Source organism: Hirundo rustica, chromosome 14 (assembly GCF_015227805.2).
Source record: "Hirundo rustica isolate bHirRus1 chromosome 14, bHirRus1.pri.v3, whole genome shotgun sequence".
In the NCBI taxonomy this organism is placed as follows: Eukaryota; Metazoa; Chordata; class Aves; order Passeriformes; family Hirundinidae; genus Hirundo; species Hirundo rustica.
In genome coordinates this window covers 9,613,193-9,901,550 of record NC_053463.1, presented here as the reverse complement: position 1 = coordinate 9,901,550, position 288,358 = coordinate 9,613,193, and the positions used below count along the sequence as shown (strand labels likewise).

At 44.4% G+C, this 288,358-nt stretch overlaps 6 protein-coding genes across 9 annotated transcripts; 2 read left to right on the top strand and 4 right to left on the bottom strand.

The window, feature by feature from the left end:
- Positions 1-37,989: 37,989 nt before the first annotated feature.
- C14H5orf15 (chromosome 14 C5orf15 homolog) lies at positions 37,990-44,147 on the bottom strand. The gene is made up of 3 exons (XM_040078597.2): positions 44,045-44,147; positions 40,617-41,200; positions 37,990-39,570 (listed from the first exon to the last, which is right to left on the bottom strand). Exons 1-3 carry the CDS (start codon positions 44,145-44,147, stop codon positions 39,439-39,441), a joined length of 819 nt encoding a protein of 272 aa, XP_039934531.1. The 3' UTR covers positions 37,990-39,438.
- Positions 44,148-45,791: 1,644 nt separating this feature from the next.
- On the bottom strand, positions 45,792-61,227 carry VDAC1 (voltage dependent anion channel 1). Its single transcript, XM_040078342.2, has 9 exons — positions 61,092-61,227; positions 54,664-54,733; positions 54,067-54,116; positions 53,709-53,861; positions 53,566-53,618; positions 51,162-51,389; positions 48,045-48,195; positions 47,551-47,608; positions 45,792-46,731 (listed from the first exon to the last, which is right to left on the bottom strand). Exons 2-9 carry the CDS (start codon positions 54,728-54,730, stop codon positions 46,640-46,642), a joined length of 852 nt encoding a protein of 283 aa, XP_039934276.1. The 5' UTR covers positions 54,731-54,733; positions 61,092-61,227; the 3' UTR covers positions 45,792-46,639.
- A 73,213-nt stretch (positions 61,228-134,440) lies between these two features.
- On the top strand, positions 134,441-202,876 carry TCF7 (transcription factor 7). 3 transcript variants are annotated; one of them, XM_058422433.1, is made up of 12 exons: positions 134,441-134,753; positions 134,859-134,925; positions 135,309-135,418; positions 184,881-185,013; positions 188,069-188,159; positions 192,624-192,710; positions 194,331-194,441; positions 194,646-194,808; positions 195,016-195,123; positions 197,047-197,095; positions 198,588-198,660; positions 202,444-202,876. In XM_058422433.1, the coding sequence occupies exons 1-12, from the start codon at positions 134,556-134,558 to the stop codon at positions 202,742-202,744; spliced, it is 1,491 nt and encodes a 496-aa protein (XP_058278416.1). In that variant the 5' UTR covers positions 134,441-134,555; the 3' UTR covers positions 202,745-202,876. The 3 variants fall into 3 exon arrangements, with proteins under 3 accessions (XP_058278416.1, XP_058278417.1, XP_058278418.1); XM_058422434.1 differs by lacking the exon at positions 192,624-192,710 and having other exon boundaries at positions 135,312-135,418; XM_058422435.1 differs by lacking the exon at positions 198,588-198,660 and having other exon boundaries at positions 202,444-202,621.
- Positions 202,877-207,806: 4,930 nt separating this feature from the next.
- On the bottom strand, positions 207,807-217,069 carry SKP1 (S-phase kinase associated protein 1). 2 transcript variants are annotated; one of them, XM_040077916.2, is made up of 6 exons: positions 216,934-217,069; positions 214,244-214,340; positions 211,919-211,992; positions 210,641-210,784; positions 209,856-209,996; positions 207,807-209,088 (listed from the first exon to the last, which is right to left on the bottom strand). In XM_040077916.2, exons 2-6 carry the CDS (start codon positions 214,338-214,340, stop codon positions 209,053-209,055), a joined length of 492 nt encoding a protein of 163 aa, XP_039933850.1. In that variant the 5' UTR covers positions 216,934-217,069; the 3' UTR covers positions 207,807-209,052. The 2 variants fall into 2 exon arrangements, with proteins under 2 accessions (XP_039933850.1, XP_039933851.1); XM_040077917.2 differs by lacking the exon at positions 216,934-217,069 and adding an exon at positions 216,610-216,628.
- A 10,332-nt stretch (positions 217,070-227,401) lies between these two features.
- On the bottom strand, positions 227,402-242,601 carry PPP2CA (protein phosphatase 2 catalytic subunit alpha). The gene is made up of 7 exons (XM_040078073.2): positions 242,274-242,601; positions 231,170-231,379; positions 230,491-230,664; positions 230,221-230,310; positions 229,770-229,931; positions 228,918-229,036; positions 227,402-228,162 (listed from the first exon to the last, which is right to left on the bottom strand). Exons 1-7 carry the CDS (start codon positions 242,373-242,375, stop codon positions 228,090-228,092), a joined length of 930 nt encoding a protein of 309 aa, XP_039934007.1. The 5' UTR covers positions 242,376-242,601; the 3' UTR covers positions 227,402-228,089.
- A 26,285-nt stretch (positions 242,602-268,886) lies between these two features.
- UBE2B (ubiquitin conjugating enzyme E2 B) lies at positions 268,887-276,583 on the top strand. The gene is made up of 6 exons (XM_040077974.2): positions 268,887-269,007; positions 272,057-272,137; positions 272,844-272,869; positions 273,889-273,978; positions 275,155-275,243; positions 276,016-276,583. The coding sequence occupies exons 1-6, from the start codon at positions 268,964-268,966 to the stop codon at positions 276,142-276,144; spliced, it is 459 nt and encodes a 152-aa protein (XP_039933908.1). The 5' UTR covers positions 268,887-268,963; the 3' UTR covers positions 276,145-276,583.
- Positions 276,584-288,358: the final 11,775 nt, after the last annotated feature.

Below are 288,358 nucleotides of genomic sequence, written 5' to 3'. Positions count from 1 at the left end.
ACTAAAGAGAAGCACCCATCCAAGATTTAGGCAGCAAGTCATCTCATCCTTGCTTTATGATCTCTGATCTGTGTTAATTCTTCTCCTCCCAAGCTCATTCAAGGAAACCTGGCACAAGGGGTGATGCAGTAGTGCCATGCACAGACACAACACTGAGCCCCCTCTCTGACCAGCTTAAGTGTTAAGAGAATGTACAATATCCATCTTGACCACACTCCTTTTTTTCTTTCTTCCTGTCTTCCTCTCTTCTTTCCTCCCTATTCAATCTATTTCCATAGACCCTGAAAACCTTTGAAAGAGCGTGTGTTTTTAAGCTGCTGACAGCAGTCCCAACCCTTCTCACCCCCATGCTTCCTTTGTTTCCTGCTGGTCTCAAACCCATCCCTGGCTGGCTGTTGTCACTCTTGTTGTTGACTGCAGGCTCCCCAAGACAACTTTCCTGACCTTATACTGGGCTTAGTCAAGTCCTGGATCATGACTAAGGCTTGAAATGCTAAGATACTCTCAACTAGAACAGGTTTCTGCAGTCATAATTTCCATCATAAAAAGCACACATTTTGTAATCACCACAAAATTCTCCTTTTTCTCTCCTTGCTGCACAACACTCTCACAGTGCAGAATTATACCTCAGCAGTTGTTTACTCAGGGTTAAACTCCAAGTGGTACAGAAAGCTGAATTCCCTTTGAACCATCGTCCCTCTGAGCTGGTGGAAGGATGTCCACAATCCTCAGCAGATGGTGTGGTCCCCGAGGTGGGTTGGAAGCAGCTGCAGTCCCTCCCCATCAATAGCAGTCAAGCACATGGTTCAACTTTGGCTTCCAAAACAATCATTGGTAATGATCCATCAGAAAGTTTTTTGATGAGTGAATGATAAAAGTAAACAGGACATGGTAATAATCAGACTTTATTTATAGCCAGGTAAAACACCGCTGCTGTCAATTTTACAAAGTGACTTTGAAGGAACTTTCTAAAGGGGATATTGAGAACGTTTCCCCCTCACACCTGCAAACCACCATAATCATTATTGATAGCATTTCTAGAATGGCAGGTACAGAGAAACAGAGACTGTTATTCTGTGTCAAAATTGGTTTATGGTGCCATATTTTTCCCTTGTTTAAGGCAGCACCACTCATTCACAACATTAAACAACGTTATTTATGGACTTTAGCAGAGCTTACTACATTTAAATGTTTTAGGCATTTCATTTTTACAACATACCTTGTTCCAATATAATCAATGTGCTTTTTTCTCGGGCTGTGATAGGAATGCAGTTTGTGTTTTATAGCAAAATCAATATAAGAATTAATGGGTGACGAACAAAGTAAATCGTAAAAAGTGCAGCGAGGTTGTGAGATCTCTTTTGCTGTATTGATTCCATTAGCATGAGGTTGCCCAGTTGTACACAGTTTCATATTTGATAAGCAAGCAGCAGACCTCATATTCTGTGGAAGACAAAATGGGCGAAGCTCAGCACTGGAATAGCTATGCCAAAGTCATTGAGGGTAAAGCAAGAATGGAGATGAGCCAAGGTGGCTGCTGAAACACAATGAACTTCAGAGGCAGCAGCCGTAAACATCAGATGGTCACAAACGGTGCCACTGACTTTTATTAAAGGCTGTGATACCTGAGAGATGACATTCTTGGCTGTTTATGCTGCTGGGTTATATGTCTTTTAATTAATTCCAAAAAATGATGAGAGGAGAATGCTACTCCCAAGGTTTTTTTGCTAGTAGATGAAAAGTTGAAAAATAACTTTTTTCTTTAGTGCAACAAACCTAGATTTCTTGTTAGAGACAAGCAGGGAAGAGCTGTAGCAAGTTACAAGCAGTGTAACCAGGAACAGATTTTTCCTTTCCTTTGACATCTTTTCACTTCTGAATTTTACTCTTACTCTTGACCAAGGTATATGTGCTAGGGACTGGAAAAGCCTCCCTTGGAATATCTCTGGAGTCTATCTCCCCACTGGGCACTCATAGCAAAGCTCCCTCTGTGCTCCGCCGTGAGCCACGAGACAGAAAGTGTCACAGCACCTTTATCTGGGTGCCCCATGAGCAGACCAAGAGCACCCAAGGCACAAGGGATGGGTTCCCAGCCCCAGCCCTGCCTTCCCTCTGCTCTCCATCACCAACAGCACAGGCACCCTCCTACCAAGGCTTGCACCTCTGGGAAATACAGCCTGCCCCCTGCAGCACTCGCACACTCAGGTCTGTGGAAAACTAAGAGTGGGATCAAACATCTTCCCAAGTGTCCAGTTATCCTGGTTTCAGCTGCAGAAAAATTACTTCAATCCCAGCCAAGACCAGGACACCAGTTAACTCTGATTATTACTTCACACTCCAACTCATATTTCTGTTTCACAATCTCTATCAACAAATTGCAGTGATGCCCTTCCACCCTGAAAAGCAGCTATAAACATTCTTATTCCAAATAACAGATTAGATGCATCTGTTCATGTTGCTACATTACTTTTCAAAGCTGTGACCAAACAAAGCAATTACTGTTCAAATCAGACTCTGGATACCTTCCACAACCAACAGTAAAGCATTCTGGGGTGCTGTAGCATCTGTTTCTATTCTCATCTTCTCCCTTTCCTTTGGGAACCTCCTTTTAATTTCCATAACCATCAACAGGTTTTAATAGAGCCCAGCAAATAGGTCCAAGAATGGTAGCCATGGCAAACATTTTCTGCAAGAATATTATCCTGCAAAGGTTCAAAATCATCCTTACATGGCAAATTTTCTTCTCTCTTTGTTATGAAAATCCAAAAGATTATTGCTCTTCCGGAAGTACTTGGAGCAAAACAATTTAATTACATTCTATTTCAAAACCAATTGTTGATACAGACTCAAATTTTCAGTAATTAGATAATTTCACAGAGCACATTCCATTGCCACTGTCATACCTAGTGACTGCTTGAAGAGTCCTAGCATTGCAGATACCTCAGTATTAAATACAATAACAGATGATGTGATTGGGAAGGTTCACCCATTGCTCTCATATTTAAAGTAATGAGCTCTCCTACTCAAACATGGAGATTTAGATGGCAAGGAATAAAATGTTGGCCTTGATGGAATTAGTAGTAAAATACTCATTGGCTTCCCAGGGCTTAAATATAATAAGTTCTTTGCAAGTAAAGATGATTGGTAACGTAAATTAAATATTAAATAAACAATTATTATGCACTCTATCCTAACTTTGAGTGTCAAGAAGTCTAATGTAGGAAGACCTTGTTTAGTCAGTAGTGGACCCCTTAACCCAATTAAAAGCATGTCCTACACACACCAACTCTGCATAACAGCCCCTACTGAAAAGCTTAAGCCAACACCCTCAGATTTCTGTGAGTCTTGACCGTTCACACATGCCTGGAGATGGGGATAAGATCCTAAGCAGGGGATGGGAGCAGGAGTCTTCAGCCACATGCATCACATCTTCCACCAGTTCTGGCACTGCCAGAGAGAGGGCAAACCCTGGCACTGTTGTGGGAAGGGTGTTGATATCCCAACAAAACCTTCCTCTAAGGGATACAGAGGGGATGGGAAGGGGGTCCCACTCCCTTCTCCTTGCTCCTGAGCTTCCCACCTCCTGCAGTGCTCAAGTCACAGATTTTGTGTCCTTATGCCATGAACTTCCTCTGGGCCACTTCTGGAGCAAAGCACAGAAAAGTCCACAGCACTTGCTAATTTAACAGAAGTCACATTTTTAAAATTTTTTTAATTTTCTGGTTTACTTTTTTTAAGAGAGCAAGATATGCAGATAATAGATTTTTTAAATTATTCTATTAAAATACTGCAAATTATCCATCTATATTTTTCCTGATTTTGGTTCCTTTTCAAGCTGTTGATTTTAAATATACAGTAGACTGCTCAAACCACACACAGCCAAGCATAGTGACTGCCAGTCTCATGGTATAGGGTCTTACAGTTCTAATGTTATTCAACAAGACATGGACTAAATTTAGGCTCACTTAGTGAGGCTGCTTTGAGGGAGCACCAGCTGAAGTATCTGCCAGTATGTGGTGATCTCAGCCCCAAGCAGCTGGAGGAGAGCACAAGCATCATTATAGGCTGGGTATTGAAGATGGTTTACTTCCAACAGCCTTAGCTTAGCAAAGTGTTGGGTAAATAGAATTATCTATCTTATTAAAAAAGGCCCTGTTCTATTGCTGAAATCGTGCATCACATCTGGAAATTAGAGGGAGCTCCACAAAAAGCTTTAGCTTGAGCCCACTTACCCTAATGGAGTAGGAGCCAAGGTCTTTAGCTGAAATAGCTTCAAGAAATGTGTTACTGAGTGAGATGCCTTTAATGACCACAGAGAAACACAGGCAAGGAAAACACACTCCATTTTCACACACAGTTCTTCAAAACGCATGGGGAGATGTTTATGCCTGCCACCCCAAGACCTGTCCTTTTTATTTTAACTTGGGCATTCATTAGAGCAGCAGAGCTAACATGCTCATATTTCTGGTCAGCAAAATAATCTCATGCCAGCTTCTAGTGGCATGGGGGATAGAGGCTCAACTCCTTTATATGAGGGAAACTCTCCCAACACAACCTCAGCATCACAACATGTTCAGAAATGCCCCTGCATGTTCAGTGGCCTTTGGTTTTGTTTTGCTGCATTAGCTGCAGCCAGCCCCTCTTAGATGCCAGCTAATAACCTACGCATTAGCAAAAATTCATAATAACCAAATTCACGCTGGTTTTACCTGAGCCAAATTTCCCTTCACTGCTTATTGGTGCAGCCCTTTCAGAGATTTTAATTTCTCTCAACCTTCAGCTTGTGATCAAATTCAGGTGAGGCTGGTCAAGGCATTCAAAAGGGCTTGGGTAAGAGGTGATGCAGGAAGGTACAAAACACTCTCATAACTCATTTGCATTTAAAAAATAGGCCTGCAAGGAAAAGGAATCAAAATATAAAATACATGAAGGAAAGTTACAATAACAGCTATCTAAATATGCAGGATGTCTCTGCAGCCTCTCTTTCCCTTAAATTGAGTAAAGAAACTGTCAGATAATGGCCAAATAAATCAGTCAGTATTATCAGCCACAGCTGCTGCCCATGCCTGCAAAGTGCAGCACAAGCTCTGCTCCAAGACCTAGGAAGCGCTCCAAAATTCAGATTGTTCTCCACAAGACATGCTGAGATCTGGATATCATATTTCACTTTTTAATTAAAATATATTTTTCACTCCCTATCTACATAAGGAAAAACAACATAAAAGTAATTGAGACTTCACATTTCACATGTCAAATCATGATAGCTTTTCTTATTCACTGGCATGCCAAATAAGTACTTATAGCAATATTCACCATCAAAAAGCAAGCAACCTCCTTTCCAAGGATGACGGAATCAGGCTTAGATAAAATAAGAACCAGCTCATGCTCAAAATGAATCCTTATGTCAGGCTGCTGCACCTTTGCAAAGTCCTTCATCTCTCTAAAACCTGCCACACTTCCTTATAATATATGGGAAAATGCAACAGCTTCTCCAGGCATTTCACAAAAATCACTTACCAAAGCAGACAGTATTCAGAAATTAATGCCTTTAGTACCAATGAGCAGGACTGAGCCATATATTGCAGGCTGTAATTTCAAGGTCTCATTTATCCCTCCCAGGTATCAAGTATCTTGTTGCAATCTTTTTGTGGAAAGCTTTTATTTCTGGGGCTTTTCGGCCACTAATACATTGTTAAAAGGAAAAGCATAAAAAGGAAAGAAAATAATTTCCTGCACTTGGAAGGCACTGCAGGTCAGAAGGGAGATGAAACCACAGAACAGGTTGAGAGAGCTGGAGCTGTTCAGCCTAGAAGAGAGAAGGCTCTAGGGAGATCTGAGAGCCCCTTCCAGTGCCTAAACAGGTTCCAGGGAAGATGGAGAGGGACTTTGCACAAAGGTCTGGAGAGACAGAGCAAGGGACAGTGGCTTCACACTGACCGAGGCCAGGGTTATATTGGGTATTAGAAAGAATTTCTTCACTGTGAGGCCCTGGCTCAGGTTATCCAGAGAAGCTGTGGATGCCCAATCCCTGGAAGGCCAGGATGGATGGAGCTCTGAGCAACCTGCTCTAGTGGAAGATGTCCCTGTCCTTGGCAAAGAGGTGGAACTGGATGAGATGATCTTTAAGGTCCCTTCCAACCCAGACCATTCTGTGATGCTCTTATGATGACGTGTCACCAGTGATTCAGAGCTGAGAGGGTCTGGCAGCACAGGGACTGCTCCTGCAGCACAGGAGGGCAGTGCTCCTCTAAAGGATGGATTTCACAGGGGTCTAGCCTGAAAACAAGCTTACTTTTTATACCCACAAACATGAACAATATTAAAAATGAAGTTTCAACACGTGTTTATTCTTATAGGGATTTTTAACACCCCTTCTTAGTGGTGGAGATGGGAACTCCACTGCCCTGAGGTAGTGCTTTCTTTCAAACCAGTAAATGCTAAACTTACTATAATTTTAAATATACCTGCCTCTGCACTGATGCCTTGTCAACTGCAAAGGAAATTTGGCAATTTATGCTATGCAACTTAGAAAATACAGGACTGAATGGAGCAGAAATAATGATTAGTGTAGTAAGATTTTGAAGAAACCCGAGATCACTGTTGAGGAATGCTGAATCTGCCCATTACCTCAGCTTAATGGAGCGCTTTCAAGTCTAAACAATTAATTTTCTGGAGATTTTCCACAGCTTCCTAAAGATCAGAGCACAATCACAAACTCCCAACACCAACCCAATTTCCTCTCTGCAACAGATTTTCAATTAGTCTAGGTAGAGTAAGCATAGAAAATACAGACTTATATCAATCTATATACCTTTACAAAACTTTCCACAAGCAAATAACTGGTGTCAAGGTTGGATAAATCATAAAGGAGAATTATTGTACTGGATCTAAGGTATTAGAAACCTTTTCAATTACTGAGGTTTAATTTCCTTATTATTTTCATTTGTTAGTTCCACCTCATTTTGGATATATCCTTTTATTTCACCATTAAATCTGTTTGGTTCAGAGCCATGATCAGATCAAGGTCTGTGGATAGCCACTACATCAGACACAAAAGAAAAGTGATTACAAACCCCACACTTAGCATGGTCTGTCTCATATCTTCTGAAAGGTAGTTACCATAAATGCAAAACCAGTGTGGCCTGACATTGGTGCAAGTTGGAAGAGTAGGAGACAAATGCATGAGTTATTTTTTACATTAGGTAGCAAACCTAGTTCTTCTTTAACCACTTAATTACCTTTGCCTGTCAGGAAAAAACATTGCTATGAAAATTAATATTATCTTTATTATGGATGTGTCCCTGAAGATGTCGATGCACTGACACATCTCCATGTATGAGGCCTGCAAGCAATGAAATAATTCTACCTCGTGAGCAGATGCAGGTTTTGCGCTATCACCAAGGATTTATTACGTAGTTTAATGGCCATTACTTAGCATCATCTGCTCTTTTTATATATTCTCTACCAGCACACCCATTTTCATCTTTCAGCCTTATTATCTTATGTATATGAACAAAGAATATCTGATGGGTAGAGGAAATATAAACCAGACCTGACTGGCCAGAGGCAAGTCAAGCTCAGTTTCCCTGACTCAGGTAGAGCAGACTCAGCATAATGTGAATCGGGTACATGACAGTGTTAGCACAGTGCCCAAGGGAAGGACAACCTGACACTTACAACAGAGCAGGATCTGTCCTAGCTTACCAATTCGTGGATACTTTCAAACACCTACATGCTTTTTGCAGCACCCCAGATCTCCCCTTAGTGAACAAGGACATTCAAAGAATTTGAGATGAAAGGCGCTTTAGAGACCAGCTTGTCCCACCCCCTTCCCTGTAGCCTTTGTCACTGTCCAGATGGCCACAGCACACAAGAGTGCCTCTTTAAAAACTTCAGGGGGCCTCAAGTATCAGTACCTCATTACCTAAAATACCTTCTCTACATTGCAGTCCTACATTATTTAAAAAGCCTTCCATACCTTTGCTAAGTTGCCGTCCCATGACCAACTCCACACAGCTCTGGCTCCTTCTCTCCTTCTTCTCTCTGCATTTCTAGCTCGCTGCTCCCTGTCCCTTCCTCCTCGCAGCATGGCCAGCAGCCTCTCGCAGACTCCAACTAATTACCCACTCCACCACCAAACTCACTCTTTTATCACCCATAGCTGTGAAGGCAAGGCTGTTCCCACTCTTCGGTAATTAACACAGCTGCAACACATAAGGGGCAAGAGTGCTTTCAGCACTGTCTCTGTCCTCCCACACTTCTCCAACAAGGGCAGGACACCTTCCACTAGACCATCCAAGCCCCAGCCAACCTGGCCTTGAGCACTTCCAGGGATGGGGCAGCCACAGCTTCTCTGGGCACCCTGTGCCTGGCCCTCATCACCTTCACAGGGAAGAATTTCTTCCTCAGATCAAATGAATGTCTACCCTCTTTCAGCTGTGCAACTCTCTCCTTTCCTGGAGGCTCCATACTCCAGACACTGCCACATGGGAGTATGAAAAAAGTTAAAATTTCCTTTTTGCTGCTGAGACTGCAGGTCCCTCTGTGAGAGCTGAGTATGGCATGAAGGCCATCTGCCCCAAACAGGTTGTTTGCTCCAGCACCAAGATAAAGAAATGGTCAGAATCATCTCTGGTACCATCTGTTGCCATGGTACATAGAATAAACCAGGCATATTTCAGAGGAGCAGAATATGTATCACAGTGTTAGCAGCTACATGTACACACACAATATTTCCTCTTTCAGTACTAGGTTTTCCAGCATCCCCCTCCATCTGAACACTCTGCAGCTAGTTCTAAAAGATTTGTTGCATTTTTCTATATATTTGCAGCCCCTACTTCAGATGGACTGTGTAATTTTTCTTTTGTGTAGATCACAAGTATAAAGAAGATACAGACGGACTTAAAAAAAAAAAAATTGAGATTTAGGGCAGCAGAAATAAAGACTTATTGTGAATTCTCTACTATGCCACCAGGAGAGATAAAATACAGAGAAGGGCTGTTGGACAGAGATTCCTCCACTCTCCCAAGTGCATGGGAGATCTTACTCTGCTTTCCAGGCTCAGGTTCTCCAAGTTCTGACCCAGGCCCTTCCTGCACTTCCTAAATTCATCATAAATTCCACTTTAAATCCCACATGGAGGAGCAACAGCTCTCCAGTGGTGCAGCTTAAAAGCCCTCACATTACCCTTCCTCTAAAGAATACATGGCTGAGAACAGGAAACCATTTCCTCTTGCAATCCATTTGAATTATTGAACTGGATGCTGCTGTGGAAAGGCAAATGCAACCTCAGTTACCTATGGTGGCGTTCCCCCGTTGCTTTTAGGACCCCTGTGACCTCTGAGTTTGGTTCTTTGTTACACCAGGTGCTGGTGTTCCTATGAGCTGGATGTTTCCCTGGCTCTCCCAGGCCTCCTCCTCTCCAAAACCTGCAGGGACAGTCCCAGCTGAAGCTCAGCCTGTGACAGCAAGTTCTCACACTGTGACCTGGGTCACTTTTGAGCCTATTGCATTAGAACTGAAATAAAAAGGGGAAAAAACAGAGATAATCTGAAATAAAAGCATAACTAAATGATGTGTGAAAACTAAATTGCCATATCACAGCTTAGTGCCCAGCCCAGATCTGGGTATTATGGCACTTATGACACAACGAGCCATTGACTCATCAGCAGCATGACAGTTAACTGCTCTGCTGACAAGCATAAATCTATTCCACCACTATTTTGTATTATTAATTAGGAGAGGGGGGGCAGTATTTGTAGCATATATTGGTGGCTCATCTACTGCCTAATGTGATAGGTTTTATTTGGCTTGAAAAAATTATCTATTTAAATTGTGCATCAAGGTCATAACACGTGGGTAGTTTGACTCACCGTGGCATTTTGATGGTGGCTGTGCTAGGTGGGAGCTCATGTGCCATATCATTATTTCTCACACATCATCTGGAGAAGCAAATAAACTTTTGATTAATAATGGGAACACAATGGAAGCAAGCTGAAAGCCTGCCTCCAACAGCTTCAGTTAAAGGTATTAGGAGTTAAGGCACAAGCTTGCGTAAGGATAACAAGATAAATCTACTCACACTCTACAGAAATATCTATCACTATTCCCCAATATTGCTACCTGTGTATGGATCTGATCAATATTCAGTATCACCTCCACTTTACCCAGAAGCTGTGCAATATGCTAAATTAGCTTTTCTATTACCATATCAAAGGTATGCTTGAAATTGAACATCACTGTAATTTAACTGAAATTACAGGCAGACCAGGTCTGTCTTGATCAGTTTGCAAACCCCTCTACATTAATCATATTAAAGACACTGCAGATGAACAAATCAGCAATGCAGGCAGAAAACTGGCTGCCTTGGAGAAAGTCCTCAAATGCCCCTGACACTGGGGACACAGGGAGGCCTGAATGTCACTGCAGGTGTTTGTGAGCTGTGCCAGCACCATGGTGAGTGTGCTGGTCCCATTCCCAGTCTCCCATTCCCCAGCAGGGTTCCACCATCACCACATTCCCCATCACCAAATCCTCCCCCCGATGCCAAAGGCTGGTTGCAGGCGCAGTCGCTGGGATGTTTTGGCCCAATCTGAAAACACCATCACTTCCCCCAGCTCCAGCAATCCATTTTCCCAATACCTGCCCACCTGAGGATGGTGGCACTGTCCATGCAGAGGGACTGGCTGGCTCACACCATGCACTGGTGGCCCCAGCACAGGGCAGCTGGAAGAGCAAGGACAGGAGATTCCCCGCATGCAGCTGAGCTCAAGCAGCACCCACCCCTGAAGGATGAGGTAGACACATCCAGTGCCCTTCCTGACCACAACAGGAGCTTGGCTCGTGGTTCTGTTTCTGAGAACAGGAACTCCTGCCTTTGACTTCTCCAACCTTTGTTTCCCACCTTTTTCTTGGCCTCAGATATTTATTATTTGGTAGGAATTTCTTTTTTCTTTCAGTGACTTTCTTATGCTTGGGACCTCTCTGATTTTAACAATCTTCAAATTATGTCCTTAAAATAAACCTGACAATCAGCAATATATAAATTATCATTTCCTTCTCCACATGCTTCAACTATTATCTTAATCAAGCAATCATGTCACTTCACTTATAGCCCCCAATTATCCAAGTTTGTATTATATCATCTGTAGCTGATGGCACACCAAGCCATCTGCAAATCCTCAGGGCTAATGCAATCCTGAGTCCTTAAAGATTTCCCCATTGTTTTGTGCTGCAAGGACTGATTTCTATGTGGAGCAATGACTATTAGTTGACATCCAGGTGATGGGAGGCCTTTCTTTACGCATCCACCACTTTATCTGACCTCTAAACAAGACCCAACAGAAGGAAGGCATCACTCTGCTAAATACAAGTGGCCCAGGGTGCTCGCTCCTCACACAGGGTACGGGTTGATGACAGACTCAAATGACTGAAGCTGAAGACAGTGGAAAGCATCAGCCCTTTGTTATTCTGTCGTAAGCTTTCAATAACTTTACTCTGTGAATTCTCATGGCACGCACACAACAGACACTGAATTCTATTTCTTTTCTTCTTTCTTTCTTTCGTATCGTTTTTGGCGTTGCGGGCGGGAGGAGGTCTTCGGGAGGTAGGGATGGCGTTGTCTTTAGTCTTGGTATTCGGGCGGGGGCGTGGGGCATGTCTTGTCTTTCTTTCTTTCCTTCTTTCTTTCCTTCTTTCTTTCCTTCTTTCCTTCTTTCCTTCTTTCCTTCTTCTTTCTTTCCTTTTTTCTTTCCTTCTTTCTTTCCTTCTTTCCTTCTCATCTCCCCTCCTCCTCACATAATCAGCCAACCCACTCTTTTATAACACACATCCTTAGTGGACATAGCTCTGACCTATTAAGGGCACGGCTGCTCCTCATCAGGGGCAAGGTTTCCTGCAGCACCATCTCTATTCTCTTACAATCCATTCTCCCACAGGGTACCACTTAATCTTGAAAAGGAAACTCTAGGATCAAATGTCCTTGCTGGGTCTACTTGCACAAGTGAAGCTGGCAACAGTCTCATGTTTTTGGAGACATATTAAAAGGAAAATTTCTCTGTGAGGCGGCCATACACCTGCCTGGGACACAGTCCTCCAGCTCCTCAGTCCCCCTGCTCTTCTTGGTCCTGAGCTTATCAAATTGCCCATGGAATGGACCTGCATTTTTCTGGGACATGGTCCTCAGCTCCTCCAGCAGAGCTCTCCAGCTCTCTGAGCACCAGGAACAGAGCACTTGATCAGTGAAACACAGACTCTAGATTCTGCAATCACAGCTGACCACTCAGACCTGCAACTTTCCCACAGTCTGTGCACGGGGAGAAAATTTCTAGCATGGAAGCACTCCATTTGTATGCTTGGAGCCAGCCCACCTGCTCACCCAGCACCAGCCTCCCTCCATGCATTATTAATGAGCAATATCAGTCCCCAGTTTTCAGTCAGCTAATTTGTTCTCACAGTCATGATTCCAAATATCGCACAAGTAATTCATCAAGTTATTTTAACTGTAGTTAGATAAGCCCGTTAGCCATCATAAATTTAAATAAATTATCCTTTTCTCACACATGGAGGTGCAAGAGGCAGAGCGCCTTGGCAGGTGAGATATATCCCTCTCCTCTGCATTTCTGGTGACATGTACAGCACTGGGTGACTCAAATCTGTGTGGAAGTGTGCCCCCAATGAGCCCCTCTGCTCTGCAGCAGGGAACAGGGGAGCCAGCCCTGGCCACTAGCCCTGGGTCACCACGAGCACTTCAGATGGGAGGTCTCAGCCATGAGATCTCAGTGTCACAAATTTCCAGAGTTCAGTGATGAACACACCACAAATATAGAGAGTCTTTGCTTAGTCCTACCCCTCAGGAGCTCTTGGTTTCACACAGCCACCTTATTTCATTTATTGAAGCCAAGCACCCTCTTCACTCACTTGCTCCATTTCTTTGAAAGAGTGATTTTACAGCAACTCGAGATTTCAGGTATGCATCATCCCTTAGGCTTGGCATTGCAGGATCCCACTCAGTGCTTTGAAAGTTTTTCTTTCTCCCTTATCTTTGAGAAACAAGGTGCATCAATGCCAGAACCATGGGGGACAAAAGAAGAGGTACACCACGACTGTCACTGAGACACACAAAGCAGTCACACACAGACAAGAGATTTTCGCCAGGCAGAGGTCCTTCCGATTCCAGCTCACAGCTGAGAGAGCCGAGAGAAGAGACCCCTTTGTTTATTTCTTACTTTTTATACATTTGTGGGTCTAGCAGAAGATTGGCTTTTTGGGGTTTCCACCCCTCAGCCTCAGTGGCCAGACCAATTGTCAGTTACAATTGTTTTCAGGTTAGAAATATGCAAACAAAGGACAGAGAATGAAAAACAAAGGATTTGTTTATGTTACATCTGTGGGGAAAGGTAGAAAACTCTTAATATTGTACAATAACTAAAAAGATCTGACTCCATTTAAGAAAATCAAAAGGCTCAAAAAACCAGGGTAACACACGATCACGACCACTGGCTTTGATCATGGGGACTCTAGGGAAGAGGAACATGTCCATGCGACCCCAAATTCCTCCGAGGCTTAGCCTCCCCCAGAAACCAACAGAAGCGGATGTGACACTGAAAAAACCCAGTGTGAGTAGCTGTTACAAGCACTGATTTTCATACAAGTAACCTCGGGGTGGGGAGTGACATTTCACAGACATAAATCACTCCTGACTTTGAACACACAGTGTGAGAAGCACCCTGTGCTGCCACATAGTCGTGTGAGGGGTTGTCACAACAAGTTAGCAACTGATTTTTGCAGAAAAACCTCAAAGATGTTGTATTTATTGCAGCAGGATGATGGTAAACAACTGTACATAATATAAAGGTAATCTAATTTTAGTAGGCGGAAAAATGAAATTACACCAGCCTTAGTTTAAATTGCTGGGATGAGGTTTTTTCCAAGGATTTTAGATGAAGGTGCAGAAAATCAACAGAACCAATTGAGGTTTATAATTAAAAACAGGAGGAAACATTACAAAGAATATCAGACTTTGGGGCTTCTGGGACTAAGACATCCACTGTCTGTTAGGAGTTAGGATCAGGTACTGAGAGGCAAAGGTAAATTACCTTACATCTGCCTATGATGAGACTCTTTTAGCATTTGATATCCACCACCATGAAAGAGAGTCAACATGGCCTGGAGTGGAGTCACTCAGGCAATTTTTAACATCTTTGCTTCTGCAAGGATGCTGCTACCTGTGTGGGAAAGGTATGTTTCATTTCTTAATATCACAGATCTAAAGAAACAGTTTTAAATTAAATTCATGCAAGTACAGAATGAGCTTACTTCCAAATATTGCTTAGGAAACAAAGGGAATAAAATGGCCTTTTTCAATCTAATTGTCCAATTTATTTAAAAAAAAAAAAAAAAAAAAAAGGGCAACAAAACATACGAAATCTCTGTGAAAGGGAATTAGCCTGTGGGTTTGGATAATTCCCATTTCTAAAGCAAACAGAATCTTGGCTTCCTCATATCTGTGGGCTACACAGACAGATTCAATAACCTGAAATACTATGGACCTCTTCCTTCCCATTCATCACACAAGAGGCTGCAGATATGCAGCCACATCAGTCATGGCAGTGATGTTCTTTAGCACACCTTTTCAGGACAGTGAGGGACCTGCTTCTCAGCACGGGCACTGAGAGGGTCACCCTGCTGTCTTGGCTGGAGTTCCAAATGCCAAAGCAGGAGAAAACAGTCCTGGTGTTGGGCAGAACCACCACCACACTTAATCTGGGTTGGAAAAACATCTGTATCTCCCTAAAAATATTCCTATTTGAGGGAGTGACTCAGCCACAATCACCCCACAGACAGAGCAGCACACAGGTACTTACAGATGCTTTCTAATCCCTTCTGGTAACTCTCATTTGCCCAGATCATTATTTTTGTCAGACTTCAAAGGTCTTTTTGTCTGTGCCTCTTTCTTGTCACTTTCCAGGTCCTGCTTTTGCCATTCCTTTCTCACTCAGGTCTGGCCTTCTTTAAACTTCCCTGCTAAATCTCCTGTCCTTTCTCATCCGTAGCTTTCTGTCCCTTCAGTTCCATCTGCCCCAGTAGAGCTGAGAAAAAGGGCACAATTTTTGACCTCATCCTCTATTTTGGCCCCCCTTTTATCCTTCCACCTGAACCAATCTCTACTCACACTAAACTCTGTTTAATATTGCTCCCCCCTCCTTAGGTACTGGATCCAGAGCTTCCCTTTCATTCTCACAGTGCTGCAGGCACCTGGAGGTGCTGGGAACTCTCAAATGGGGGTGAGAAGTCCAAAACAGGGTGCCTGTGTCCTCACACAGCAATCAGCAGGTGAAAACAGGAGCTGAGGTGTTACCCCCACCCTGGCACAGACTCACTGCACAGCAAGAGCCCCTCAGATCTAAAATTAATCTCAGACCTCACCACACCATTGCAAGACTCAGTTAATAAATATTAGTGAAATGCAGAGATCCCTGGATGAAAACTGGACTGGAGTTGTAGACTGCCACGATTCATTAATTTCTTATTATCTTATAAGGGCTTCACTGGAGCCCAGAGGACTGCATGAATAGTGCATGAATCTGAAGAGTTTTGCTGTCATCCTCACCTTCAGCTTGAAAATGTGGCTTGTGGGAACCCAGACCTGAAGGATGCCTTGGCTGAGGACAGAAAACATACTCAGGGGCTGATCCTGGATGTTGGGAGGGGGCTGAGCTCTCAAGTCTTTTGAAGTTCAGCACAATGTAAATAAAACACATTTAATTAAGGGGGAAACCCTTCCTGAAGTTGGAGTGAGTATGCTGGAGTGACACAGGAAAGGGTTGGACTGTTCAGGAAAAGCAGGAATGGTCATGGACAAGATAGGAGGTGGCAGGAGAGGAAGAATGGTGGTTTTTAGAAGATCACAGAGTCATAGAATCGTTCAGGTTGGAAAAGACTGTCAAAAGGACATTCCAGCAGTCAGCAGAGCAGCCTCACCCAGCACCTCCAGCCACCACAGCTCCCATTAAAGTTTCTTCTGTCTTCTCACTGAGCAAGACAAGGTCCCAGCTACCACATGAAAACACCAAGGTTGGGATTTGCCTCCTCTAGGAAATCTGCTATGCCTTCAGATCAGATGGGATCTGGTAGGAAAACAGCACCGCCACAAATGGCAATGCAGCACACTGAGCAATAAGTCATCTCTTACTGAGTTACAGAGGCTTCCCAACTACTCCTCTAATCAGCACGAGGTAACTCTCATTCATTTATAGGCACTTCACCATGTTATTTTAAAGGAAAATTATCTCTCTCTCATTTGGCTCAGCAGTCTGAAAGTTGATTTGGCTGAAACATAGGAACATCACTCACCAGGAGAGATAGCAGCAACCAAGTTCTGAAAAGAGCATTTTAAATCACTGCTGGCATTTATTTTCTATGTATAATAGTACTGGTATCAGTTAATCTGCGTAAAACTGCAGTGCTACTGCAACATTCACATGGAGAGTGTGAGGAGGCAGCCAATAACTCTCACTTTCCCACCAAATCCAGCATAGCTCTGGTACCCAAACCCACATCTACTCCGTGTTTTACAGCCAAAGCCCAGCTACCTGGAGACTGCTGGGTTCAAGCTGGCCCAAGCAGGAACACTGGGCAGTGTGAAAAACACCAAGCTACAGATCCTGGTTTTGGCTGTTCTTGGCACTGTGTATTTTCTCATCATTTGAAATCTTACTTTAGTTCTAAGTACAATCTGATTCTTGCCCCTCTCTGTTTTCTGTCGGTGATCTCAGAATCATGGGAACATGGAATCATGGAATGCTTTGGATTGGAAGCGACCTTTAAGAGCATCTCATTTCAACCCCCTGCCATGGTCAGAGACACCTTCCACTAGACCAGGTCACTTCAAGCCCCATCCAGCCTGAACACTTGAACACTTCCAGGGATGGGGCAGCCGCAGCTTCTCTGTGCAGCCTGTGCCAACACCTTCAGACACAGTGAAAATCTTCCTAATACACAGCCTAACCCTGCCCTCTGTTAGTTCAAAGCCATTCCCTTCCCTTGCAGCTGCTGGGCTGCACAAGCCACAGCTCATCTCCAGCTGCTTCCTGCCAGAGCACACAGCAGGAGGTGAAGGCAAATACCAGCAGCACAGACTCGGGGTCTGAGGGTATTTTTGAGGTGCTGGTGGCACTGGGTGACACATGTGACATCTCCGTTTGAGGCTTGGAACAGGATCCGGGCACAAGGGTACAGCTGGAGGAGCAGGAAGTGTTGCCTCCTTAGCAGACTTCAATATAGCTCTCCTTTTGTGCAATGTGCTAATTCCAGGCAGAAATGTGTGTATCCTGCTACACAAAGCCCTTTCAGATGTTAATGACTCAAGCATTACAGGCCTTGGTTAAAAGTCTTTTGATATTGTCTTCCCTCATTTCACTGCCTGCTCCTGCTCAGCGTTGGGTTTTGTTTTGGCTCCTTATCTCAGGACAAAGCTTTTGCACTTTAATAAATACCGAGGCTCCTCAGACTGCTGAAATCCATGAAACACAGACATTGATGAGCTTCATATTAGTGACAAGGATAAACCTTTCATTTTTCTACAAGACCAAGGGATGCTACAACCCTAAAAGATCTGCTGGGTGTCAGCAGCTCACAGCAGAGCTGCTCCTCTTCCAACTGGCAAAGAGCACTAAACCCCAAAGAAATCATCCCCTGATGGCACTCACCAGCCTGGCTCTGATGCCAGGCACAGCCCTGAGCCCACCCCGGTGACTTTGCAGTGACTTTGGCTGTTGGCACAGCTTTCTTTCCCAGCTGACATTGAAATAACTTTGCAGCAAGCAACCCACAGACACCCCCTGCTCCATTTACCTCCCCCGAAAGAGAAAGACTGTGCAAAGCACTTTTCTCCATCCAAACATATCATGGAGATGCAGTAAGCATCTTTGCTTCCTAATTGAAATCATACATCACTTACTTAAGTGATACTAAATCAGACGCAAACATCACTGGCAATTCAAGCATTAATAACCAGTTCCCTGCTCCAAAGACAACAGGTCCTCTGCCAGCATAACCCTCACGGCTTCCCACACAGCCAGCCCCTGCTCTGCTCCTGCCAAGCTGTCCCCACACTGCTGCTCGGCACATTGATCCCACAAAGAGGAGTCTTTCCCTCGGAGGTTGCGCATTTCAATTTTAGGTGCCAGGAGAAGGCTGCAGCTGAGCTGTGCCTCCTGTGGGACCAGGGAAATGAGACAATGAACATCCCTGATTACTTTTCCCAGGGCTGGGGGCTGCAAGACATTCTCCTGTCAGTCCCAGGGCAGAGCAGGCTGAGGCCATCCCAACAATTCCTTTGGTAGAAGCAAACGCCAGCGTGCCCCAACAGCCTCTCACACGGGGGCCAGAGCCATCCCAACTCCCTGTCCTGTGCAAACCCCAGTCCCACAAGTCATTGAATCACAGAATGGTTTGGATTAGCACTTTAAAGCTTATCTAGTTCCAACCAGCCGGTCGTGGGCAGGGACACTTTCCATTAGACCAGGTCACATCACTGTAAGGCAACATTACCTTGTGGAAGCCATCCAAGAGATTTTTATCGAGGCTGTTCTGACCCACAGCTCTTAGAAACTGACTTTATTTCATTTTTTTTTTTAATATCCAAACAGATTTTATAATGGATTTTTAATTTTGTGAGAAGCAGACACAAGTTCTAATTCACCTTCTAATGTGTGGCTTTTGTGCACCTCATTAAAGGATCTCTCCTTTAATGATTCTCCCTCAATTCTGCTTTTGACAGATCATATTGTATCACATAGAACTCATAGAATATAGATAATACAGAATATAAACCATATAAAACCATATAAAATCATAGAACTGTCTGGATTGGAAGGGATCTTAGACATAACCCAGTTCCAACCCACTTGCCACAGACAGGGATGCCACCCACTAGATCAAATTTTTCAGGCTCCCATCCAAAGCTCCATAGCTTTAAACATCAAAGAAAGACCATCTTGCTCCCACAAGAAGATTTTGCATTTCTTTCTCCTTTAATCTTTTTGCACCCCAGCAAAAAGGAGAGCCCTACACATGGTTATGAACACAGCTGAGTTAATGTGCAGCTAGCAATTAATTTAACCAACTTTTCAGAGGTGCAGGCCCCTGCCCAGTCAGCCTCCTTTGACTGGAGTTGCTGGAAGAGCTGCCAATGGGAAATGGAGAGCTGACATCATTGAGCTCTCTCCCCCTCTCTCTCTCTCTGTTAATAGAGATGCCTATTTAATTTACCTGTCCTGTGTCATTCTCCTCAGCTCAAGCCTCGTATCAATAACAATAATAGCGATTATGAATAATCTCTGTCAATTATCTAATTTACAAGACCATTCAAATGATCTTTGAGCTGAAATGTAATTTGCTTGTTACTGAGCCCTCTCGACTGTCGTGCCTCTGTGCTGGAGGAAAACCATTGTCCACTTCATCTGTGCTGCAGAAACAAAGCAGTTTTCCCCTAACTTTGATTTTCATTTCCCATTCAGCTATTAGAAGAAACCCATTCATCACAGCTATAGGTTTTCCCTCTGAAAACCTTCAGCATTTAAAAGCTTTTGACTGAAATATAACATATTAATAGAAGCCATGATTGCACAGCCCTCTGCTGACCTTCCATAGGCTGAAATTGCTTATTTTGCTAAATTTATTTGCTACCCATTTATCAATCTAAATCTAAGGTGGTTTTAAAGGTCATAAACCAAACAGCTACTGAAATATGATTAAGGAATATGGAAATAAATTACAAACTCACAGTGTTATCCCTTCCTGTGACTTAGTGGCAGAAGCTTGGATGAAGCATGGGAACTTTTTTAACATCTTTTGTATTTGGGGATTCATCTGCCTCCGGAGAGTTGCTCGAGCTCTGTTAATTCATAATGTGGTGGTTTGTGCCTACTGAAAGGGGGATTAGAGGGGGAAAGCTCTGGGTCAGAAACAGACTAGGAAAGGGCTTTAACTTTCCTTAGAGGGAAAAGTGTCTCCTTGATGATCGGACACGTGCTGAGAACTTCCTTCCCATTGAAGGAGTAGGGAGGGCAGTCACTACCATGTGCAGCTCCCAGACTGCCTCCAAAATAATTAATGGAGCATTAAACTGCCTTAACAATGCAGGATTAGCATGAAACACGCTGAAGGTTATAGGAAAAATGAGCAAGTATTTTCTGTCTGGACGACAGAAGTAAAGGGGAATCTTCATGACGCTTTGAGCACCAGGATGGAGCAGTTGTGCACATCGGAAGCTGGGGAGAAGAAGCAGGATCAAAATGCCCTGCATGAGCTGCCAGAGGAGCACTGGAGAGTGTTAAGTGCTGTCTAGGTGCTTAGACATCACTTGTTTGGGAGTAATTAGATATGAGCACAACAGCAGTGGTCTCACATCCTTGTCCAGCTGCCATCCAGTTGCTGCCCCTGTGCTGTTCCACAGACCAGCACCCTGGTCCTGCCCTGCCATCAGGCAGAGCTTCTTGGGAAGCTGTGAATGTCCCATCCCTGAAGGTGTTCCAGGCTGGGTTGGACGTGTGTTGGACCCACCTGGTCTATGGAAGGTGTCCCTGCCCATGGGAGGGGATCACAACTGGATGATCCTTAGGGTTCCTTCCAACCCACACCATCCTGTGACTCTTCAGAGTGAGTTGGACCAAGGAAGCCTGTTCTCTCTCCAACATGTATAAAAATGGCAAATCATATAGGCCTAAAACCAAACTGCCTGCTCAGAATTAGGCATTAATTCCTGCATGTCATAGGAACAATTTTAACTTCATTACCAGAAACTTCAGTGAAATGAGTGTTCAGCGGCTGATGAGTCTTAATTCTTGATGAACCTCTAATTGCTTTGCCCAGCAGACATGGGCAAGCACACACAAATGTCGACATCCCTACAAAAATCTAACACCACTTCCAGAAACACAATGCCATTTTTGCTCAATATCACTTGATTTCCCAGGGAGCATATTTCCATGTAGCAAGAAAACACTTTTTGGGGTTTTTTAAGCAGATCTACAAAGGCAGAGTTCCAGTGCTCTCTGGCACGAGTATTGCAGGTAGCACTAGCAAATGATGCAGCCTGAGGTGCAAAATATGCACAGCGTTGTTCCTGAGTTGTGATCACTTTTAGCTGTTGGTTTTGGTGCCTTTTCTTTTCCCTCTGGTCTAAATTGATTAATGAATTATTAATAAAAGAGATGTGCATAGCAGACAGACACCGTTTCATAAAGACCTCTTTAGAGAACTGTGGGATGAAGACAAAAAAAAAGCAAGGCAGTAAAAAGGCAAGATGAAAGCAAGCAGCAGCCTTGTGAGTGTATTATAAGTAACGATAAACCCAACAGAAAAACAAGAAGGCAAATTACTGCCTGGCACAGCCCGTGCAAGGGGCTGCTTAAATGGATTGTTGAAAAAAATTAGTTGTACCAACACACTACAGCAGCCAGAAATACAGCCTTGCACATCAGACCAGTAATAATAAGATGTACACACAGCAAAGCTTTCTGATTGCTTTATTTCTGGATTGACTCCAAGGCAAAGAATCCAAAGATAAAATAGAGGGTATGAAAGATGTCTTATAGCAGTTAAGAAAAATAACAGGGCTTGCGACTCACTTGGAAAATCCAGCTCTTCTCCTATTGATCTAAAAAAGCAGTTCTTCAAGAGCCAGTGCAGGTCTTGCTTGCATTTAAAAGCCTGAGCTTTGGGGAAGATTTCTGCTCACCTGCAGCACCCTGTGAGAGGATCCCTCTCCTCTACTGATTCTCCAGTGCTCAGCGAGGACTTGAGGTAATGCTTTAGCCTTTCTTTAGTCTAAATCTCTGAAAAGGATTTTCTCTGCTGGCTTTTTGTTTTCACTAAATTTGCAGGAATATCATCACTTCAAAGCCTCCACCATCTGAAAATAGGTTTAAAATGTGTTAATAGGTCCAAAAGTGGCAAGAAGAAATTATACACCCCCACACAAGCATGGACACTGCAAGCCTGACACCACAAGTGCCGTTTCCTTAGGAAACCAAGCTAAGAAACTAAATTGGTGCTTTCTGTGACCTGGATCGCTTCTGTCACTTTTAGCCAGTTTTTAATTCTGCACTCTGCAGATCCAAACTGTGTGGAGTCTATTCTGGACATAAGGAACTGGAACGGGACCAGATGTCAGAAAATTGATTGCATTGACACAGATCCAGAGGAATGCTTCCGAGGATTGGGCCAAACTTTCGTAAGATATTTTAGTAATTCCTCCACGTCCAATTAGCAACTGATGTGTAATGCATTGAGTTAAAGAGTGTTAAAGAGTGTATTCCTATTAGCACACTTATTACCTGCAGAGTTTGACATGTTGTCAGCTTAAAATGAATCGTAAAAGACTACATTTTAAACAAGGGTCAAGAAAAGGAACAAATAGGCATAAACAGAATTTTACAGCTATCCATAATAGAGTTGCAGCAATAAAAAATTATTTAGAAAGAATACGTAGGCATTCTGAATTATATGACCACAAAATTGTGTCTTGATTGACTCTTAGCTTTAATGCTTGCATTGGCTGGCACAGTTGGATCACAGAATCTCATTTGAATATATTAACATTTATTAAAAAAATTATCAATTTTGAAGTTATGAAATGCCTTCTTAATTTACTACACTGCCATTTACTGCTAGGGAGCTGACCATTTTTCCAGACAGACACCCTGGGAGTTCATTCTGGACTGTTATTCATTTGAAGAAAATTAGTTGTTTGAGTTTTAGATTAATGCTGCTGGAGGGCAGCTGGGGGAGAAGGTGCAAGCTGGGCAGCAACATCACACTGACTGTTAAGGACAGCTTTGTTTCTTAACAGCAGATCCATAATGAAAATAAAAAGAGATTACTCCACTGTGAAAGTTCCATATCAGAGAGAAATTACCGCCCAGAGAAGCTGTGGATGTCCCATCTCTGGAAGTGTTCAAGGCCAGATTGGATGGGGCTTGGAACAATCTGCTCTAGTGGAAGGTGTCCCTGCCCATGGCAGGGTTTGGAATGAGATGAGCTTTAAGGTTCCTTCCAACCCAAACCATTCTGTGACTATGAAATCAGAACGGAACAATTTTAAGTAAGTTTTGAGACAAGCAGCCAGAAACTAGGGCTTAATCCTGGCCTCATAGATATGAGTCAGTGAGACTTCCAAAATAATGATGTTTTCATTTTGCTAAGCACCTGCTCATGAGCTGCACTGGACATGGAGCACACTGGGCTTCTGAGTCTTGTCCAAGTTGCACAAAATAAAATGAAAACCTTTAGGTCTCCACCCTACAAGTCACCTGAGCCTCATCCCATCACCAAGGAGATAAAGAGCTGGACTCACATCCAAGGCACTACTGGATGAACTATAAATCTCATAGCCCATAATGATCCAGGAAATGTTCTTCCCACCCCTGTGAGGCCGATGGACCTGAATTAAGCAGCACCACCATGAGCAGATGGAGACCCAGCTCTCCCCACCACAAGCACTTTGGGAATAACTTCCCTCCAGCAGCAGAAGAAACTCAGGTTTGAAGAAGCCACACCTAAAGTCCAGCCAGAAGTGCCCTACAGCACTGCCTAACTTGGCTCTTCTCCACCCAAAGCCTGCACACAGGCAGGCAGCTGATCTGCAGAGAAGCAGCCCTCAAATATGGGTTTGGGGCTCAGCTTAATGAATGATGGCTGTAAGTCAAGATCCACACAGTCCATGGGTTGGTTTTTTATTATTATTTTTTAAAACAGGAGTTACAGGAATTCATTAGGCTCCTTATTAAAGTGTGTTTATTTGATAATGCACCTTCTTCCAGGTGAAATAATAGCCACATCAATTAAACATACAACTTCAGAAAATACAAGGTTCCAAGGCAAAAGGTCTTCTGCCTCACTGCTGAGATTTTCCAGGCTTCCAGCAATTAGATTGCCAAGATCTCAGTAGGACTTGAAATAATCAATTATTGACGTTGCAATCCAACGCCTACAACGAAGCTGTTCACTTTGCTGGAGATCTGGCAGCAGGAAAAAGCACTCAACAGCTCTGTAAAACATCTGAACAGGGAGCTCAGCCCACAGCACCCCGATTCCAGCAGCTGCTGTCCTGGGAGTCTCGGCCCTGCTGGGTGGGAGGAACAGGGCAGTTACAAGGGAGAGGCTCTAAACCGTGTGTTTTCGGTTTAATAACAGCAAGCAGCTTGCAACACATTTGGCTCCCAATCATATGTATCCCAGTTGTCTCGTGAAACATTTTGTGTAAGTTTGGAGACTCAGCTTTAGTGTATGTTACTACTAATTGCCTTTCTCCTCAGCTGTGCAACCACAAACCACCCTGAAACACAGTTTTATATTAGCACTAGTCAGGGATTAACTAATTTTCAAAAAAAATATTTTTTTTTCTTGATATATTGTAGATATATATTAGCTGATTAAAACTCAAAAGTTATGTCCAAGAATTACAACCTTTTCCTTTGCTTTTTTTTTTTTTTCCCCTTGGGTATTCCCCAGTCACACATCGTCTTTTCCTCTGCCATGTCTCAGATATAATAAATGTCTCAGATATAATAAATCATTAAAACTGGACATGTGTCCAATTAAGTAACGAGATTTTTATTTAGGCTCATCTTCAGGGATCAAAAAGAAAACTTACCTCCTTCATTTACCTATTAACAACAGCAGTTCCCTGCTCACAAAATGGGACATGAGGCCTTTTCTGCACCCGTTGGTTTAACCAACAAACTCAAGCAAGGGGCTTGAAAGCTTTTACCTGGGAAGGACCCACAGTTTGCCTAACAAAAATTCCACAGTCCAGTATCTCGGAGGTGGGAAGCGGGAAGGAAAAGGAGGAAGGGTGACAGTGTGATCCAGACAGGCACATGCCATGAAGGAGGCAGCAATCCTGTCCTGGGAGACAGCAGGACGCTTCAGGGAGGCAGGAAGGCATCCCTCCAAATGTGGGAGCAAAGGGAGCAAGGAAAAGCTAAGGAGTTATGCTCTACCTAAAGGGGATTACTCCACAGTGAATGAGAACATGACGGGTAGGACCATTAACAGGCATCAGCGAGTCTGAAACCCTCGGACCGCAAAGGCTGAAATCCCTGAGCGACTGTTCCCGTACTCTGAGAGCATTTGGGATTAGGCATGGCCTCTTCATGCATCCTCTCACATTGTTGAGCTGTGAATCCAATTTCACAGACCACACTGACTCTTTGAAAGGAACTTGTCCATATTTTCTTTACATCAGCCTCTGCACTGATCCATTTGCAACAGCTGTCATTTTGTCTCCCAGATTCATGAGGTTCAGAAATTAGAGCTCAGGAAACAAACCAATCCAAATCAAATGGACCTAAAATGTCTTCCCAAATAGAAGATTGGTATCTTTGTCCACCATGGAAATCAGTAGTGCACAACCAGAAGGCCTGAACATCAGGCTTCCTTTGCAGGAATATAATCAAAAAAGTTCTCCTGGCTGACAGAAAACTCATCTTTTTGCTGTATTTGATAATACCTGTTCTTTATGCACTGACAGGAGAAGGGTAAAGAATGGTATTATCTCATTACTGACACTGACCACAGTTCAGGCACTAAATCCTGCCTGAGAGGATATGCCTCCAAATATTCATAACTTCTCTTTTCATGAGAAGAAGCTATGATTAATCAGCAGCATAGAGAGCCACTGTCCTGTGGCATTCTGGAGAAGACCAGAGCATCTCCTTCTGGTATCATGGTTGAGACCAAAATTTTCCAGAATTTCATTATGATCTTATTAACATTATGAAATCACAGAAGTATATAGAAATAGGCAGAATATTATTATTGTTGTTGTTGTTATTGTTGTTACTACTTATACTTCTATTATTATTATTTATTCAAAGTACCCACAACAAATCAGCTCTCTTGCATCCCAGGGCTTTCTCTTCCTAATCTCATCACAAGTACACACTTGAGCCCTGTTCTTCCAGGAAGAGCACCAAACCAGTAAAACATAATGCACCTGTGAAATGAACCAGCAGCCAACACAGCAGCCTCTGTGGGACACAGATTCCTGAGATTCCTAATTCTTGGAAATCTGGTCCTTTGGGGGTTTATTTCCCCTAGGATTTAATTCTCTGTTGCTCTGTAACGCTGTGCACCCATTTAGCTGCATGTCAAACACATGCAAAACAGAAGTGAGGACTTGCCACTGCAGCAGCAAAGCCCCAAGACGAATTCAATCCTTTAAAAGTTCCCTTGAGTGCTCAGTAATATTCAGGTACCTGTCTAGCACCTGGGTTTTGTTAAGTTCCCTCGTAGCGTGGCTTTTGAAACTCTATTACTACGTGCTGGGGTATAATTAAAATGCTTGGTTTTCCATGGTAACATTACCCATCTATAATCTTGTTTCTTAGTGAGATCTGAGCCATCCATACCAGTAATTTCCTTTAATAATAAGTCTTCAGTAATAACTCTGCCCTTTAAACGCAAAATCTGAGGCAACACATGATTGACAGATATCACGGCTTTCAGCTAATTAAGTATTCTGAATACTCAGTCATGGGAGATTTTTTTTTCATGGAAATAATTTTAGCTCCCTGTGGCAGCTCTGCCGTTACCAAAACCTCTGGCACAGCCCTGGGGTGATGCTGCTGAGCAGTGGAGCTGCTCTCCCTCCCTAAAGCGGGGGCTCACCAGGCTCCCTCCACCTAACTGGAGGCAAATGGAACTCCACCCTCAACTGCACAAAGCACTTAAGCATGCTGGGTTAATTAGTTACAGCAAGGGTGATCTTCTAGGCAAGAAATGTGCTATTCCTTGTAAATGATGCTGCCACTGAAGTGTTAATTCCCTTTGAGGATTAAGTTGCCTGGGTAAAAATCAGATGCTGCAACTGCCCCAAAGTACCAAAGTGCTGTGCAAAGATCACAATCCAAAGCAGGAGACCAAAGTGCTGAATACTTTGCACAGCCTGGACAGGCTTGGAACACTTATGAGATGCAGCACAGGGATGGACTAAGAGCAGTTTAACTTTATGGTTTTTGGTTTTTTGGGGTTTTTTTATAGTGTAACAGCATGTTCAGCTCATCACAGCTCTGAGTGGGGTTTGGGCCTTTGGACAGCACTGCAATAAAATTATTTGCAGTAAATTCTAGAACAGCACAGGCATGGCACATGGGCACTTTGCAGGTGTCAGAAAGGATGAGCTCTGCTGGAGTTTGTCACAGCCTCAGCCCCACTGCTGTGACTGCTGCTCTTCCGCCACAAACGCCTTTGTGCACCTCCTCACATACCTGAGTGTTCGAAAGCCCACCTCCAGCAGAGATGATTTGTTATGATAAATCTCAACCAAATCAAGCATTTTGCCTACAGCAGTTGGAAAGCGTCCATGTTTTTATTGCCTGAACATTCTACATATCCCATTGCTACCGTTCAGTAATAAATGTATTCATAGCTCACACCAGCTTCCTACCTCAGATTAAGAGAGTGTTGCAGCTGGAAAAGACACCTGGATGGACTGGAAAACACATACTTAATTTAACAGCCTCTCTCTCTCTCTGTAGTACAGAGCAAGTCAGGTGCTGTTCACAATTTTGCTGCAAAGCATCTCATGTGGAGCCTCCAGGACAGCTGTAACCTGGAGTAGCCTAGGGCTCTGCAAAACCTTGGGCTGAGTTCGAACAACAGGCTCCCTGGAAAGAGAAGTGAGCAAAAGGGAAAAATGAAAACAAATAAAACAAAACAAAACAAACAAACAAAAAAAGGGACAAAAGCTACATTTTTGGGGAAAAGGGGCTTTACAACCTCTGCAGAGCTAAAACTGCTCACTTGGCAATTGAGCCTCAGGAAAGTTTTGGCTGCTCTGCGCAGAAGGAAGTATTTGCACTCTTTAGTCACAGGATGCAGGTGGTGATATTCTGGAGATTACAAACAGATTGTAGGCATCTTGCAGTTTTATTGCCGTGTTATTGCAAGGAGATGTAGGTACATGACAGCATACCTGAGCCCAGCTGGGGCACAGGAACCAGAAACAACCCCTGAGGGTGCAGCAGCAGCAGCACTGCCAGGGTGGAGCTGGTCCAGCACCCCGACCCTCCCGGGGGTCACACCAGGCTCCAGCACGTGCAGGGTTCAGATCCTGCTTCTTAATGAGGATGTGTGGATCAGCTGCACAGGCAAGGAAAGGCTCATCTTGCAGCTTGGCATCAAATAAAGTACATGCAGCATCACGCTGTTAACGAACACACGTCGCTGACAGGGCTGCTGCATAATTTATCACCACAAAACCCATCTTTCTCCAGAGTTTTCATAGTTCTCATATCTTTATTTATAAAGTGGTAATCTGTCTTTAAAAAAAAAAAAAAAAAGGGAAATGCAAAATTTCAAATGTAAACCCTAAAATTGTGGTGAAATAGTGAAAACTCTAAGTGGGGAGGAAGGGATTCAGCTACAAAATTCTGCAACTTTTAGATGCCAAGTGTTCCTGAAGTTCTGAGTTTGGGGTAGATAAATTCTGCACATGAAGTCTAAACCACGGTCTGAGCTTCAGTGATGTAGAAGAGGATGAGGAGGCTCTGCTAGAAATGACAGTCTTTTGGTGTTTTCAAAAGCAGAAAATATGTGAAGGTTTGGCTTTTTCTTTCCTTTTTTAAAAGAGGATTGATGGTAATAGGAAATGCATTATGTAAATAATTTCTGTAGGGAAGACCTTTATCCAACCCACAATTTCCACAACAAATTGCTGGTAGAAAAATCTGTAAATGCCCCACTTAGGAAGCAGAAGGAATTGTAACATTCAAATATTCTCACCTAAAGCAAAAAGAAAATCTTTAGCAGACCAGAAATGCAACAAGCAGATTATGTCCCCAGAGACAGAAGAATATGTTTGGAAAAGTTTTTAAGTATCTCAAGAGCAGGGGGCTATTTGAAAACTAACATGTCAGTCAGACATTTTGACATGAACATGCTGGTTCCATCAACCCCTCTACAGTAAATATTTCAAGATAATCTGTCCTGAAATAAAGAAGTGGCTGCTTGGTTTGAATGCCCTGATCTCTGCTGGTTCCTCACTGCAAACTAGCATTCAGCAAGACCAAGCTGGTCGAGCTGTGCATTCCTGGGACTGGGGAGAACATAACCAGGCTGAGGGGGGTGATGACAGTGTGGAGAGGTTTGCTGGTACAGCAGAGAAGACTTGTTGAGTGCTTATGCAAGATCTGCCTGTCCATCTAAGCCCTGAACACTGATGTGGTTCCACCTTCCCAAGAAGACTTCCCTAATTTGACAGGGAGTGTAGGCAACCCCTTCCCTCAGTCAGCAGGGCATTTTGAGAAATGCTTCACAGCAAGTGCCATGAATAGAGGAAAAAGAATGGTTTGCTTTTAGAGAAGTGGCCTCTTTTCCCCCTTTCACAGTTGGCAGCTCTGACCGATACCCCCAACAGGGCATCCTTCCTAGAGCCAAGGTGTCAGCAGAGAGAGGAAGAAATCACATTCCCCTGCCCTCAACCCAGGGCCAAGCAGCCAAACCTCCCCATGATTTTCTGCATTTGCTTTTCTTTACTTTCCTCACTCAGAATGTGGCCCCTCTGCTCCTCACCCTCTGAGAAGCCTCCTGCAGACTCCGCTGACATTAATCTCAGAAGCAATTCAGGCAGAGGGGGGAAGAGCTCTGTAAACCCAAACAAGATTGAGACCATCTGGCAAAAAGAGGCAAACCTGTTAAGAGACCACTTTGTCCTTCCTGCAACTTCAGCACAAGCTGTCAGAGGCGTTTCAGTGGGAGCAGCTTTCCTTTACAGCGCTGCACACAGGGCTCAGTTTAGTTTAGGCTTTTTTTTTTTTTTTTTTTTTTTTTTTTCCCTGCAATATTGTTTCATTTATTGTACCAAAACTGGTGGATTGCTTTTGAAGTAAGTGTAATCCAGCCTGAGTAATAGCATCAGAGCCTGGACCATCATCTCTAAAGCCTCAGCCCTCAATTACCTAAGCATCTGTTTGCAATTTATTGTGGGGTGGGAATTTAATAGCACTCAAAGCAACAAGAAACTGGACAGAAATACATAGAAATTTTTTATCATTATCTCAGCTGATGCTGTTTCCACCTCTGGATCATGTTTTATGTTCTAGGACTGGCAAGTTACAGAGAAATAAAGCAGGAAGTGAACCTGAAGGCTTGGTGGATGCTACCATGATAGGCTTTTTTGGGGTTTTTTTTTAGCTATTCTGATTATCATTTGTTAGGAAATCTATCACCTTAATCTTGGGTAAAGAGGCATGCTAGTGGCTGTACCCGTTTTAGTACTGCTTTGACTTTTATATTTAATTTTATTTTTTGCATGGAGTATAAAGAGGAATAGTATGAAGGATTGCCTTCAGAAGCACATGGGAGTCCTCTAAACATTAGCAGAACTCTGCTCTCAGTGCTCCCTGGTGGGAGTTACAATCAATTTTAAGGGAAGTTAATTGCTGCTGTAAACATGAAAATGAATCAGCAACGCAGGATTGACTTGAGTCGCTCTGGGGCTGCGTTTGTGAGGACGGGGATGGGAGACCCTCCCTGCTCTCAGCTGTTAGGCGCAGAGTAACTCATCTGTGCATCTTCCACAGCCCTCAGAAGGCATCTCTTGACCCTTGCTGGCTCAAGAGCCATTGGAGGGCCCTTGTGGAGCATGTCAAGACTTCAGGAAGGAGGATGACAAATGGATACTGCAGATGATGCGCAATTCCCAGCGTTGCTTCTTGGTCTGGAGCCTTTTTCAGCACCGGGCACTTTTCCTTTAGTACTGGGGAAGGAAGGAGACCTCTACTGGAGATCACCCCTCACACAGCAGCTGCTGCAGAGCCGAGGATTTTTATGCTTCTCCCAAAGGAAGAAATATCTTCCCTGAGTTTCTAAGACATCTTTGCCCAATATTGCAGCTCCACAAGCATTAGCAATTCCCACACAACGACTGCACATGTGTGTAATTGGAAGAAATGGCTAAGCGAGTAATTAGGCAGGCAAACTATTTACAGACATAAAATAACTGCTTTTCAGACACTGAGTTCAACAAGAACTAGGTATTAGCAGTGTGCATGTACTTAATCTATTAACTGCTCTTTTGGTGATGTATTTCTAAATCTGTATTTACTCAAGCACGTAGCTATCATTTGTATATTGCTCTGGAAAAGGTTAGGAGCTGTCACAGGTAAAATTCATCATATTACAATTCTATAAACAGCATCATTTTTTTCTTTCTAATAATTTCTGCTCCCATGCAGTAACATTTAGGGAGATTGGTGTCTTTGTTTTCCAATGTTTTCCTCTTGCACAAGAATAGAAATATATGTTAGATGGAGGAAACAGATTTATTTTCCCCTGAGTTAGAGGAGAACTGTGTGATTTCAAAGCTGAGGATATTTTGCTGAGCCACCCAGGAGTAGAGTTTTTATTCTTATAAACTTATTACAGCTAAGATGGATTAATACATAAGAGCTTCTGATGTTAGAGACACACATTTTTCAGGACAAATCTAAAAAAAAATTAAGGCCTGGGAATGCAGTGTAAGAAGATGATAGACTCATTTAGATTGGAAAAGACAGTGTATGATCATCGAGGTCATTGCTCCAAGGTAAAAAGCTATTTCTTGAAGATTTTTTTTTTAATAAAATAAACTGGGGGCTTTTAAAAAGTAGGTAAACACCCTTTAATACCCCTCCACATCTCAGTTGCTCTATGGGCTCATGCTGTCTGTGTCACAGTGTCAGTTTTGTCCAAAGGAATTTATCCTAACACTCATTCTTCAATTTATTTTGCACTTTTCCAGCCCTTTGCTCCATGCCAGGTGCCTTCCATGGCGCAGCCACACTCCCCCCTGCTGGCTGTTCCAAGGGCTGGCCAGCACCAGGGAAAGCTGTGAAAAAATAAATTATTTTAATACCTTAAGTGATGATTATTTTTCTTCTGGGCATTACTTCAAGAAAAGTTGTCTTCAGCAATGATGGTTTCACAGCCCCAGCAAGGTAACCTTGGTTGCCAGATAAAATACCTTCCTCTGCCTCACCACTGAGTTCTTTTTGCAATACAACTTTAATTTAGTAGCTTTAATGCCTGCTTGCCCAGGTCCAGGCAGGAGCAGGCAGCACTTCAGGCAAGTGCCAGAGAGGACAGAAGGATCCTTTTGTTTTTACAGCCACTGCCCACCAGCAGCAAAACACATCTTGTTTGTGCTGTGATACCCAAAAATCCACACTGAAATGAGAAAGGGTGAGCATAGGGTTTTTCTGGGGTTGGAAGCTGAACAAACTGCCCAGTTTGCTGTCCTGGCACTCTTGAACAAGCTCTTCCTGCAGATCAGTCCCATGCAAACTGAGGATGATGCAGAAGAACATTTTCTCACAAACCACTCAGCCACAGCAGAGGACTTCAGATGACACCTCCTTCCCCAGTCCCTGCCTTTGAGTTCCCCTGCATAAACTGCACAACTTACGTTAAACTAAAATTATAACAAATTGCACAAAAGAAGGTTGCCTCTCAAACTGCTCCAAAACTGCTAAGATACCATGACTCACAGAGCTTTTTTGTCAAATTGTGGTACAATCCAGCCCAAACCCTCTGTACTCAGGATCACAGACACCTCTCCTTCTCTAGGGATCACCTATTCCAATGCAGAGAGTCTTTCCCAATGTCACTGAAAATGACATTGCAGCTTGGAAGATTTTGGCTTAATTTCTGCATGATGCCATTATGCCCTTTGCTCCAACCTTCTTTTCTTCCCCAAACAATGTGGAATATAATTCTCCTTCTGTGAACATCTGGCACTCCAGCTGTTAGGATTCACAGTCAGCACGCATTAGAAATTAAAACCTATTCCAGACTAACTGGTAGAATTTGTCAGCTAATACTAAAAGCACAATTTTAGATGTTGAAAAAACTTTGCACCTTTATAATCAGCTGTTCCTTGCCCCAGTGACTGCAATGCAAGAATGTTCACCCTGTCATAATTTGGAAATTTAGCTATTAAGAATAAGCATGAGTTAACCTGAACAGAAACACTCAAGTGAGTCATTAGGGCTTGTTGCAATGGAAAAAGTATGCTGTGTGGGTACTTCTGAAGGTTTAATTCACCATTCCAAACTTGCAGAGGAGGAACAGTTATGTGGAGAGCATAAACATTTTCCCCAGGGACAAAAAGCACTTCCATCAGACCTCACAAGCCATCATGTGACACAGCAAGATGGTGCTGGAGGTGCTGACAAAAATATACAGTGTAATCCTACTGCCTTGCAGGGCCAGCTGACAATGAGGGTCAGCTTCGTCATCAACAAAGATCCCCCAAATCGTGTAATCTGAATTTTACGTATTTCAGTAGTCTGGGTACACCTGTGAAACTGAACTCCAGCTTCCTTAAATACCAACATTTCAACATTGTTTACAAAATAGAACAAAAGGAATAAATCTGGTTTCACTTAATCTTTAATAAAACCTCAATGAGTGCACCTCAATAAGGATAACACAACCTACATATTTTATTTTTAATCAAGATAGGAAATTGCATAGATTAGTGATTTTCAGTGTTAATAACAAGGCAATAGACCTTGTAATTAAAAATAACTTTTAGAAGGTTGCTAAATGATTTTGATAATGATTTAAGGATCAATTACAGAAGAAATGTCATTCTTCCCTTTCTAGTTAGATGTATTGGAAACAGTGAAGCTGAGAAGTTACTGTATTAACCATTTTTTTATTACAGCAAGGACATTCATGATTTCTCTTTAAAGGACACTTGATGGTGAAAAAAAAAAAAAAAAAGGCTCCAAAATGATGTTGTTAGTTCTGCTGCTTTGTGGAGGCTGGGATATATGGCCTTGAAGATTACTGCTCTATCAGCCTTACATGAGGATTTAGCAGTCCCATAAAGCTACTCAGCCTTGTAGGAACACGAAATGCAGCTTCAGTTTGGATTTGGGACAGGACAGGGAAGCTGCACAGCACAGGGGGTGCACATACCAGCACTGCCATGGCAGCACCACCCCTCAGCCTCCCCAGACAGCCTGCTCGGAGATTTACCACGAGAAAATTTCCACAAGAAACAATGCAAACCAGAAGAGACCCCAAATCCTCAGTCTGGCTTGGTCTTTCAGCAACAAAAATCACGATGCTGAGACTGTAGCAACCATCGCTCACCTGACCTCTACAGCGTGAAATGCTCTTGTTTGGGCTTGGCTTTGACACAACTTAGAAACAGCTCTGGAATCACAGAATCCCAGTATAATTTGGGTTGACAGGGGCCTTGGAGATGACCTAGCTCCAACCTCCCCTGCTGTGGGGCAACACAAAGTCACAAGAAACCTTGATGATGGTAACGATGATGCAATTGTAACGAGAAACAAAAATGAATATTTTGCTGCTTCTGAAGAGGGATCAGCTTCACCTCTGCTCTCATTTGCCTTAAGCCACCTCTGGTGCTGGTCTGGCTGCACAGTGAATCAGCTCAGCACCCTAGAATGACTGAAAATCAGCCCAGGAAAAAGATTCAAAAAGAAAGTGGAATTTTTTCACTGGGTTAGGAACCCACCTACCTTCCAGAGCAGGCACGTGGTGAGGCAGGGAGAGCAGGAGTCTCCCCGGGGGCTATCAGGCTCTCAGTGACCCAGGTCCTAGCCAGTGCTGCCCGCAGCACTCCCAGCACACAACGGCAGCCTTCACTCCCTGACAGCAGCTCAGGTGAGGAGCTCTGCTGGGACACCCGGCTCCTTCCTTTCCAGAGCAAGAACAGCTGTCAGACAACAAATCCCTCGTATCCCCCAGCCCCAGGAGTCTTCACTGCCTCAAAATTTAGGCAGAAAATTGAAGCCTGAGCAAGTACCTACCACCAGCCAGGCTTCTCTTTGCTCAGTATGCCAGGTTTCCACCAACAATAAAAGCAAGTAAAATCTCCCCACTGTGGCTCATCACAGGTTTCCTAAACTGACCGTAACTTTGAAAACCCTTGACCAATTTTTCATTAATAGGAGTCTGAGTTAGAGACACAGAACTCTCTCTTTTCCCTATTATTTTTATAGCATTGAAATTCATTTAAGAGATATGACATTTTTCATCTCCACCTTGCAAATTAATTTCCCGTAACTCAAAGCTCCCTGCTCAGATAAACCCTTCTCTCTTCACCTTGTACACAACTGAGCAGCAGCCAAGGACAGTTGACTTAGAGCTGAATAATATGCACTGCTGCTAAATGAAAATTAAACCATTAATATTTTAAAATACCTGATTTCCTGGATAGTAAAAGTGAAATGTATCATTTGTTTAAACTGTCCTATTCATTATTTCTTTCCTCATTTCATAAAACCCAGCCACTAACAAGAACCTGCATAAATAGAGCTTGAACTTTCATCTGAGGAAGTTTAATCAGAAAGCTCTTCAGGAATATTTTATTCCTTTTATCAGAATATTGATGGAAGTTATAATTCACCTTAATGTGAGAAAGTTTCCTTTCTTCACTACAGAAATTCAAGACATTTCTTGTTGGCAAGATGTGACATAAATCCGCTTGCTTTTTCCTCTGTTTGATCTCAGCACTTTATGAATTTTTGATTGCCTGCTCTTAATTTTCCACAAGCAAATTCAATTAAAGAAATTAAAACCCAGTAGTTCAACCCCGATTGCCTCATCAGTAAATGGTTCTTTTATTGCACAGGGGATGACATATGCTGCACTCTCCTGGTGCTGCTGGAGCCCTCGTAAAACCGGATCAGGAAAAACCTTTCCCTCTTTATTGGTGCCATTAGGCAACAGCTATTGACCGCCCAAGCCAATTCAGCAAGCACTTCCCTTGCTCAGGCAATAATCCAATGGCTATTGAGAATGAAAAAATATCTTGGGGGGGGGGAAAAAAAAAAAAGTCCAAGTCGTTGTATGCATGTGAAACCTTTCACCTGCACAAGGGCGAGGTCCCCTCTCCACGGCAGAATGAGACATAAGTGAGCTTGAGAAACAACTCGGCACCGCCCCAGGCCAGGGTGGAGCTCTGAGGACATTTGCCAACTCGGCCTCCGGGATCACCTTGCCACAAACGCAGCTGCACTTTTACACCGTGGCACAGCACGGGCTGGAAGGCAGGCTGTCTCACCCAGGGTACAAATCACCGCTGTTAGTTGGCACTGCAGCCTCTGTTACTGAACCGTGGACACCAGCAGCGCTCAGCTTTCAAGAACACTGATATTATCATGACAGTATCATCTGCTGTGATGCATCCACTGACACTGCTGTGACCAAACCACCTCCTGGGGCACCTTGCTGCAGTAACTGTCAACCTGACAGACTCACCACAAGTCCTTAAAGGAGCATCTGTTAGGTAACACCCCAAACTAAACCCACTGTTTAAAGAACTTCAAGGATTTCAAATTCATACTAATTCCCTTTGAATTTATTCTCGTAAGCTGCCCTTATTATCATTAGTGAAGAACATAAATTTCAAAAAATATTTCTATTTTTAAGAAGTGTTTCTTACTTCTGTGACAGAGAATGTGCACCACAGTACAGCAAGCAAAGAATAACTGCTCATCTTAAGCACTTGAAGTACTTGAGTGAGGCAAAGCTGTATTCTGCTGGAGAAGACACATGTGCATACCATTTCATGGACCTCAAACATCACTTACCCAACTCAAAAGGTCTCAGTCCTGTATGACTTCATGAGCAAAGGGCTCCTAATTTCATTTTCTCCCATAAGGTAACCTCATGAAGAGCATTTTCAGAGAACAGCTACATGGGCAATTCAAATTTAACACTTGCAGTCTGGCCCAAGGGAGCTGCAGGTCATTAGGCCTGAAAACCCAATGAACATCCCCCATCTGTGGGACAGGTATTGTCATGGCACAGCTAAACCTACTAACATTTTAAAATGTGCTGACTGCAAAACCACCTGGTTTACTGACTGAGCTAAACCAGGCCTTTGCCTTCTGTGGGCTTTTTAGGGAAAACTGTCAATCATGCCATTAGCTGTGTGCATTCCTCCTCCAGTAGTGGGTTTGTTGTAAGGAACACCTTAAAAGCTGTAAAGATTAATAAATATCTCTCCTTAGAGACAGCCTATCCACAAGGACAATTCGAAGGAATCAAGGCAAGGAAATGCAAGATTATTCCTCAAACATATAGTCTTAAAGAAGACACTGCTAGTTGCTCAGAAAGTTGAAACACATTTACATTGTTTTATTCCACCAGTTGAACTGTGCTTCAAGAGCTTTGGAAGACAGCCAACATGGATGAAGTTCTTATCTACGAACTCCAGAAAATAACAGAATATGCCTTATTTCTACTAATTTAGACTGATGTTCATTTTCTGTATATTTTTAATAGTATTGTAGCTATTATAGTGAGGGAAGTGGCTGAAAATGTAACGTCTCGATGGCCTAATTCACTGGTGGGTTGAAGAGAAAATTACACTTCTCATGTGAGCACCACTGCACTTCTGCACAGTCAGGTTGTTCACTGGGGGTTCTGTGTAAGGCCTGTGGTACCAAGCTGAAAGGAAGAAAAGCTTCTGCCAAGGGAGAACATATTATTTTCTACTGTCAAAATCACTACACTTTATAATCAGTAACTTTTTTTATGGACGAAGTTACTGAACTTCATGGGTGCAAAAACATTAGCCACCTCCTCAAACTCCAACATTTAAACATCCTAAAGCAGCTTTGAGAAGTAACCTTACCCTTTAGATTCTGACCACAGCAGTATTACACTTCAAAGTAGGTATGTTCAGGTAAGAATTTCAAGCACCTTCCACAAGAATTATAGACTAAACAACTTAACCTAAACAAATCATGTTAAAGAATGTATTAATTCCCACAGCTTTAAATATTTCATTTAAGCCTTGCTGTCTACCCTACAAACCATTTAACAACAGATGCATATAACAAACCTTCATACAGCCAGTATAGGCAACAGAGAAAATGGTTTTGAAATGGTTTCCAATTCCAAGCATACGCAAGTTCTTTATCATAAGTTACTATATAAAAGCAGTGAAACAGTTAAGAAACACAGGCTTATTACTGTCATTTATTTTAAAAACCTTATTCAAAATATTAAGTGATACAAGTCCAAATACAATAAAAATTACTGCAAGAAAAGAGTTTCGGGATATTTTGTTTGTGCTTTACTTCCTGTGGTTATGAAAAGAATGCATTTAACAGTAGGATACAGAACTTTTAGCATTTCATTCCTAAGACAGTATCATGCCTTCAGACTCCTCATGCCAACAGGCGTGAAGTTGATTTGTTTCCAAATATTACATAACTACTTGAATACCAAGTCATTAATTATAGGGTTCTGATTCACCATTATTTACACATGTATCAGTCTGAAAACTAAATCACAAACAGAATGTACAGAAAACTAAAATTTTATATTTTACAACTCATGAAAACATAAATAATAGAAGTACAAAAGACAAATTAAAAAAAAAAAAAACAAACTACTGTAGCAGTAACTTGATTTACACTAATGAGTAAATGGTTGTCAAAAATGAGAGTGCACTGTCCACAGACCGGTGGCCCCCACACCCTTACCTTCACCTGTCTATTACCTGGGTCAAAAAACAACCAAATAAATTACTCTTACAGTCTCTCCCATTTATAATATAACAAATCACAAATAGCCATTTCCCAACTGTCTTAAAATTCAACAGAAAGCTTCGATGTATTGAAAGCCTTTCAGTTATTATTTTAGTAAGATTATTCAACAAGGCTTGTTTTCCACTCATTAATTACAAAGACAATGAAGTAGGCATAAATAGCATCAGAGGGGAAAAAAAGGACAGTAAAGGAGCTGCATACCTTCACAAATACCTTAAAAATTTTAGGAAATATATGGTATAAAACTGCTGAAATAAAATGAATTATATATAATTATTTTTAAATTATTTACGGCATGAACACATACAGAAATTATTAAATTGCCATTCTAGCTATTTTGCCAAAATAGGATCAAATTATGCAACAAGGAAATAGAATCAGAAAAAAATGAGATGAAAAGATTTGCAGCACAGAAAAAAGCAATTATATTTTAAGTTTGCAATACAGTGGAATTTATAAGCCATGTAAGTGATTAGCCAGGAGATCATTAATTTGATTTAGTGATGCCAAAGTCATCAATTTATTAGACCTAAAACATTTTATGCTTATTTTTTCATAGTGTGACTATTAAGACTGCTCCAGACAGAAAGGAATGATGCTCAATGAATAATGGAAAGAGCACTAATTTATTAAACTCGCTGTTTTTACAGTTGATATAAAACCCGACCAAAGTAGCAAACAGATGGATCATGCCCTTGATCTTCCATGAGATTTAATCTCCAAAACATCCAGGTCAAAGAGAGTACATCTCATTTCTGTACAAGCAGCTTATTTAGAGTACCTGAATATCATTACATGACTGGCAGGCAAAGAGTGCTAAGTTCAGCAAACTCAAATCACAGTGCTTTCAAAACACGTAGTCGTTGGTTATTTTCAGGGAAGGCATCGCTTCGTTAATGTTTTGATCTAAACGATGATATTCCACTGTCCTGGAGCACAGGCCATCCCTCCATCTTCGGCTCTGCACCAGCAGGAAGATCTGAAAGAAAAATGGGACAACTTGTAGATGCTGTGCAGAAACATTCTGGGTTTGAGAGACAGCTGCACAGTGGTACTGACACCATGGTTTTACCCCCTGTGCTGGCAAGGGCATTACTGAGGCAAAGACAATGCATTTTTTAATCACTCATTTGAACGGCTCTCAGATGAATTTTCAAAATGCAACAGTCTTCAACATCTTCCCCTACAAAGAGCTGGAAATGCACATTATAAATAGGCCATTGCACAGTAAAGGTTTTGGATTTTTAGCTGCTTTGTTTTCAGAGTCCTGCAAATCCTCATCCAAATCAGTGTTCTCCCCCAAAGATAAACACTAAACTCTCCTCATATCTAAAAAGTAATCTATGGTTTAATGCAAATTTATGCATGCACCTCTGTTGTGTCTGGTTGGGCTGAAGTTAATTTTTAATGTGAGCAATACATTTTAGAATAACACCAGTCAGGCTATTTTTATGACACAGAAAATTAGTTTGTACTGAAGAAACCTGAAATACCTGAAAATAGTAACCTCGTAGGTTATCTGTGTAAAACCCTAAGTAGCATTAAACATTTTCTAAAAGTTTGTACTTACACCCTCGGAATGTCTATGATATAAAAGTGACTATTAGAAGGATTATCACAATCATAACAAGAACATTCCCACACCATTTGCAATTAAACCTCCCTTAATTTGCTGTTTTCCAGTGCAGAAAAAAAAAATAGTTAATCATTCACCCCCACTTGATCTGGCTCAGGTCTCCTTTATAGAACTCATGTTGTGCACTGCCAGTGTCCATTACTGTACTAAATGATTACTGATGTTACCTAGTAACTCATTTTATCATAAATGTTTCATTCAAGTTCATTTCCATTGTGCAGATAAAAATGACACTAATGATATGCATATTAGTATCACCACAAGACTAAGTGGTCAAAGATCTAGTTCTTCAGAAAGCTAAGTTCCTCTTCTTAAAAAACATGTACAAGGGAAAGCAAGTTTATTTTAACTCTACAGGTATTTCTCTCAACCTTTCAGAGCACACCTACCTTCCTCTTATTGTGATAGGTGACATAAACAACAGCTACTAAGAAGGCAACTACAACGAGATGAAAAAAGAAATGGCTGTCTTCTTCATCCAACCCTGAGACAGAAACAGCTTTAATCTTCTCATCAAGGGTCTTGATCTCCTCATTGTAATTACTGATGGTGTCGGAGTTGTCATCTTCTGACATCTCTAGAAGGTCTGGATTGTATCTGGAATTCGGTGTCATTTCATAAGCATAGTCATCTCCATCTGACTCCATAGTTTCTTTTATGATGGGTGCGGAACTACTTAGTGTGTCTTTCAAATCTGTTAGAAGATCTTCTTCCTCAATTTTAGTAACTTCAGAAGCATCAACATCCACCTGTGACACCGGACTAGCAGGGACAACAGGTGACAAAGAGTCACCATTTGCTGTAGGTGGCTTTCCCGCAGTCATGGAATTGATTTTGGCTGTTGCTGGGAATGCCTCCTTTCCTCCTGAGGTTAAACTCTGCAAGCTGTCTGTCAAATTTTGGGATCTACTCAGCGTTTCATTCTCACTTGTAGAAGAAATATTTCTTGTAAGTACATCAGCTTTCACAGGACCTGAGAAAAGGATGAGAAACAATCAACACTATGCACAAGGCACCAACAGAAAACCATTGCCATTAATTTCCTTCACAGACAAGAAACCATATGAAGAACACAGCATATGTCACACTACAAACTTTTTAGCATTCATATGCAGAAATACACACTCCTGCACTTTGGCAACTTCCAAAGAAAAGTCCTGAGTGGGACAGGAACTAAAGGCTGGAAGCACATGCCTTCTGGATTAGTGTGGCAAAGCGTCCCTGAAAAACTTTGCACACCTGTTTTCCAGACATAAGAACTTCAAAGAGATGTCATCCTTCCCTCTGTGAATTCATGATGTCTTGTAGAATCATACATGATTAGCATTTTCTCCATCATCAAATTCTTCCTCCCACAGAATGAGCTGAGGTCTACAAAGGAGGATGTTCTGAGGAAAGCTTTTCCTGCAGTTAAGTTTTTCATCTTTTACCATTCCATGTTTTACCAACAAAAAATGAGAAGATGCTGCGAAGTCCCCTTCAGTCAGGACACAAGGTCCTAGCACGCCTTCCCAGGCATTAATTTTTATTGAGTTTGGATACACTGAAACAATTTCTAACCTTGTATTAACTCAAATGAAACTACTGAACCACAGGTTTAAAAAGAAATGCTGCTCATGCTCCTAGAGGAAAGCTTTTTGTTGGCAGCAGTTATTGTAACAAAGTAAGTCAGAAAGACCACTGTAACAATGCACCCTCGGGCAAATTCAGCATCTCTCCAGGGCTGGGAGGGCTTTGTAGAGCAACATAAAAAATAAGGTGAGCATTAAATCCAGATGCAAAGCCCACTGGCCCTTTTCTCTATCCAAAGCACAGTAAAAAAAAAAAAAAAAAAAAAAAAAAAAAAAAAAAAAGACAGCGTTTAATAGCCAATTTTTTAAAACCTAAAAATTAGCAAACTATTCATGTTTGCAGCACATCACTACCACATTCAGAGGCACCTTAAACAGTGTAGAACAAATTTTACTTTCAGCCTGCATTTTCATTTAAACTAGGAAACTACATTTGCCTTGTATTTTGGCATGCCAAACTAATTTTTCATTTTACAAAAGCAGCAATACTTTCATTAAACACTTTCACAGGAAAGTTACAGTCTCTAGAAATGAAGCATTCAACCAACTGCTTGTATCAGGTTACTTGTAAGTAAAATATTATAGAGGGGACGCTGAATCACGTTATTCATGGAACTTGTATATTTGCAGAGGTTCAGTTACAACAGAGCTCTTGTTTACATGGCACACTTTTGCAGTATGAATTACTCTTTAACCAACTGTCAAACACAGAACACCCAACTCATGAGATGCAGACACCACGGTGCCTCTCTGCTGAAGTTCAACCATTACACATCTAACGCACTTCTTGCTGCTGAAAAAACTACTTGTCTGAATTATCATACCAACATTAACTTGTTCAGTTCTTATCCAGGCCAAGTTTAGGGAATTCTGATCTCTCCTCAGGTTTAAGCCAGCTAGTTGCATATGCCAAGATGAATACAAGGAAAGGCAGTTGCAAGATAATTTCATATTTATTGCTAGCTGGCATATTGTGGGTGAGGTCAAGCTGCTACCCTCCCCAAACAGATAAAAACTATTAGAGAGTAATAGCTAAAGTGTTTGAAATACTAACAGGCATATTTTGCCCATGAATCTATATTGTATCTGGCCTCACACTTCAAATTATTCTTGAATTCATTATAACATGGAAGTTTTAAAAGGATGTATGTTTAAATGCAAGGGACTCCCAGCAGCTATTGCTGCAGCTTCAGACTGAGAAAGAACAGTTTCCTATTATTCCTAAAATATGCTTGGGTTTTTTTTGTTTTAACAGCAGCTGGAAGTTTACCAGCTAAACCACAACTGATTTATGAGATTTACCCAAAACTATGTGGCATTATAAACGGTGGTTGCACTGTTTACAAGTACACAACACTGTCAGATGATTTTAGATCTAGAGATGCCTCAGCTTCAGAAACAGATACTAATGTTCAATCAGGTGACAGAATTAGCAACACAAATACTGCACATAAAAAACACATCATGGTTAAAACTCATTGCCAGGAAAACTGCTTTTAGAAAGCAAATTGTTTCATGACTCCTGAAGTTAAAAATTCACCGTTTCCTACAGGTTTCTATCACAAATTCTTACTGCCTACCCATTAGAGCAGGTGAAGGGCAACAAAAACAAAGCTGGTGTGGAGACACTGACGGTTAAGCACAGAAGGAACTGATGGATCAAACAGTTCGCCTTTTTTCCTTCACTAATCCCTTCCTCTTCACTGCCCAGACACTACTCCATCCAAAACAAAGAGGAACTCACTGCCCCTGAAACACGCATTTCTTATTAGCCTTTGGTTACAGCCCTCTGTAGTTTTAAGGGGGAGAAAGAAAACACCTAATTAGGAGCCAACCTGCAAAATAACATAAGCTTAAGTGGTAGGGGAGGGGAGACTAAAACCAGGCACGCCAGCCAGAGTATTTAGAAAAAAAAATCCCAAGTCTGATGAATGAAGTAACCAGCTAAACTGCTCTTCACAGCAACAAAAGCGGTGCACACCTGGCAGGCGGCCTCCCGCCCGAGCGCTGCCCTTCCCCTGCGCACAGCCCAGCGCCCGCTGACCCCAACCCACCCCCAAACAGACGAGAGGCCGAGGCCAGGCCCGGTCACCTCAAGGCACGACCCGCGCCGGCCGAGGCCGCACAGCGCTCCAGGCCCAACCGAAGAGACCGGCGAGAGAGACCGGCGAGAGAGACCGGCGGGGCGGCCGCGCAGCGCCCGCAGCCAGCAGCCAGCCCCTCCCGCCCGGCCCCGCGGCGCTCACCGGCGGAATCCTCCCCGCGGGCCGCCAGGGCCCAGCCGCAGAGCAGCAGCAAGCACAGAGCGCGGCCCGCCGAGCCCCGCCGCCCGCCGCCGGCCGCCGCCATCTTGGCCCCCTCCGCGGACGTGGCGCTGGCACCGCCCCGCGTGAGGCGGCCGCGCACGCGCGGGAAGGCGCGGGGCGCGCGCAGGGCCTGAGGGAGCGGGGCGGTGTCACAGGGCCGGGGCGCTGGGCAGTGGTCGTCGTGGGGTCACTGACTCGTGCAATCGTACAGTCTTGGAATCACGGGGGCTGGGAGAGCTTTTAGACCGTCCAGTCCAACCCTCCACCAGCACCGCCACTGCAGCCTCAAACCACATCACCCAGCGCCACATCCTGGCTCCTCTTGAACCCCTCCAGGGGTGGTGACTCCACCACCTCCCTGGGCAGCCGCTGCACTGCCCGACCATCCTGCACTGAAAAGGTTTTTCCTAATATCTGATCTGAATCTTGCAATCTCAGCTTTAGGCTGGCTCTGATCCTCTTACTGCTTGCATCTGCCTGAGAGCTGATTGCACATGGTTTTTTTGGATCGGTGGTGTCTGGAAGGAGTCCACTTCTCCCAGGAGCGCTGGGTGAAATGTCTGACAATGGAAATACTCAGGAACGGCTCCACTTCTCCCAGGAGGGCTGGGTGAAATGTCTGACACAGGAAATACTCAGGAACGCTCCCGCTAGGAGGGCTGGGTGAAATGCCTGACAAAGGAAATACTCAGGAACGGCTCCACTTCTCCCAGGAGGGCTGGGTGAAATGTCTGACAATGGAAACACTCAGGAACGCTCCTGCTAAGGAGGGCTGGGTGAAATGTCTGACAATGGAAATACTCAGGAACACTCCCGCTAGGAGGGCTGGGTGAAATGTCTGACAATGGAAATACTCAGGAACGCTCCTGCTAAGGAGGGCTGGGTGAAATGTCTGACAATGGAAATACTCAGGAACGCTCCCGCTAGGAGGGCCGGGTGAAATGTCTGACACAGGAAATACTCAGGAAGGCTCCCGCTAGGAGGGCTGGGTGAAATGTCTGACACAGGAAATACTCAGGAACACTCCTGCTAGGAGGGCCGGGTGAAATGTCTGACACAGGAAATACTCAGGAAGGCTCCCGCTAGGAGGGCTGGGTGAAATGTCTGACACAGGAAATACTCAGGAACACTCCTGCTAGGAGGGCTGGGTGAAATGTCTGACACAGGAAATACTCAGGAACGCTCCCGCTAGGAGGGCAGTCAGCATTGCCCGACTCGTGGGCCATGGCTGAGGTGGCTCTGCCGTCTCTCACTGTCGCAGTGGCATTGCCCCAGCGGGCACATCCTCCTGCACCGCAGCTCTTGCCATCTGCAGCCACCCACGGCAACGGCCTACACGTGAAAAAATACAAACACTAATGAACAGCCACTGAAGTTCATCCAAGCTCGTAACTGTTCATTGCCCACGCTTAGTTGTTTATAGAGAGGTAATTCGCTTACTGAATTCCAGAATAAAAGACAAACAAGTCACGTTATCTTGTTTTATCCATGAGATGAACACGTGTAATGTGGAGTTGTCAGAGCTTAAACAGCACTAAGAACAGTGCCACATCTGGAATTTAATTCTACTAAGTATCTTTGGTTTGTGTGGTACAAAATATGCACCAACATGTCGCCAAGTCTTCTGCTGGAGTCACAAATGTAGATGAAATTGTTTTCACAATTAATGTAAAGACAGAGTAAAAGATGACATTTCAATATTTTATTCAAGTCAGGTTTGGGTTTTTTATCCATTTTTAGTAGTGTCAAGTACAGCATTTTGGGGTCTAGTTCCACACAAAATGGAAGACTCTCTAAAAATGTACCCATTTAGTTGCTAAAAAAAAGTGGTAATAAAAGAAAACTCCGTTTTAGAATTAGTGATGCAACTATGTGATTGCAGTTGCAAAGACTCTTCCCTGGTTATGTCCATTTTACAAGCTTTTCATCAGTGCAAGGGGAAGGAACCACAACATGGGACAGGCAGTATTCGCTGAGTCACATCAAACCTCCTCCACAAGGACTTGGACAGGGTGGACAACCTAAAGCATTCTGGAGACAGCAGTAGGTGTGGGATAACCAAGTAAGACAAACCATTGATGAAACACTTATCTAAAAAAATAAATTTTGAAATCCCTTTTTCAGACAAGTTTGCACATTCCCTCACTGACTGAAACCTTAGGTGTCAGAACATTTTGCTTACAAAATGAACAGTACAGAATATAGCGGTCTGCAATTCCCAGGTTTTATAACACATTAACACATTCCTTGTGCCATCAATATATTAGTAGAGGTAATCAACACCTTCCTTCTTATTACATGGCAGCTGACAGGTGTGATGAGCAATTACATAAAGGAAAAAAGCTAAGATTTTTTATTTGTGATTTTGTCTCCACTTCTTTAACAACATCATTTTTAAAGCTTAGCTGTCTTTAACCAGGACTAGCAGGACAGATACGCAGCAACACTTGCACCCCAGACAAAACACTGAAAGGTACACTATTTTCTGAAGGTAGCTATGCTGTATTTTCAGATTAGCAATTGTGAAATCATTCCTTATGCTTCAAATTCCAGTCCTAGACCAAGTTTGTGACCCCCTGCATTGACGTTCTTGCCATCCAACAAAGTTGACAATGTCAGTTTGATACCTGCAAAATAGGAAAAAGGGAGAGAAAAGTCAATTTAAAACTTGGAATGAGCTGTATGTTCAGGAACTGCCATGTGTGTTACTGCTTTAATTTATTAGGTAGCCAAGTTAATGGGATTTGGCAGCTGGCCTTGGAAGGACTGGGCATTTTAAAACAAACTGCAGATAAGAAATCTTTCTGAATTATGAAATTTATAATAAACCATGATGATAGATTCTGCTTTTCATCACTCTGACTAATTAAAGCTCTGAGCCAATTCACTGCTGCTGGTCTACTGATTAATCTAATTTTAGAGTCCAGAATTATAAAAACCTGGGACCTTGATACATACTCACCTTTCTAAACCACTTTAAAATCTGGGTATGAAAAAGCCCAAGCCCCATATGCTGTAATATCTCATGTCAATCTGCTCAGTATTCTGGCAGCAGATTTATTACACTACATTAAAACCAATTTTGCAGCAGCAAGATTGTCCTCTTCCTGGGCCAGGGGACCTTGAGAAAGTCACATTTTTAGGAAGAATAAACTCAGTAATAAGAAGCCTCTGAAATACTAAAAATTTAGTTAGTTATCTGTGACACAAATAATTATAGACATATTTTATATCAACAGGAAAAACTATTTGACTTTGCCAGTGGACAGTGGTCTCTAGTAATTCCAATTTCAATACATATCCAAAATTAACAGAACAGTCCTGAGAAAAGTTCGGTTTGCCAAGCAAGAGCAATCTTACAAAACCCATCGTACTTTATCACCAAAAAGCTTCTGATATTTCAAGATTAAATTTATTGATTCTGACTTTTTTCTGCATAGACTTACCTGGCTTTAAAGTCTGAGTGTATCCTAACCCAATCAGACTGGAGTTGTTCACTTTAGCCTTAAAGGGAAACAATAAAGCATTATTTAGTAATAAATTTAGTAAGTAATTTAGTATCTTTCTTCAATATCCTCCATGCCTGAGAATTATGCAACAGCTTTTAAATATATTATAAAACAACTTAAATCTCAAAGAATCTACAGTCACTGTAGAAAAGAATGGGTTTATTAACATAATTGTTAATTTTGTCCAGACTGGCACAAAAACAATCTCAAAATAGTGCCCAGTAATACAATGAAACACTCTGTGCCTCTTTTAAGGAAAATCCAATAGCTGTGCTCTCAGGCTGCCAAAACCAAAATAAACAGATCCATGTGCCAACTATGCAGCACAGAACTGCATCAAGACCGTGCTCTGCTGATGGAAAGCCTGCTTTCCATTTCCATTACAAGCACTTATTTTCAAATGCATATAAATGTACATGCACAGAACTCACAGAAAAAGAGGCATCTGGGTCAATCTGATACTTGGCTGCTATTCCAAAGCGAGTGTTGCTATTTCCAGCTGTCCAAGCAAGATTCACAGCAGTTTCCAGTTTATCATTCACCTTCTGGTAAATGGAGCCGCCAAATTCCGTTCCATCATTCCTGGAAGGAATGCATTAGTGTAGTTTTAAACAGCACCCCAAAACAATCATCTTTTATTTTTCCAGTAAGAGCCGTATTTCCACAACATCCACTTACACCTCATTAAATATCCCTGTAACAACTAGGATAGAGACATTAGGCCAAATTGGTTATGAAGTTATTTTTAGATGCTTCAATTCATTGCAGATTGTTGTATTTCAACAAGTTCTGAAACTGAAAAAAACCATGACACACTATCAAAAATTAGACCAATGATGACAGCTTCCAATTTTCCCTTTCCTGTAGATGGGAGTCTTTGTAGCAGAGAGACTTCTTTTTCCCTGCGTGTCCCTGAAATAATTCTTTTCCCTGGCAAACGTCTCCTTGTGGCCTGAGAGGGCTGTGACAGAGCCCAAGTCATCCCAAAACTGCCATGTCAGCATGCTTTTACCAGACACAGAGGAACTGTATCACAAGTCAAGTTGCCAACTTATTGTGCAAGTCTATAGGCTGTTGCAAATTAATTCCATTTGCAACAGTCCTTATGGTAAGTCTGTGCTATGGTCTATGGAGTAGAAACAGAAGTGGAACTAATTCTGCTTTGCAGAGAGCACTGGCCCACAGCTGAATAATGAGTAGCATAACTTCCACTTACTACTGCCCCCAATGTCACCCAGGAGTAAAGTGTGGTAAATAAAAGGAAAAACATTAGAGCATGCAGATCACAAAAACAAGGCCAAAAGACTCCTAAAAGCCTTGCACTCCTCATAAACCAGGGAGCATCTGAATTTCCATTTTTGCTCATTTTCTTAAAGAGAGGATACAAACATATCGTAGAAAGCAGGCTTTAAACCCCAGGAAGATGTGCGGTTATTTCTAACTGTGAAATAATCTGGTTCCAATTATTAGAGTACACCAGACCTTTAGTGATTACAAAAAGGGGTAGATTTAGGATCTTTTCCCTTTTACCCCTTTGGTCTGGTATTCTTTAGTTGATAATGGTTGCACAAACAGTGGTGATATGCCTATTTTTAAAAGTTCAAGCAATAGCAACAGCCTTTTAAATTGTTAGAGCAATTCTTCCAGAAAAACACTACAATACTTACTTCAGATAAGACTGAAGCTCACATTAACTGCATGTGCTTGGCTCTCAAGAAAAGGAGGGATTAAAAAGGACTGAGGAGAGCTGGTTACACAGGCAGATTTTGTGCAAGGTTCCCACACAGCTCTGTCTTGACCTGCAACATTAGGGGGGGGGCGGTCTGAGCTATGCTTAATAAATGAGAAAAGTCATATTTAAAACTAGAAACTATCCAGCCCTACCTTCTGTTTTTATTATTAAATAATAATAATCACAACTTCTTTTTAACTCTAATAGTAATAATGGCACCTTTTTTATGCAGATAATAGCACTTATGTAGCTTAAAACGAAACAAAACAAAAACACTAGCCAGCTATGAAAATTAATATATTAAGGCACCCTTAAGGCAAGTAACTTGCTAGAGTCCCCAGCTGGTTTGTGTAATGCCAGAAACAAAAAAAAACCCCATGCTTCAAGCCCCACCTAGTTACATTATCTGCTCTGCCACAGCATCCCAGTGAAACACTAACCTGTGTAGATATAAAAAGCAAGAAGCCTAGTTAGGGGAGTTCCCCACACAACTCTTTCTGGGTTTATATAAAAGCTCTGACACATTTTCAAAGCTGAAATACATCAATCACCTAACTAATCTATTATTAACAATAAATAAGATTTTTATTTGTATCATGCATCTGTAGTTTTGTAGAGTAACAGCAGCCTGAGAAACAGACCCTCAGGAATACCAGAAACAGATCTGAGCCCCTGCTGCTGTTATGAGTTTCCACTGTTGCTTTAATTAAGAGTAATAATAACCACAGCATTTTATAGGGAAAGCCAATAATACAATGTTTTGAACTGCTACAGCACAACTAGGCTGAAAGTCACTGCGCTTGACGGAGTAATTTCTAACTCCTGGGTGGAAGGGGACCCCACATATTGTTTTGATGGAAGTTTTCTGCCCACATTTTTGTGCTTTGGCAATCCTTCAAACATACTGTCTGGGCTGTGGGGGTTCGATTGTTCTGTAAGGCAGCGGGAGCTTCCTAAACCAGATCGCTGCAAAACAGCACGAAACAGAAAAGCAGGCCTTTGAAGTAGCTCTAGGAAGGCAGAATTGCTCAGGCCCCAGATGGAAACAGCCTGGAATAGCTCTGCTACATGCAAAATATCCAATTACCCAAGGGCACGAAAGGGGGGGCTGGGAGAACGGATTAGGGATTGCCTAATCTTAAAAAACCATCTTCCCCAAAGGTATAAATTGTCTTTTTAGGAGGAAGGGGAGACAGAGAAATTAAGGTTTTTATGGAATTTGATCCTGGTTTCCCACTGTTGATACATTTGGAAAGGACAAATACTTGTGTAAATAGATTATTAGAAGTTGCAATACCAAATAAACTTTTACACAATACCCCTTCCAGTATTAAAACAAACCCAGTCCCTGTCTGTTCCAGTCACTCCCTTTTGCCTGTTCTTGTTCATCCTGTGATTAACATTTTCATCTACACATGAAACCACCATTTTGTTTCATGTTGACAGGTGTAAAAGGAAAGCATTGCTTTTATTTCAGCCTTCACAAAGACTATTTTTATAACTTATATATATAATTTTTTTTATTATTATTATTATATCACAAATGTATTCTAATAGTCCTTATCTGCTAAACAGACACTGGACCCTCGGGTGCTAAATGAGCTCCAATTCCTTCCATCATACACTCCCTCACCCACATAATTCAAAGAAAAGGTAATGCAGCTGAAAAAATACAGCTTGACACCTTTAATGAAGAATTAATTTCAAATTCACCATTCCCTTGTTCACCATTGCTGAACCTCTGACCCTTTCACTGTTTAGTTAAGCAGCAAAATCATTCCAAATTCCTTTTTAGTGCCTGCCTGCCAGTACTTACACATTAGTATGAAGCTGGAATTCATCAGTCTTATAGCCAACAGCGAAGTTGCTCTGGGTTACTCTAGACTTTGCTGTCTCAAAAGTCATTTGGTAGCCCGCCAGCCATCCCTCGTAGCCAAGCACGAGAGCTCCACGTATTGAAGGACCCGCAATATCAAAATCCATGTCACAGCCAACGTTGATATGTTCCCTTTTGTACCCAGACTTAATTTTAGCACTCTTTTTCCTAAAGAGAAAAGAAAGATATCATATCTTTGCAAAGGTCCATCTGTAGGTAGCAATTCCATCACATCACTTACTTGAACTCCGTGCAATAGTTCCTGAAGACAATGTGTGCATCCCTGGAGAGCCACATGACATGTCACCTTCTTAGCGGTCACCTTCACAAAATCCTAAGTCGACTACAGTGAATCCTTTGCAAATGAGCAATAAAATGTGGTGTGGTGCCCCACAAAGCACTTCTGGACTGTTTTCTGAAAAGCAGCTGCACACAGATGGGAAGTGACCAAACCATATCCTCATCTCCAATTGATACAGTGGTTTTGGAAGTTTGGAACATACAGGGAAGGAATGGAAACTGAAGAAGTTTACAGGTTGGCCACCAGAAGTCCTCAATAGTAGACTTGCTTGCCTGTCCCAAACAAACAGCTTTTGCCTGTCCCAGGCAAACAATTTTTAGATAATCCTAGTGAATTGGGTAATTTTATTTACTGTGACAGACATTAGGAAATCACTACTTTGCAGTTTCCTGAGGGAAAGTCTCTGCTGTGAAGCAAGCAGGCTGCTTGTGGCTCTGACATCCCCATTTCTTCTTTTGGTACTTTGTGAACTTAATGGTCACAGCCATTTACAGCCACCAGAAAGCTGCCAGGTTAAGGCAGAAATAAACTTTCCTGAGTCACCTGTTTATTTTTATACTATTGGGTCAGAACAGTATTTTCTCATGTGTCCTTAGGTTGATTTACATCAAGGGTGCAGACCCTCACAAGGCAAGAGAGTTACGTCTAATATATTCAGCTACTCTTATTTAATATTTTTTTATTCTCTTTTTACAGGTGTCTTCTGTCTTTGACCAAATCTTTACAGAAATCTTTCTGGAAAAGTTAGGCTAATTTGGAATTTAGAATCTTTCATGTCAGCTAACAAAAACAACCTCCAAGAACAGTATCAGTGCTGTATCAGACCCACACAGAGATTGATCTATTTTTTATTATTAGCTCAGACCCAGGGATTTCTTGTGTTTTGCAGAATCAGAAATAAAGTACAGGAGTGCCAAAAGCACTCATCTGCAACTTCTGTAAAAGTCAGCGGTACCTCTACCACCAATGTCACAGGGACAGAGATAAGAACACAGAGTGCTCCAAAAAATGACTTTACCTGATGAAAGATTCATCACAGTCAGTAAGTAATAAGGAGAGGGAGAAGAAGTCTCATATTCAGACATGGTGCACCACTGTCAAACTACACCAGGTCACACCAGGATTGAATCTCACTCCATTTGCCCACATTTAACAGTCCTCTGGAGGAAATCATAACTACAGTGTCTGTGAAGTGCCCAAGAAATAGTTCTAGACCTGTAACATTGTTCTTGAACAAGGCTTTTCCTTTTAATTTTTCTAAGAATCCTACCAGTTAAGAAACAATTATAGAAGTCTACATGAGATTATTTTGATTAACAAAAATATCTCATTAATCTAAAATTAGGAGTGGACTGAAAGCAGTTGACAATGCAGAACACAAAATCTAAAAGACAGTGTGAAAGCTCCCCTGGGACTATTACCCTCAGAGCCTGCAGTGCAGTATGCTGCTCTGGGAAGCTGATATGCAGAGTATTTTGACTCACTGGCAGCACTGCTTGCACAAAGATAATCAGGGGAAAAAAATAAACGAACATCTAGACCTACAGCTGCTGCTTAATCCCTCTGGCCCACATAAAACATGCATCCAATCACCATGTCAGAAATACCCATCCAGCACCGAGGCAAACTGTGGCCTGCAAGAATTCAGATGATAAATTCAGCTTGGGACAAGAGCCCAGTTCTGTGTCAACCTATCAGAGCTGTGGCCAACAGGCCCCTGGAGCTTGTTAAGCTCTGCATTACAGCTGACTTGTTTAGTGCTTTTATTAAGGCAGCAGCTCATCCTCTGACATGGCCAGAAATACACAATGCAGCAAAACCACAACTTTTTTCCTTCACTCTCTAATTCTAACTATAATTTTCAAGTAATGTGTTTAAGTTTGCTTGCTGTAGTTAAGGATGAAAAAGGGATCACTAACACTAAGACTTAAGTGAGATGTACTTGATTTTACCATACACTAGCTGATTATTATCAGCCTCAATATCTCAGGACAAAAAAATTAAAAATGCCTTTTTTGTCGCTTTAGCTTACTCACTTCTTACCCAGTGTTAGGAGAGAAGCTGGAGTCAAAGGTCAGCTTCAGGCCCCGTGCAAGCTGAACAGAAAAGAAATTCACTGGTTGGATTTCTAATTAGAGATCAGCATAAGTGAATTTGCAAATTGCTTTTTTGGAGCCAAAAATTACCTGATCTTCAAGAGTAATCTCAGTGCCTAGCGTGTTGTCGGTGTTCCACTTTTCTGTGAACATCAATCCATATTCCACCCATTTGTATTTTGTTTCCAAACTACCACTGACTTTGCTTGTTTCTGAGTTTGCTGAACCTGAGCTGGTAAATTCCTAAAAGAAGAAAAATAATTTATACATATATGTATTTGTCAATATATGCAATCAGGGAAATGCTTATACTTGTAGAACGTATCAGTCATTACAATTTGTTAAATATTAGTTCATATAAATAAAAATATATTTATTTTAAAAAGAGATATACAGTAATCACAAAACCACCACAACGTTTTGGATTTCAGTGTGCTTCCAAACTCACCAGTCCGTTTTCAGATCTTGTTTTCAAATCAAGCTTTATTAACCCAAAACCTAGAGAGTGAGTAAAAAATATGAGTCATATACATGTTGATTTGAAAAGCATTTCTGATTTATTTCTTAAAACTCTCTTCTGTGAACTAATTTAATAGCTAAAGAAAGGGCACAGTTATCAAACCATGTGTTTCTAAGAAGCAGCTTGTACTCACTTCAGATAGCACTTGACTAATGAATCCTATTGACCTCAGCAATATAACTGGGACCAAGTTAGGTAATAATACTTTTATTCACAGTGAGCAGCATTCTGTTCATAAGCAAACTACTGCCATAAGTGATCCTGCTCCTCAATACAAGGGCACAGCCAAAATACAGCACACCATTTTCTCTCGAAACCAACAGTTCTATGGGGAACAGGAAGAATTTTATCAAAAGAAAAATAAGTTACCCTCCCTTTCCAAACAGCAAGGGCAATGTGAAGCTGTGACTCTGTGGATTCTAATGGAAATAATTGGAGCATTTCTCAGGGGAAAGTAGTAAAATCCTAACAGTTTCAGGAATCAGGTAGACAGCAAAAAACCAAACTTATTTTGGCTTTATTTACCATATCCCTTGGTGAAAATGTCTCTGGCAGATTTGCCCAGGTCAGCATAAGCAGGTGGAACAGTCATTTTCTGGAAAGGAAAATTTAAGAAATAAAAAAAGGAAACTACAGTGTTCAGAAACTTACTTAATTCATTTAAGCAACAAGAAACAAGCCCACTTCAGCCCCTTTCATTTTGCATCCGCCACCCACCACTTAAATACAGCCTGAAGAAAGCAGCCATTGCAAAAAGTGTGATTTCACTTTGCTCAGGAGCCAGCAGCAGCAATGACCATGGAGTTGCCACTGAGGATGTGAAACAGGCTGCAGAGCAAATACATGTTAAAGAAAAAGAACTTTCTATGCCTTTCTGAAGAGTTAACTGTTGTTTTCTTATCAGTGTAACTGCACGAGTGAACTTATGGTTTTTTCAAAGCATTTCTTGGAAATGTTTTTCCTGTTTCTCGCCATGGATCTCTGCATTGATGTAGAGCATTAGGGCCCCAACTCATTCACTAAGGAAATGCAACCAGAACACACATCTATGGTCAGGAACATCTCTCTTCTCCTAATTCAGAACAGCAAATGGATAACATTTATGTCAGCAAGATCAATAAATGGTCATTCTTATGCTTCAGTTTTCTTTGACTTTCCTATCGCTGTTACTGGGTTAGGATGTCTCCTTAGACATTCACCTTTAATTGCTTTTCTGTGCACCTGAGAAAAAATGATCTTGCTGAGAAAAATTCGGACTTCAGGGAGGCCACCCTGTGAAGTGAGGCCATCGAGAGGGCAGCCACAACCCCACTTCAGCAGCAAAATGCCGACTGAGCTCCCTGCAAAGGCACAGCCCAGTGCTGGGGACACTGCAGGGGCAGCTTTCTCCACTGTGTTTTGTTTCTTAGGGATGCCCACGCTGCCATGGAAGTCCTCACCTTCCCATCCTCAGCAGGCCCTGACATTCTTAATTCAGTGGCCTCCTGCAAAAGAGACAAATGCATCCCAATTTCCCAGCCACTGGGAAAACTGTCTCACCATATACAAAGGAGAAAATAGGATCCTGAGAGGAACAAACCAAGCAAATCTCCTTTTTTTATCCAAGTACAATCATTTCTACTCCCATATTCAAATAAAGTCATTTCTTTAGGGGAAACAAAGTCAAGCTATCTGAAATGGTGCACGTCTTCTGTCTTTGTAGACAAGATTTCCAAATTCTACACAGCAAAGGAGATAAATCGTACTTATAAAGCTAATCCTCGCAATACCAGATGTTGCATGAAAATTCCACATTCACAAACATTTTGGCTATTCAAAAGTAATAAGCAGTTTACTACATATGCATGCAAATGCTTTTAAAACTGCCTGACATTCTTACTCCAGAGTATTCAATGTTAGCAGCAAACTACTCCTTTAAATCCCACACAAACCCACTAGCTCTGAACACGAGGGTGCTTTAATATCTCTCTGGCTGCAGACTGGGATGCAGTTCTCAGGCGAGCTCAGCATCCCATGAAGATCAGATAGGGACTTTCAGCAGTCACTCAGTGCCTCAAGCACTTTAGACAAGCTGGTACCTGTTCAAGCAGGATATTGCTACTGCATAAAGGAAGAATCCCTATCCTAGAGGGAACAAAACAGATCCGGTGGCTAAATAAAAGCCAACAGCCTTTTCAGAACATAAAGTAGGATACAAAGGCACGTAGTATGATGTAGCTTCAGTTGCAGACTACTTGGGTGCATGTCATTTCTTTCCAGTATTAAAATGCATCCCCAAATACACAACCAGCTAAAGAGTTAAAATGTATATATATTTTTAATTCATATTTCAAAACAGTTTTAGCTGCTTGTATTGGACCTAAATTTGTCTGCTTGGGTTTGTTTTGTGAAAACATAAAAGCGGGGATTTAATATTTATACACAAATTCAGCCTTAAAAAGGGGGGAGAAAAAGGGAAAAAACACCCAAAAACATAAGCAGAAAAAAACCCCTAAGAAAGTATTGCCATATTTGCGTGAGTAATTCCTCTGTTTGTCACTGAAGTCACTAGAAGCAGACACAATGCCCTGCTTGGAAATCACCCCCCAAAGTCAGGCAGCACTCAGGAGAGGGATGGCAGCAATCAGAAAGAGCTGTCTATGCACAGCAAATGCTTCTGCCTTGCCAGAGCAGCCCAGCCCCATGAGAACCCTCTGATGGATATTGCCATTTAGCATCATCAAAAATTAAAAATATTACAAATCTCTACACTTGAAAAATCAAATAAGCAATGCTTTGAAAGATAATGCACTGCTCTGCCAGCTGCATCTCGGAATCTATCAGATCTATTTTATCAAAACTCCCTTTGAGTCACTTCACAAAATCAAAATATTTTCTTCATAAACGAATGCCATATACTTTTGGGTTGGATTTTCTCAGTCATGTTTTTTGCTTCTCCAAACCCACGAAGCCAAGTTTTGTTCCTTGACGCCTGTGTATCCCCTCTGGCTGTGACCAGGCTCATCAGGTGCATGAGCTGTGCCAGGCTGCTCCACTGCTGCAGTCCGGGCCCAGAACAGTGGGAGACATGAGAGCTCCACTTAGACAATTACTGTAATTAGGGGACAATACTGAAAGCCAAATCCCTGCTGGTTGTAAGGCAAATCACGTAACACACAGAGCAAGGTGTTTAAAATCGCTGAGTGTGGAAAACACTAGGGGCTGTGTACTTGGTGGTTACCCTTGCTGTTGTCAGCAAGAACAAAACAAAAATTTTCTGTTTGCACTGGCTAATAAGAAGCCTCTTGTTTAACAGATGGAAAACAAAACTGATTACATCCTGTGGGAGTACAGGTTGTAAGACAAGCATGCTTAGCAGGGATTCAAACTCTTAAAGGATCAAGGAATGACTGTGGCCAAGTGCCCTTGCTTTTCACCAGTGGGATCCCTGCACATTAACTCAGATTAGGTTTGGACTGAAATGAATTCATTGCTTTTATCCTTGTCCAACTGTGCAAATAGCTCAGTGTGACTATGGACCTCAACCCGCACAGAGCAGGCCAAGTAGAGTATCTGTAACGTGTTCTAAGTGGGAAAACATTTTGGTTTTCTTGAATAAGAAACACCATTGCACAAGTGATGAGTGAAGAAAACCTGAAGTGAGGAGAGTGAGCTCGGAGAGCTGCTGTGAGCATACCTCCAAGAATGCATGATTTATAACTGCCACGGGGAGAAGTCAGGAGCTCCCTTTGGAACTGCAGGACCCAAGACACAGCCCCAGTGAAGATTTCATTACAGCAGGCCAAATTTGAATATTTTCCAGCATCACAGATGGCAAAGTTTTCACTCCATGATGCAGTTCTGAGCAATTAGGTCAAATTCAGTCCAAAAAGTAGCAAACCCATAGGGTACCCTGGCAAATACAAGGATTGGCTGCAACCAAAGGAAGACTCATCTCTGCTTGATAACTGTCATACATGCCTAGGTTCAAGCTTCCCTGCACATATTTATCAGGTTTATGATATTTACATGGGGAAAGGAACAATGTAAAAATTTAAGGTAAGAATCAAATCCATTATGAGAATAAAATTCCCATGAAGACAACAGAATTCTACCAGATTCAAGGCTAAGAAAGTAAAAAGGTTGGATTTATTCTTATCTAGCCACATTTTTTCCCAATAAATCTGAACTCATGTACCATTTTTGGATGGAGCCAGCAGTTCTGTACATTCCAGATCCCTGTCTCCACAAGCACAGAAAGATGCTACTTGCAGGGTGGACACATTACAGCTGCTGGGAACAGCTGGGAGAGACAGACAGCATTGGGTTATGTGACCAGATATAGTCTGTCTGCATGGGGAAAAACCCACACGAGGGTCTTTTGCCTCAAGGTTAAAAAGAATACAAATTTATTTGTCATTTATCTCCTTCATTAAAGGAAAAATTACTCCTTGCAATGAAGCGGCTTTTAGGTGCCTTTCTGGACCTCCAGCGTGGGCAGTGTCATTTCCCAGCCAGGGTCTGTTGTGTCACTACACCACTAAGGATGGGGCTTTGCTCTCAGAGCAGGGCCCGGCTCCCCCCACGTCCCATGGCTGGATGGAGGCACCAGCTCCACTTGGCACCAGCATCCCTGTGCAACATCCCAGGCTCCCAGGGGAGCTCGGTGCTGGCTCTGCACTTTGGGTTTTATGGTCCAGATCCCAAATCCCTTCAAGTCATGCCCACAGCCTGCTTCAGATCAGGTCCAGCAGCCTCATTGTGCAGAGATTTAAGAATACACTTACCCATAAATACATGCACAGTCACACAGAGGTCAAACATCAAGTCGGGCACATTCATGAGGCTTTTGAGAAGCCAGTAAAAGCACGTGGTTTGTAAATACTCGGCATTATTAGACACAATACTTAACAACACTTTTTGTCCCAACTTGCTACTGTGCCAACATCATATAATCCATGCACCATTATGACTCAAAATTTAAGATGGGGAGTCCACAATTTCTTTTGTTGCAGGCATTACAAAGCCATGCAGTGTCTCTGTGACACTCAGAAGATCTCAGCCTTCCTGCTGGAGCTTTGCCCTGGAACTGCATGCACGATGGAGCAGATTTAAAGATGGGTTTATGCAGTACCTCTGTAGCCCAATAAACAGAGGAGCATAAAGGGAAAAAAACCCTTAAAAACACATGTAAATATTATTATTTAGACTATACTAATTATGGAATTAAAGAAAGAGACAGCCTGCTCATAATTTTATGGGTATACATTAAGAACTGCAGTGTTGTATGGCAACCCCGTATTAAACTATCACATGTAAGTATCAATTAAGTGGACTTGGGTGATGTTGCAGCTTGCAGTAGCTACTGTAGTTACTAAACTGCAAGGGAAGAACAAAGAACCACAGTCCCTACACGTTAAATTAAACAGTTTCTGTTAAGTACCTGCGGAGGAGGAGAAGAGCAGTGCTCCTGTCCCACCCCAGCATGGCAGGGCCCAGGCCAGTGCACGCCCAGCAGCACACTCAGGAAGGGACACGTCCCTCGCTCCCAGCGCCACTGCAGGAACACCCAGCACCAAATCAATGGAGATGAGTAATTAAAATGGAATTTTGTCTTCCAGCACAACGTGACAGCTCACGCAGAAGAGGAGCATCTGCCACACCAGTGGATGTTCTTCCCTACCTGCAGCAGATGCCAAGCCCACGAGGGTCTGAGCTGTGCATCCTGCCTCCATCCCAACAGTGCCAGGGCTGGGGACATCCTCCAGCTGCTACAGCAGCCAACAGCGATGCCCCCATACCTTCACACCCCCCCCCCATACACCCCAAAATGTAGGCAGGAAGAGAAGATGGATCAGTGCAAACCTTTGATGGAGAGTGCTGGGGGGAGGCATTATTCTGGAATGCCACTGCAATAGTGCAAAAGCTCATTTTTGACAAAAATTCATAGGTGAAATGCCATAAGAAAGGGGATTATTTGACCATCTGCTGCACCCAACAAAACAAACTGCAACACACCTCTATCCTCACTAAGCCATCTGAGAAACAAGCTGAGATCTGTTTCTGCTGGAATCACTATAAATATTCCCCAGAGACACAACCCTGCATTGGTCACTGATGATGAGTCAGCTCCACTCCATTTTCTGAAAAATTTGTTACCTTTTTTTTTTTTTTTTTTTTTTGCAAATACATAAAGGCTGAATGACTCAAAGACCTTTCCCCCCTCCAGCAAGAGTTGTTCCCAGCAAGGGTTGTGACAAGGCAGAATCGAGGCAGATGCTGCTGTGGCCCGCACAGTGCTAGGTACGGGAGGGGAAAGCAGAGACACGGGAATTTTTAACCTGACATTACTACCCACAAGTAAAAAGCTACATTCTGAGAATAAGCAGAATAAAATGGAAGAAGAAATCAGTCCGGCTGCTTGGCTTGAGGCTTTGGGTTTTAGTACATATCAGAATGAATTTGCCAACCCGCAAGAAGGATCCCGGGGGTGCGGAGGAGCGAGGTGAAAGGGATGTCAGAGCCAAGACCCGGGCAGGTACACCACCTTCGACCTTTGCTCCCCGGGAAGGAGCAGAACGATCCCGCTCGCCGAAGCGCTCGGCAGGAGCCGCACGCCCGCCGTGGCCCAGTGACCTTTCCGCTCCCGTCACGGAGCCAGCGCTCGGTTCATTGAGCTCGGTTCACTGAGCTCGGCCCTGCGGCATCCCGGGATGCGGCGCCGGGACCCCGCCGCTCCCGCTGTCCCTCCGCCCGCGCCTCCCCAGCGGGCCCCCGCGTCGCTACGCCCGGCGTTACGTAAGGACACGCTTTTACCCCCGTTCCGACGGGCCGCGGGTGGGCGAACCGGCCCGGGGCGCTGCGGGCTCCCCCCGCTGCCACGCGTGACCCGTGACCGGGGCCCCGCCGCCCGCATCGCCCCGCGGCTCGCAGGGGGCGGCCCGGGACCCCCGCCCGGCCCGGGACAGCCCTACCTGCCCCCGCCGCGGCAGCTGCGCGCTCCGCTCCGCCTCGGCCTCCTCCGGCGGCGGCTGCCCCTGCCCGCTGCCCCTGCCCGCTGCCTCCCCGGGCTCTGCGGCGGCGGCGGCGGCTGCGTGACGGCGGGCGGGGAGCGGCGGGGCGGGGCGGGGCGGCCGCGGCGGGCGGGGCGGCCCGGGCTGCGGGGCCGCTCCCCGGGCACCGCGCCGGGGGCTCCGCCGGGCGGACCCCGCTCCGCGGCGGCACCCGCACGAGGGACCGCAGCGGCTGCGGCATCGGCGAGATGCGCCGGGGCCAGCCCCGGTGCGACCCCGGACACCTGCAGCCGCCTGGGTGCCAGGATCCCCAGCTCTGCGGGAAACCAGGCGAGGTGGCTTTTAAAGGGCCCTGCCAACCCAAACGATGCTGATTGATGAAAGTCCACGGTTAGTCTGAATTAGCCAAATTAGAACTGCCTAGACTTCAATTTAGAATTTAATTCTAACTCCCCTTCATGTTAAAATTTCAGTTCTCCACATCCTGCTTGAGGCAAGAGCGGTGGGAAAGGAGGAAGGGAGGATTTCAAAGAGGAGCTGTGAGCAGGTGAGGCTGTGTGTGTGTCCAAAGGAGCTGTCAGAGGGCCAAGGGTCAGCGAGGCAACACGCCTTTCACCGTGGGGACTGACTGCCGGGCGTGGAGAGGCTCTGATGAATCAGGACGTCTTTCCTAACTCTCCCTCGGACACACGCGTCAGCCCTCACAGCTTACTCTCCCGGTGACAAAAGGTCAGGCAGGGAGTGCTCTGCTTTCGGAGGGGAACAGAGGCGGAGCTGGGCCACTTGCAGGATGAGATGTAAGCCCAGTCCTGCGCTGTTGGAGGTCCCTGGGATACTCAGAGCATCACCCACAAGATAAACAGGGGAATCCTCTCAGCCAGGAAACCGCTGATGCTCTGGCTGGTCACCCTTCTGCCCCCACCACGCAAGGGATGTCTGTGTTAGAAAAGGAATCATTGCTGAGAGTTTACATCCCACCCATGGGAACGTTGGTAGGTTTTGTTTATTTTTTATTTTTAATTAGTTCTTTCCTACTCTTTCTCCCTTGCACAGTGGGAATGGATGGTGAGAGGAGGCAGTTTCCCTCCTTGTGCTCTTACCTGGCTCATGCCTTTGCTTTCCCAAGCACATTTCTCTGAAGGACACTGCTCCCACTGTGGCAGGGCTGTACCCCCAAGCAGGTGAGTAGTGCCTGTCCCAGCAGAGCCTGGGAGCAGAGCTGGAGTCATCACACACACAGCACTTGGGAGCTTTGGGCAGGATTCAAACTAAATAAACCCTGCAAGGAACTTAATGTTGAACTGAAGTGTACAAATGAAGTGGCTTGTGGAATTCTGTGGGATCTCAGGAATTTCTTGGCATAACAGGGTGGCAGAGGGGAAAGGATTGTGTGTTAGCCACATAACGACCTCAGAAAGGCAGCTGAGGCAGCAAAGGCTGAAGGAATTGTGCTGGATACCAAATCCACGTTAAAATAAAGTGTGCAGCCTGCCACCAGGGTAGCAACCCACAGGAAAAAAAAAAATTTGGTAAATTCCTTCTAACCACAGTCATATCGTTGATCCAGGCACCACGATGAGTGTGGGTGTTGTAACCAGAGCACAGAGTTGCAGTCAGGGTGAAGTGTCAGCTCTCAACACCCTCTGGCAGCAGCTGGTGCCTTCCCTCTTTTCCTGCATCCTGGGGCTTGTCAAAGCCTGCCCTGGATTTCACTCACTGTCCCATGAATAAACGTAGCCCTAGCAAAAACAGAGGGCAGCTTTCTGCTGGGGTGCATTGAACCACCTTCTCCAGGAGTCAGAGGAGCAAGGGAAGCAAGGGGCTGCCGGTGCAGAGGCAGGGCCCCGGAGGGGAGCAGGGGCACAGGGCATTCCCCATCATCTCTTTGGCTCAGTCACAAGGATGCACTTTCACCCTGAGCAGCAGCTCCTCAACCTGCCCCTGCCAAATGCAGCCTCAGCTCTTTGCCCTCCGCAAAGGTCAATCTGACAGTAATGGGTGTGATTTGTGGAGCACTGTGTCACAGCCTTTTCCCTCCCCTTGCACCTCCTGCTGCTGCCCGAGCTTATCAAATATATTCTTTTATTACCTCTGGGCATAAAAAAGTATTTTATTACTTGCAGACATGCAGAGTTTGCAGCTTTTCTCCGAGCAGCCAGACCATGAAGAAACCAACCCAGCCCCTGCCCTGCATTCAGCCCTTCCAGCCCCACTGGCACCCCAGGGTTCTTGGGAGCTCCTTGGAGTATCATTGGCTGAGATTAATTTTCACAGGCTGCCCCTGCAGTAGAGGCTGAGAGCACAGAATCACAGAATCATGGAATTTGTTAGATTGGAAAAGACCTTGAAGATCATCAAGTCCAACTGTTAACCCAGCACTGCCAAGCCCACCACTAAACCATGTCCCCAAATGCCATGTCTGCACAATTTTAAATCACTCCAGGAGCTGATGCTGGAGATGGACTAAGAATGAGCAGAGGAAGAAAGTGTTTAGTATCTGTGAGAGATAATTTTTCATTAATTTCTGGGACATGCATCTACCAAAAGATGGCAGCAAATCTCCTCATACGGAGTTGGGCATCAGTGTCATCTGCTCTCTTGGGCTCAATTTTTCCTACAGGTTATGAACTGTAGATTATCCTGGGAAGTGCCAGAAAAAGAGGAGGATTACCCTAGATATTCTCAACAGAGAAAATCTGTGCTTGTGACTTCAGTTTAAATTTTACAAATTCCTTCTACAGTATGAGAAACCTTCAAAAGGATCTAAATGTCAGTTCCCTCTTGTATTCTGGCAGTCCTTAGTTTTTAGTGATGCTACAGCTTAGTTTATTGTAACAGGTGAAAATGGAACATAAGGGAATGCATCATAATAGATTTGACTAACAATAATTCCACTAATATTTCACATACAGGCCCTGTCTGAATGTTCCTTTTCCATCACAGGCTTTAGGTCTGAAGCACTCAGAGCAGTTTGTTTAACACCAGTTTGCTGGAGAAATCTGTAATTGTCCCATCTTTCATTATATAAATCTACATGTCACTCACAGAAGATTATTTTTAACCTCTGTTCTACATCACTAATGGATATAGTCGTGATCCTGATTCTGATACTCTTCATACCAAATTAGCTGGGAATAAATCAAGGTCAGTAGAGTCACTGCAGATACGAAAATGTGAGCTCTGCTCAGCTCAGGTGACAGTCCTGGGCTGGGCTATGCCCTGTGCTCCACTGCAGGACACAGCTTTACAAAGCAAACCACAAAACAAGTGTTTTATTCACGAGTTAGTGATGGGAGGCATGGAAGGATCAGCCCTTCTGCATTTCAAAGTATGCTTCTGATTCAATTTCTTCATAAAATGGGACCAGTAAATAGTATTTTCATAGATCACTTTTACATAGCCAAATTGTACAAAATATTTCCTCCAAAAATAACTTACCTGCCTGAAATAAAGCTGTGGGGGGAAAAAAAATGCAGCTTGTGAATTCTACATGAGCAACTAAGTCTAATTCAACTGCAGTTTCGTTCGTATCCCATAACATGTTTGAACAGCAGAAAAACTCATTAGCCGGAGATCCAAGATGTATTTGTTCAATAAAGTTTGATTTGGCTTGCTTTATAACAAAAATGTTTTCAGCTTGTTAACCTGCAAGGAATCCATTCATAATCAGTCAAGAACACGCTGATGGAATCATAAAATAAGCAAGGATGCCTCGCTGCTGGGTATCACACTATGTACACATATCTTCATGCCTCTGACACTTATAAACTCAACCCAGGCTGTGTTGCTCAGAGCCAAGCCCTCGCTGCCTGCTGTGCCCATGTCAGAGACAGGTTGTTTCCACTGCAGAAAACCCTGCACTGGAAATGCTTACACAGCTCTGATGCTCCACGGGGCGTCTCTGTGTCAAAACAAACATTTTTTACCTGGGTCAGTGTAAGTGGGCTGCTGCTGGTGAGCATTAGCAGCTCCTTACCACCACCAGCACAGCTCTCTCACACCCACCCATGTCCCTGCTCCCTCCTTCCCTGTTCTCTCAATGAGACACAAATATCTTTAAAACTCTTTAAAATTGTTGTGCAGTTTTAACTGATTATTTTCACAAAACATGGTATGGAGTGACTAATCATAAACGTTATCCTTGAGGATCCATAACCCCTGGGCCAAGCAGCCAAGAGCGTGGCCATGGCAGCCAGGACCGGCTGAAGCTACCACAGCTTCACACAGGGGGAGGGACGAGCTGAGGGCTCAGCTCAGAAAGGGTGCTGCTTGTTCCTATTCCCATTTGTCCACTCTACCACCTGCCCAGAGTTTCCAGGCACTGTTCAGCTATTTCATCAAGATGTGGCCCCACGGAAGGTTGTGTTCTGCCCTAGCTGGATAAATCAGCCCAGATTTACCAGAGCCTGCTTTTCCCCAGCACAGCAGGCTCAGTCCTTCGTGATGCTGGAAAACAACACTAGAGATGGCTGAAGGGAAGAGAGGCTATTAATGGAATTCTGCGAATGGATGCTGATCAGCACATTTCTGGGGTGAGAGAGCCCTGTTCAGGCTTCTGTCCTGGCTGCACCCAAACATCCTTCATCAGCACGGAGGGGTGAGCTCTGGTGAGAGAGTAAAGCCAAAACACTGAAGAAAGGTTTATTATTACTGTGTATCTTCTGAAGCCTCACCTGGCAGGCTGAGCAGTGAGGGGCACCCCTGACCAGTGTGCTGCCCCAGCACTGTCCCACACAGCCTGCAGCGGGCTTGGGACCGGCAGGAGCAGGGCGCACTCGGGGGTGAGAAGTCCAGAGAGGGCTGTGTTGATTTTTGAGGAAGAAAGCCAAAAAGTAGAAAACAAAAGGGGAAGGCACTAGAAGCTAAGCTCCGGCAGCTCCTTTTGATCTTGGAAAATAACAAAGATTGACCTGACATTATTACACCCCTCGCTCTCCCTCTGGGTTATGTTTTTATTTCCCTGAACCAGTAATGATCAAAGCCAAAAGCCCCTCCATTGCTGTATATTTTCCTTTTCACTCCAAACAAAAGTTGCAAAGGCTGCAATGCTTTCTCCCATGCCTGTCCTGGACCAGTGGTCTGCTTCAAACAGAGCTGTTTGCAGGAGCAGCAACTCCCATGGTCTCAGTAACCTCATCTTCACCCTGTGGGGGCAAAAATGCCCCACCCAGGCAGGGGAGAAAGAAAGTGATACACACCCTCCTCGTGGGGTGCAGCAGATGTCATGGCTTTTACAACTTGAATTGTTTGGGGGGAGGTGGAAATTCTCTGTGTCAGGTAAGGCTGGAGTAGAAGCCTCCTTGAGGCCAGAGCATGGACAATATATGCAGGCAGATGGTGATGGGATAAGGGGGAATGGTTTTAAACTTAAAGAGGAGAGCGTTAGATTAGATATTAGGAAAATATTCTTCCCTGGGAGGGTGGTGAGGCCCTGGCACAGGGTGCCCAGAGAAGCTGTGGCTGCTCCATCCCTGGAATTGTCCAAGGCCAGGTTGGATGGGGCTTGGAGCAACCTGGGATAGTGGAAGGTGTTTTTGCCCACAGCAGGGAGTGTGGAGCCTTTAAGAGCCCTTCCAATCCAAACCATTCTGTGATTTATCTGTAACCACAGGGAATGATGAGTGATGCAGAGGCATCAACTGTGCCATCACTGCAAGGAGCTGTGCCTGCAGGTACTGAAGAGATCCTAGAATCATTTAGGTTGGAAAAGACTCTTAAGATCATCAAGTCCAACTGCACTTAACCCAGAACTTCCATGAATTCTTCTTCAAAGAAAAAAGAAGAAAGAGAAGAAAGAAGCTCAGGCCATGACCTCCTGGCATATATTTTTCTGCGTGTATTGAAGAATGTGTCAGCCCTCTTCACTTCTCAGACAAAAATCAAACCCAAAATTATCACAGGCCACAGTATTTTCTAAATATCACTATTATCTTGTCTTGCAAGCAGCATTAGTAAAGCAGTGAAGATATGGTATGGCAGATAAATAGGTGATAAATGCATGCCAAGCAAAACATTATTTGTAGGCTATTTAAATTCAGGGAGCATTGGTATTAATCTGGCAGACAAGGTTTCTACATTGTGGTTACAGAGCTGCAGACACAATTATTAGCTGTTATATAGTCTAACACGTCTTTTACTTGTCTAGGAGGAGACTGCTGAATAGAATCGGAAAAAAAGTCATTGAGTCACTGGAAAAAAATTTAATTGAGTAAGGGTCAAGCATTGGAAGCTGGAGATAGGCAAGAGGACTCAATGAAGGAAGAAGGGCTCATTGCTGACTGCCAGCATAATCATTGCAGGAAGATTCATGGTCAAGGAAAATTCTCCTTGGCAAACAAGAGCTGCTGGAACTGAGGGCTTGCTTGTTTCTGCCATCTCCACAGATGGAGTTTAAGTGCTGGAACACTTCTAGAAACAGAGACCTGGCAGCAAAATATTCGCATTGGATTGATAATCACAATTTTTTTTTAAAAAAAGGAGGGGAATGGTTCAGCTCTATTTGAATAATTATTTAATCAGGTCATATTTAGGTTGCCTGATCAAACTATCCTGCAAATACAGATGTGTAACACTGTTAAAAAAAAAAAAAAACTAAACTAAGAACATTAGTTCTTCAGCTGCAGTATTTATTGTGTGCAGTTAAACCGAAGGCATGAGATCAAATCTAAATGTGGTTGGATTATGTGTGAATGTCCCAGCCTGAAATGCAGCTGTAGCTGCAGTACCCAATGTAAAAGGACACGTGGGTTTAGACTACAGTTCTTTAAATTCCTCCAGGTAAAACTGGGTGTACAAAGAACTTCCCTAAGCATTGTGACAACTTGTTTCTGCTGTTGCTGAGTGGATACAGCTGGGATTACCACTGAAGAAGACAGTGGAAATCATGACTGGATTTGGAAAGTAGAATAACTTTTCCTATTTATGTAGTGTAATAAATAGGGTCTATTAAATCATTGGATATCCTCAATAGGAGAGACACAGCCCTACAGCTTTTCCCTTTGAGCTTCTTCCTATGGGAGCAGGGGAAATGTCTGATCCAGGGAAGAACAGCCCTTGCCAATGAGCTGCATTTCCCCTCAGTACTGCAGAGAAGCAAAGCCCCCATGGAAGGGACAAAGGGGGCCAGTGGGTCCTTCCCACCTCACTGAGGGCTTGGACACATCCTTGGCATTATACAGGAACAGCCAGAGTTCTCATCTCCATTCCAAAACATATGGCTTTTCCTCTTAAAAAAAAAAAAAAAGGTCAGAATATCAGCACTGTCCAACAACTGACTGACAAGAACAGTAGGGCTGTGATAGCAGAAATCTGAGAGGAAGGACAACATGGTCAGGAGCCTGCAATAGAGAAGGTCTTTCACAGCTCCTCAAGCAAGTCCTGGCATCATTAAATCTGGGTATTGAGTGCACTTGTAATGTCATCCCTGCAGGAATGGGAGGGCTGCATTAGCACAAGACAAATTGCTGGTTGCAATAGGAGCTGGGGGCTGCACTGGGAAAGAGAGGTTGTTTTTTCTGGAAGACACAAGATGGCTCATGTGTGAAGGAGTATTCCTCAGAGAGCACAGGTCCTGCTGGGGGGGAGCAGGCTGGGCCGTGCTGCTGCGAACATCTGTCACCAGATTCCTTGGAAATGGGGCTCTTTATGATCCTTTCAATTCCCACTTTCCAGCCAAGGATCTCATGGAAAGTACTGCCTGGGAGCTCTCCTTCAACCTTCTTTATGCTTATAGAAATGCCTAAAAAGAGATTTATTCCTAAAGAAATATTGTCTAGAGCTGGTGATGAGCATTGCTTGTTGCCTTGAGGTCATCCCACTGAGCCTTGCAGGGAGGAGAAGCGGGTGACTTGAGCCAAGAATCCTTAAAATGTCTGGTTTGGTGTTTCTACAAAAATAAAGGCAGCTGCAGGGTAAAATTAGTGCAAAAGATCTTACAAATTGAGTTCATGTGGGAAAGGTGAGGAGGGCTTCCCTTCTAACTCAGAGGGAAAATCAGGGCAAAATCTCGACTTGCTCAAACGCGGGTGAGCAATATTTAGATGCTTCACTGCACTCAGCTGAGCTCAGCATAACCTTCCCATGGACCCCAACAGAGTTTGGAGCAGACAAGATTGTTTCCTAAGCACAAGCCAAAGCGTTACCCAATGTCTGGCACTTCTGCTGAGGCTGGGAGCAGCCCATTTCCTGGGAATGCAGACCTTGAGAGCTCAGCAAATATTTGCTTTCCTTGCTGCATCCAGCCTGGATAAAGTCCAGAGATCAGGACAGTAACAGCAGCTTGCAGAGCATCGTGTAAGGATGTGGATTTCCTCTTTTGGGAGAAGCTCTGCCCTTTGATCGATTGCACCTTAGAGAAGGAGAAGGGGATTTTCCCCTTAGTCCTGAGGTACATCAGCCACTATGGGGAAATACCCTTAATGATGAAAGAAAAAGTCAGAATTTGACAATAAACCACCGTTCCCTGCACACACGTGCACGTACACACATCAGCCTCTATTCCATTGACTGAAATTAGTGGTGCCATTTTCTGTTCTCTTTTGATCAAAGTGTTTTATTTCTGTCTGTCCAAAAGTCTCTTTTTGATCTTCAGTCCTATACTTTGATTGAAAGCTTTTGTGAAGGAAATTCCTCCACAAGTTCAATACTTGGCACGCCAAGCCCTGAACAAAGCACCCAACAAACAGAACAATTCCTCATGACAAAGGTCCCATTTGGCAGCAGATGTTAACAGAAGCCATGGGCACTTCAGGAGCATGTTTGACATTTGGTTTTAGCCTCTTCAGGCCATAACTTAGATGCATGTCACCCCTGTAGTGACAGCAGGGGGACAGACATCTCAGGGGAAGGGCCACACAGCCACCACCCTGTTCCCTGCCAGCAAAGACCATTAGACCACAATTATTCTGCAGTTTTAGGCTTTGACTCCCAATATTTTTGCAGTTATGTATACAAAGATGAATTAATAAAATATTATTTAAAGCAATCCTTTCTAGAAAGACAGAGCTCATTAAATATCCTAAGGCCTCTTTATAATTTTTTTTCATTTATTATATGCTATTTCTTGGGTTTATATTTCATTCTCATGAAGTATGGCAAAGTAAAATCTCTATCCCAGCGCATCCCTGGGATGGAAAAGGCAGGAACAGGGAGGTGGCAGAACCACACTGGATAACAGTGTGGTATTTAATGGGGCTATAGGGCAGGTTTGGATGCATTAGATGCATCCTGCTGCCCGAAGCAGCCACAGAAGTATAAAAAAAATACAACATTGAGGAAAAGAAACCTCCCTGCTAGGCTTATCCTCTGCTAGTCAGACAAGAACAGCTCACCTGTGCCATCTAGTGATGCTGCTGTTTCATGTACCGGGAGTTCTCCAGGCAGGACCGAAAATACTCGGCAAGGCTGGAGAGCCCCTAGCCAGAGGATGGCCAGCAGCAGGGCTGAACAGGCAGCCCTGTCTGACAGCCCCTGGCACGGGCTTAGGGTTGGTATGAGCCCAGAGCCAAGAATAACCCAAATCAAATTTCCCAAATATGGTAGCAAGGCTTGTGTTCAAAGCCATATATTCCTTTGTGCACAGGTACAAAAAATACACATGGTAAAAGTAGTATAACTAAATAGGCGAGGACTAAATAATAACTACTCTATAACTAGATTAACTAATAACTTGGAACTAAATAGCACCAGTAGAAGGCACCAATGCTTAAATCTGAAGAAAAAACCCAAGATTTTAAAGCATGTTAATTGAAGAAGTCCTGGCATCGTGGTCAGAGCAGATGGGCAGATCAAAGCCCTGGCATTGCATATGATTTAGGAGGACAAACTACCAGAGGCAGCAAATGAAGGGCAGACATTTACCATTTTAATTACTGGAAGTGGTTTTGAAGGGCACTGACTGAAGGAGGATGTGGGAATAACCATTCAATTAAAAATGGAAATGCCTTTTGCCAATATGCTTACTGCTGCATTTGTCACTGGGATGAAGAACAAGTTGTGTGGAGTTTCCCATCTGAGGTGGGGAGGAGATGGGCCTGGAGATGCCCCAGAGCCGAGAGCCTCTCCTCTGCCCCTGGGCATGAGGGCATTTTGTGCCACATTGGAGAGGGCTGGAGAACCTCAGCACTCACTGCTCAGTGCTGGTGAAGAAGCTCTTCCTCAAGAGCTCAGTGGGGTGAGCAGCTCCAGAGCAGCTCCAGCAGGGAGAGTGAGAGAAGGGCAGGATGGAGAGTGACCAAAGGCTGCAAATCCAGCTGCTCAGACGTGACTCCATGGCTGGGCTGGTGCTGCCACTCAGAGCAGCTTGTCCAGCTTGTCCAAAGAAGATTCCATATTTACCAATAACATCTTTGTCTTCCATGCTTCCATTTACCCTCCTTGATCACAGGATATTTTCAACCTTTTTCAAGGCAGTTACATCTCACACAGGATGGTTGTAGCCACCTCCTGCTCCAAGAAATACCTTTTTAAAACATGAGGTGCAGGGAGAGGAAGGGATCAATGTTTGCCTTCACTGCAGGCAGTCCTCTGTTGGAATTGCTCTCTCACACCTCTTTTCAGCCTCTCCAAGGGATTGGCTTTCAGGGATATTGGATCTCAAGGATGTGACATGACTTTTCCCTTTGCTGTTTCAAGTCCTGCACGGTGCAGTTCTGCAATATGAAAGATACCCTAAGATCCTCCCCAAATTGCTTGATCCTCTGTTTCTTCATTAGTAAGACAAGTGGTTCAGCTCACTTTCAACCCCCAAGTGATTGCCCTTTTCCCTGAAATAACTGCTGATTTTATCTCTCATTTCCCTATACACCTACTCCCATATTTCTTTAAGTTTATCCCTGAAAGCCCCGAGTTTTTCTTGCTCACTTTTCATGGCCTGCAGCTTTTCTTTTAACATTAAGAGCATTGTTTCTGGCAAGACATTAAGGTGCTCATCAAATGCCAACATAAAAGCCATAAATAACACCCCATTTGCATTCATATTTTGATAGTCCCTCCATTTCTGCTGCAGTGGTGTCTCTCCCTGTCTGCATCCTCTTGACCCAGGCTGTGTTCCTTCACCCAAGCTGGGATCACACTTTTCCTCTTTCCATCATGGGTTATTTCACCCATGACTGTTGTCCATTCAGTGCAGCAACAAGGGATATTTCTTCACTTGGACTTCACCCTCTCTTCTTCACTTTCAAAAACCTCATCTCCTGGAGAAGATCGTGGAGATTTTGGCAACCTGCAAACTCAGAGATCTCTCCTCTTTCATTTTGAGTACTCCCATGAAAGGGTGCTGCTGGTCTGCAGCAGTGGCTTGTGTTCCTGCGACAGCTGTGCTGCAGGGACCTTCAGCACCACTCTGAGATAGCTGCAAGGTTTTAAATGCACCAACTGCTTTACAGCCTGGCTCCATGTCCACAGACCCACCAAGAGCATTGCTTGAACATGTTCAGCTGCAGACCACATCTCTGTACAGATTTAGCTTCAGCAGAGCCTGGTCCTCTTTTCCCCGCCTTGACTTAAGATCTGTCCTCTCCCAGGTTTCCACCACCTCACATGTTCCAGCCTAGGAGATGTCACGAGAGACAAGATCTCAGTCTGCCTTTATTGCCAAGTTATAGGAAATGCTTTAAAGCAAGCAAAATCAGATCTCTTCTGGAGGGTCAAAAAGGATGAATGGAATGGCTTCAAAAAACCTGTGCTTACCAGCTGATTTTATTAGGTCTTGTCCCCTTTTAAATAAATTTCAGGACTTCAGATAAAAGACTTGAACTTTGAAGTGCAGGAATGGAATTAAGAGAAGCCATAAAAATGAGCAAAGCCCTCAAAAGTTATGGCCAGCACCATGTATCTTGCCAATTATCAGCTTCTTATGCTCTAGGGAAAAAACATCACTCAGCTTTAGCTTTTCTGCCCTCCTTGGGGAGATTGGTTGCATAAGTCTCCTTCTTAGTAGTTCTTAGTAGAGGGAGACATGACTTAAAGGAATTAAGTCATTCTCATTTTAGGATCGGGAAGATTTGCACCACCAGCAGCACACATTTGACAGATTTCCCTGTAGCTGCTCTAAATTAAATCTTGTAATTCAGAGATTACAGCTTAAAAATTCCTCTAAGAGTAAAACTCCCATTCATCACTTCCAAAAGCATGGATGGTGTTTCCCAGGTTGCAAACTCTTCCTTCTTTGAGTCTGCAGTGTGCAGGGGAAGAAGGCAGAAGGAAAGAAGAAACTTAAAGTGAATTTACTCTGTTATTACTGTTTTACTTTCTGAGGCTGGTTCTGGAGATGGATACCAACATCAGCCCTCACGCCCCAGCCTTCCTGGAAGGTACCCTGTTGCCCTGAGTTTTAGCCTTTTGATTTGTTTGCATTTTTGTAGTGGAGTCTTCTCGTGGATTGTAATGTAAACAAAGTGGTTGTTTTCGCACTCCTCTCTGATGAGGGACTTCTAATCTGGCCAGTGAGGTAGAGAGGTGGCAACCATGTTCTCCAGTCCCTGGTCATTGTCCAGAATCTATATAAGCGAGGTCAAGTAAATAAACTTCCCTTCTTTTTGCTCTGACCACTTGAGTGTGAGCATAATTCCTTTTGTGTCCTCTAGCAACAGTACCCTGTTCCCAGGCTGTGTCCCTGTGTACCTGTTCCCAGGCTGTGTCCCTGTGTGCCTGTTCCCAGGCTGTGTCCCTGTGTCCCTGTGTGCCTGTTCCCAGGCTGTGTACCTCTGTACCCTGTCCAAAGGCTGTGTCCCTGTGTGCCCTGTTCACAGGCTGTGTCCCTGTGTGCCTGTTCCCAGGCTGTGTCCCTGTGTGCCCTGTTCACAGGCTGTGTACCTGTTCCCAGGCTGTGTCCCTGTGTGCCTGTTCCCAGGCTGTGTACCTGTGTGCCTGTTCCCGGGCTGTGTACCTGTGTGCCTGTTCCCGGGCTGTGTACCTGTGTGCCTGTTCCCAGGCTGTGTCCCTGTGTGCCTGTTCCCAGGCTGTGTACCTGTGTGCCTGTTCCCAGGCTGTGTCCCTGTGTACCTGTTCACAGGCTGTGTCCCTGTGTACCTGTTCCCAGGCTGTGTACCTGTGTGCCTGTTCACAGGCTGTGTACCTGTGTGCCCTGTTCCCAGGCTGTGTCCCTGTGTACCTGTTCCCAGGCTGTGTCCCTGTGTGCCCTGTTCCCAGGCTGTGTCCCTGTGTGCCTGTTCCCAGGCTGTGTCCCTGTGTGCCTGTTCCCAGGCTGTGTACCTGTGTACCTGTTCCCAGGCTGTGTACCTGTGTGCCCTGTTCCCAGGCTGTGTCCCTGTGTACCTGTTCCCAGGCTGTGTCCCTGTGTGCCTGTTCCCAGGCTGTGTACCTGTGTGCCCTGTTCCCAGGCTGTGTCCCTGTGTACCTGTTCCCAGGCTGTGTACCTGTGTACCTGTTCCCAGGCTGTGTACCTGTGTGCCCTGTTCCCAGGCTGTGTACCTGTGTGCCCTGTTCCCAGGCTGTGTCCCTGTGTGCCTGTTCACAGGCTGTGTCCCTGTGTACCTCTGTACCTGTTCACAGGCTGTATCCCTCTGTACCTGTTCCCAGGCTGTGTACCTGTGTGCCCTGTTCCCAGGCTGTGTACCTGTGTGCCTGTTCACAGGCTGTGTCCCTGTGTGCCTGTTCCCAGGCTGTGTCCCTGTGTGCCTGTTCACAGGCTGTATCCCTCTGTACCTGTTCACAGGCTGTGTCCCTGTGTGCCTGTTCCCGGGCTGTGTCCCTGTGTGCCTGTTCCCAGGCTGTGTCCCTGTGTACCTGTTCACAGGCTGTGTACCTTTGTGCCCTGTTCCCAGGCTGTGTACCTGTGTGCCTGTTCACAGGCTGTGTCCCTGTGTGCCTGTTCACAGGCTGTGTACTGTGTGCCTGTTCCCAGTCTGTGTACCTGTGTGCCTGTTCCCAGGCTGTGTCCCTGTGTGCCTGTTCACAGGCTGTGTACTGTGTGCCTGTTCACAGGCTGTGTACCTGTGTGCCTGTTCCCAGGCTGTGTACCTGTTCCCAGGCTGTGTCCCTGTGTACCTGTGTGCCTGTTCCCAGGCTGTGTACCTGTGTGCCTGTTCACAGGCTGTGTACCTGTGTACCTGTTCCCAGGCTGTGTACCTGTGTGCCTGTTCCCAGGCTGTGTCCCTGTGTGCCTGTTCCCAGGCTGTGTACCTGTGTGCCCTGTTCCCAGGCTGTGTCCCTGTGTACCTGTTCACAGGCTGTGTACCTGTGTACCTGTTCACAGGCTGTGTTTCTGTCCAGCTCAAATACTCAAGGTACAGTGGAAGCTTTTGAGCTCTGCCACACTTTTCTCTCCTCTGCCCACACTCAGCCAGCACACAGCAGTGTTAAACAGAGACCAGGCCATGAAGACAGCCCAGGCTGAGACCGAGCAGGTGAAGGGCTGGAAAAAGCCACACAAAAATTCCCCGAAACCTCCATAAGCCATGCAATCAGCAGAGCATAAAAGCCAAGGTGCAGAGCACTGCTCTGCACAGAGGCTATTGCACTCAGGTAAGTCACAGGAGACAAAACACAAGGTTTTCCCCTTCATGAAAAAGGAATCACGTGCTCTTTATGTGGCAAGGAACATGCAGTGGAGGCAGCTCCTGCAGCCTACTGTGCAATGTCACATTCACAACCTTTTTCAGAAATGGAGTCATATGAAAACAAAGGGGCTAAATCCTTTTAGCTCTATGGAAAGGAATTGGGGTGTTTGGGGGATTGTTTTTTGCTTGTTTATTTAAGTCAGACTAAGAAAAAATCATTTGTTTTAATGATGGCTGCTTAGTGGGTTTCCTGATCAAAGGCAGCAGTGTCTGTGCAGAGATCAGTTATGAACATCAGGCCCCAAATAATGTTAGTGCATTGGTGTTGTTTTCCTCAGGCTAAGCCTGCCAGCCCTAACCACATGAGCTGCCTGGCAGAGGCATGGTGTGACTAACCTGGATCCAAACCCCTGGTCTGGGACAAAGCAGGAGGATTGGTGCCAGCAGGGCCAGAGGAGGTCAAACATTAGAGCTGGAACACTGCTGGCCAGCACCCTTGCTGTTAGAGTTGGGGTTAGTCTGATGGTCCTACAAGATTTAAAGGCACTTTAGTTCAGCCTCTCATCAAAAAATGACTTAGTGGCAGATTTTGCCCAGTCTCCCAAATTTCCCCTGTCTCCTACATACTCCCAAACATCCTCTAATACCTCTAAAATCAGGGAAATCAGTCATAAAATCCTACTCCTTCACAGTATTAAAAAGGAAGGGACAGCAATTTCTGCCTCCAGCTCTTTGCTGGCCTCAGCTATTAATGCTCCTATGAGCAGGAACAATGACTTGTTGAGCTGGGCAGGGTTGGAGAGGGCTCTGGAGGACAACACTGACAGCAGCACATTCCAGACTATGAGAACAGCACCATAAGAAGGTTTTCCAAAACAGGGACACCAAGAAGCTGCACCAAAGTGCACCCTCATTGCCCAGAAGCACCACATAGAGATACTTATTTAAAAATATATATACATATATATATTTTCTTCTAATGGGAGCAAAATTAATTCCATACCAACAGCCAAACTACATGCAGCTACCTCTGACACTGGCAAAAACCAACCTTGCAGTTCTTTGAACATTTGCTTGGCACCTTCCTGAAGCACTTGACCTATATCTTCCTCACAAACTCTAATGATACGGAGAAAAGCCTCAGAGATCAGTCATGTGTTCAGCCTGTGACATCTTATTTATAAAGTAAATCCTCTTTTTCCTTTAGAGTAGCTCATGTGTTGCTGAGGCCCTTTTATACTGCACTAGTCAGACTGGAGACTTGAATTGAAACTTAAATGGTGTCTGCAGGCTGTAGGCGTTAATGAGCAGTTTCCATTTGATTTGATCAGGAAATATTTAGGCAGAGTTGGACACACATTTCATCAGGTCTCTCCCCTGGACAAGGGTGGCACCAGGTACCTGCTTACCACCAGCTCCTGGTCTGTCCCTTCTCCCCCCTACCCCAAAAACATCCACCAAGGCAGGAGCAAGGAGGAGCAAGGCTTTGCAGCCCCAGGTAATGATTGGATACCCCTCCAGCAGCAGCAGCAGCAGCGTGAGACGCCGTCTGTGATGATCACCCAGCACTGCTGCTTTTGTCAACCCCTGCTCATCAGCAAAACACACAACTGCACCATGGCAAAACCTGCTTCCCACATGCTGCACAAGAAGCAGCCTTTGACAGACTCCCAGCCAGGAGTCTGCTGGTGCTCACACCGTGGCCTCCCAGTGCTGTTTACTCCGTTACAAGTAAGCAGTTTGCACTAATGGCATGCATGGCCTTAAAGAGCCATTAAGTGTTATAGAAGCATTTGAGCTAATTAGCAAAATCCACATCAGAAAGTGCAAGTTCCTGGTATCCTTCCTGTTTCATTATGAATACAAGATCAAGAGTTTAAAGTCCAGCCTTTAAAAGGTGACCAACACCTAAACACCTTGGCAGTCTGGCCCCAAGCTGTTTGCGTGGGTTTGTGCAGTTCCAGGGTCAGAGCCAGGATCCTTTCAGAAAGGCATTTACTGTAAATTCTGGGTTTGTTCTTACAGACACAAACCTCCTGTGACATTGGTAGCAGCCCCATTTGCTGCTACGCAGAGAGGTGACCTTAGCAGGTGGTAGAGCAGGGTCACAGAATCTAAGAAAACGGGATTTGGTCTTCTGAGCACAACTGAGAAATCCACCCCATTTCCACTGCTCAAACAGCATGACTCAAAACTCATCCAGGGACAGAGGAGGGATTTAGAGCAAGAAGGACATGATCATTTTAGGTATTTCTCCCAAGCTACTTCCACAAGATTGAAACATCCGATACCACAGAAGCCATGAAGAGCCTTTACGTATGATGGGAGCATGATTCCCATGAGAAGATCGTAGGTGTGGGTATTGCCCAGCCCAGACACGTCTTCTAGGTCAAGCAGTGGGTGTCATTGCCTGTCCAGTAAAGGTATCCCGTATTTACACCAGCCTCCAACTGTGCATGGCAATTCTGCCTCTCCCATCAACTGACTGCCCATGGAGAAAAGGTAAAGTTTTATCACCAGCACAGAGTGACACTTTGGGACCCTCCTCTGGTACCCAGAAGTGGCAGCAGGGAATTTGTGCAGCTGTTTCTGCAGACAGATGCAGGAGGTTGGATTTAGCCAAGCAAGCACTTTGCTATGCCAAGAACATTTTCATGTGAAATCGATCATATTAGTTTGAACTCAAAGCCCAGTGCAAGGAATGTTGGTTTGGAGATGAACTCCTTCAGGTTACTTAGTATTCAGAATCTTGGACAGGAGAGCAAAACTACAAGCTCTTTCTCAAATAAAAATGTGAAGCGTCATTTTATTTTGATGTTTCAACAGTCTCTTTTCAAGAGAGATTATGCACTTGGAAATACAAACTCTTCAGAATTCTTTTTACACTTCACAATTTCCTGTCTCATGAGAGAATTTTGGTTCTGTTACCCAGCAAAACAGATAAACTTCCTTGTGCATCTTGATCACCTTGCCAGAGCATAGGAGTTTCCATGGCTATTAGCATAAAATCAGCATCCCTTGGGAAGTTCTTCTGGAGATTCTGACATTGTGGTGATTACACATTCAGTGGCTGCCCAGCCAGTTTCATCCTCATCCCTGTACTCATTAAAGCTTCTAGGTATGGCTGAACACTGGATAAAGCAGAGGGGTGGGACTGCTATAGTTTTAAGTAATTTTGCTTATGAAATATTATTTTACAGGTATCCTTAAAACTGGGATTTAGGTAGTTCTCAGTTGGACCTCTATAAATCCCCTGATTACTTGCTCTTTGCTGACTTTCTCACTGCCAATAATTATTGTGGTTTTACCCGTCTCCCAGCAGAACCTTTCTTACTTTCCTAATTAAAATTCCATTGTGGGCATCATCTAAGAACTTGCAATCCAAAAAAACTCAGGCCATTGCACAAAACAGATCCAACTCATCCCTAATGTAAGCCTATTGCAATGAAGTCAACAGCTACACCCAAAACCAAAGAACCAAAGCCTGTGAATAGCTCCTGGGCTCCTCCAGCCTGCCTTTCTCCCACTGGGATTGCTCTCTACCAAAACTCCCTGGGATTTATAGCAATATAGTTTTCAACAAACTAACCTGGGCTTTAAAGATCTTGTTTTAAGGGCACATCCTGATGTTTCATCTGCATTTTGCTTCTCCCCACCCTTAACTGCCACTCCACACACTGCACTAATAAATGATAGCATCCCCAGTGCTGAGTCCCACCAGCATCACAAGCCATGACCGCCTTAAGCATCTCTTGGCTAAGTTTGCTGTATTTTGCTGGTTTAACCTTTCCTCTCCAACACCCCAAATATTTCTGCCCTTCTCACAAGGCTTAATTAACTAAGGAAAAGCTCCAAACCCCAATGATGCCCAAACCTGAGCATACCCACTGATGAAGAATATGTAACATCATGTGGTGGTGGGTAATACCATGAAAATGCCCATTTGTCTGGAAAACTGAGATTCATTCCAAATTCATTCCTAACATGGAAACTAGCACACCACCCTAATGCCAATTATTAGCTTCAAAGGCAGCAGCACAGACTAATGTTGTAGACAGATAATATCAGACATCCCTATATTAAACAAACTCAAATGATTTCATTTCATTTCAGATTCGCCTGGAAAACTCTGTCTCTCCCATATTATTGTGCTGGTCCCCCCCTGGGAATGGGATCAGCTGTGTTCACCCATCCTTGTTCCATCCCAGATGTCATTGCTGTCCATTTGCAAACGTGGACTGGTGGCACCACGCCTCGACCAACAGTCTAGGCTGTCAATGCAACATATTCTAATAGCAGTTCCTGGCTGTATTAAAGTGAAAATAAATCTCTTGGGGAAAAGTTAATAATTAATTCCAGCGATTTAAAGCCCCAAACCAGTCTCTCACCCAAGTTACAGTGGGTTCTCATCTGATTTTGTATAAATAAAATGAGCATCAAAGAAGTTTAAAGTGATTTGAGCAGTGAAGTTGCAAGGTATATTCTGGTTCAATCCAATTTTAACTAGGCATTTCATTTTTTTTGGTTTAGGAGCATTTCAGTAGCTCTCAGAGAGTTTTAACTAGTTTGTTTCATGGAATAACTGGTTGCAACACGTGCTGGATACCTTGTGGATGACAGGCAGTCTGTACTGACTAATTTGTGTAGGTTCCGTTGGAGAAACCACTCAGGTCAGTGGGAATTGCCCAAACAAACTGAAACCAGCTGTTTGTGCAAGCTTTTATATGGGCCTAGCTCTTTTCAAGTTTTAACTCACATTTGCTCTACTTCCTGTCAGAGGATCAGATCTTCTCAACCACTTGTGTTTCTGGATCTTTCTGTTCTGTGAACACAATATCCAGGGAACCCGCTCTGCTATGAGATACACAGGATGATGAGGAACCATGCTGGAGTCCTACATGGGGTCCTACTCCAGATGGATTATGTGGAAATGCAAGGAAGGAGTATAGTGCAGTTAAAAGAGATTATCTGCATAATGCGTGTTTACTTTTCATTGCCAAGAATAAATTCCATGAATATTTTTAGGTGCCTTTTCCAAGGTTTCTGTCTTATGTTATTTACAAAGTGACTTTCAACACAATCTTGTGCATCTGTTTTCATTCATTAAAGAGTTTGTTTCCTCATATGATAAAAACAAATCTGGCAGCTGAAATATCTGTGCAGAGCAATAGCAGTGCCAAGATATCATCAAGGCTTTTGCAGTTTGAGGCTGGATCTAGACCTCACAAAATATCCCACAATCTTTTCCCCTCTTTCTCAGCTAAAATTTCATTGCAGCAGCTACAGCAGTGCCTTCAGCATCCAAACTCTAAGAAGAGAGTGCAAATTCATGGACAACTCCAACAGGAGACAGGCAGAGGGGTAATAACTGCATAAACTCATGTATCAGCTATTCAACTCCCCCATGCCAAAGCACTGGTTGTAGGAAACTCTCATGCTATGGGGATGAAAGAAATGCAGACCTTTAAAAACATTACAAGGTTATATATAAAGTGCTGCAAAACCATAGGATTCTATTTGTATTCTCTCCTGATGCATCCTGTAGGATCCTGTAGCCTTATTCATGCAATGGTTATAAAGCCAGCAGGATCTTTATAGTGATATTAACTTTCTACAATTCCCTCCAGTACTTGGATGTCAGAGGGACTCTCAGGGGTTGCAGTGTATATTAGGAGTGGCTAAAATCTCTGGATGCCTCTTTTCACCTTGTATAAATCTTTAGCTCCATGGGCTAACTTGGAGTGAAACTCACCATTGGACAGTCAACACAAGGGCTGCATTTCAATTAAATGCCCATTAAACTGTGTAAAGGGTATTTCTTATGACTTTGGAAAAGCAGCAAATTCCACTCTGACAAAAGTAAAACCATCAGCCAAGGCATGTATAATATATCACCTAGACCAGACCCTGGAATAACTGGGGAATGTTTCCCGTCTTCTCCCAAATTATGAATTGGTATTTCCATCACTAATCTAATGTCTTTCCATCAGTTACATAACCACTTATGTTTGTTTTGTCCATATATTTTTGCTGGAGTGTTTAGAGGACTCTCAAGGAACTACTCAGCCTTATCCCTTGGGCTCGTTCTAGAAGAGATGTGTTAGAGGAATATTTTCATTATGGGGAGTTCCCTCTATTAAGACCCCATGAAATGCGAAGCCTAAATGGATAAAACCACCACAGGGAATAGTCACCAAGAGAGCAAACTGTAATTTCTTATTTCAAGATCAAAGCAAAATACACATGTCTCAGTCGATAAAGTTGAACTTTGTACCAGACACTGAAACCTAGAAATACCTGCTCCTAAAGAGGGAGCAGAAGCATATTGTGCAACACATACATCCAATGGGAAAGAACAGGAATTTACAGTGCAGAGACACCCAGAAATTGCTCAGAAATGAATCATCCACAGAATTGATTCAGGGGACAGTATGGAATAAGGAATAGCCTGCAAATAACTGCAAGGACCTTAGTTAGGCGCAGGCAGGAGCCTTCTCCTGGAGATGGAGAGGAGAGCACAGCGTGGATCTGCCAGCCGGGGCACGCATTTCCTGGCCATGGCACCTCGCCACGGGGCGTGCTGGACCATGCTGGACCACACAGGGCTGTGGCACAGCCTGCTCCTTCCTCAGAGCAAGAGCAGGGAGAGGAGGCAGCTGCCCATTTTCAGACAGGTTTCAGTGTGAGCACAGACATGCCCAAGCCCTGCCCCAGCACAGGGTCAAGCGCTGCAGGTCTGTGCCCAGTCTTGCAGCCACCTGGGCTGTGATCCTGTCCAGGACTGCTGCCGACCAATCAGCCCACCATCTTTGCTCCCTCCTCCTTTTTAATTCCCCAGTGAATTGCTGGGAAGGCTTTAAAATACATCAACTCCATGCAGGTTATTTTTAAGCAAACAATTGGCAAAAAAGCTGGACTTGCAGTTTAATTGGTGAGCCAGGATTTGGTCAGTATGAAAGCCTACCTCTGAGTGTTGGGAGATTATGGGATTTTTTTCTGCTTCACTTCACAAGTTCGGTGGCAAGAAAGCTTTCTAAAATCGTAGAATAGTTTGTTTTGGAAGGTACTTTTAAAGATTACCTTGTTCAGACCCCTACCATAGGCAGGGACATCTTCCAGGTTGCTCCAAGGCCCATCCAGCCTCACCTTGTGGATCCACAGCTTCCCTGGAAAACCTGTGCCAGGGCATCACCACCCTCAAGAGGAAGGATTTCTTCCCAATCCAACTCTGCCCTCTGTCAGTCTGAAGCCATCCCAGTTTGTCCTGTCACTCCATGCCTTTGCCCAAAGTCCCTCTCCTCTCTTGGAGCCCCTTTAGGCACTGGAAAGGGCTCTAAGGTCTCTCTGGAGCCTCCTCTTCTCTAGACTGAACAGTCCCAGCTTTTCCAGCCTGCCCCCAGAGCAGAGCTGCTCCAGCCCTTGGAGCATCTTTGTGTCCTCCCTGGTCTCACTCCAGCAGGTCCACACATCCTTCTGATGCTGGAGGTCCCAAAGCTGGAAGCAGCACTGCAGGTGGGCTCACAGAGGAACAGAGTGGAGTGTACAATCACCTCCCTCAACCTGCTGGTCAAACTTTTGATGCACCCCAGGGTACTGTCGGCTTTCCAGGCTGAAAAGGCACATTCCCAGGTCATGTCCAGCATTTCACCCTCCAGAATATGACAAGAAAAAAGTTTTGTCTGATTTTCCTTAATTTTGAGTATTCAGAGATCAACGGGAAGAATGAATTGCGGTTTTCCTCCTTGGGTTTGTTTTTTTTTGTGTGTGTGTGTGTGTGTGTTTTTTGTTGTTGGTGGTGGTGGTGCTGGTGTTTTTGTTGTTTTGGGTGTTTTTTCTCAGTCCTGACTGATCTACAGAGAACCACTACACACACCGTTTTCCGTGATCCAAACTTGAAAGTCCTACTTCTGCCCGTCCCAGAAAGCAGCCCCTTATAACACCCAGCTGAAAGCATGTCACAGCAAAAGGCATCTCTTAACACATCTTTGGACAGAAAGGTTTGTTATGTGAACTCCAAAGCACTTGAAAACATTTTGCCTTCACAGATCTCAACAGAAGTCACCTTTTTTTTTGTGTTCACATCATAAAATCCTGCCAATTATTTTTAAACAGAAAATGAGCCCAATTAAGGGAATGAGAAAGGAGGAACCCAAAGACTGACACATACGAGTTTGACCCACACTGTCAGAACTTGCATTTACTGGTTGAGGTCCATTACCCATTTGTGCAAGTCCTGACCAAGCCCTTCGTGCTCCAGCTCTCCCAGAGATGTACCCTGGCTCCGTGGTAATAAGAGCTCAGCTGAAACTGAGCCAAAGCCCCAAACTTCCTTTCACAAAAGATACAAAACCAGATTCTACAGAACACCTGTGTAAAACATTATACCCCTTTTGCTCTGCTTTTCTCATGGGGTGTGAAGGCAACATTTAAGTCTTTGTTTCTCTGTAGATGAATTCAAAATGCACCAGTTGGAAGAGTCACAAGCTCAGAAGCAAGTATCAGAGTAGGCATCCAATTGCTCTTTTGGACAAAGTCAGCAGAAGGAGTTAGTGGATCTTTCCCTGTGCCCTAGACATGGTTTATTACACTGAGCGTAAAGGATGGCTGCAGAGAGAGATCAAAGCCCAAATATTACACAGAAACATTAGCTGAAGGTTTATCATACCTGTCATGGGATGCAAAACCATGTTCCTGTGGCCAGTGGAGACCTCATGACCCCTCACAAGAGCTGACCACAGAATCCTGGTCAAATGCCAATAGCTAACTACATTTTTGCTTTTAGCACCCACTGCTGTGTGAACCAACCACGAGAATCTCTGATGTTGGGTCCGGAGAGCCCCAAACCTCACTGCACCTGGCTGTCAGTGAGGAATGGTGCAAGGGGCAGGGATGAGAATTTATTAGATGATTATCAGCAATTTAGGTATTTAAGGCAACCTGTAGGTAGATTTGGCCCTTCCAGGAACAAAGCTGCAATGGAAGGTGAGCACACATCCATTGCTGGGTGAGCATGAGCTCCAACACCCACAGCACTCAGGGTCACTCCTGGAGATAAACTGGCCTCCATTTGCTGCCCTACAATCAGGACTGGGCTCACCAAATATTTTGATTGGCAATACCCCAGAAGTAGGTTTCCTGAACACAATCACTTTCTTTTTTTAAAGTGTGTCAATAAAGGGAAAATGAACAGCGAGTTGTTCCTTTGAAGCTGAGATTTTGAGATGAATAAATATGAATGTGTTATCAATGCTGTTAAGACACATTCCTCCAAAATACCATGGCAACATAATAAAAAAGTGCCATTTTCAAGGTCCCCACAGCTTCCCCAAGCGCAGGTCTCATCCCCTTCCCACACAGATGCACAGTGCCTTTCTCAGGGCAGGACAGGAGACAGGAGGTGCCCCAGGGAAGTTTTACCACAGATTTCCACCAGGTTGTAGTTTCACCTAACATGCTGTAAAACCTCAGCACTAACAGCACAATATAAAGTTAGTTAACACCAAAACTCTTCCTATATTTGCACATATTCCAGCAGCTGAAGACAAATTCATGTGTACTTTGGAAAGAAGAACTGGCATTTACTGGTTTGGGCCATTCTTAGAATAAAACTTCCAACAGCATATCCAACCCTGGCTCCAGGAAGACATCAGTAACACTATACAATACATACAATATAGCCATAAATTCATAATAGCTCAGCTCTTATACCTTAATTCAAATTTTGACCAGAACTCACGCAATTCTTACAGCAATTTGTATCATATGACTGTAGAAGGAGGAGTAGGTATCTACAAAGAAGCTATATGCTGTTTCATGGTGCTTCATTAGCTCCAAAATCCAGCCAAGACCAAAACAACAACAAAAAAAAAAAAAAAAAAAACCCAACAGTTAGCTTAATTGGTTGAAAAGCAGTAATTTTCATTTTCTATTCTTTGTGAGGGTTATGCTCCTGTGTTTTCAGTTGTGGTTACCTTCATTTTTCTTCGACCAGCTCCTCATTTGCTCTCTCCCCTGCTCACAGAGAGCTTGTGAACTGGAGAGGCAGAGGGATAGGGATTTAAACTGAAAGATAGGAAACTGAAAAACCACATGAAGCTTTGTTCAGTGCTATGGCTGAGACACGAGCAGTGGCATTATTTGAGGTTGCAGGGCTGTTCTAAGCCAAACCAGGGCGGCACACAGTCCCTTTGATGGCATTTCATGGGGGGATGAGACTCTCCCCAGGGTGATCCACCCACATCAGCTTTGCTTGCATAAAGCCAAGACCTTCCAGTCCTGCAGCTTCACTGGTGTTGGTGGTAGGAAAAGTTACAGAGTGAAGCCCAAGTGCCTCTCCATTTTCTGAAGGTGTCTCCTACACTGAGCTGCACATCCAAGGCTGCCGCGGAGCAGGGGGTGCTGCAGGGGTTCTGCTGAGGCTGCCAGATAACCCAGACTACACCAAAGAGTCCATTTTTGCCTTTTTCCTCACTGTTTTTATGATTCCTTCCTCTCCTAAGCAAGAGAGTGCCTTGCAAGCAGCTCAGCTCTCCAGAGCTTTGCATTGGTGTCTGTGGGGAAGGCAGAGACAGATGGATCCACCAGCTCAGGCTTTGCTTTCACAATGGAACTTATGGATGGACTCCTGGAGGATGCACACACTGTGGCCCACCAGTGACTCACAACCAAGGAAAACTCAAATCGAAGCTGCACATGGGGGAAAAAAATGCCTTAAAGGTTTTTTTATATAGTGAGCGGGTCTGTACTGCTGAAAATCATTTCTAAGAAACCTACAATGCCAGGCAGAGTGCCACAACCCTCTTTCTGCTTATTGTGCCTTCTCAGCCCCAGTAATGGGAAATTTCTGCATTGATTAATGGGTCCATGCCTTGTTTTTCTGCATGGAAATGACCCCTCTAAAATCAAGGCATCATCACACAACAAGTGGCGTCACCCTCCATCTCCCGTGTGGAGCAACTCGGAATGCATCACCCCTCTGCTGGGACATCACAGAACCCTCTAAGGGCTTCAAGGACAGAGCAAGGGAGGGAAATCCAGGATAAGCACTTGATATTGCTCATCTCAATTTTTTTAGCATTAGACAGAAAAGCAAGAGCCCAGCTTTGATCCTGACATGCAAATGTTTCACACGTGGGGGGATGGCACAGAGTTCTGAGCAGGGCACGTCTTCACTCTACGTTTCCTTTGTAAACTGCCTCAAAACACTAAATAACATAATCATGGCTGTACGATTAACATACACACACACCCCTGATCGTTATTGCCAGCGATTATATTTTATCTAGTTACAACTCACAACATCTCCACTTTCCAATAGCCTGAGTGTTCGAGAGCACAAAAGGGTCTCTTTTTCCTCCTGCACTCAAACGCCTTTAAACACAATCCTCCAGTTAAAAGCTTTCCTGGGGGTGGCAACTTTATCCGGCAGATTTTCCCTTTGCTCCCGCTTGGGAGCAGCTCAGTTCAACCAGCTTTTACCTCGCCGATTGGCAAAGCCACGGTGAGAAGGGGAGAAAGGAATGACCAGGGAGCCAAACCGGCAGGAGGATGATGCGACAGCCGCCTCGCCAAGCCAGAGGGAGATGCCACTAGGTGGTGACAGTGCCCGGAGAAATCAAACTGCCCGGGAGAGATCCCTACCTCCAGGGCACTGGGAACACGGGCTGGGAATAAATGGTTAGTGCTTCTGGTTTGTAAGGAATGAGGGCTAATGGAGTTGGCGTTGTGGGCAAGAGCACCGCTCCTGATAAATAGAAGAGTGAATGAATTCACCTGCGTGGTGTGAGTGTGAAATGAGCTGTTTCTGCATCATCAATAGAAGTAGGTAAACTCTGTTTATCTTCATCTCCCTGTGCCCTCTCCCTTGCACCTCCAGTGCCCTCAGGCTGGGATCAAGTATATTCTGGGCTGTGGGATCCCCCTGACATTCCCAAATGGAGCTGGTCATCTCCCATGGAGTGACTTCAGTTGCTCTGCTCCTTGTGCCAGCACAGGAGGAGCCAAGCTCTTGGTTCACAGCACAGTCAAAGTAACACCTCAGCAGCTTTATGGCAGTCCACTCAATAATCTTGAATTCAGTAAAAACGTGTGGTTACAGATAATCCATAAAATCTATAAGCACTGATAAGCAGGAATTGGATTGTACCTGGCTACCTTGTTTTGTTTCCTGTGCAAATACTTGTGTAAGGAAGGTTTTATCCTGCAAAAATCTTCTCTGCCACTTTCCTGAAATCAGAATTGTATGAGAAAGAACAGGTTCACTTACCTATTTCGTCTAAAAGTGTGACACATCATCAGATACTGGATTTGTCTTTCATTTTTTATTAATCATCTAAAGGATACATTCAAGAAAATGTACATTTTTCAATAAATGGCAGCAGAGGAGAAACTTTTTCCTGGCATTTAATTGTGTTTGTCATCTCAAAATGAAATCAAGAGCTCTCTTACATCTGGTTGTCTTGTTACTGTAACACCCTCGTCAAAAACATGAGGAGACCAACTTGAAAAAAAACCCTACAAAACCCAGATTCTTAAAAAATACATGTGCATGTTGCGACCTGCTCTATATTAGACTTGTGCTCCCTCTCCACTTGTTTCAGAGCAGCATTTTGCAAAGCTAAAGTGATCCCATCATTACACAGAGCAGACAACAAATCCACTAGGTTTTCTTTTATTAAATATATCCATGGCGTGATGAGAAGGGAATGCCTGGAAAGGACAGAGAACGTAGAGAAAGAGTGATAATATTTGCAAAAGTGTAGGGAAAATAATGTTGTTTCAGAGATGGAAGGACAAAAAAAAAAACAAAACAAAAAAAACCAAACAAAACTGTGGGTAGCTCTGAAAAAGAGGAGGGTTACTGATATGTAATTAATATCTGACTTGGGGCTTTGTTTAGCTCCTTCTTAATCCAGCAAAAAAATCTCCTCTTTCCCAAGGTGCAGCCCCATCAGTCAGACGATGTGAGCACAGCAGGCCAGGGCTCTGCACTCAGGGAGACAAGAGGGAATGTAGATGAGCTGTGCTGAGCCTCAGATGGGTGCAAATCAGAGCAAATCCCATCATTCAGACCACTGCCATAAACCACACTCCCCTTCCCATGGCAGAATGGGATGCAAAGGAAGCGGGGCAAGTGTTCCTGCAGTGATGGAGCATTCTTAGAACCACAGAATTGTTTAGGTTGGAAAAGCTTTCTAAGATCATCAAATGCAACCATTATCACAACACTGCCAAGCCCACCACTAAACCATGTCCCTAAATGCCACAAATACATATTTTATAATCCCCCCACAAATGGTGACTCCACCATTGCCGTGCACAGCCTCTGCCATGGCTTGGCCATCCTTTCAGTGGAGAAATTTTCTTTGCTATCCAATCTAAGCCTTCCCCTTGAACCATTTGAGGCCATTTTCTCTTGTCCTATTGCTTATTCTCTGGGAGAGAGATTGACCCTGCCTGTCTCCAGCCTTCCTTCAGGGGGTTGCAGAGAATGAGGTCACCCTGGGAGCCTCCCTCTTCTCCAGGCTGAGCTCCTCCAGCTCCCTCAGCTGCTCCTCATCAGCCTTGTGTTCCAAACCCTTCCCCAGCCCCATTGCCCTTCTCTGGACATGCTCCAGCCCCTCATTGTTGAATTTGGTGATCATAAATGTGATCTTTTCCAACCTTAACAATTCAGATTCTACAAACGTCTTTCTTGTAGAGAGGGGCCCTACTGCCCAACAAAATGCATTTACAAAACCACAATTCAAGAGCGTGTGGAAAGGAACACATATCTTCTCTGACTTGGCAAACATCTGTCAAGTGCATCTGCAGAGCATTTTCACCTTCTCTTCATGAGTGATGCTCAACACATTAGTTAGTGCTTAGCCCCAAATGTGTGTTTTGTCAAGCCGAGTTCTCACATGGGAACGCACACATATATCAGCACAAACTGAGATATTCCCACTGCAAATACCCTTTGCTTAATGATAGCACGATTTTACTCATTTCAAAAGAAAGTCTCCTCTCTTTGTTCAAAAAGCACTCATTTCTAAATGGAACAAAAGAAGAAGAAAAGAAAAAAAAAAAAAAGAAGCCAGTGAATTTTTTAACCAAAAGAAAACCAGGTTTCAATTTTACAGTGAGTGTGAAATACCCGATTCTGTCCGTTTTCACTTTTATTAAACACCGCATTTATTTGCAGAGCTCTTCTCTTACCCAGGCTGGTAAGTGACTGGAAAACCAAGGGTTGGACTCTTCCAAGGCCATATAACCCCTGAGAGCAGATATTGCCAACACCCCAGTTTAGCACTGGGCTCCTTCTCTGGAATGAGGAATGGGATGCTCTGGATGAGCACTGGAATGAGGTGGGATGCTCTCAACTCTGCTGAGGGAACAGCCACCAAGGGGACACATGACATGTGTGTGTCCTTGCACAGGGATATAGGGTGCTCCAGGGGAGCCCCCCAGGATGGAGGTGTCCTCAGCTGCCAGCAGTTCCTCTGGTGGAACCACAGGCTCAGCTGTGGAGAGTATGGCTATGAAAAAATACTGTGCTAGAAGGTGTAAATAAAAATATATATTTTCAAAGCTGTGCTCTGATTTTTTTCTGGGGGGAAAAAAAAAAAAAAAAAAAAAAAAAAAAAAAAAAAAAAAAAAAAAAAAAAGCTTTTCTGAAAAGCTGTGCAGGCATTTTCATGAAAACTGGAGACCAAAAGACTACTCATGTATGGAGCCACCTGGAAACAAAGGCAGCAAAGAAGCTGAGACAAAAAGGGAAATTGCTTTCCCCATGTTCCAATCATGGGACGTTGGCAGGGAAGGCAGGGGGTTTCCTGCTATGATATATATTTTGTGTAACCCCCTTTGTGCCAGCTGTGGGCCATGGGCTGTGAGCTGAGAGCCAACATGCATCCCAAGCCATGGGATTCTCTGAATCCACCCCCTTTCCTCACTGTGCTGCTTCTGCACAGCACAAACATGACCTTGACAAATGACCCGACTGCTGGAGCTGACGCCAAAGCTTGTCCACTGTCGTAGCAAACATCCCAGTGGCTTGAAAACCTGATGGGAAAATATCATTAGTACTAATTTACAGGTGGTGAATTGGTGCTTGAGGTCAAGGCTGCACCGCCCTTCCTGGGGAAGCTGGGGTGGGAAAGAGCTGCTGTCCCCGCTTTGGCAGCCGAGCTGGGGGCCAAATAAACACCTCATGGAGGCGTTTGGGGAAGATACCTTCAGTGTTTCAAGACTAAAGGCAGGGTGTCAGCAAGAGCAAGCAGGTGCCCTCAGCATGTGCAGCTCGTGTCCTGGTTCCCTGGCCAGCGCTGTGCTCAGCCCCAGAGCCCCACGTGCCCCGGGTGTCAGGTGGGGACACGGCAACGGGAGGGACACGCAGCCCATTCCTGCCACAGCGCAGGAACAGAACTGCTTGAAAACAAACTGCCTGTGGTTAGTGCAATGGAAAATACGCAAGAACCTTCTTTTCCCCAGTACACACTTGCCCCGAGCCTGCTCCACAGCTGTGCCCCACGCTGTGCTCCTCCTCCTGAGCCCCACGCCTTTGGGTCCCAGCACTCCCCATCATCCCTTTGTGTGCATCTCCGTGAGCGAGGAGATTTTGTGACTTTTATTCCAGCCATTAATCCACATAGCCTAAGTCATGGTACACTCCAAAACTCCCTTCAGGACCGCCTTGATGCTGAGCAGAAGTAGGAGAAGCCATATCAGTGAGGGCAGACATCTCTAGTTTGGAGAATACTGCTTTCCATCACGGTCCAAGGTCACCCACAACAACAAAAGGGGTTCAGTGTTATAACCAGTACCACCAAGATGACAATTACTTTTCCAGACTTATGAAAAACAAAAATCATTTAAGTATTGCATCATATAAGCAACCTGATTCTCAAGCTCTTTTATTACTTCCCAAACCATATGTGCAGTGGAAGATGACAAAGCAAGGAGACCACCAAACAAATGTTTTCTACAGACACAGAGTTTATTTAGCCTTGATTGAAATAATCTGCTGCATCCCAGCAGTGAATGCTGCAAATTGACAATGATTTCCATGTTTCCCCGACTTTCTGGCATGCATATGGAAGTGTGTTGCTATAAAACATGGGCAAGAATTTCAGACTAATTAAAGAGATTTTATCTGGTTAAAATCATATCTTTCTTTCTTTTTTTTTTTTTTTAACAGACATCTCCTTGCCTGTGTGTTCTAAATAGCATCTTAGATTATTAAAGTTTTACAAAGCTAATTTACATCGTGCTGTTTATTGTCTTCTGTTTATTTTTGCATGTCTCCCTGTGTAGTCTAGTCAGCCCTTCCTTTCTTCCCCAGAACTAGAAAGTGCAAATCAATGGCATTTTCAGACTTCTCGCCCGAAAGCAGGAGACAGGATGGATCAGTGGTTAGGGCACTAGACAGAAATACAACTCCCTGCTGCCAACATCCCGTGGGATCCCGGGCAAGGCGCTCACCCACTCTTTGTCTCTCTTCCCCATCTGTAAAACACCATTTTCCTAACTCACAGGGCTGTCCCAAAGCACACAGCATTTCTTTTGAGTGAGGTAATGAGGTGCAGACATAGCTGGTAGCCACCTCTGTGCCTGCCACCACTGTTTATCCAAAAAAAGCTACAAAAGAACTGAAGGGAGCTGCCTACTGTAATTGTAGGCAGGAATGAAGCTGTAGGTGAAATATCTGACTTTGAAGAAAGGAGATACATGAAAGTGTGCAAGGGCGCTTCAGTCCCTGGGGTGGAATGTAAATACAGCTTTCCCAGCAAACACGCTGCTCCAAAATTGGAGTAACTTTATTCAGGCATAAATACTGCACTTTAAATAGCACAGCAGTGCCTTATCTGCTTATCTCGGCTATTAAGGAACCCTTTGTTTTCAGCAGATTGCCACTGGCCTGAGTGATGAGCTTGTGACTCCTGTGGTGGGTATTAGCCAGAAGAGGATTCTGCAGTGCAGCCAGGGATGCTTGTTCCTCCCTGCTGAAATCCTCACACGCTGCAGACAGACTGGCCAGGCTGGCTGGAGCTGCACAGAGGAAAGTGTAGGGGTAGAAGAAGAAGGCAGGACCTTCTTGTTCCCTACTACCTGCTACCCTGACATCTTAGAGGTTATTTATGGCCTTGAAGACGTGAAGCACCTTCCCAAAAGTCCCAAGTCATCCCTCAAAACAGGCATCCTAAGGCAGCTGGCCCACCACAGTTTCTCACACGTATCTCTCCCTGCCCTGCTGCCCAGCGTAAAGCAGGCAGGTACAGAGCATCAGAAGCAAGTCCTGATCCCTCTCTGAGCTCTGTTGGAGGCTTAGGTGTTCCCAGTAAATCAATATTGTTACCTTACATAGTCTAAGAAATCAAGCAAAGGTTCTGGAGCAGAATCTGTAAAACACTTTATTTAATTCAACCCCTTGTTCCCTCTGTCTTCTGTACTGTAAAATATGATAGGAAGAGACATGAAAGGATATTGATATAGAGTTTCCCATTTCAAACAGATAAAATCCAGCCCAGAGTCTGAAAGGATTTCCATCTAACAGCTGATATAAACAAGTCTGGGGCACCAGGTTAGCTCCTTCTCTGACAAAGGCTGGCCCTGCTGCAATTCTGGCCAGACTAAAGGGGAAAGGAGCAGAAATCACACTCATGTCAGACCCCACAGGACTCACTTGGGAGAGCACCACCCAGACAGGCAGGTAGGCAAGGCCCAGGCAACCCCAGCATGCAATGGCACTGGTAAAAACATAAATATTGTAACAAACAGATTTTACAATGATTGAATTCACAGGGCTTGGCTGTGCTGGTAGGAGCCAAATTTACTGGCACATTACAGGGAGTCAGGAGCTGCACTGCTCTTTGGGGCATGATGTTACATTCTCCACAGGCCCATTCAACCAGTTTAAAACCCTACAGAAATACCAGTGAACATGTTCCCCAGAACTGCAGTGGATGCTGGGTTACACAAGCTCCTACTGCATGTGCTGATCTCTAGCAATGTGAACCATTTGTTTTCTAAAGGTTGCAGAGTGATCAGGTCTCCTATTTGTAACAGAACTCTTCAAAAAGAACTGAAGTTATCTGTTTTCTCCTAGATACACAAGCTAGTAGCAATGATCTATCATTCAAATGCTAGTAAAATAAAAAATATGTACCACTGTACGCACACACAGGTAGCAGCAATATCTACACAATCTACACAGCAATTACTGGGTAAATCCCAGTTTGCCCTAGAACACTATTTAGTTGTAATTACCAATATTTACCCAACTTCAGCTCATCATACCCCTGTCTATGCAGGGATCAGCAGCCCTTTCATGAAGACCCCTCTGAACATGGTGGTGCACATGCAGCGTTGAGTTGCTTTTGGGGAATGTGAACACCAAAAACAGATCCATTCCATCAGAAGCTCTGGTGACACCGGATGGCTCTCAGGATCAGCCCCTCTCTTGCCACCCTGAGGCAAGGGAAGCCCAGCCAGGCACATCTGCAGAGCCACATTCATCACCAGCATCCCCTGAGTCAGGATCAGCCCCAGGGCATTAGTGCAGATCCCATGGATAATGTGGGGTGTCAACCAAGTGGACACGTCGAGATATTTTTCAAAGCAGAAGGTGAATAATTAAAAGCTTGTAAATGCTCTAATACTTATTTCTGATAAGAGCTGCTGATTGGAACCGTGGGTACTCATTAAATCAGCAGGGTGTTTGTTACAGCATGACCTTAGCCATGTAACCAGTGTTTCTCTGTTTCTTCTCTGAATCAGGCTTCCAAGCAGCTCATACCCGGAATATTTTTTTCACTGAGGCTTCATGAAACATTAAGATTTAGAAAGAAAATTAGAAAGCAAATATTTCCTTTACTGAACACAAATGATTCCTTTCTTCTTGCCACTGGTTTACAAGCATTTAAGCAGAGATGGATAGACAGAGCAGGAGGTGACAGCCTCGCCAGGCCTGCAGCTGCTCAGTGGGAACACACAGAGCACCAGTGCAGAGCTGTACAAATATCAAGACAGTGCCAGTTTTGGTTGCAGATTTCATATAAACTGCTTTGGCTCCCAAACCAACTACTGGAAAAATACATGGAATCAAACTCAATCATCTGGGCGGAAATCCTATTGGAAATATAGAAATAAAGAGATAAAGAGAAAACAATGCAAATTACTGAAATGGTCTGCATGATTTCAAGGGTGGCAGGTGGTTCCCAAAGGCTGTTTTACCTTTAACCTGGCATTCCTCAGGGCAGCTCAGGGGTACCCACTGTCATACTTGCCTCTGCTGTGGCTCTCCACCGAGAAATTCCATGACACCTCCTTGCCTCTTCCTTTGGGAGCCTATAGCCATCATTCCAGCATGTGTCACTTACAGTGAGTATTACTACTAGTCATACTGTTATCCAGCTGTTTGTTTTGAGAGTTTTATTAAAAAAAAAAAAAAAAAAAAAAAAAAAAAAAAAAAAGAAAGAGAGAGAGAGAGAGAGAGAGAGAGAGAGAAGTATTTAGCTTTATGGACACTTTTCTGTAACAAGACTTTTCCAGATGTTCTGCCCCCTGATGATGCAAGCCACAAAAGCATGTTTTATCATGACATAAATACAAAGCAAGATGAAAGTGATGGAAATGCCTGTGTGTTCTTTTCTTAACACAGCTGTATTTGAGTTGGTTTTTTGCATCTGTCAAGCATAAATCAAGTGGGGGAAAACAATCCTCAGAAGTCCTCCATTCCATGACAGAATCAGTGTTTTCTGTCACAAATATTAGTCTTTTCAAGAATTGTTCACCCCTATAAACTTCCACTTCCCACACTAAGAAAGAGATTAAGTTAAATGTTATTAAAGCATTTCCAAGCCTGGACTGGAAAGTTCTGAAAAGTTGGTGAAAGCTGCTACATTTATTGATCGGCATCACGAAGGATTAAGTAAAGAGTACTGTGTAAGAGGGAATGCGTGTCATCTGTAATTCTTAATTTCTATTCCCAACAGTGCCAAAACATTCATGAGTAGCTATGGCCAAATCACTGATATGGGCATAAGGCTTTTTTCATATTTTCTGGAGACATGATAATTAATCATTAGTTTAGGTGTTCAGATGACATTTCCTAATCAGTGAATATGAATAATTATTTGGTTTAAACTTTCCACACGATGAGAGCCCCGGCAAGCAGGATATCATATAAATGGCAAACAGGCTGAAGTGATAAAAGGTGTTACTGTGTAAGCACAAAATACAGTGGTACCAGGAGAAAGAGCAGCCAGTTTCTTCTGACGTTTCCCAAGCAAAACACTACCAGCAGTGAGCCCTCGGCTGCGCATTACCTATATCCTGTATGAATGAATCCCTTTCTTGTGTGGTTGTTCAAAGCCAATGTGTCCGTTTCTACAGAAGCACCCACAGGATCACCGAAAACCGCCGATATTCGGTTCTTGTTAATGTCAGCAATGACGTACTAGAGCACATACTTGTTTGTCCTGTAGAAATACAGGACTTCCACCGCTCGAGCGTGAGCCTGCTGCCGAACGCCTGTTCAGATAGAAAAAAAAAAGAGAAGAAAAAAAGTTGTTGACATGAGAGGAAAAACCAGGTTTCCTGTTTGAACTCTGACAGGTACTGGAAGATATGAGTAACATCAAATCTTGGTCTGCTCTAAAGGCAGTCTGTGGTCAGGGGGTTCTCACATTTGTTTGTGCGGAACAGCTTTGAATTGTTTGCAGATACCGCGCAGAAGAAACTCGGAGATCCTTATCAGGGTGCAGGGCCTGTTATGAAATATGTGCGTTTGTGAGTAGGTTACAGGAGATCAAAACGGCTCCAGATGAGATGCCTCACATGCTGTAAATGTGGTAGATGCTCCCAAGATACCTCCAAAAATACCACATCGCAGTGTTGTCGAGTACAGGCAGTGGCCACCCTTCTTTCCATTTGTTACTGTGTAGCAGGCAAATGGAGTTTGGGGGATTTTTTTCCAGATCATTCTTTGGTTTTTTGTGTGTGTGTGTGTGTGTCTGTCTGACTGCTCAAATCAAAAACTTTCCTTGGTTATGATTTTCACTAATGGAACTACTCAAATGGTTTCTGAAGGAGAAACCTGCAGCGAGGACAGAGAGGGGAGATTCTGTCTGAGTGGTACCGAATATTCTCCAGCAGAAAGGACGGTGAATAGTGCCGGATGGGGATGCAGCAGGCAGAGCCCGTGGTGAGCCAACAGGGCAGGACTGGACCACGGCACCCAGCTCAGCTGTGAGAGGGGCTGGTGAGAATTGTACCATCTGTAAGGGACTCCCCAAAGAGCCCTGTCGAAGTGATCAGTCAAAACTGCAGCCAAAGGCCCATGTCCCCCACTGCACAGCCGAAGGGATACTGCTTTCCAGTCAAAGATCGATCCCTAAAAATTCCTCTTTCCTCACACCTTTGGGCAAAGTCTAACCAGCTGACCAAACACTTTGCCAGGAGCTCAGCCATCCCTGGACCTGGAGCTTGCCTTCCAGCCCAGGACTCCAGGTGTGAAGAGCTCAAAGGTCCTGCTTGGTCCCATCCTTGTGACAAGCAGCTCTCCAAGTCAGCGTTCATATCCGCGTTTAAACGCTTGCAATGCCTTCTCCTTTCGACCACCCCCACGTCACAGTGCAGTGCCTTTGCAAAAACCAAGCCTCAATTTTCCCCACACTCTAATGCAAAACACCTCTTTCAAACACTCTATTAAAAGTCCTGCCAGAGCCCTGTTAATCCCAGGTCAGTTGTATCAGGGAACACAGCTCATTCACAGCTCCATGTCACCTTAAGGAGTATTTTAGAGCTGCTTCAGCTCGTTCTTTGAGGCAAAGCTCTCCTCAAAACTGTGAATCACAAATTGAGGGCATCAGAGCTCTTGGAGCCCAAACTGAGCCCACACAAGGAGCTTCCAACAAAACCAGAGGCAATTCTGCAAACACCCCAGAGGAAGGGAACACCCTCCTTGGAGAACACTAACACCTTGATCCACTACCAGGAAACCACCACCTCCCTTCCAACCCAAGCCGTTCAGGGATTCTGTGATTTATTTTTATTTCCATTTTTCCAGCTCACATCTGTTAGATGCTTCTACTACAGTCAATGCCCACAGAAAGCAGGTTTTCAATTTGCAGGCTGTAATACACATGGCAGTAAATTAAAAATTAAAACCATTGAATCAAGGAACGGAACAATTCCGTAAAACAACTCCAGCCAGTTGTGGCTCAATAACAGGATTTATCTGGACTAGCCATAAATCCGCTTAGCTTGAAAAAGCCTTTCTTGAGCTACTTGTAATAACTTCTAATAAACTTGAAGTAGGAAAAAACCTACAAATTCCTCACACACCTGATGCACAGCTCAAACCCTCAGAGTACACAGCTGGAGGATCAGAAACTCAGTAAATAATTATCCACTTAAAATACTGAGTACTGTGTTTGTCTTCATTTCCAAGCTAGAACCCTGTCAGATAAACTGAGGATTTTCTGCACTAATTTTTGTAAACTTAGTGGAGTAGGAGTTTTTCCCCGTGATCCTGGGTGGATTTTGCCAGCCAGGTTTTAAGTGCTGGTTTTGGAGCAGAGGACACAAACGCAATGTTCCCAATGGTCTCATACTGAAATTCCCCTGATTAACTTAATACCTGTGTAAAGAGCTTTCATGAGCCACAGCTATAAATCCCCCTGGCACCAAAATCGTTGACCATTTACTACTTATTTGATGATATCAGGATTAAGCCATTATTTTTTTGTAGTAATTCATACCAGTGTCATTCCAAATGGGCTTAATTGAAAGTACATAAGATGACACCTAACTCTATCAAGAATAGGAAAAAGCCTGTAGAATCATAACTAGAAGTAACATTGAATTAATTCAGTATTACATTGTGGCAGTGAAAGATACTTAAAAATGGAAATCCTGGTAGTTTATCTACAGCACTTTAGCATTATAAAATTACAAGAGTGAAGAATTTGTCTTACATACTAATCTATGGCAATTTTTAAATAACTTTTGAAGTTATTATTAAGTCTCCAAGTACTGATGTGAATTATTACATTCAAAGTGCTGTTTCCATCGACTCAGTCTTGTTTTAGCAAATGGTAAGGCCAGGCATGCTTATAATCTTTGTATATTTTGAATATTAATGGTAAATCAGGAAGATAATCAAATTTACCCAAGAGATAATCTTAATTCAATTATTAAACATAATTTCTGTTCATTACATTCTTTTAGTACAATTTCAATAAGGAATTTTCCCTTTTTAACTCTTCATGTTTAAATGCTGCTATCAAATGTTTCCTTACTTGAATAAAATAATCACAAAAATCCTCTTCATCTTACTTAAATGTCTTCTTTTCAACTTCTCCTTTTATTTTGGATTTCAAGATAGCCGATACGGTGCAAAAAGAACTCTGTATACTCTGAGCAGAAGCTATATTTCTTCTATCCAGACTTTCCTGGTAACAAACACACAATAGAGTCCTGCTCTGATAATCCCCCCGTATCACTCAAATTCCAGCTCTCAACTGCCACACACTGTATGTGCCTCCAGCTCTGAATTAATATTCATTCATCAACAATATTATCTGATTTTATGTTATCAAATACAACATGCAGAGGCTGAGAAATGAAATCGTTTGTTGGCTTATTAAAAATAAAGGAAAAATTTAATAACATATTTTTAACACAGAAACTCGTTTTCAAAGTGCCAAAATCTTTTTGTCTTTTTCTTTTTCTTTTTTTTTTTTTAATTCTATACTTTCAGAATATCTAACCACAAGCATTTGAGCAAACTAGAGAAAAGAAACTGTTGGTAATGTTCTGCACATTTCAAAAGGCAGCAGGATATACACACAGTTTATGTTTCTATCTATAGAGAGCTGCAGGCAAACGTACAGTGGAACAAAGATAGACATCAAGATATATTTGTACCTGCCGCTTGTGTGCCTGCATGGAGATAGATTCTTAATGAGATAAGTAAACAATGGAAACTTTTAAAATTCATTGTTTGAGTGTGCTCAGCTCGGTATTTCTCTCTTACCTCTTCAGTAATAATTTTTTATATGCTTTCCGTGAATTTCAGCCAGTCCCAAAGCGTCCAGCGCTGATGGGAGAGCAGCTGTGGGCTCTGGGCCTGGCTTTGACATGCACCAAAGCACGACCAAACATATAAAAGTGAAATAATTGTCTTTAATTCAAATATTTCTTTGGCATTCTAGCAGAAAAACAATTTCTGAACACTTGAGTGAAGCAGTTGCAACGTGGAAGATGCCAAGCAGAATTCACTCATACGCTTGACATCTCACTGCTTGTCCCCATGGCTCTGTCTGCCCAGAGGACAGGTGGGGTTTGTACCAGAGCCCAGAGCCCTGGATGAACCTGCAGGGAAGCTCCTCTGACCCAGCTGACACTTTATTTATGGTTTATAAAAAACTGAGTACATATTTGGGGTGAAAAGAGACTCCATCATCAGCTAATGGGAATGAGCAGAGCCCTGGGGGTTCAGCAGCTCTGTGATAACTCAAACAAGATTCAGTTCACTCCACAGGAACCAATCCAGACGTTGATGAGATCCCTGTGCTTGTTTCCCAGCATTGCTGGAAGAGCCATTCCAGTGTCCACAGAAATCAACTGCTGCTAGCAAACAGAAAAGCAATTTGCTTATTTTTTTATTAACCTTTATTTTCCTTTTTACTGGCAAGGAAGCAAAGGATATAAAAAAAAATATTTAAGGGACCATGCATTATGTTGTAATAGCTATGACATTGTGTTTCAAAGCCCCATCCCTGGGAATCCCGTGTTAAATATTCATCCCAATACTTAAGCAATTCCAAAGGGGATATACATTTGTTTGCAACCAAGCTTTAAAAATTAATTAAGTGAAACAACCAAATCCAGTAAAATCCAGATGATGACTGACTAACTTTGCTTTCTTACAGAAATCCAGTGGCTTCAAGAATCTCCTCTCCTCATGGTTAATAAAGTTCAGTTATAAACTAATGGTTTCTTCCTTGGTATTGGTAAAAGAGAATTTCAAAGTACGACTTTGATAGTGAAATTCATCTGTAAAACCAGAATGTGAAGCAGAAATCAAATAACAGTCTGAAGGGTTTCCTGAATTTATCATTCCATTCTCCAGTAAACCTCCTCCAGGTGCCCAAAACCAGGAAGAACTTTGTAGCAATAGGTTTGGGGAAGAACCGAAAAAGGGTATTCTTGGAGAACACCAAAAAAGGGCATGTGAACTGAAACACTGTAAAATCATTAGCATAGCATAAGTTAGAAAGAAAAAAAAAATTACCCTTCCTGGAGCCTTCCTGCGGGTTTAAAGCACTGCACTGGGATATCAGTATTCCTTGGACATCTAAGATAGCCTCTGAGTGTAGGACAAAATCTAACACATGGGCAGGTACACAAGTAAAAAGGTCAAATCCTTCAATATAGCACATTGCTGCGTTCCACCTTCTGCAAAATCCAAATTTTGAGTGTTTGTTAGGAATGAAAGTTGCCACTCCGATGAGGCCAGCTTGGTATTTTCCATTTTATGTATTTCTTCAAATTTCACTGGAGCTATAAAGCTGCACAGCTTTTGTGGCAATCCCTCACTTTATTTTATTCCAAGGTAGAGGGAAAATATAAAGCAAGAAAGAGAAAAATAAAGCCATGATTAATTTAAAAAACTTTGCTCTTTAAAGGAAAAGGTGACTCTCAGGTTACAAATTCAGTTTTCAAATGAATTTCTCATTACTAGTAAATGTTTGTGTGATTTTTTTTTCACTTTCAAGGTCTGGGTTTTGTAAATGTTTTATTTTTGGCCACAACTGAGGCTGCATATAACACCTTGGTGTGTTCCTGGGGCTCCTTTTGATGCCATTTTAGGATTCTCTATAGTAACACATTTTTGCTAATTTTACCAGCATCAATTTTATCCAGCCTGTGTGTGGCTGGTAAACTTAAAAATACTGCATGAAATCCAATGCTGGGAAATCACCGTGGGATTTATTACCAGATTTCCACACTAACTCTTCAGTAGCTGGAAATCCAGGCTAAGAGCAGTAATTCTGTCCCTTCAATACAATACAAGCCTGTAAGTGCCAGGAAAAAGCTTCCACTTCCCCAAACAAAACAAAAGGAATAAATTAACAAGAGTCATCTGCAAAGTGGGATACTACAATCCTCCCCTAAGTGCTTTGTGAGTGTCAGGATGTGGGTGTCAGGATGATTCCAGCTTCTTGGTTAAAATCCACCACCTTCATGCTCCAGGGTGGTACAGCTTCACTTTTTTAGCTGGCTGGTCATGATCCCTCTCCCGGACTCATTTCCTTCTTGGGATATCTGGAGCTACACTGACTTTCTGCTCTCAATCCCCGTTCCCACCGGGCCACAACCACTGAACCAAGCGCCCAAACCCAGACCATGCTTTACCCATAAGTTGCTATGGTACAGCAGAAGATTTCCCAGACAGTAATGTGCACATGTATATGTGCGTTAGTAAAAAAAACTATTCTGAATGCAAACTTTCCTGAACCCTTTGATGACAGCAATAGAAAGTGGGACTGCAAGTGCTGATGCGACGCTGCTTACTTGCATTTCTCATTATTGTAACGAGCAGTCTACAGGCTCTGGAAACCAAGCAGCAGACAGGGACTTATTCTCCTGCAATTGCTACCTGCTGCTGATAAAACGTTACTGCACAGACAAATTCTGCCCTCAGACTTTATGTAAACACATGAACACTTGCAGGCTCACAAAAGGCACAAACAGCACCACTTTTAATGGTGATTAGAAGGACAAGGCAAAAGGCAGAGTAATTATCTGTCTGGGGAAAATGCTGCATTCAACCATCCACATCACACAGCACCTCTAATTGAATGGCAGCAAAATGTACAAGTAAAGAGGACAATGGGAAAGGATCTGCATGGCACTGGGTCCCAAAGACACCCAGAGCCCCATGGTTCCATCGTCCCTGCTGCCCACGGAGCTGCTGCTCCTGCACTGAGAACAATGGGCAGTCTTCTCTGTGGAAACCATGATGTACTCTGTACACAAACAGGAGAAAGTAAATTTTCAAAACAGAAACCCTAAAAGGGTGCAGGATAGCACGCACCACCTGGAGTTTCAGAAACCCAGAGGTTTGGCTTAGTTTTTCTAAATTTGTATTTCTGTTTTCATTTTATTCTGTTCCACCTCCTCTTTCTCTCTTTCTCTCTTTCTCTTTTTCTCTCTTTCTCTCTTTCTCTCTTTCAAGTCGTGTGTTACCATTGTTATTCAGCTCAAAAGGGCTTTCTCTGAACATTTCCAAGCAACCTGTGGAAGGCTGTCTTTCCAGAGCCCTAGGAGTTACCACAGAAGTGTATTTTCCTCTCCTATCTTAACAACCTTTTTGCCTCAACAGTACAGTTTTCTTTCTGTGCCTGTCTTTAGCAGCCCTCCACATGGCCATGAGCTACCAGTCAGAGAGTTTCCATTGACTTCACCAAGCTTTGGTTCACACTTTCTGTTTGAAAGATGTTGCCCCTTATCTTCAGATCCCTTTACCGCAGTGCTTCCTACCCACACAGAAACTACTTGGTACAAGCTGGAAATCTTGTGAAGGCTGTGGCTTTCAGGCTGCTCCCAGTTCCCAAAGAAGGTAATGTTTTAGCCCTCAGGGGGGGTTCATTAACTCTTGATCTGAACTGTCTATTTAAAAAAAAATTAAAAAAAAAAAATCAGCTGTTAAAAAAGCCTTGGATTTGGTCATATTTAGACAAAACTGTTGGGGGTACTTGGCCGCTTTTTGCCCTGTAAAATCTGAGTGATTCTTCAGCATGGGTGGCAAAGTGGCTACCCCCACTCCCCAGGACCTGGGTATCCAGACATAGCTAGAGAGTCAATCAATACCTCATTATCACGTTGGTTCATCAAAGATCTTCAGGAAACTCAATTTCCAGATAACGTGGATGTGGAAACCTTTGCAAACACATCAGAGCAACATGATCTTTATAACAGAAATAAAAGTGGATGAAGTCCAATATGGACAGATATAAATGAAATTAATAAACACAAATACACCCCTGCACCCCTGCAGATATACTCTGAAAAAAAAAAAAAAAAAAAGGAATATGCAGTATTTCCTGTAGGATACACCACAACAAAATGCAGCAGCTGAATTCTGTGTCGTGGTCTCAGCTGTGCCACCATCAAACCATTTTGGGGGTTCAGCTTCAAGAGAGATTTGGAACAGTTGAAGAGAGTGCAAGAATACAGAAACCAAAGAGAAGAATTATCAGACAACCCAAATATATGGCTCATGAGAGAGGACTAAGAAACTGAGGTTGCTGAGCTCAATGAGTGAGCCTCCAGCAAGGGAATGACACGACCACAGTCTCTAAAATACTTCCAAGCAAGAAAATATTTTATTGGGCATGTCCACAGAAAATTCAGTGAGGAGGATAGACTTAGACTCTGGCAAGTAAGGCTCAGGTTAGACATCAAGAAAATCCTCTGAGTGAGAGGAAAGCACTGGAATCAGCTGACTGGAGAGGCTGTGGAGCTCCCACGTGGGAAGTCATTTAGAGCAGATTAAAGAGTTTTTCACCTGAATGATGAAGGCAGTTTTTCCTGTAGTGGTTCCGGGGATCAGCCGAAAGACACAAGAAGTCCTTTCCCTGCTTTCCCTGCTTATTAAACAGCTAACTATGGTTAGATTCTCCAGGTAGATCAAAGTGAACACTAAACCAAGCATAGAGCAACTTCAGATCCATGGATGTTGTAATGATACAATTTTCTGAATTTTTTAAACCCTCAGCAGCAGTTAGTGGCCAACCTTGCCCAAAAAGTCCACAGAGATGATGCAACTTCACTCTGCTGAGAGAGATCTGTGGTGGGAACAGGGAAGAAGTCACCCTGATTGCTTTTCACTTCCAGTTCAAGAGCTCTCTAGTAACAAGCTTGGCTTGTGTGAGGAGGATGGAGCACTTTTCCACAGGATGATCTGCATGGCACACTTGGGCTCATATTTTCTTTTGCAGTCTTTGTCTAACAACAACAACAAAGGCACTGGCACAGCTCTCAGATCTTACATCATCCTGTTTCCATTCCTACCGACCTTCTGGCTGTCCCTTACCCTCTCCCACCACCTTCTCAGCTCCGCAACCAATATAATATCTGAGCATTGACAGGGACATTAAGGGTTTGACCCTTGTAGAGATCATTTCTGAGATCAGCCTGTCCAAGCACTAGGAGACAGGAAGAAATTAAGCAGCAGAATTAGCAATAAGTAACAATAATTGCCAGCCAAGCAGCAGAACTGGCCATTCCTTGAGCAAAACAAATGCTGTCCCAGGAGCTGCTGCCTTACACCCCTATCCTTCCCTTATTCTCAGAACTGGTCAAGGCAAAGGTAAACATCCAACAGAACATCCTGCACTTCAAGCAGAAGCAGGACATTGTAATCATGAACCCTGGGCCAAATCCACACGTTTTGCTGATGATTTATCCCAAAGGAAGGTGTGGCCACCCGTTTCAGCCACGGTCTGAATTGTTGTTCACACACGCTGTGTGCATGAGGCTCACTGGGGTTTTTCTCTCTTAACTGGCTTGATATTTACTTACACAATTATTTCATGTAGGCTTATTGTTCAAGCTTTTTCTTTTGGTCTTGTAAAGATTAACTTCTTTAAAAGACATTCAGTTAACAAAATGCTCAAATAAAGTTCTCTTGGGGTCTATTTCAAGAAATTAAATACTTGGTGTCATTCTATTTCACTACCAGTACTTGGTGTTTTAGGAGTTGGGGTTTATTCTACACATACACATAATTTATCACAAAAAGACTCCTAAACATATATTTCTTTGGGCAGTTGAAGTGACAGGGTCTCCGTGGTTTGCATCAGTGAAGTCGATTTTATTGAACACACTGCTGGCTTATAAACCTTTCAAGCATGAGCTAAAAGTAACTACTTGCTTGAGCACTGACAACCATAACAGCCATATCTAGGTTTCTTAGTAACATTGCTTAACTGTGGACTAGCACAGACTTGTACAGGCCCGTACTGTCTTGCACACAAACATCCACCCTTATCTCTTCCTCCTTCGGGGTCTTGCCTTGACTTGCCAGAGCTTGTGGCACTCCAACACATCTCCCTCTGTAATGAGTTCAGCAGGACTTTGAGTCCTGCTTCCTAGCTGTATTCCCACATATTTCTCCAAACTCACTTGTACATTACAGAATGAAATCTGAATATTGCATCAAAGAGGTTAAGGCAAAGTCAAGTCTCAAAATGTTCATATCCAAAGCTAACTCCACTTGCAAACATTAATTGCTAATTTTCTAGATAAATATAGAAGTCCTTAGAACAGTAACACAGGCTCATATATCACACCCAGTCAGAAATCACAGAAGCACAGAATGGTTTGCATTGCTAGGGACCTTAAAGTCCATCTCATGCCAACCCCTCTGCCACAGGCAGGAATGCCTTCCACTGTCCCAGGTTGCTCCAAGCCCCATCCAGCCTGGCCTTGAACACATCCAGGGACGGGGCAGCCACAGCTTCTTTGGGCAGCTCGTGCCAGGGTCTCACCACCCTCAAGCACAAGAATTTCTTCCTGAGATCCAATCTAAACTTACTGTATTTCAGTTTGAAGCCATTCCCGCTTGTCCTACCCCTACATGCCACTGTAGAACGTCCCTGGCCAGCATTGCATTCCATTACTGTCACAAGAAATGCCATGGTAGCAAGAATCCCAGAGCACAAGAGATGGACACTGCAAGCACAGATTCTGGTCTTCTGCACCCTGCAGGTAATATTGACAGAGACCAGACTGTGATTTAAAAAGCAAGTTACATAACTTTTAACTGTGTCTCAATGACTGTTCCTGCCCGTAAAAAAAAGCCAGGCAAGCAAAGATCTCAGACACTAGAGAAGTCCTCAGAAAAGGATTTTAAAGTCATGAGAAAAAGTTGTCCTTTTCCCTCATTAGTCATCCTTCCCATCAATGCTTTGTTCTGGGTAGATATTTAACTGCAAGGAGCATTTGATGTGCCATACACCTGCTTGCAGAGCATGTGGTTACACGGTGGGACAAGGAACTCTCTGGTTGTGAAACTTCCCTTAGCTAAGAGAGTGGGATCAGCCAGGTCTGGCCCCAAAACACAAGCTCCATTCTTCGTGTGGATTTGGGAAGGGGAGAGAGTGATGGCAGAATGAGCTGTTCAGAACCCATAATAAAATAATATTTATAAATGGAAGCTCTTCAGAGCAGGGCTAGGAAAATAATGAAGAGCCTGAGGGAACAGGTGGTAGAGGGAAGATTAGAGGAATTACATACGTATATCTTTGACCAAAAGAAATAGTCCTGAAGCATCTGACAGGTACCTGCTTCACGTGGTGGGGGGAAGCAGGTGGGGTGAGATAGGATGGATATCTCGGAGCAGTTACAGAAAACTTAATAAAGAGAAATTTAGACTCAATATGGGGAAAGAAAATCAAAGAGGAAAATTAGAATACTAAGTACTTTGGGGGTAAAAGGGTAATTTGTAGAAACTTCTTCACTGGAGAATTCAAAAGCCAGCACAAAAACAGCACTAGCAAATGTTCAGCAAAAAGAACTATGCTTTATGAAGGAGGGAAATTGTCTTGGTGACCCACTAATGCTTTGCCAGCTGTAAGATCCAGTGCTCTATTTATACCTGACCACATCATGGGATGCAATGAGGTAAAGTTCAACACCCTCGCTTTTAGGAAAGCCTTTTCTTGATATCTCTGTTTCCACGTGAGCTGTGTTTGATGCAGCTCCACAGAGCTGAGCTTTTGTTGTGCTCCACAACACGACCACCAGGGCCAGCAGGAGCCACGCACAGACGGCGTCAGTCTGAATGGCAGAGAGCAGGGAGAGCTGCCAGGTGCTGCCCTCGCCCTGGAAGGGTGGAACTCTAGAGCAGGGCATGCTGTGAGATTGTTCTCCTTGTTCCAGAGTTTACATCTACGACACACACACCAAGGTCTCACCCCAGCATTTATTTCAATAAACACTGGGAGAGCTTCCAGAAGCCGGTTGTAGGCAGTTATGAAAACTAACCATTGAGCCATTATATAAATGATCTTCCAGGCATTCATTATTATGGTTAGAGCTGGAAAATAACAAGACTTTGAGGGGCTTCCACAATAGCAGAGTCTTGTTTGTGATCCCAGAGGCTCTATTCAAGCACATCAGAACTAGTCTAAGCTCTGACTGAGTTGTGAGACAGTGTGGGGTTAAAACCATTATTGCATCAAGATTAAATACATCTGTTATGAAAAACTCCTCTGCTTTGCATACATGATTCAATAAAGACTCTCAGAAGGATAATTGTTTTGCCCATGTTATTAAATTTAATTTTATTACCTTTTTTTTTTTTTTTTTTTTTTTTTTTTTTTTTTTTTTTTTATTACTCCTCAGAATAATTCTTAAGGTAAGCAACTCCTAATTGTGCAAGAAATTGTGTTAAGTGGAACGCTCTACCCTAAATGTCCATCATTCCCGGATATTATGTTCTATTACCAGAAGTCATCCTTGCATTAGGAAATTTATTTTATATTTTAATAAACTAAAGCTGGCGGTTCATCTATGAAAAACATTAAAAAAAAAAAAAGTGTAATTTAGGTTTGTACAAGATCAGAACTTGTTGAAAGCAGCATGATAACCAGGGATTTGTGCTTTGCCCCTTGAGCAGGGACCTTGTTCAGAGGTTAAACCACTTTGCAGCTATTGTCTCTCGGGAGAGAGGTTCTTTCTTTAAATATCCAACATGAATAAACAGGAATAAGTCTTATCCTAGACTAGTGGTCACTCCGAGCCCTCCCCAGCAAGGCAGCACCGCTGCCCTAAGCACGGCCAGCGGGGCACAGGCCGTGAGAGCGGCAGCAGCGCTCCGCAGGGAACGCGCGGCCCCGCGGCCGGACCGGCACCGACACTGACACCGACAGTGGCACCGACACCGACAGCGGCAGCGGCACCGACAGTGGCACCGACACTGATACCGACAGTGGCACCGACAGCGGCACCGACAGTGGCACCGACACTGACACCGACACTGACACCGACAGCGGCACCGACAGTGGCACCGACAGTGGCACCGACACTGACACCGACACTGACACCGACAGTGGCACCGACAGTGGCACCGACACTGATACCGACAGTGGCACCGACAGTGGCACCGACACTGACACCGACAGCGGCACCGACAGTGGCACCGACAGTGGCACCGACACTGACACCGACAGTGGCACCGACAGTGGCACCGACAGCGGCACCGACACTGACACCGACAGTGGCACCGACACTGACACCGACAGCGGCACCGACAGTGGCACCGACAGTGGCACCGACACTGACACCGACACTGACACCGACAGTGGCACCGACAGTGGCACCGACACTGATACCGACAGTGGCACCGACAGTGGCACCGACACTGACACCGACAGCGGCACCGACAGTGGCACCGACAGTGGCACCGACACTGACACCGACAGTGGCACCGACAGTGGCACCGACAGCGGCACCGACACTGACACCGACAGTGGCACCGACAGCGGCACCGACACTGACACCGACACTGACACCGACAGTGGCACCGACACTGACACCGACAGCGGCACCGCCCGTTCGCCGCCGCCAGGGGGCGATGCCGCGAGGGACCGGGGCGCCCGCGGGAGGGAACGCGCGAGTGCGGCCGGACGGGAGAGATGGGATGGGAGTGATGGGATGGGAGTGATGGGATGGATGGGAGTGATGGGATGGGAGTGATGGGATGGGAGTGATGGGATGGGAGTGATGGGATGGGAGTGATGGGATGGGAGTGATGGGATGGGAATGATGGGATGGATGGGAGTGATGGGATGGATGGGAGTGATGGGATGGGAGTGATGGGATGGGAGTGATGGGATGGGAGTGATGGGATGGGAGTGATGGGATGGATGGGAGTGATGGGATGGATGGGAGTGATGGGATGGATGGGAGTGATGGGATGGGAGTGATGGGATGGGAGTGATGGGATGGGAGTGATGGGATGGATGGGAGTGATGGGATGGATGGGAGTGATGGGATGGATGGGAGTGATGGGATGGGAGTGATGGGATGGGAGTGATGGGATGGATGGGAGTGATGGGATGGGATGGGAGTGATGGGATGGGATGGGAGTGATGGGATGGGATGGGAGGGATGGGATGGGATGGGAGTGATGGGATGAGAGTGATGGGATGGGAGTGATGGGATGGACAGGAGTGATGGGAGTGATAGGATGGACAGGAGGGATGGGATGGGAGTGGTGGGATGGATGGGAGTGATGGGAGTGATGAGATGCACGGGAGAGATGGGATGGCCAGAAGAGATGGGATGGCCAGAAGAGATGGGATGGCCAGAAGAGATGGGATGGCCAGGAGAGATGGAACAGCCACGACCACTGCCTTGTCCGGAGAAACTGCAGCTGCCCCATCCCGGGAGGTGCTGAAGCACAGACTGGATGGGGCTTTGACCAGCCTGGTCTACTGGAAGGTGTCCATGGCAGGGGGCTGGGATGAGATGGCCTTCAAAGTCCCATCCAATACAAACCATTCCATGATTTTAACCTAGCTCAGACCAGAGCTCTTGAAAGCCACATGACACTGATTATTATTTTTCCTTAAAGGCTTGATCCAGGAGAATCATTAGAATATACTTACCAGAACAGGTAGTGGCGGTATTCCTCTCTTCTCCAAAGAAGAATTCGGAGTTAGGACATTGTTTGGGATTCCAGGAGCACAGGGCCATTCCTTTCTCCCCTGGCTCAGAATTTCAGCACAGGGCCACAGCTACCCCCTCAATTAGCAGCACCCTGGCTCCCAAGCAGCAGGCCAGGGGCAACAAAATGCTGTGCATAAATCCTGCTCCTGATGCTTTTCCCTTGTATGGAACATTTCCAGACAGATTGGACTGGAGAACAGAAACAAGTGTAGGATAAGACTCTTTCTTATTCTTGTTTTTTCATCTTGGAGCTTTAGAGAAAGAACATCTCTCCCAAGGGACAATAGTTGAAAAGTGATTAAATCTCTGAACTACTCTGAAGGGCTCCAGCACCCTTCCCTATGTTCAGGGAAAACTGCCATTCTGCAAAAAGCCTGATCCGTCACAGGTGCTGTTGGAGAAGTCCTACAAGTTTCAGCCCTTCCACAGAGGCAGAACTTTGCCTACTCGGCAAATCCAGCCAGGGCAGAGGTGTTAAATAACCCCAGTGTCGCAATACTCCTGTCCTTGCTCAATTGTCACCCAACCTTCTGGAGCCTGCTGATGCCTTTCTTGTCAAATTTAGCCTGTCCCAGAACGTGAGCAGCACAAGGAGGCGTCCTGCAGGGCTCTCAAGAGTCCCATTTCTCACTTTTAAGTGTCACTGGTTGAGTAGCCGTAAGGGATGCGACAGATAACTGGAGATGCCAGGCTGGAAGCTCAGTGGCCACCAGTCAGCATTGCAGCTCTGACAGAAAACACATTGTTTCTGCTATGTGGACAAACGGGTTGGACTAATTACCACATACAATCATTATTATTTATGCTCTACAGACATCAGAGTTTTGTCTTTAAATGAATTTATAGAGGGGGAAAAAAATCATGAAGCTGAATAATCCCTATAATTATATGCTTAAAAATCCTGAATGGAAGAAATTAGGGGACACAAAGGAACACATAAACTAATTATTCCTTGTTTTGCAGCTAACATATTTCTATGGTAACCACTATGGTCTTCGAAGAAATTAAATGATTTTTAATCAGTTCATTGGAAAAGTCACCCAGTAAAACCACAAAACAAAAATTTCTCAAATAAGTCTAAAGATGAAGGAGGAAACCATGTATTTTCCCAGCTGTGGATTATTAGAGCTATGAAACTGTAGTTTTATTAAAACCACTAAATAGGTTCTCTCTTACATGCTGTGTGGGAGCTCAGTGGGTATGAACACAGGCAAACAGGCACATCTGAATGTGTGGATATAGAAGAGGGAATTTCACCTCTTCTATACACCATGTGTCAGCATGGCCAAGTGAACAGAGCACAAGAATGGATGGGTTTTAATAGCTGCATTTTGTGCCTCTGGTTCTTTTTACATTGAAAGCCTCACCCTAATACTTACAGCCTCAGTTTCCCCTACACCTTTTTGCTAAGTATTTATTTAAATGTGGAGTGTCCCAATTCTGCCTCTCCCATATGTGAAAAAGTACATTAGGTAGGCAAAAAGCATACAATTTTTGTAGACCCACAACACAAAACACTACACAAAAGCAGTGTAGTATTTAACAAAGACCAAGATTACACATTTTTTTCTCTTGAAATGCAACAAATTAATCAAAAACATGCACTTAAATCCTAAACCAGCCTGTCACCAGCTTCATATTATTTAAGTTTAGCTCAGAGGGTGCATTGCCAGAGGAATAATTCAATCAGAAAAGCCCACGAAGCAGGCAGGCTCTGGCTCTGTGGGAGGTTCAGTTCTTCAGGCTGTGCAAGACTTGTAGCCAAAAATGTTCGTGCACACAGGCCTCACTCTTCTTTTGACCACACCACCAAAACCAGTGGCTTCCCCTATCACATCTGTGGCCGTGCTGGCAGCTCGAGATAAAGGAGTTAACTGAGCTGAACAGGCTCCAGTGAAGGGATCCTCAGGGTTCAGTTAGGAGGAAAGTCCCTGCAGTTGTAGCTGAGGAGCAGGGTTCAGACCTTTTCACAGAAGTCAGAATTCTCTTCCTCCCTTTCAGCTCTGCTTGACACTTTTGCTGTCACCTTCTCAGATGTCTGCCTGCCTACAGTGCTGCGACCAAAACAGGAACTTTACTGCAGAAAACTGAGTGCTGCACAGTCTGCCTCTCTCTGCTTGGATGAACTGTCACAAATAGAAGAAATACCAGGAAACTTCAGTGTCTCAGGCACTAAAAGGCTGCACGGTTCCCTTTTGAGTTGTTACAGAATAGCCATCATCAGCTTTACCATTTTTCTGGGATTTTTTTTTTTTTTGCCACAGCCTTGCAAGGATATAAAGACGTGGCACACGTCCAGGCACAGTCCAGCAAGATTCATCCCTGCCTTTGGTTAACACAAGATTATTACTATTATTAATAATAGCAATAACAGTTCCTATTAAAACATCCTGCTGGCTTTGGAGAACAGGTTTCTGTTTTCCTCAGGTTCTAATTTTAGAAGCTTCTGGGGACTATGTAAACATGTGAGCTGGAAACAAACAAAAGAACCGTACAGATTATCTGCTGAGAGCTTGGGGCGGGTGGTCAGATCCAAATATCCTGCTGGACTGAAGTCACTGCCCTGGGCTTCCACCGAAGGGTGCAGCGCAGGGGTATCGAGGGTCTGGCTGGGCTACTGCTGAAAAAAGGATCTCTCCCTTCTGCTTCATTGGGAAAAGGCCAGTCTGGGACAGATAAAGATCTACTGAAAGCCACCAACACTGGGCAAGTGCTGTCACACTGGGGAAGGGCATTGAGGATGTGCACAGCCCTGTCTAGAGCCTCATCACAGTCAGAGAAACCCGCTCTCATTTGATGCAAAGCTCCTCAGCTCTCTGTGCCAAGCTGGTTGTGACCCTGCTCTGCCAAACCTTTGTGCCCACTGCTAGGTTTAGGAAAAATGCAGAGGTAAAATGTTCGTTTTGCATTTGTAGTAACAGCTTCCTTCAAAAGATAAAACAGCTTTTCACACACTGAGGAGGATCTCTAAAGTCAAGCTCATTCACATCTCATTCTTCTTTTTCATTAATCCAGAGGGAAAAAAACCTACGCGACAATTTGCATCACACTTCTAACAGACAGAAGATCTGAAATAGCTTCACGAGTTAGGTTTTTTGATTTTGATTCTACAAAGCACTTAAGCAGCAGTTTAATTTACTGCTGGTAAGCAGCATGTGGCTCCAGTGGGACTCTGTATCTGATTAAAGAATAAATGTAATTGTCTCTCTAGATCAATGCCATAATTTACTCCTCATTTAGTATCAGTATTTGTAGATCTTTATAGTCTCTTCAGTAAACTCAGGCAGTGCATATCACTAAATGATCCAGCTTAAAAAACCAAGCACACACTACTGGAAATCTATACCTGGATATATATTAACATTGCTGTTTAAGTATTTAATTTCTATTACATTTCCTAGTCAAATAAAATCCTTGCTTTTTTCCAGAACTCTGTATAAAGACATCATAAAAGCAAGCCTCAGCTTGTCCAACAATGTCTTGACAAATTTCAGACACATACGCAAAAAAACCCACCAAAAAACCTCAACAGAACAAACAAACAAAACCAACAAAAGAAAACCCACTCATTTATGAGGTCAGACCCTACAAGGGGGACAAATTTTCAAGACCGTGGAGATAACTTAAGGTATTTAAAAGAACACAGGAATTTTGTAAGCCAGCTATAGCGCATAAAATTAGATATTGGGGTTGCTTTTGTTGATAGTTGGTGCTTTGGACACGTGTTCCTTTATCTGCACTTCAGGGACCCTTATTCACTCGGCTCTAAAAGTTAACACATCCATCAGAGGAATGATTTAATGGCCTTCACAGCCAAGAGTGACCCTGCAGGAAGAATAAATGAGTATGTGTTGTTAGCTGAAGGCGAAGGCATGTTTTGCACACATGATGTCACTCTTGCAACTCAGGAAGAACTAATTGCTCGGCTTGTTGTAAAGTCTCCTACTCGTTGGGTTCCCTTGCAAATTATAGTCGTCTGGAGAGATGCAGCATGTCATCAGCACACAACAATGTTGTCTGAAGCGTAATTAATATCTGTCTTTCTTTTCAAGTTCCTTATTTACCCTCTTTCCCCCATGACAAATATGTTAATGACCTCTCCAAAACCCACAAGTTGTCATTTTCAAAGAGCCCCCGTCTTTCTGCCTTGAGCTGAACACTTTAGATTAAATCACGGTGAGCCTGTTCTTGCCCCCATTAAAGCTATTGAGGGTTTTGTCAGTGACTTCAGTGTAAGCAAACTCTCACAGTCTGTAATGGGAGCGGGACCACAGACCTATTTTGCTTTGCACCTTCAGCTAGAGGGAAAAAAAAAAAAAAACAACCAACACACCAAACAAACAATAGGCAGGGATTGACTTACCATTGCACAGGATTTGGAGCTGAATCAGGTGTCCAGAGCAGCGTAAGGATCATCAGACCTTCCAGTCTCGTGGGCTGAGAAGTTTGTGTTGGGTTACAGGGTCTTAAAAGGCCACTTGTTTTACCTTTGGCTCAGATTTTGGGAATGGGTTTTATATTTTTGATGTTATTTTCGGCAATATCAACTGCTTAGCTCTGTTAGTACTTATCTACACAGGGTGAAATACTGCCCAGATTTTAATACAGTTGCATGTGGAAATTAACAAATAGAAGATTTATTCAGTGACAGCAATAAATGTATTGGCAGCCCAGACCATTACTGGGGAACATTTTGACACCAGCTTATGAAGTACTGCTCACTCTCATAAAAGGCTTGGATAATTCTGAATGTGTGTCCATTTTTTGGTGTGTAACTTTAAAAATGAGTCAGGTTTACAAATAATAAATGCATTTACACTAAAACCAGAAACAGGATCTTCTATATTAAATTACCCACATCTGTATTTGACTTTTCTTTTTCATTAAAAAAAAATCCCCTGATTAAATCATCTGCCATACAGCAGAAAACTCCATACAACACAAAAAAAAAAGGTCCTATTTCCACTACTACTTAGCTGTTAGTTTCAAATGTGAATAAAGCATTTCCCTTCCCAAGAGTTAGACACATGGCAATTCCCCATGCTGCATTTATCAAGTTTTCACATGTTTCGATCCCCCCTCCAATGTTAGCAAGGTAGAACTTCTGGAATTCTTAGTGTATTACTAATATGAATGTACTTGCAGATAGGAACTACAAAATACATTATACATTTCTTCTTCTTTTGCACATAGAACTGAAAAATAGAGGCTTAGAGCCCCTTTTTCTCTTCCAAAACAGGTGCTATAACCAGTTTTCAGCCAAAGTGTCCCCTTCTATTGATCTAGAATTTTGTGGACCCTCTGAGTACCATGGTTGGAAGCAGATATTGACCTCTAATTCCAGCTCTGCCTCAGTGGTGATGCATTTGAGGATGAACACTGTCCCCAAGGGACACTGCAAGGTTTGTGCACTGCTGTGGTCTCAGCTAAGGAGGGACAAATTTTATCTTGACTGGAGCACCTTTTCCCCAGCACCTTTCCCCAGTTAGGAGCATCATACCACCCCGTGAGTTTGCAAGTGAGGGCACCGAGGTCACTATTCCAAGACGGATTTGAAACCCCAGACTATCTTGTAAGCATAAAACAGAGAGCCCACACCTCCTCCAGCGCTGCAGGCTGTGATACAGAGTCTCAGTCTTGCTAAGCAGGGGAAGGAAGCCCAAGGCCTGTGAGCACTAAAGTACAACATTCTGAAAGTCACCTGTCATTTACATTTGAAAAAAAATGTTTTCTGTTACATCGGCAGAGCAGCATAAAGCAAGCACAGTATATAAACATTGCTGAATGACAGGCAAAATCCGTTTCAGCAGATACTTATTTTTAATGACCTATATTGATTCTCATTCCATCATGGTTTAATGTGTTTCTTCAGCATTATGTAAAAACCCTCCTACATTCATCATTTAATAACGATAACCCCCGCTGCATTTGAAAGCATGCATAAGTTTATAAAGTCTGCCAGACAAGCCCAGTGGATTTTAATGATCTTCTCTCCTAGCAATAAATTGAGAGCTCATAGAATAGGGGCTGTGATTCAGGATTCTTGGGTTCTGGTCTTCATTTTGCAATACCGTCGCTGCCAAACTACGCTCGACACCTCTGTGCCTCAGCTTGCCTGGTTCATAAATGGGCCCAGCAACACCTGTCACATGCTGCTAAAAGGCTGAGTTAATTGCTGGTCATAAATCATATTGAGAGCCTTGGAAAAGAGAAATATATATATATGCAAAGCAGGCCCGATGTAATAGAATTGCACTGCGTTCAGATACACTGTTTAAAATTAAATTCTTGGAGGTTCATACCTCTGGTATCGCTTTACTACCCATTAGCATTAAAGATTGCTTCCAGAACATTCAAAACCTGCCCACAACATCTGTGCAATTCAAGTCAACATTACTATGACACTCACAGGGGAAGACACTGGAATAGGAGCAATTTTCCCTATCCATCTCTTATTGGAGTGGAGTGAGTTTCGCGTTCATTTCAAGGGCTGTGGGACCCAACTCTACTCACCATTTCTCATCAGCCTGCAAAAGCAACACTGCCACTTTATAAGACAGAAATCCTACATTTAATAGCTCTGTCACAAACAAATGTTTCCCCTCCCTCCTCTTAACAAGCACATTAGGTGGCTGAAGGATTTAAAATTAGGCACCTTCACTTTGGGAAGTGCTTTGAGATCTTCCAAGTACCAAATAAACTATTAAGATTACCACTTTCACTTTGATTTCTTTACCCACCCCCCCTCCATGGATTACTTGCCATCAACTCCAGCTGCTTTGTGGACACGCAGCAGATCAGGGGGTTGGGAGGGAGCACTGCACCTTTCAGGGTGACATCCACAGAAATGGAGTTTGTAATGGCAGAAACAGGATAAAGCTATGAAATTTGGATTAGACGAGAAAATCACTCTTTAGACTTCAATGATTTTCAAGGCATCAGTTTTACTTCTTCCCACTAGAAAGACAAGGGAACATAACAGACTTTAAATCCACTGCAGAATCCAGGAAAGCTGTCTTTTCTTGGGCTTTTGGCTCAGTTTCATCTCTAAGATGGAGCCAAAGGAGACAATTTCTGTGCCTTTTCCCGTGTTGCAGTGAAGTGGCACAAAAAAGCAATAAAGATTCAGGGACGGAGGTGCCTACAGCAAAATGACTCCATTCCTACACATCTCTCCCGCTGCTCCCGTGGGTTGAACACTCCCTGTGCTCCAGGCCGTGTACGTGACCACAAGTGGACCTTCGGAGGAGAGAGGACTTGAATCCCTGCTGAGCTGTTCCATCCTGGCACGATTTCCAACCACACAACTACGACAAAATCCCAGACAATGAGACTCGTCCTTCTGGGTACCAGGGATCACCAGCTGCATTCCCAGAGCAGCTCATTCACTCTGTCCCACAGCTCATGTCCAACAGGCACATGACAGATTAGTCTTTCCTTTAACCCTTTCAAACTGAACCGTTTCTGGGTTCTGGTTCTTTCACTGGGTGTGCTTGATCAGGGAAACCTGAGGTTTGCTGTGGCGTCCCTGCCCGCAGGTGGGGATTGGAAGAAAATGATCTTTAATGGCCCTTTCCCACCCAAACCATTCAGTGGGGTTTTTTCCCTTGAACTTTATCTATCAGAAAATTATGTGAAGGCCTTTTAGCATCTAACATCTTAGTAGCCACTTACCACCAAATTAACAAATCAAGCTACGAGAATTCATTATAACTTATTTCATGCTTGAAATCGACAGGAGAAGCAGTTACCTGGATTACCCAAATCTGAAGCAACTAGATTTTACAAGAAGGGGCCTGGACACTGAATAGAGCCATCAGTGGGTTGGAGAATGTAAACAGGGAGACAGGTAACATAAATAATCCATGACTGGAGGATTCAGCCCCCACTTGGGGGCAGAACACTGAAACTACAATTGCTCTTGCAACTGATGAATGAAAACAATTACTCATTTCATTTAAGCAGCTGTTAGTTCTGCCAACACAAGTTTACGAAAGTCATTAGTCAGACTGCTCATAAAATGAAATAATAGAGAGGTTTGATTTTTTTAAAAAATCATGAGATTATAAAGGAGCCCCAAAATGGATAAAGATGTTCAGGCATTCTCTTCCTATCTGGTTCAGGCAACAGGGACCTATTTTCCAAGCTTTTCTGTGGAGTAATGAAAACCAGAATTTCTCCTATGATTTTTTAATGAGAGAGCAAGCCAAGTCTTGGGGCTGCAGGAGCAAGGACCTTATAGCTTCTCTCATGGATGGGGATATAATTTAGGATGCTGGAGCAGCGCAGGACTGGGCAGAGGCTGCTGGGAGCGAGGCTCAGCACCTGCTGGGGCATGGCTACATGGAGATCCAATGGCTGGCTGTAGGAAGAGGTCAACTTGAGCACAGCAGGGGCAGGAGGAGGGGGAAAGGCTGACCCAGCTCATCCCGCAGCAGGATGGAGGGGCACGGCTGGCCCTGAGCCTCCTCCTCTGCCAACACTGCAGGGACAGGTGGCTCCTCGGCCAGAGCCCACGGTCCTGCCAACCCCACAGCATCAAAACCAGCCAGAAACACTTTGATTCTGTGCATTTAACCTTCTCAGGCCCTGGCAGGAGTCCCCTCGGCCACTAAGACAAAGGTTGCCCGCAAAGAGCAAACAGATATTTTATGCCTCAAACACAGCGCCTGAGGGGAAGAGGGGTGAGAGTGGGTCAGCAGGGGAACGGGACAGGACTTGGCATCCCCAGTGCCTCCCCACTGCGAGAGGCTCTTGGCATCAGGAGTGACAACTGCATGGAAACTATGTGCTTTCCAATACCTTAAAACAAAAAGGATTTGTAAGACTTCTGCCCTTTCCTGGGGACCTACGAGGAGTGGTCCCAGGCTTGCCTCACAACTATTCGTGGCATCAAAAGAACATTCAAGAGATCAGACAGAGCTACAGCAGGAACACCAGCTGAAGAAGAGCACGTGCCTCTTACTGTTACTTCCAGAGAAAGCCATAAATATACCAATATTCTGGAATGCTGAAATGCCGCTGACAGAAAGATGAGAAACAAACCACATAACCAGGTTCTGGTGGAAGCTGGAAGGGGCCCCATCCCAAACCTTCTCTGGATTCAGATATGTATCATTTAACCACAAGAAAAGAAAACTTTTATAGCAGAGATTTCCATTGTAATAAACAAGCTGATCTTGATGTAATCTCTAGAGTCCAGGTAGTCTCTGTATGTGACCTATCATCAATATTGTCTGGATACTATAGTCTCTGTTCTTTTCACCTCTGTATTTAATATTTGAAAGTCATTGTGCCCATATTTTCTTAAAGAATATGGTATATTTCTACAAAATGCACCAAGCCAGAGCAGCACTGACATCCACAGCAAGACCTTCACAGACCACAGAGATATTTTTTCTCCTTTTTAAAAGGGGTGCAGCACACCAAGAGGTGAGGCACACAGTGCTCACAGCTGCTGCAGCAGCTCCTTTTTGGCTAACTGGGATGTACATGCCAAGGGAAAAGACCCAAAGCTTTTGCAAACCTCTTTGTCTTGGCTTACAACACTTCTTTCTGTGAAAACTGCCGCAGTGTACGGTCACACTCCAGACAAGAGTGCACCAAACTCCTGCTGGTTTGCAGCACCTAGGGAGAGTCACTACCCCAGACTGAGTCCAGAGGAGCAGTCAAACTGGGGCACAGTAAAATGACACAGCATTGACACCTGTGAGCATACGAGCTCACTATGGCAGATACACGTTCCAATGTGACAGATGCCGGGCACAAAATAGAATGATTTGGTTCTGAAGATCACAAATTTTACTGACAAACATATGCATGTCAATAATCTGGGGGGGGAAATGGCCTTTGGAAGGGGGGAATTTAGCTCAAGTTAAATTCTTGCTTCAGTTCACAGGTTAGAATTCTATTGTACTTCAAATACTACTTCATATGAACAAAAACAGCTTGTACAGAACCCAGGAAGGTTCACACTGAGCTCAGGAAATTAGACATGGATAAACTCAACTTTCCCTTGCTTTACAGTGGTGTGATTCAATATCAGCATTGAAAGACAGGCTAAGGAACTTTTAATTTGTCTCTAACTTTGTACAAGCATCACTTAAGCTTCATTTTTCTAATATGTGAAATGAAAACACTTACTTCACTGCAAAGTACCTAAAGAGCAGTGGGTATGAAGATCTTCATGAATGTGCTACCAAGGGAAAAACCCAAGACTTAGACTGAAGCCTTATGCATCACCTTGGCATGTGGAGAAGATTGTGTAGTTCATTTATAAGAGGGGCAAAAACTGGGATCCAGTTGTTCATTCATCAATTAAAATTGCAGCCGAGGAAGAGACATTTCTCCAAAGCCATTAAAAATTACATCATGCATAGAGTTTGCATTCAGCATAATATAAGGTGTTCCAGATTTCCTTGACCCCCATGCACACGTTCTTTTTGTGCTTCTGTTCAATGTGTGTGCCTCAAACCCTCATAACCTAGATATTTTTAATTCTTTCTAAGCAAAAGTTACAGTTGAACAGAGATTAATAACATGAAATGTTTAATGTGTTTAATGATTATAAAGTCTTTTACAGAGTCTGAACAGGACAAATTAAGAAGCAAATGCAACCCAAGATTCTTTGTTTCAGCTAGGCCATCTCAGATATCACAACAAATACCTTTAAGAAAGATGCTTCATGTTGTTCCAGCATTTCTAAATGGTGGGTACTGCTCAAGAAAGTCACTTCATAGGTTATTTCCCTGGCTGGATTTCCATATGTCATATGCTTAAAAACAGAAAGGAGCATTTCTGCCGTCCTTCCATTTAAATCCCCGTGAATCTCTTTTGTCTGCTTGGATTGCCAGGAAGAAGCACTGATTCTCCTCAGCAGTGTTTTAATTGGCTCGGTGAGAACATGCTCTCATCACTCCCCTTCATTCTCTAACGTATCTTTCCAAAATCATAATGCCTATTTCTCTAATTACTTTATTTGGCAGCCTGAAAATAAGGGTAATTACAGCGTTCTCTATTAGCTTGTAAGAAGGACAGAGCACTAGATGGTTTGGAGGAAGGAAAAATCAGACCAGTAGGTCCTGGTTATACTCAAACAGGAATTTCCAGAGGAAATGTGTGGTTGTCCACTAAGGACTTTGAGAGCAATTTTCCTTTAAACCAATACTGAACCAATACAACAGAGGCATGGTGACAATGCCACGTTCCCAAATGAGATGTTGAACAAATGTCTTTACCACATGTGGTCATTAAAGATTCGATGTCAAGATGAAAGGTGTTAACCTTGGAAACCTGGCCAGACTCCAGCATAGATAATTACATTCTGCCTCCCTGAGCAGCTCTCTGTAGAGTTCCAGCTGGACATTTCAGCCCTTGAACCGTTACACAGCCCTGCTGGGAGCGGCTCAAGAACGGGACTGTGCAACTCAGCAACATTCGGTGTCAACAGCTTGTATTATGGAGATGCAAACCTTAGAGTGGTAGCAAATCATGCCACAGAAAAGTTATTCGGGTTACTGTGCATCACTGCAGCCCTCTTCCACCCAAGCAGCCCTAGGATTGCCGTGAAACCCACAATGCACACAATTTTTGTGTGACAGACCTTCTGAAAAGGAAAAAATGTTGTACTTTCACTCACAGTGTCTTGCTTTAGAAGAAGCTCGCAGAGACAGGTGAGGGCTGCTGTTCTGCTGAAATTGTTCAAGTTTGCATTGTGCCACTATTTCTCATGGAAGCACCTGCTTGGATCTGTGAGTTGTGGGAAAATTTTGCAGTCTCGTAACGCCTCTACCAACAGTGAGCAACGCAGCATTTGCAGCCTGGCTGCTGGATGCTGCCAGCGCAGTCAGTGCTGCTGCACCGAGACCTGCTCTGCAAGCAGAGCATTTGCAATTCCAGACACACTTCCATGGGAGGATTCCCTAGGGGCAGACCTGCCTGGCTGGGCTGATGCTCCCTTGCACCCGTGTCCCTGGCACACACCCTGGCCCCGCACTCTCTCCGTTCCAGCAGGGATGTGCACGGATAGCCACCCCCCACACGCTGATTTCCTTTGCAAGGGTGTCAGGGCATGCCTGGGGATGGCAGCTGGGCTGTACCCCGAGGGGTGCCCTGTGCGTTTGTTGTGGAACCAGGGCAGAACTGAACTGCAGCCGCTGATAGCATTATCTGCTTTCAGAGGGCAAGCAGAAAGCAGCACTGAGGGTGTTTTGCATGAGCTTCCCAAGTGTTGATGAGATTGTTATTACCATATGCATCTTTTCCTTGCAAAAGGGAATCATATTTTAGCTCAAGCAGACAGGATTCCTGAGAGTCCCATACTGAAAAATATAGGCTACATGCAAAAACCCCAATGCAGAGACTCACCGAAGTCTGTCACACAGATTAAAATGCAAGTGACTTCAAGGACTGCACTCTCAAATGTATCACAGGAAGTTGTTGTAAAAGGAAAATTATTGACTATCCTATGAATACAGGAGTAGATAGAAATAAATCCTTATTTATGCAAAAGCCCCTAAGCCTATCCATCTATTGATGGCCATTCTGTCTTAGATTCATTTTGTAAGACCTTTAATAAAACTGTGCAATAACCAGAGCTAGGGATGATAGCTTACATTAAGTTTCTGACACTGCAAAGAACAACATGGATCACATTCGGAAATTTTCCCAGTGCTCAACATGCCACTTATCAAATTCCCTTCAAGCATTCATCACACCCATGCAAATAATTTATTCTTCCCCACAGAAGCTTTGTGTTTGATCACAATGACAACTTACTGCTTCTGCTCTGCATCACATACATTATGGAGCTTCATACCCCAGAGCAAGAGCTAAATCGCATCGAGGAAACCCAGAGAGGTGATCGTCCATTCCTGCAGTCCTTGCACACAATTACTTCTCATGAACTCACAAAGATTTAGTTATGTCAATAAGGTCTGCAGAACCAAGACCACGCTTTTGAAAAATGAGTTGTTAATCCTGAAAAGGATTAACACATTAGGAGATAAGCAAATGCCTAGCTCAAGATTATTGTTACAAGCTAGGCACTTTGATTATAAACTACATTTCCATCATTTAGGAGTCACCTGTCCTGCAAATACACATGCACTAATAATTTGTCTATGAAATCCCTGGGAAACCACAAACAGGTTTTAGAATCTGCTGATCAGGGTAAGTAGTCTGTCAGAATAGCTTCAGCAAATAAAAGAAATGCAAAATACCAAAATGTACCTAGAGGACAGAGTCTCCTGGCTGAGTAGGGTTTTAGGCTGAGACCCAAAGAGCTGGTAATTTAGGATGGAATAGCTTTTACAAATCAATCAGTGCAGAAAGCCAAGATCACACGAGTTACGCATTTACCAGGCAGTGTTTGACAGCAAGAAACAAGCTACAGCACAGAAAATCTCTGTGTGTTTCAAGCCTCCATCCCTAACTGACTCCTCATACAATTCATCTGCAGGCTGTAATTTACTAAATCCATCTGTTGTTCCTACAGCTTGCTTTCTGGAAATTCTGCATTTCAAGGGTCTGCTTGTTAGAGAAGGTCAAAGAGTAAAGCAGGCCCTTTCATTTTAAGTGACTTGAAAGAAAAGGAAAGGAAATTTATATTTAGAAATAGCAATGATTAACTAGGGGAAATATATTAGAGTATTAAAATAAACGACATAGAATGGCTCTTACTTCCAATTAGGCTGACTTTACTTCAAGAAAAATATTTATATACAAATATAAAAAGCTGGGGAATACTAACCTATACTAAGATGAAAGCATCTCATAACATAATTCATGTTTAGCCATTAAAATGGGGGATCACATTTTTACATACTTTTTCTTCTTGTCCTTCTTAAGTCTCTGCTTCTGTGCTTTCTTCTCTAATCACCAAAACTTTTCACAGCTTCTCTTCGTTACCAAACCGCCTATGGCAACTGCACACCTTCCTTCCACATCTCCATAGCCTTCAGAAAGGCACCATCTGATGCTACTGCATCTTCTGGGTGAGAACAGATTCACCACACAATTAATGAAATAAACTCACAGACAGTCTAAAACTGAAGGTCTCGAGAGCTAAAGTCAAGACCAGGCTCCACCAAGATGCACTCTGTATTCCTGACTGTATTCAGGACTTCTGTTTTCAGCCCACTTATTGGACAATATAAAGAACACCAAAGCCATTAAAAAAAAAAACCAGAGGAGAGCTGTGGGTATCTCCTGAGCACACCCCATTGACAGTGAAGTGCTGGTGGTGCAGTTCAGAGCCATGCAAGACAGCTCCAGTCACCCCAAGAGCCCCAGGGAGTGTGTCCATCCCCTGGGGACAACACTCCAACTTGTTTAAACCACTGAGCTCACTCACCACTGGTGCTATAGTCACTGTCAGAGGGAAGGGAGGGAGCCCTGAGACCCCTTCCTGAATACTGTGCAGCTGATGCTGTAGGTGCCCGTGGTTCACTTCCACCTGATGGGTTAAAAGGGCAGCTCCAGATGTACTTCAGGGCTGTGGTAGGACCCTGGTCACAGCCTTAAAGGGGCAATGACTAACACCATCCAAAGTAGATACTGGGGGAAAACACAATTCATACAGCTGGACTTCAACCAGCAGACTAAAATCACCCTCTGTATGAGTGCAAAAGTCTCCCAGGACCCTTGCTGGCATGAGTAGTAGGCTGTCAGTCTAACACACATCCTAAGCTCGTGTGTGCTAACGTCATGCAAGAACAGTGGCTCAATCCTGACTCAGAAAAATCCGTGTCACCTACTGAGTCACCAAAACCACCCCTTGCAGCGTGGGTTTCCTTGGAGTCCCCTTTGTAAGCCCTGCTTAGACCTGTCCCTCTTTTGCCTATAAGGTTCAACACGATGGGAGTCAAAAGTCATATGATGCAATGAGCTGCAGTGTGTTTGTTTTCTCAGGGGCTCTGCCTCCCTCCAACAGCAACCCTACCAAAAGGCCTTTGTCTAAGGAGTAGAACAAGGAGCATAACACAGTGTTTGCATTTACTTGTGGAAGAGCTACACCAGCAGTTCCTCTCAAGCCTCTGAAGTCAGCTCCAGTACAGTTACTTGGCCTAAGTTCATCTAAACTAAATGGGCTGACTTGGTTCAAATGCGTTGCACAAGCAAATGATAAAAACTGGGGGGAGGGAGGGAATGACTAGTGATGACACATGTATTTAACACTGCATGTCTCCTCTTTCCAGATTAGGAGGAGCTGGCAAGCTTCAGTCTGTACACATGCCAGCAGCGGATGTCGGCACATATACAACACTTTTCAGAACAACATACTGTTGAAACATGTAGTTCAACTCCAAGGCACCCCTTCTGTTCAGTTAGCCCAAAACAGCTATTAGAATTGTCTTGCTTAATATGGTAGGATTTGTATCACAGCTTTTAATGCTGCTTTAATCTGGTTTCTTTATAGGCACTTTGGAAGCGCTGAGAAGTGGGTAGGAGCAGCCCTGCTGTGCTTCGCTCAAGGGCCTCCACATCCATTTGAGCTGGGGGAAGTGACGAACCTGTTGGCAAGAGGGAAATACCAAGGATAGGGGGGGTGTCATAAATGATACAGGAATATAATCCTCTCTTCCGCTTCCACATGTCCTCACTTTCCTTTCATTTTTCAGTCTGAAGTACAGAAAAGCACGATGCTGACAAGGCTCACCCTGGTTCATTGTCAGTGTCTCTTGAGAAAGTCATCAGTAAAGATCTGAAAGAAATAATGTCTGCAAAAGAAATAAAAATATATTCCAAGTCAGAAATGAAGTGTTCTGCATTCATTAAGAGAAAGCTCTGCCTTGGTGACTTCAGATTTTAAAATAAGTTCAGTTTTTTCCTCCTTTTTCTTTCAATAATTTTGGCATGAACATTTATAAATTCAGCATCCCCCTAACCCCATACTCTTTTTCCTGCTTCATTTGCCCCTTCATCTCTTCAATTATTTTATTCTTTGTCACAAACAATCACTAACAATCATTTAAAAAAAAAAAAAAAGTGCAGAAAAGAAACTCATCTTTTGGTGTGGGTCTGGAGTGATGTCGGATGTATCAGAAGTGGCCAGTACACTCCATGTCACATGGGTTGATTTTAGACATTGGAATAATTTTCCTTTAGTTTCTGATCTGGCCACTCTATCCCACCATCATTCTCCTGACAATTTCCCTTTATTCTCACTTCCTAGCAGCTGCTTCCATTTCACTCCCCCTTTCTTTCTGCTCTGGCACTGGGGAGGATTTGGTCAGACTGCAGAGACTCAGGGACTCAGATGGGTGTTCGTGTAAGGCAGGAGCTGCCAGAGCCTCCAGCTCTGCTCTGCAGAAGTTTGATGTGCTAATGTGGGGATCACAGAGAAAGCTGCAGCCAGCCCTTTCCCCTTCTCCTCAGAAGCACCAGTCCCTGCAGGTAACTCTTGGTGAAGCAGCCTCTGGTTTGGGTCTTGTTCCTTTTACTGCCCTCTCAAGCATCCAGAGAGAGCAGTTTTCCATTCAGATGTCCCAGGCCACCACTATTAAAACCAGTTTCACCGTCTACCACTCACTTCAGCAGTTCATTGCTGCCATCCAGCCCCTCTGTCAGCAATGATTCTCATTCTGATCTACCCAACTCAGATTTTTCCAAATAATTCCTAAGATTTCAAAATTAATCACAGAATCATGGAATCATTAAGATTACAAAATACTTCCAAGATCATCAAGAACAACTTTCAACTGAATACTGCCATGCATGCTAAATCATATTCCAAAGTGTCACATTAACTTGGTTTTTGAACAGGAGGTGCCAGGAATGGTGAATCCACCACTTCCCTCCACTAACTCTTTTAACACCAGAGTTGTCCTTTAAAAATGAGTTCAGTCAGACAAAAGCAAGCTGGGGAGTGCCTGTGTGGGAAATTACACTGCCCTGTCTGATGGAACACCTTTGGTGGGAGATATACGAGGCAAGAAGCGGTTGGAAGATGGGTCTGGGTCACCACCACTTAGGCTCAGTTGCAGCCTGGACAGCATGTCTGAGCAGAGCCTGAGCTAAAACAACAATATTTGGATTTCTCCCGTACTTTGTCCCATCCAATGTTCAAACAGGAATCCCAGGACAAAGTGTACTTTATGTGAATTGTAGCAAATGCACAGCAAGAGGCAACTTACAATGGGTTGTAGGGATTTGCTTAAAATGTAAAGGGCACTTTAAGAGGAAAAAAAGGAGCCCTGTACTTTGGTTTGGTAAAAAATCAAGTTTTATAGACCCAAAAATCAACATACTTTTCCCTGTAGTTTATGTAAAAATTGTTGTGGAAGAAATGGGTGTGATTCTGCAAATCCGTCCTCATGGATCCTTTTAATTTAGAGGCTGAGTCATCGGAGCAGGGACTCCTTGGATGATTGTGTGACCACAGGATGCAGCCCTGGAAAAGTGTTTTTGTAAACAAATAAACATGTTCCTTCCTGTTTGAAACTCAGATCTTTCAGCATTGGGCAAGCGCCTGAGAACCCGACAGTGAGAGTAATAAGAAGTATTAAATGCAATGCCAGCTGCTTGGTCCAGTTCCAACAGCAAGAGGTGAACAAAGCACACAGAGCGAAAAATAGATTAGACTCTGAAAATCCTTTAATAATCTGAAGTGTTATCGGAATCAGGAACAAAGAAAAGACTTGTTAAGTGAAAATTGCCTGAAGAGATGGTCTTACAACCTGACAAAATCAGAACAGAGGGTAAAAAAAAATAAAGACTGGGAGAGTTGATCATGGCTTGTGCCATGTTGTGCCATACACACAGGGAGTGATCCAAAGATCACAGGCTCCAAAACAGATTTCACACCGTGGCTTTTGACATCTGATGAAGTCTTCTGAGACGGATTATCCCATTTTCCTGGAGAAAGCAGGATGCTGGCCCCAGTCAGCAGTCTGCACCACCTTTGCTACTTGACTCCCAAAGAGGAAAAATGGAGTCTTCAGTCCTAACAGCTGGAAGCATTTCCAGAAGAGCATGTAGATAGTCAAAAGCAACCTGAATATTGCAGTGTCAGGAAGTCAATTTTCTGTTGGTGGTTTAAAAGCAAACTTCTGGCAGCTGTCAGGGAATCCTTTAAGTACATGTAGATCAATGCATGAAGTCAAATAAGCACTTAAAATCCCCCAAGATTAAGAGTGAATCCAGTCAGGAAACGGCTGAGCCGCTGCTTGACCCTTTTTTGTGTCGCAAACCAACCAACCTGGAGGATGCTGCAACCCAGCCCCAACTCCTGCTACAGCTGGGCACACACCAGAGAAGGAAAGGAGAACAGAGGTTTGCCCTGGCCTCAGCTGGGTCGGGATGTTTCAGTTGCAAACGATAGATCTATTTTACGTATTAGAGCTTGTCTAGACTAAGGAAATGTTCCTGCTATGACTACGCTGAGGTAATTACACCAGTGTAAACCCCTCTGGGCAAAACAGAGCTTTCAGTGGCCTGATTTACGCTGGTCACTTGCCAGGATTAGTTCAGCTGGTACCAGCCTGTCCTCCAGGAGCTCCTGCTCCCAGCTGGAATCCCGCACAGAAGTTTTCATCCGTCTCCTCTGAAACGTTGGCACTGCCAATCTATCAGTCAAGCCACCCTAATGGGGCAGTTGTGCCAGTGTTTTTCCCTAGAAGAATGGTAGATATTTAGAAGGCTCTTCTGTTAGTGGAGAATTGATTAATATGCTAAAAAAAAAAAAAAAAAAAAAAGGCTGAAATAAATCTGGATTTACATTAAAGCATATTTGGATTTGTATATGCATATCAGGGCAACATGTTTGCTGCAAATACAATGAAATAGGAAATCTGATGTAGGATGTTTAACCTCCCAGGGGTAGATGTGTCCCTTCCCCACATTAAATTTGTGTGTGAGGACAAAATCCAAACAGTAAAACAGGAGCTACTCCAAACTGATCAATTCAAATGAAGGGAAAAAAAAAAAAAAAAATAGTGAGAGAGAGAGAAATCTCTTAACTTAAATAAACCCAAGGAAGGCCCTTTAAAGCACAGAAGGTGAAACTCTGTTCTCGGAGAAGTCAGTGGCAACTTTTACATTGACTTTAAAGGAGAGGCTTCACTTACTCTAATATGTAAAACCACACAGTGCTGCTGTGCATAGCATGGTAAAAAATACATGTGCTGAGTTTCACACACAGCATTCAGGGAACATGTTGATAAATGCAGGCTGAGGAACAGGCGGAATAACAGACAGACTTGGTTATATTTTAATCTGGTTTACTGTTACCTGCAGCTGTTACTGTTAAAATGTTCTAAAAAGTTACTATACACCTTTAATTCTAAACAGTTACTGGAAGGACAGCTAGAAACTAATAGTAAAGCAAACATGCTCCTTTAAAAGATTCCTTATTAAAAAAGAAAATTAAAAAGGAGGGGGGGAAAGCATGTCTGAAGCACAAAGATGACATCAGAAAAGTTCCTCAATTCACAGATGGCTGCACCTTTCAAAAAAAATTAAAACAGGAACCCTAGATTGATTTAATCACCCATACAAGTGAAAAAACGTAATGAAGATATTTAGTGCCAAATTGGTTTCTTGGGACCTTTTCCATGTAAATAATACAAATCAAACCTTGAAGTTCAGTGCAGATATGATCTGACAAGTAAGCCAGGCTTTTTGTTTTCCTTTGATCCAGCTCCAGAAATATTTTATCCAAGGTAAAGTTGGTTTTAAGTGTTTTCCATTTCAGTTTTTAATTTTGGATATTCATCATATAGGAAACTTGCTTATAATGCTTCAAACACCAGTCAGGCTGCACTGACTCACAGCGCCAAACCTAAAGATCTCCTCGTATTTGCTCATAAGAGGGGGAATATCAAGAACTCCCAACCTGACATGGGATCAATTTCCATTGCTCGGTTATTTTTAAGGGTACAGGGCACAGAGACAACACCAGCTGAGTATTTCCAAATATCAAGACAAGCCAACTTCAGTAATTTTTGTACTGTTCCACTTGTCCTAGGTGTGTTGGGGAATAATATTTATGAAGATAATAAGATAGACAGACCTTTGCTTTCTAAGTGATTCCCCAAATTCCCCACATACTGCCATTCCCTCAGGATGCCATCTGGGAGCAACAGTGCTTTCTCTTGGAAGAAAATCTTCACACGTTAGATGTTGGGGGGGGTTGGGTTTGGTTCTTCTGGGTTTGTGGGTTTTTGGATGGTTTTTTGGTCATTTTGTTTGGGGTTTTTTTTGGCTGTTTTGTTTGTTTGTTTGCTGTGTTTTTTGGGTGTTTTTTGTTTGGTGGGGGTTTGGGTTTTGGTGTTTTTTGTTTTTTTTTTTTTTTTAATTTTACTTCTTTGATTCTATTAAAAATAAAAATAAAAATAATAAAAAAAACCTTTTTCTATTCCATTTCCAAACCAGGATGAAGATTCTGCAGTCCAGGGAAAAAAAAAAAAAAAAAAAAATATATATATATATATGTTAACCTGGCCTTGTTTACAGTTTTCAGAGTTGTGTGCCTAAGTGCAGATTTAGACACCTTGCTGTAGGCTTGTAGCTTTCTAAAATTCAGCTCTTGTCAATAATGTAAAATCCTGTGGATTCTCTTCCTTCCACAAATTGTTATGTAGTATATTTAGAATTAACAGGGCCCGTTTTCTCTTTTTACTCGAATATGTGGTGCAAGGTTAATGAAAATAAGATGGATGTTTTATTTTGGGTCTGACATATAATATTATTAAATGTGCCCACCAGAAATGTAGGATAAAATATTTGCTCTGCTTGAAGATTATGTGATATTTGTATTCTAAGCCTCACCACAGTGGGTTTCTTTAAATAGAAGCTATACTTTACTCCTAAATTGCTTAAGGCAAAGGAAGCAGAGATGATGTTTTTATGAATGTTTAAATGCAAATGGAACTGAGAGTGAATGCTATGCTAGCTAACATCAAAGGCTCACCAAAGTCTCTGCATTAATGAGGCTCTTTGTTTCCTGGATCACAGATTACAACAGGTTTCCAACTCATTGCCAAGGCTTTATCTCCATTTGGGAGGGCTGTAAATCTCAGACGATTTTTTTTCACATGCAAAACAAGAGGATCATCTGAAAGAAGGAAAAAAAAAAAATCTTAAAGTAGCAAATATTTCATTCAAATGATTATTCCTCAAAGTGGCTGCATCTTATTTTATTTTGGGGATGTTTAAAAGAATGGAAATTTGCCGACAGAGTTTCCTATGGGGCAGCTCATTCATTTGGAAGAGAAAATTGAGCAGGAAAAAAGCAAACAGCATCCTTCCCTCTCCCATCTTCCTCGGCCCGGCATCAACTGTGCCCCAAAATCAGAACAACGATTCTATGTCATGCAAAATCAGCAATTAGCAGAAAGACAGATTTTGCTCCATTTAAATATATTCAAGTACTTTTTCAAAGTGGCTCCAACTAGTTCTTCTCCTCCCCAAAAAGTAACGAGATCATATCCCTAGTAATAATATCCTAATTAACAAGAAAAATAGGGACCAAGATTTTTAGCTTCCTATTCCAGGGCTGAATGTGACAATATGTCGTATATTGGGTCATAAAAAACAATTTACATGGCGTCATTACAGTCTGTAGCAAAGTCTCCAGGACCCAGGGCTATCTTATGCAATCTTAATTAAGGAAAATAAATATCGGTGTGTTGTTTTAAGCTACTGGAGACATGCACAGGACCTGTCGTGTGTGATCAGAAGAGATGGGGAGTTTCCTTTTCCATGGGAACTGCTTAAAAAACCCTCCGACGCCAACACACGAGTGTCTAGTGCCCTCGGAACGGGCTGCGAAGATGGTAATTTCTTGTTTCCTGACTCTCAGGGCCAGGCAGCACAACTAATAATTTTCAGCTACCCCACGTCACGTCTGTGCTCCGAAGGTGCGACTGCGGGAGCATCGCCCGTGCCCGGGGTGCGCACGGCGGGTGGCCAGTGGCACCCACGTGTGACACAGCTGTGTCTGCACCACGGCTGGGGACGGGCAGCTGCCGTGGGCGGGTGTGTGTGGGTACACGTGTGCTGTGTGTGCCCAGACATACGTGCCTGGAGGTGTCTCAGTGTGTGTGTGTGCATGAGCGTGTTCACATCTATCGGTGCACACACGTGTCCTGATGTCTGTGTTTGTGTTCATGCACGTCTCTCCATGCACACGCATGTCCTGATGTCTGTGTTTGTGTGTTCATGCACATCTCTTCATGCACACATCCATGTCCTGATGTCTGTGTTTGTGTGTTCATGCACATCTCTTCATGCACACATCCATGTCCTGATGTCTGTGTTTGTGTTCATGCATGTCCCTCCATGCACACACATGTCCTGATGTCTGTGTTTGTGTGTTCATGCACACACGTGTCCTGATGTCTGTGTTTGTGTTCATGCACGTCCCTCCATGCACACACGTGTCCTGATGTCTGTGTTTGTGTGTTCATGCACATCTCTTCATGCACACATCCATGTCCTGATGTCTGTGTTTGTGTGTTCATGCACATCTCTCCATGCACACACATGTCCTGACGTCTGTGTTTATGTTCATGTCTTTCTGTGCACACACACATCCTGATGTCTCAGCGTGTGCACACACGTGTTGATGTGTTCTCGTAGGAGCAGCACACACACGTGCTGATGTGTGCCAGCAGTTCCATGTACGGCCTTCTGTCCCCTGTGTTTAGACACGTGCTGCTGACCTGTGCTTGTAGATTCACAGGTGAATGTGAGCGTGCAGATGTTGTGCGTGCAGATGTGTGTGTACAGACACCTGTGCATGCCAGATGTGTGGTTGTGTGTGCAGATGTGTGCAGTTACGTGTTCTTTTGTGCTGACGTACCTGAGGCTGTGTGTGGATCCCACTGCCGTGTGCTGCTGTGTGAGTGCCCGTCTGTGCCAGATGTGCAGGTGTGCATGCTGTGTGTGTGCAGGTGTGTAGCTGTGCACACACACCTGTAGAGATGTCTGTGGGGCCGTGCAGACCCTGGCACGTGCTGATGCGTGCGCACACACACACGTCTGTGTGGATGTGTGCGAGATGTGCGTGTGCAGCCGTGTGTGAATGAGCAGGCACCGCCGTGTGCAGGTGCGTGCTCAGCCGTGGGCACGCAGGAGTGGGTGCAGGTGCGTGTGCAGATGTGCGCGCACAGAAGAGCGTGCAGGAATGTGGATGGGCACAGATGCGCCCGGGGCGCGCTCCTGTGCGCTCAGACGTGTGAGCGGGCATGCGAGCACAAAGGTGGGCACGGGTGTGCGTGCATATGTGCCAGCAGAGACGCGTGTGCACGCACACCCGGGGGCCGCCCCAAGCCCCCGGTGCTGCCCACCCTCACCCCGCAGCCGGGCCGGGAGAGGGTCACCCCTCGGGGGACGGCGTCGGGCCGGCCGTGCCTGGAACGCGGGCACTCGGCGTCGCAGCGCCCGTGCCCGCGCGTGTCCCCGCGCGCCCATACGCGTGTGCGCGCCTGTGCCCGTGCGCGTCCCTGTGTGTGTGTGCGTGTCCCTGTGTGCGTCCCTGTGTGTGTGTGTGTGTGTGTGTGTGTGAGCGCGTGTGTGTCCCGTGTGCCCGCCCCCGGCCCCGCCCCGGCGCTGCCAATCACCCGGCGGCCGCTTTGATGTCGCAGCGCTCGCCCGCCGCGCCGTCGCGCTCGCAGTCGGACCGGGCGCTCCGTGCTCCGCCAGCCGCCGGCGCCCGCTGCTCCAGCCAAACTTCCCGGGGCTCGGAGGGCGGGGGGGCGGCGGCGGCACGGGGGGGGCCCGTGGAGCCCGGCATCCCGCGACGCCTGCCCGCCCGCAGCCTGCCGAGCCCCCCGAGAGCCGCGGGAGCGGGGACGGGAGAACGGGGGGGAGCAGCAAAGAAAAGAGTGACGAGGGAAAAGCAGTTCTTTTTTTTTTCTTTTCTTTTTTTTTTTTTTTTTTCTCCTAAAGGAAGGATTTAAAGAGAATTTGGAAACGGGGAGCAAAATTAAAGGGGAAGGAAAAAAAAAAAGTTTAGAAGTTAAAAGGAAAGGAAGAAGAAACTTTTAAAAGAAAAAAATCAAGAGGGAGCTATTTTTTTATTATTATTATTTTTACTTTTTTTTTTCAAGAGGAGGAAAAAAAAAATAATTGAGAGAGAGGAAAAAAAAAAAAAAAATTGCGAAGGGCTTGATCCGGGAGAACAATACTCGCCGGGAAAGTTGCTGCGCGGCGGGGAGGGAGCGGCGGGAGGAAAATGCCGCAGCTGGGCAGCGGCGGCGGGGACGACCTGGGCGCCACGGATGAGATGCTGGCCTTCAAGGACGAGGGCGAGCAGGAGGAGAAGATCCCCGAGAACGCCTTCACCGAGCGCGACCTGGCCGACCTCAAGTCCTCGCTGGTGAACGAGTCCGAAGGCAGCGGCAGCCCGGCCGCCGCCGCCGCCGATTCCGAGGTGAGCCGGGCCGGAGCGGCCCCGCACGGCGGCCCCGCGCCCCCCGCCCCGCCGCGGCCCCCGCCCCACGCCCCCGCGCTGCCCCTCTCTCTCCTCCCCGTGCAGGCCCTCCGCCGAGCGCAGGATCCGCAGAGGGTGTACCAGGAGAAGCTCCCGGACCACATGGATGATGGTTAGTCGCAGCAACCTCCGCGTGTCTCCGTGTGTCCCCCTCTCCCCATTCCCGGTTCCCGCTGGTCATCCCCAGTGCGCCCCGTCCAGTGCGGGACCCCCCGGTTCCCCAGCCCATCACCCTGATACCTCTGGGAGCGAGGGATGCCGGCCTGGCCACCGCAGCCCCCAGCGGGAAAGCTACTCCTGACAGCACCGAGGCTTTCCGGTGTCCCCGCTGCGGGAGTCCACACCCGTGGGGGACCCTGATGCTCCCCAACACCTTCTCTGAGGAGTATGGGACAAAAAGACTCCCACAACATGCTGTAACCTCTTTGGGGACCCCTGACAGTCGGAGGAGTCACCTGTAATAAGACGAATTTTGACAGGGAACGTTGATTTCAGCAGGTATGAAACATCAGGACTCAGGGATGTATAAAGGATCTGCCTATTCTGGTTACCCTTTCCTGATGCTGTCAGATCCGTATCTGCCCAATGGATCTATGTCACCTCTGGTAAGTTCCTGCTCTCCTTACAGAGAAGTTTTGTGGCATCTCTCACTGCTGAAGTATGTTGCAGGTATTGTGCAAGCACCTACACGTGCTTTTTTCCTGACAAATTGGAGGCCGGTTTCTGAAATACCTGGACACTGCTCTGTCCAAGCTGAAAGGAAAAGCAAGGGAAGGGGGAGAGATGCTTGGCAGGAAGTGCCTGCTTCACTTGGAATTTGCTGGAGGAGCTGCTTTTTCAGTCTCGTCATCCTCTACGTTTGGCTTTACTCTTCCAGCAGTCAAATCCTAGTATCTCATGGGAGAATGTCCCTTCATTTTTCTGGGTGCTTTGGAAGGAACAGCTCCTGGTCTTTGTGTCTGCGTTGAGGGATACGTCCCGCAGCCGAGCTTGAACCTGTCTGTAAAACAGCCAGGTTCTGGTGTGCTGTGACTTAGGGCTCTGTTGTGGATGATGGCCCAGGAAATGGATCTTGTGCTTCTAAAATGGCAATAGAAGTTTTTAGGAAAAGGCTTCGTGCTGCTGGAGTACTACTCCCGTCTTCTGCCTGGAAAGTTTTTCCGTCTCACTTTAAATCAGCTTTAGTAATTCTGTGTGTTCTCATGCTTCTAGGTTTTACTGTCTGAATGATTAAACTGAAGTCTTCTTTACAAAAGCTGTCTTTTCCCATCACCAGTTTGATCAGAACTTCAGAAAATGATGTCCTGGCACTGCAGCAGTCAGTGCTGGTGTCGCTCCTGGGAGCCGGCACTGCTGCGTTTGTTGCAGTTGTTGTTCTGCATTGGCTGTCAGCAAGTGAGGACAGAATGTAATTTCGTTTATTTCAGGTTCAGGTCTTAACCTTTAAAGGGATAAAGTTTAAAAGAATGTATAAACCCATCGTTAATTCCGGTCGTTTGTTCACAAGAGCGGTAGGATGTAAAACTGGTGTTACAAAAAATTGATGGATTGTGGGGTATGAAACTCAGAATTATTTGTGGAAATCAGTGCTGTACCTTCGCACCTGACCCAGCTGGCCTGGGTAGCAGGAAACAGGTCCCTGCCTGTACCCCACACAGCTTTTCCTGGGGGATTCAGTTTTCGTCGCTGCAGACTGCTGGAACTTCACTGAAGTTTGCAGATACAGAGGACTTATTCCTAAATTTTTAAGTCTTCCTTCAGTCTACAGCAAGAAAAATGTATTTGCAGGGCAGGGCCAACTTACGTTGTTGTAACCCAAATAAGCATTTCTTCTGGTGCTTCCCATCTTATCCAGGTACCAGGTATCCCCCTCCTTCCCCAAAATATTCAGCCGTTCTCTTCCTGATAAACTTTAAATGCATTTAAATTTGTCTCATGTAAATACACTTAATTTGCTCCCTGAGATAGATTCTGGGTGAGTCCAGAGTTACGTTAGTCCAGCATCTTTTTACTGTAGTGAAATACTTTTAATCTTAAACCCTTCCTAGATGGGCAGCAAAGTGCAATAGCCTATTTATTAGCAGCTAAGCTATAAAGTAGATTGTGGTTTAGGAATCAGGTTTTCCCTTGATAACGGAATAAAATCCAAGCGGTTGCTGTCAGAGCAGCAGACAAGAGCAAAGAGGCTGTGTAGAACTTGAAGGGGAGAAGACATAAGTAGCAGAAAAGAAATGATCTTATCCCCTTGAGAGCATCCAGTACCTCAAACAGCTTCTTTTAGGCCTGTTTGGATCCTGCTGTGGTTTATGAAGAGCTGATTTGATGTTTTCAGTTAAAAATCTGTTACCCAGCAGACAGGGGAAGATTTCTTCCTCAGATGAAGGCTGGTCTTGCGGTTTTTCAACTTACTACAGTAACTATTTCAGTATATTATTCTGAGCAATTTTGTCTTATATTTCTATTGACTGTGCAGAGGTTATCGTGGTAAATTATGGATTGCTCTCGTATAGATTTATTGCTGCTGTGTACATTATATGAAGTGTGGGCTATAATCTGCTGGCTGCTTCCAATAATTGGGGAGGTCAGATCTGTGACTGAAGATTGCAGATACTTAACCATCCATAAAAGTGTGTTTAATTAACACTTTAGCACGAGTAGAGTCGGGGAGGAGGGCTGTGTGAGTGAATAGGATTACGTATCATAATCATGCGTGCACTTGATAGTGGAGATTGTATTTTGGTTAATGAGGCTTCCTGGAAACAGTTGTTTGCAAGTAGATTTAACTTTAGAATCTTAAAAACAACAACAACAAAAAAATCAATTAAAAAATTAAACCAGGAGTACTTCGGCAAACTGTCAGGGCTTTACATTGAAAACAGTAATTTACCTGACTGAAAATAGAGTATAACTCCCTGAAAGATACAGAGCAGCCGGCACTGAGGCTGGGGCTGAACCCCTGCCCTGCAATGCTCTGTGAAACCGCATTTTTTTCGGTGGGCTCGCCATGAACCCTGTGAGGGAGCTGCAAGTGGCTCTGGACTGGCTCCAGCGCCTGCCTGGCTGGGTGTGTTGCTACCAGCAGTACCGGGGTGCTGCTTTCCTATTTTCTTTCTGATTTTGTCAGCAGCACCACTTTTGCTTTGTTTCCCCTCAAGGTGTTTGTAGCCGCTAACTGTTACGCTGCTCACCCCAGCATCCTGCTCAGGTCCCCACATCTCCCAGCCAAAATTGCCTCTTTTTACCAAAACACACCCAACGTTGTTGTTTACGTGCTGTGCTGCCGCTCCAGAGCGATGCTCTGAGCAGCCTGGGCACCTGCCACCAGCGGCCAGCCCGGGCCTGGCTGATGGTCCCTGGAGGGCCAGCAGCAGAGGGAGAGGCAGGAGCTCCTGCAGCAGGGTGGCCCTGCTTGGCTGAAGGTGGCAAATGCCAATGTGGGATGATTCAGCTGGAGTGCTGCTGGTTTGGGCAGGCACGGGTTTCCTGGGCTGGCAGTAGAGCTGTCGCTGGGAGCGTGGGCAGGGTGAAGGCGCTTCTGGAGCTGAGGACGAGGCAGAGGGATGAGCCCAGGGGTCCCCTGTCCTGGCAGCTGTGGACCCTGCCGCGCTGGGGAGGGCACGCTCAGTCAAGGGTGGTTTAAGAGCACCTTTGGCATAGGCCGTGTGTGCATCTGAAATCCTGACACGCTGCAAGGCCCCAGGAGAGCCATCTCCCACCTGGCTCTCAGGGGTTGTGTGCATGGTCGTTCAAGGCTCCACTTCATCCCATCTTATGCAAAGTCCAGCTTTTCACCGAGTGAAATATATGGGACTTAAGGGTTAAAAATATGCGAGAAAGTTCCAAAGAATATGAACAAGTTGAGGAACTGTTTTTCTAAATTAAATACAAAATCATAAAACTATATCCTTTTTTAAATAGTACAAATGACTTTAAATCAAATTAAGGTACATCCTTAGTAAGAACAGCAGCCTTTTAGGTGGTTACAAACATTAGAGGTCAGACATGGTCAAACATGTTAACACTTTGATCAGATTAAAATATTTTTCTTGCTACAGTTGTATAATTGAGTTTAGACCTGAGGGGGTTTTCTGAACATTGTTATATCTTGTACTGTGTGGTAGTTAAATGGTAAAAGGAGCTGCTTAAGTTCCTTTAAGTTCTTTTTGTAAATAGGTTTATGAAAAAGGGGAATGAGCCATGCTGCCCTGTATATAGGGCACGAGGTCTCCCTGCTCCCATTGATGGGAGGGATCTGAGGGGAGCTCCTCACACCTTTTGTGCGCTTCAGGTGTGTTTGGTGAGTGTGTGAGGAGTGTAAAGGCAGGATTAAAATGTTCTGTATGTAAAGCTGAGTTACTGGATTTCCTGTCTGTGTGAGAAACAGAAGTGCAAGAGCCTCTTTTTCTTTGGAAAACAGACACTACTTCATTTTCTTAATTACGGAGTTGTCAATCCAGAGCTTACATGGGAGCAGAAGGGTGGGCGTACCTCTCCAAGCCCTGCACGGCTGAAGTCCCCAAAGAAGACAGCAGGACTCATAAATAATGTTGATTTTCAGGGCCTGGTCCCTGTCGTCTACTGGGCTCCTTGAGATTGTTCAGAGGGTATGAAATGTCCCCTTGGGCTGGGCAAGATGAAAGGGCAGTTACCGCTGGCCTGGGGCCGCAGGGCCCGGGTGTCTAACACGAGGTCAGAAAGCGTGGAGCTGCAGTCTAGGGCTGCTCTTCACTGGACAGAAGCTGAAGCAGCAGCAGCTGAGCCCCAGGACATGGCTGCTTCTGCTGCATCCCCTTCCCCAGGCCTGCTCCATCCCTCTGCAGGCGGAGACTGTGGCCCCCACAGCAGCTGGCAGAAGGAAATCTGCAGCTCAGCTGCTTCTCTGCCTTTCTGTCCTGACTTGCACTGTCGGGGCAATAGTTTAGTGTTGCTTTTTCCTGTGTTGAGTTCTGATCTTGTTGAAACCAGTGGGAAAACTCCCCGGAGTCACTGTGTGATGGGGATTTGTTGCTGAGAGAGGACTGCTGCATCCCTCTCCAGATGTTGTGTGTGGAGGGAGGAAGGAGAGCAGCTGGAAGCCAGCAGTAGCTCTGTGTGTTGCCAGCAGTGCCTGCCGCTGTGGGAGAGCAGCATCCCAGCCAGGTTCCCTGGCAGCAGGGTTTGCCCTGGGGGACCTCACCGGGATGGTTCCTTGTCCCCATGAATTGTTACATTCCCAGTGGAACTTTGGGAACTGCTGTATTCCCAATGGCAGAAAGCGCCAGGAGTGCGGTGGCTGTTGATGGACCTCCTGGCAGGCAGACAGATGAGTAATTTGTTCCTGACCAAAGCAAATCCACTTCTTTCAGCTCTCCTACCTAGCTTGAAATAAGATAATGGTGAAAATAATGTTTTATGTTAAAGCACGATTTTGGATACGTGGATGTACCAAGGCACAGGGCTTACGAGGTCATTTATTGCATGTCTGATTCAGTCTTGGTTCCCCCAAGGAAAATTCTTGTGTTAATTTCTGAGCTCATATCACACCCTCAATTTTGAAGCAGAACTTCCCTTTGAAATAAATTAGAGAGTTCTGCTTAAGAAGCAGCGACATGATACAGCACTGGATGTGTGTGGTCTAATATAACCTTATTTTTAAAATTGTTTGGAATGAAAAAAGAGAAGGCAAAATGTCACAGGGAAACAAAAGCAAGTTTTATGTAAATCTGTGCATGTGAATAAGTGTGCACGTGATTAAGACAGTTCAACAATATCTGGTCTCCCACTGGGATTCCTTCACAGGCTACCCTGGAACTGGCTTTCCAGGCATAGGATGCTTTGTTGGCAGGGAGTTTCTATGAGATATGTATGGTAAAGGCACTGTTCTTGCAAGTGTCCAACCGTTGCTGTTTGTGAAATTTTATGGGCTTGACCATGGAGGGAAAAGCAAAAACTTAACATCAACTCAAGTTCCTGAGCTCATCCATCTTAGTGATTAGTGGTTTTGAAATTTTAACTGTGAAGAGCAAAGTAATTTGAGTTTGAGTGGCACATGGCACGTCCAAGATGTAAAGTGCAGAGCTGGTCTGGTCTCCAAAGCTGTAACTGAGAGAAGAGGGAGCAGCAGGGGCTCTGCAATGTGCTCACTCATGTGTTGCCTCACAGCTTGGGGTCCCTCTCACGCCATGACTCTATTGGCACCATTAAATTCCTGCATTGGGCTGAAAACCCTGGCTAATCCATGCAATGGGGTGTGCTGGCATTTGCTCTGCCGAGGTTCCTGGTCCAGTAACACCGCGTGTGTTCCTGTGACTAAACAGACACGGCTGGCTCCGGAGGCATGACTCCCTTGCCTGCTGTCAGGGATCTTCTGCACAGGCCCAGATCCTAATCACAGGCTGAACCCTGTCTATCTGTAGCGTGATCTGCAAGGGAAGCAGGATATTGGGATTTGGGCTGGTGTGAGCTGCACACCTAAGATGGCAATCTGGTGTGGACTGTGTGTGTCTGTGTGTACTTGGCATGGTGGTTACGGGCAGAGCAGAGCCTAGTGCTGAGAAACATCAACAGTTCTGAGGAAGCATCTACAGCTTGCCATTAACTTTACATCTGCAGTTCTTTATCTGCCTTTTGGCCATGATTCATCTAGACCAAATTTAGTCTTTGTTTCCTATGGGTTGGCCTTTGAGCCCCTTGCCAATTCACCACAGAGAAGGTGAGGAGGGACCTGAGCTCTTGTGAGCATCATTTCTCTCACAGGGAGGCTGTGCCAGGCAGAGTGGGTTTGGGTGAACTACAGTCAGGCACGTGCTGTTCTTCACTTACTAAAATCTCCTGCACCAGGTGTGGGTCACAATTTCCCCAACAAATCCTCAAGGATTATCTTCCCCTGTCTGTTCCATTGATTTGAAGAGGGACTAAGTGCCAGAACTGCCTTCCTGAAGGCATGGCCACTGTGGGAGCTTGGGAGCTTCTCTTCAGCCTTCCAAGGCTTTGGCCACGGCTGCTGCAGCTCCCTCTCTTGTTTGCTGCTCATTTCATGGAAACACAGAACGGCTTGAGTAGGAAGGGACCTTAAAGATCATCGCATTCCACCCCCCTGCCACGGGCAGGGATACCAGCCACCAGACCAGGTTGCTCAGGGCCCTTGTTTTCCCATGCCTTTGCCATTGCACCTCACTGCCCGAGGAGCCAGGAGATGGCTTATGTCAGCATCTCTGCCAGCCTAATGTACACATGCTCTTACCTCATTATTTACCAGTGGTGGGTGGAGGGCACAGCAATAGGAGAGTAGGTACAAGTTGCTTCCTGAACTCTTTGCAGAGCCACTGCGGCAGGGAAAGCTTCTCAGCCTGATCAAATCCCAGGCTGGTGCCAGGTGGGGACGTGTGAGTCCCCCCTCTAGGCTCTTTCATGTGCTGTTCTTTGAATCTCTCTTTAAAAAAATAGGCTATAACAAGATACTTGCTCATTAGTCCCTGTGTCTGGAGGATGAAACAAAGGTTTGGTAGGCGAACGGGTGACTCAGAGGGTTGGATACAGGATACAGAGCTGTTCACTTCCTAGTTTCCAGTTTTAATAGAGCTGAATCAGTAAAGACCAGGTGCCTGTTCTTTCTGCTGGCTTGTCCAGTGGTCTGGCCGAGAGGGCACAACTCCCTCCAGGCCCCAGGCAGTGCGAGTGTTTCATGGGGTGAATGTCTAAAGAACCTGCGAAGTCTGGACCAAACCCTCTGTGAACATCAACCAAGGTCTTGTTCTCATCATGAGACTGCCAGTTCAGCACATGCTGGTGGCTCACAAACCCGCTGAGTTTGTTTCATAAAGGAAGGGTTTGCAACAGCTCGTGCCTTTAAGGCTTGATTACAGCAGGATCTTTTTCTTGGTCAGTTATCTTGGACAAAGAGCTCTTGCCTTCCCCTCCTTACAGAGCAACTTAGCACTGCTGTGTCACTGGTTTTTGCCTTTGAGTCTTTATAATTTAGGATCATGAAGTCATTTATGCTGGAAGAGCCTTCTAAGATCATTGAGTCCAATCTTTAACCCAGCACTACTGACAAGGCTGCCACTGAAACATGTCCCCAAGTGCCACATCTACACATCTTCTAAATCTCTTCAGGAACAGTGACTCCACCACTTCCCTGAACAGCCTATGCCAGGGCTGGTCAGCTTCTTCAGTGAAGGAATTTTCCCTGCCATCCAATCTCATTGGCCCCCTGGTGCAACTTGAGGCCATTGCCTCATCCTGTTGCCTCTTACTTGGGAGAAAAGACTGAAGCCCCCCACACCTGGCCCTACCCTCCTTTCAGGTAGTTTTTGACAACAAGGAGGGCTTCCCTGAGCATGCTTTACTCCAGGCTGAGCCTCACCCCCTTCTCCCTCAGCTGCTTCTCATCAAACTTGTGCGCCAGACCCTTTATCAGCTCCATTGTCTTTCTCTGGACATGCTGTGTACGACCACTGCCAATGAAGGACTCTTCCACCATCACCCTCTCTGTGAAGTGCTTTCATGAAGAAAGTAGGACAGTTGGTCGATAAAAGGGTTAGCAAAACCTGACAAAATCAGCTGTCCCCATCCAGAGCATTCTGCTGGCTGGAGGTGCTGGGCAGGGGGTTACCAGGGTGGCTTTAAACCACTGCTCCTCTCCCGTTCCCCACCTCTGTGCTAAACACAGCTCAGCTGTCATGAAAAGAATCTGCCTCATTGTGTTTCACGGGGTCCCGAAATTAGTATTTTGTGAAAGAAAACAATAAACTCAACAATGCTGTGGTAAGTTTTTGAAACCAAAGTAAAACTGGATACTAGAATCTAGAGCGTTTTTCCCCTCCGGTTATAACAACTTTGCATTTGATTAAATGATAGGCAAAAAAATGTCTCAACAGTATCTCCTTTGTTCGTTGAAAAATCTGGAGCTGTAATATACAAAGTACACGTCTGCCTTGAAGAGGTACATGGTAATCACAGACTGACCAAAAGAAGACTTCTTTTTGTTAAGTGATTCAGCTTGTCTGCTCTGCGTTAAATTTGTTTTCTGCTGTGGTTTGCTCTGAGGAGTAGAGTACGTGAGTGTAAACTGAGGTTCTGTTCTGATGGGACCCACACAACAGTAAAATGTGAAAGCCCAGGGTCATGAAGTGTGTTTGAGTGGGAGCAAGGGGGCTGTGATTATACAGGCATTTGGGAAAAAACTCTTTTTGAGTCGCTGGGAAGAGAATCTGCAGCAAAACGCTCAGAAAAGATCACAAATGTGGAAGTTTTATTCTGACACTGAGGATATGGCACTGTGGAGATTGCTTTCATGTTTAGGAAATAAACCATTGTAAGATCTACCGCATGAAGATTTGTTGTTCTTAGCATGGAGAGGCTGATGAGGTGATTCTCGTTACGTGCTGCTGCCCTGGAATTACTGGTATGGGAGTTGGGATTGTGAGGAGGAGTTGTTGTCTTTGGATTCTAAGTGGGGGACACAGCACAACCCCTAACACTACCAAACCCAAGGTCAAAAATTGGCCTTTGAGCTTTGGCTTCCTGCTGTAACTTTCAGATTGTGGCATTGTCAGATTTGGAATCTTACCATTCAAAAAAATACATGGCTTTAGAAATCCAGGTGCTGTTTTGCTGGATTGCATCATGCTGTGCTGAATATTCCTTGGCGTACTTGGATAAATTAAATGAATAGATAAATTGATTATGCATATTAACCCAAAATTGAAACCAAAAGCAATAACATAAAATAAGAAATATTTTTTTAAAAAAAATTTAAATAAACATCCAAACTTTTTTGTTTGATTTTCTCTGATACAAAGCAATTTCTTCAGGACTGTACACCATATGAAACACATTATAAATGCTCTTGTAAAATCCACATCATTATACCACATGAAAGTCCAGGTCCTAAAAATAGCCATTCAGAGAGGATGCAGGCTAGTAGCAATTTCGGTGATCATGAAATAGTTGTGTTGACATCTCTATGCATGTACACCCACAGAAAGCTTTGACTTTTGAATATTAGCAACATTTGTGCTTTATGGAATTTTACACCTCATCCCATGGATAGTCCTTTACCCAGAAGCATTAATTTCTGATCTAATTCCTATTTTTCTAACCCGGATTTTATTGAGACAATGAGTACATTACATTGTTTTTTTTTCTTTCCCCCACCCCCCCCCCCCCCCGATTTTATGTGAAACTTTTTCCTTCCTATCAGTTTGACAGTGGTTGGCAGTATCAGTGGTACTTCCCTGTCTCCCAGCTGGGAAATACATGGTTTTTTTTCCTTCAATAGACATAGACATCCCCGGTATTTTGCACAACTAACTGTTAAAATGTAAACCTAGAGAATTTGATAATAGCACAAAAAGCTGCCATATCTATGCAGCCTTTGTATCTAGTGTAGTATTCAAAAGAAAGTAAATGAAATCTGCAGTAATTACGCAGTAATGTATCCACAACAAAAAAAATTCTTCCTCGTCCCAGCGATCAGAACTTGGCTTTTGTTTAGAAATATGAAGGGCTGCAGCCTCCTGGCTTCGGTGTGTTTGCAGCAAAGCCCTGGCTGGGATCAACTGCCGTAGCTCTGGGATAGACAACAGAGTCCTGCCAGCTGATATCACTTGAGATCTTTTTGAAGAGCTCATCAGATTTGGTTTTATTGCTGTTGTGTTTTGGTTTTCGCTCGTTATTTGTTTGAAAGCATTACTATAGGGATAGTTTTCTGAAAAACGTTGGAGTCTTCAGTGAGGATCTGTTGTTTGCGTTTTTCTTTTGCAAGTAATATGATGGTGCTAGAGATGCACACCTTCACTTGAGGGTGGCTGAAGTCTGTGGTTTAAGGCTGTCCTGGATTTTAAGTGTGTGGCCCTTTTAAAAACCACTTGGAAACAGTCTATATCCTCAAAATAAGTTTGCTTCTGGAACTGGAGCAAAATCTGTAGATGGCAAGTGAAATAACAGAGTGTTGAAGAAAATGACATTGCTTCTGAAATAGTTGGCATGAAAATCATGAAGTCTGAAGTTTCATTCAAATCAGATGTGGCTCTGGTTGTTGTGGGGCAGGACACAAACTCGCCCAGCAATTAAACTCCAAGGGATTTACAGGGAGATGTACAGTTGTTCCAGGCTGTTTTAACTGCAGGGCAGCTCGTGTCCCTTGTCTGGGGTGGGGGGTCCTGTTCCAAGGCAGACAGGCTCTCCAGCTTTACCTTGCTCACATGATTTCTTGTAGGCTGTTAACAATTCTGGAGAATCAAATGCTGCAAAATAACATCAGAGAACTGGGTTTGCTGTTGCTAATTAGCTCCCTAGAACAACTGGACTAGGGGACATGGGAACACCTTGACAAGGCAGTAGTTTTATAGTGTAAATGCATTAATTTCTACATCAAGTCATCAATAAGGGAAGGATCTCTTTCCAACCAAGGGCTGAGAAATTTTGGCTCCTTTTTGCGTCCTGCTCTTTATAGGGCAACAGACAGTGGTGTTTAGAAAAGGCTGAAAAATTTTAATACTTCTGGCTTGAAGCTGGCATCATGCTTAAGCCCTTTTCTCTTTTCTATAATTAATTGGGTAGCTGAAAAATGGGGTTATATCTGGCAATGTCAGTTTTTTACTCTTTGGGTGAGCTCATATTTTTCTGCTAGGAGCAGAACTCAGATAAAAGCACCAAAGGTTCCTGGCTGGGACTTCTGACAGCACTTGAATGCAAGAGCTGTTGTAGAGAAAATTTTATTTCTTGACTCGAGAGTACAGAAAATTACCTGATATGTTAGTGCTAGTTGTTTTGCTATTGACATTTGCTGGAACTAATATATAACTACATACATGTGTTCAAACTTCGCAGAATAGAATGTTTTCAAGTTACGATACACTATTTGTACAGACCTAGCACATGGATCTGCTTATTAAATACATACTGATGGATGGGGCTGCAGTGAATCCCTGAAAGATCAGTTCCCATATCCAAAAGCATCACTCCTCGACCAGATTTCCTGCTGAAGCACCGGTGGTGGATGCCTAGCTGTGGGGTGGGCGCGTTGCTGTTCCCGTGGGCAGGAGCTGCCTCTCTCCTGCCTGGCTCGTTTGATATGGGAGCCGAGTGATCCTCTTACCAGGGAGCACCAGGTGCTGTGGCAGATAGTGTAAATAGCCAAATAAACAGACGTGAGTAGCACCAGTTGTTTATGTGTTAACACAGGATGTTCTCAAAATCAGGTAAGAAGTGAGGCATGTTAGCAAGTTTTATAGCAGAGGAACCGGATAGTCTTGTAACTGCCATGCATGGCCACGGCAGAGGAAGCGTGGTTTTATCCCGGCTTCACCTCCCAGTCCCACAGGAGCTTGTTTTTCTGTGACTCAGTTTCCCCCAGGAGCATGGTGGAGCTTTATCGTTTCATGTGTAAGCGACGTTTGGAGAGCGCGGCAATGTCGATACTGAAACAAAACATAAAATCCCACACAGGCTGCTGCAGGAGGGGATGTTTCAGAAATGATCAGAGGACTAGCCTTAAAGAGTAAGCTGTGCTGCTTATTAGGCCACTTACTTTAAGAAACTAAACAAATTGCAATTTCATAATCTTTTAGGAAGTTGCAGGTGGCCCTAAGACCACAACTCTTTCAGGGCAATTGGCATCTTGCTTTAAAAACAAATCACCTTCTCAGCCTGAATGATAATTTCATAGGGTAGCACTAACTGGATGGCAATGATGTCGGCATGGTCCAGCACATTGTCTGAAATACATGTGGCACACAAATCCTTGTTATTAAACCAGGAACAAATGTCATCTATTTATCCACTTGTAATATGGTGATGAGAACAACCTCCAGGATCACACAGCGTAGCTTTTGGACGCATATACCAAACCTCTGGATGCATAATTCAAATTCTTTGTCATGAGGAATGAGTCTATTTATCTTGGAACCTTTTTTACTTAAACAGTAATCTCTAGGAAATCATTTAACAGTAGTTCGCTGCCAGTTTGTCAGTTAATGGCTTGAGGCAAAGTCTGCAGTGGATGAAAACTTCTCGAGGGAGATGCTGCTGTCGCACGAGGTGCAGAAAGGTTTATAGCAGAGAGCAAGAGAGGAGGCGGTCAGATGAGTTCAGTCCAACTTTTAGAATCACGAGGAAACTCGGCACAACAGGGCAAAGACGGCTTTTACAAGCACATCATGTGTAGAATGTGAAAGCCACCGATTGTGCCCATGTCGGCTTCTCAGCCTAAATTTTCCTTACTGGAGGCTCCAGGTGTGAGTGTGTGGAGGCCAAAACCACATGTGTTTGTGGTGGCTGGGGCTCGGCCTCACTCCCTCGCTTCTTTGCATTTCTGCATCTCTGTATCGCAGGTATCTCTGTGTCTGCGCATCCTGGGCGTCTCTGAATAGGTGTCCTGGACATCTTTGCGTCCTGGGCATCTCTGCATCTCACCATCCTGGGCATCTGTATCTCTGCAAACCGGCATTTCCCCGTCCCAGGTGTGGAGGCAGCCAGGCAGGAGAGCCAAGGCACAGCCCCCCCTGCTCAGCTGGGGTGCTGCAGGGTGTCTGCCAGGGCAGCAGAGTCCTCCAGCTCTCAGATGTTATCGCTTCTCTCTAAAAGTCTAGCAGCGAGTTTCAGTTAGGTAATGAGTTATCTGATTTCCCTTTAATCTGGGCAGCATCACTCCAGCGCGATAACCTCGAATCGCTATTTATCTCACGCTCAATGCTGCAGGAACAAAATTGGCAAAAATGGGTGAAAATTCACAGGAAAAGGTGCTAAGAAAAATTGCCCTGGTCTACACCAAATCCCTCCTTTTTGCAGCAGGTGCAGGGGAGAAATAACTGCCCCGAGTTGAAACTCTCCTGAGAGGCCACAAAATCCAGCTGGAGCGAATGCCACTTCCCTGCAGCATTATCTCCCACTCGGTGCTGTCTGCCCACAGAGGATGGTAGGGTGTAGGAGCTGGCAGGGGATTAATGGCAGCCTGGTTCATAAAAAACTCCGCTGCCAGAAGGACGTGGGACCCAGACAGAAGTAAAGAGGGGCTGATTCTCTCTGCAGATGCCCCCAAGTGCTATTTGTCTGAGAGCAGATTTTCCCACAGATCTTTGGCCTTCATATTATTTGAAGAACCCCCTCTGCAGCTGCAATCCTTCCCTCCCCCGAGGGAAAAACAGGGTGGTAACTTTGTGAACTGAATGGTGTGGAGGTTTAGGAGTACTGCCATGGGAGGGGAAGATTTGGCTCATTAGTGTGGAACATTGTGTTGCCAGGAACAGAGTTTTGGGGCAGAACTAATAACATGGAAGCAGATGCAGTCAGCTTTTATTAAACTGGTTTTTAGATGACTTTAAATAGGCAACAGTTGTATCTGGGGCTTTCCTTGCAAGAGGCAGAATGGCAGACCCTAGCAGAAGCAGAGGCTGGCTTAGATGCTGGATAAAAAGTACAGAGGAGCTAAGCAAATTTCTCAATGTAGGAAACATTTCTCCCAAATATATTTTTAAAAGAAAGAAAAAATAAAAAAGAACAACTGAAGACTCTGTGATTGTGCTATAATCTTTAAACTTTTAGAGTCCACACATCTCATTTTGAGCAAGGAGCAGCTGTAGAGCCACAGTGTTTATAGTCTGAAGGACCCAGTGTGATCTCACCTCTGCTTTATCCTGATGCACCATCTCCTCTAGGCCGTGGACTCCCAAGTTGCACTCAGTTACCCCCACGTCTGAGCATGCATTAACTACTTGACAGTGTGTTAGAGGCAGGCATGGATAAATTAATTTCCGAGCCAAGTTTTGAAGCGCTTCTCCGTGAACCGCCCTTTCCGTAGCACCAATTAACTCCATAGCGCTAATCAGCAATCCGTGATGGTCGGATGCCATTTCCTGACACATGGCATTCCATGGCCACCAGTAACGATGGGTTGAACTCATTCTGTAATTGCCTTACCCAAGTTCACAGGTTGGAATGACCGTCAGCCAAATACAAAGTGCCGCTCCCAGCTCTGAGTGGGACCGTTGATGCCTCTGAGGGGTCACCACAAAGACCATCCATCCTCAGCCAGACCAGCAATGTCTATTGCTGTGTGCCCTTACGCTGTCCTCCTGGTCCTTCACCACCTGTGTGCAGCCTGGACAAACTGCCTGGCTTTCATGAGGATGTTGGGAATGGTTGGTCCCCATCAGTGCAGCCAACCCTGTAAATCTCTGTAGAGGTGCTGTGCTGGATTTCTGACATCTCCATAGATGCCTGTCAGCTCCTTCTGTGCCAACTCTAGCCACCATTTCATGGGGCAAAGAGAACCATCCAGAAATCCTTTCCCTGCTCCATGCATCCAAGAGCAGCCTGGCATACCCCTCAAGTCCTCCTCGCTGTGCTCCACGCAGCTTCATCATCCCGGTCTGGCTGAGTAAGACAAGAAGAATCCATTCGGATGCTGAACTCCATTCTGCCTTGGTTGTGCAATGCTTTTTTTCTCGGGCAGTTTCTAATCTAGAGCTTTTCTGGGATCTCCATGGCATTAAGGGAAGTCTCCTCATCACCTCAGGTTCTGTCTTTCAGTACCGAGTGTTTAAGACATAATTCCAGGCGTCCAGGGCTTGCTTTCTCTTTGTGTCTCCTTTGCTGTTACTTTCATTTGCTAGCATGTTGAACTTCAAAGTCTACTCTTTCTCATTCCTAATTTTTATGGGAAAAATGGTCTGAACCCTATTTGCATTTTCTCCCTGAGGATACTAGCAATTCTTAATCCTATATATTAAAGAATCTCAGTTTTCCCAGCAGCCCTTTAGTCTGGGACTACTCTTCTACTCTGTTTTCTCCTTGAAATACTCTCCTGTGGTTCAAAATTGCTCTTCACGGTGCCCCTGACCACTGTCACTTGCTGTTATATGCTATTGCCAAGGATGTTTGATCACTTTTTAAGCCCTTTTCCCTTCCCATCCTGTCCCTTGCAGGTAATTTGTGAAGGTTTCATGCCCATGGCAGTAGATGCCTGTTTCTCTCAGAGGTTGCATCATGGGCTGTGTGCTCTGCAACCGGCAGTATCCAGGACCTGCTGGAATAGCTGTTTATAAAGCCAAGAGGTAGCAGGATGAAAGTGAATAGGGTACTGTTTTATTCAGGCTGATTTTAATTTCACACTGATGGTCTCCATATTCTGGTTGAGTCCCAGTGACCACTGGCACTTACCTGCTCCAGAGGCAATTGCTGTCTGTGCTTCCCCTGCTGTGAGGCAGGAGGGTACAGGGACCCTCTGTCTCTCAGTCCCTTGTCCCTCTTCCTGCTTGTACACAGGGACCACAGCAATTCCCTGTGCTCCCCAGCTGCTGGGAGCTGTGGGAAGCAGGCAGAACACTGACTGCGCTGGCCGTGCAGATCCAGGGATTTAGATCATGCAAACCCAGTGTTCTCTCCTACAAGCCATTCTCAGCGATGTGCTTGGGTAATTAGCATGTTCATAAACACTTCGTAATCTTGTGATCATGGCTTGCAGATTAGCTCTTTTGCCAGCTTTGCGATTTCTTTGCCAGTTTTAGTTTTAATTGCAAATCCATTACTGCCAGCTCCCTTGCATATTGTAGCAATAGGCAAATTAAAACACTTGGACACAGTTGGGCGGGTTTCAGTTAAGAAATTAATTGTTACTGCCAACCAGTGCTTTTTAATGTGAGGGTGGCATTTGAGTTTGTTTTTAAGGGCATAATCTCCAAGACTTTCTTTTTTCCCTTCTCCTCCCCCTCCCCAGACTGCGTTGCCCTGTCGAGCAGCTCCCCAGATGGCATGAAGCAAATGCTTGCCTCTTTGATCTCCTAGTCAAGAAATTTGGAAGTCGTTCTGAATTTATGAGAATCCTGTCTGAAATAAATCTGTCTGTGCACAGGGCCACACTAAGGCAACCTGGAGCTGCAGGCAGGGCTCATCTGAACCTCCCAGGGAAGCACAGGATTGCGTCCCACAAGAGCATTGTGTGATGCTGTAGCGATAAAGAGAAACTTCATGCATATTGTTGAACATGAAAAAGTCTAGACAATCTACAATTTACCAGTCGGGGTAATTGGCTAAAGGCTTAATCCGCCCTGATAATCCAGTAATGGTATTGTTGGCAGGACACTGATGTAAATATCACTCAGCAGTGCTGGCAGCCACTGTCTCCTGTGATTGCTGCCATTCCCAATTCCTTTTCCACAGTCATTAGGGCTGATGGGGAATTTTCAGTTCTGCGAATTTGCTGTCTTTTTCAAAAACTGTCTGGACTATGTGGTTGTTTTTCACTCTGTTTGTTAACAAGTAACATTTTTCACCGGGGTAGAATTTTCACAGACCCATTCCTCAGGAATATCTTTGTTCCTTGATGTACTTTTTTCCCTCGTCTATTTCTCCTATAGCTCTCTCCAGCCTCCTGGTGCTGCTGTCGCACAGTTTGCCATCGCCCTTCAGTACAAACAACATCTGGTCCTGCAGCAGACCTGTGCCAGCACTGCAAGCCACCTACCCCCTGTGTGTCACCACCAAACCTGGTGGCATTCACTGAGACTTTGGTGGCATCACTCTGCACAAGCCCTGACGTGTCACTAGCCTGGCTGGGGCTGCAAACTGGCGAGGCGCTGTGGAAGTCAACGAGCCGAGCAGGGTATCACCCTCCCCATTTTGCAGGGGGTTTTTTTAATGCATTTCTGTGTGCCCCATGGGGACAAGGAAGAGGATTGTAGCACCACTGATGCAGGGAGGGATGGACAGACTTAGTCCAGCCTCCAAACATGAGTCTCCCACCACTGCAGCGCTTGTCCTCACATGCTGCTTTCCGTGGCCTGTTGATGTGTTAGAGCATGGCTGGGCTTAAATCTTTGTTTAATTGTGCATGAAGCCAGTGTCTAAAAGCACCTGTCCCATTCTTGTTACTTTATTCTCTTTAACTCATTCCCTCCATTTGCCTTGGTAAGAATGGGCGTTTTCAGCTGCCTTTATAGCTGAAGGACTCTACTCATGTAAGCCAAGCACGAATGGATCCTGCCTGACTGAGAATCCCAGAATCACAGAATGGTTGGGTTAGAAAGGACTTAAAGACCTTCTCATTCCATCCTCCCTGCCATGGGGAGGGATGCTACCCAAGAGATGAAGTTGCTCAGGTCCCCTTCCAACTGCTCTGTACAACTCCTCTGCCTTCAGAGAGATTGGGGCTGTGTAATGGATTGGAGCTCAGCAGAGGATTCCCTGGTGACCAAAGCAGAGCCCCCTTGGGAATTCCTTTTCTGCAGCAACATTGACTCTGTGCTGCCAGCTGAAGTATTAAAAACACTGTATGTAATAATACATAAATTTATTTTGGTCACTGACCCAGCTGAGGTGGCTGTGAGTCTGTGACACCGTTCTTAAGGCAGCCTGTAATGGTTTTTTGAACACAGCCTTTTTTTTTTCTTTTCTTTTCTTTTTTTTCTTTTTTTTTCTTTTTTTTTTTTTTTCCCTGCTCAGAAAACAATAGAAGCAGCTCAGTTCCGCTGCAAACAAAACCTGAACATGCTCTAACTTACGTGTGAAATATCAAAGAGAGCTTATTCAGTACACATCACCACCCTTCTGTTTCACAGCAAACACCTTGTCACAGCACAGAGACCTTGGGAAAACTATATATAGTGTATTTGGGCAAATGTCACCCTGGTAATTATCCAATAGCTCTGGCTCCACAATGTTGTGGCTAACAAATCCAACGTTAATTGTTCGTGATCTCTATCGGAGCAGACATCGGGTTTGAGTTCAGTCAGTAGAGAGTCAGGAGGAATAAACACAAACCTACAGTAAGATCAAAGCAGCAGAGAGGTGCACATGTGCTAATAATAATAGCTTATGAAAGCTTATATTTTCCTTCAACAACATCCTGTCATTTATGTATCAGCTTTGAAAAGGGTAAAAAAAAAAAAATTCAGTGTCATTTACTTCAGCAAAATAAAATAGATAAGGCAGGTATTTGATTGCAGCAGCTCGTGTGTGGTTTGCTGCGAGGATTGTACATGCATCGTGTCCTCCAGTGCATGTGTGAAAGGAAGGTGCAGAGGCTGAGCTGCCTGTGACCAAAGTACCGTCATTATCTGATTTTTACATACAGCTGGTGACAATGTAATGCAGAAGGGAGGATGAGGTAAACAGTCTCAAAGTCGGTAACCGCATCCACACCTGGTGCACCTCGATAAAATGTCTGTAAACAGTCTGGATAGAGTGAGGTTACAGCGAGACTGCGGACAGCTAACGGCTCCAGGAGATGCTGGGAGAGGCACACCGAGGTTTGGGGGTGGTGTTTTGGTTGGGGTGGAATTGCCCAGGGGATTTAAACGGGGATTTTGCCCTTCCATGGCCATAGGCAGCTTTGCAGGTTGGTTTCCTGGCGGTGAGTGGGACAAGCGGAGTGTGGCCGGGGGTGGCTGTGCCCAGGAGGCTCTCGCTGAGCAGGGTCAGTAACTGTGATTTCACCTCCACACAATGTGACCTACTTAGGAAGGTCAGCCTCAAAACTGGGCGCACTGCTGACCATTTCCTCCGTCCTCTTACATCAAATTTTTGCTGTCAGCGTTTTCAAGCTAGCACAGTGGCTTAAGCTTTGGTCAGGGGGGGTTGTCCTGCCTGGCACTGAGATGCCTGGAGGGCTGTGGGGGACTGGGACACAAGGAACTGCAGGAGCAGAGCCCTGGTGGGTGATGTGCCTGTCAGGAAGGAGTCCTGGTGGGTTGTGAGTCTGTCTTTCACGTTGCATGCTGTGAATGTTGATGTTCCGTCATGCCTGTAGTTCTCTCTGCAAGCAAGAGAGGGTTTGAGGTGTTGGTGAGGGGAGGAAGGCTGACAACAAAAGGTGTCAAAATGTCCCACTGAGTACTGAAGATGGGCTGGCTGAGGAAGGAGAAGGTTGTTTAGAAAGAGAACCAAGGAGAAAAGCACAAACGGGAGCAGGTACCGGAGCAGTCACACTTTCTGCTCTTCCTGCACAGGCTCCACGGGCAGAGTGTGACAATGGCCATGGGGTGACAGTAGCAGAGAGCAGTCCTTGCACTAGGAAGGTGTTTTCCAGGGCTCTGAAGCCGAGCTGGAGTCTGTTCAGAGTCTGCAGCGGCTGAATCGCAGCAAACAGGGACTCGTTAAGAAACTGGAGCAAATAATAATGATCCATATGTTTAATGCAGCTGAAAGGCGTACTTCAAAGATACTGTTATCCTAGAAAAGCCCGAGTATAGAGGGGAATATACTTGATCACAGCTTCCAAGTTTTGATGGTAACATTGTAAGTAGGTCAGCAAACGGTAATATTTAAATTAACTCCTCTTTCTGGCAACTAGATGGGAATGTAGGTCTAGAAATGGGTAAATGTAGATTCCCTTCCCAGCTCTGCCACTTTGACAAGTCACTTCATCTCCTCGTGCCTAAGGGAAAAATACACCTTTGGGCTCTGCCCAGTAATCATCAGCCAAATGCTTCCCCACCTATCTAAAGGGTTTTAGAATATGTGATTGAAAAGTGCAAAGTGTTATTAACATTGAATTAATGTCTGCCATTACAATATGTAATGGAGTATTTCTGCACACACCCCGTTTCCTCCTCGAATGTTTTGTCAGACAGGTCCAAGTGTTTACCAGCTTTATAGCTGGCCTAAAAAGAGCCAGCGAGAGCTGGAGCTGCTGGGTGCCAGTGGAGCTGCTGAGCTCGTTTGATGGCAGGAGAGCTGGGGTGCAGAAGCTGGCAGCAGAGCTGTCAGCACACAGCCATGGACCCAGTTTGTGGCAGCAGGGTTGGCTTGGCCGGGGTGTCCCCTCAGCTGCCAGCCCATAGACACATCTCCTGTGGCGCCTGCACGCTGTGGCTCTGTACCAGAAGGCCGGGTTCCCCTGCCGCTGGGTGCATGTGGGGCGCAGATGCACACTTCCTGCCAGGGATGGAGAGGGCCAGGCCAGTGTGAAAATGGGGAATGTGCCGCTGGAACACCTCACTTCTGTTTTGTGGGAGCTGAGAGCCACAGCCCTCCCACCGCCTGCACCTCATCAACTGATGGCAGCATTCACACTTAGTGGAGCAGCAGTGATGGCTTTAATTTCTACCTCCTCTAAATATATTGATTTTCTCTGTGCAAATAGCAGCTGCACGTTTATTGACCCACGGCTGTATTTAAGGGTTCCCACCCCTGGAAATGTTCAAGGCCAGGTTGAATGGGGCTTGGAGCAATCTCATCCTGTGGAAGGTATCCCTGCCCATGGCAGAAGGGTTTGAACAACAGGACTTTTAAGGTCCCTTCTGACCCAAACCGTTGTATGATTCTATTATATCAACCCAGATCATTCAGGACAGCATTGCTCCTTTTTGGTCATCTTCTCATCCCATCAGACAGACCATCCCTGTCTGCCTTGGGTTTGCCCAACACCATGCACAGCCCTGCCTTCTTTCTCTTTATCATGCCCTGCATTAACATTTCCCTCCTTTTCTAAAATATCACAGCACATGGTGTGGGTTACTGTCTAGACTGCCTCACTTGAAGCAAATGTATTCACTAATATGATACATTATTTGAGCTCACTAAGAGTAACAAACAAAGTACATTTCTTTGTTCACTCTTTAATTGTTTGTTCATTAGCTCGCTTGCTGATTCATAAAATATGAAAAGCTCCAATAGGGTATCTAGTCACTAGTGCAAATTAGCTAGTTTCTAATGTACATAAATAAATTATAACCCTGCATTTACAATTTGCCTTTACTGTAAGGACTGTGCAGAAATGCTTTATCTCTGCACACAAAGTGACAAGTGAAGGCAGAAGCTGGGAGTGCTGTATCCTACACCTGCAGAACACGCTAGTAGCAAAAATTACCTCTTTGCTGGTGGGTAATTTGTTTTCATCAGCTCTGAAGGTGGAATATGACAATGTTGGGTAGCTACCTTTGTAGCTAGGGCTGGGTGTTCATCTGGTGAGTTGGCAGGGCCATGCTCTGTGTACTGTCAGCAGCTGGGAAAGCCCTGAAGCTTTTGTTATCCTGAGGCTCCGTGTTTTCCTCTGGTTTGTCTGATCTGCTGTTGTGCTCTCTCTCCAGCAGGTCTTCCTACTTTTTGGCTATTCTTGTTGCTTATGAATTATTACCGAAAATCAGCCATGCCCTCAGATTCCTAGGAAACTTCCAGATATTGTGTGCCCATGTGCAAGACTCCCAGAGGGTGTAAAATCATCTTAGGGTGGTTTTTGTATGGATTTCTGTGGTAGGGAGTGTAATTCTCTATTAGAGATCAGAGATAGAGTTCTGCACTCCTTTCCAGACCATGATCAACATGCTCATGACTAAATGAATTATTCTCTGAAAGTTGTGTAGGTTTCTTGATAAAATTAACAGCAGGCAGCTGTTTAATGTCTGCATATTATATTGGTTAAATCCCTTCTCAGTTCTGTAATTCTCTTAAATAAGGAATCCAGCCTATCAGGGTCCAAAAGAGAGAGTACCAAAATCACAGAATCATGGAATGGTTTGGGCTGGAAGGGACCTTAAAGCTCATCAGTTCCACCCCCTGCCATGGTCAGGGACACCTTCCACTATCCCAGGTTGCTCCAAGCCCCATCCAAACTGGCCATGAACACTTCCAGGGAAGAGGCATCCACAGTTTCTCTGGGCAACCTGTGCCAGGGCCGAACAGCACAGCGAATTTATTAATTATTAAAAACTTGTGTTTTGTCTGATTTGTATGGATACCAAAGATTTACGGCCATAAATGCCTTGTTTTGCTAAATTCATGGTTACTGCCTCTTCTATGGGCAGCATTCCCAAAGTCTTGGCTGGGTGTTAGGCTTGGACCTGCAGATGCTCACATAGGGAAATGATTTCACATATATGGATGGTCTTGTCAAAACCAGCCTAACAATTGGTGCATAAAATTATTTGTGTATATTTGTATTTGCAAGTGTTGGATTTATACATGCAAGATCAAGGACTTAATTTGTAAATTTCTTTTTTGTTTTGCTACATGAAAGCTTTGCTGAGTGTGTACCCAGAGGTCTCTGCTGCATAAATCCTGTTGAATTTCAATAAAAAACACTTGTACGCCTTTCTTGAGCAGACCTAGGTACTTAAAAATTTTTCAGATTTATTATAAACTGAACAGTATTTCATCAGGTCAGCTCACTGTAGGACGCCACATTTCCAATATATTAGCAGCAGTCAAGGCCCAAAAGTGCCTGATTCTGACAGAATTGAAATACACATTTTTTTTCTCAGCTTCTTTCAATGGCATTGATTAAACAGAGATTAGGATGATGTGGGGTTTGTATCTTCAGTTATTTTACCTCAGTATATACCATTGCTTTAACTGACTTTACCACAAAGCCTCTCAAACTTCCTTTTCATTGCTAAATTAGCTTGTGAATTCTCCGCTTCCTCACATGTTCAACACCTCCACCTCTGACAGATGTGGAAAAAGCCTTTTATCATTACATGTCCAAAATGTTCCCAGGCAGTGACCCTGGTGCACCCCATTGCTGTGACGGGACACAGTTTTCCAGACGTTGTAGACTGGCTTTTGGGAGGGGACCTCATCCACAGACAGAGTGGTGAAAGCTAAATCCCAGTCCCAAAGACATTTTAGGACCTTTGTGGTATCAAAAGGGAGCATTTTTCTTGCATGTTTTGAATTTGAGAATCCTAAGGCATGATTCATGTGGTCAGGGAGCTGGCAGGGCTTGTGGTGCATTCTCCAGATGCACCAGGAGCCTGGAATCTGCTGTGCTCCAAGTGTGGGCAGTTAGGTCGTCATACTGAGTGAAATCTTGCTCTGGAAAGTTGGGGGCACCTTTGCCCCCAGTTTGACTCCATCTGCATTTCACATGAGGCTTTTCTTGCTTGATCACTCATGGATTTCCATCATTCTGTCACTATTGAGCTTCAACTATAAAAGCAAATTAGTCTGCTTAATCAACCCACAGATCTATAACCTTTAGTTTATGAAGGAAAAATACAGAAGTAAAATTTCATGCCCTGCTCTTGGAGCCAGCCAGGCTGCTGCAAAGCCCTGCAGGCAACTCTCAACAGCATCGTTCAGAAAGTCTTGCATCTTCATCTCATTCTGCTTGAATTTCTTCATTTACTTGTTGGAATCATTGGCTGGACTTGGCTTCCTACATTCTTGTTTTGCCATGTGCGTAGTGCTACCTGTGTCTCTTTGCAGATGACCAGATTAGGTGAAGGAAAATGAGTTATGCTTATTTCTGTGCTTTAGGTGTTTTTTCATGAGCACTGCCCTATGCAAAACAAGCAATATGATTCTTTAATGTTTTCTTTAATCCTGACTCTAATCCAGTCTCCCTAGTTCCACCTGAATTCCATGTGAACATAGCTTTCTTCAGCGTACATTTTTTTTCTTCATTGTTGGAAGAAAAGGTTTCTTGCTAAAGGGCTAGACAGTTCTAGATCAGCATCTCCTTTCTTAGGTTGCTCACTCCACACTTTCTGAATCCAGGCCAGCCATGGTGATGAGGACCTCAGCCCCAGCGACAAGCTGCCATTGGGGTTGGGGTTACAGTTCAGAGCTGAGCCCACAGCTCCAGGGACACTGGCACTCGAAAAGGCATTGAAGGGCATCGCAGCAGGGTGCTGTCATTGACAACTCCACAGTTTTTACTCTGTGCCACCTATGACAATGAGGATTTCTGGGCCAGTGCCAAGCTGCCATTAGGGCAAGGGTTAGGGTTGAGAGAGTCAAAGAACCTCATCTCCAGGAACAGTGGGGCTGGAAAAGGTACACCAGGGCAATCCTGGGAGGGCCCCGACATTGCTGCTCCTACATCTTTTTGATCTGGAAAACCCATAATACTTTGTTTGGGTAAGGGCTAGGGTTGGGGGTAGGATTACAGTTAGTATTAGGGGTGGGGTTGAGGGAGTCAAAGAGCCTACGGCTCCAGGAACAGTGGGGCTGGAAAAGGCCTGTCAGGGAGGGCCACAACATTGCTGCTCCTACACTCCTCTGATTTGGTCCAGCCATGGAGATGGGGACCTCAGCCCCAGCGACAAGCTGCCATCAGGTCTAGAGTTAGGGTTGAGAGAGGGAAACAGCCTAGAGCTCCTTGGACACTTGGCCTGGAAAACTCATGCCAAGAGAATCATAGCAAAGCCACAGCATTGCTGCCTCCACACCTTTCAGATTAGGGCCGTCATGGGGGAGGGCATCTCAGCCACAGCCTTAAGCTTGCTGAAAGTTTGGTGTGAAGAAGAAGAAAATTCTGGAATGAAAACAATTAAGTGGAATAAAATGAAATGAAGCGCAGTGAAATGAGCCGAAGCTTAATGAAATGATTTTCATTGAAATCTTAAGTTTTCATTTCCTTTCATTAAATGAAGAATTTTTATTTAATGAAAAGAAATGAAATGAGAAATTGAGGAAAAAAAGTGAAATTAAAAGTCAGAAAAAGAAAGGAACTACAATGAAAGGTATTTTCTGTTAATTCAGTTCTCTGCCTTCCCCTTGGTGTTAGGGGCAACAGTGGGGCCAAGATTCTCTGAGATCCCTGAGATTCTCTAGTCAATTCTTGCCATTAGAATTTGACTCTGTAGGCCACCACACAATTCCTTGAAGAAGACAACTTCCATTCTCTGCTGATCCTGTCTGATTTCAGGACAGCTATAAAGCAAAATACTTTACTGCAGATACCAAGAGTTTTCAAGTCGTGGAACAAGCTTGCATTTAAAAGAAAGAGTTGCTAAATTCAACACATATAATTGATGTATAATTTGAAGTAATAGCTTTGCAGGAGTGTCTGCACAGAATCTGACCTATATATTCCTTGGAATTGGTGACCATGTGGAGGAAGGAGAGAGGTTGACCCAGCTTGACATTCAGATCCCAGAGAAAGGTTGCATGACTAACGCTGAAAAAACAGCCATATAATTTCAGTCTTGGAATTGCATCATGAACTCACAGGCTGACAACCATGGAACCCAATATGGGCATTTTCCAGAGTCACTTCCTGATGCTCATCCACCTGAATTAAGACAAAAGAGTTAATTACTTTCTTTTGGAAAGCAAAAGAAACTCTCCTCTTGAGTGCTTTGCCACGTTAAGAGCACCCCTTCTGCAGTTGAGGAGGATTTCAGATGTACCTTTGACTCACACTTGCCAGGTGGTGGTGATCCAGCCTTTTCAAAATGCCTCTACATAAAATTATCCCAATCCCACAAACCACTCAGTATTATTTCATTGATGTTCTGCTGGCAAAGAGGCCTCTAAGGCTTTAGAGACTTGAATGGAGGCAGGTGCCTTTTTTATCCTCCAGCCTTCCCAGAAAATCTAGTGATGCTGTGGGATTTCCCCAGTCCTCAAAGAAATTCCCTCCTTGGGGGAAGATAGAGGTTAGAGTGGCAGTGTGGGTATTTGTTTGAATCTTCCTGGGGCAGAGGACTGTGTCCTCAGTGCATCCTTCTCCTGCATTCCTGTGCCATCTGGATGCTGAGTCCTCACTCCCCAGGAGCATCTCTGGACCACTCTGTCCTCTCCTTTTTCCCACTCCTGGCTCACTGACAGCAGACAGATCACACATGGAGGGAGGAGGTGCAGCAGTACAGTGCCTGCCTGTGGAACAGGGAGTTGATCCAGTGACCCCAGTGTCCTGGGTACCAAACTCCCAAGGGAGCCCTGAGGCTGGAGCCCCTCAGGACAGCAGCATCCTTGGGTACCATTATTCCCACAGCACCACCTGTTCCCCTGCCTTCACTCAGCATATTCTTGATCAGCTTTAAGGAAAGGACTGATCTGTATCAACTGTGTCAATCTCTGTTTCACATGTGTGGAAGTGCTGTGACTTCCACACACAGCACGAGTGGCTGTTGGGTTCGTCACTTCAGCTGTAGCATGTAGGCTGCTCTTTAGGGTGACTCTCTGGGGTGCAGTGCTCTGCCCCTTGGGGCATTTGGTTAAGGCAAAGCACATTCTGGGAGCACTGGATCAGGGGAGAACAGAAAAGGAGCAAAGTGTTGCTACTCTGATACGTGTTTTAAAACTCAGGTTTTGAAATGATGAGCAGAGCATATCAGGAGCTGGTGGGTGTTGATCTCTGCTTTCCTGCTCCCTTAGCAGGCTCACAGAGATTTGGATTTTCCCTTGTGGCAAGGATGGGTGGAATGAGCTGAAAAGGAGGGAGTCAGCTCTGCTGCCTGATGGAGAGAGCATGGGTGAAGTGTTGTCCTCCAGTGCTGGGGCCACCAGCAGCAGTGGAGATCCAAGCATCTGCTGGGTCACCCAAAAACATGCCCAGAGAGAGGGAGGGGAGAAGCTTGAGCTGCTGTAATCACAGGTAGGAGTGGAAATGTCTGGAACTGATCCATCAGTGAGCAGTGGGCCATTCCTTGGAAATTCTGGGAATGACTCCTGTCCCCCACAGCACATGTGTGCTGATCTGGTCTTGGACAGGACTTTCTTTTCAATCTGGCTAACATCCTCAGGAACATCTCTAGGAAGAAATTTATATAAAAATCTCTCTTCATGTTTCATTTCCAAGCCACCACACATGGATTTACTTGTGAATAATGGATGAATCAGCAGGGTATAATGCTCATTACTCACAGTGAGTACACAGGGAGGTACTTGGAGCAGTGGCGAGGGCTGGGTGAATCCCAAATTTCATCCTGTCCCTGGATGCTGGGCATTGTTGCCTGGAGCTGCCACACTGCTGATGCTGCAGAAGCTAGGACAAGGAATTCAGCTCATTTTCTCCTAATTTTTTAGTTCATTTCTTTTGAGGTAAACTAAGCCTGTGACATGTCATGGAGTACAAGCCAACAATAAAGTCTAATTTCTGCATCTTCTGCCTTCCCCTGCTGTTTGTGGAAGGGAGGTACAAGTGACGTTGGACAGCCACAAACTTTTAAATGAGGATTACATTACCTACAAAGAATGTAGGCAAGCAAGATTCAGTGGCGCAACTTTCTGAAGAAGAAAAGCCTGTCAGCCAGTGCTAATGAGGGTATCTGGTCATTCACTACTGGATTAATCTTCTTTTCCCCCAGTGAAATGTTTCTGTTTAAAGCACCTGCTAAAAAGGGAGCCATATAATGAAGTGTCTGGGTGGTAAAAAGTGTTGTTAGAGCCCTGTGTTTGCTTCCCATTCTTCAGGTAATGTATAGAGCAAAGAAAAGGCTCCCATAACATGGGAAAGCAGGAATAGGAGTAAGGAATTAGGATCTGGAGAGCCTGAAATACCCAGCCTGCAAAATCTCATGCTGCTGGTTGCATGGAAAAGAAGAGCAATAATTGAAGCAGAGAGACGGAATTTGGGAACAGAGCAGAATAAATTAATGTGTGGTCCTGGAGGGTGATTATCCCTGCTCCTGTGCTTGAGAACACCTGGGCTTGTCCTGTATCACAGAGAGGCACAGAGGGAGGGAGGGAGGTGAAGCATTAGCTTCTCCTTCTGCTCAGAATACAGTTTAGACCAACCCTAGCCAGACCAGAAAGACAACATGGCATGGAAATCAAAACACAGGCTCCTATTTCTCTAATGGTGTACACAGGATACAGCGGGGCCAGCATGAGGGGTTTTTTGTTTGTGGTCAAGAATTTAACTTTCATTTTTCTAACATCAGACACTTCAGGGGTGAGGGTTTCAAATGAAACAGAATTCGGCTGATGCAGAAGTTGCATGTTTGCAAATACAGTGATGTGAGTTTAAACCATGTGTGGTTTTCCATGGAAAATACAGGCATGATGTTTTTCACCTGAACTTGGCTACACACGGACCGAAGACAGAGGAGACCTTGTAGCTAAAGCAGTGAAGAATTTCAGACATGAAAGTAAAGCTGACTTCCTCGTTGTGCACACGGATACAGATAAACGCACACACCCTCCCAGGCTGCTCTAGGGTGATGTCCTTGGCCATTTTGGCTGGCAGAGCAGTCAGTAGTGAGCAGCTGTGGCTGTGTCAGCAGAGGCTGAGCAGAGCTCCAGCCCCCCGAGCTGTGGAAAGAAGATTCTGTGGTGGGAAGGAGTCAACACTCATGGACGTGGCCTCAGCAATATTCCATCCTTACCTGGACGCACATTTAGCCTCTATTTAGCCCTGAGGAGGCAGGCACAGGCACAGGGTGCCCAGAGAAGCTGTGGAAGCCCCATCCCTGGAAGTGTTAAAGGCCAGGTTGGATGGGACTTGTAATAACCTGGTCTAGGGGAAGGTGTCCCTGCCTATAACAGGGGTTGGGACTGGTTGAGCTTTAAGGTCTCTTCCAACCCAAACCTTTCTAGGATTCCACAAGTCTTTGTAAGCAAGTTCAAGTCTTCCTTTTATTTGTAAGTGTGTGAAAATCTTCCTTGCTTTTGCTCATACAAGACCCAAATGCTTCAGCATCTCATATGAATGACACTTCTTTCCAGCTTGGAATTGCCAGGGTACGGCCCTTCCACTGGAGCTGAGGGAGACAGGAAGAATTACTTGTGCACGGAACTCATTTAGGCTGCCCCTGCTCTGCTTCCCAGCAGGCTGAGGATTAAGGTGCAGGTAGCAACACCCGAAAATACAAGGAGGTTCAAGAGTCCTTTCATGCCTTGTTCCTTCACAGCACAGTTAAAGCTGCGCCTGTTTTCCGGTGACTCGTGCCTGTGAAAGGAAAGCCGGAATGTGAATCTTCATGGTTTTATTTGTTTGCTACTCAAAAAGTCAGGGGGAAAAGTATGGTACACCATATTTATAATGCATCATCTGAAATGGATCGTTTCCGCCTTTGGACTGGGAATAAAAAAAAGAGACCTCCCAGTACAGGTCTATGCAAAGGACACTTGTACATGTTTATCACCGTGCATTAATGGGGTGGGTGAGGGCCTTCCACATCCATAATTCCTTTTATTCTTGATTTCTCCTGCAGTGTTGATGGTTTAGAGTCTATAACACAAAACGTGGGTTTCACAGGTCCGTCAGCCTGCCCTGGAGGAAACAGATTTTGGGTGTAGTTTCTCATTCTCATTTACTCCTCGTATTCTTCATTAGCACTAAGGCCCAGAATGAGCTGGAAGGGAAAGCCAGGATGTGATCATCTTTCACACGGTGACAATTTTGTGAGGATCTGGCTTGAATGTACAGTTTAGCAAACAAATGAAATCTGGTTTTGGAGTTAGAGTAAGATATGTGTTACGTTGGAGGTTTGGGTGTGAGTCTGGGGACGAGGACAGAGCAGTGACGTGTGGGGGGGCTGGGGCTGTTGGGAGACACTGGATAGGAGGGGAAAATTTTAGGACTAAGATTTGTCTGAGGAAAGACCTGAGACAGTGTAGCTGCTTGTGGACCTATGATCTGGATGTGATAAGTTGTTCAGCTGGCACTTACCAACTGAACCTTACCTACTGCCTTGAGCCTGGGCCATCAGTGCCTCGCTGGCTGTGGTTGGAAGCATGGCCCAGGGGCACTCAGCAGTTCTCATGTTGTTTTAGTGATGCCTGTAGTACAATCTCAGTGGTTTATCCTGGTTCAAGCCCTAAGCCTACATTCAATGTCAGCCCAGCTCTAGAAACCTCTGCCAGTTCCCAGACTAAATGAAATGGCTGCAGATGTGGCAGCAGAGTCCACCATATAATCTGCTGGATTCAAACTCTAACCCTGACCTCAACCTCAGCCAATTCGCTGCTCCAGTGACTCCTGGTGACCCCAGATTTCAAAGGAGCCAGATTCACTCACCATGAGCTTTCCATTTTGGTGCTGTCTCCCCCAAATCCCTTTATTATCCTAGCCCATCAGTGGTTTTTGGACCTTCCAAAGTCACGTAGCCTGCACCAGTTCCAGAAGAAAAGTATCGCAAAGAGCTCTGTGTCCTCTCCCTTTGCTCATCTGCCTCCACTGAATCTTCTCATGACCCAAATTTATCTGTTTTTCCTGACCTGACTTATGATCCTAACACCCACTTCAGCCTCAGTGCCATTGTTTTCCTCCTGCCTAATACTGATCCTAACCAAAACTCTTGCCCTAGTCATAAAGATGGAAGCTATATACAACCTGCCTTAAATCCAGGTGGATCTGCTGGAATTCTTTCTTTGGGTAGAAACTACACTGAGATCCAGAGTCCCATGAATTGGGAATGGGGTTGGGGCTGGGGCTAATATTGTTCCCCCAAAGGAACTTTAGGATTTAGTTTAGACTCATGTTTCACAGGAGCCACGAGCTAGGAAAAAATGGGAAAGTGATGACACTGTGGCATGTCTCCAGTCACTAGTGCTGGTTTCACAGGCGAGTTAAGTCAGGAGTGTCCTGTCCCAGATTACCCTGCTGGCTCTCACATGGATAAAAGAAACATTGGTACTGTAGGTGCATGGTCTGACATAAGTCTTCCTTGGAAAAAAAACAGCCTTCAAGGAAGAGTACCTGATGTCATCACTGACAGATGACTAGGCTGCAACAGTTTCCTTAATTGACCTGTAAATAAAATGTTTGACGAACTGCTGCTCCACAGTGGTGCAAGGATCTTTTTCTGAGGAAGTTGTTCTGAATTCCAGAAGAGATCAAGATACTTTGACTGAGAAGGGACTGTATCCAATAATAACTCTCAAATAAGTCTTTGATCTCTTCTGTTTCATGACTCTGCATTTTGAAAGACAGCTGAAACTTCTACCCCCACAGTAAAATTCAGCTTTTTTTTTTGTTTTATCCTGTTTACAACAAACACAGGCAGGTGGCAGGTCCTGGTGGTGTGATGAGTGTGAGGGAATGACCTTCCCTTCACTGCAGCTCAGTGACTAATGAGAGAGAGGAATAGAGTAGAATAGAATAGAATAGAATAGAATAGAATAGAATAGAATAGAATAGAAATTTCAATTGGAAGGAGTATGACAGCTACTCCTGTTTTACATATAACAAGAGGGCTTGGGATTTACGTGATCAACAGTTCAAAAGCTATCAGAAGAAGAGAAGCTCCAGGCTGTTTGCATGCTTGCTCACAACTGGATGCAGAGCAACTTAAGGCTAAAGTCCATCCCAAATGCATCCCCCTGTGTTGCAGACCACCCCCGTCAAAGCTGTGTGAGGATGAACTGCTCCATTCCAGCCCCGTGCTGAGTGACAGTAACCCGGTGGCACGGGGGCAGCTGGCCATCTGTGCACCTCTCCGGGGAGGAGCACACAGCTGTGAGCACATCCTTTCTCATTTGATGCATCACATGTGAAAGGACGAGGCTGGAATTCCAAGCTGGCCCCACTGTGCCCGTGGCCACAGGGGAGCAAAGCCACATACCGGAAAGTTAGTTCAGTGAAGCAGTCACAGGTTTTTCTGGTGATTTCCATTCAGACTTCCAAAGGCACTTTTTCTTTTCTCTCTGTTTTATAAAGCACTGCATACACCTACTTTCAGCTATAAATAAGAAATAATTGTGTGCATTTAACACTTATTAAAATTCTTTTTAAATTTATATGCAAACGAGGAGCAGCCACAGGCTCCTGGCAGGTTGCCGATAAAATCCCTTTGTTCTGCAAAGATTCTACACCACTGATGAGGCAGATAAATTTGTCTTCAGTGCCATAGTCTTGTCTTTGCTCTGAATCTTTTTTATAACTACTGGAAGGTGTAGGTTGAGAAATGCTGGTTTGATTAGCTGGGCTTGTGGTTGGTCCCTTTTCATGCCAAAATCATTTAAGTGTTCCAGACATGGCATACACCCATGGAATCTACAAATATATCTCTCCCCAGTGCGTCATAATTCCTGGGGTAGTAAGTGATGAATCATCAGGATCTAATGTGAAGATAACCTAATTAGCATTAATCAGAGCTCCTGCCCGAGGTGGGAAAATGCTAGGTGAGCAGTCTGTTAGCTGCCATCTGACTTATTTAATTATTTTATTGTCATTTCTTTCGATTTTACAAATCAGAATCTTCAAAGCTTCCAGGCTCATAGACTGGTAGTCTTTGGTGACATGAAAAGTTTAGCAGCCTTTTCATGTCCCTCAGTCTCCATCCTGCCCTGATCTCACCCATTATCTAACTTCTCGCATTGCCTGAAAGTCCACAGAGTGTGGCTGGGTTGTGCTGTGGCATGGGATGGCTGCTGGGCTTAGAGGTTTCTCCCAGCAAGGGATCTGCCTCTAGCCCCCTCCTGCTGAAATCATTAAGTAACTATTCCAGAGTTCAAATGAACTCTTACCTTGTTTCAATATGACAGAATAGAGATCCCATCAGGTGTAGTAAGTCGGGATGAGTATTATGTATGGGGATTCCCTCATGTAGAGTAGTTGTGGTATCTTCTTTCTACTCGGGGCAATAACTTTTTCTTTGGAATTTTTTAAATTATTTTGCAGCATTTTTCTTCTTGTAATGTACCTTCTAACAAAAAATCCCAAGCAGCAGGGATGACTGTAAATACTTCCCAACGTGTCCTTACCCTGGTTGGGGCAGGGCTGTTGCAATCAAGAGTTCAAGTCTGTGGTGCAGGAACACGAGGAATTCAGTCTCAGCAGAAAGATGCCATCAAACACCACCCTCCGTGAGTGATGGCCCATTTGTTTATGGATTGTTTATGGCAAATTCTTTTACCTGTTGGCATCTGCAGCATGCCTCTGGATTTTGAAATGCATTGGCTTTGATGGTGTGTCTCCTCGCACCTCGGGTTTGGTAGTGGGAATCCCAGTACAAAGGGAACCAGGGTTCTGAATTATCCATTAGCATAAAGATGAATAGCTTTCAGTGAGACCCATGAGGAATTATTTTAAAGATGGTTATTATTTTAAAGTGCACCCAGTGTGCAGCATGGTGCCTCAGGGAACCTGGGACTGTCCTGCAGCCCCGCAGCCCTGGCGGCCCACATCGTGATCACAGAACACAAAATGGTTTGGGTAGGAAAGGACCTTAAAAACCGTCTCATTCCAACCCTCCTGCCATGGGCAAAAACACCTTCCGCTAGACCAGGTAGCTGCGAGCCCCGTCCCACCTGGCATTGGCACCCACCTGATGTGGCACAGCCTCTCCTCCACAGAACAGCTTGTGGGCTCCATGGGAAGCAGCCTCCAGCAAGTGGGAGCCCTGCTGGGATGTGGGGTATGTGTGTCAGCTGACCCCCAGGGCAAGAAAAAGGGAAATATTTGCCAGTTTGTGGGCTCAGAGTCCTACAGTACTCCAGTTGTGTGGCCCTTTGCTGTGGTGGCCAATGCATTTCTTTGCCACCCAGACAGAACTGGGGTTATCTTTCCTTGAAACTGCTGGAGATCTGCCATGGGAAATGCCTTTCTTTGATCTGGATTTTGCCATGATCCCGTAACTTATAATTACACTAACTCTTCCATTCCAGTGAAACCCACCCCTTCCTTTTTTACCCATGGCACATGGGATTTTTAGAGAAACCACTGAGACTTGTCAGAGCAGCATTATGCTCCATGGGCTGCTGGGGTGGGTTTTAGCTCTTGAGTTTGCTCAGATATAGCAGAATTACTCCTTTTCACCTAAATACTGTTCCATAGCTCTGTACTGAGCTGGAGGAAAAAAATCCATAACAAAACCAAAAGCGCAGGAGCACGCAGCTGCTTCTTTTATTATGGTGAATAAAGTCACCTGGGCCAGCTGAGAGGGTTTGTAGCCACCAGCAGATGTCATTGCAGCCAGCACAGCATGGTTTATGTCAGGTGAGAACAGAGGCACTGCAGGTATACAGATAATACCCAATGGAGAATGAAAATAAAAGCATAAATCATGTAATTGCTGATTGCCAGGTTGCTCATTCTTAGATCACTTGTAGTTCATTTGTAGTAGATAGAATAGACATGAGGGATTAAATCCCACACTAAAATTTGTTTTCTGCTGAATAATGAAGATTTATTAGTCCCAAGCACAAATTATAGTAATATAAAATACTAATACTTTTTTTTTTTTTTTTTAATGGAACATGCAAGTGGATTTTGTTTAGTGGAGGTAGTTGGGTCCTGATCACCTAAGGAACCTGAGGATTAATGATGAGGGCTGGTGAGGGGCTGATCTGCCCCATGCTCCAGTGCTGCCTCCCTCCTGGGGCTGGGGGCTGTTCCAGGGGCCTGGCTGGTGATTACAGCAGTGACTTGGTGCTGTTAGTTTGCCTTCCCTCCTTTGCTTTCTCTGCCGTGTCTCTGGGACCTGGTAGCTTGTGCTCATCTCCGTTACTGTGCCCTAGTGCAAGGGGTCCCTGCCCATGGCAGGGAGGTTGACACTGGGTGAGCTTTGAGGTCCCTTCCCACCCAAACCATCCCAAGATCCTGTGATCCCTTGGTGCAGGAGGAGAGCCTTGGCATTCGTGTTTGTGCATGTCTTTGCCAGGATGTCTATGCCCTCACTAGCCTGAATGTTTAATCCTCACAGATTTCTGTGCTGGTGGCTACAAAGTGGCAGAAAATACTCCTCTTGAAATCAGTGGCAGGCTTTGCTGTCATAAAGACAAAATAATGAGACACGCTCATTAGCCTCTGTTCCTGAGTAATTTCCCCGCTCCTTTCTCTTGGGGTCAGCCAGCAAACAGAGAAAATCCTTGAGCTGCCTGTGAGACCTTGGTCAGTCACTGGTAGTTACTGTTAAGCCATTGCATCAAATGTATAGAAATATTTTATATAAAATTTCCCATTACAAGCAATATTTACTGTTTGCTTGGTGAAGACCACAAGCAGAACTGAGTCTGCTGAACTCCTTCTTTTTCAGATTCAGGAGATAACGTGTCTCCACCCTAAAACACGCTTTAGTTAAGAAGTGCAATTTCTGTTAAACTACTGATCCGAATATAGCCTTGTACACATACAAGACAGTCAAGCCGAGGCAGATGGATGTGATGATAAGAGAAAGACTAAAGACAGAGTTTCATGGCCAGTCTCCTCTCAACACAGCAAACAAGTATTTATCTTGTGGGAAACTCTGGCTCTTCCTACTTCTACTGTCACTGATGAGGCTGCACCTCAAATTCTGGTTTGTGTTGAGTTTTGGGCCCCTCACTCCAAGACAGACACCGAGATGCTGGAGAGTTTGCAGAGAAGGGCAGTGGAGCTGGGGAAGGGTCTGGAGCAGAAGTCTGATGAGGAGAGGGGCCAGGGGGGCTCATCCTGGGCACAAGGAGGCTCCTTCTTGCTCTCTGCAACTCCCTGACAAGAGGGTAGAGCCAACAGGGATCCATCTCTTCTCCCGATAAACAAGCGATAGGACAAGAGGAAGCAGACTCAAGGTGCAGCAGGGAAGGTTTAGATTAAATATTGGGGAAAAATATCCACAAGAATAGTTGTCAAGCCCTGGAAGAGGCTCCCCAAGGCGCTCGCAGTGGAGTCACCATTCCTGGAGGGATTTAACAAATATGTAAATGTAGCACTTGGGGACGTGGTTTAGTGGTGGCCTTGGCAGTCCTGGGTTAGCATTTGGACTCGATGATCTTGGAAAGCTTTCCCAACCTAAACGATTCTGTGATTCAAGACCCGGATGAACACCTGCCAGCACTGGAGATAATGTCGTGTTCTTGGCCTTAGATGAGATAAATCACTGAGAAAACTTCATTGACTTTGGCACAGGCTGTATCTTATTATCAATTCCATGAATATGAATTGTTAATCTTTTGCTAAAAGTGTTTGGAGATGCCCCAAACACTTCAGCTGGGGACATACAGAGTCACCTGTTCTGAGGTGGTGCTTCCTTGTGAATCCCATTGGCTGGGGCTCGGCTCAGCTTGGGGATTTATTTCTTCAGAAGGTCCCGAGTTCCTCTATGTCCTGAAATAGAGGAGAGAGCCAGCCAGAGAATTAAAGGGAAGATGTTATATTAAGCATGTGTTTTAAAAAGAAATTGCTTTATCTGCGTAGCACCTCACTTAAACCAAGAGGTATAAAGAAGTGTAATTCTCTGTAATCAATAGGATTTTTACCTTTCTCATTCTAAGGAGCTTAGATGATGGCCAGAAGATAGAAAGGCTTATTTTTAATTGCAAACTTTGCTGGGAAGAATATAAATACTAACCCAATGGCTATAGTGTTTTAATTGTTTTTTTTTCAGCAAATGTACAATCCATGGGTAATGGAGAGAGCTTTTACTATAAAAAATGCCATACTAATATAGGATTTAATCATATGACAGTGTCCTGAAGCAAGGACTCTTTTGCCTGTGTATCATTGTCCTGGCAGCAAGATAAGTTTTTCATTCCCAGATTCTCTTGAAAGCAGATGTGGGACACGTGGACTTCAGCTCAAGCCCTAAATGATATCTAAGCTTAAAAATGTCACTATAGGCATGTGGAGGTTGTATGCATACAGGTGTGGTAGATGTTGTGGGCTTTTTTAGTATAATCGATGTTCTCTGTAACCTCAGTTCCGTTGTTGAGCAAATACAGCTGTCAGTTACTGTAATAGATCAGAGACCATGACAAGTAAGTTTAAAAAATGTCTGTGTTACAAAATGACCTGCAGTTAAATAGCTGATCTCTGGTGTTGGGTTGAGTTAGTTAATTGTCTGGTTGGGAAAAAATCTATGCCAGAAGCTTCACATAATCATCCATTCTTCCTTCTTCTTTTCATCTAAATGGGTGTAAATGCTGGGGCAGTTGTGGATCTCTTTGCATTTCGTGGAAGCAGCTGGCATTTTGGTGGCACCGTGGTGGCATCACTGGGGGCTCCTGGTGCGGGCAGACCTGGCAGACGTGCCTGTGCACCGGTGAGGCACCGGGATGTGCTGGAACGCAGCGGCTGCTTGCACATCAGCCACCACCTGGTCCCTGCCTCCCGTGGGGCTGACTCCACACACACCCTTCTGTTTGCTCTGTTCTGCTTTGTTTAACTTTTCTGGAAAACCTTTTCCATGGAGCGCCGTGTCGCGGCTGACCGCAGGGCAGGGCGAGCTCCCGGGGCAAGCTGTGTTGGAAAACAAGTCTGACCTCAGCCAGCAAAGTTGGTACTTTAATATTTTTGCCCTTCACCACCTCCGTGAAATGGTGATATCTCATGCTGGGGTGATGGGAGCAGACGCTTCTCTGGGGCTGCTTTCCGCAGTCAGGGTCAGGCCACCAGGACCCTCTCCGTGGTCAGCCTGGGGTACAGCCCAGCAGAAGATTGCTCTTGCAAATGTCACCAGACGAGAATCAGAGCATGAAAATAGAAAGGTTTGGGATGAATGTGGCTTATATCTGGGTCTTCTGCCTCCTGGGAAGGTGGGTGCATCAACTAGGACTTTGTCATACACTTAAACTTCTCCCAGCAAAGCTGTGGTGAAGTTTGGTGCACCCTATGAAGAGTTGTGAATTTTCTGAGAAAAGTAAATAATATGGCTTAAAATTCCTGGCCCCATGCAGTCCTGGACCAGGTGATAAGCTCCCCAATGAGAACTGCATCATTAGAACCATACTAAGCCCTCACAGGTTTGTGCCTGCTGCTTCTCGTATTCCCATGAACCCTGAACTCAAAGCAAAACCAAGTTGAAAGAGAAAAGTTTCATCAATTATTTTTCTCATCAAAACCATATGAAATTTTGACTTTCTTATTTTTTCACTGTGAAGCCTTTGATCAGTCCTGCCTTGTGAATGTATGATTAGCTGGGGTTAAAATGAAATCCAAGACTGGGAACGTTTTGTATGGCCTCTGGTTTCAAAGTGACAGTTTTTCATGTCTGACCTAACCAGGTTATCCCTGGGCCATTGCTGACAGTCACTTTCATATGAAGTCATGGCCAATAACTGATGGAGCTCTTGGTAGAAATACGCTGAAAAGCCAACCTAGCCATAGCAGGATTCATTTATTATTTTTATTTTAGCATAAAAAATAAAATCTGCCGCATTTATTAATAGGCCATGTCATAATCCCCTATTATGGCAACTCCTGGCACTTTGTTTGGCTATATTTGGAAAATGAGACTTTCATCCAGGCCCTGAAATTTGGAAGCGAGCTCTCTCCAAGCTGCTTTCCATACTGAGACACAAAGATGAAAATAATCTCATGACCATCCACTCCTGTAGTAAAATCTTGTGCAATTAAATCTGTGAATCTCAATACCTGAAAAACAGGCCCTGATGACACATGACAAGAGCTGAGTTAAAATATGTATGACTTAGTACCGGCACGGTGGGTAATCTTTATCATCACGAGCGTGGAGAAGATGAAATCGAGGCATGGGGTGGGGATGCACAGCTCCAGAGTTACCTCATGTATTCCCACCCCTTACCTGAACTTCAGTTCTGAAAATGAGCTCCAGAAGTATTTCAGAATAGACAATATTTTCTTAAAAAGGGAAAATTATCTGTAAAGATGCTTTGTATGAAGTCAGGGGCTGCTGTGGTGCTTAGTGTATCCATCTCTCCTGGTTTGCTAACTCATTCCCTAGTTTGTCATGAGGAATTAGGAGATTGAGGCAGCAAAGCTGCATGTCCAGCTCACAGGATCAGACCTCTCCATCCTAGTTTTCATCCAGGAGCCTCTGCCTCATGCTGCTGAGGCTGCCAGGATTAGCTGTCGAGCATTTGAACTGCTCCTTGTTTTACATCTCATAGGAGGTAGCATTTAAGGAACTTCTAGAAGTCAAGTGGCAGGACAAGATTAATTAGGATTCCTTTCTAATCCTAATTACAATGATATTTGCTTCCCACGATAGGAGTTGTTCATTATCATATGTATAAGTTTGTTTCGCTAGGCTGTCTGCTTTCCTCCCCCCGACAAAAAAAGGTTAAATAATATTTAATACGTTTTTGCAGTCATTAAAAAAAATCAACTCTTTTTAATCTGGTAAAAACATCAGATGGGCAGAGGAGAAACCCATTCAATTCCCTATTAATTTCCCTTGCTCTCTAATTATATGCAAATCCACCAAGCCCAGGTTTTAATTCAGCTGCTCGCATTAAGAGATCAGAGGAAGATTCAAAATGGGAAAGCAGAGTTTGACGTGTCATCGGGGGCTCATACGAATTTGACTGGAAGATAAATTCCACATTTTAATTAAAATGTTTATTCCGCTCTGCACAATAATGCTTGCTTGCTTTCAGAGGAAAAAAAGGGTATTAAGCATTAAAGGAACTAATTCCTCCTATCGAGAAAATTAGGATTTCTCTCAGGCAGACACGGGGTATCATCCAGGATTAGCGGCTGTAGCATTCTTTGTAAACATGTCACCCTTGAAAGTGAACAACAAGGAAAGCTGCTATCGCCTTACTGCTGCAGGGTGTCCACAGAGCATCCCTTTGGCTCCAGAGGGGATTATCTTCCCTCCATGGCCCCCACAGAGCCGTTTATCGGGGAGGCTGGGAACTAAATGTGAGTCAGATTAGGATCCTGTGGGGGTGGCAGCGGGCAGCTCGCCTCTCCCCATGCTGGAGGCTTTGGGGGTCCCTGTGGGGAGGGATGTCCTCACCACAGCCCTCACCCATCCACCCTCGCTGGTCGGCAAAGCCAGCGCTAGGGAGGGAGTGATGTCTGTCCCCACACTGGGCTGGAATTTCGCTGTAGAGGGGTCTGGGAGAAACCCTGAGGAAGGCTCAGAGCAGCCGTGGTTCGTTCATTCCTGGTCATCCATGTTGGAAATGTGCTTGACATTGGTGTAAATTTGAAGGGATTTCACCATACTACAGAGATGCGCACTCGGGGAGGATGATGATGTTACATATTATCATCCCTGCTTGTTTTGACTTGTCTGTCGCTGGACTGTGGCATGGGCTTGGGCATGGCCATCCTTGGCGTGGTAAAACACCTTCCCTTGGTGTCATCTGACATGGTGCAAGTGTGTGGCCTTGGCCATCGGATGCCATGGGAGAAAGCTCCCTCTGGACAAGTCAGCCACATGACAGTACTGTTTTTATTTTTATTTATTATTCCTGTTATTGCTGTTATTTTTTTCCCAGCATTGTCAGCTAGTTGGAGATTCCAGACGGGGTGAGGAATTTGGGTTTGTTGTCTGTTTCTTTCAATCAGTGATGTTGTAAGATAGTGAGATGTCCTCTGAAGCTGAGCTGGGAAAGGAGAGGAGAGGAGAGGAGAGGAGAGGAGAGGAGAGGAGAGGAGAGGAGAGGAGAGGAGAGGAGAGGAGAGGAGAGGAGAGGAGAGGAGAGGAGAGGAGAGGAGAGGAGAGGAGAGGAGAGGAGAGGAGAGGAGAGGAGAGGAGAGGAGAGGAGAGGAGAGGAGAGGAGAGGAGAGGAGAGGAGAGGAGAGGAGAGGAGAAAGGTGAAAAGAAAATAGGGAGTATAATGCTTGCCAGGAGGGGCTGACAACTGTCCCTTCCCAAGCCTATAGAAAAGGGGCAGGTGTCCTGTGATAGGTCTCCTGTCCAGGTCCCAGTGTGACAGGTCCCCTGTGTTACCAGCAGGACGGTGTCACCCATGGTGGCCTTGCACCCTGGCACGGCTGTGATGTGGAGGGGCAGGTTTCACCCCTTTGATGTTTGGTTAATCGAAACGTCTTAAATCACATCAGTGTTTTTGAGGGGTTGTGTTTTGTAAACTCCTCCACACTCTTTCAAGTGCATGGGCTGGTTTTGTATTTGTTATAAATGGAAAGAAAAAACACAGCCAGCAGCCAGGACCCTTCTCCTCATGCCCAGGGATTCTGTAAGCAAACATTTGCCTCCAGAAAACTGCACAACACTGGCACCTGGAGGGTTCTTGTTGCTGGCAGATGGCCCCAGAAATCTTGCAGGTTTATCCATCTGCTGCTGCAAGCACTTCTCTGGAGATAAGGGATCTTAGAAGCACAGAATGGTTTGGGCTGGAAGAGACCTTAAAGACCATCTCATTCCATCTCCTCTGGCATGGGCAGGGACACTGTCCGCTAGACCAAGTTGCTGCAAGCCCCATCCAGCCTGGCCTGGAACATTTCTGGGGTGTGTGGCTGCCCCATACCCCAGAAACCAGTATGTGGGAATCGGGTGCCAGTGCCTCACCACCCTCAGAGGGAATGATTTCTTCCCAACATCTAAGGAGGTGACAAGTGGATGCCAAAGTCATCTCAGTTCAGATCCAGCACACGGCTGGGGCTGCGGTTTGCAAATGGCTTCTCAAAGCAGTTAAAAATCCTTGAAACTAGCAGCAACAGGGATCAGGACATGGCTGTCACAGTGCAGACCCTCAGTGTTTCACCAAACCGTTGCACCCTGAGGTTTGGCTGACCTGGTGCTGCCAGGCACGTGGAGGGTGACGTCCCTGGTCCTTCGGGGAACAATGTCTCACGCCTGCCCACAGGGCAAGCCTTGCCTCTGTGACATACTTCTGTTTTGCTTTCTTCCCTTGCCCTCTTGGTCATTTTCCTGATTAATTCTGGGTACTGGACCGACGGCTTGCCTTAGAGAAGTGGGCTGAAATAAAGGAGGTCAGATACTATCAGCATCCACAGGTCAAATGGAGCCTTCACATTCGCAGCCTCGAGCGCTGCTGGTAACTCCAGGGTTTGCAGGTTTTGATTCAAATTCTCAGAACCACAGGGCATGATGGGGACAGAGATTTTTTTTTTCTCTGTAGCCCAGAACATGAGAGAGCCAATAACCAGGGATGGATGTCACAGGACGAGCTGAGGGTTGATGCAGCCCCAGAATTAAATTGCCCTGGTTTTTGGGAGAGACTGGCATGGATTTGGTGCTGCAGTGTGGCCCTGGGTTATATTGCCCCAGCATTTTGGTTCCATGAGGCCAAATGTCACCGCTGCCTTTTGTGGCAGTGGCACATTGGGACTGGACAGGGGTTGCTGTACCCTCCTGAGTAGATGGTTTGAGGGTCACAGCAGGAGCGTTTCCCGAGCAAGGCAAGCATTGCATGAGGGCACTTTCTGCAGGTTTGGGGAGGCATCTGGAGTGAGGCGGCTCTTCTGCTGGATGGAACTGTAAACACAGCGTGATGATGTCTACATTTGATTTCTGGGGGTTCCACCTCTCAGGTGTAGGGTGTAGCTGCCTCCACACTTGTCCCCTGTGACCCTAAGAGAGCAACCTCTGGAAGGGACTTTTCATCTTTATTTTTCCATGCCTTTTTTTTTTTTTTTTTTTTTTTTTTTTTTTTTTTTTTTTTTTTTAATTTTCAGGAAGAGCCACCTACATCTTTCTCTTAGAAGATAAATACTTGAGAAGTGAAACAGCTCTTCCTGTGCCCGTAAATGGTGAAAAACTCAGCTTATTTCCCCTGCAGAGTTTGACTGAGAAGTAATAACCATTATTGCTTAAAACCAGAAACCAGCAGCAGCACAGAAGGTCACTGAGAAATTTTGGAAGGTTTTTAAGTTCTTTCCCTGTATTTCCCCCATCTCTGTAAGTGTTCAAGGCCAGGTTGGATGGGGCCCTGATCAACGTGGTCTCGTGGGTGGTGTGTATCTGCCCATGGCAGGGAGTTGTAACTGTGTTATCTTTAAGGTCCCTTCGTGCCCAAACTGTTCTGTGATTCTGTGATTTGTCCCCATCGTGTCTGGAGCTTGGTCACCCCTCTAAGTGCTGGGACACAGGAGGTGTGAAATGCCAGGGAACTTGTTCTCTGATGTGCATCCCAGTCACAGAGGAATCAGGATCAGGGGAGCTGAGTTTGGCCACTAAGGCAAGCACACCCCTGGAATGTGCAAAGAAGATCAGAGATACTCAGATGCCTCATCAGCACTTTCAAAGCTGAGCTGGATTTTAAAGAAGCTAAAAGAAATCAGGGGGAAAGGGAAGAGCTGAGGAAATTAATGCTCCATCAACCACAAAATGCAGAGTGCAGGGATAAAAACCAGAGTGAGGGCAATGTTTGGATAAAAACCTGGGCAAAGAGAGTCTTTGCCTGTATGTGATATGTCTCTTAAACCAATCAGCTCCTTGTTGCAATTCACACGTGGAATGAATGCAAGAATTAATAAATGCAAGTTATTCCTTTCCTCTCCATCTGACTGCTGCTCATAAGCACGTCAGGGCCAGCCAGAGGTGGGGTGCACGGGGCAGTGGGACTCTTCTGCTCTTGGGAATGAGGTCTCTGGAGGAACTCTTGGTGATGCTGAGGGTAAGAACCCCCTGTGCCACAGCCATGCTGGTTGACCTGGGCAGTGGCCAGGAAGATGCTGCTGCTGCTGCAGCCAAAATTTGCCTGCTGGAGAGGTGCACTGCTGGATGAGGGCAGTGCCTGAGCATGAGTGGCTTTAACTTTCCCTGTTTCTTTTCCTCTGCGGCAGCGGGCTGGGGCGCTGGGACTGCAGCAAAAGTGCGAAACGAGAAAAAAGTGTGCTGAGATGAGAAATGAGTCAATGCTGCCTTTGCTCACAGGCTGCCGAGGGCTCCGGCCCTGGCGTGTGCAGTCAGTGCCAAAAATGGTCTGCAGCAGGTCCTTGGGGTGATCTTCTATCACAGCATCTCCCGGTGTGACACCACGGGGAGATGAGGGGTAAAGGTGTCTGCTGACACGGGCTGGGGCCCTGAGCTGGGAGCTGTTACCAGAACTTAGAGCATGCCCCAGTGCCCCAAGTGACAGCATTCCCCTGGGAGGCCTCGTGGAAGCCCTCATGGCATCCAATGCTGTGGGATGTGCCTGATAATGTCCTCAGTCATACCACAGAATCACAGCATGGTTTGGGTTGGAAGGAACCTTAGAGATCATCCCATTCCAGCCCACCTGCCATGGGCAGAGACATCTTCCACTAGACCAGGTTGCCCAGGGCCTCATCCAAGATCCATCCCTAATCATTTGCTAATTTGGATTGATTGGAGGATAAAGAGCAAGAGGCACAGTGCCCCCGGTCACAGGTAGCTTTGCCAGCAGCCGTGCACTCTTGGTACAGCCTGACCTTATACCTTTCTTTCTGTGGCTCAGTGACTAATTTTGCAGTGAAGAGGAATTAATTCCTCATTGAATCAGCAGCAGCAAACCTTGGTAGGTTTTGTTTTTCATAGCCGACGCATCGACTCATCTCACTCTCTCTGAGAAGTGACGTCAAAGCAAACACATGTGGGGCAGCTCGGGGCTGGACTGCAGCCTGCAGCTCCCGTGCTGCTCCCGGGCACCCACGCAGGGCACAGGAGCACAGGGACCTGCTCAGAGCTCAGCCCAGCCTTGGGGAATGCCCCCAGCAGCCAGACACACAGCGCAGCCGGTGACACGGGGCTCTGGGAGTGCCAAAACCCCCCTGTGCCACGGTGGGGATGGCCACGGGCACGGCACAGCTGCCAGCCCCAGATCACTTCCCTTGGCCAGGCCCCTCGCTACACACAGGCTGGGCTGGCCCACGGCTCTTCATTTCTCTGCCTTTGGGGCTGGCAATGTGGGAAGATTTGAAAGTGATGTGAGTAATTTCACCTGACTGTGGCTCGGCTCCCTGGCGAGGCTGGAAACCACAGCGCTCACCCTGGCCACCAGCTCCTGCACCCCGGCGCTCCGTGCTGTGGGGGATGGATGCTGCTCCCTCCAGGGTGCTCCCAGCCTTCCCCCACCACAGCCAGGGTCATGGGTGCTCCAGGGCTCATGGAGGGCTTAGGGGACTTTCCTCTCCCTGCAGGTTCCTGTGTGTCCGTGCACGGACAGTGGCTCCCGCAGCGCAGGCTTTTCCAGCAGTTCTGGCTCTCGGGATCTTGGCTGATGCTCTGGGAGCTGTGGTTTGTGCAAGGCAGCACCCTGTTATGCTCCGTGGGGAGCGCAGCAGCCCTTGAAGTCACAGCCCCAAAGAAAATCAAGCAGGATGAAATTTAACATTTTTTCACTATTGGAAGGGGCGGTAGAGTTAAACTACATTATTTTAGTTCTGAGTTGTCTCCTACCAGAAAATTAATTGAAGTCATTCCCATCTGTAAAACCAGTGGTGAAGCTCAGCACTGGTGGGATGCTGGGATCCTCAGCAGCCCCCAGGCAGTGTGGTGTGACCACTGCTGTTTTTAATAGTTATGTCCAGTTGTAGCAAGGAATACTTTTCACAGGTTACAAAACATCCTCTTTTTCTTTCATTTGTTTCTTTTCCTAAACTGATCCAAGCAGAAAATATTTTTTTTTTCCTACAATATTTTCAGAGTTAAAAACTCAAAAGAGTTTTACCAGCCATGGAAATTTTTTGGTTTGATCATTTCACTCAAATTTTGACTTTTGGCCTTCTGTGCTACATTTTTCTGAGGTCAGTGTTAAAGTTTAGCAGAAAAATCCTCCATCAAACCAGCAAAGTAAAACTACTCATTTTTAGCATGTCATGACTAAATAGATAAGCCTTTAAAAAATGAATTAAAATACTTGCTAACCTGAGGTGCTTTCCAGAAAATGTTTGATTGTAATCTCCATTCTCCAGCGAAAACCCCACATTTTGATTAAAACCCCCACATTTATAGTTCTGATCAACCAACAGCATCCCAGCGGCTTGTATAACCCCACTGCTTCCTGTGGCCAGAGCGTGTGATGGAGAATGGGAGCAAAAGCAAAGGATGTTGTGCCTGATCAGGCACCTTGGAGCCAAAATGCACTGGAACTCCGGTGGTGAGGGTGATCCTCGTATGCAAGATCCAGAGAGGTTTCTGTCTGGCCTTGAGATCCCATCACAATCACACACCCAGGCGTGAGTGGGGAGATCTAATTTTGCCTTGTCAACAGTTAATCTTATTTAATAATTAATGCTATTGTCTTTTCTCTTTGCTCCTCCAATTACCTCTCATTATTAAAGTCACATCTTGGCTTCAAGGAGGGATCTCCTTCGCTCAGTAGCGTTGGGTTTTTCAGTCATTTTCGGGGAGGTCGGTGCTGGGAGGGGAATGCACTGCCTGGCCCAGAACACGGGGGAGGAGGGGCAGCACTCATATGGGAGCTGGGCACTCAACAGAGCTGCAATTTAGCAAATTTGAGAGGGGGGAAGAAAGCCCTCCAGGCTTGCAAACCCCATCCTGCTGCTCCATCCCCTCTGGAAATAACCATTCTGAGGTTGCTGTAAATGTGTCTCTTCATTTCTGGACGAGGTCGTGGCTGCACAGCTCATTCTCTGACCTGTCCTCAAAGGGCTGTGCTACAAGAGGTGAGGCAAAGCTGTCCTTGGGCCCCTTCACATCCCCCCATGGCTGCTGAAGGACAGGAGGTGACAAATTGGTGTAGGGACCATGATGTTTGGCACCGGCAGCGTTATTTTTGGTGGGTGGGTAGTGAGGAGCTCTGTCACTGCAGCTGTGTGCTGTGTTGAAACCCAGGAGACAAAATAAGATGCTTTACCAAACCACAGCATGTCCCCTGTGGTGTCCTGCCCAGCAGCACCCGGTGTCGTCCCAGGGGACCTTCTGAGAGAACACCAAACCACTGCCCTCGTGTCAGCTCAATCCTCTTTATAGCAGGTTCATTTTATGGCATAAGGCATTGTCAGCTGCTAAGTCCTGGCTTTAAAAAGCCTCTTCAAGGTTCATGTGCTGCATCTGATTTGCAGGAACGGAATCCAGACCTTGTGAAAAATGGGGAACCGATCCCATTTCTCTGGCATATGGATTTCTGTGAGCCAGGTGTGGTTTCATGGTGCAGCTGGGGAAAACCAGGAGCTGCAGTCATGGCCATGGGCCACAACCATTGGCAGTTGCAGTCTTTGAGCCAGGATCAACATGGATTTTTCTCTATTTCTCCATATTTTTGTGCAGCATTTCCTTCTTTGCTTAGTTTTGGGAGATGGGTTCCTGTTACAAATTCCACAATGGAGGAAGTGGAAAGGGGGATAAATAGCCCCTTGCAGAAATTTTTCTTGTCTCCTTGCTGGTCATCCTTCCCCACCAGATCTTTATGGCTTTAGAGAGTAGAGATGTGTTTGGGTGAGGCAAGGGCAAATGTGGAAGGGTCATGGGGAAGGCAGCTCTTCTTACTGGTGCAGCATGTTGTTTTCCATCTGAACTGATGGAAAAACTGAGTAACTGAGCTGCAAGTCTTGGTGTGCCACCAGGTTACCATTGAACCATTGAATCACAGAATGGTTTGGGTTGGAAGGGACCTTGGAAGTCCTCTCCAGTCCTTTCCAGTCCCCTGCCGTGGGCAGGGACACCTTCCACTAGCTCTAAGCCCGGTCCAACCTGGCCTTGAACACTTTCATGTTCTGCTTTGGTGGGAAGGAGGACAGCCCATGTTCTACTCTAACCACGTGTACCCCCTGCTTTTCCCTGGGGAGGTATCCTGCAGATCAGCATCACAACAGCTCATCTCCCTTTGGAGTGGTCCATGTCTTCTGTCATTGCTCTGAAGGCTGTGCACCGTCATGAGGCAGCAAGGCTGGGTGCTGAATGGTGCTGTGCTTTGGATCAGGCATGGGGCAAATGGGAAAGAAGGGTCTGCCCTACTTTGAACAGACGAAATGCTTGATTTGAGGTTTTCAAAACAGCTCAACATTGAGCTTGTTCTGCTCCAATGTCATGTTAGAATGTACACGTAGAACTGCATGTCCCTTGTTTAGGCTTTGTGGCTCTTAAATAAGCTAAACCATAGTTAATTTTAGAAATATCACTGAAAAGCTCTTCTTCATCTCATTTCGTGGCTAAGAATAGAAAGAGCTTAGAGCTCCAAACATGTGTTTAAGCAGGAACCAGCCCAATGCTGCTCTCGATGGGAAAACCACATAACCCATGGCCCTGATGGATAGGAACGCCTGTACCACACCAGTTTGTGCTGGGAAGGGGGATTGTATTCCCAGTACCCCATTGTATGCAGTAAACCTACACCTGTTAAACATCAGGAATTAGGGTTTTCATTCATTCTCAAATGCAAACTTGCGTGCCTCTTGGTTTTTATTTGCATGAGCAAATCTTTGTGGGAAAGGCAGATGTAAAGCAGCGTCTCCATCAGTCTGTTTTTCTTTCCTCTTCGTGGGTTTCCTCCTCAGAGCAGGGATGCAAAACACAGGACTTGCCCAGCGCTCCCAGTTTACTTGGAGCAGCTGGGATAGGTCCAGGACAGGTTGATCAGAGCCACTCTCTGTATCTGTGCCTCCTCCAACAAAGCCAGCCGGAGCTCCGTGCCCATTCTGCATGAGCAAAATCCTTACAAAAGTGAAAACCACCAGTGAATTGAGTCCAGGGATCCTAAATGACTTGTCAGAAGTCACATAGCAAATCATCTGTAGACATCCCAGCGAGACTGATAAAAACTGGCTGGCATGCCCAGCTGCTAGCCCCTGAGAGCTATCTGACATGCTCTGTTCCCAAATTTACCCTGTTTTGGAGTGCAAGTCCCAAATTTACTCCTGTTTCTTTTTTTTTTTTTTTTTACTTATCTGGGACAAATCCTAACATTCCACCACCAAGATGAAGTCAGTTTGGATTTAAAGGCAACCATGGGCGAAACTGGGCATGTAGGAAACAGCATGAGACGCTCGAGGCGAGGAGGCTGCGGAGATGGCAGCGTGTGTGTCTGTCTGTCTGTCTGTGTGTATCTGTGTGTTCCTTACAGCTGTGCAGCTCTTCCAAACAGTTTCCTGTCTCTCTACTCCAACACAGAGAAGGAATTCCTGTTGTGTTCACCAAAAAGAGCTTTTTCCAAGGTGTTGGGCTCCAACAGCCATGCTCTGGGTAACCAGGAGTAGCTACAAGAAGAAACAGATTTTTCTTCGCTTACTTACTTTTATTTTTTGCATCTCTGGCATTACCTCAGCTCCCTCTGGTCCTTCTCCAGTGCTGGAGCTCAGTCCAGCAGGGATTTCAGCCCAAGGGCTAACTGGTGACCACGTCCTGTTTTCAAAAGCATTACCCTCAGCATTTATTGGTGGCCTTGGCCGTGCTGCATTAATGCTTGGACTCGATGATCTCTATAAAATCCTTTCCATCCTAAATGGCTCTGTGATCCTGTGTCTGTCTTTGCATGACAGCCCTGATTAATAAAGCCCAAACATGACTTTGACAGTGAATATGAAGGATTCACTGTCAAAGTCCAGATTTAGAGCCTGTGGTAGTCCAGCACAGAGAGCAAGAGCTTAGCGTTGGGTAACACACTTGGAGCATTCATCCTGTAATAAAAGATACTTGAAATGAATGGAAAAAAGTTCTAAACTCCAAAAACTTTGTGCTGGTTTGATCTGTTTTCCGCTTATCCAAGAAATCATCTCCAGCTCTTTTCCCTGCTTGGCATATGGATTTTTTTTTTTTCTTTTTTTTTTTTTTTTTGGTAGGATGCTGCAGTGTTTGTTTAGTAATTTGTTTCGTGTTTGTGTAGTGTTTTTAGTCATTCCCAGCCTTGCTGGCAGCAGCAGAACTGCAGAGGGCACTGGCCCTCCTCGCTGGTGGATCCTGCTGACTTCTGAGTGCTCTCCTTCGTTGTGTCTTGCAGTCCAACAAAGTTCCCGTCGTGCAGCCGTCGCACGGAGTGCACCCGCTCACGCCGCTCATCCCGTACAGCAACGACCATTTCAGCCACGGCTCCCACTCACCCCACCTGCCCGCTGACATCAACCAGAAACAAGGTAACGGCAGCACTGGCACCTGTGAGCTGCCAGGGGGGACAGAGCTGGGGGCTGCTGAGGCTGGCACCTTCCTGCTCCCAAATCAGCGAGAAAAGTCAGGACCTTTGGTCAGCTGGGACACTGCTTAGTGGTAGGAGGTTATTTAGCTTATTGGCAATGCTTTGTGCTCTGGCCGTGAGCAGTCTGATACCAAAAGTGCCAGCCCTGCTGATGAAGTGTGCTCAGTCCTCTGTACAAGCTGTCCTGCACCTTGAGATCAGACCAGAGCCTGCACAGTGATGCACAAGAGTCAACCAGAAAATGGAAAGTAATCTTTCCTTTGACTCATACCCAAACTGTTGTCAGGTTGTCATTTTGAGAAAATAAATGCTTGAAACAGGAAATATTTTGACTAAACAGGTTCGGTGTCTGAAAATTGACTGGATTGTGACATGTGTGTCCCCGTAGCCACGTGTTATGTGGTTGTCACCTGGTTTGGCTTTTTGTGTTCTGTGTGAGCCCAGGCTGTGTCAATTGGCTCATGAAGCTGTGGAGGAAAGTACAGTACTTTGAGGTTAAACCCTCTAAAATAAACTGCAAATACAGGTATGTGTTGAGGAATTCACCCCAGTCCATCATTCCATCATTCTTCATGTGTTCCTGGCCAACTGAGCGTAAAATCAAACTTTTCTTAACCTCACATTAGTGCAGAACATCTGTTCAGATTACCCAGGTTTTTACACAAACCTGGGCTTGATTTCATGGGAAAGCAAGCAGACTGACAGTTTTGTCTCAAACTGCTCTCAGGAAGGAGTTTGGTGTCTGTCAGAGCCCAGAAACCAGTGCACAAAACCAACTGTTCTGATTTGGGACAGGTCTCCACCCAGGAGTGATCCAAACTGTCCCAGAGGCATCAGCTACACCAAGTTAACATCATTGCTAAAACAGTGAGTTTTTGAGGATGCTCTGGGTTGGAGGACCCACTGAATAATCCCTGTTCTGAACCTGGAGGCCACACTCTGGACTCACCAGGGGTGCTGATGGTAGGGTTTAGGTCTGGAGGTCACATTGTGGACTCGCTAGAGATGCTGATGGGTATGATTTAGGTCTGGTGTAAGAGATACTCAGGTACATCCTGGTTGCCTTCCAGGCAGCACACTACTACCATCAGAGCATAATAAACTCAACAGAAAAATAGGAAGAGTTAACAAAATAAACCTACTAAAAGCTCAGGTAATGGCTGAGTTTGAATCTGAGGGAAAGCGTGCAGGAAGGCAACCTGACACGCCTTCCCCCACGCTGCCTTTGCTGTACCTGGCAGAGCTCTGCCCCTCCAGGAGCCACTCGCCGTGAGCTGGGGCTCACTGTCAGCCTGGGAAACCTGAAGTGACGCAAAAGCAGCTCACCCAAGGGCAGAGCTGGTTATATCCCTCTCTGCAGGCTACAAGCGGCACTGGAGCAGTCCATGGGCATTCACCTCTGTGCTGGGTCAGTCATTCCAGGACGCTGTCTGTGGGCTGCCCACCTGTGCCCTCAGTGTGGGCACTGTCCAGTCTCTCCTTCCCATTTAGCCTGTGCTTCTACAGACACAGGGAGTCTGTCTGTGCCACAAAGCCCCATGTGCTGTTCAGGGAAAGGCTCAGCCCATCATCCTCAGCTGGGTCTAGCCTTTGTGGTGCAGCTGTGGTCATACATGCCCCATCCCTGCACTGCTGGGGTTTTCTTCCGTGTTCATCCTCTGTGCTCACCCCTGAAATGCTCCCATTATCACCCAGGGTAAGCGCTTGAGAGTCACTCTCATACTCATTCTCCCAGCATCCCTTCAAAGTTTCTCACAGTAGCCCAAGGACACACAGACAAGGAAATAGAAGCAGGAATTCTGAGTCAGTGGCTGGTGCCCCAACCACTGGGCCAGCAAGAATAACTTGTGCTCTGACTTATGCAACTCGTATTGTCGGGAGTGCAAATCTGAGGATGTTCCGTCAGCTGCCTTGTGCAGGGCTGGTTTTGTTTGACCCTCCATGGGCCACTGAGTCCCACTTGAAGCAAATATCATACTAGGTTATATATTCCTGTCAGGTCAGTTATATATTTATTTTAGCTGATTCCTAATAAAACGCTTAAAATCTGTTGGTGTAATTCCTAATTAATAAGGTATCATTCATGCACCTAGGAGATAAATCCAGTTGCAACTGCTTGCAATTCATCTCCAGTTTAGTCCACGTATTTATCTAGGACAGCCACTCGACAGTCCCTGTTCCCAGTTTTTGTCCGAGGCTCGATGGCAGCCATCTGCACCACGCTGTGCCAGAGCTCAGCCCCAGCACCCCTCCAGTTTCCCAATGCAGGGGTCAGCTGGAGGCTGTTTTTGCCAGCAGCACCGTGGTTGTCTGAGGCCCACCCACGGCCCCAGGCACCACAGGATGTTTTCCAGCCCAGACAGGAACAGAGCAATGCTGCGGCTGTGTCCCCTGGCCATGCTGCCCATGCCAGCGGCTTTGAAGATCACACAGGGATTCCCCATGCAAAGGGTGAATTCCCAGCTGGCACCATACCCACCTCCACAGTTCCTTGGCACCCACAGAGCTGCAGAACAATTGTTTTGAACTCAAATTGCTTAAAATGAAGTTGGAAGTGATGCCTGCTGGAGCATCCCCACTGCCTGCTCACGGGGGGTCCTGTGGATGACGGATGGAGCAGGAGCATAGGAACGGCTTTGACCATTCACTGAGCGCCAGAGTGGGCTCTCTGGGAAAGGCAGAGGGATGCCTGGAGTCAGCCAAACCCTTACCAAAGCACGGTGCTGCTTGGCCTCAGGGTGGCATGGAGCAGCTCTGATGCTTGTGCAAGGGCGAGATGCCGCCTCCACCCCCCATTATGTTTGTGATTTTGCAGCAATGTGGGTGACCCACCACATCCCCACAGAGAGCCACAGGAAACACCATCCTGCCACATGCAGAAAGCCATTTCATGCAGCTGTCCACACGTGTTCGTAGATGAAGCAGCCTGGGAACAATGCGTGTCAGCGAGGGAGTGCAGTGCCAGGTTCACCTCCTCTCCTTCTCCCTTCTTCCAGGAGTGCACCGTCCTTCCCAGACCTCAGACATCCCTGGTTTCTACCCGCTGCCCCCCGGTGGAGTCGGCCAGATCACGCCGTCGATGGGATGGTGAGTGAGGAGGGCTCGGCACAGCCCCAGCCCCGCTGGACCCGGACGGGTCACTGAGCTCTCCGTCACCTCCACGGTGCTTCCCCCAGCTTCACCCCTCCTGTGTGCCCTGTGAAGAGGGAGGAGGATTTACCCCGTGGAGAGAGGCTGAAGGCTTCAGCCTGGCTGAGGCATCCTTGGAGAGGGGTTACAACCTGCCCAGTTCGAAACTGCCTCCTGCTGTACATCTGTCTGTGTGGATTAGGGAACCCAGAGAGAGCTTCCTACCCACCCCTCATAATCGCAGCAAAAGTCTCTTTTTGGAGTAGGAGGTAATTTTCTCCCTCGCTGGACTTTTTGGCACAATCAGTGCTTTCCCTGAGCTTGCCACCAGGACGGAGTAATCCCGTGGGATGCTCCATCTGCCAGGCCGTGGTGTTTCTTGGGATCTGACACACAGGAAAGAAGTACATCGTGGCAGAGACCTGCCAGGAAGCAGCGCCAGTACCCATGGCCTGGGCACAGCTCAGGCAGTTGGTAACACTGCCCAGCAGGCATGGGAAAGGAGAGACCCTGAGCTGGAGCACTCCCAAAATGTACCCCCTGCATGGACCAGCCCTGCAGAGCATCCTTCAGAGCACAGCCTGTTGGTAGAGCTGCCCCGGGGACAGAAGTTAAAAATACACCGGTGTGCTCTCTGTGGTCATTGCCACTGGCCTTTGTCCCCGTGACCGTGAGCACAATGAGAGCAGGTCTGGCAGGTGCTGCCATGTGGGCATCATCACTCCTCAGGTGAATATTTAATCCCCAGTGATGATGTAGGGACATGGCAGAGGCTGACAGGGAGACTGGTGGCTGCAGGTGGCAATTAAGGGTTGCTGGGACGAGGAGAGAGTGCAGGGCAGGTGATCACAGGGACAGTGGCCAGATTCCCCCAGTGCCAGTGGATAAAGCCCTGGCAAAGCCCAGCAGAGAGCTTCAGGTACAAGAACCTACTGCAGAGTGGGAAAGGGGAAGCTTCTTAAAGCACAGAGTAAAATGTTAGCTTTTGCTTTGTTTTGTTGATGAATTTCACGTTCCAGATATTTAACCACAAGGAAACAGAGGATGAGGCCTTTGATACAGAGTCTGGCTTCAAAGAGATTACATTTTGCCTTCTGTGCTAAATCTGCTACTTTTGGGTGACGATTTAACTCCTCATATGATGTGATTCATCCTCAGGAAAAACAAGGACTGGGGTGACTGTGCTGTAACATGAAAGACATAGTTGGAGCGGGGAGAAAGGAGCCTGTTTGTCAAATGGAAGGTCCACTCCTGGGTTAGGATGATGCTGTGCAGACAGCCCTGGGCTCATGAAGGGAGAGCAGTCTGGTTTTTTATGGAGATTTTGTGGGGCAGTTGGTGGTGGAGAGAGCTTTCATGGCTGAGAGCTGCTCCAGCATCCGTGGGGTTTGGCATCCTCCTGCAGGCACATCAGGTGTCTTCATTAATGGCTAATAGAGCAGATACGGTGAGGCAGCAAACGGCCTGACATGCAGAGAGCAGCACCTTGAGGCACATGTGTCTGATAGAACTTTTGCTCTTTCTTTTCCTTGCCCGAAATGCATGGAGAAAACCCCAAACCCGCCTGTGGAGTGCCCAGTCCTCAGCTGAGGCTCAGCACACCGCTGTGGGTGGGTGCAGAAGCACTGAAGCCTGGCACATTCATGGCAGCATCCCCTCATGCCAGCAGCAGGCAGCAGGGGCTGCGTGCCAGGGATGGGTGTGCTGGGGATGATCATGCCAGGGATGCATCCCAGAGAAGCTGTGGCTGCCCCATCCCTGCTAGAGTTCAAGGCCAGGTTGGATGGGATCTTGAGCAGCCTGGTCTCGAGGAAGGTGTCCCTGCCCATTGGAACTGGATGATCTTTAAGGTTCCTCCCAGCCCAAACCATGGTTGTGCTGGTGCCACCGAGTCAGCTGCCAGGCCAGGGCAGCCACACATGGCAAGCAGCTTTCCTCCACAAGCTGGCAGGCAGGAGCTGGGCAGAAACTGGTTTTGTTCTCACTGAGCGCTTCAGGAGGAGGAGCTGCAATCACTCTCTGTAATTAAGCTGGGATGACAGTCAGATAAAAGCTTCCAAGAGTCCAGTCCAGTGAGTTTTGCGTATGGGAGCCTGGCAGTTAGCATTAGCCAGGAACCTGCAAATCATGTCACTCACTGTGCCTGGGGCCGAGCGCGGTGGGGCCGTGGCAGCCTCTCCTCCACCACCCCACAGCCTCTTTTCTGAGCCACCCTCCCATCACCAGGTGATCCTCTGGAAACAGGCTGAGAGAGCTGGGCTTGTTCAGCCTGGAGAGGTTTCCAGGGAGCCCTCAGAGCCCCTTCCCGTTCCTAAAAGGAGCTTATGAAAAAGAGGGAGGGACTTCTTATATGGGCAGATATTGATAGGACAGGGGGGAACAGTTTTGAACTAAAAGAGGAGAGTTGGATCAGGTGTTGGGAAGAAGTTCTTTACACAGAGCATGCTGAGGCCCTGCAGAGATTGCCCAGAGACATTGCAGCTGCCCCATCCCTGGAGGTTGGACAGGGCTTGGAGCAGCTGGATCTAGTGGAAGGTGTCCCTGCCCATGGCAAGAGCTTGGAATGAGATGAACTTTAAGGTCCCTTCCAAGCCAAACCAGTAATTCCATGATACGGGCTGCAATCGTGCACTCCCATCAGGGAGTGATTCTGCACTTGCTTTAATTTGCATGTCAGAGGGACTTGGGATGAAGCTGCCAGTGCCCAACTCCATTCCTATCCCACTATCCCGGTCTCTGGAGTAACACAGGTCGCTTCTGGACTATTTCCAAGTGTTTTCTCGGCCCTGGGGCAGCCGCCTCCAACTTCAAAGGTTGTTTGGGTTTCCCGGTGCGCGGCAGCACTCGCTGTTTGTTGGTGTGTTTATAGCCGCCGACATCTGAGGGGTCGCAGAGGGCTTCTGCCTGCCAGGGTGTAAACAGCCCCAGCTGCCTTTCCTGCAGACAGATCCCACAGATTTCAGTCAAGCCAATACCCAGCAGCAGGAACGGGGACCTCCTTCCTGCCCAGCGCAGCACAGGGGTCTGACTGCTTCCCCACTGTCATTATTCCTCTTCAGGGCACAAACATGTCTTTAGCCCCAAAAAATCCTGGGCATCCAGGAGCTTGGGTCCTTCACAGTGCACAACACTTGATGATAATGGACTTTTTGTGGATTTTTTCATCATTAGAGCTGAAAATAGCTGGTCTTGGGTTGAGAGCTCTGTGCAGCCTGGCCAGAGGAGCTGAGTGCCAGCAGAGTTGTAAGCACCCCATTGTGCCCCATCCCTGGGAGTGTTCAAGGCCAGGTGGGATGGGGCTTGGAGCAACCTGGTCTAGTGGAAGATGTCCCTGCTCATGGTGGGGTGGGTTGGAATGAGATGAGCTTTAAGGTCCCTTCCAACCTAAACCATTCTGTGATTTTAAGGTCCCTTTCAAGCTAAACCATGCTGTGATTCTATGATCTCAGTTTCCATGTGCAGTTTTAGGCTAGAAGCATCTTTTGGCAGGTTTGCAGAACAAGCCGAGGTATTTTTGAGCTATTTCCATATGAAAATGTGGGGGTTCCCTTGCTGGGAACAACAAGGAACTTCCTGCATAGTTATTTTACTATCTGAAAAATAATTTCCAGCCCCAGGTCTGATACATGCCTGGTCCCTAGTATGAAACAGCTTTCAAAACGAATGCAGGACTGAGCTTTTGGCTTCTTTAAAGCTGATGGGTGTCCTTAAAAGGATGTGCTGGGGAAATCATAGCATTCCTCACGCACAAAGGCAGGGTAGGCACCTTCTGCCCAGACTCCAGAAGCCTCCTGTGCTTGGGGCATCACAGCATCACAGAGTAGATGAAGTTGGAAGTGACCACGGTGGGTCATCTGGTCCAACCTCCCTGCTCAAACAGAGTTGTTCCAGAGCACATGGCACAGGATTGTGTCCAGACAATCCTGGGATATCTCCCGTCAGGGAGGCTCCACATCCTCTCTGGGCAACCTGTTCCAGTGCTTGGTCACTGCACAGTAAGGAGGTGTTCCTCATATTTATCCTCCTGGTGCAGCTTCTTTTGCGCCACACAGAGAATCCAAGCAGGCTTTAATATTTTTTGGTCACTCTGTGCTCTTTTGAGCAACTTCTTCTGTGCAATAGCAACATCTCCTGATTTTTCAGCACGCCTCTGCACTTTGCATTGTTACCGGGTAAACTCGAAGCTGCAGCATTAATCAGTGCCAGGGGCAGAAAGGGGTCAGAATTGGATCCAACCTTTGTAGGAAGGCCCAGGTTCTCTCAAAATAACATCCAAAGCCCCCACAGTCCCTCAAGCCTAGGGGACACCAAGTGTCCACCCAGCCAGGGACATCAGTGCTCTGAGTCCCGGTAGCAAAGGGTATCTTTAGGAAATACCACCTAGCTGTGGATACTTTATAGACTCTTTCTTCCTGATCCCAGGCAGAGCCAGTCTGTCTATCCGCTCCCGTCATGTGGATTTAGACAGCCGTATTCGTCAGCGCTTTCTGCTGGGGCTTCTTTCTCCAGGTGAGTATGAGCTGTGTGAGACAGGGCAGCTCGGCTGGTCGCGCAGCTTGCAGTTTGTGCAGCAGGAGCTTGCAGCAGACCACAGCCACGCAGGGACAGCCACGCTCCCTCCCCGGGGCAGCCGTGGGAAGAGAAGGCGCTTTCAGGCAGTGTCTGGTCCAAAGGGTGCTCAGGGGAATATTGAGGATGAAGGATGCGCAACGGTTGGGTTTTATTCGGCACAACTCTAAAGAGAGTCAAAAACTCCAGCCTTCAGCTCAGCATTGGGGAAATGGGGTGGAATCCATTGCTTAGGATTTTGCTCCGTGTCACTAACCCTAGTCCTGAATGTGTCCCTGCTGCCACCACCGCTTTGCTCTGCAGGGATGGATTTGGTTTACGTGGTCTCAGCTCTAAAAGCAGGGCAGGAGGGGGGCAGTGATTTGCTGCCCTCCCATTGGTACATGTCAGTTCTGTGAGATACAAACACAGCTTCTGCCTTCGCGTGAGCAAAATGTGTCCCCTGTGGAGCCCAGCTCTTCCAGGCGTGCTGCTGGGCAAAGCTCTCGTGTCTCCTTAGGGATGCCAGGGCCACACCAGCTTTTACTTCTGCTTCATGTCCTGAGGAGCTGTTAGTGGAGATTTCCCACAGGAAAACCATGCAAACCCTAGCTCAGCATGAGCCCTTAGCCACACAGAAACCTGGATCCATGCAACCTTCAATCCATACAACACTTAATCCATGCATCCCTCGGTCCATGGAGCCCCTTAGCCCTGCAGAAGAGGGGAGGGAGTGCTGCCAGCCCCCCTTTCTCACAAGGTATCACCCATGCACAGCCTCAAAAGCGAAGACAAGCCGAGTTAACGGTTTCCTGCCGGTGGAGCCCCAGCAGCCTCCCTGAGCTCCTGCCTGCAGGATTTTGGGGCGGATTTTGCAGCACTGCTGCAGCTGAGAAAGTACACCTGGTCAGATAAGGATCAGACTGTGCTGGTGGATTAAATTAAACAGCTTTTCTTTTCGTGCCAGCATATCTAATGAACAGTTCACCTCCCATGGGCAATTCTGCCATCTCAAGCTGCAGTCATAAAGTGGCAAGCTTGGCAAAGCTGACTTTGCTGGCTTTACCCTCCAAAACTCCGGAGAGAGCTAATGAAGCCTGAGAGCTAATGAGACCTCTCGTGATCTCAGCCCATGTTGTGGAGAGCATTGCTTAGGCAAGGTGCACCTCCTAGAGTTGCAGTTGGGTTCATGTTCAGACTTAGTCTATCTCTGTTAAAAGAAAGGTGCAGGGTGGTCCTAATCTCTCCCATCCAATCTCCGGCTTGAGTTTGTTGTTCCTTTCTGCAGCGCTAATGAGATACTGCAACAACAGAGATCTGAGTAGCTGAAACTGCTGGGTGAAAGCTCCCTTGATCTCGGCCAGGCTGGCTCCCGCTGCGGGCGGGTTCCCTCGCCGTGGCACCGCATCCTTCCCATCCGCGTGCCCCCTGCCAGCCTGGCAGCGCCCGCACGCTTTCCGTGTCCTTGCTTTCCGTCCGCTTCCGCCACGTCAGCGTGCCCTCCGAGGGACGGCTGCCCGGCACCGCGGTGCCCCGGCACCCCTGCCCGTCCCGGCACAGCTCACCCGGCGTCCGTTGCAGGTTCACTCACCCGCTGATGCTGGGCTCTGGCATGCACACCACCGGCATCCCGCACCCCGCCATCGTGCCCCACTCCGGCAAGCAAGAGATGGAGCACTACGACCGGAACATGTGAGTGGGAAGCGCTGGCTCAGAGCATCAGCACCTCAGTGCCCATTTCGTTCGTCTCTCAGTGCTCACGGGGGGGGAGGATGGATGAGCACTGAGCTGTGCCGGGAGGCACAGGGGCCGGGGTTGCTCGTGCTGTTGGGTTGTTTTGGGGCCGAGTCTTCTGGTGGCTCTGATGCTGACAGCCCCTCCTTTTGTCCCACCAAGGAAACCTCAGCCAGAACCAAAGAGAGAGAAGGAAGCCAAGAAGCCCACTATTAAGAAGCCCCTGAACGCTTTCATGTTGTATATGAAAGAAATGCGGGCGAAAGTCATCGCCGAGTGCACCCTGAAAGAGAGTGCTGCCATCAACCAGATCTTGGGAAGGAGGGTAAGAGCTCACAGGGCCCAGTGTCACCACCTAGTGCCACATCCCCGTCCCTTGCAGCTTCTCCTGAGTAGATAACAAGCATCCGCTTCAAACCGGGTGCTCTTATCCCATGAACGCAGGGCCAGGTGTGCCCAGGTGGGGTGGCCACGGTGGGCTGGGCTGGGAGGGGACAGCAGGGCCACGCCTCACTGCTCTTCGTCCTTGCAGTGGCACGCGCTGTCCCGAGAGGAACAAGCCAAGTACTACGAACTGGCTCGCAAGGAACGGCAGCTCCACATGCAGCTCTACCCCGGCTGGTCTGCCAGGGACAACTACGTGAGTGCCACCGTGCTCGGAGCCCACCCGCCCTGTGGCATGGCCTGGGGGGCTGGCTGGTGTTTTCCAAACACCCCGTCCTGGCAGTGCCATTCCTGGCAGCGCGAGGGCCATAGGAATTCACATTTCAGGAGTATTTTGGACACCTTCTTGGCTTATTGCCTGTCTAAAGGATGAATGATACAGCCCCCAGCAACCACAAGCATTTATCTGCTTATTGTCCAAGCAAATACAAATAGAAAGGAAGGGAAGCTTTTAAGTGCCGTGGATATATCTTTGGAAATAGAATTTTATGGGAGCAAGCTGCTCTGTGCGTCTTGGACAGCAGCTGAGATATCCATGAGGGTGGTGAGGCCCTGGCACAGGCTGCCCAGAGAAGCTGTGGATGCCCCATCCCTGGAAGTGTTCAAGGTCAAGTTGAACAGGGCTTGGAGCAGCTGGGTTTAGTGGAAAGTGTCCCTGCTCATGTCAGGGGGTTGGAACAGGATGTATTTGAGGTCCATTTCAACCTAAATAATTTTATGATTTTGTCATTTAAAATAGTAGCTCTTCTTGTAGGGGGTCTTGTTACTTTCACCACTGTTTTGATTTTAAATGCCTAACGAGCTCATTAGTGAACTGAAGCAAAGCACACATAAGTCTTCAGATGTCTGTCCATCCACGCATCTTCATCGTTTCCCTCCCAGATAGTGTCTTACCCCTGGGAACTGCGCAGTGAGTGCCCATCGTTCCCACTGACTCCAGCCCTCCTTCCAGAATGACAAAACTCCACCAAGGGCGAGGAAACACCTGTAAGCAGACCCAAACCACCCAAACGCCCCCAAAAACAGAGGGCAGAGATGATACAGAAAAAGCAGAGGTGATGGGAAGCCCCTGGCCCACATTTTGACGGGCACACATCTGGAGGGCATCAGCATTGCTGAGAGCATGGCAACGTCTTCCTCCGAGACCAAGCACATCCTCCATGGAAATCCCAGTCCTGTATCATTTTCATCTGGTTCCTTTCTCCAGAGGATAGATAGTGGGCTCAAAAAGTCCATATTGCTCCTCTCAGCGCTGTAAACCAGCCGGTTTGGGTGTTGTGGTTGTTGCAAGAGATGCTTTTCTGTGCGAAATTGTGCAGGGGTGAGGAGAGGAGGAATGTAGGTCACTTGTGCAGCACGTGATGCGGATATCAGGCAGGAAATACAGTTGCTCTCCCACTGAAGAAAAAGCTTACCACAGCTCAGAGCTTTCCACCTTCACTCAAACCACAAGAAGTCATATAAGAAGTCACGGGTCAAAGGCAGCCCTGGGAGCTGCCTACACCACGCAGCCAGATTTGCTTCCGTGCTGCTGTGCCCTCATTAATCAGCTCATTAGGGGACGAGGGGAGGTGCTGCATCTTGTGAATCGGAGAGGCAGTTTGGGGACAAAATGGGACTTTTTTTTTTTAGTGAAAGAAGAATCAGGCATGGGTCCAGAACTGCAGAAGCACTGAAATGAATTAGTATTATTTAAAAATAACTTAAAAATAAAATTAAAAATAAATAAATATTAAAAATAAATATATCTTAAAAATAAATATATATTAAAAATAAATTTCTGGAGGAAAAAAAGCCCAGAATGAATTTGTGCTGTTCAGAAGCCTTAGCAAGTATGCAAAAGCATGTTTGGGTTTCACTTAGAGAGTTCCTCACAAGTTTCTTCTTAGGAGCGTTGGAATGGGAAGAGGGAGGGGACAGATAAACATGAGTGTTCCCTTTGCAGCCTTTTCCAGTTCATCTCCTGCTGGAATGGGCTGAGCCAGCAGCACCATGGCTCGTACTGGGTCTTACCTGGGAGGCAGCAGCCATCCCCAGCACCCAGTCCAGCCCCAAAAACGCTGCACAGCACCCTCGGTTTTCTGGAGCACAGGTAACAGCTTTTCCTTTGATTTCCCAGGGCAAAAAGAAGAGACGAACACGGGAAAAGCAGCAAGATTCCAACTCAGGTAAGTGTGTGTAGCCTGGCAGCTGTTCCTGCTTTCCTGCTCAGATGGGAGAATCCAAAGCAGTTGTTTTTACTGTGTTTTGTTTTATTTTATTCTCCTGAGCTTAACTAGAGAAATACACGTCCACTATTTTTTTAAGCCATGGTAAATTAACATTTCTGTGACTTTTTAATGGACATATTTGATTTAGAATATGAGTAGTGTGTGAAAACTGAAAAGATTGGATTTTGGCAAATGTGTAATAACTTCATATAAGCTATCACTAAACATTATGTATTGAAGACATCCAAGGTGAATGTCCCTGTCAGACCTACAGATGTTATTAGCTAAAGAAAACTCATCTCAAATGTAGTGGCAGGACTGAAGATCATTCATGGGACTACTCCAAGTTTGGGTTGTCATTTCAAAGTAAAGTTGCAGCAAAGTCATACCCACCTCCCTGTACCACCCTGCAGAATAGAAAAGGCTCTTGTCAGATTTCAGCTGGTCACAGACACATTCCCATCATCCAAGGCTATTCATGTGCTGATTTCTGAAGTATTTCTGCCATATCAGGAATAAATATTATCTGCACCAATAAATATTCATTAAATCATTATCAAGAGATGTGTCCCAGTAATACCTTCAGTTTAATTAACACTGTTGATCTCATTCAGTTCCGAGTCTGATAAGAGGAATACAAGCTTTTAGGCATTTACGTAGAGTTCATTGTTTATTTTTATATATCCATATATATGTCTTGTCTGCGTGATACAAAAATGATAATTTTGCCTGTTACAGATTGAAAACCAGCTACTGGTTGTACACAACAGGACATTGATGGTGGCTGAAAGAGAGAGGCTGAATCCAGCACAGAAATGTGCTGTTCCAATCTCATTTACAACAGCAGAGAAAAACACGATGTGCCTGAAAGCAAACGGGGCTTCACCCTAATAAGTAATTATACTGTAAAACAGCGATGTTTTAGGAAAGGCAGCTTTTCCCTTGAAGCTGGAAGGGGCATGATGAGGGGCAGAGTGGAATGCCTGGGTCTCCTTGGTGCTAACTCTGCTTTCAGCCTGCTTCTGCACCGTTTCCTCCTCTTCTCTCCGTGCGCAGTCCGAGCTCGCTGGCAGCCCGCGTCGTGGCTCCTGAAAGGCAGGGAGCCGGTAAGGATGCAGATACAGGAGTCAGGCATCACCTCCAGGATTTGGCAGCTTTTCCAGACTTGGGAAATTTGGAGAGCTGTGAATTTCCCTGCAATTGCCCACGTTTCTCAAAGCTGTTTCCCCAACCACCTCCAGCTGCCAGCAGTGATCACTGATAGCTGCCTAACGATCACTTTTTTCCAGGTGGTGCCAGCGCCATTCTGTAGCAGAAAATAACGGGATTGTAGTCTGCTAGTCGTGTGTTAAAGTGGCTAAAATGATGTTGCCTCTTTTCTTCCTCGTGCTCCTCCTCCTCTTTGTGCCTCTGCCTTGCCCATTCTCGCCGCGCATGCTTCTGTGTTCAGATCCTGCCTCTCCTAAGAAATGCAGAGCTCGCTTTGGCCTCAACCAACAAACGGACTGGTGCGGCCCGTGCAGGTGTGTATCGGCATCTCCTCGCTGCTGGGTGTTCCTGGGACAGTGGGTTCAGCTCCAGGTGTCCTTCTGCAGCCATCCCAGCACCATCCAGGCAGGGATGGGGTGTGCTCTGGGCATCCTCAGGAGTTTTCTGAGCTGCAAGGGACAGGCTGTACTCTGGGGTTTTTATCCCTTCTGGGGCAGTGTTGGTTTAGTGCTGTACATACTCCTCAGCTGATAGACTTCCCTGGTCTTAAAAGCTTATTTCCAGGATGGAGACCTCTGACCCCGACATGAGGGTTTTTTTTCCTCCATTAGTGCTTTCCAATCATGTTAGTGGCACCCTAGGGCCAGCAGTGAGGATTTAATGGGTTTCTTTTTCCTATTTATAGAGTTAACCATGTGTTTCAAGATCCAGCTCTTCCTGAGCCTTAAATTTCGCAGTATCCACCACGGGTGGGGTGAGGCCGCCTCAAGCAGCAAAACAGAGCGGTGCTGTGCTCCTCAGGCTCCCAGAGATGGATTTGGCCAGGCAATAGTAAAGTTTGCATCAACCAAGTGCTGCTTGGCTCAGAGGCGCTGCAGAGGCAGCCAGGCAGAGAAAGCTCTTGGGAGCTTCTGGATCTGGGTGCCGGAGCACAGAGAGACTGCAGCTTGGACAGAGGTCTGCAATTTGCAGTTTTACACCAATGCATTGAGGAAAAAGGTGGAAGTAAAGTACTGCTTAATGTGTTCACTTCAGCTTGAAGTGACTAAAATAATTTAGTCGACCCAAATCTGGCCCAGACTTTGCTGCACCCCAGGCTCCAGTCCCTGTGGCTGAGCCTCATGTGAGCTCCCCTCATGCACTCGGCGTGCCACAACAGCAGAGCTCCCTGTTTGCCTTCTACTCCCTGGGTAGTGTCATCAAGCAGCATTTTTTAATTGATTTAGAATCCAGACAGGGCTCACCTGACTGCAGAGGGGATGCTGGAGCACCCCGTGCCCCCTGCAGCTGTGCCACCAGGCTGAGTGCCCCGTTCTTCCACGAACACTTCTTCCACCTTCCCTCTGCCTCCATTCCAGCTCTGAACTCAGCTTCTCCTCTGCACGGCTTCCCCATTAACACAGGCTGCTGGAGTGCCCGGACTCCTTGGCATGCTCTTCTTGTGCACCTGTGTAACCGAGCCCTGGTCAGCCAGAGCTGCTCTGCAATTCCTGTACTAACGCTCTGCTGCCTCTCAGGGGGCCACTGTCCAACGAGCACTGCTCACCTGTGGAGAACAACTTCCCCGGGGGGATTTCCACTCCACAGGAGAGGTTAACTGGCTAAGACTGGGTGTTCCTGCTCTAGAGCTTTCACACTCCTCCCCTGTGCCCTGGACAAACACTCCAGGGTGCTGTAGTTCCCAAAGGGAGAGGGTAAGTTCCCTAAGAGAGAGGGATAAACCCCTCTAGCTGTGTAACACCCACCTCAGCATAACCCATGGACCGGGCCATTATCAGCAGTCTGTAGTATCACGTCTGCTCTTCCCCCCGTTACTTTAAATCCAGGGAATCAATGGGCACATTCCTGTAATCTTAAACAGGTCATTGAAACTCTGTCCTGCAGCTACTGCCAAGATGTCTGTGGGAAACACAGCTCCTCCTCAGGCTTGTCTCTAGGGAATTACTACCCATGGAAAATACCCTTGAGTTAAGTACTCGGTTCAGCTGAGCTGTCGTGCTCACTATCACATTAATTGGGTCAGCACGGCTAACGATGGCACTGACAGCAGTAATGGCATTGCTCTTGTTCACATCAGTGCAAGTCATGTTTAATACTGGACTGGTTAATACACATTCTCACACTGTCTGGTTTTTCATTAGGAAGATCAAAGAAAGGTGTGTGCCCGCATTAGCGAGTTCTCCATTTGATCCGTTCTCCTCCAATGAGACAGCGAGGCAGGGAGCTGGGTGGGAGATGTTCTTTTACCTGTTTCAGCTGTAAAGGCTCCAGCAGAGGAATTGTCCCTTCAATACTGTTAAGGTGACATCTTGAGAGCTCTTTTGTTTGAGGAACTATACTGGGGTGTTCAAGGATCCAAGGCAGGTGACATGAGGGATCTATCACATGGAGAGAATGAAACCAGCTCAAGAGAGTGAACAAAAGATAGTGTGAGGCACTGACTCTGGACAGCCAGGGGTAGTTAAAGCAATGTGGATGTACAAGGTGATACCTGGAACTCGGGATAAATACTGAACAGAATTGTCACAAGATATGAAGGAATCATGGCAAACTCGGCTACAGCAAGCAGGATATGTGACTTGTATTTTTGATACCCGCTAAATCATAATATCCAAACAAGTGGGGAACCTGGGTGTTTATTCCAGGAGGGATGAAGGGAGGCTGGTCCCTGCTCCCTAAGGCAGAAGGTGCTGCCTTAGGGGCTCTCCCAGTCCCAGCAGATTTCTTGCTAGAACAGCAGAGCTGTCCCAATGGGTACTGTCCTGTAAAAACCCCTTTGGGTCAGTAGAGCCATCCCCAGATGCTGAGCTCTATCACACTCCACAGAATGGAAGCACGGAACTGAGTCTGTCACCACCACAGGACTGTTCACAGCCTTCTGCCAGATCTTTCTCCCTATTCTCTGCCCACATTGCATTTTGTGTACTCCACTTCCCAAGGGACAGGTCACATCCCAACGGGAGGTCACAGCAAACATTTCCTCTCCAGGAACGCCGTGGGCTGAAGTGTGACTGGCGGCTCTGTCAGGGCTGATTTTCCCTTAGCTCAGTGAGCAGGTCAAAGGTGATCTGCCCTCCAAGGATCAACAAATGCTCTGAAGGCCTCAGGACTGTTCTGACTTCCAAATCAGGACCTCAAACAGCCTCAGACCATCTCCTTCCAGCCAGTCCCAGGCCATTTCCTTCCCTTTTCCAGAGTGGTTGCTGAGCACATTTCTGCTCAGCTGTGACACTGAGTTGTCCTTGCAGGTGGGGATCAATGGGAATCACACTCAGATGCAGAGATAGCTCTCAGCACTTTTTTTCTGCTCTGAGTTAAGGCTAGGTGGGATGGTACTTGGAGCAACCTGTGGTGTAGTGGGGGGTGTCCCTGCCCACGACAGGGAGGCTGAAACGGATGAACTTTAAGGTCCCTTCCAACCCAAACCAGTCCGTGGTTCTGAGTAAATGATTCTGTGCACAAGGCTGGGAAAATGCTGGGAAATGGGCTCTTGGAACCTTCAGATCTTGGGATGAGAAAAGCCGAGACTGGTGTGAAGGGCAGTGTCCCAGCAGAGCACAGCCTGCTTCTAAGCACAGTGGTGCTGATGTCCCCTGTGACACCTGTGAGTGTCCCATGGGCCCTGCAGCAGGTGGGGAGGGGACCCGAGGGGGGGAATGCTTTAGCCCTGAACTCGTGAGAGCCAGGCACCCACACACGATTTGAGCGGTTTGGGTGGCAGCTGTTGAGGAATGACCTCACGAGCTGGATTTTTATTATTAGTTTGATTTTTCTTTTTAATTTCTGGGGTGTTTATTATTATTTATACTATTAATTTTTAAAATAATTATTTGTTTTTATATTTATTTTATTTCATGGCTTTAATTATTATTAACTGGGGGTGTTGGGGGTTTTGTTTGCTGTTCTCGTTTTTATCGTTACGTGTTGATTTTTACTCCTGTTTCCTCCTCCGCTCCCGGCCCGCGGGCGCCGCCTGGCGGTGTCCCCGCCGCGCTGCAGCGCCGCCATCGCGGCCCCGCGGGGAGAAGGGGACGGCGGATCCACGGGCGTGCCGCGCCTCTCCCGTTACTCACTGAGCCCTCTCTCCGCTCTTCCAGGAGGAAAAAGAAGTGCATTCGGTACCTACAAGGAGAAGGACGCTGTGCCAGCCCAGTTTCTTCCGATGGAAGTGCTATAGACTCCCCTCCATCCCCACCGGACGCACTCCGATGCATCCCCTCCGCCTTCCCGTCAGAGCAGCTCGCAGCCCCCGCCGACCCCGCGCACCGCGACCAGCCCGACCCCTGCCCCGTGTCCGCGCACCTCCCGCCCGCCTCCGGCCCCTCCAGACTCGGCGCCCGGCGCTCCTCGGCGCCCGCCGCGCCCCCCGCCTACAGCCGCGCCTCCTCGGGGACATAGTCCCTGGCCAGCCGCCGGCCACACCGGGCACTCCGCTCGCCCACCTGCTTCTGCTGCCCTTGGACGAGGAGCAGAGGCCCAGCCAAATCCCCGTCTCGCTAAAACATGCCAAGTTTGGCGACAGGATGAATTGATAGAAAACTCGCTTGGTTGGGGGTTTTTTTTTGGAGGGGAGAGGTGATAGAGAAGCAATTTCAAAAAGAAAAAAAAAAAAAAGGTAAAAAAAAAGTACTTGCCAAAATTTAAAGTGCTGATGAGTAAACAAGCCTTTTGTCCCTGCCCTGTGATGCTTTTTTGTTTGTTTGTTTGGGGTTTTGTTTTGGTTTCCTTTTTACTACATTATGTCCCAGTGTGGCGGAGAGCAGAGCCACGTCCCCAGCTTGCTGCTGTAGGTGGTAGATGCTGTCAGTCTTACCCTGGCTTCCATTCCCTCCGAGCTGCTTCAAAGTGTAGTCACTCTCAGATCTCATAGCCCTTACACCACAGAGCTGGAAAAGCTGGAATAGGAACATTTTTTAAAAGCCCATACGTCTGAATAGGAAACGTAGCAATGCCAGCGTTCTGATCTGAGTGGGTAAAAGAGAAATATTTAAGCCAATGGGGTGAATTTTTTTGAATTTCTTGTTTGAGAACTGGAAGATGTTTGTAGGTAACAGGTGTCTGTGCAGACATGGCCCATTCCAGGGTTGTACAGCAAGGCGGAGGAGAAGGGAGCACCAGCCGGGCAAAGGAGCATGGACCGCTGGAAGGGCTGATGGTTGCTCAGGGCATCGGTCAGGTGGAATTGTCCTCTGCAGATGTGGATGGTCAGAAACGCCAGCAGACAGACTGACCAAAGCCTCAGCAGTCAGTCTGCTGGTTTTATAGGCTCTGATGGAGCTCTGCACGCCCAGAGCAGGGAGCAGGGGAGGGCACGTGGGGAGCCAGCAGCCCGGGGCCCAGGATGGCACCAGCCCAGGGCTCAGGACCACGCTGGCTCCTTCCTGAGCGGATGGGGGAGGCGTGAGCTCTCCTGCTCTGGGCTGGAGGAGTCCGTCTGTACATACCCTCGGCGAGATAAGAACCCCTTCTCATGATTCAGTGTAGAACTTTTTTAAAAAACACTTATTTTAGCTTTTTCTAAACGATTCTCCCTGCACCCCAATGACAATGCCAAACATTAATGTAGTCTCTCCAGCTTTAAAATCTTTACCAGTTTCTGGTATTGTATTTATATTTTGAGTTGGATAAAAAAAAAAAGCCACTGTGGGATGTATTATGATCTCCATGAACTGATGTAAATCCCAAATAATTCCAAGTTCTGGATTTACTTCAAGTTTACAGTCTTCTCAGAGACCACAATCTAGTCCAGTACAGACTTTTTTTCCTGTTCAAAAGAAATATATTCCAGACTGCTGAAGAGAAAAATGACACCACACAAAGGTAGAGAGGGCACTATTTTTTTCGTACTTGATAGATGGGTTTTGGAGTACTGAATACAAATTATGTAGTAATATTATTGTAGAACTGCAAGAAATTTAAGATGACCTTTATAATGTACAAACTATTTTTATATTTTTTTCTTAATGCAAAAACACAAACCGTAATTTTTTACATTGGATTAAACATAACTTTTTAACCAAGTTTATGCCTCAAAGATTTAAAATTTAAAAAAAAAACAAAAAAACACAAAACAAAAAAAAACCCTAACTAGTCCGTAGAGCAGCTTTGGTTTTAGTCCCTTTATTTAGATAGTTTCGCTTATAGTAGCGTAGATTTTTTATTTCTGGTTTTAGTTTAGAAGATCTAAACCTATCTCTTTATTCCTCTCCTGTGTAAATGTACCTTCAGAAGCACTGACAGAAATCTATGTGCACAAACCTGACAAGTTTGCAGTCATTTTGAAGTTCGAATCATTTTAACCCTTGGAGAAGTAGCATTACCTGATCCAGTGCCACCTGTACACTCATGCACTGATTGCACTCAGAGGGTTAATTACATAGCACTAGATCAATATGCAATCTGCTCATTTTAAATTATTTTAGCAAGCTTAGCCAACAGCATGTTCCAGTGCTGAACAGAGGAACTCAGTAGACTTGCCAGACCTGAGATGGTCTCTTTAATCATTTGATTTTCAAACAAACAAACAAACAAAAAAGACCAAATAGCTTTAAAAAACAGCTGTGTCTCAGCTTATTGTCACTCTGAGACCCTCTGCTGTAAGGTACTGTAAAAGTGTCACCTACTGGAAACACCACAGATGACAGACCAGCCACCATAGCCTGGTGTGAGGCTGGTGTAACTTAACACCCGACTGCTATTGCGTGGTTGGATGACAGATTTAACTCAGCAGCAAAGCAAAGGCAGGTAGGAAAGAAAAAGCAGATGTGTCTAAATAACACCAGAGGAAATTTCAGGGAAAGTCCTGATCAGTATTAAACTGGCCGAGGCACCCAGACCAGCCCTCGTTCATTTCACACCCTGGGACTTTCACCCACTTATTTCAAGGCTCCTCTGGCCCCTCCACGGTGTTGAGTCCCTGCCTCGGCCAGCAAAAGGCTCATCTGCATTACAGCCTCCTCTCGCCATTGTTATTCCAGCTGATTCCTGGAAAGCTCTGGAGTGACACCCAACACCCCCTCTCCAGGAGGTGGCACAGAAACATTTTCAGAGCCCCAGAGCCGGAGCAGTCACACCCACAGCGTTGTTGTGCCTGTGCTCTGCTCCACACGTACAAGGTTTATGGCCAGACCTGACCCCGTGCTTGCAGCTACTGCAGAATAAACTCAGAATATCCACTTGTGATATACTACACTCAGTTATACTGGGGTAACTGAAAAAAAATCATTATTTTTATTCCAAAACACAGAAAAGATACCTTTAGGCTGCCCCTTTCCAAGACAAAACAGCATGACTGACTTCTGTTCCATGGCCTCAAGGCTGGTAACCAATGCCAAAACAAGTTATTAATACCAAAAAAAGTGTCTTTAGAACTGCCATGTGAAGTGTTGCTATTTTGTGTTAATACTCTTTTTTAATAGAAGACTTTGCCCTGAAGTTTTTATCTCAACAAGGGTTTTTTTTCTAGTTATTTTACAGCAGTTTTAACTCTTCCTGAAATTTATATTTGAATTCCTGGAATCAGTCTGAATGTAGAAATCACAGAAGTACCACTTCATTAAAACAAGTAAAACCACGGTATATATGTAGCAGGGATAAATGTTTTGCAGCTGTACCTTCATTTGTCCAATGACTATCCATCATTTGTTGTAATTTTTTTACTTCACTGAGTTTGTATTTTTTGGCTTTTATGTTCAAAGTATGTTTATAGCTTTATAAATAAAGTAATTGCCAGACTGGCTGTTTAAGAGAGGCCACTGGAAGTTACAGTGCTATCAAACTCTCAAGTAACTATTTCTTAGCATTCATTGCTTTTGCTTTTTCCCCTTCAGTGTCTGTATGTTTGAATAGGTTTTAGAATAACTGCCAATAACCTTCAATGGGTAAGACTGAAATAGTAAGCCAAGGGTACAAAGAAAACACTTCTTTCTAGTTTCTGCTGACATCCAGCCTTCCCCATCCTCTCCCACACTTAATCCCTTTATCTAAGGGAAGCCTGATCCCAGTTCGTGCACTGAGTTTCAATAAATAAATAAATAAATAAAGTTAGGGAAGTCCCATACAACTTGGACAGCAACAGAAAGTTTAACAGTGGGAAATCAGTCTCCTGCTTTCTGAAATTTCAGAGTACGCAGCCAGGGTACTGCTGTTAGGGCAGCAAGGAGCAGCATGGAACACAGGCACCAGCCACGTGACAGCCAAACTCTCAGCACCTCCCCAGAGTCCTTCTCTACAGCTGAGCACTAGTATTACTGGAGTGGTTAAGGCAACTTGAGAGATTCATTAAAAAAAAAAAAAAAAAAAAGTCTTTTCCTGCTGACATTCCTGCCAGGCAGCTACAGAATTTGGATCTGGCTGAACTCTGAGTCAGTACTACAGGGGAATTTCAATTAGAGAAAGTAAGTTGTATGCAATCCCAGCTACCAAGGCTAGTGAGAGTATTACAAATCTGCCAAAGCTACACAATACCTTGAGCACAGACCAGCCCTCCCCTGCACCTCCACAGGTGCCTCAGAGCCAGCAGCCAAGTGTCACAACCTGGGGCTTCAGCAGAGGCTCGACCACTGCACATTCAGTCAGCACAGCTCAGGGTTTGGGCCCGCTGCTCTCACAATTATTAAGTTTTATGCCAGGTATGGCTATGCAGGCACAGCACAGCTGGAGCAGTGCAGTGAGGAAGATAAAGTGTGTCTTTGTCTCTCCCTCACCCTAAAGCAGCACAAGGCATCGTGCAAGGCAGTAGCTGCTGCCAGACATTGACACTGGGCTCGTGACAAGCACCCAAAGGAATTTACACAGGCTGCTGCCACCAAACACAATTACACCAGGCTTCTGTGTTAGCCACAGCACTCTGAGGGGAGACCAGTGTACTCTGCAACACTGCACACACAGATGGATTTATTTCTTGGAAGATTCCAACATAAGCTGCATATGAACTATAAACATAGCCACAGAAATGACACCACATTTTCCTCTAGAAGTGCTTTTAAATTGAGGTGCGTTGTTTGCAATGCAGGCTGCTGGAAAGGCTTCGGCACGTTCAAGTGTAGCAGTGGAGTATTTTACACCCACTGACAATATCTAACACACCCAAAATACTACACAGCAGCACAGAGGCAGGCCCCACAACCTCCTGAGCAACCAGATGTCAGGAGCAGTTGTATCCAAAGCATGGGTTTGAATGCTGACTTAGAGCAAATTCTGAATGCTTTCATAATGATTGCATCCACAATTTAAGAAATCTTGGTAAGCCATCAAAAAAATCTCTCTGGATATTTAACCGTCACCCAATTTCATCTCAAAGTTGCCCCCTGTGTCAGACTAGTACCCTGCATTAGTGATTTAAAAAAAAAAAACCCTTTACATCTGTTTAATTTCAATAACCACTGCCTCAATGCTATTATTTCTACACTCAGTAATCTAAGTGACAGTAAAATTGTCTAGTTCCGAATAACTAGAACCATTTGCAAACAAAAGTTTAAAAGCCCTTTATTAATTCAGAAGTGAAACACCAATATTTCAAGTGAGATAAGTATGTTTATTAAGGTTCATTCTACTCTAAGGTTTATACAGAGAATGGAATGCAATACAAGCTAAGAGCACACCTCAAAGATCTACCACACAACCATCCCCTACTCCCTATAAGGGAACTGTAAAAAAAAGAAAAAAAAAAATCAGAAAACCAGTTACTGTTTAACTAGTTGCAAGTGGCTTTGTCCAAAGAAGTTAAGCTTGATATTGCATTAGCTTCATAGCTTTGTATGCAATAATTAAGTCCCTACAAGCTGAAGTATACAGAGGCATGAGACTTCCTGTGGACACATGAAACCATGTTTCCCAGAGCTACATCACAAGGGTCTTTAAAACTGCCTAAAAACCAGCCACTAATGGCATGCACAGGTCAATAATATTAACTTTGGTAATGTCAGTCATTTTTGGTCAAATCTGGATTCCACTTTAAACATGTATAAAAACACACCCATCCTGTGCATCAAGCAAGACAGTTTATTTGCTATCACCTAGAGGCAGGTCTTCAAGACATGGCTGAAGTATTCAAACTTAACTGTCAGGAGCTTGTTTAGTTCTAAATCACATTGTCACTAGTCTATAAGGCAAGACAAAAGGACAAGAAAGTGGTCAGAGATACTTAATTTTTTTTTTTTCCTTAAATGCAGGACAAGAACCATCTTGAAAATTATATAGCTTTAAGTAACACTATCTTTTTTCCACAATGTTTTTGTAAGAAATCCAGTAATTTCTTTACATTATCTAGTTCCCCAAGACACATTCTGGTTTGTTTTTCTTTCTGAAGTTATCAATACCCTGTAAATACATGTGTTTTGCTCTTCTTGAGGAAGAAGTCATAGATGTTTTTATTTACAACAGAATCAATCCTTAGCACTATAACTGGACTTCAACAGTTTAAAAGTGTAATGAAAATGATAACCTTAAGTGCTACTTCCCATACAGAATCCACACTTAATTCAGTTTTATTCATTGCAAAGTAAAAAGACACCCAATTACACTAGTAAAAACTCAAAGATTTAGATCTGTACTGAAAAAAACCACTACACATGCAAAGGGAACAACATCCTGCTAACACAACTTCATTTGCTGCTGCATTTGTCTAATATTAACAATTATGAACAGGGCAGTGCAACTAGTATTTGGAACAATCCTTACAGTGTAAGAGTGTCAGGCACAATACTTCATTTCTCTTCACACCACTGGTTCTCCTTACGTACCTGGAAGAGCAGTTTAACTGTTAGTATGCTGCAGTGAAACTCTAAGTCTTGGCTGCAGATACCCATAAGCATTCAGGATTTTTTACTGCAGGGAGACAAACTTGGAACAGCTTTAACTTTCCATAAAGATTTTGCAGTTATAAAGTCCATCTGCCAAACTGGCCTGTTTATCAATGTAAGCCAAGTTTTTCATGCCTAGGTTTTGATCAAATCTGAAATTTTCCAACCAATTAAAGCAAATGCAGTATCTTAAGTCTAAGCTGTTTGTTTCATGATACAGCACTGAAAAATACCCCAAGTCTACAACTCATTGCCTTGTAATTGAAACCAGGCATCTTGTTCTGCTTTTCCCTAACTCTGCCATTTTGCAGTTGGTTTGCTGGTCAAGGTTTAAGATCCATGAGTTTATTTAGAGAACCCAAACTTACCTTTCCAGCCACAGGCAGCAATACATCTTCAGCATTCCCACTACAGCCCTAAACCAGCCAACTAAGGCTGCCACAAACAATCCTGTGTGCTTTCTTATTAGACATGTTGCAGCTACAGAAATCAATACAGTTTGTTTTGACCTTTCAGGTAATAAATAGGCTTGCAAGCATGGCAAGACACCAAAAAGTCTTCTGCTAATAGCACCCCAATTATGAGGAGTTGATGCATTGGTTTGCATTTACTGCTATGAAGTCTGTTGCATCACAAACTGAGTTATGAAGCACCACAAAGTAATTCAGCACAGCCAGCTAAATTGTAATTAAACCCAGATCAAGTACCTGTGCTTCTTCCTCTTCAGTGAAGTCATTCTTAATATTGAATGTCTTGCGAATTTCTTCTGGAGTTTTTCCCTTGATCATGTTAGCCACTGTCTTGCATGTGACATCCAGCAAACCTTTGATGTCCAAGTAATTTGCAGCCTGCAAAAGTTTTCAGATTTAAAGCCCTCATGTCAATATTCTGCTTCTGTAGATGCACTACCAAAGTTTAAAGTGAAATTTTAGAATACTGTCTGCAAACAGATCATCTCCACTTTGAGAAGCTTCTAGCTAGAACCTTCAAGGGACAGTACCTAAACCTTGCTTGCCAAACAGAAGGTAGTCATTTGTACCATGAAAAACACTCCTCCTGCTCCACCTTTTAAAAGTAACTTTCAGAAGTCTGCAAATATCCAAGATCTTCAGTGTTGTAGTACTGTTAACTAGCCAAGGCAGGTAATGTTGGCTCACACGTCCATACAAGGTACAAATTTAAGAGTCAAAGTTAGATTTTCCTTTTTATGCAGATCTCCAGAACTCTGTAACTAGTAATAAACCCTCAACTTGGACTTGAGAAGCACAAGAATAAAAGACAGCGCTATTTAGAAAAGTAGACTGATTGATGGACTAACAGGCATTCCAACATCCTCGGCAATTTGAGCCAATACTTACCAGAACCACCTGCCCTCCCCACGTGCCCCCTTCCAGTGATAAGAAGAATAAGCAGCATAAAGGTTTTATTTCTCAAGTGCATAGCACAGCTTCACTTCACAGGCACAGCCTTTGCACTTCTTGAGGACACTCACCAGGATAAGTTCGAAAAGTGTTCCTTGGTCTACTTTCAGAAACTCTTGATCCCACACAGGGATGTCATCTGTTCTCTTCTCTTTGTTCTCATCATCCTCAGGAGGAGGTGGATCATCCTTGTGATGGGTGCACCACTGAATCACCTAATTATGGTTTTGATAAAAAAAGTTTTATCCAAGTGATTCTCCCATTAAATCCCAACCATAACTTCATATTGGAAGAAATGTACCTTTTTCTCTGGACTAATATTAAAATCCTTATGAACATGCACAAATCCTAGTATTTTCTTTTTAGAACAACTGATTCCAAATCCCAGAATATAACAGTTTTCGGAAATCTCAACTGAGTTAGTAGCACGTTAATGACTTAATCTTAAATGCCAGCTATAAAGTTATTAGTCTCTGTGCTAACATACATGAGCTGTACAAAGAAAACCTAAACCTCATTTTGCTGTATTCAATCTGCTTGCAGAAACATACTTTGTATTAAGCAGACCACTACATAGGGGAAGAGTGCAGAGTGGCAACAGCTACCAGCAGGTCACATTCACCCCACTACAAAGTTCAGCCAGCAAGTTTGCCGTTAGTGTTGGTTTGGGGTTTTGTTGGTTTTGTTTGTTTGGGTTTTTTTTGTTGCTGTTGTTTGGTTTGGTTTTTTTTAGTTTTGGAACATGCAATCTCATGATCCAGATAAATAAAAGGACCAAGGATCTACTGCAAGCAAAATCTTATTTACCCCAAAACAGGCACAAGAATTTGGCTTACTTTGGCACTATTCTTTCTACTTCAAAGCATAAAGAATCTTTGACACCACATGACTACTTTTCTCCCTTGACCCAATGACCATGGTCTGCTAATAAATTCAATACCAAGTGCACACAGTGTCTCTTAAGCACTGTCACTGCCAGTCACTGTCACCACTGCCTGTCTCTTAATTCTTTCTCCAAACATTTGCATCTCATGAACAGCCACGTCAGTTACAGAATCCAATTAAAATCAGTGCTTTAACACTGATTGCCAGTGTGCCCAGATGCCCAGCACCACTTCCTCAGGAAGCCTGTCTGGCCTGCAGCTGCAGTTCCCAGGTCACCACTGTACATACTCTGCCATTACCCACCTGCCAGCCTCAGCCCACATGCCCATGTTCATGCATGTTGATTTGGTTAAGTTTGTAGCACATGAAAAATATTTTTTAACTAATAGTTCATAATACCCAACTCCAAGATGAATTTCACATTTCTTTACTGCCATGCAGCACAACCACTTTCATCACCTTACCTTTTTTAAGATGGCTGCATTAACATTTGGAAGAGGGACTGGGTCATCATCACCTTCATCATCCATTCCCAAATCTAAAAATGGAAAGATGACTGAGCAATTGGCAGACAAAACCATTAACTGGGATGCTTCATCAATTCTTCACTACTTTGACAACACTGAGGCTGAATGATTGGTAGCAAAGGACCTCTAAACTGTGAAGTTGGGAGCTTTTGTAAGGCTTTGTGGAGCTATGGCTGCATTACATATCCTAGCTTGTACCAAGCTGAGGTTAAGTGGTTGATAAGGCTGCCTCATCAAATGAGAGCACCTACAATCCATCAGCTAAGCAGTCACTTGCTAACTCAGTGTTCTGAATCTGAATTCAGATGCTGAACATTCTGACAAACATTTGTGTGTTTTTACCACTTACACAGTTTCAACCCACAAATTCGCACTGGGGGCTCCCATTCCATTTATGATTAAATAGGAATTCAAATCTACTGTGGTAAATAGACACAGTGTCTGGTCTCTGCATGAGAAAGAAATACTGTAGCCACAAGTCCTGCTCTCAGGCGCTGAATCACTTGTACTGATCCTGTACCAGCTGAAGCAGTTCACGTGGTAAGACAGCAGCACAAATCCTTCCATCAAAAAAAAGCATTTATAGAGCACACTTCCAACACTCCTTGTTTCAAAAGCTTGTCAGCATGCTTCAGAGAGATTTGGATTTGTGCCCTTGATATGATCAAGGAATCAATGTAAAAATTAGGAGAAAAATATAATTAAAGTTTTGACTTGATACACAGAACAAATACCACATTAGCCAACTTTGATTGAAGAATGTGCCTTTTTTTATTACCCAAATGCTAACAGTTGGATGACACCCTAGCTGTCAAAGACATCTTGTAATTAGTTATGTAATTGAGCAAAGATGCAGACCTTCACTCATTACATGCACAGATGAGCCAATTCTACATCACCAAGGAACCTAATTTTTAAGAACATATGACCATCATCACTCTGCATATTTGTACATGATAAAAACCATGTACGTCTGTATTTAGACAAGTCCGCTACTGCTGTTATCAGTGGGATGCTAATTAACACCACTTTTTTGTTTGAAATGACTCCACAGATTCAAAAACAGTGTCATTAAAACATACTGAAATAATTCAAGTCATATCTGCAGTTTAGTCAACTCTGCTTTACTTGTCTCCATCACCTCTGAACACGCATTTTATCTGTTAGCAGAAAATTGGTATTTTATTGGTGGTCCTGTGGTGCTCAGTGCAGCCCAAACTTTCAGCTCCTCCCCTCTCAGATGCAGCACCCAACACACAAAACATTAACTGATGCTCAGCCACCTGCACTGAAAGTGCATTTCACCTGTACCAGAAGACTGGTTTTCTCCCAGGCTAGAAAGATGCAAGTTTATGGTGCCCAGCTTACACACTTCCCATGATTAACTTTCCTGTCTCCAGTTGAGTGTCACTGAACACCAGCAGTGACACAACTCCTGCAAGAGAAAACTGAGAGTTGTGCACCCTAATGAATTCCATTTCCTGTTTGTGTTGCCAGCCATGGTTGAAACAGCAACTTATTAACAGAATAAAAGTGTTCAATGCCTGACATAACTCAAAGCTATTTTTACTGTTCTTATAAGGTATCACAACAAAACAAAGATTTACATGCAAGAGCATAATATTAACTACACGTACAGAAATAACTCTTTTTAAGTTAATTCATGAATACATCCAGAAACTAGAAAAAACCACCAGCAAACAATGCGGATTTGCACTAGAGGGATTAGACAGTTTGCTCTGTATCCCAGCCATCTGGCAGATTTCCCCTCCCCCGCCACGAGTTCTTTTGTTTCAAATTTATGTCAGCAGGAGATCAGACCTAAGTATTTATCCCAAATAATTTAACAGCATTCACAAGCTCACAATACAGGTTTAACTTCAGCTCTTTATTGCATTGATTTATTATCTCCCACTCCATACAAGTGATATTTACATTCTGAGACTGGTTTGTGTGATTAAATAAACTGAAGTTTTAAATATTATTAATGTTCTGTTTGCTTAACTCTCACAAAACCCAAGCAGATTGTAGGCAAGGCAGTGGGCTGCTTGTATTTTACTGGCCTCCCTACAAGTGCTCTTAACCAGGCCCTTTTACAAGAGCACATCCACACTAAACAGTTGCAGCTACAACAGCAGGAGTTCCAGCTGTTCGGGCAGGAGGCAGCAAGCTGCTCCACAGACCTGGGAATCCTTTTTCAGCACAGTACCAGCTTGTCTCAATTCCTGTCCAAGAGATTTCCTCAGGGTCTCACACTCTTACCTTCCAGCATAGTCTTTATAGTCACAGATTGTTTTGCAATTTCCACATCAACCTCGAAGATTTCTCCATCTGAACTCTGCAGTTTAATTGAAGGCATCTACAAGAGAAGGACAGTTACTTCCACACAATATTCAGCAGATATTGCAAATTCAGCTTACTCAAAAGATATGCATCACCTTTACTGCTGAAATTGTTTCTTCCCAACGGCAGATAGCCCAATGCCACTTAAGGTGCACTCAGTGGAAATTTATTCACTCCTCAAATCAACACCCCTAAATTCATTAATCCTCATGCTTAAGAAACAAGGATTGACTGAAGCCTAAGATAAATCATGAGTTTTTTCTTAATCTGAAAGCATAAAATGCAAAGAATAGTCAATAGTGCCTTTCTTCCCCAGTACAACACTAGAGCTATCTTTCTCTCGAAAAAAATTTTCAACATTTCCAAAACACCGCTTGCCTTCAAATCCAAACAATTGCTACTCACTTCAACTGCTCAAACGATGTCAGATCTCAAAAGCAGTTTTCAAATCATATCCTCTGGAACAGAATCATAACATTGAAGCTGGAAGAAATTCCCCTAGACAGTCTAGTCCAGCCTCCCTTGCTCCAAACAGAGTTAAACAGACCAGGTTACTCAGAATCAAAGGCCTTCCTCCAAAAAAGTGTTTGGTTTTCTGAAGAGATTAAAAAGCAATAAACTCCTACAAGGAAGGCCTTCAAAGCAGGAAGCAAGATCAGTACTTCGTTAGCATCTGAGATTACCATGCGTTTTAACCAAGTCCCTCAAACAAACTGTACTAAGACCTACAATAAAGAGGCAGCAGGCTTGAAAGATGTCATTAGCAGAAACAGAATCAAATTTTACAAGAAAGCATCATTCCAGATATGTAACAACTCAAACCCAGAAGTAAAGCACATGACACAACAGCGAGGATTACAACTTCTGTCTGAAGCCACACATGCAGACTGGGGGGGCGGTCTGTATCGCTGCACTTCAGCGAACCAAAGGACACTATAAACACAACTGCCTGGCCACATACATTTTATAAATTTGTTCTGAACCAGCTAGTAGGATGTGTTGTAAGTTCCTCTACCACTCAAAATATTTGTTAGCAGCAAACCATTGCAACCGTTTCCTTTTTTTTTTTTTTTTTTTTTTTTTTTTTTTTTGGTCCTCGAGTTACCTGCTTCAAGATCACTGAAGCATGTGTTCACACAGCCTGCAACTACTGTGAACAGCTCTGGCAACAAAGAATTTCAATTAAATTTCAAACCTTCTTCCCCCATCGAACTTACAAGCTTCACACAATAGTTCCTCACAGTAGTACTTGAGCTATCAACAGTTAATTAACTGGACCACTTACAGCAAACCTGCATTACCTCTTTCTGAAAGCTCATCAGTGTAGTGTGGCTGAGCCTGACAGCCCTGTGCAAACCCAGGCCAAGGAAAGCTCGGCCAACACGTGTTATTAAGCAGCTCACACCAGCTCCGAGTCCTCGTTGCTTTAATTTCCATTTGGCAGTGAGCAGCCAGTTAATGTTTACACAGCAATGTAACCCTATATGACAGTGCTACTTCTAATTAAGATGGGTGCTCTGGAGGAACACAGTCACGAATGCTCCAAAGGTACGAGTGTGTGCACACAGAGATGCACAAAATCAAAACCAGGATTAAAGCACGGTTCTGGGTTAGCAGTTTGAATGATGTTCTGGGGAAAGTGCTGTAGGCACGCGTTTTAAATTTAATGCATCTGTTCTTGCAGTGACTGCCTGGGAGCACTCCAGAACAAACCCCGCTCCATCGCCAGCCTCCCTATGCCTGGGCTTACATAATGCTGCACAGCAGAGCCGGCCAGGAAGGGATGCTGCCTTAGCCAGGGAGCCCCTGCAAGGATGTTTCCCTCCTAACAAGACCTTTAGTTACTGCTGAGAGTCTGAAACCGATGTAATGAAGTTAAACTACTGCCTTATCATTGACAACACATCAGAATGTCATCCAAATTTCATTATTTTTCTATACCACAGAACTCAGTGTCCCAGAAAATAGGGGGGGGGAAAAAAAAAAAGAAAAAAGAAGTAATTTTTAGCAAGCTGCAGTACAGCTCCGGCAAGTGACAGTCCCTGTGCAGCAGCACCACTGGGTGACTAAGCAAACCAGTCCTATAAGCTTTACTCGACAACAACACAACAGGCTGGGAACCAGGCTAAAGCCAAACCTGAATTACAGCGGTAATTTACATGTCTAAGCCGAGCTCAACCACCTACAGCTGCGCCTCCCAGCGCCATTTCGTATGGATGCCCGCCGCTTCCCCCTCGCCTCCCGCGTCAGCGTCGGTAACCAGGAGCCAGGTAATGAATTCACACCTGAGGCGCGGCCTCTCCGGGACACAGAGGGGCAAGGGGAGGCGGAGGCACGGCCGCCCGGGAGCTGCAGGGGGGGCTCGGTCTGCTCGGAGGCTTCACTCACCACCCCCACGGGCAACACCTGCATTCTCGCACGGCCCGGGAGGGCTCGGCCCCAACGAACCCCGGGAGCTCCATCCCCGCACGGCCCAGGAGAGCTCACTTTCCGCCCGCCCCGGCCCCCGCGGTCACCCCGCGGGCTCTCGACCCGCCGTCCGCGGTAGGCCGGGCCTGCCGCCCCCACACAGCTCCTAGTGCTGCCCCCGCCCCCCGCTCGGGCCTCACCGTCAGGCGGCGGCGACTCCGCGAACGGACCGTGAGGAGGCGGCGGCGGCGCTCGGGCCCGACTGCGGCGGCGCTCTTATACCGAGGGGGGGCGGGGGAAGGACCCGCCTCTGGCCGCCTCGCAACACCCGGGCTGCCCGCCGCGAACGCCTGAGCAAAACGGCGCGCCGCGGCTCCCAAAGGGTAAAAACCGATACTCGCGCCGCCTCCCGCGAGGTGCGGAGGGAGAGCGGAGCCGAAGCGACTTTGAGGGGAAGGAGCAGCCAGGGGAGGGGTTTTCAGGCAGCGACGGAGCCGCGCCGGGAGCCGCACAATAGGCGGAGGCCAGGGCCCCTGTCCGCGGCCTGAGGCGCTGCGCGGGCCCGGCCCGGCCGCGGGAGGGGAACGGGGCCTGCGGGCTCCGGGCCGCCCCCGGAGGGCAGCGCGGGGCTCCCGTGACGGCGGACGGGGCCGGGGGCTGGCTCGGTGCCCTCCGGCGGGCCCGGCTGGCAGGCGGTGTGGTGAAATCGGTCGTTCAGGGTAACCCGGGCTCGCCCCTGAACGCCCACGGTGCGGGTTTTCCTTCACGGGGAGAAAGGCCGAGGCCCGTGGTTAAACGGGGTAATTTTGCGAGTATCTGTGGAGGCTTCCCGCAGGTAAACACGGTGAAACCCCATCGTCAGCAGTTACTCCAGCGGCAGAAGACATTTTAGCCGAAAAACAACATTGAACAACCGGCTAGTTTAAAATTGTTCCCAACATCAGACATCCTTCCCCAAGTGGAAATACGTACGAGACCTTTCGTGGAGCCAGAAGTGGATTTAGCTCTGAGTGATGCTCACAGAACACCTGCCCTAGAGACCGCCAGGAATTTCAGGCAGCTCTAGCTCATCCATTTAAAGCATCCCCAGACAGCAGCTCTGCAAGGAGCCCCCGAGTCGAGAAGCAGAGCAGAGCTGGGCACCCACAGGTGTGGGTTAGCGTCAGCACAGCCCCACCTGAGCACTGCACCCAGTGTGGGTGATGGCTGAAAGCTCACCAGTGTGTGCTAGAAATCGACAGGAACTGGGGTTTCAGGGAAGAAAGGGATGTCTGCGGGTTGGGCAGGCTGTGACCCCTCAGGTTGCTGTGAAGTGTCCAGGACACTGTATTGTGCTGTCACAGCACACCATCCGTGCTCTGCTCCTGTGCCTGGTTTTGCATCAGCTCTCCACGGCAAAATGGCTTTCAAGTAGGCAAGATATTTACACAGTGCCAACACAGGATTCTGACAACTTCCTTTACTTCCCATCCTAAGCAACAAGTGTTTTAAGAACCAAAAAGCATGTTTTCACAATACTCCAATGCAGACACAGCCAGGATGAGCACACTGATAGCTGCAACAGCAGCACACTGCAGAGTAGAGCATCATTTACAGCCTCAGGCAGCACCAGGGGAGGTTCAGGTTGGACATCAAGGATTTCTTCCCTGAAAGGTTGTCAAACACTGGCAGGGTGGTGGAGTCAGCATCTATGGAGGTGTTCAAGGAACAACTGAACATAGCACTGAATGCTCTGCTCTGGTTGACAAGGTGCTGATCAGTTGAGGGACTTGGTAATCTTGGAGATGTTTTCCAACCTTAATGATTCTGTGATAAGTCACAGGTTTCCCTTCCCTTGGGGTTTCATAAAGTCCCAGGCTGTGTAACCCACACATTAGGGAACACATGACAGCCATACCCACTGGAAAATATCTTCTAACATGAAGAATTTTTCCAGGATTCAGAATTTCTTAGCTGAGAATCTTGTTTTGCTCAATTCACTAGCCAAGCCAGTGAAGCATCAAGTATTCCTTACTCCCTTCCCTCTGAGAGTAGACATAGAATCATAGAACGTCAAGGGTTGGAAGAAACCTTAAAGCGCATCTGGTCCCACCTACCCTGCTATGGGCAGGGACACCTTCCATTGGATCAAGTTGCTCAGGGCCCCATCCAGCCTGGCCTTGGACACTTCCAGGGGTGGAACTACTGACAAGTGAGACTACAATTAGAGTAGTATTTAGTATTGAATACCTTGTTGGTTGGGGCTGATTCTCTGGAGAGATGGAAGACTCAAATAGCCAGGAAGGGCCTCCTAGGACTCAGCTGGTAGCCAGGCTGTTCTGCATGAGAGCATATCACTTAGAACAGGCTTCTCTATAAATTCCAAAGAACTGTTGGAGGTGACTGCCTGACTTAGGAAGCTTGTTTCATGGGCTTTAGGATGCTGAGTAGCTTGTTAGTCAGAGGAGACTTGAATACATCTCTGAGCAACCTGATCTGACTTTGCAGGTGGATCCAGGTCACCTCTGTGGTCCTTTCCAGCCTGGATTACTGTGTGCTACTGTAACATGGGCTCCCCTGAACTCTTCCTAACAGCTGAGTGAGCAGCCAGAGGGGCCAAGTGATGCTTGACAGCAGACTTGGACACTAACAGAAATTCCTCAGAGATCCTGGTATTGATAACCACATAAGCTCTTTGGTCACCATTGAATGGGACCTAATTTTCATTTTTAATTTATATGTATATATAGAGTGCAGAGCCTCCAAACTACATCTAACATGACTTTTTGATTGTACCAGCATCGCATTTACCTCTTTCTTCCTCAGTCACACCATCTCATACTCCAGTGCTGAGAACCACATTCCGTGCACTAAAAACCACTGCCTTTATTTTCTTTAAATTATTATTTTTTTATTTATATTAAAACTCCTTGGTTTAGAGAATCAGACAATAACAGAAGGTGGCCAATGGAAAACATATCTACAAATTCTAAATTCCCTTCCCAATGTTGCCAATGACCAAGGTTTCTGATTTGGCTCGTGACCAGCAAGCACAAGCTCACAGACTGCAAATCAGGCTCAGCAAAGGGGGGGATGGGGTTTGTTCTCAACACAAGGCAAATCTAGTGGAGTCTAGGAACAGACAGAAAACTAAATTCCATGCTAAACTATAGTTGTGGATAAATTTAATTCAATACTATACTACTGATGAGCTTTATATTTGGTATGGCTCTCTACAGCTTTCCAAAGGAGAAAATTCCATCCTCGGTGGACTTTGAATTATACTAATTTGTTGAATTAAAATCCTAGGGAAGTTAAAACTGCAAAAACACCCCACACCCCAAAAAGAGGCAGATGGCTGTCACAGATAAGCTATAATCACATGACAGCACCTCCCACTGTGCCCCACATATCGTACAATGATCCTCCCCAGCCACTCCAGATGCTTCCCGTTATCTGTTGTGAAAAAGCAGCTGCTGTAGCAGCGATAGCCCAAGTCCTGTGAGTCAGTCAGTGTTATTGGCACAAAACCCCCATCCCTGGCTAAGCTGCAGGGCAAAGAACAAGATTGCTTAAAAAAGAGGTGGCCCAGTTTTAATTGTTCTGCACATAGGTAATGACTGCACTGCAAATAATCCTAAAGCTGAGCATTGCTTCCCTGAGTGCAGAGAATCACACCATGTACCAGCCACAGGTAAATTACAATTAAGGGCCTTTCACCACTGAGAACATGGAGGAGGAAGGGAGCAGCTCAACGCCAAAGCAAATACCTGAAAAGATTGGAGCAACTGAGCTTGATTTAACACTTAATCAGATCCAGAAGAGCTCTGACCTACATAATCACAGCATCCCAGGGCTGCAGGCACAGCCAGCTGAGCAGCCACGCGGCCGCAGGGGAAGAGGGTTTAACGTGCTGAACGTGAGGGAGCAGGCTCCTGGACAAAGCCCTTCATCTGCTCCACAGCCTCAGATTCCCTTCCTGGATGTTTCTCTCAGGCAGAAATTAATGTGTCCCCCACGCTTCAGAGTGCCTCGCATTCCACTTTGACAGAGAAATGGGATTTTTTTGGTGCTGGTGGTGATTTTGAGGCTATGGAGATAATACACTGATTATTTTTCAATACAATAGTGATGTGGGATTGTGAAAGTCTAATGACAATCAGGCTTGAAAGAGCTCAGCTTTGCTCCATCAACAAGTTGGAAAAAATCCATAGAACTCATCCTGGATTCAGTGAACCAGGGACAGCAAGCCAGGGAGAGAGCCAGGTATGACCATGGAATCTGAAAAAGAACCTAATCTACATGTAGGGGAGAATGAGACTTGCTGCAAAAATCATCTTTTTTGTTTTTCAGGAATACAAAAGACAAGGAATATTTTTTAAAACAAGCAGCCGCATCAAGATTGAAAATAATAGAACTGACTGGTTCAGTGTAAAACCAGGAAACATCAGAATTATTCATGTAAGAGAGATGGTAGAAAGACACTGCCAAGCTCAAAGGCCTGGGCCAGTGTTTTTTAAAGCAGTCTTGGAACAATGCAGCAGCAAAGAGGAAAATTCTTGTTCTCAGTACAAGTCTGAAAAAGCTAATTATATAAAAAAACTAATTACTGCATGTCCAGTTCATCAAAATTTGTATTAACGCAGCATCCTTGAGAAGGTGTCACTTTTCATACAAGCTGTACCCCAGCAATGCGAGATGGTGAGTGGCACTTGGGTGAGAGTCCAGTCAGAGAATCAGAGAATCCTAGAATGGTTTGGGTTGGCAGGTACCTTAGAGCTCATCCAGTTCCAACCCTCTGCTGTGGACTATCCCAAGTTGCTTAAGGTCCCATCCAACCTGGCTGTGAACACTTCCAGGGATGGGGCAGCCACAGCTTCTCTGTGCCAGAGCCTCACCGTGCTCATAGGCAAGAATTTCCTCCCAACATCCAATCTGGTCCTGTTCTCTCAATTTAAAGCCATTCTCCCTTGTCCTGTCACTACTGGCCCCCGCCCCAAGGCCCTCTCCAGTTCTTTTGTAGCCCCTTTGGGCACGGGGAGGGGCTCTCCAGTCTCCTCCAGAGCCTTCTCCAGGTGAACTCCCAGCTTTTCCAGCCTGGATCCAGAGCAGAGGGGCTCCAGCCCTCAGAGCATCTCCATGGGCACTTCTGGTCTTGCTCCAGCAGATCCACATCCTTCTGATATTGGGGATCCCAGAGCTAGACACGGCACAGCAGGTGGGGACTCTGAGAGCAGAGTAGACACCAATGGACTGACAAAACCCAGTAACCAAATCCTGTCACACAGACACCAAGTGAGGTTCTTTTATTGGCTTCTATTTCTTCCTCTAACAGTGTTCCCATTCCCCTTACATAACAGCTGGGATTCAAGATCGTTTAAAAAACTGAAGATGAAGAGGAGGAAGACTGAAAATAGAAATACCTACCTCAAACCTATTTGCAGCACCTATTTCCTATGCACACCCTCCCTCCACCTCCCCATATTTAATCAGTGATTTTTGGTACCGGTTCTGCCCTGGCATCCTCTGCAATCATCTGGGCCGCTCTGGAGGAGCCAAGCCCGGATCCTCTGGCTGCCGAGGGTGACGGTCACGCACCTGCAGCCGCCCTGGAGCCAGGGGCCGTCGGCCCCGGCGGCAGCGGAGCGGGTCCGGCCGCGCCGGGCAGGGCGGGGCAGGGCCACGCGGGGGCGCCGCGGCTCGCTCCCAGGGACAGGGACATGCGCTCCCGCGCATCCCAAGAAAATGAAAAGTGCCGACTTTGTGGAGGCCTTGAGAACGATTTTCAGTGGTACTGTATAAAACTGTAAATATTCCTGATGTAAGCACGAGGGGAAGGGAACTGGGTTGGCTTTACAGGCCTGCCTGGCACTGGTCTCCAACGCTGGAACCGTTCAAAGTCCAAGAAGCAGATTCTGAGCTGGTTCTGACGCCACAGATGACAATGAGCAGTTGCGTTGAGGTTTCAAAGTCCATGGGAATAAATAAATACACTGTGTTTCAAAAGTCAGCATTTTTAAATGCATTCAAAGCATTTTTAAAAGAGATTCCGGGGGGGGAAAGGGAAAGCCCAATAACATTTTGAGATGGCTGAGCTAAAGCTGGATAAACTCATGACCAGACAAACAGAACCCATCACCAGCCTTTCTCTCTCCCAGGAAGCTGTGGCTCTCCCTCCCTGGGGGATTGTCCCTGCTCCAGCAGCAGCCGGCTGTGCTCCTCTTCCCCGAGGACAAGCACAGCAGTGGAAAAGGAGCAGAGCTGCCTGAAAAGTGGGTCAAGCACGGAATGAAACACCCACCATAGGGTACTCCCAGGCAGGGCTTCTCCAGCCGCACCCCCCCGCATTTTCCTTATAAAATAAAGCAGAAAAGAGCAGCCATCCCTGCCGACTCCTGCACTGACAGCCACGATAAAGAAGGTTTTTCACAGCAAGGTTAGGGTTAGGCTGTATGTGGGGGGGGGTGTTTCTCAAACTCCCGAAAATTAAGGCAGTTGGGAGCCAGGCTAAAGCCTTTCAGCCCAATCGATCGTGCAATTATCAGTGTAAACAGGACACTCCTATTTTACAGTTCAGCACTTTTGGTTTTAAACACATATTTTGGGAAACTGCTCAAAGATTTATTGAAATTAAAAACCAAACCAACTAAAGCAACAAAATCAAACCAAGAGGACCTAACCTCCAAAAACACATAGGTGTTTGGGGGAAATCTACCGAGAAAGATGCATACAGAAGTCAAGACAACCAAAAGTGAAGATTTAATTTATACAACCATGTGCAATGATATGAGTATCTGCAAAATGGGGAGGATTCTCAAAATCACTTTCCTGCAAGTTCTCACGCAGGATGCTCACCCTGATCACACTGCACCTCTTCCATCACCAGTCCCAGGTGATTAGCCACTAATGTTTTATACATTACTTACACCAGCAGCAATCATTTTCGTTTCCATCCCAACGTTTTGTTCATCAGAGAGTAATTAAGAGATCAGTAGCATTCACCCATCCTAAAGAATAAAGGTTTTAAGCTGCAGCACAGGTTGTAAAAGGCTAAAACATGCAGCACTGCTTAATTTAAACCCAAAAGTGTTGTTTCAGCCTTTTTTTCCTGTCCATATGCCAAAGCACTCTGGTCCCTTGCTCAAGAAAGCAGCCTGCCTTTATTCCCGTCTGAAAGGAGTACAGCCAAATGAATTAGAGCACCAAAATAACTTTTTGTAAAACCACAGAAGGCTGACTCATGAACTGCTGACTCTGCAGGGCTTTGTTGGTGTGTTCATGGGTACTGAGATTTCCACACAGTCTAGTGTGATTTTTACTTAACACCTTACCTGTTTCAACCTTCTCCCAGAACTTGGAGAACACCAGTACTCTGTGTTACGACTGCTGTAGCACACAGAAAGCATCCAATGCCTTCTGCAATGCTTCAAAATACACTGCTTGCAGACATTTTGCTCTAAAAATCTGAGCTCATACAAACCTTAAGTATGGTTGTAAAAAACATAGAACACATAAAAAGCCATTTCTCAGAAAAAATTGCTCTAACCTACAAGGCAACCCTTAAAACACACATTAAAGAGTTTCCAGAAGTGATTTGCATCCAGACAAAACAAGAAAGAATTAGAGCAATAAATGAGTGTGCAAAAGGTGCATAAAGAGATAATGAGAGTGGAGGCACACTTTCAACTCACCGAATTTGGAGCCGTATTTAATTTGAAATTCAAAATTGTGATCACACTTGAATCTTCTTACAACCATTTTTCCCTGAATGAATGAGTACTTACTCTTCAGCCCCCTCCCAAGGTAACAGCTCCTCCAAGAGCAGGAACTGCACTCCTGTATCACTAAGGAAATGAAGAGGTGAGGGGGGAAAAAGAATGTTTTTTGAACGATGAAAAACGACCCAAAATAAACTCAGCAGTATCACAGCAGGTTTGGTTTTGTCTTGTACAGAAGAAATCCTTTAAGAGTCAGGATAAATTTTTAAATTGCCAGAGCAAAGACTTTGTCCCAAGGTCCTTGAAACACAATTGCTTTCTAGAAAGGACTCAGTGCTTCAATTTACTACTGTAAAATCAAAATCAATCCCATGGAACATGGATTTGTAGGTATTGGCACCACTCAGCATTTTTTTCTGTTACTAGCAGAGTTTTTGACAGGAACTGGACCAAGACACAGGCAGGTGAAATGTCACAGCTCCACTGGCAGGATGTCCCCTCACCACCTTTTCCACAGGGCAGAATTTGTTACCATTCAGACATGGGGAAAGAGGGAACACTCCATCTGTACTCTCCCATGCATCCAGTATCTTACCCTACTACCCAGGGTATTATCACAAGACCTAAGTGAGGTAACATTGCCCAAGCACTGGGAGCAGGGACCCTGAGCGTGTATGGAAGCGTCAGCCGTTAGAAACAACCTGAAACGAGCACCAGGTGACAGTCACACACACCGGTTACCTTGGACAAACACCCACCTACAGCAGCAGCTTGGTCAGCAACAGAGCAGCAACTGAGGCAGCAGCCAGCCCCAAGCTCCAGGGATCTGTGAAGAGCGGGCCATAAGCAGAGGAACAAAGCACAAGGTGGACATAGGCAGAAGAAAAGTGTAGAAAGAGGGTGAAGGGAGAAAAATACCCAACAAATCCATACACATTTGTATGCATATAATACATATTTTATCTCGTTTTTGCTTTAATAGGCCCTTAGTTCAGGACAGGCCTGCAGCTGTTTAGGGTGCTTACTTTTAATATGATATGGCCAATGACTTACACAAAATGAAATATGGAAAACTCAAAACTCTCCTTTTTTTCTATCAATATTCTCCTGGCTCTAATCCAAGTTCTGAGAAAGAAGGAAAGAAGAGAAAGAACAGCTCACGGAAAAGTGCAACATTCCCAAATGACTTCTGATAACCTAAACCCCAATGTCAGCCCTCCCCACTAAGAACTTAGTGTGACATTTCCACTTAAAACACTGGACCACCACAATATGGGATGTCCAGGTATACCTCTATTTTGTATTTCATGGAAGGCAGAAGCATTGTAGAGGTGGAGGAATTATCAGTGATCTCCAACTCCTGCTCATTTCTCTGCTGCCACCATGCTCACAGGCTGAAGTAAAGGAAGTTTTGTGCAGGTGGACTAATCAATCAGCTACCAGTAAATCAAACCCCAGTTATCTGTATCTTTGGTTCTTCTCTTGCATCTTCCAATCACGGGTTCAGCTGGTTAGTGCTCCATCACAGCAATGAATTTTTCTTCACAATCTGGTTTTTGCACTGGAATCTTCACAGGCCATCACAACATAATTATAGAGGAAAGCACAAAAACTGGAGTGACTCCAACATTGTCCATGGACTTTACTAACAACCACTTGGATTTGTGTACAGAAACTGAAGCAAGGAAAGGACTGCTCCCCACCAGAGCAGACAAGTCATGCCAATTAAAGCAACAAGGAAAACAGAAAATAGGGCAAAGTCATTCCTCTTGAAGGAATAGTGTCAATGAAAGCACAAAGTCCCATCTACACAAACACAGAGAAAGACAAGCAACAGGAATGGAACGTGAACTACTCTCAGCAAAGGATTCTTTTAATAGCGATCAAAGCAAAAGCTCCCAATATACTAAAAAAAGACACTTCAGATGCACTTATTTTTAGCATGCACTTCTTCCTGTAAGAGACCAAACTACAGCAGACTGAGCTCTCCAGAAGCCATTTGGAACCCAACCTACAGGACAAGGCTCAAATTTTGCTGAAGGAAAAGCAACCACTTGAGCCCTTTCTGAAAGGGGATGAAGCGATGCTTGATGAAATGCAGCATCTTCTTTGCAAGTTAAAGAATTAAGTGGTCCTCCAGCTTTTCAGAAAAGCAAGAAAGCACCAAAAAGCACGTCTAGGAGTAAACCTCCAGGTGAGTTGGACATTTGCAAAATTTCTGTGTGTTCCCTTAGAAACAAGCAGTGTAAAAAACAAACCTCCACATTATTACAGAATCTACATCATGCCCAAGAAACCTAAAGTCTCAAACAATATGAGTGAGTATTAAGAGTCCTTCTATTAAGTCAGGTACATCATTTAGATGTACCCAAGAAGTTTCACGCACGAGCCTTAAGGCATAACATTTGAATTTTGGCTTTGAATCAAATTATCAAATTGGGGTTCAAATCTGAAGAAGTTAGAAAGGAAATATTTAAACAGAAGTTAACATGAACCACATACCACTGTTTTTCAGAATGGAAGCCTGGGCAAATACACGTAGCACTAAACTTCAAGTTGTTTCCTTTAGTATTTACAAAACTGGTTTTATTCTTAGTTTTTCAGAAAAATGATTTTAAGTATTAGCACCTACATTGTAAATGACTCAAACTTAGATTTACACTTGAAATAAAGCCACACACAATCAGTTAAGTGAACCTATATTCTTCCATTTCTGAGTATTTCAGTAGAGCACCAAGAGGGAAAGAGCAACATGTGAGTAACCAGCAAGCTGTTCTCAGCTGTGAGACACAGGCCCAGACACCTTCCTGGGACAGGATTCAAAAGGTCAGAGTTTTCCAGCACACTCCAAATCACCTCAGTTTCAGTTATTTATAAGGTGGAAATTTCTATGCAAGTTTATAAAACCCATCCAGCTACATGTTAGTTTATTAAACCACAGTTGACCTGAGATGTAATTAGAATTTTGACATTTTTCCATACTTAGTTCACAAGTTTATTATGAAAAACACTGCAGCTTTGTCCTGCAGTAACATTGTTTTACAGAAAAAAAAACAGTTCTGTTCAAAGTAATTCACTATCCTTGGACAATTACAAGGGACAATATGATAGGGCAGAGTGGAAAAGGGAACTGAGTGCAGACAAAAAAAAAAAAAAAAAAAAAATCAATACAATTAAATTAAACAGTATTCCCTGAAAGTAAAACAAACAGTTTCAGAACAAATATGATGCCTTGGTACTTATTTTAAAAATGTTCTTTAAGCTTCAATGATTGTTTGCTGCTACCCTTATCTACAGTCATGCTGAATAAAGCTATAGCTAAATGGAAAGTTAAATGTATTCACGAGGTGTTAATGTCTACATCTTATTATTTGCAGTCTCTCAGAGAAAGCAAAAGTAACTACAAATAGCGCTATGCCAGAAACTGGTTTCTTGACCAACAATGTTGCTTCAGCATGCAATGAACTGGTTCATTCTAAAGTGGTCACAGTTGTTGATGACAAGAGGCTTTGTATTGAATATGGCACGTCTTTTGGTCCATGTGAAAACAAAGTTTGAATGTTAAATATTTTCTGACACTTTGGAGTTACTGTTGCTCTTCCCATTTTCTTTAGGTCAACATATGGTTCATGGCAATACTGTACAGGTCTAAAATCTCTTTACAGGAAGTAGTCTGGGGTGCGACGAGTAACATGCGGTTCACCTCTACGCGGTGCCGGGTCAAACTGCAAACTGAAGAGCACAGACATCAATGAAAACAGCTCAGCTTGCATTCAGCTATGTTCTAGCTATGAATTACAGGAGCAGTGCTTTAACACAGGTGGGTCTTTGCAAGTTTTATCAACCAAATTAAGTCTTCTAGAACAAGTGGACCAGCTCTTCCACTCCTATTAGTATGTATTTTTACATACTTTACATACCATCACGTTTTTAAATTGCTCTCACCATGAAAGTCTGGAGAGAAATTAATTTTAGCTTAAAGATTCAAACTGGTCAAACATTATTATGTATTAGAAAGTTAAAGTCTCCAGTTATTAAAGAGAGCAGTTTGCACACTGATTTTGCCTCATTTACCAGTGAAGTTGCTGCTGCAGCAGTTAATTAGAAATCTCATTCAAAAACCTGACATCCCAACACCTGAAGAATTCAAAAAGATTCCAAAAGTCTCCTGCCTGAGACCAACAGGAAGGCATTACCTTAGATGTGACAGACTACTCCTGCTCTCAAATCACATCCCTACACAGTAAGTCATTAAAATCCAGGCTGTTGTACAAAACCAGGAGTCTCACTTTAATCTGACAGAGAAGAGCTCAACAGCAACTGTTCCAGAGGCTTGACTCCAAGACTTTAAATGTACTAACCCAACAATTCCACACTCACTCCACCTCCCAAAAGCTCAGAGAGGGGAAAAACCTCATAGCTGTAACAGAATTAAGTGGTATCTTAAAATCACGGGCAACAGAATTGTCATTTTTAAACATACTTACAAGGAGTATTTTAGAGTATCATCAAGTTCCATAATTGCAGCCTGGTTGCCACAACGGTAACAATAGTTTGGAGCACTGAAAATTGTTACTACATTCCGATCATGGCACCAGTTGTACCCCTGGAGAGGAAGGAAAAAGTAATCATGACAACCAAGTTAACATACCCTGTGTACTGACTACAAACCAACCTTTTCATGTGCACAGCCCTAAGTGGCACCTGTAGGGTTAGTTTAGATAAGCTTAAGACTGTATCTTTTATCTTTTCTGGAGAGAAAGCAGGTAAAAAGGAATTTTGGCCTTGCTTCCTACTAGCAAATGTGGGCTAGATATTAAAAAAAAAGGACAAAATCCAAACCACCTAGCAGATTTCTCCATTGCATTAGCATTAAGTAGTTAAAACGGCAATTCTGAATTACACAATCTACTCTGAACTTTCAACTGTGATCACCAAAACCAGAATCCAGACATACATTTAAAAATCTGAACTGCTAGGAATAACTAGAGACCAAGAACAGAAGCAGACATCCAAGCTAAAAAGAAAAATTACACCTTTTTTTCAAGAGACACATATTTAAAAATGTTTTTATCTCCACAGAAATGCAATACCACATCCAGTACCAAAGCCTGGTTTGGGATATTACTGTAAATTTTCAGGAAAACAAGGCCAAAATAAAGGTTACTCCAGTGTCAAACTCCTTTAGTCACACATGAATACTGTCAAGTTTCTGGAAGCCTCTTATTTGGATCATCATCTGTCACAGCATCATATGTACATCTCTGAAACACAGAGCATGGAATAAATGGACCAAGGACACAATCCAAAGTTTGAACACACAAGCTTGTCCTGCTCACCTCCATTACCAACTGATGAGCTCTTGAAACCAACGTAAGGCCATTAGCATGGTTAAAGGTTTCTGAAATATCCTGTCCAAATGTGTAACCTGCACCTCGAGGAGAAATTCCCCAGCCACCGCGATCATCTGGATCTGACCATAGCAAGTCACACATTGGACCCTGTAAGAGATGGAGATTATGTTTCAGAGGTGAAGTGCAAAGAACCAAAACCAAACAAAACCCCAAAAAACTTGCACTCGCACCACCCCTGCACAACTCTTTGAGACTTTATGTTTCTGTCTTTAAGCAAGGACATGTCCCTCATTCTTCCTTTAAAAGATCCAGAACAGGAAGAAAGGCACTTTAATATTGCTAAGTTGATCTGAATTTCATTTTCAGCCTGTGACTTAATGCCCCAATACCTGCTGAATCATCAATCTCACTGGCTTAGAAAATGATTTCTCAGTACCTCATGGGGAACTTCCTGCAAGCGATCAAGTGCTCTGATGTGATCCAGTGTATCTATAGATGGAGAGAGGCCACCATGTAGACAAAAAATCTGCAAGAGTTAAGAAACACGGAGTTTATTTGCATTAATCAGTGCAGTTAGCACAGTTTAGAATAAATGATTACAAGAAAATCCGCATGAGATTCCTTTAAAGATGAGAGCTGACAGAATGCAGTGTTAAGAGCTCCCCTTACAATCAAAAACATTCAGCTCTGTCCAATGTCAACATACCTGGCCATCCACCAAGGCAGTTAGAGGCAGGTAATCAAAAAGGTCTGTAAAGTACTTCCAAACATTTGCATTTCCATATTTCCTTAAACATTCATCATAGAAACCATAAACTTGTGTGATTTGCCTGCTTTCATGGTTCCCTCGAAGAATTGTGATACGTTCACGGTAACGGACCTAAACAGAACAATTTATTTTAGCACATCAATGAGCAACCCTTCCCCAGAACAGAATTTGCACTCCTCAATCCCTGCCACATATTAATAAAACAATTAAAACCAAACCATACCAAACCAAATTATAACCTTTGAGGTTAAAAAAAGGAATAATTTATTCAAATCTTCAGCTGCCAAATACTTTTGAATCACACAGATTAATTACAAGCTGTATTTATTAGTACTAGTGGGCTTCACAACGCCTGTGCATTAAGACAATCTCTGCAAGCAAATTCTCAAAGACTACCGCTTAGGCAAGTAAAAAATGAACACTCATTTTAGATAAAGCTCAGGTTTGCACCTGAACATTTTTATAATTTTAAGAAGTGACTTAGAAAACTAAGACAGCCAAGAAGTCAGTTTCAGCACCTGTAATAAAGCAGTGAAAATCATAATAGGTATTAAGTGTAGTCAGGATAGTAACAATGTATTTTATACAGAACTGTAAAGCTGAGAAGAAAAGTTACCTTAAGAGCTACAAGCAATGTGACTGTTTCAACTGAATAATATCCTCTGTCAACATAGTCCCCCATAAACAAATAGTTTGTGTCTGGTGATTTGCCTCCAATTCTGAAAAGTTCCATGAGGTCGTGAAATTGTCCATGGACATCTCCACACACTGTGACTGGACATCGCACTTCTTGTACGTTGGATTCTTTTGTCAGAATTTCTTTAGCCTATAAAACAAAAAAGCACATAAATTGTGAGGTTTTCTGTGAAGAGCTGTTTTATTCAAAGCACACTCTACCACTTCCAACACTGCCACCTGCTCTCTTTAGGAGCTCTTGTCCCTTCCTTCTCTAAAGCACTTCAGGTAAAAGTTTCTTTACTTAAATGCTGTTTATCTTAAACCAGCATTTCACTTTATGAAACCCCGTATTAGTAATTTGCAGTTGCACGGCTTTTTTTTCCCTCCTTGAGGACAGTATCTTAAAAACTTCAGACTTTCTACAAAAATGGTTCTGTGAAGCACAGAACAATGATCATCACTACTGGAACTTAATTTTAAAACACTAAATCTAAAAATCCTGCCAACATTTTACCTCCAAAAGCCCAAACTCAGACACGGTCAAAACATTACCAACACCTTGGCATTCACCTGTAGAAACATCTTCAACCCACCTGCAAAGGCAGGGAGTCCTGCACAAAGCAGAATGAGAACACACATCCACTGGTCCCAGCAATTACAGTGCAGGTCATTACCTGGGCAAGTTTTCTCAACAGGTTTTGTGATTAAACACAGATTAATAATGTCAGGTTGTGTCTTCATAAACCAAAGCTGGATAAGATCTTTGTCTTCACCATTTTCCCCAAAAAATGTTTCAGACAAAGGTAATTTGTATGAAGAAGCATAGGCTAAATATAGCAGCAGAAAGGTAATTTTGAAATAATGCAAGACAGTTGTTACAGTTTGTTCTCAGAAGAGTCATCAGACACTTGCCACAATGATTTGCTAAATCAAGAAGGTATTAGAAATATAAATAGTAACAAGTTTACTAGTTACATCTGCAAAGATTTCTGTTTTTCAAGGCAATGCTCCTATTCAAAAGGATCCTTTTTTAACTCATTACTTCAATTACAAGAGATTACATAAAAACTATATTCTATTCTATACCCTAAGTTGTCTACAAGACAGTGTCTGACACTCCCACCCAAAAGTGGTGTCACTGTCTCATACATCATCCTGGCTTCACCACCATGGTCACCACTTCAAACAGAAGCAACACCTAAGTTTACTAATAGAAATTAAGGAAATTCAATGTTGCACTGCGAAGAAATGCAAAAATACCACATGGCTAAGCACCCTGCACAATACAAAGTTTTAGATGTCACTCTGCGGACGTATTTACATCAAAAGTCAGTCTCATATGAGAGTTTCCACTTGTGCTGTGCCCAGTACTAAAGATAGGTCATTCCTGGCTTGTGGTCAATGCTAAAAGTGCAGATTTATTTTAAGATAGCCTGACTTAATTTTAATGCGGTGACACTCACCGGATGTTTTGAAGGTGTTTTAACAGCCTTAGCCTCTTCTAATACTCTCTTACCTTCAGAAGCATTTGCCAGCTTAGTTCTCCTTTTGACAGAGAATGTCACAGATGCTTACAGAACTACAATATTAAAAAAAAACCCTACTCTCTAATGAGAATGTTTCTACCACTGGATTTTCTTAACACACTTGAAGCCCTGCACAAAGAATGCAGCATTCATTTTTCATCAAAGGTATGCAGCATTTGTGCTGAGAATGGCAGAGCTCTCAGCAAGTGAGTTGTTGCTTCCTCAGTTTCTGAAATATTAAATCACTCAGATACACACATGACCAAACACGTAGAGAAGTCAGACAGCTACTCTGATGGAAGAAGACTGTTCCAGGTCAGCCTGCAGAACAGCAACCTCTGTTTAAATCCTGCAGTGGAGGAATGCTGGTGCATGGATTCCAACATTTCCGTGTTCTAAAACTAGTTTCATGCAACACTGTGTTATGAACTGTTTAGCTCATTTACAATCTTATGTCCCACAGTATTAGAAGTGGCACATACTCAAGTGCTTACATATGCTACTTGGCTCTATAAAAGAACTTCAGCAGAGCTGAAGGTAGAAAAAAATAACATCCTGAAAACAAGCCAACAACAAGTAGTCTACTGTATCCCAACTTCCACAATAAATGAATTCCTATAAAAAGAAAGTAAAAAAAAGGACTTTTAATACATTGTAACACATTTAAGACTACAATTTCACAATGGTAAGTAATCACTAATACTACTGCTGCAGTATGTGTGCCTCTGGCCTTGTACTGGATCACACAAAGCTCTGTGCAACTCCACCTAGTTCCACTCCCTCTTTTTATTGATTCTTTACAGTGCTGCTTACTCACCACATCACACAACTCCCTCCCCCTACCCATCCTCCCCTCCAACAAATGGAATTCCCACCAGCAGCTCTCCTACAATTCCTCACTGAGAGGAAGCAGTAGAGCACCCTCCAGCCGAAGACAGAGAACTCCTTGATCGAACCATCTGACAAAGGAGAACTAGGAAAGACTCACATACACCAACCCCTAAACTTCAAACACCCCGGGACCTATTGCCACAAAGTGTAATAGTGCAACAATGCAGTATTTTGACATCAACGTTTTGAAACATCCAGGCTTCAATGCCTATCATCAGGACAAACAGTGATAAAATTCAGAAACAGATTTTCTTAAACAGTTATTAATTCTTTTGTATCTCTGCTTTTTTTCAGTTCTTAACAATTCTTACTATTAAGACAGCCCTAAACGTGTCTACACCTCCAACACTTAATTAATCTTTTCTACATAGCAGAATACCACCACCACCTCTGTGGTGCAGGGTACTTAAGCAAAAACTCCTTATCAATAACCTACTATATTACAGTTGTAAAACCCTGCCTCTGAATCAGTTTATTTTTTCAGCACTCCACTCTCAGATTTCAAAATAAAGTGCAAACACGTACAGAGTAAGACTGCAAAGAACACGTTGCTTCAAGTTGATAAATGCTAATTTTACAGTCAATTACCAATGAAGTCTAAGAGAAAAAACACACAGCTGTGAGGCAGTTACACAAGAAGAATATATGAAGAACCAAGTGCAATGCTGTCAAACACTACTGCTGAGGTGGAAAGTCACATTTTACTCAGAACGATCTCAAAGTTCAAACAATAAGCACGTATCAAATACTTTTCAGCTTAGTCATAGTGACTGGAATTCATTCTGACTTGATACTGGCTTACTCAGCCATTTCACTGTAAAGAAAAAACGTATACAATCCCAAAACTCAGCAAGCATAAAACCAGTATTAGTTTAAAAACACAAGAAAACAACCAGTCTTCATTTTAAAAGAGTAACACTGCATAAAAACACAACCTAGTACTTAAGAATTAAACCATTCCTGGCCTGCTGCACATCCCCAGCTGAACAGCACCAGGCTGCTTTGCTAGCTCTGTTTACAAAGCACATCTCTGCAAAACGCTGTTCTTAGAACAAAATAAATCAGCTTCATTGTTTTAAGACAGCACAAGATCCAAGTGTATGAACTGCCATGGATAAGAATTTTGAAAATGTAACTATTAAAGTCACTACCATATGATTTTCAGATCTTCTGTTTATTTAATGAGATGCACGCACAAGTCATATGTATGCAGATGTATCTCTTATTTTCCCTGCTCCCTCCAAATATTTTTATCCTGTATGCCACAAATTAAGGCTCAGAGACAAGTGCCATAAGAGCCATAACCCATTTTACTTCCTCAACTCACTGTGCTAAGGATAAGCAAGTTTCCCTTATGAGCAGTGTACATCATCAACCTTGTCTCACAGAAGTAATTTCCAGTGGTCCATTTCTGAAAAATCCTCTGAATTAACCTGTACTCAAATATTCCTCTGTGCTTCCAGAATATACCAGGTATTTCTTAATTAATTTGACCCCTTCTTAGGTCCCTACATTCTAGCATGAGCTCTGACAACTCAGCCCAATTATCTACCCCGAAAAACTCTGGGGCACACAAAAGAAAATAACAAGACCAAATCCAAACATCACTTTAGCTGTGTAGAATTGTAAATCAATGCTTGAAGCAGCACTATGAAGCACTCATCAAAAGATTATCACTACTAACTCAGTAAAGAAAATACAGCCATTATTTTAATTAGACAACACAGCCCCAAAGTCATGGTTGCAGATGGTAATGTGTCATTCTTGGCTGACCAGAATTCACACCTGCAGCCCACCATACTGTCTAGTGAAGTGTGTTAATGAGAGGTATCCACTGTAACCAAGAAATAGTTATTTGTAGTTACCATAAAGATATTTTGATGAGATTGAAGACTTCAACCACACCCATAATTTCCTGTCACCAAGGTGCACAGGATGTGACTAAAAGCACAGTGATCAGCTAATTGGGATGAATACTGGTTTTAGCTGTTCAAATATCATGACCTGGAAAAGACTCCAGTTCCAAGCAAAGTCATCCATTACAGTCAGCAATTCTTCTGCAGAGTCAATGCTTTTCAATTTTAAAGGTTTCCCCCAGTCCTTACATGGGGAGGAAAGAGAGCAGGTTCAGACAAAAGATGGGGTTATTATTTAAAGCAAAAGATATTTTCATTCACTGTCTGACATTTGAAACAAAACTAGATAAATGAAGCCTCCAATAACACCTTTTTGGGAAGGAGGCATGGCAGACAGATTACACACGACACAAATGGGAAACTGATTTCTGCTGAACATCACAATCCACTAAGGAGCTCAGTGTGAACATATAAGTAGGAACAAAATTAAAATACAAAGCTCCCCACTGACATTTAATTATTTAGTATTCCAAAGTAAGTAAAACGAGGATTTCCATCCACATAGAAATACTAGGCAGCAAAATACTCTTTTGCCAGAACAAAAGATGATGCATCTGCTTTCTCTCTGGATCTGTAACTAGCACCTAGACCTTCATTTCTAATCTCTTCTATTCAGTGAGAAGAGAGACCAGTTTAAACACAAGATCTTAGCCAACCAAAAGAGCAACCCCAATGCCGGGACTGCTGTAAGATTAAAATAAGACAACCACTTTCCTTCATTGCCTGTAAATTCTAGAATGTCTACAAGAAAGCATGCAAGCAACAAACTTCTGCCAAATAACGCTCTTTCCCTTTGTATTACAAAAGTAAGGACTGACACCATTCAAAACCTTGATAGTCCTCACAACATTTCCATTTGAAAAGATCAGTAGCAATCTTACACACTCAGAGTAATTGGTAAGTGTTCTTGCCCTCAGTGGCAAATCTGGGGGAAGGGGAAAGGCTGTTTATCAATCAGTAATTGACAAGAACAGTGGGGATAGGAAGAGAGTCTTCTGAGAGAACCGGGTCATTATTTTGCTTCATACAAAAAATCTTAGTATCTTTAATTTTAAATTGAAGAAAAATAATCTAGTAAAAACTTTTTAAGAAACATAAGAAGCCAAATAACTCAGGAACCCTTATGCCTTCCTTGCCTCATGGGAGTTCCAAGAAACACAGCAATGACAGCAATGCAGGAAGCTGACCACTTACAGAGATGTTTTTCAGTCCTCTCTGTAGAACAAGCTGCATTCATTTTAAAGCATTCAAGTTGTTAAAAAAAAAAGTTGTTAAAAAAATAAACCTATTTCCAAACTAGTTGTGCCTGATATCAAGAAGTCCATCTTCATATAACGAACTCTAGAAGTTCTCAACCCTTTTGTTCCAGTAACTCCAACACAGCTTGACACAGTCATGCTACAGATCAGGATACCAGTTGGAGGATGACATGTCAAAACTCAAGAACCAGTTTAGAACCAACCAGCAAACAAGCAACACCTGTACTGCAAGGCATGTTCAAAATACTCAGCAGAAATACTGGAGATCTGGCTACTGAGTAACTGAGCTCCACTGTACATTCTTTAGTCAGGAATAAACTTTTTCCAGCTTAATGTACACTACCTGAAGAAAAAGAATTTAACAGCAGCTTTACTGAATACAGGTGTAGCATTTAAGGGCCCCTAAGAAAGAGTGAAAATTCAATCCCTGCTCCTGTGAATTCCCCTCACACAGATCTGTTGTACGAGGCCTTGTGAACTCCTGCCAGACACAGCCAGCCAGGTCTGGGTTTTGTGCAAGGCAGCGCAGGTGATCAACTGAAAATGGCTTAGAAACAATCACAGAGCAGCACTATCATCACATCTGAGGAGGGAACAGCCTCAGCACAGGTAGGTTTGGAAGAGGAAATCAGTCTTGCAACCTCATCCACGTCTTTAGCCTCACACTGGCAGAATTCAAGGAGGAACTTGCTCTGATTTAGGAGTGCTTCCTGCTGTTAGCTTAAGCTATGCCCAAAACAATGCAATTATCTTTCACTCCTACTTGAGCGTAACTAATGCTGCAACTAAAAAGCAAAAAACCAAAACCAAACATCTCAGTTTTTACAGGACTTACTAGAACTGAAAAAAACCCAAAACCTGGAAAGATATTGATGCTACAATCACTGGTACATTCAAGACTAAATTTTTATATGCACATCAAGATGTTGTATGTAAATCCAGACTAGGTGAGAAGGCTGGCAAGGTTGACACTTCAAATGCCTTCTGTGGAAAGAGACAATTTCCATTTTTCATTATCAACCATAACAAAAACAAAAAACCAAATCATCACCAAAAAAACCCCACAACAAATCAGAACACTGGATGTGAAACTTTTTTTTTTTGTTCCAGAATAATCTAAAACACAGTCATTCAAATGTTACAAAAGGCTTCGTATACTACACTTTTAACTCTTCAGAGACAGAAGGTGTAAATACATGACCTCATCAATGACTTGATCCCTGACTATGTTCAACAAAGCAGTAAAGGAGCCCTAAACCACCCTCTGGTCTCCCAGAGCTCCTTGAACAGCTACTGAGGGGCCCTCCCACCACTGGCAGCAGAGCTCCTTTGGTACAGAATCCAGAAGCCAGTGCAGTGGCAAGGCAGAACTGAAATGCTGCACATTCCTCTTCTGCCAGGGCCAGGGTGGAGGGACACAGAACCTGCCTGATGCACAGCCCACCACACAGGGCACACCGTACTCGCACTACCTGGGAATTCTGCTGGGGCAGGTTTCTTGGCTGATTTACAGCAAGTTCAGACAGGAACATTAATTTTCACAATCATCTTAGTCTGAAGAACAGTTAGTTAAACAAGATGGATATGGGAATGCGAAAGCTAGCTAATGGAAGAGCCCTTGCAAATGCAGCTGGAAACAGTTTAAAACATTCACTTCTGGCAAAAAATAATCAGCTAAGAAAGGCAACTCCTGAACAGCATAGGAAGCAGAAGAGAACATGTGCCTCTGGAAAAAAAAAGTTGGGCAGACAACTCAGCTTAAAACACAGGAGTGAGATCCACAGAACGTGTAAGTTCTATGCATTAGAGGAACTGAACTTTGCACAGGCTATTTTTTGACCCCAAAGAAAGCTTCATCAGAAACATACTTGTCCTCTCAGAATTAAGTCACTTAAACTTAAGGTAAATGAGTTTGTGCAACTCACACAGCTTCAGCACGTATAAGCACGTTTGGTTAGAGAACATCTAACTTGGAAGATCAGGTGTTAAAATGAAAATTCTACAGCAGGAAAAAAATTAGAAAAATACACCATGAACAAGGTACATACCAGAGAGCAGTACGGCCCAGAAAAACATTCACACTACAGAAGTTAGCAATGGTGACAAATCAAAAAGCAAATGTAACCAGCATCACTGTTGCAGATCAAAAACTGCAGGAATCAAACCCTGAATCAACATTTCTTGAATGCCTTTACTCGTTATCAGCTCTTCACTTAGTTTAAAATGTATTGGCTAGCAGCACTATCCATTCAAAGGTACTTTACTAGCAATTCAAGAACCCTGAACACTCTACACAGTACATATGGCCAAACAGTCTTCTCTCTCTCTCCAAAAACCAGACATGCCACACTCAAAACTCACTCAATTATGGAGTAGATTTTTTTTGAGGAAGTGGCTCTGACACCTCTGCCTCCATCTGCACTAGATACCTTCTGCAATAGCCAAAACAAACTCTATCCAAAAAATTCACCTCATTCCTTTGTGCAATTTCAGTCATTCCACCTTCCTGAGCAACGTACCACACCCCCAGCTCCTGTGATAAAGGGCATTTATACACAGAAGACAAGACAATTTGCCTCCACCCTCACAATGTATGGGAAAGAAACTCTAAACCAGCATCCTTTCATTCAAAATGGCCAGCGGAAAAACTCTCACCTGGCAATACAGGACTTCCTTTCACCTCTGCCAATAAACAATTCAGCACTATCAGGACAAACACTGCTGACATGTAACAGTAACTGGACTGGGTATACTTTGAGCACTTCTTTAGAATCTGTGCTTCTCAAATGCTGAAGTAAAGCACATACAATCGGTCACTCGACTGATGTAATGTTAAACACACAGCACACACTAAGACTACAGTAATTTAACTGCCACTCAGAGGTTGATTATTTCAAATCATTTGTGAAAGTATAATGTCTTATTCATGGTTACAAATTACTTCTAGACTTCAAAGATGTTTCTGCCCAGTTCCCACCATCACCCAGGTAACCAGGCGCAGTGAAAGACACACCAAAATAGTAACTGGGATGCACAAATGGCCACACACTTATCACGTTTGTAAAAAGCTGTTATGTTCTTCAGGTATCAATACTGAAGTACAAAAAAGCCCTTAGGCTGATTCGTATTAGACAGGCACCAGTCTGCACACATGAAGCCCCAGCAGATCAAGAAATACTCGTCAGGGAGATCATCCAATCAAACAGTGTGATCAGGAAAAAGCCCTCAATTTTTTTAATTGCTTATTTTAACTAGCCCTAGCTGCAATTCAATGTGGTGAAGAACAACAGTTTATACCGTTTAGGGTCTTTATCTGTCCTTTGGAACAATAGCTGTATTTGACACTGTCCTTATGCTATTCATGGAAAGACAGCCTTTTGATGTGATTACATCCACAAAACTAATTAAACACTCCAAACAAAGTACAGCACAGCAAGGTTTCTGAGAGTCAGTGCTGGGAACATGGAAACACATTAAAGCAAGTGCTATTCCTCAGCAGGAAGGTGCAGAACTGAGCTTCCACCCCACTTCCATGGACACAGTGGAGACAAGAAGACAGAAAACTCAGACTTCAAGGGCCTACTTCCAATTCCTTGCATTGCCAACCACGAAGAAACTTAACTACTCTTAGAAGAAAGTCCAAGTAAATCCACCTGTAGTTATCAGCAACAAATCAACTTTCCTTCACATCACCAGTCCTGCATCTGAACTCTGCACAGTGCCATCCACACTGAGAACTGTCACCTCACCCAAAGCTCACAGCCACCCAACCCAGCCAACGTGAAGGCTGCTGCTAAATAATGTTGTGATTGACAGATTTCTCTTCCGCATTCTCGTGGTCTCTCATCTCAACACACAGTAGTCAGACGCAAAGTTTTCTATTTCCCTTTACCATTATCTTCATGATGAGCATCACACATTTATCCATAAATACAGCTCATTTCTGTACTTCACTGGGAAAAAACAAAAATATCGTCCTGTGCAACACTGATGACTGGGACTACTGTATCTTCTGTAAGGAATTTCTAGTGATATGCCTGCTCCTCACTGAACCAAAACCCCCAGTACGTTAAAAGCTTTTTGTACATTATATATCCCTCATGGTCCTGCAAGTTACCATACAGCCCCACAAAATGGGGCCATATGCACCCACTCCTGTGGGATTCAGGACCCAGTACCCATCAGTTTATAAACGATGGCAAGTCAAATACTTGCCTCTCACATAAAGCAATACAAGGAAGAAGCTGGACCGCTGTCATTGGCGAGGCACATGGAAATAGCCAGGTGGTGACACTACCACTTACTTGCAACACCCTTTAAAATACACAGCCTGAATCAAATGGAAACAATGTTGAGTTGCTGGAATACAAGTGAACTAAAATCTGTACAGGAGCAAGAGCCCATGGCCAAAAGTGCTGCAAGTTCTTTACTAAATTTGTAGTCCTCTAGAAACAATTTGCTTCCAAAACAACCTAATGCAGTATTTGAAAGCTTGATTCCAATTATAAAATATTCTAGGTACTGTCTGTGGAAAGTACATAGGCTTCTTTAGAAGCCAGGACATCCATAACTTCACATATTCCTTAACATCCAGTACCCAAAAAAATTCACAAATATTCCACCTTTCAGTATAGAAATAGAAGAACACATAAAACCATCAGTAATATAAAATACATTAAAAAAAAAAAAAAAACCCACAGGAAAAAAAAGAAAACCTCCACCACCAACCCTCAGCTATTAAGTTACATCCAGAATTAGAATTCAACTGGAAAATGCCTCTGGATGCTACCAGAACAACATTTTCCTGAATTTCCAAAACGCAATCTGTCCTGGGCTGGCTTTATAACCTTTCTGAGCTATGAATGTCTCAGTCAACACATTACTCTGTAACATCCACATCTCAACATTTTCAAACCATCACCATAAAAATATGGAGTAACAGAGTATCTCGAATATTTATTCTGTGAATTTTTTGAAACCCAGAACCCCCCAAAGACAATTTACCTTTCAATTAGTTATAAACGTGTCTGTGCTTATTCATAACGTGAAAAATACAAAAAATAAATCAAAGCAGCAGCTCTTTACCGCGTGTAACTTCCAAGCGCTTACCACAAGCTTTTATTTTCATTGTAATAACTCACGCTTGTGGGGGCTGATTTAACATTTTAACCGGAGGGGAGGGGGTCTCTCGGGGGTCTTTCCCGAGGATCCATCGCGGCCGCGGCGCCATTTTAGGAGGCGCTGAGCGGGCGGGAGGCGGAGCCGAGGCTCCAGCACAGCCGAGGGGCCGCGGCTCGCCCGGCCCCGGCTCCCGGCCCGCTCCCCGCGCCGGGCCGCGCCGAGCCCCCGGCCCGCCCGAGGGCCCCGCGCCCGCCCGGCTGAGCGGCACCGCCCCCGCCGGCAGCTCCCTGCCCGGCCCCGCCGCCTCCCCGCGGCCCCTCGCTCCTCACCTTCTCGCAGAGGCTCTTCACCTGCCCCTCGGACAGCTGCTTGCACTCGTTAAGCTGCTCCACCCACTGGTCGAGCTCCTTGGTGAAGACCTTCTCCTCCATCCCGCTCTCCCCCTCCTCCTCCTCTTCTTCCTCCTCCTCCTCGCCGGCTGCTGCTGCTGCCGCACCGCCCCGCGGGCCCCTACGATCCGCGCTCCCCACAGCGGCGGCGGCCGCGACGCGTCAGGGCGGGCGGGCGCGGGGAGAGGGCGGCCCGGGGCGCTCCGGCTGCGGCAGCGCTGCCGCTCCTCGCTCCGCACCGTGTAATGGCCGCCGCTGCTGACGTCACCGCCCCGGCCCCACCGCGGGGAGGGGGACGCCACGGGAACGGACGGCGCATGCGCGGCGCCCGGGAGGGGCCGCGAGTGCGCTCTGAGGGGAGGGGGCGGGTGAGGGCAGTGACCGCGCGCGCCCGCCCGCCGGGGCCGCGGCGAGTGGCTGTGCTCCGTCCCGGCCCTTGATCCCGGTGGCTGTGCTCCGTCCCGGCCCTTGATCCCGGTGGCTGTGCTCCGTCCCGGCCCTTGATCCCGGTGGCTGTGCTCCGTCCCGGCCTTTGTTCCCGGTGTCTGTACTCCTCCCCGGCCCTTGTGCCCGATTCTGGTCCTGGTCCCGGCGTTCTCCCCATGGGCAGTCCGTTTGAGGGGTGCGGCGCATCCCTGAGGCGGGAGTGAGGGCGCTGCCGTGAGGGGTCGCCGCCGTGGCGGTGCCGCCCCCTCTTGTGCCCGGGTGCTGAGCGCCGGCTCCTCGCGGGGCTCAGGCTGGGCACGGTCCCTCGCCCGCCAAGCGCCTGCCGCGGGGTCGGAAGGCGATGTCTCTGAGGGCTTCGTGCGGCTCCGCCGTGTTTGTGGTTATCCCTGCAATTAATGCATATAGGTATCTCCGAAGCGCGTGCCACGAGGATGGTGCCAGGACCTCTGCAGTGACAGGACGAGGAGCACTCGCCCGTAAACTGAAACACAAAAAGTTCCACCTCCGCACGAGAAAGAACTTTACGCTGTGGGTAGCAGAGCAGAGGAACGGGCTGCCCAGGGAGGGCGTGGAGTCTCCCTCTCTGGAGACTTTCAAACCTCCCTGGACACGTTCCTGTGTCATCTGCTCTAGGTGACACGGCCCTGGCCGGTGGGTCGGACTGGCTGATCTCCAGAGGTCCGTCCCAACCCGAACACTTCTGTGATGCTGACGTCCTGAGCCCGTGTCTGTCAGACAAGAGGGAGGTGGAGGAGGCTTGCTGGTGTTGGGTACTTTAAAAATAAAGCTTTTCGGCTCTAAATCATGACCATTAAATATCATTTTAATTGTGCTACCAGGTAGTGCTTAGGTAGAAAGGCCTCCATTTCTTTAAAACAATTTGTACAGAAAGAGTTCTTGGAAGTCTGGAGTTTATTATGACCTTTTTAGACAGAAGTAATGCATCAAGTGCAGTGTAAGTATTCAGTAAAGGAAATTAGTGGTGGACCTTTCAGGAAACTTTCAGGAAGGTGGTATTTTTTTTCAGGAAACTAGTGGTGACCTCAGCTATGTTACTGTGCTCAGTCACTTGCTACCTAAGGGAAAATATGTCAGTAAGATACAGAGAAGTTGCAATAAAAAAGAATGTAGGAAATATATAGAACCAATTTCTAATGAATTATGTATTTTATTACAATCTGCATCTTAAATTATAGAGGAAGATTTCCCTTAAATAACTTACAAAAAGCATGAAATTATCAGTTTAAAAAGTAATATTTTTTTACTTAAATGGGTCAAAATGTTGATAATATATTGACTTGTTAATTTCAAGAGGGCACAATGACTTTTCCTAGTTAATTTGTGTTGTCTTGGTCATCAGTTTCCTAATAGAGAGTCTGACTTGTTAAATTCTTTGCCTACTATTGAAGGAAATTAAGAATTCCATAGTGAGCAAGGGCTAAGGAATGTTTGCTTTCATGGGTCAGTCTCGGTTTCTTGGTGTCATACTCTCCTGCTAGGCGTAAGTTGGTTTGAATTGCCTGGCTTAGGTTTCGTTTATCTTCCAAAATAATTTTGCTGTTCTTACACAGGTCCCATCTTCAGATGATCTTAGGTTTGTGCTTAAAGCTGTAGAAGGAAAAGTATCACTCATTGAGAAGCAGTAGGTTTCAAGAATTGACTCTGTAGCGCATCTTCCCAAAATAGTCTTGAGCAAAGAATATGAAGCAATAACATCAACTCTTGTGTAATTTGCCTGGCTAAAGTTCATTTTCTTTAATAACTGTTGACTTTCTGGCATAGTTACATGTTTGAGGATCACACTACAAACCATGCACATGAGCTGTGCTTTCCTCACACCTACCAGATAAGACATGGCAGGATTTTAGTTGCAGTTTCGTAGGCAAACAAGGCAGGTTAATAGTTTCTTCCTGCTAGTGTGGATCAGGCTGGACACCTCACAGATTAACAAATCACTGCTGTCTTCAGAGCAATTGTGATGGTTTCCAACCCCACTGTTGGTTCCCAGGAGCATAGTGGTAAAGAAAGGAGCACTTGTTTGAAAAGACTCAGCCATAGCTCTTTTTCTGACAGACTCCACCTGGGAAGGGGTAGGTGATTCAGCACTCCCTGCTTGCCACTGAAAGCTGAAGCCGTGACGCTGACTACAGGAGAATTCAGGACTCTGCAAAGAAAATTCAGGATTCATTTATCTGGACACTCCCAGAGAAGGGGAGAGCTCTGCTTTCCATCTCCTTTCCAAGCATTAGCTCTGTATTTTATCCTCATACTCTTTTGAATTGTCTGTATGTAGATCAGAAATCAGATCTCTTTCCTCCCTCTGACTTGAGAATGACAATCAATAGTTTAGAGAATCACAGCTGCTTTTCTCAGATATTTATCTGAGCCTTCAAAGGAGCATGTAATAATGAAAGGATACGTGCTGTGTTGCTTAAGCTGGGTGTTTGTCAGGGCTTCAGATACAGAGTAAGATTAAACTGCAACCTGTGAGATGGCAGTAATAAATTGTATTTAGTATGTGAATATATGCCAGGCGTGTGTGTGGTTTGTACCCAAGGAGCTGTCTGGGTGCAGCTGCCCCGGTGAGTCAGGGCTGTGGAGGCCGCACTGCTGTGCTGACACCTGAGTCAGGACCCGTGTGTCTCATTCTGGAGAGAGGTGAACTGGTCAGGCTGTCTGCACTTATGTTTACACACATCCAGCTGTAGGTTAGTCAGCTGTTAGCCTATAGTGCCAACTAATTGTGTACTAGTCTGAAATTAATCTCAAACTCATGGACAAGGGTGTTAGCAACTGCAATAATCTTATCAGTAACACCAACATTTCCATTGTACTCTGAGACGTCAGTGTTTAAATGCAGATTTGTACCATGGCGTCCAACCATACAACGTAATGTCAACTTAGCATTGTAGAGTAGGGAACACGTAAATTAGTTTTCTTCACACTTGACTCTCTCTGAATATTTTAGTGATTCTAAATTATCCATCAATGCATGCCCAAAATGTCTGTTGCTATGGTGTTTTAATACTAAATGCGGAAAAAAGGGCTATGCAATACAATATGAAGACTATACCATAGACTTTAAAGGCTACGTAATAGTGTAACAATGAGCTGCCAACTTTGATTAATACATGTATTTCTGCAAGCAAAGTATATAGACACTGGTACATTAGTGTGGAAGTCAACTGCCTCTAAGAGGAAAGGGACTTCTGATCAAATAAATTCAGAAGTACACATCATGTAATCTCTTGCATATTCAGATACTGGCCACTACTGCGTGAAATAGGTTTTGTGTCTTAATAGTCCCATTAAATCAGATAAGCCTGTCATCTTAAGTAGAACTATTACAAAAGACCGAAAGAAAAACAGAACACATTTACATCAGATATTTGTTACATCACCACAAACAAATACTGTTTCTGTATGTTTGACTAATTTCAGAGTCCAGATACAACATGACAAAATCAGTGACATCAGTAATACCACTATCAACAGAGGCCCACTCACTTCAACTGAATGGCTTCTGTAAAAGATGGAATCTCATTATTAATCACCTTGTATACCACAAAACATATTACAGAAATCTGCTAGTTCATCATTCACCATGTTGTAGATAAAGCAGGAAGTGCAGTGTCTTACTGAAAGAAGAAATTACAAAGTAGCCATGAAAATCACATTTTCAAATCACTATGGTTACAGGTATTACATAGTCAAGAGTCTTTTAAAAGCTAGGAATAGAGTGCTGATTCTCCAGTGGTAGGGGCTTGATATTTTGCAAATATTTTATGTTCTGCTCTCTCCCTGTGAGCGTGGCACTGAATTCTCTGTGTCCAGCCTGGCTGGGTAGGAACACTGAGGCAGTGGGTACATCCTTGTGCACAGGGCCACGTTCCTCCTACCTATCATCTATCGGTTTTAATCTCTAGAATACTTGACAAACACCACCTCTGCCAGGACAAATAGTATCACTTTATCGCCAGATGGACAAACACATGATTTCAGCCTCATGAGGGAGCAGAGACTGAAATTAATTCACTTTCCAAACATAACAGAAGAATTGAGAGTCAAGAGTAGAGACCTCAGTTCAATAGATACTTGGATCCATCCTTAAATTCCTTCCTTTTAAACAGATAACATAAGCATCTGTGATATGTCCTGCTAAGCTCATGCTGCGAGGCTTTAGGCTTGCTGATTGCTGATGCTCTGATCAGCACAGCTTGTGTTACAAATGCTTTCTTTGGAAAAACTCCTATTATTCAGTCCTTTCCATAAGCTATGTTTAAGAATACAACAAATTATTAATACATACAAGCAGTTGTCATGGAGATAATGTGATCCCAAGTGTGTTTTTTGTAAGTGGCACAAACCTGGCACGTCCCACATGCCTTGTATGGGCAATTCCTACATAATGTTTCCTGTGTTAGATATGGGATAGATATATATCTTTGCTTTTTGAGCCAACATCCAATGGGGAAACACGACTGCTTCTGGCTTTCAGATGGCTGCCTTTAGGAGTAGGAAAAATGTAGGACTTGTACGATGTGTGGGTTTTTAAGCTGCAACATCTTAGCAAGGGGCTGAACTGCTCACTTCTGTGAAATCTCAAACACTTTGCAACATCTAAATTATGGCTAAAACTCACAGGATATATTTTCTCTCCTCATCTTGGTCCACAGAATTATGCCAAAATGTAGTCATTAATCCAAAAGAAGGCAGCTGGCTAATGTAGCTGGGGACGGGCTTCAGGGCCGTAATGAGGATAGTTTTCCTCAGAATGAGACTTCAATCCTATTAAATGTCTATAAATCCAGGTGACATTTTGTTTAAGATTACCATAACATTTCTACTCTTTAACTGTGCCCTTGCAAAGTAGTTCACTGTGCACTTCAACCATTCTTACCTTTATTCTGCATCTCTAGTCTGGTCCTGGAGATTCTGTTATGCTTCAGCTAGGCAACGTCTGACTGTTGGAGCCATTCTGTACCTGTTTACTTGGGTGAATGAAGGAGATTCTCTGCATATTATAGCTGTTAATTATTTTTTTTCCCAGATGTTTACTCATCAGTTAATAATACACTACAGTTACTGTCATAATGACCTTGAGCTGGGCCAGGCAGTTAAGCTACAGAAAGGCTGCAAAAAATAATTGTAGCAAGAAAATCTGAATTATTGCTCCCTCACTTTCCTGCCCAGTGAATGTATGTTTCTTTCATAGCACTGCCACTGTCCTGCAGTGGAGGAAGCATAAACTCAGCTGGGGAGTACCCATGACTTCCAGTGCATGTTGGTATGATATCAGTGTTGATTTGGAGATGTTGCAGGTGTCTTGTGTGACAAAACAGGTCCAAACAACCTGCTAAGGATGGGTGGGCAAAGCTGCTGCCTTGCCCTCCAGCTCAGCATCAGCTCTCAAGCCCAGTTCCAAGGTGCTGGCTGCTGCTTAAATGCTTCCTCTGAAGAGAGTGCCTGGGGAGGGAAATTTTCTTCTGAAATCCCTTTGTGCATGTGCTAAAGGACAAAGAGGAGTTCACTGCACAGGCACACTTAGATCCTGATTTCACTTCACAGTGGTTAGCAAAAGTATTATTAGTAATAGCTAGTTACAAATAAGAACCTGACCTTATTTTTAACCTTATACTGAATCAGATATAATTGTAATAGGTGGGTTCACTGCTATGCTTTTCTCTTTGAATATTCTCATTCAGAATTTCAGTGCCTTCCATCTTAGGTATTAAAAATAGGTGGCAAGTTGGATAATTCTTATTGTTCTAAATTTCATTTGCAGCCTTACATAACAGTGTTCTCACCAAAAAGTTTATTTTAAGTGTGGAATGGAAGAACATGCTGTAGCAACCTGAAATTTTTTGCAATACAGTAGCTGGGTTTTACAGAGTCTAGATAGAACTGTCTCTTCTTATTATTATTATTTTTTTTGTGTGTGATCCATTTTAATATTCATCAAAACAAAGTTATTAATTAATATCAAAATGTGTAGATTGCCTGAGCTTTGGAATTACAAAGTCCTGTCAGTCACAAGCATCCTTAGGTAAATTGCCTAAGCAGAAACTGCTGGTCATTCCTACTCAGTGACAGTCCAAATATTTGTGAGTGTAATAATAGTTAATATATAAACATGCAAAATGTAATAACAATGTGTAGTGGTTTCACGTAAATTACTTAGAAAGATAATAACTCCAGGTGGATAGAACTGCACTTGATGAACCCGAGGTTTCTCATTAACAACATCAGTAACACTGTGTCATTCACAAAGTACTGTCTCCATTTTTAGTAGCTAAGACCATTTCTCTCTCCAGCCACGAGCTGTGTCACCTTTCTTCACCTTTCTTCATCATATCCATCAAACACATCACTCAGGAAGGATGAAAAATGTTGGGAAGAGGTAGTGACAAATCCTGAGAATATCAGATACTTCCCTTCAGCTGTTAAAAGTTCCCCTGCTTTCCATGTGATCACAATAACAAAAAATAAAAAACCAAACCCCACTGATATATTATATTTGAATAATAATTTTTTTTCATCTTCTTCTCTCCTTGATCAACATCCTTTTCACACCAAAGCTAGCATTTATTCTGCATTTATTCTTCCCCATTACTGTTCTTCACCGCTATCCCTTTTCCTGTCCATAACTTCCTTTCTTCCTCCTTTTCAGCCTCACTAAATTGGATCAGCCAAATGATCCGCAATACCTCATGAGCTCTGAAAATGTAATTTTAAACTGTTTATTCTCCCTGGAGTTCTGCATAAGATAAATATCCTGAAAAATAAAAAATACACTGTTATAAATTTGACTAATAGAAATCTCAGATTTGGCAAAAGAATGAGAAATGGCCACGAAGAGTGATACATTAATCTCACTGCTAGATGGTAATGTCAAAATTCCTGGCATTTCAGCTGGAACTGGGAACTTACTGAGGGAGAACCTGACATACTTAGTGATGTATTACAGTGTCAGTGGTAACTGCTGAGCTCTTTCACTGGCGAAGTAACATTCCCTGCTAGCCCCATTGCCACTGTATTGAACTGTAGGTTTGTCATGCAGGTGCTACTCACACCTGGCTGCTGGATGCCCGAACCAACAAATCCTAAAAGTTGGCAGGTTAAAAGCTGTGTTTGCACTTGGCTGCCCAAGTGCACACCCAGCTTGAGCTGGGCAACCATCTGAGTCCCTCCCTGGCACCAAGGACATGCAGAGCTCAGCTGTGCTCAAAGGTAGGAACCGCTACTAACCCTGCTGCAGGGGCACGCAGAGATTTACTCTCAGGTGTACGTATCCAGCACATGCATAACGTTAATTTATACAGTTAACCACTGTGGTTTTCCTCCTCAGATTACAAACCGAAAAGATCAATGAAGTGATGACTATTGTTTTCACTGGATGAATAATTACTCCATAGTTAAATAATGTTATCAGGTGTATTATCAGAGAGAAGAATTTTGCTTGAAAATTGCTTGAGCAATTATAATTTTTCAGTTCAGCAGTGAATGCATCTTTATCAGGGCTGAACATTTATTCCAGAAACATCACCTTCCAGACATCAGATACAGTACAAGTTATTCTCAACAGCCAACAGTTAAATTGACCATTCTTGCAATGGAGCTGTTCCTATGTGAAGTCCTCAAGTGTACCTTTTCATAAATGGCCCTCTCTGTCCTAATTATCGTTACAGTTCCTTTAACAAATCTTATCTATTACAGCAGAAAATCACTCATATTTTTTCTTCTTGTAGGCAGAAAATCTTCACTGGCATTGCTCCTACAGTTCTATTTTTTTGAGTGTCCAACTGAAAACAGTCAGGAAATGTACCAAAATTTACCAAGAATTACTCATGTGTAATTAATATACCAAGTGAAAGAATTTCTACAATAAAGGTGTGTACATTACAGTGGCCTTGAGATAGGGCTGATTTATTCCAAAACAAGTTCTTCTGGTTTTATGGGACTATTTAATGCACTTCTGTGTTCAAGAAAATAACTCCTGTTCTCATTGTACTGTAAAACCTGTATAGCAGGAGGCACCATGGGCTGGTGAACAGATCAGGAGACTGGAGGAGATGTCTCTTGTGTCTCTTTAAAGACCTTCAAGGCCATTTCAACTCCCACTTTCTGTTCTGTGAAGGGTTACACCTACTGTTAATTTTGCTAGTTATATGAGCAGGTTTTCTAAACTGAAATATACTTTCTCAAAGTATAAGGTATCTTAGAGAGAAAAGCCATATTAGGAAAACAAATGCATTATTACATCTGTGAAAAAGCTTCTGGGCAGTGTCACTGACTGCAAATACTTGCATTTTATTCCTCTGTTTTAATGTTAATGCTTTCTACATATAATCCAGAAGAAATATATATACAGTTATATACATTCCTTGTAGAGAAGGTAGCCTCTCTAAAAAAATAGTGACAGAGGGTATGTGTAACATGGCATTTCACTTGTCTTAGGAGATTCTGCACTGTTCAATGTCTTGCAGACACAAAGGTAATTTCACTTAGTCTGAAAATCAGCTCTGTGTAAGATGGCAGAACCACAGCACTGGACAATAAGTTTTCTAGGTGAGGGAGTGACTGAATGTATCCACCTGAAACTACTACTATGTATTTTTAAAGTAGGGGTGCCAGCAAAGTACAGCTTATTGTAAAGTGAGACCATGTATGTGGCAGATGCTGGTAGTCCCTGTGCATCCAAATCCCTTCTACTTCCCTTTTTTATCATGGGATTGTGAATTGTGCTTTTTTGGTTTGGTAATTAAAGGGTAGAACAGACAGAGAGAACTTGAAGAGCTGCATCCATTAATTTAATGTAGAGAATGTCTCCATGTTATAATTTAATATAATGTGATTTTACTTGAGAGAAATAAAACTCTACAGTCTAGTGCTTGGAAATGTTTACTATATGAGCAGCTTCACTGTTGAAAAGATTTCACTGAGTCATGCTATGACTCTCTGCCAAATACCAATCATATGACCAACCCAGCTAGAAAGGGGTGTTTCTTCATGCCAGTACATTTCACATGCCACCCTACACGGAACCTTTTTTTGGCTGTTCACCTGTGGATTTCACGTGGCAGCAAAGACAGACAATATAATCTAATGTGTTTAAAAAAAGAGTAGATACCAAGAATCACAAGCCAGCTCGTCTGGTATTAAGAATGGTGTAACAAGAGGGGTTGGGTTTGACGTGATTTCAGAAGGAAATTTAAGGCAGACAATCCAAACCAAACATTGATACTGGTAAAAATCAGTGTATTTCAAGAGTTCAGAGAACAAACTTCCTTATTTCTGTTGAGACAGGGGTTTTAATTTCTGTAGTCAAGACAGGAAAAGAAAATCCAAAATTAGATGAATTAGTTTTATATGCAGCAGTGGACACTGCTAGATTTCCCTAAATCTCATAAAATATTTATACTTAACTGTAAATATTTGAGTGAAACTTTTGTTAGCTCCACTTTGGGAAATTTCTATTTTATTTTTGAGATATAGATAGATAGATAGATAGATAGATAGATAGATAGATAGATAGATAGATAGATAGATAGATAGATTCTTTTATTTTTTTTTTAAATCTATAGAAAGCTACAGCAAATGTCTTGTGCTAGTGATTCTTTACTCAGCAAGCTCCAGCTGCAGATACATAATACCCATCTCCCACCATGGCTAGCAATCAATACATTGTCTCCTGCATACAAAGGCTCCTCCTCTGATAGTCAGTCACTAGGATAGGGATGAAATCATCAGGGAAAATAGTACTAGAAAGAACACAGAGGCTCACAATGGGCTCAAGTGTCTCTGCTGCAACCCTTAACTCCAAGTAAAATATCCCACATTAACTTGCCTTGGTGACAAGTGAGTAAGGAAGTTAAAGGGAAGAGCACACATAGCACAGAAAGTTTAAATTATATTTCCCATCAGTGTGATCTGTGAAATCACTGTTAGGCTGCGTGGGAATAATTGAGAGGTCACAGGGGATTATATGAGCATTTATGTTACATTCTGGCTTAAGTGTGTTCAGCTCCAGTGTTATCAGCCAAATTGTTTCCGTCTTCAGTAACGCTGCATTTGCCCCTAGGCCTTGAAAGAATAATATGTTTATTAACTGTACATATTTATCTGTCACCAAGATCTCAGATTTTCAAATTTTCAGTATTCAACTACTGTATTTACTGAAGCTTCTCTGCCTGGTGTAAGGAAATGAAAACCAGGATGGTTAATGGTTTCAGAACAGAACATACCTCACCTCCCTCAGAACAAAGCAGAGCTCTGCTTTAAATGGCAGCAGGCTTTGCCAGGCAATCTGATATGTGGTGCTCAAATCTTCGCCTACCACTGGATGAGATGTGTCAGTCGCTTTTCCCTGCTTTCCTTTGTCTTCCCTATACTTCTGTGGCTCTCATTTGAGGAATGGCTCTTGCTCTGGCTCTTTCTCACTTCTCTACTTTAACAATAACCTCATCCTTCCTCCTCTTGAAAAGGACTTCTGGTTTGGAGAAATATTCACTCCATTTAAGCAAACCTATTCTTTTAGTGAGCAGTCTCTCCTTTGGCATCGCTTTGGTGCTCTTCACACCGCGGCACAACACATTCCATGAGATAATTAGCAGCTGTATTCAAGGGACTCCAGGGGAGATACGAGTTCTGAATTTTGAGAGGATGTTTGTATATCTGATGTAATTTTGTCTCATCACAGCCTGCGTAAGCTCCCTATGAAACAGAACAAAGGATGGAATTAACCAATGAGTCCAAAAAACTTACACGAGGAAAATAACTATTTTCTTTCCAACAGCTGGTGCAGCTTTTTCCCTGTTGGATCTATCTGTGACACCCCAAACCAAGCAGAAAGGAAATGTTAGAAACCCTCTGAAATAATGCTTGGTGCAGGAAAGGTAAGATGTTCTTTGCCTGACACATTCTCTGAAAATCAGGTTTTTCACTCGGAAAGTGCACTTCTGCAGTCAAGCAACTGTGATATTTTTCTTAAACATTTACCCCTCCATGCAATAAAATGCTTAATAATTTTATTATCAGCTCCTCTGCAGAAAATAATTAAACCCAAATAGCTAGAAACTTGTGGCGAAGAGCAGAACTCCCAGAGCTGCATGGTGGGTGTGACTGTGCTAAAGCAGCCTGTGGCTGACTCTGTGATCGGGATGTGCTTTCACAGAACCACTGAGTGCAACAGGTATTTCTGTATTGGGTAGTTATTTCCACCTGACTCACAAAAGAACTTTTTTTCTCCCCCAGTTTTCTTCCAGCGAAGAGGTTCCTGCTTGTGTTAGGATTTCCTCTTTCCATGGTGTCCTATTTGCTAACTCTGCAGAGTGGCAGGAGGCATCCAGCATACAGGAAAGAATTTCTAATTTCCCAGGGTCAAAGCATGTAACAGCAGAGATTAGCTGATTATCTGGTCTTCTCTGACCACCCTTCTAAAACCTGATATTTGCTTAGATCTGAACACAATGAGCACATTTCTAAAATAATTCAGATATTGGTATTTTGGATGAAAAGAATCATATTTTATTACCAATTTCAGAACAGCATTTTCCATCAGTAGCTCTCAGTGGGTTTGTAAAGTCACACTGAGCCACTTCACAGGTGAGGAATCAGTGTTCAGCAATGAGATTATTTACCCCAAACCATCTCAGCCAGCAGAACAACAAGGAAAGAACATGATCCAGACAGGCTGGCATCAGATCCAGCTGGTCATTTTAAATGGAAAAGATGCTATTATTTCTTTTTGGAGGATTTGCTAGCTCAGCCTCCCTTTCACTCATTTTTTTTTTTTTTTTTTTTTTTTTTTTTTTTTTTTTTTTTTTTTTCCCCCCAGCCTCATCGATACTGTTTTTCTTTCTGGGATCTTTAAGGTACATTCTTCCTTCTTCTGAGCTGAGATCCAGCGAATGAAATCTCTTTTTCTGAGCTCCAACTCTGACCTCAAGCCCATGGAAGCTTTTTCTGGATTTGGTGACATTAAGCCCCCAGTTCCCTACTTACCCCAGGCCCTCAAAATAAAATTTTAGATAGGATTATACAGGAAAATGCATTAGGATAGGAAGAGCATTTAAAAATAGCCTAGCATCTAAATCTGGATGTAATCTTCTCTAATTCTCCCAGTATCTGAGCACAGGGCATGGGGCTGTGCTAGCCTGGTGTTGGTAAATTCAAGCCATATGCAGGATATACACTTCACAAATAGTAACAGCTGGAAGCAAACCACAAGCCAAGGAGCAAAAAGGAAAGGGCAGCACTATCCTAGTGCTTAAGTTTAGCAACAGTGCAAGAATAAAGAGGAAGAAATCAAGATGCACCAAAATTGTCCTAATTTTGATGGTGTGACTTTTAGTTGCCATGAAACATGCAAAACTGTTAATAATTCAAAATTTTATATTGTAATGGCTGAATTTAGGTAGTTACTGTGTTTTAAAGCCACAACATAAAATTAACGTTTTAAACTTAAACATAGCAACAGGGCTCTTTTTTTTTTTTAACACTTTTTATTTTCTTTAACATTCCAGACTTTTCATAGCTTTTTACTATGTCCTACTATCCAGCTTAGGTTGCTTGTACTTTTTTTTTTCTCAGTGACCACCTGGAAAATGCAACAGGTGAAAGACAATGAAAAATTTTAAATATGTGACAATAAATAGGAAAATTGGTTTCAAGAGGAACTGGAATTTGCATCCTAATTCCTGTGATAAACAAAGACTTCTAGACTTCACAACTCATTAACTGTTCCCGTTTCCTTATTGCATGAGCTCTGCTGCTCAGCAAGATTCTTTAAATACTTTACAGGCACCTCGTGATACCAGATCATGTCAGTGTCAAGCAGAAATTGCTTTCCCTCAAAAATACAGGATGGACAAGAGACCCCCCACAGCACAAACAGTCTCAATAACACATTTTCAGTCCAACCAAACTCCTTCCAGTTTCAGTCAGACACGTGGAACAGCAGTTTAACTCGTCTCCACTAAGAATTCTCCTAGTTCCACTTTCTTTTGCTGCCTCCACAGGTCACTTACGCTCAGTCACAATCTTGGATCACGCTGTGCTGACTCGGCTGTTAATGTGTAACTGCTCCTCTTGCTGCAGATCCACCATCACTCAGGGCTGCAGGGTAAAAAACCTACTAATTTTCTGTTGGCTTTTTTGTTTCTTTGCAATTTATGTTCTCCAAGTGGCTCTTCCTCCCAGAAATGTACGTTTGCATGCTTTCCCTACCCTTACATGCCAATTCCTCGTGTGTTTTCTGTGTGTACCAGTCCCTGTGGCATGCCATTAATTCATAGTACATTCAGTTATTTTAGGCATGGATATTGGAGAAATAGAATTAAGACTGCAGTATCACAGCTATGCAATTACTTTTTGTCTTCTTGTTTTTCTTTAGATACTGAATGAGCCAAAGGCTCCGTCGGGGTTTCAGTTTGAAAAGCCAAGGCTGCGGTTCCATGTCCTGGGTGAAGCTGCCCCTCTTTTCACTGTGTCCCTCCCCAGGCCACAGTCTCAGTGGTGCCACAGCATCTCCAGGAGATTTCTTGCTCAAAATACCCATCTTTGGTCAGGTTATTTTAATCCAGATCAGGCCCTTGACCGAGTTCACCACGCAACCCCACGTGCAGCACAGCTTAGGGAGAGATGTGGGACTGGAGAGAAACAACGTGACTTTGGGCTGCAGCAGGCAGAGCTGCTGCCAAGAGAAACATTGATCAAGCTGTACCAAATATTTGTTTTGAAATAATTTTGAAATATAGTTTCAGAACGCTTGCAAATGAAATGTGTTTAGTTGTTGGGACAAAAGGCTACAGCCAAAGTTAAATCTGCCCCCTAATTATACAGAATAAACAGACACAAAATTAGACTACAGAGTCTAAATAGGTAATTTCACTGTTCATATTTAAATATTAGGTATTTAACAACAAAAAATATTAAATAAATGTTTTTAATTACTCATGTCTGCCGCCCTGCTCACCAAACTACAGCTTATAATCAGTGTTTAGGAGTGAAGAGGCTTCCTGAACAATGCTGGACCCTTAACTCAACCATGTCCTCACTATAAAATTACACCAAAACCAGCTTTTGGCTAAAATGTCCTGTCTCACTTTTTCACATTAGCTTTATTTTTGTTAATGATGCTGGGACTAGAAAACTTCAGAAACAGAGGTAACTGAGAAACCATACCCTGTAAAAATTTGTTGTTTAAAGATTAGCAGGTAAGAAAATACCTTTTGTTCAAACTATACAGAATGTTTTTCATCTGGCAACTATTTTCCCTTTAAATAATAAAACACTAAAACATGAACTAAAAATAATCCTGTTGACTGTTCCAGTTCAGGAAATTTCTATGAGCCAAGTTTTGTTAGTTTTTTTTCAGTGGCTGTTATTCCAAGTTAAGTCAGCTCAGCAACTGCTGACTCCACAATAACAACTGCTTTCATACAACCTTCATTTACATTCTTTTATTTTTGGAAACTGTGACAGAACATCAGCTGGAACACTCAGTCCAGTATTTTCTTAACATATCTGGAATAAAACAGCAGAGGGTCATCTGAAGGAGAACTATTCCATATCAATTACAGCCCCCTAAAGGGTGTCTCATATCCCTGCCTGGAAGGTCCTTTAACAAGTGAAGATGTTTCTCATGCTGGTGTTTAAAATCACCAGTGGGATGTAATTACAATAACAATTTTATTCGGCAATAAATATTTAATGAAGAACGGTTCTCACCTTCCCAAATCCTGCACCATTCTGACAGGCATTGAAATCAGCATTTTTCACCTTTCAGTAGTTCTACTGAAAGTTCTACTCTGTGCTTTGAAGGAGAATTTGATTTTGTTTCTTGTGAGAAGTTGGCTCTCAGGTCTGGTAAGAATCTGATAGCAAATGATGATGTTTTAAGTTATATTAAATAACGTTTTCCCTTAAACCATATGCCAGCATCTGAAGTAAATCCGCTATTAAACAACTCAGAGAGCCAAATCCCTCATGAGTTGTTGCAAGGATAATGGCAATGGTGTGCACCAGAAACGGAGCTCGTTAGCGAAGGACACAAGCAATAGTTTTCCTTTGCAGCAAAAATCCCAACACAGCGTCTGTGTAAAAGAGGTGGGCAAACACACACAAACACACACAAACACACACAAACACACACAAACACACACAAACACACACAAACACATACAAACATATACAAATGCACAGAAACACACACAAACACACACAAACACACACAAACACATACAAACATATACAAATGCACAGAAACACACACAAACACACACAAACACACACAAACACACACACAAACACACACAAATGCACACAAACACACACAAACACACACAAACACACACAAACACATACAAACATATACAAATGCACAGAACACACACAAACACACACAAACACACACAAACACATACAAACATATACAAATGCACACAAACACACACAAACACACACAAATGCACACAAGCATATACAAGCATATACAAACACACACAAACACACACAAATACAAACACACACACAAACGCACACAAGCATATACAAACACACACAAACACACACAAACACACACACAAACACACACAAGCATATGCAAGCATATACAAACACACACAAACACACACAAATACAAACACACACACAAATGCACACAAGCATATACAAACACACACAAACACACACAAACACACACACAAACACACACAAGCATATGCAAGCATATACAAACACACACAAACACACACAAACGCACACAAACATATACAAGCATATACAAACACACACAAACACACACAAATGCACACAAGCATTTACAAACACACACAAACACATACAAGCATATACAAACGCACACAAACACACAAACACACACAAGCATATACAAACGCACACACAAACACACACAGGCATATACAAACACACACAGACACAAACACACACACACACACAAACACACACAAGCATTTACAAACACACACAAACACATACAAGCATATACAAACGCACACAAACGCACACAAACACACAAAAACACACACAAACACACACACAAACACACACACACCCACACACACCCACACCCCCCGTTTTCAGTTCCCCGGGATCTCCCGGCGGGAGGCAGAGGCGCAGCTCCCCGGAGCACCCTCGCTGGAAGGAGCACAGCGATGCCATCGCTCCGCAGCCTCGGGCCCGACGGAAGACATCCCTGCATTTCCAAAGGCTCCACAGCCACACCTGCTGGCTCGGTGGGCTCGGCACAACACGCGTGAAACCGAGGAATTTGGAGGGAAATCACGCCGTAACAACCCTTAACGCCGTGTCACGCCGTGGTGCCCTCAGGGTGTCAGAAAAGTGGGCAATATTTAAAACAGTGGCACACCAAGTGCTGTATAGAGGTTCTTGCAAAAACTTCTTTGTGGCCAAGCCAGGCTTTAAACAAGCTAAAAAAGAGAAATTACATTTCGGAAGCTCCCACAACCTGTTGGTGCTCCTTTATGCATTGAAAGATGATTGCGTGGTATCTGCTATTTCACTGGGGGGTTTGTTTACTCACCCTCTGCCTAGGTGGCAACAAAATGGGGTTTTTTCACTGTTCACTGTGGGATTTGTCCACTCTGCAAAGGGCCAAAGCCTCCTGCTTTTCCATGATACAATTATGCCTCTTGAGGAGCAGGCTCAGAAAAGTGAAGACTTGGCCACTGTCTCTGAGTTCTTCTCTTGCGTAGGAGAACATATAATCAATGAGTTGTGAAAGATCTTAGAGAACTTTAGGGAAATCCAGGCTTTGGAGGATCTTTTGGGACATTCTCGGGCTCCTCTGAATATTTCTCCTGTAGTGCGCACGCACACACACAATCCAAGGACAGTTTGCTCTACAGGAGCAGTTTACCAATGCATACATAGTTGTGGACTGATATCTGGTCATATCATTAGATAATCCATAAATTAATATCATCAGGTTATTAAGAGTCTTCTCATCTAGTGCTATTCAGTATCTGCTCTTTATTTAAATTATTTTTTCTTTTTTGCCGTTGCACCTACTTCAGTAACATCTGGGATGCCTGGGCCTTATTCTGTTGCTGTGTAACCTAGTTCACAGTTTTTGGCTCACTGCTCTGAATTGGTACCGTGGGTGGGTGGAAGGTGAGTTATTATTTTAGCTCCTAGTTCTAGGGTAGGTAAGGGCCCCAGAGTTTTATCTAAATTATCCTGGAGAAATTATTCCCTCCAGGAGGACTCTGTTGGCTGAGGACTTTCCCAAAATACTCTTCTAATTTTCTAGATAGAGGTTATGAATGGGCTGTTAGGGTATCTGAGGTGGTTTCACCTCTCTTTAGCCAGTCCTCGTATCTTTATTTCCAAACTGCACTACCCTTTATGTTTCTGTGGGTGTGATTCACGCTCATGAACAGAGCCTGAACTTCTTAGAGTCATGCAGTTTTTGAGCATGGAGTAGTAAATTAGATACATAAGATCAACTTAAAGCTTCTGGGCAGCCAGGAAAATGCTGCATCTCTGCCTACTGATTCTCCTTCCAACATGCAAGATCTTCTCTGAGACTGTCAGAAGATACAATGGGTTTTCAGCCCAGCTCATGTGGGTTCAGACTCCCTGCCAGCAGTGTTTCCAGAGCTGATTTTACTGTATCCACATCCATATGTTCCTCTTCCGCATACCTGAGGGATATTGACCAACCTTAAGGCTGTCAAACTCGAGCCTCTTAAACTAAAGGGCCCACGTGAGAAAGATAGGATCCCTATCTTCCATAAACAAATTGGAACATCTGATTAAATAGTTTAATTATTGCCTAATTTGAGTCATATGAAGCATTTTCTGAGAATCTCTCCTTCTCTTCCTTGGCTGCTCTGATGAAAACCAGACGCTTCCAACATAAACAAATCCGATGTCTGAAATGGACGGAATAATACCCCTCTAAAGCCAGAGGAAGAGACCAACTTCCTGCATCATGTCCTCATTCTGAAAGAACATCCTCCATCCCTCCGTTTCTATTTAGCTTCCAGCTACCACAGCTAGATGGTGGTGGCCACCTCTGAAGGGGGGCCCTTTATAAAGTCTCTTTATGCTGTCTTTGTGGGATTCATCTTACATGGAAAAGAAAAGAAACCCAAGTAGGAATACAAAGAGAAAATAAAATCAATCCTCCTGAAAGCTCTCACAATGTTTCTGAAGGATTTTGAAGGGTTACAAGGACTTCTGAGGCATCTAAGTAGCATAATGGATAAACTGCTTTCCCTTCATTCTCTCCAAAGATCCATTTCATTTTAAGGGTTAAACATAGTTGTTATAACACAACACCTTCTGAAAACCTATCTGTAACATTAAGTCAATCCATCATCAACAAAATCAGTGACTGGAGATTTTAACACATCCCACTACAACGATCAGAGATTTGGAAGGACAGTGCAAGAGAGGAGGAGTAACCCCTTCTGTAATTGAGCCATGGGAGGAAAACTTGCCCTCTGGTCTTTCCTTTTCCCTGTCCCCTAGAAATGAATGAGATCCTTCATTCTTCTGCAGCAACAGCATTTTCTGTTGCAACAGAAAGAATGAGTCAGAAGAGCCTGCTGCTGGTGAAAGCTTCACTGGGCTGTCTTCAACAGAGTGCTTCATCCTTTTTGTTTGAGTTTTTGTGGTGTTAATCAGTTATCAAAAATGTCTGGTATCACCATGAGCATTCTGGATTTGTTAAAAAAGCTTTTTGCTTGTCATTTATTTTAAGAGTTAATGAACAAGCTCTCTTTGTGGAAAAAGACATTTTAGGTATGCTCTTAAAAATGAAATAGAGCAAGCTAGTAAAAAAGAAAATGCATCTCAATTAGATTATTCTTCCTCCATCTGTTCTCTCAGATGTTTTTATGGCAGGAAATTGCCTATTGGATTTTTGATTTTGCTTAATGGAAATGGCAAAACTTAAATCCATTCCCACTGACATTAGGGGAAACAAAATTCAATGTTTGAACAGAACACTTTTTTTTTTTTTTTTTTTAAACATTAGTGTCTGCAACTGCATCTCAGTGAATGTAGTAATTATAACATCAGTGAATTTAAATTAACCGAAATACTTAGAGAACTGTGGACTGGTACGTACACTTCTGAATCTCTTTGGCATTTCTGAAAATCTCAACTTCTCTAATTAGCAATTTCTGATATGCCACATTCTTCCTGTGTGGAGAACCCAATTAAACCCTGTGAACTCCCCATATGACTTTGGGGTAACAGGCTGTAACTGGATGGGATTTCTAATAGGAAGTGGAGTTTCTAATAGGAAGTAGCATTTCCAGTAAGGCAGTGAGCTGGGGAAACTTTCCTTGCATTTTTTAGAATGCTGAACTTCAGGAAGTACCATCTCTGAAAATCCTGGGCTTGATAAAAACCTCCAAGTTTGGTTTGTTGGTTGGTTTGTTTGTTTGTTTGGGGTTTTTTAAGTATCCATCTGCTTGAAAAACAGGACATTGCGAACAGACAATAAATCATCTTGTTAAAAGAGATATAAAGATTGTATACCATATTGTTTTTCTGTATCCATGTGGGGGTTGGTAAAATACATTCCAAATCTCTCATCAAAAAGCCTACTGTCTTCAAAACTGAAATGAATCCAAATATCCAGCACTGCTGTGTTCCTCCCTGTGCTTCCTCTCAGAGAAGAAGGATATGTAAAAGCAGATCCTTCTCGCTGACTCATTCTGCTCTATAAACTGAGGTTTGAGACTAAGGGAATTATCCTGGCTTGTTATTTACCTCCATGTCTATAGTTCAGCAGTGCCAGAATAACTACTGCAGGGTACTGTTCTTATAATTATTGCTACCACTAATAATATTAATCAATATCTAAAGCATGAGTGAGAGCATGACTTATAACAGGAATTATCTCTCCTCTCCACAATTCCAAACCTCTACAGAATTTCCTAATAGTAGGTGGACAATAACAGAATTTTACAAAATGCTGAACAGTCTTTAGTGGAAATTAAGTACATACTTGAAAAAACTTCCAAGTTACTATGTTGTTAACCATGTGTGCTATGTCTCCAAAGTTCCACGTTGTTGCTTCCTCACTTTTCCAGCACTTTCTCTTGCATTGCTCCATAGAGAGGTCTTGTCACTGATTGTCCAGGGGCTCAGTGCCAGCACTGATGGACGTTTTTGATATGGACAGTGTGGAAAACCATCTGCAGGGCAAACAGACACAGGCTACCTGGGAATAACAGAGATTACCATCCTCTACAGGTTTAGTAAACAACTCTGCTGTTTGGTTTATGTAACAACAGCACTATTTTTAAAGATCAACTTTGCACTGCTTTGACTGAATCTGGAACCAGAACATAAAGGTAACTCTGACCTTAAATGTAGGCACATTACACGTCACCATTTTAATTTAGCTTTTATATGATTATTTTCCTTTCACTAATGTGGCACTAAATCCAGAAGTTCATGTGCAGGAAACTGCTTTTTCTATTTCTCTAATTCCAGTTGAATTAGAGGTGCCACCCCCCCCACATGTATTTTTCATGTGTACGGTTTTTTGAAATCAGTTCAGGAGCCCTGTACCATTGTGTAACCACGTAATCTGTATAAACATCACCAGGGACAGCTCATGTTTAAGCAAAACCTAAATCAGAAGGTTTAGTAATTCCACTTTGTGTTAACAAAATATTCTCAGATGAAATCATGGTGTATAACAAAGGAAGGGAAAAAATAAAGAGGAAGAAAACCCAACAAAACCCAGCAAAACCAAACAATACAGTTTAATAAGAAGCAGATTCTGTTTGTTTTAAAAGTAATTAAGGCATGAAAGCATGGACTGAAAAAAACCCTCCTGCTACATCAGAACGGACTGAGGCACAGAGTGCCCTCATTTCCCAAAGTCATCAATGTCCTGATTCTACTGCAATTAGCAACTGCTAATGTAGGTGATGAGCAAAAGAGAGCAGGATTTTGGCACAGTGCAGTACAGATTTCGGCACAGTACCCAACCCATCAGCAGCAGGACAAACCAGGAGTGATTAAAAGACAGGAAAGAGAGTGAAGGAGAAGGACAAGGTGGGAATGCAAAGTAATGAATACTCCTAGCTCTTCCAAATTTCAGAGAAGGGCCTGAATTCTCTGGAGTAGCACTGCTGCTACCCAAGCCCTCCTTCAATCATCCAGTCCAGTGTTCCAGTTCTGCAGATATTTTCATACTGGTTGGAAGCCTTACACTGCAAAACTAACCCTTGTTCTTAATCAAGAATTAACACATTTGATATCTGCATGACAAATCACAACAATAAAGAAAAGTTGTGCTCTAGAAGCAATAACATTTTATTTATGATTAATTTTTCCATGAGTTCTTTCATAATTGTTGAGAAGGTACTCAGCTGCTTGTTCTAACTGGAAAAGGTATTTTTAAGCTCTTTGTTATCCAATCCATGGAAATAACACTGGAGCTCCTCTTGATTTGTATGATGGATTAATTCCAATACTAAGTGAAATGTCTTCTTTCTGCTTAAATACATGAATCAGGTTAACAATATTCTTACGATGGCATCATTGTTAGTAAAAGAAGAAAAACACTTTCTACCATGGCTTTTTATTTCAGTTCATAGAGACTTCCTCTAAAAGGCTGATAATTTGCTCTAATTTGCTTAACTAAAGACTGTCATTAATTTGAAAATACGTTAAAAGTCCTTGTTTCTGCTCCCTCAGCCTTCCTCCTGTATTCAAACACATTTACCATGATACTTTTTATGGTGCATCTTCAGGCTCTGAACCAATACTGCTGCACCAGGAATGCAGCAAAGAAAGGAGCAGCTCCTTTCATCAGCTTAAAATTATCCTCTTGAATGTGTTTTATTTACACAAATAAATCATAGATAAGAACGCCCATATTAAAAGAGTCACAGTAAAAAATGTGAATGTAAAATGTAAATGTAAAAATGTACTCTTTCACATTGAGGTCCGTTTATCATTTAATTTTTACATTACTGATAATTTGAAGCAGTTCTAGGGTAACTATAAAGCTAGTTTTAACTCAGTATAAATGTATCTGTTATTTTAATTACCCCCCACCCCTTTTTTTTTTTAAATTGAGGGCTACACTCTCACTGGTGCCAGGTCTCCTTTAGTGCCACCAAGAGCCAGAACATCAGTCTGTATTAAGGGACCTTCGAGGGAAGCTGAGAAACCCATATGGCAAAATGTGCCATTATCCCTAATTAAAAATTGATAAGAACTTTTTTTTTTTTTTTTTTTTTTTAATATCCAGTTACTGCAGAGTGGAAATGGAATGGATATGAGGTATTGAAGTAGGAATCCAAATAAGTAAGAATCTAAATCTATACCCTTGTAATATGGCTACAAGACATTGTTTCTGTACTTCACCAAAGTGCAGTTAAATCATGGTGAGCTGGTGTGTCTGGCAAGGAGAAAATCCAACCTGAACTATGTCCAGACTGAAATTCTTGTGAACTTTTCACAAGCAGAGGTCTGAACTCACACTGAGCTTTTGGGGGAAATCTCCCCAGTGCTCCTCCACAATGCTGGAATATCTGTGAGGAAATACTTGTGGATAATCCCCACTGTGTCTGGGGGAACCGGGGCAATAAATACACTGCTCCTTCCATGGCCAATGTGCACTGGGGAGGAAGCCAGAGCCAGGTGATGCAATCCACAGCTGGCAGAGAGGGCACAGCTGGCAGGAAGGGCACAGCTGGCAGAGAGGGCACAGCTGGCAGGAAGGGCACAGCTGGCAGAGAGGGCACAGCTGGCAGGAAGGGCACGGGGAAAGCTGGGGCAGGGCAGTGTGAGCCCCGAGGATGGCCCAGAATTGCAGAACGGGGAGAAGCCTCTCAGCCAGATCTGCTTTCCCTCTCCCATGGGCAAATGAGGCTGAGGACAGACAGGAACTCAGCGATGGAAGCACCCACAGCAACGCCCAGGCAGGACACCAGGAACTCAGCCAGCTCACACACGTCATCTCCTGATGGGTCAAAGTTACCTTAGTTTGCTTCTGTGACAAGCTGCACAAGAATCTAGCACTTACATAAGACTAATACAGACTGTGCTGTAAAATATTACCTTTAACATAATGTAATACCCTATCAAATGGCATTAAAAAAATAGAAATAAAAATTGAACTTGAAACAGCTTTCTGATCAGGAAGTTGTTATATCCATCCCAGTGTTACTCAAGAAGGAACCCGTTACTTTCTGTTCTAGACCACAGACTGTGTAAGGATTTTTTCCAAGTGTTTGAAGCACTGTTACAGTGGATAGCTTTAATGGTTGAACAGAAAAACACCTTTCCAGGCACCAAATGACAAAGTTAGTGTTGAAATTGTTGTTTCCATTCATCTCTGGAAGTCACTGGGTTACAAGTACATGATAAATTGAAAACAATTGAACTAAAATGCCCATAGTGACATTATAATGGCAGTGATGCATTTAAGTTCATTAAGCAAGGAAGTACGGGAAAAAATTAACAGCAGATACAAATAAAAAGCGGATATTTAGTGGAGATTTCATTATGAGACATATTAAACCACCTTTGCGAGGCCAGAGACTCTCTTTTATTATTAGTTGGGACTGATTTTTTTGAAAGTAGCTTTGGATATATTAATTTTAAAACATATATGTGCCATGCAATCAACAGAACAGAAACTCCATCTAGCTCTTCAGAGGAAAAAAAAAAAAATCCAAAAAAGCTTTTATTTTATTATTAAAACTACCAGCTACACATGTTACTGCCAGGTAGGATTTAAAACATTCCATTAGACAACATTGATACAGTGTTCCCCGGTGGTGTCAGAGGAGAAGAAATATTGTCCCTGATGAGATATTGCTGAAAAAATACCCAGGTGGAAATAACAAAGGGTTTCAGATTCAACTCCAGCTTGGTGCTGGTGTTTGGTTTTTGTTTATTTCCTTGCACAGGCGGAGGGTGACTTGGGCTTCAAAGGGCAGAAAGCTGCCCTGGGGACAGGGGATGCCCCGTCTGGGCTCTGAAGCAGCACCTGTTAATACGGAATTAATTAACGTTGTTACGTGACCTTCATGTTGTGTACAGGTCCAAGCTTGCATTGGTTTGCTTGCAAGGGATTGCTTTCTCCCTTATGAGTTAACAGGAGCTAAATATAAGCTGGAGAAAGGTAGAGGAGCAGCGGTGGAATGAAAAATGGAAACGTGTGTAGTGGGAGGAGGAGGGGGAAAGTCCAGAGGAGGGGATTGCTTGCAAGGAACCACTCCTCACTAGTGTGGGAATAATGTTTTAGTGGCTGGGATATTACAGTTTCCTATTACCAAGCCTTTTGGGAAAGCTTGCATCCCTGCAGTACCAGGCTTTTTGTGGATTCCTCACTTCAGGCATCTGACTATTTTCACTAAGGTGGGACACTGGATTAAAGTGCTCTGAGCAAATCTTCACAGAGTTAAATCCCACCCTGTGTGAAACACAAATTCCTCTTCTAAATAACCCGGCCAGTGGTGCTGGTGCTGGTGCAGCAGGGCCTGGCACTAACTTGAAAAAGCAGTGCTTTGTGCTGTTAAACCCGGGGCTGGTGCTGCTCCACCACCTAGATGGCTGCAGGCAAAGGGAACGGGCAGGGGATGCAGACAGCGTTTATTTCTCTCGTTTCATTATGAGTCCCATGATGTTTTGACCTCCTTAAAATCATCTGAAAGAAAAGCAGGGAGGCACATGTAACCACACAAATCCAGGTTCAGGGATAACTTCCAAGACTCCATGTAAGAATTGGGTCACGACTTCAAAGAGACCTGCTCTGTCTGTTGAACTAATGGGATTTTTAAAAAGGGCCCAGAGCCAGGGCATCAGTCTGTATTTAGAAGGAACTTCGAGAGATGCTGAGGGACCCGTAAGGCAAAACGAACCATTATCTCTAATTAAAATTTTATAAGAACTAAATATTTAAAACATGCAGTTATTGCAAAGAGTCGAAGTGGGCTGAACACACAGCACGGAAGTAAGAATCTAAATGCATAACCTTGTAATCTGACCAGGAGTAACTGTTTCTGTACTTTGCAGAAGTTCAGTTAAATCAGAGTGAGCTGGTGTGTCTGGCAAGGAGAAAATCCCACCTGACCCACGGGCAGAGTGAAACGCTCCGAGAGCGTGAGGCAGCGCTGCTGTTTGCCCGGCCGGGCCCGGGGTGCGGCAGTCCCGGGCTCTATCCCGGACCCTTTCCCGTCCGGCAGTGCCGGGGTGCGGCAGTCCCGGGCTCTATCCTGGACCCTTTCCCGTCCGGCAGTGCCGGGGTACGGCAGAGCCGGGGTGCGGCAGTCCCGGGCTCTATCCCGGACCTTTTCCCGTCCGGCAGTGCCGAGGTGCGGCAGTCCCGGGCTCTATCCCGGACCTTTTCCCGTCCGGCAGTGCCGAGGTGCGGCAGTCCCGGGCTCTATCCCGGACCTTTTCCCGTCCGGCAGTCCCGGGGTGCGGCAGTCCCGGCCTCTATCCCGGACCTTTTCCCGTCCGGCAGTGCCGGGGTGCGGCAGTCCCGGCCTCTATCCCGGACCTTTTCCCGTCCGGCAGTGCCGGGGTGCGGCAGTCCCGGGCTCTATCCCGGACCTTTTCCCGTCCGGCAGTGCCGGGGTGCGGCAGTCCCGGGCTCTATCCTGGACCCTTTCCCGTCCGGCAGTGCCGGGGTGCGGCAGTCCCGGGCTCTATCCCGGACCTTTTCCCGTCCGGCAGTGCCGAGGTGAGGCAGTCCCGGGCTCTATCCTGGACCCTTTCCCGTCCGGCAGTGCCGAGGTGAGGCAGTCCCGGGCTCTATCCCGGACCTTTTCCCGTCCGGCAGTGCCGGGGTGAGGCAATCCCGGGGAGCGGCAGTCCCGGGCTCTATCCCGGACCCTTTCCCGTCCGGCAGTGCCGGGGTACGGCAGAGCCAGGCTCTATCCCGGACCCTTTCCCGTCCGGCAGTGCCGAGGTGAGGCAGTCCCGGGCTCTATCCCGGACCTTTTCCCGCTGCCTCTTCCCAAACTCCGCCGAGCCGCGCTCCCCCGCTTCCCCCACACCCCCGCGCGGTGCGATGGTGCGGTCCGGGCCCCCCCGCTGGCGCAGTGGTGCGTGCGGCGCCGGCCCCGCCCCGCGGCCGGCGCCGCCATTGCGGTTGTTTGTGCGGGCGCGCAGCGAGCGCGGGCGGGAGGCGGCGCCGCGGCTCCGCCATGTCCACCCCGGCGCGCCGCCGCCTGATGCGCGACTTCAAGAGGTGAGCGGGGCCCGGGCCCGCCGCTGCCCCGCGCCTTTGTGCCGGGCCCGGGGCCGGTACCGTAGCCCCCCCCCCGGGGCGGGGGAGCGGCAGTGCCGGGGGGAGCGGGGGCTCCGCCGGGGGAGCGCGGGGTCCCGCCGGGCAGAGCCGGCTTTGTTCGAGCCGCCTCGCCCGGGCGCCGACGGCTGGGGGCGTCTGAGGATAGGTGTTGGAGCGGTGCTGCCGACCGGGGCGGCCCGGGAGTGCCCGCGGGGTCACGGGGCGCCGGGAGGTCCGGCGGGATGCGGGCGCGATGCGGGGCCGTGCCCCCGCCCGGGCCGCAGCCCTCCGCCGCCGAGAGCGCCCGGTACCGCCGGCTCCGGCTTTGGAACAGCTCCGGCAGAATTCCGACGTGTTCCGGGCTTGTTGGCTCGGAGGGTCTCTCCGAAAATAAGTTTTTTTTTGTGATAGGCACCTGAAAACGAAGCGCGTGGAATTAGCGAAGGCTTCGTTTGTGTGTAATGAGAACCAAAATGCCTTTTAATGTTTTTATGCACATGATACTGTGTTTAAAGTTTGCAGTCATGAGGAATCTTGTGTAATACATGCGAGCTGCTAAAGGAGCAGTTATTAGTTGCACTCTTTTAAATGTTAATGACGGAACCACCGACTCTGGAATAAATTATTTCCAGTCTGACACGTAAACACACCTAGAGCAGAGTGTGGAAAAGGGTGGGGGGCTCCCTTGTAAGATTTACAGTAAGAGTTCTCCGGACTGGGCCGCTCAGGAGTAGTTGGAGGTGAGTCAGCTTTTATAGTGTCTCTTTTTTTAGCATAGCTATGTTATACCAGCCCCTGAAAACACATCGGTAAACACTTGACGTCTATTGTAGTTGCTTAACGTGGCTGCACGTAAAGCAACGGCGACAAAAGCCTGATTCGTGAATCTAGAATCAGTAGGAGGTTTTTGGGAGGTTGGAGCCCTCCCCTACTGTTGTATGAGTGTTGGTGTTTGTTAAGTGGGTGTTGCTTGATTCCTGTTCAAATCAAAACAGGATAGTCAGACTTTTTATTGTATTTGGTTACACAGATGAACCAGCCATTTTTTTCAGGGTGACTAATTAATTTTTCAAGATTGCAGTCAGATATGAGGTTTATGCCTTTATATTTCTACAAGGACTAGTTTAATAATCTTGAAGTTAAGGCTGGAGACAAGACTCTAAAGTTGTGGGAAAAACATAACCAAGTAGACAAAGTAGATCAAATCTATTTGTCATATATATTGCAACTTTGATATTCCAAAGCTTACGTAACTTTTTCCTGTCCGTTTTTGTTTTACTCTGCTCTTTTGTGCTGCAAGTTATATACTTGTTTCTGACTTTACTTGCACTTCATAATGAAATAATAGACGGTGTGCTGTGAACTCTTGATTCACTTCACTAAATATAAACTGCTTTTGCATACTGTGATTGTCAGGAGCAGTGAAGAGAGAACAGTTCAGCAGATTTCTTACCTCCTCTAATTTGTTTGGACAAACCAAAAGAAAAAAAAAAAAAAGGTTATTTATTTATTTTGCTGATAAAAAGGGAGTGCTAATACCACATTTTCCCCGCTGTTTAGGACTTTGAGGATTAGTCCTATTTGCAGTCCTTGCCAGATCCTTTCTGTAGTTAGACCCTGTGACAAGTAGGGTGCACATGTGCTTTGATCTAAAAACCAAAGTCATCTCCCAGATGCATTTGTCAGGCTAATGCTCAGGCACTGCTGCTGGCCTGCAGCCTGGCTGTCACGTAGGAAGAAATCCTGTTCCTGCTTTCCCTGACCAAAATAGTAGGTGGTTTATGCTGTTGATACTCAGCTGTCTGGGCTGTGTGTGCTTGAGGAGCAGGGATGTAAACACTGAGTTCAAAGGGGCTCTGAGCAGCTTCTGGGCTGCATCCTTGGGCAGCACATGGTGTTAGCCCAGGCTGAGGCAGTGCAAGTGCAGGGAGGATTGCCTGGCTGGGCTGCTGGCAGCTCTCAATAAATCTGCATTTGCACATGGCATTTAGTTAGAATTTGTCCCTTGGTCTGCAGAACTTCTTGTAGTGACTTGTTTATAAGTGTGCTGTGATATTATCAAACCTCGTGGTAGCACTCAAGAGTTGTTTGTGAGACAAGGACAGTCACTGCATTTTCCTTATTCCTGCATGACTCTGGAGGCAAAACAGGTGAAGGGAGTAGGTGTTGCCACTGAGGGGCTTTGATCAGGTGGATTGGTTGGGGTCCACTGGTGTGGACATTCTTCAGGGTCCAGTGATCCTTGATATGGATCCAGGAGTGGGCAGAGGGGGGCAGTTGGATCCTGCCCTTTGCCTGCAGTACATATTTCTGGTTCTACTTTGTGAAGCTTTCAGTAAGTAGTATGCTTTTTCCTAGTCCAAGGATTAAGGAACTAAAAATAATTTAAAATGTTCCCGTGATTGCTTTAGAGATAAACACATTTGTGGGACTGGTAAGAGGAAGAAGCTGCACACAGGTTTCCCCTTTGCTGCCTTTTGAAGCAATCAGCTTGTCAGTCAAAATAGGCTTATACCAAATTTAGCCACTTCTCCTGCCCAGATCCAGCTATGCAGGAGAAGCTCTGCTGACGGCCACTTGCCTTGAGTTCCCAGCAAGAGTGCTCTGGGTGTGTGTCACTGCCTGGATTTCAGCTCTTCGTTGTGGCTGCAGCTTTTTCTCTTCTTTGCTGTGGCAGCCAACAGCAATTGTTCTCATTGCTCACAGTGTAGCACCATAAATCCCAGCTGTCCATGGTGCTATACGTTATTCTTACAGTTAATCCTTTGCTCCCTGAACACTTAATCAGACCTATTGTGCCCTCGTGTCTTGGTGAAAAACTTAAGAACATCTTGATGTGCGTTGCCTTGCAGGTCTGTCTTTGAGAGCATTGATAATCTCCATGTAATGCTTTGTGTATTTACTGATCTGGAATGAGAAAATATTTACAAAATGTGGATATTACTGGTAAATTGTATCTGCAGGTGGAAGTATTCATATTTATGACTTGTTCTATGTTTGTAATTCTTAGATTGCAAGAAGACCCTCCTGTGGGTGTCAGTGGTGCGCCATCTGAGAATAATATAATGCAATGGAATGCAGTTATATTTGGGTAAGAATTTTTGCTCACTATGAAAATCAGCATCAGAGGGCTAAATATAACAACCTGATGTTTCTTTTTGCAGTTACTGTCTTGTTTCATGTATGTAAAGTCAGTAAACTTTAAAAAATGGCCAAGTGTTATGGTAAAAGTATCTTTTCACAGATAACAGAGAATGGTTAGGAAGGAAAAAATTAAATTTTAAATTTGTTCAGCTTGCATATGGCTTAATAAATAGGTTATACTGTCTTAAGAAAAAGCAGGATTCCTCTTTAAAGTACATAAGTACCACATGTTCTCAGCCATTAAATCCAGATGTATTAGTGATAGGATTGAATCCTAGTAGGACAAGGTACAGGATCTGTCTGGGAAGTTACATTATGTATCCTGTGGAAGAGGAGGTGGCTTAGTATCCTTTCATAAAACTGAAGTGCGCTTGCTAGTAATCTGCTTGTTTGTTCCAATCTAGTCGCCTGAAGGCATACATATTGTTTGGGATTATGGTAAAGTAGATATCCCAAATAGCAGAGTGACTGTGGGAAGTGTCTTAGATACAACAAAGCTCTCAGAGGTTGCCTATGGATGCTTCTCTAAGCATTTAAATTATTGCTTCTACCTGTACCTTGGGGAAAATGGAAAGAAGATATAAATTCATTGTGCCTGTGTGGAAGTAGGTAATAATTCCTTTTAACTGGATTTTCTTTTTAAAACCTTTCAGGCCTGAAGGGACACCTTTTGAAGATGGTAAGTTGGTAACTTTTATATCATTTGTCATTCTAATAAATGTTGCCAGTACTAACATCGTTCTGCTTTTGAAAAATAATAGATGTTATCTGTGTATAATTTGAAACAAACCAAGTAAGTGGAGTGAAGTTTGTTGGCTATAAAAATACGTATCTTGATCTAAGCAGTGTCTTGTCACGCTGGCTCATGGTGGGTTAGAAAGCTATGAAGCAATGCTTCTATCAAGGCTTTTTCATACATACACACAAGAGCTTTTCGTTACTGGTCTGACACTGCCAGGTGTGTTTGCACATCTCTGTAGCTGAGCTCAACAAGACCTTTTCTTGTTTCATTTTTTTGGCATATTTGATTCATTTGATTCACTGTTCTCATAATGAACAGGTGAAAAACCTTGAGTTGTTCTCAATATAGAACTCAATGAAGTTGAGGGAACTCCAGATTTGTACATAAACATGAAAGGTAGTGGGTAATGAACCTCCCTTAGGCATATGAGGAATAATGAGTTTAATAATTATAGTATTATTGCAGTAATTGGCAGCAGATGCTTTTTTCTCTGTGTTGGGTTGGAGTAGTTACAGTAAATTATTCACTGATCCATAGCAAAGGTTTTCAATGAATCAATTGTGAGCTCCAAAGACTGAGATTGCTGATTATGAAATTCTAGTGTTTCTCTGCTGGCACCACAATGCCTTTTTAATGAAACGCCTTAAAGTCACCCAAGTCCAGGATACTGGGTCATGGAAAAGTGGGATAATATTGCATATGGCTGCCTTTGCCATGGATACAGTGAGTCTCCAAGTTCTACCCAACCTCTGCTGCTGGGTTTATTGCTCTAAGCAGTAGTTCCATAGTTCCATTGCCACTTGAAATATATGAAAAACAATCAGATTCAATGTTGTTTGTTTATATGATGGTGAGAAGAAATACTTATCATGGAGCATATAAATGAACTCATTGTCTGTGTTCCTGGATATGTTCTTTTGTTGTTTATCTGATTGTATTTGTCTTTCTTTGGACAGGTACTTTTAAACTAGTAATAGAATTTTCCGAAGAATATCCAAATAAGCCTCCAACTGTTAGGTTTTTATCAAAAATGTTCCATCCAAATGGTGAGTAAACCATCTTTATTTAGCTGTAATACTCATTAAATATTACAGTGTGGTCATGCATTCTCTGAAGCTCCAGAATGCTTAGTCTCTCTTTGTTTCCATCCCCTAAGTAGATGTCTAGGACAGCAACTGCTTGATGAAAAATTAAGAGTTATGATGCCATTAAGAAGCAGCTATCTGCCTCTTACTAATCAATATGTTGCCTCAGTAGCAAAGCCTGTGAGTATTTTCAGCAGCAGCTGCACTTAGGTTGGTTTATAGAGGCACTTCTGGCTGCAGGTTCCTGCCCCCTTCCATTTAACAGCAGCCGTGTCTGTGCAGCCCCGTCAGGAGCTGCAGGGAACTCACAGAGCCAAGTGTTATTTATTCCTGCCAGGTGAGGTTTCACCCTGCTTTTTGTCTGGTGCTCTGTGCCAACCAGGACTAGCACAGGAAGGAAATGAGGATGCTCACAGAGGAGGTGTCTGACCCAAGCTCAGTGAGGAGGGCAGCTCTGAGCGTGCACCGTGCTTCCTCCCCCAGCATTGATGGGTTTTGCTGAGTACATGCATGCAGAAAAAAACCCTGCCTGCTGCTCCTCTGTAGGAATTATGCCTCACTTGCTGTGCAGGCCAGTTTGTCTCTGCCACAAGGTCTGTAATTTGTTGGGAGCGAGCTGGAGGACAAGAGTGTCGAAGTTTGAGCAGTGAGTCTCAGGTTTATGTGACTGACTCCATTAAGACTGATAAGTATGCAGCAGAAGGAGGATTTCAGGCACTTTTCCATATTTTCTACTGTCTGCTGTGGTGCCACTCATAGTGAGTGTGGGGTGTGTGAAAGTGGGGCAGGAGCTGCCACTGTTGAGGGTGTGCTGGCTGAGAGTGGTGCCACTGCTGCAGTGAAGGCCTTGCTGCTCTCTGACAATATGGGTCAGTCACACTGGAGGAGCAGGACACCAAGTCTGCCCCTTCCTGTGCTAATGCCATAATCTTAAGACCTTCCTTCTTTCCCTCTTAGGTGTTCAGTTATTTTTAGTAATCTTCAAAGTATGTGTCAGGCCACAGAAGATGGTGAGGCAGACTGCTGTCCTCTTTGCTAAGTCGTTAATCTAAGCACAGACTGAACTGGAACAATAACTGCCTTGAACAGTGCCATAAATCTGACAGTTTCTAAAGGATATCTGTGTTGTATTTACAGTGTATGCAGATGGCAGCATATGTTTAGATATTCTTCAGAATCGCTGGAGTCCAACATATGATGTTTCATCTATTTTAACTTCAATTCAGGTAACTTTGCATCTGTTTTACCAAATAATTATTTTATTGTTGGTCTCTGTTCCAGAATTCACAGCTCAGTGATGGGAATAGCCAGGTATCTGTATCAAGGGGAACTTCAAATCCTTATGAGCTAAGCAGTACTTTTTAGATCAAATAAAGGCAAAGATGCTACGTAATTACTGATTCTGAGCTACAAAACTGCCCTTAGGTATTTTTGCACAGGAAAGCAGTTACTGGTTTGTGTTCATTTTTAACTGTTTTTTCTCAAGATAGGATATCAGATGCAGAAATTTGCCTCGTGTTTGAAACATTTAACTTTACTGTGAAGCCCTCAAAGGGACAATACTGCTGAAACACACTACTTGGAATAAGTAAAAATGGCTTGGCACAGTGGAAATGCACAGCCCCTTTGTGATTGTTGTAATTTTTCAACAGTGATGTTTCATAGGAGACATCTTAAGCCCCTCTTTAGTCCTGAATGACAGTAGTAATGTAATTATCAAATAATCAGTTAGCTCCATAGTGCTGACTAGCACAAACTGTCTCGGTTTGGTTTGTGAAGCTACGAGTGTTGTGCAGCGTTGATGCTTAGGCAGGGTCTAATTTGAAGTTCAGTAATACAATAAGGGGTGCCTAACCATGAGTTTAACTATTTTTTTTTCAACTGGGCCATTCTGAGTTGTGTCTGCCTCTGAAACACATTTGACTTGAAAGTAAGTTGATTTTTTCCCTGATATAAATGTGTTGGTTTGCCTCACATGATGTTTTCCCCTTTTTTCAGTCTCTGCTTGATGAACCCAATCCAAACAGTCCAGCAAACAGTCAGGCAGCACAACTTTACCAGGAGAACAAACGTGAATATGAGAAAAGAGTTTCAGCTATTGTCGAACAAAGTTGGAATGATTCGTAACAGCTGCTGTGTTATTCTCATCCTCATAATCATTATGTACAATTTAACTCTCAATAGAAAGGCTACCAGAAATTTCAAGTGCCACAGTTCTATGAATTTGCATAAAAACTCATTTGCAAACAAAATTAAGCCCTCCAGTTTAAGGAAAGCTAAAAGCTTGTGTATCTCAATTAATGTCCTTTTTATCGCATGGTAAGAACTAAGTTATTGCTACATAAATTTGTAATATATCCTGTTTGTATTTTTTTCCAAGTGTATAATGTTGGTGTGGAGTTTTCATGACAGAATATACACATTTTGTAAATCTGTACTTTTTCAAATATTGAATGCCTTATTTTTGAATTCTTTAGATTTTTAAATTGGAGAAAAGCACTTAAAAAGTTTTTATATATGAATATTTCATGTAAAACTGTTAAATACATAACCTTAGTGCAAGACATTCTGCTCTCACTCTCTTTTTCCAAGGGCTCATTTTTTGTTCATGCTGTTGGATACCCTGCACTTTACAAACATAAAAGTTAATCCACGATGCAACTGTCTTCATGGCATATCTTTGCTTCTGCACCGCAGCTTGATTGGATTCTGTGTGTCCTCAGTTGTATGAGGAAGAGATGTTTTGGTAGCTGCCAGTTACAAATGGGGAAACATGTAACTATTTTGCTAAAAGTCCCACCTAAGACCAGCAGCAGAGTTGCAAACATAACCTGGATGACCAGGCTTGGTGATAACGTAGTCTAGTAAGTTTTATTTTTCTGAAATACTGTATTCTACCAACCTGGAAAATGTAATCTAAATCTGTCCTGTATTCACACGGTGATACTGTAATATAGTTTTGAATATCTTCTAATAATTAAAGAGGTTTCCCATTAGTTTCCCTTGTGGGTAGGGAAAAAATTAATCACCAACAGAAGAAAATATGTCTGCAGATTTAACTGGAGTTATTCTTTAAAGCTTGACTGTGTACCGTGTGGTCAGGTTTCATGTCTGTATCACAGAGGCTTCACATAATCTTAAATTGACAGTTTAAAGAACTTTGGCTTTGTTTTTGTAAGTGTTGATGTGGTGGTAGTTTCTTACTGTATTCTGTAAACCAGACTAGCTGACTACAGTAAAGAATTAAGCCATTTTTTTTTCTTCCAGCATTAAAATTGTAACAACTTTGTCATAATTGCAACCAGCATTACATATATATTAAACTCTCTAAATTCCATACCAAAATACAGCTCCATGGTGCCTAAAAAACAATGGAAATTGATTTCACCTAGAAAACAAAATGTTTATTTGCACCAGTCATTACTAAAAGTTATTCTCAATGCACTGAAACCAGAATATCAGTTTACACCTGCTTGTAAAGGGCTGTGATTTCTAGGAGCAGCACTCAGGTTTAAAGATGGCACTCAGAATACTGTTAAACCAGACTCTGTTAGTAGCTTGTAGAGTAAAACTGCTCTGCCTTGGATGAGTATTAGTGTGCAAAGGCTCAAAAAAATCAATGCTGTGTAATAACTTGGCTCTCATTAAGTCAGTTTGCTTTCCTTGAATTGCTGAATTTGTGTTTTAAGAATTTTTCAGTCTATGTCTGATTAATGACAGAAACTCCAAAGGATCCAATTTGCTTTTGGTTGTGGTGAAGTTACAGTAACACTGGCAAAGCGGTGCTGTGTGGCTTAAAACAACATCAATGCAAAGATTTTTTTTTTGTTCATAAATATAATATGTAAAAGATTCTTCGTTCTAAGAATTAATCTAAACTTTGATTTTTATTTTTTTTTATTTGCCTCCTCTTTCAGTATTTTTGTTCCTTTGATAGGTGCCTGAGCTGAGATCTGCTGTTCATTAGCGTTCACATTAATTTGATTATTCCTGAACAGCCAGTTTGGCCCAGTTATAGATTGATGAGGCTCAGAACATGTTTTTGTGTCTCTGGAGTGGAGGCAGTGGATGTGTGAGAAACAAAATTGGAGCAGAAGGGGGTTTAATGATGATCACTGCAAGCTGCCTGTGCTGGGACCCACATTGTTCAGGGACAGGTGTGTCTGAAGGTGTCCAAGAGCATTCTTTGTGCAGGGCAGAACTTGAAGCCTACACTTAGTAAAGTCTGGCTGGAAGATGTCCTGCTGTCCCTCAGACAAAGGTGAGGTGCTGTATCCCAGGGTGTGGTGGGGAGGAGCATTCCCTTGCTCACCAGATTTCCCATGTTGACACTGGTGACTCTGCAAATTGTGTGGGAATGTGAGCAGGGTGAGAATCCAGGCTCTGTGATGACCTGTGGGGAGACATGGGTGTGGAGGAACTGGTGATTTTGCAGGTGGGATCCTGGAGCAGCTGGGGGCTGCACGGTGCATCCCCAGCAGCTGTGAGGGAAAGGGGGGCTTCTGTGAGCCCTCCACCAATACACACTGAAAACAGTCATAGAGCATAGGTTAAAATCTGCTAAAATTTGCCAGAAAATAGGTTTATTACCCGGCAGAAGGAAGCAGGCAGGGGTCATGGTGTAAAGCACGCAATGTCCTGCTGGTAGGAGCTGTCAGCGCTCACTGGTGCTGCTCAGGGCCATAGATTCCTCTTGCTGCCTTCACATGCCTGTGTTCAGCATCTCCAGTGGGTTTAGATGCACTGACTGTTCAGGTCTGTGTGTTCCTTACTGCTCCCTGCTCCCAGCACCCTCCTCTTGGGACCACCTGGTCCCTGGGCTGAGCCCTGCAGGCTGCCCCGAAGCTGTGTGTGGATGCTGAAACACAGGGCAGGAGAGTGGGTAATGGGCAGATAAAAGCCCTTTCACTCTTCATGCTACAAAGAAAAGAACAGGAGCGATGACAAAGACAAAAAGGTTCAAGTGCACTGATTCACAAGAGCACTCAGCAGTCACAATAAACTGTGGCACAGTTACCTTCTTAAATAGTATACTGGGATGCTTGATTTTTAATGTATTAGGAGGTGTAATGCACTAAGCTTGTTAGGACAGTGGGATTAGTTAAGAAGGGACTTAGGGGCTCACAGTTTTGGATTTATAGCTTCTCATGGGGCTTTCATTCCTTGATATTAAACAGTTCATAATCACTTCTTTTCCACTGGATTCATTTCAAGATTGAAAATCACAGTGGAGATGTCTTTAAATTATTCACTCCAGAGTTTTTGTCCTATATATCCATGTCATTCACCTTATTTTACAGGTGGACAGACTGAGGCATCCAGGTTTGCAGCGTTCTCGTGTCAGTCAGGAAGGCATTGATGGGGTGTGAACCATTCCCAGGCATTCCCTGGTCTGAGTTTCAGGTGCAAGAAGACCTTTGCCTCCAGGTTTATCACACTAACATTATTCATAAAAACACCGCACTGCTCGTGCTGCTTTCTTCAGATCTCAGTTCCCTAAAGATGTCTCATCCAAATGCAGTCCCAAGCCAGAACTACGGGACTTGGATCTTCACAAATGTGATTAACTTCACTAGTGTCAGTCGTCCCATTGGGGTTCTTCACCACAGTACAGATAAATGGTGTAATTGAAGAATCGAGGCCTTAGGCTGTGAGAAGTGAAGAAATCACAGCTTGAGGTACTATATCTGCAGCTTCTTTGTGGGAGGTTTTGTATTAATAGTCAATTAATTCGGTGTGTCAAACAAATAAAGCTTTAAATATTTACAGATTAGGAGGTGCCTAATAAAAAATTTACAAGAAAAAAAAAGATTCCCTGATCACTAAAGCGACATTGAAATATTCAAAATAAAATAGGTAGGATGATGTAGACGGTTAAGTACCTCATGTTTAACATGTCAAGGGTCTGTGAGAATAGCTTTTGATGTATATAAAAGTGCACCAGGAGAGGAAGAGATTTCTCATCCGGCCGGACTTCCCAACCTGTGTTTTTATTTGAGGTTTTTACTGTTTGTGGAAGCTGTCCCAGGCAAATACTATGCCTTATTTGTTTGGAATTGTTTTCTGGAAGAGGAAAGGCGTAATCAGCAGGCAATCTGCTGTAATGTGTGAGTTGGCAAGGCAGGTTCCCCACCTCTGCTTTGGATGGAGCTCTGTGGTGAGTGCCTGGTTGGACTGTGAGTGGGAAACAGTGACCAGAGACTCTGGGGGACTGAGCAGCGTTTGTGTGAGCAGTGCCAGCTCCAGCACGCTGTTTAATTTGTTTTAAGTATTAAAACTATTATCTGCCTTCCTCTCCCTGATTTTGTCAATCTTTCTAATGGAAGAGCTTCAGCAGAGTACAGAATGTATGTGTCCTGTGTTGTCACTGACGATGGATCACAGACTCTGCTCATCACACCCGACTTCCTTAGAAGTATAAACTGGTATAAACCCTTGGATCCAGCCTTGGACCACATAAACACCATGTAGCCAGAGCAGGGAATTATTTAGGAGGCGTTATTCTTATTTCATTAACATTCTGGGGATAAAACCAGCCCAAAACTAGAAGACCAGCAAAGAACTATGTGTTATTGCAGGCAAGTGGACAGTTCTGTTGAACATGAGCCCTCACAGGTAATCTCTGGAAAGCTCTTCATATTAATGATGGTGAAAGAGGTAAGAGGAAAAGGAGCTAAATCTAAAGAAAAAAATAAATATGTATGATGTAGAATCAGTGAACAAACCCCATTAACAGGATGCTGCTCTGCTTTTACTGGGCATTCAAAGGATATGAGTCTCCTAGAAAATAATGTATCTTGGATTATGTGTATGTATGTACACAGGAGAGGGCTTTTTTGAGCTATTACAGAAACTTTAGGTAGTAGCGTTTGAAAATAAATGGACTTTGGGATTTGAGGAGTTTTTTTTTGCTTAGCATTGTTGCTGCACCTTGAGTTTATCTCATAGCTCAGCCACTATGAACAGAGAACAAAAAATAGGCAGAACTTTTTAGATTTTCTGATAATGACTGTAATTAGCATCACGAGCTGTCGAAATGGTGATATTCCCTAAAGGTTTCTTGTCATTTTCTTCTGTTTCTGCACTGAAAATAAAGATTTTTAAGACAGGGTATCTTCTGTATTTGGTACCGTCCCACTAATGGTAACACTGAGCCTCTGTGACTGCGTGAATCCATTCTTCTGTCTGTCTGTGTGAAAGCTGTATCCTGCCAGAAAGCAAACATGCTCCTCTCAAGCAGGGGATGTTTTTCAGCACCCAGAGTGAACCCTTTTCATGATGTGGTCAAAGCACATAGTGTGGGGTTTTCTGAGCTGGTGCAAACGTTACTTGAAGAAAAGTAGTTTTAAAATCCCAGTATGTCAGTGTTTCAATTAGGAGTTCAGTGAGGTCATAAACTAAATTATTTTTGCCCTTAAACAAGTGCCAGAGCTGGGTCACAGTGGTGCAGTAAGTGAGACGTGGTTTGATGGCACTGATAACAGAGACTTGGCTGAGGGGCTGTTAGTGGCGAAGGTGGGCACATGTCCCTGCCCAAGCCTCCACCTGTAGCACAGGGTATTCAGCCCTCAGCCTCTAGGACTGAAAAGATCTTGTGTTTCTTCCCTTGTTTTTCAGTTTGGGTCATTAACCACCGTGTCTGATGCATTTCTAAGCTGAATAATTTTGACAGCTGCCAATTTGGTACACATACCATGGGCTGAGCTGAGAGCCACCAAGCTGGGGAGGGTTCTGAAGCCTGAGCAGAGCCCTACCTGGCACAGCAACAACCTCGGGCATAAAGGGGGCCCTAAATACTTATTCATCAGGGAATAATGAGTTGGTCAGAGAAAGGTCACCCCGAGCATCTGAGACCCACAGAGGTTTTTATCCTGGCTAAAACTCTGCTTGCAAAAATCAGTGAACACATTCACAATGTTTTCAAAGCCCTGTTGAACTTTTAACTGCTTAGTCTCAGGGTTAGATTATTAATTACACTGTTCATTATAATCACCATTTATTTATCCTACAAATTTTTTTTATAATTTTTTTCTGGGGTTTTTTATGTTTCTGTCAATTTTGAAATTGTTTTGGGTATGACTAGAAGATTATGGATTCAGGGGTTTGTCTAGAATTCTGCCAGACAACTGCAATGTCCAGTAAATGTAAATATTGTTGTTTTACTACTTCATGTTAGTGCTATCATGATGGGACTGAAGGATTTCATTCTGAAATATGATACTTCACACAGGCCAAGGCAAATTGTCTTCAATGACTGACCAAAGTGGGAAGAAGGCAGAAATGCCATCTCTTCTGAATTAATTATGAACCACACAGCTCTTGCTATTATCTGTTTACACATTATTGGCCTTGTGATGTGGTGGTGAGAGATTTTCTTTCACTGTCTGGTCCCAACGTACATTAAGTCCAATTTCATTAAGAAGGCTGCTCGCCTGCCTTGTTGAAAGGGTCATTGTGTTAGTTATTACAGTGTTTTCTTTGTGCTCGCTTCCCCCAAATTCCATTTTGTATTTGTAACTATTTTGTAGAAAAGTTTGAAAGTGAACTTTTGATGCCTGTGAAAGCTGCTTCATTGACTTTATTGACTCCAGAGCCTGAAGTTCTTTATCCACAGAGATCTTTAAAAGGACACTAAAAAGTTTCAGCCAAAGCTTATAGAATTTGGTACTTATAGTTAAGTATTATAGATGCTGTTCCCATGGAGACCTAAAGGAATTTTTCCATTGAATTAAGTGGTAGCAGTGCATACCCTTTATTAAGTGGGAAAAGGACTGGACTGGAGAACTCCATTTGTTGTTCCCAGTTTTGTTTGTGTGCTTGCTCTTCTGTACAAAGAAATAGCAAAATTAAATTTTAGGTGTTTTCAGTGAAATTTTAAATATTTTCTTGTGATTCATCTGCTTCAAGCCTGTGTTGGGGATGGGGGTGTGTTGTTTAGGGTGATAACCCATGAGGCAAAGGCAAAGCTCTCCTTTTGCTCGCTGCTGGTGTCTTTCCCTGCAATCTGGGATGTGAAGGGAGTTTCAGCCTCCCACGTTTCCTGCTTGGGAGAGGTCAGAGGCACAGCTGGAGCTGGTGGCAGGTGGTGGCAGTGCACCTCTCCCGTGGGTTCTGTGCCACCTATTCTTGAGGACACTTTTGATGCCAATTTGTGGAAACATCAACTTGTTAGAGCTGAAATTCCAATTATTTACTAATACTCAAAGAAATCCCAGGTAGAGTCATATTTAGAAAGAGTTTTCCCATGCTGGAAGTTTGGGATGTTGCTCAAAGGGTTGTTGAAAGTCTCTGATGAGCCCTGCTCCATCCATGGCTTCCAGTGGGGGCTCTGCTGCAGGCACATGGCCAGATCTTGCAGTCCTGGGGTATAAACTTAGAGGAAAAAAAATAAAATTGAGGCCTCAGATTGTACAATACGGTGCTAAAAAGTGGGTTTGGTTGAAGCTGTGTCATTAAGTCCTTGGCTACTGGAGTCAACAGATTAATGATTGATTTAACCAGAGTGAGGGTCTTGTCTATAATGAGGTCCTTTCATTTTGTCTCACTGAGATTCCTCTTGTTCTTTCTTAGTGCCTTATGACACATTCACTCCATCCTTGCCTCAAACAAAGAGAAATTATATTATCATGATCGCCCTTTAAATATTTTCTATTTGAGGACCTACTGAAAAGGCTCCAGAGGCAAATTCTTGGTTTGGAAGTTGCTATTTATGTCTAGACACATCTGAATGTTGTTACGCTTTGAATGTCCCGGATTGCTTTTGCTGCTTTCTTCGTAGAGATGGATGAGTCAAGAGAGAGCGCATTATTTTAAATTAACTTGAAATAAGCTTTAACCAGCTCAGGGTTCTACTTGTTGCAACTGGCTCCCTTGATAAAAATACATAACAAAATAAGTGACACCACAAGGAAAATCCTTATTTATTGATGTTTTAAAGCAGAGCGGAAACAGGTTCTCAATGCAAGACATTGGATTCTGTTCGCATATTATTATTTGAATTATTATAATGTCTCAGACTCCTGGTCATGGCAAGGAACCTACATGGGCCCCAAACAAACAAATCCAGTGCCTTGTCTTTACTCCAAAGGGCTTCCAGCACAGGTGTAAGGCAGTCAATGACAGGGAACAGTCAGGCACAGAAGGGAAGAAAATAATAAAAATCACAATTAGTGCCAAGAGGACTACTGGTCTCTTTTTGCTAACCAATTATCAAACATCATAATAAATCAATAGTTAAGCTTGGCAATTTATATATTTCATTAAAAATATGCACACCTGAAGCAGGAAGCCAAATTGTCCTCAGTTGTATGTATTTCAGCTCCAAAAGCAGGTTACACAATACAATTCTCATAGACCAGGTGACCTCCACCTCTGTTTTTCGGCATTTCTGCATTTCTAAAAGTAGTATAAAGCACCACAAGTTAAATTGCTGCTTGTTTCTGTTCTTCCCTGCAAACTGTATTTGCTTACCAAGCAGATGAGAGTTACGAGGGTCAGCATGAGGAGCAGCCTGGCTCTCCAGGATGGACTCACAGCTCTTGCAATTACACCCTCCTTGCTGTTTTGTAGGTATTCATGTCACAGCATTCCTGGGTGGGTTATATTAACAAGCACACAGTTCTCTGGGATTTTTATTTTATAAAATACAGTTCCTCTGGGTCAATCACAGAACTCCTTGTTTCTGAATCTGGTACAGGCAGAGCAGGACTCACTGCAATATTAGTAGGTAAAATGTCAGGCGTGTACAGGTAGAGACATAGAACAGAACCATCGAATAATTTAGGTTGGAAAACACATTTAAAATCATTGGGTCAAACTGTTAAAATCTCCATTATCTGCCCTGGACCTCAAGGCTGGAGCTGAGTGTTGGTGCTGGCTCTGGCATCCACACTCAGCTCAAATGGAATGTTTGGGCAGCGTCTTCAGCAACATTTCATCCTGAAACCTGGCAAGATAGAGGTCAGGTGTATACAGGAGAAGAATGAAACTCTGGTTTTACATCACTTGAAAGACCACAAAATGTCATTAAATCTCTGTGTATTAATTTATCCAGCTTAATTGTCTCATTGCTGACTGCATGCTGGGTTACATTCATTTTCAAAGGATGAAGCAAATATTTCAAACGAATGATCAAAAGAATATTTTACTCTTTTCACATTCTGAGTGTGGAGTCTATGAAACATTTATTCAGGAAATGAAGTATTAGGGCCTGACAGATATCTCTAGTGTCACAGAGTAAGCAGGTTATCTGGAGATTTCTAGTGCAAACAATCCCACACTTTGATGAATACACGAGTAATTGCCATTACAGGGGTCTGAAAGCAATATTAGATTGAAGTTACAGTCATTTCAGCAATTATAAATAAACTCTGAAAATTAAGTAGATTAAAATGAGAAATATATTTTTTCATCTGTGCATTTCTTAAGCAAAGAATAACAGAGAATTTTGCTTTGGAGTGTAAGTAATAATATTTTTCTTGAGCAGGGGGCTGGATATAAGGGAAATGGATTGATGTCTGGTGTCTTAGGGAATTCTGCAGGAGGATCTGTAAAATGCTGCAGTCCTACATGGTCATAGCTTCTGTTTGTCCTTGATTTTGTGTATGACATTCGTCTGGGATTTTGACACTTTATTTTCACTCAGCGTTGTCATCAAAATGATGCAGACCCTTTCTGTTAACTTAAGTGTTTAGGAGCTCTGAGACCTTAAATTGTAATTACATTGCTTCAAATGTCAGGTTCTTCAACATCATATCACTGCTGGTGATAGAAACCTAAGCAGCTTAGGTGATATAAACCTAAGGAGCTTAATCCCTTCACGATGCCACATAATGTACGGGGAATCTCCCTGCCCAGGGAATCTGATAGGGGACATCTGAGTCACGGTGACAGCTTCAACAAGCAGGCAGGAGGGGAAGGCAGGCAGGGTGTGATGAGCTCAGAGGAGGTGAGCTGATGGTTTGCTATTTATAGATACACCAAGAGCTCAGAGACAGGAACTCCAGGCAGGGCCACTCTTCTCTTCGCTACGAAAATGATTCCTCATCAGAGCTGCGAGCAAAACACCATTTGTGGCTGGCAGGGTCTCAGGGTGCCCTGGTTGTATGAGCACATGGGCATGCCACTGCAGCAGCTTTTGATGAGACACTGAAGCACAGCACGCTCGCTGCTGAATTTTATCTTTCTGCTCCTTGGTGTGTGCTGCTTTTACAGGGAAGGAATGAAATGATGCTGTGTATCCTCTACACCAAAAGCAGCCTCCTCTCATTATTTTAAGCTGAAGGAGCGCCAATTTAGATTAGATACAAAGAAGTTGGTTTTTGCAATGAGGGTGGCAAAATACTAGCACAGGTTGCCCAGAGAGGTGGTGGGTCCAATGAAAAATTTAAGGTTCTGAGTGGCCCAATGTCATTGATGACCCTGCTCATTGTGGGGGGTGTTGGACAGGAAGACTTTTCAACAGGTCTCTTCCAACTCAAACTGTTCCATGGTTATGATAGGGAACTATTCAGGAATTAATTATTCCATTTTATTTACTGGAAGACTCTCTTCTCAGCCAGTTCTGGAAACTAGAGTTGTAGTACTTAAATCCAGTAATCTTCTCTTCAGAAGAGACATTGATGATTACAAAAACTAGTTGTATCTAACATCCCCATCACCTTCAATCAAAACCAAAGAGATTGTGTTTGTTTCAGTTACTTGATAAAAGGGTGTCATGGTTTACTGATTTCCTCCTTTAAAAAAGGGTGGAAAGGGCAGATTGAGCTTAGAGCTCCAGGTAGAAGCATAAAAATCTGGGTAGAAGCCTCACAATCCCTGGCTCTCTGTGCCAGAGAGAGGAAGGCTTTAATGCTAAAGGACAGCGACCCTGTCCTAGCCACTCCCAGCTCCAGAGAGGGGTCCAGCACCTTCCATCCAGTCAGGGAGACACCCTCTTTTTCCTTGAGAAAGGGAAACATTCAATTAGATGAAGCTATAAACCGACAGACACAATAACCTTACAAGCAGGTTGGAAGTTTTGTCATAAAGTATTTTCTCAATACTCATAGAATCATTACATTATTTGGTTTGGCAGGGCTCTTACAGATTGAAATCCCCCTGCCATGGGCAGAGACACCTTCCTCTATCCCAGGTTGCTCCAAGCCCCTTCCAGCCTGGCCTTGCACACTTCCAGGGATGGGGCAGCCACAGCTTCTCTGGGCAACCAGGGCCTCACCACCCTCACCGGGAAGAATTTCTCCTAACATCCACTCTAAATCTCTCCCCTTTTAGTTTAAAATCTGTTCCCCCCTGTTTCATCACTGTCTGCCAGTATAAAAAAAAAATATCTCTCCCTCCTTTTTATAAGCTCCTTTGAGGTACTGGATGGTGCTGTAAGGTCTCCCTGGAGCCTTCTCTTCTCCAGGATGAACTACCCCAACTCTCTCAAGCTGTCTTCACAGGAGAGGTGCTCCAGCCCTCAGAGCATCTTCATGGCCTGCCTTTGGGCTTGTTCTAATAAGATATTTTCTGCCTTTCTGCTGCAAGAAAAATCCACTTCTCCCCCCGACCCCCGTGTGACTGAAGGTAGCTCTGCTTCTGCTCTGGCTTGGACCCATCCAAGCGCAGGATCAACGCCCTGCCCGTTCCACAGACGCTGAACCGAGTGCTTGGGGCTGAGCTCAGGGACTCTGGTAAATGCCCACGAGCTCCGGGGGTGCCGAGGGAGCTCATCGCCTCGGCGCAGCAGGCGGGTGCTGAAACCAGCGGAGCCCATGTCACACGCTTAGAAAGGTCAGCCCCGTATTTACAAAAGCCCGTCAGAGCTGAATTGTGCCCTGGTTGAGATTGTACTGGAAGGAAGACCTGGCTGTGCTGATGTTGACATGATTTCCTGAGAAGGTAAAATTCAGGTATTTATTCCTGATGGTTTTGCACAGAGCAGAGCTCACCGCCTGATTTGTATGCAGCCGATGCATATTGAGGCTGGTCATTGCTCTTGTAAATGGTAGATAGGGAGAATTGCTATACAGAGAAATATTTCCTGTGTTTCAGGGTAGATTTTAGCTGTAGCTCTCCGACTCCTGATAGCCAAAGCCAGACTGATGTGTCTGGCATTCTCTGCCCTACGCTCCCAGTTATTTATTCTGTGATGTGCAGGAAGGAAAGAGACGTGTGCAATCTCCATTCTTGTTACCAGGAATTGTGCACTTAATTCTCTGTGCATTGTACTGAAAATGAACTAGTAAGATGTGTTCTGCATCAGCAAAAAGGCTCCCTTATTCAGCTGGAATGAGAGCATGCACACTTTAACTTGGGAGTAAAGAAAATTGCTGTAAACGATTTCTTTAAACAGAATCTG

Excerpts from the sequence above, each read along its gene's own strand:
- SKP1 (XM_040077916.2), bottom strand. The coding sequence starts at position 214,340 with ATGCCTTCAATTAAACTGCAGAGTTCAGATGGAGAAATCTTCGAGGTT. Across the intron at positions 211,993-214,243 it reads TATAAAGACTATGCTGGAAG|ATTTGGGAATGGATGATGAA; the intron begins GTAAGAGTGTGA and ends TTCCATTTTTAG. Across the intron at positions 209,997-210,640 it reads CACTTTTCGAACTTATCCTG|GCTGCAAATTACTTGGACAT; the intron begins GTGAGTGTCCTC and ends AAACTTTTGCAG.
- PPP2CA (XM_040078073.2), bottom strand. The coding sequence starts at position 242,375 with ATGGAGGAGAAGGTCTTCACCAAGGAGCTCGACCAGTGGGTGGAGCAG. Across the intron at positions 230,665-231,169 it reads CATTGCTTGTAGCTCTTAAG|GTCCGTTACCGTGAACGTAT; the intron begins GTAACTTTTCTT and ends TGTTCTGTTTAG. Across the intron at positions 229,932-230,220 it reads TGCAGGAAGTTCCCCATGAG|GGTCCAATGTGTGACTTGCT; the intron begins GTACTGAGAAAT and ends CATCTCTTACAG.
- VDAC1 (XM_040078342.2), bottom strand. The coding sequence starts at position 54,730 with ATGACTGTTCCACCTGCTTATGCTGACCTGGGCAAATCTGCCAGAGAC. Across the intron at positions 54,117-54,663 it reads CATTTTCACCAAGGGATATG|GTTTTGGGTTAATAAAGCTT; the intron begins GTAAATAAAGCC and ends CTCACTCTCTAG. Across the intron at positions 53,619-53,708 it reads AGATTACTCTTGAAGATCAG|CTTGCACGGGGCCTGAAGCT; the intron begins GTAATTTTTGGC and ends TTTTCTGTTCAG.
- TCF7 (XM_058422433.1), top strand. The coding sequence starts at position 134,556 with ATGCCGCAGCTGGGCAGCGGCGGCGGGGACGACCTGGGCGCCACGGAT. Across the intron at positions 188,160-192,623 it reads ATCACGCCGTCGATGGGATG|GCAGAGCCAGTCTGTCTATC; the intron begins GTGAGTGAGGAG and ends TCCTGATCCCAG. Across the intron at positions 194,809-195,015 it reads ACCAGATCTTGGGAAGGAGG|TGGCACGCGCTGTCCCGAGA; the intron begins GTAAGAGCTCAC and ends TCGTCCTTGCAG.
- C14H5orf15 (XM_040078597.2), bottom strand. The coding sequence starts at position 44,147 with ATGGCGGCGGCCGGCGGCGGGCGGCGGGGCTCGGCGGGCCGCGCTCTG. Across the intron at positions 41,201-44,044 it reads CCGCGGGGAGGATTCCGCCG|GTCCTGTGAAAGCTGATGTA; the intron begins GTGAGCGCCGCG and ends TCCTTTTCTCAG. Across the intron at positions 39,571-40,616 it reads CCTATCACAATAAGAGGAAG|ATCTTCCTGCTGGTGCAGAG; the intron begins GTAGGTGTGCTC and ends TTTTTCTTTCAG.
- UBE2B (XM_040077974.2), top strand. The coding sequence starts at position 268,964 with ATGTCCACCCCGGCGCGCCGCCGCCTGATGCGCGACTTCAAGAG. Across the intron at positions 269,008-272,056 it reads CTGATGCGCGACTTCAAGAG|ATTGCAAGAAGACCCTCCTG; the intron begins GTGAGCGGGGCC and ends TGTAATTCTTAG. Across the intron at positions 272,870-273,888 it reads AGGGACACCTTTTGAAGATG|GTACTTTTAAACTAGTAATA; the intron begins GTAAGTTGGTAA and ends TTCTTTGGACAG.